The sequence below is a fragment of the Mixophyes fleayi genome, unplaced genomic scaffold (assembly GCF_038048845.1).
Source record: "Mixophyes fleayi isolate aMixFle1 unplaced genomic scaffold, aMixFle1.hap1 Scaffold_93, whole genome shotgun sequence".
In the NCBI taxonomy this organism is placed as follows: Eukaryota; Metazoa; Chordata; class Amphibia; order Anura; family Limnodynastidae; genus Mixophyes; species Mixophyes fleayi.
Window position 1 is genome coordinate 976 of NW_027448662.1, and position 244,187 is coordinate 245,162.

General features: G+C 46.5%; 7 protein-coding genes across 20 annotated transcripts; 2 read left to right on the forward strand and 5 right to left on the reverse strand.

Moving 5' to 3' along the window:
- Nucleotides 1–1,164: 1,164 nt before the first annotated feature.
- LOC142136039 (osmosensitive cation channel TMEM63C-like) lies at nucleotides 1,165–11,548 on the reverse strand. Of its 2 annotated transcripts, XM_075194632.1 has the most exons (10): nucleotides 11,367–11,548; nucleotides 6,386–6,455; nucleotides 5,796–5,967; nucleotides 5,070–5,149; nucleotides 4,955–4,987; nucleotides 4,188–4,275; nucleotides 3,579–3,616; nucleotides 1,797–1,939; nucleotides 1,671–1,722; nucleotides 1,165–1,597 (listed from the first exon to the last, which is right to left on the reverse strand). In XM_075194632.1, exons 1-10 carry the CDS (start codon nucleotides 11,446–11,448, stop codon nucleotides 1,180–1,182), a joined length of 1,176 nt encoding a protein of 391 aa, XP_075050733.1. In that variant the 5' UTR covers nucleotides 11,449–11,548; the 3' UTR covers nucleotides 1,165–1,179. The 2 variants fall into 2 exon arrangements, with proteins under 2 accessions (XP_075050733.1, XP_075050734.1); XM_075194633.1 differs by lacking the exon at nucleotides 4,955–4,987 and having other exon boundaries at nucleotides 11,367–11,546.
- Nucleotides 11,549–55,570: 44,022 nt separating this feature from the next.
- Nucleotides 55,571–63,507, forward strand: ZDHHC22 (zDHHC palmitoyltransferase 22). Of its 8 annotated transcripts, none has more exons than XR_012687448.1 (4): nucleotides 55,571–55,679; nucleotides 59,216–59,819; nucleotides 60,941–62,983; nucleotides 63,020–63,507. XR_012687448.1 is itself a non-coding variant. In XM_075194642.1 (3 exons), the coding sequence occupies exons 2-3, from the start codon at nucleotides 59,324–59,326 to the stop codon at nucleotides 61,174–61,176; spliced, it is 732 nt and encodes a 243-aa protein (XP_075050743.1). In that variant the 5' UTR covers nucleotides 55,571–55,679; nucleotides 59,216–59,323; the 3' UTR covers nucleotides 61,177–63,507. The 8 variants fall into 8 exon arrangements, 1 of the variants encoding a protein (XP_075050743.1); XR_012687450.1 differs by having other exon boundaries at nucleotides 60,941–62,917; nucleotides 62,984–63,507; XR_012687449.1 differs by having other exon boundaries at nucleotides 60,941–62,461; nucleotides 62,492–63,507.
- Nucleotides 63,508–78,608: 15,101 nt separating this feature from the next.
- Nucleotides 78,609–89,694, reverse strand: CIPC (CLOCK interacting pacemaker). The gene is made up of 4 exons (XM_075194629.1): nucleotides 89,544–89,694; nucleotides 88,185–88,313; nucleotides 82,734–82,879; nucleotides 78,609–79,896 (listed from the first exon to the last, which is right to left on the reverse strand). The coding sequence occupies exons 2-4, from the start codon at nucleotides 88,294–88,296 to the stop codon at nucleotides 79,192–79,194; spliced, it is 963 nt and encodes a 320-aa protein (XP_075050730.1). The 5' UTR covers nucleotides 88,297–88,313; nucleotides 89,544–89,694; the 3' UTR covers nucleotides 78,609–79,191.
- A 4,415-nt stretch (nucleotides 89,695–94,109) lies between these two features.
- Nucleotides 94,110–240,434, forward strand: ANGEL1 (angel homolog 1). 6 transcript variants are annotated; one of them, XM_075194637.1, is made up of 13 exons: nucleotides 94,110–94,237; nucleotides 101,254–101,328; nucleotides 104,259–104,338; nucleotides 104,436–104,526; nucleotides 235,279–235,565; nucleotides 235,660–235,868; nucleotides 238,438–238,507; nucleotides 238,592–239,028; nucleotides 239,105–239,231; nucleotides 239,499–239,609; nucleotides 239,684–239,753; nucleotides 239,971–240,137; nucleotides 240,231–240,434. In XM_075194637.1, the coding sequence occupies exons 5-13, from the start codon at nucleotides 235,331–235,333 to the stop codon at nucleotides 240,389–240,391; spliced, it is 1,587 nt and encodes a 528-aa protein (XP_075050738.1). In that variant the 5' UTR covers nucleotides 94,110–94,237; nucleotides 101,254–101,328; nucleotides 104,259–104,338; nucleotides 104,436–104,526; nucleotides 235,279–235,330; the 3' UTR covers nucleotides 240,392–240,434. The 6 variants fall into 6 exon arrangements, with proteins under 6 accessions (XP_075050738.1, XP_075050739.1, XP_075050736.1 ...); XM_075194638.1 differs by lacking the exon at nucleotides 104,436–104,526; XM_075194635.1 differs by lacking the exons at nucleotides 94,110–94,237; nucleotides 101,254–101,328; nucleotides 104,259–104,338; nucleotides 104,436–104,526 and adding an exon at nucleotides 226,319–226,404.
- Nucleotides 167,326–170,902, reverse strand: IRF2BPL (interferon regulatory factor 2 binding protein like). The gene has a single exon (XM_075194641.1). The coding sequence runs from the start codon at nucleotides 170,862–170,864 to the stop codon at nucleotides 168,522–168,524; it is 2,343 nt and encodes a 780-aa protein (XP_075050742.1). The 5' UTR covers nucleotides 170,865–170,902; the 3' UTR covers nucleotides 167,326–168,521.
- LRRC74A (leucine rich repeat containing 74A) lies at nucleotides 190,634–220,416 on the reverse strand. Its single transcript, XM_075194630.1, has 14 exons — nucleotides 220,342–220,416; nucleotides 219,493–219,613; nucleotides 218,794–218,969; nucleotides 218,547–218,654; nucleotides 218,371–218,464; nucleotides 217,082–217,131; nucleotides 215,039–215,120; nucleotides 211,544–211,629; nucleotides 209,928–210,122; nucleotides 198,944–199,039; nucleotides 198,725–198,868; nucleotides 194,564–194,668; nucleotides 193,672–193,757; nucleotides 190,634–191,066 (listed from the first exon to the last, which is right to left on the reverse strand). Exons 1-14 carry the CDS (start codon nucleotides 220,414–220,416, stop codon nucleotides 190,682–190,684), a joined length of 1,803 nt encoding a protein of 600 aa, XP_075050731.1. The 3' UTR covers nucleotides 190,634–190,681.
- Nucleotides 240,435–240,876: 442 nt separating the features above from the next.
- On the reverse strand, nucleotides 240,877–242,665 carry VASH1 (vasohibin 1; the record flags this gene model as incomplete). The annotated part of the gene is made up of 3 exons (XM_075194631.1): nucleotides 240,877–241,380; nucleotides 242,071–242,174; nucleotides 242,257–242,665. Coding segments are annotated over 3 exons (583 nt in total), but the record flags the coding sequence as incomplete, so codon positions are not given.
- Nucleotides 242,666–244,187: the final 1,522 nt, after the last annotated feature.

Genomic DNA, 244,187 nt, shown 5'->3' on the forward strand with positions numbered 1-244,187 from the left:
CCTTGTAGTGAGGGTAAGGAGTTTGAAAAGGATTCTGTAGCGGAACGGCAGCCAGTGTAAGGCAGGCAGAAGAAGAGCGGCGTATAGGGAGGATAAGTCGTTAAGTATACAACGAAGGTAGGCGAGGTGGCAGTGAGAAGGTTACAGTAATCAACATGGGAAATAATGAGTGCATGGATAATAGTTTTGGTGGCATCCTGATATAGTTGAAAGCAACAGGATTGGGCAAGAGATTGAATGTGGGGTGCAAAGAGAGGGAGGAGTCAAGGGTGACACCCTGGCAACGGAGATGGAAAACATAAGAGATGATGGTGCTATTAATAGTGATAGAAAGATCGACAAGGGATGAGGATCTAATAGGAGGGAAGACAATGAGTTCGGTATTGGCAATGTTGATTTTGAGAAAACGTAAGGACATCCAAGAGGAGATGGCGGAAAGGCAGTCAGATACATGAGAGAGGATGGGAGGAGAGATCAGTAGAAGGAAGGTAGAGTTGAATGTCGTTGCTGTAAAGGTGGTACTGGAGACCGAAGGAAATGATGAGATCACTCAGGGAAGTAGTGTACAGCAAAAAGAGAAGAGGGACAAGAACAGAGCTCTGAGGGACTCCTACAGTGAGGGTGGAGGATGAATCAGAAGTGGATACAAAGAAAAAGCGGTTGGTGAGTTATGAGGTGAACCATGGACAGAACCAGAGAGGCCGAGAGAAAGAAGGGGGTGGTCCATGGTGGCGGAAGCCTGGAGAGGTCCAGGAAGATGAACAAGGAGAAATGACCCCTGGATTTAGCGAGAGAGAAGATTGTTAGTAACTTTGGCCAGGGCGGTTTCAGTGGAGTGGAGGGAGAGGATGCTGTATTGGAGAAGGACAAGGAGGGTGTTGTCTGAAAGATGCCTGGTGAGCTGGTTGCAAACAATCCGCTCGAGTAATTTAGAGGCATAGGGGAGAAGTGAAATAGGGCGGTAGTGAGGCAGGTGGGGTCAAGATTGTTTGTTTTTGAGAATGGGAGAGATAAGAGCAGGTTTAAAGGAAAAGGGGACAATGCCATTGGAGAGTGACAGCTTGAAGAGGTATGCGAGGTAGGAGCAGGCAGTGGGGGAGAGGAAGTGAATGAGGTGAGAGGGGATGGGATCCAAGTGGCAGGTAGACGGGGAGGGTAAGAATGCGGGAGTGGACTTTTTCACCCCAAGTAGGGCGGAAGGAGCACCAGTCGGTTGATGGAGGAAGGTAGATCGATGAGGGTGGCAGGAGAATGATGCGAGGAGGAGATGTTGAGTCTGATAGCCTCAATTTTGGAGGAGAAAAAAGAGACAAAGTTGGGGTGGCAGAGAGGGAGAGCAGGATAGGAGGAGGGGGGGAGAGAATTGATTGTGGCAAAGAGGCAGCTTAGTTTGGAAGACCGAGAAGAAATGAGGGATATGAAGAAGGATTGGTTAGCGAGGGAGAGGGAGGAGCTGTAGGAAGTACATATATTTGTATATTTATTTACCTGATCATCCTCTCTGTAGTGTAATGAGGTTGAGTGATGCTTCATACACAGCGCAGTCAGCAGGAAATAGACCAACGCAAACACACTGTGCAGCCACAGGAAGCGGTCTCTGCGGGAAACAAACAAAGTGTCACAAAGAATCACAGCCTCAACAATAGCACACCTATAGTCCTGTCACTTACTGAATGGGAACATTGACGATAGTCGTACGACCAAACTGAGCCGGACTGTCACCTGCAGATACAGAGAACAGGGTTAGGGGGCTGATAGACCAGAGACTGGTGTAGGGGGTAATGAAAGTCACTCACCCAGCAAATCCCCAGAGAAGTTCACAGGCAATATGATAGACACAGAAAGGACACAGACAAGTAACAGCAGCACTAGCAGATGGCGCTGATAGGACAGGTAGGTGATGGCATCTGCCCCACATTTACTCTGAATATCCTCATCCCTGTAGTGAGAAAGCAGATCTTTACTGAGGAATTCTGTGTCTTATGCGTTAACCTCCTCCCTATGGGCCCCTGCTCCACACCATGCCTTCCACATGTACGCACTGTCTCCTCCCGCTCTCCACCGCATCTCCCCCTGCTCCTCGGTCTCCACCGCATCTCCCCTTGCCCCCCGCTCTCCACCGCATCTCCCCCTGCCCCTGCTCTCCACCGCATCTCCCCCTGCCCCCGCTCTCCACCGCATCTCCCCCTGCCCCCGCTCTCCACCGCATCTCCCCCCTGCCCTCGGTCTCCACCGCATCTCCCCCTGCCCTCGGTCTCCACCGCATCTCCCCCTGCCCTCGGTCTCCACCGCATCTCCCCCTGCCCCACTCTCCACCGCATCTCTCCCTGCCCCGCTCTCCACCGCATCTCCCCCTGCTCCCGCTCTCCACCGCATCTCCCCCTGCCCCCGCTCTCCACCGCATCTCCCCCTGCCCCCGCTCTCCACCGCATCTCCCCCTGCTCCTCCCGCTCTCCACCGCATCTCCCCCTGCTCCTCCCGCTCTCCACCGCATCTCCCCCTGCCCCCGCTCTCCACCGCATCTCCCCCTGCCCCCGCTCTCCACCGCATCTCCCCCTGCTCCTCCCGCTCTCCACCGCATCTCCCCCTGCTCCTCCCGCTCTCCACCGCATCTCCCCCCTGCCCTCGGTCTCCACCGCATCTCCCCCTGCCCCCGCTCTCCACCGCATCTCCCCCTGCCCCCGCTCTCCACCGCATCTCCCCCTGCTCCTCCCGCTCTCCACCGCATCTCCCCCTGCCCCCGCTCTCCACCGCATCTCCCCCTGCTCCTCCCGCTCTCCGCCGCATCTCCCCCTGCCCCCGCTCTCCGCCGCATCTCCCCCTGCCCCCGCCGCATCTCCCCCTGCCCCCGCTCTCCGCCGCATCTCCCCCTGCTCCTCCCGCTCTCCACCGCATCTCCCCCTGCTCTCCACCGCATCCCCCCCCTGCTCCTCCCGCTCTCCGCCGCATCTCCCCCTGCCCCCGCTCTCCGCCGCATCTCCCCCTGCCCCCGCTTCTCCCCCTGCTCCTCCCGCTCTCCACCGCATCTCCCCCTGCTCCTCCCGCTCTCCACCGCATCTCCCCCTGCCCCCGCTCTCCACCGCATCTCCCCCTGCCCCCGCTCTCCACCGCATCTCCCCCTGCTCCTCCCGCTCTCCACCACATCTCCCCCCTGCCCCCGCTCTCCACCGCATCTCCCCCTGCTCCTCCCGCTCTCCACCGCATCTCCCCCTGCTCCTCCCGCTCTCCACCGCATCTCCCCCTGCCCTCGGTCTCCACCGCATCTCCCCCCTGCCCCCGCTCTCCACCGCATCTCCCCCTGCTCCTCCCGCTCTCCGCCGCATCTCCCCCTGCTCCTCCCGCTCTCCACCGCATCTCCCCCCTGCCCTCGGTCTCCACCGCATCTCCCCCCTGCCCTCGGTCTCCACCGCATCTCCCCCTGCTCCCGCTCTCCACCGCATCTCCACCTGCCCCCGCACTCCACCGCATCTCCACCTACTCTAACTTTCCACCATGTTCCAATCATATCTGCCCCAACTGTCCACCTCTCTAGAAACCCCCATAATAGCCCCAGCTCTTTCCCTGAAAATGATTCTCACTTCATCTGATAAATAGAGCTGAGCCAGGAGCAGAATCCCTGCAAGAGAGGAGACACACATCATTATATAATGAAGCATGTGTATAATAAATGGGTTATATAATACATCACTACACTATCTGTTTAGTAATAAGAGCACTTCTATTATATAAATCATCACTCCACTAGCTGTGTAATAATACTAGGATTATATATTGCAGCACTCAGCCATATGTGTTATAACACCAGCACTGGCATAAAATAATGAATCACACTGCTATCTATGTAATAATACCAGTAACAAAGCACACCGCCATACGTGTAAGAATCCCATCAATGGTGCTATATAATGAATAACACCCCTATGCATATAATAATACCAGTACTGGGGTTTTAATATTAATCACACCACTATTTAATAATACCAGCACTGGGGCTATATAATAAATCATACTATACAATTTACCGACAATTCAAATTTTACTTTTCCACCTGAAGTACATAGTGTTCTACACCTACAGACCCTGAATCCCTCTCTTCCGTATATTCCATGATGGCGGAAGGGATCTCACGGCACTCTGAGGTATCCTGTAGACACATCATGATTCCCGCTTAGTACCCTTTTACTCACCAGATCTTTACTTGTCAGGTCTGAGGGGCTAATCTCACAGGGGGACTTCTCCTTGTCGGTTGGTTCCCCGTAGAAGAGAGAGGTGAGGCTGGATAAGACAGGGACAAGATCAGTTTGTGGATTCTGAATATTTGTCTCAATGTATCATCATTCCTTCACCACACTGATAGCCTGTCCTGTGCCTCCACCTCTATCTACCCTGTCTTGTGCCTCCACCTCTATCTACCCTGTCCTGTGCCTCCACCTCTATCTACCCTGTCCTGTGCCTCCACCTCTATCTACCCTGTCCTGTGCCTCCACCTCTATCTACCCTGTCCTGTGCCTCCACCTCTATCTACCCTGTCCTGTGCCTCCACCTCTATCTACCCTGTCCTGTGCCTCCACCTCTATCTACCCTGTCCTGTGCCTCCACCTCTATCTACCCTGTCCTGTGCCTCCACCTCTATCTACCCTGTCCTGTGCCTCCACCTCTATCTACCCTGTCCTGTGCCTCCACCTCTATCTACCCTGTCCTATACCTCCACCTTAGCCAGACAGGGAATCTAGCATGAAAATCATCCACCTCCGTGTGAAACACGCTGCTCCGCGGAGGCGGACCGTGAGCGATGAAAACCAACATCACAGCATAAGGGACAGGAGGGAAAACTGGCACAATGCATAAAGGATGCAGAGTGAGGACATTGCAGACGTGCTGCACACGGCAGGAGGATTTCATGGCAGTATCCCAGTATCCCTCCACCAGTCCCAGAATCATAGTCACACATTACTTATATGATGTCCATCTGCGTCGCATTGCCGGGCTGCGGAGAGAGGTCAGAGGTCAGGAAGGTTTATATTGTATAAATATGACCCAGAAGATGAGAGTGCAATGTAATGTCTCACCTGTCATTGTCTATCAGGAGAGCGAGACGCCCATAGTCCCAGGCAGCTTTCCTGAGACATGAGAATACCAGGAGCAGAAACTGTGAAGACAAATGACTTATTATACAACCCTGGGAGTTCCTATATCTGGTCTGTACCACTCTGGAAGGTGCTATATCTGGACTCTACCACCCTGGGAGGTGCTATATCTTGGCTCTACCACCCTAGGAGTTCCTATATCTGGTCTGTACCACTCTGGAAGGTGCTATATCTGGACTCTACCACTCTGGGAGGTGCTATATCTGGACTCTACCACCCTGGGAGGTGCTATATCTGGACTCTACCACCCTGGGAGGTGCTATATCTGGACTTTACCACCCTGGGAGGTGCTATATCTGGACTCTACCACCCTGGGAGGTGCTATATCTGGACTCTACCACCCTGGGAGGTGCTATATCTGGACTCTACCACCCTGGGAGGTGCTATATCTGGACTCTACCACCCTGGGAGATGCTATATCTGGACTCTACCACCCTGGAAGGTGCTATATCTGGACTCTACCACCCTGGGAGGTGCTATATCTGGACTCTACCACCCTGGGAGGTGCTATATCTGGACTCTACCACCCTGGGAGGTGCTATATCTGGACTCTACCACCCTGGGAGGTGCTATATCTGGACTGCTCTTATTATATCAGTACTGTCCAGTCCTAGAGGTACTATAACCCTAACCCCTGACCAGTATTACCAGCCATGCCAGGAAATTAATAGCCAGGACAGTGGGCACTCCTCCAAATGGAAGCCCCTGTAGCACAGAACTGCGTGAGTGAGCTCTGTAACACTGATCCGTCACATTCCCTGTAGGGTCCTCAGGCAGTGGAGGCTCCATGGAAGCTGTTGACTGTAAGAAGGCGTCCAAGCTGAACATGGGATATACAAAGGGTGGCACATTATTCACAATGTATATAGCAGGGTAAAGAGTGTGTACACTACTGGTAAATAATTTATAATGATATAGCTGCATTTCTAGTCCGTCAAATCAATATAACAGTCATTTATATGAATAGAAAGTTACATTTACAAGAAGCATGTAATGTAATAAGTGATTGTGGTTGTAACTAAAGCTGTATAGCAGCCAGCAGTGGGAATATAACGATACAGAACTGTAGCTAGTTGTCTGGTCCACGTGTTGGATGTTCCCCCCATGAGGTCGGAATATGGAGTCAGGCGGCAGAATTGTACCCTGGGGCCGGCTAAACTTTATTCTTACTCCCGTATAGTCTATTATCTTCTCTGCACCCCGGGTCACATTAAATGTAGTAAGGTGATGTCTGGTACCTGGTGATGTCACACTGATCAGCTGGGTGGTTTCCTTGTGACCTCTGACCTCCAGAGCCCCCACACCAAGCTACCGGGGAAGAAGAAACATTTCACCAAAGCTGGAACCTCCCTACTACACCACTCACACTCAGACAACCCACCTCACTGCACCACTCACACTCAGACAACCCACCTCACTGCACCACTCACACTCAGACAACACACCTCACTGCACCACTTACACTCACACAACCCTCCCCTCAAACTATGCTCCACATACATTATGCCCTCTCTCCTATTCCTACCCCCTCTTGTCATACATTGTGCCCTCTCTGCTATTACTACCCCCTCCTGTCATACATTGTGCCCTCTCTGTTATTCCTACCCCCTCATGTCATACATTGTGCCCTCACTGTTATTCCTACCCCCTCATGTCATACATTGTGCCCTCTCTGTTATTCCTACCCCCTCCTGTCATACATTGTGCCCTCTCTGTTATTCCTACCCCCTCCTGTCATACATTGTGCCCTCTCTGTTATTCCTACCCCCCTCCTGTCATACATTGTGCCCTCTCTGCTATTACTACCCCCTCCTGTTATACATTGTGCCCTCTCTGTTATTCCTACCCCCTCATGTCATACATTGTGCCCTCTCTGTTATTCCTACCCCCTCCTGTCATACATTGTGCCCTCTCTGCTATTACTACCCCCTCCTGTCATACATTGTGCCCTCTCTGTTATTCCTACCCCCTCATGTCATACATTGTGCCCTCTCTGCTATTACTACCCCCTCCTGTCATACATTGTGCCCTCTCTGTTATTCCTACCCCCTCCTGTCATACATTGTGCCCTCTCTGTTATTCCTACCCCCTCCTGTCATACATTGTGCCCTCTCTGTTATTCCTACCCCCTCCTGTCATACATTGTGCCCTCTCTGTTATTCCTACCCCCTCCTGTCATACATTGTGCCCTCTCTGCTATTACTACCCCCTCCTGTTATACATTGTGCCCTCTCTGTTATTCCTACCCCCTCCTGTCATACATTGTGCCCTCTCTGCTATTACTACCCCCTCCTGTCATACATTGTGCCCTCTCTGTTATTCCTACCCCCTCCTGTCATACATTGTGCCCTCACTATTATTCCTACCCCCTCATGTCATACATTGTGCCCTCTCTGCTATTACTACCCCCTCCTGTCATACATTGTGCCCTCTCTGTTATTCCTACCCCCTCCTGTCATACATTGTGCTCTCACTATTATTCCTACCCCCTCCTGTCATACATTGTGCTCTCACTATTATTCCTACCCCCCTCCTGTCATACATTGTGCCCTCACTATTATTCCTACCCCCTCCTGTCATACATTGTGCCCTCACTATTATTCCTACCCCCTCCTGTCATACATTGTGCCCTCACTATTATTCCTACCCCCTCCTGTTATACATTGTGCCCTCTCTGTTATTCCTACCCCCTCCTGTCATACATTGTGCCCTCTCTGTTATTCCTACCCCCTCCTGTCATACATTGTGCCCTCTCTGTTATTCCTACCCCCTCCTGTCATACATTGTGCCCTCTCTGTTATTCCTACCCCCTCCTGTCATACATTGTGCCCTCTCTGTTATTCCTACCCCCTCCTGTCATACATTGTGCCCTCTCTGTTATTCCTACCCCCTCCTGTCACACATTGTGCCCTCTCTGCTATTACTACCCCCTCCTGTTATACATTGTGCCCTCTCTGTTATTCCTACCCCTCCTGTCATACATTGTGCCCTCTCTGCTATTACTACCCCCTCCTGTTATTCCTACCCCCTCCTGTCATACATTGTGCCCTCTCTGTTATTCCTACCCCCTCCTGTCATACATTGTGCCCTCACTGTTATTCCTACCCCCTCCTGTCATACATTGTGCCCTCTCTGTTATTCCTACCCCCTCCTGTCATACATTGTGCCCTCTCTGTTATTCCTACCCCCTCCTGTCATACATTGTGCCCTCTCTGTTATTCCTACCCCCTCCTGTCATACATTGTGCTCTCACTATTATTCCTACCCCCTCCTGTCATACATTGTGCTCTCACTATTATTCCTACCCCCTCCTGTCATACATTGTGCCCTCACTATTATTCCTACCCCCTCCTGTCATACATCGTGCCCTCACTATTATTCCTAACCCCTCCTGTCATACATTGTGCCCTCACTATTATTCCTACCCCCTCCTGTTATACATTGTACTCTCTGTTATTCCTACCCCCTCCTGTCATACATTGTGCCCTCTCTGTTATTCCTACCCCCTCCTGTCATACATTGTGCCCTCTCTGTTATTCCTACCCCCTCCTGTCACACATTGTGCCCTCTCTGCTATTACTACCCCCTCCTGTTATACATTGTGCCCTCTCTGTTATTCCTACCCCTCCTGTCATACATTGTGCCCTCTCTGCTATTACTACCCCCTCCTGTTATTCCTACCCCCTCCTGTCATACATTGTGCCCTCTCTGCTATTACTACCCCCTCCTGTTATACATTGTGCCCTCTCTGCTATTACTACCCCCTCCTGTCATACATTGTGCCCTCTCTGTTATTCCTACCCCCTCCTGTCACACATTGTGCCCTCTCTGCTATTACTACCCCCTCCTGTTATACATTGTGCCCTCTCTGTTATTCCTACCCCTCCTGTCATACATTGTGCCCTCTCTGCTATTACTACCCCCTCCTGTTATTCCTACCCCCTCCTGTCATACATTGTGCCCTCTCTGCTATTACTACCCCCTCCTGTTATACATTGTGCCCTCTCTGCTATTACTACCCCCTCCTGTCATACATTGTGCCCTCTCTGTTATTCCTACCCCCTCATGTCATACATTGTGCCCTCTCTGCTATTACTACGCCCTCCTGTTATACATTGTGCCCTCTCTGTTATTCCTACCCCCTCCTGTCATACATTGTGCCCTCACTATTATTCCTACCCCCTCCTGTCATACATTGTGCCCTCTCTGCTATTACTACCCCCTCCTGTTATACATTGTGCCCTCTCTGCTATTACTACCCCCTCCTGTTATACATTGTGCCCTCTCTGTTATTCCTACCCCCTCATGTCATACATTGTGCCCTCTCTGCTATTCCTACCCCCTCCTGTCATACATTGTGCCCTCTCTGCTATTACTACCCCCTCCTGTTATACATTGTGCCCTCTCTGCTATTACTACCCCCTCCTGTTATACATTGTGCCCTCTCTGTTATTCCTACCCCCTCATGTCATACATTGTGCCCTCTCTGCTATTACTACCCCCTCCTGTCATACATTGTGCCCTCTCTGTTATTCCTACCCCCTCCTGTTATACATTGTGCCCTCTCTGTTATTACTACCCCCTCCTGTCATACATTGTGCCCTCTCTGTTATTACTACCCCCTCCTGTTATACATTGTACCCTCTCTGCTATTACTACCCCCTCCTGTTATACATTGTACCCTCTCTGCTATTACTACCCCCTCCTGTCATACATTGTGCCCTCTCTGCTATTACTACCCCCTCCTGTTATACATTGTGCCCTCTCTGCTATTACTACCCCCTCCTGTTATACATTGTGCCCTCTCTGTTATTCCTACCCCCTCATGTCATACATTGTGCCCTCTCTGCTATTCCTACCCCCTCCTGTCATACATTGTGCCCTCTCTGCTATTACTACCCCCTCCTGTTATACATTGTGCCCTCTCTGCTATTACTACCCCCTCCTGTTATACATTGTGCCCTCTCTGTTATTCCTACCCCCTCATGTCATACATTGTGCCCTCTCTGCTATTACTACCCCCTCCTGTCATACATTGTGCCCTCTCTGTTATTCCTACCCCCTCCTGTTATACATTGTGCCCTCTCTGTTATTACTACCCCCTCCTGTCATACATTGTGCCCTCTCTGTTATTACTACCCCCTCCTGTTATACATTGTACCCTCTCTGCTATTACTACCCCCTCCTGTTATACATTGTGCCCTCTCTGTTATTCCTACCCCCTCATGTCATACATTGTGCCCTCTCTGCTATTCCTACCCCCTCCTGTCATACATTGTGCCCTCTCTGCTATTACTACCCCCTCCTGTTATACATTGTGCCCTCTCTGCTATTACTACCCCCTCCTGTTATACATTGTGCCCTCTCTGTTATTCCTACCCCCTCATGTCATACATTGTGCCCTCTCTGCTATTACTACCCCCTCCTGTCATACATTGTGCCCTCTCTGTTATTCCTACCCCCTCCTGTTATACATTGTGCCCTCTCTGTTATTACTACCCCCTCCTGTCATACATTGTGCCCTCTCTGTTATTACTACCCCCTCCTGTTATACATTGTACCCTCTCTGCTATTACTACCCCCTCCTGTTATACATTGTACCCTCTCTGCTATTACTACCCCCTCCTGTCATACATTGTGCCCTCTCTGCTATTACTACCCCCTCCTGTCATACATTGTGCCCTCTCTGTTATTCCTACCCCCTCCTGTCATACATTGTGCCCTCTCTGTTATTACTACCCCTCCTGTCATACATTGTGCCCTCTCTGTTATTCCTACCCCCTCCTGTCATACATTGTGCCCTCTCTGTTATTCCTACCCCCTCCTGTCATACATTGTGCCCTCTCTGTTATTACTACCCCCTCCTGTTATACATTGTGCCCTCTCTGTTATTACTACCCCCTCCTGTCATACATTGTGCCCTCTCTGTTATTCCTACCCCCTCCTGTCATACATTGTGCCCTCTCTGTTATTCCTACCCCCTCCTGTCATACATTGTGCCCTCTCTGCTATTACTACCCCCTCATGTGGCCTCTAATTAGAGCAGGTGAATTTGATACAATGTATTTCTTACACAACCTGTCACTAACCACAGATTATCCACCCGGAAAACAAACACACCACACCCCACATCCAGCTCCGGCTGTGCCCTCTGCGCCCCTCACCACCTGGCTGCCGCCGCCCTTCCTCCCCGTGTAATGTATCCCGGGTCCCTCTTACCTGTCGGCCCGCAGCATCCTAAGCGCCAGAGACCGTCAGCTGCTCCCAGCGATACCCCGAGCAGGGCGCCGCCTCCTGACATCAACTGTACGGCGGGGAGGGGCGGCCGTGTCCGGGTCCTGCCAGTGTCACCCCCGGATCCTGTGTTTCTAGTGCCAGTGTCACCTCCAGATCCTGTGTCTATAGTGCCAGTGTCACCTCCAGATCCTGTGTGTCTAGTGCCAGTGTCACCTCCGGATCCTGTGTGTCTAGTGCCAGTGTCACCCCCGGATCCTGTGTCTATAGTGCCAGTGTCACCCCCGGATCCTGTGTGTATAGTGCCAGTGTCACCTCCAGATCCTGTGTGTCTAGTGCCAGTGTCACCTCCGGATCCTGTGTGTCTAGTGCCAGTGTCACCCCCGGATCCTGTGTCTATAGTGCCAGTGTCACCCCCGGATCCTGTGTGTATAGTGCCAGTGTCACCTCCAGATCCTGTGTCTATAGTGCCAGTGTCACCTCCAGATCCTGTGTGTCTAGTGCCAGTGTCACCCCCGGATCCTGTGTCTATAGTGCCAGTGTCACATCCAGATCCTGTGTCTATAGTGCCAGTGTCACCTCCAGATCCTGTGTCTATAGTGCCAGTGTCAACCCCAGATCCTGTGTCTATAGGGCCAGTGTCACCCCCGGATCCTGTGTCTATAGGGCCAGTGTCACCCCCGGATCCTGTGTCTATAGGGCCAGTGTCACCTCCAGATCCTGTGTCTATAGTGCCAGTGTCACCTCTGGATCCTGTGTCTATAGGGCCAGTGTCACCTCCAGATCCTGTGTCTATAGGGCCAGTGTCACCTCCAGATCCTGTGTCTATAGTGCCAGTGTCACCTCCAGATCCTGTGTGTCTAGTGCCAGTGTCACCCCCGGATCCTGTGTCTATAGTGCCAGTGTCACCTCCAGATCCTGTGTCTATAGTGCCAGTGTCACCTCCAGATCCTGTGTCTATAGTGCCAGTGTCACCTCCAGATCCTGTGTGTATAGTGCCAGTGTCACCTCCAGATCCTGTCTATAGTGCCAGTGTCACCTCCAGATCCTGTGTGTATAGTGCCAGTGTCACCTCCGGATCCTGTGTCTATAGTGCCAGTGTCACCTCCAGATCCTGTGTGTCTAGTGCCAGTGTCACCTCCAGATCATGTGTCTATAGTGCCAGTGTCACCCCCGGATCCTGTGTCTATAGTGCCAGTGTCACATCCAGATCCTGTGTCTATAGTGCCAGTGTCACCCCCGGATCCTGTGTCTATAGTGCCAGTGTCACCTCCGGATCCTGTGTCTATAGTGCCAGTGTCACCTCCGGATCCTGTGTCTATAGTGCCAGTGTCACCCCGGATCCTGTGTGTATAGTGCCAGTGTCACCTCCAGATCCTGTGTGTCTAGTGCCAGTGTCACCTCCAGATCCTGTGTGTATAGTGCCAGTGTCACCTCCAGATCCTGTGTGTCTAGTGCCAGTGTTACCTCCGGATCCTGTGTCTATAGTGCCAGTGTCACCTCCGGATCCAGTGTGTATAGTGCCAGTGTCACCCCCGGATCCAGTGTGTATAGTGCCAGTGTCACCCCCGGATCCTGTGTCTATAGTGCCAGTGTCACCTCCAGATCCTGTGTCTATAGTGCCAGTGTCACCTCCAGATCCTGTGTCTATAGTGCCAGTGTCACCTCCAGATCCTGTGTCTATAGTGCCAGTGTCACCTCCAGATCCTGTGTCTATAGTGCCAGTGTCACCCCCGGATCCTGTGTCTATAGTGCCAGTGTCACCCCCGGATCCTGTGTCTATAGTGCCAGTGTCACCCCCGGATCCTGTGTCTATAGTGCCAGTGTCACCCCCGGATCCTGTGTCTATAGTGCCAGTGTCACCCCCGGATCCTGTGTCTATAGTGCCAGTGTCACCCCCGGATCCTGTGTCTATAGTGCCAGTGTCACCTCCGGATCCTGTGTCTATAGTGCCAGTGTCACCCCCGGATCCTGTGTCTATAGTGCCAGTGTCACCCCCGGATCCTGTGTCTATAGTGCCAGTGTCACCCCCGGATCCTGTGTCTATAGTGCCAGTGTCACCCCCGGATCCTGTGTCTATAGTGCCAGTGTCACCCCCGGATCCTGTGTCTATAGTGCCAGTGTCACCTCCAGATCCTGTGTCTATAGTGCCAGTGTCACCTCCAGATCCTGTGTCTATAGTGCCAGTGTCACCTCCGGATCCTGTGTCTATAGGGCCAGTGTCACCTCCGGATCCTGTGTCTATAGTGCCAGTGTCACCTCCAGATCCTGTGTCTATAGTGCCAGTGTCACCCCCGGATCCTGTGTCTATAGTGCCAGTGTCACCCCCGGATCCTGTGTCTATAGTGCCAGTGTCACCTCCGGATCCTGTGTCTATAGTGCCAGTGTCACCTCTGGATCCTGTGTCTATAGTGCCAGTGTCACCCCCGGATCCTGTGTCTATAGTGCCAGTGTCACCTCCAGATCCTGTGTCTATAGTGCCAGTGTCACCTCCAGATCCTGTGTCTATAGTGCCAGTGTCACCTCCAGATCCTGTGTCTATAGTGCCAGTGTCACCCCCGGATCCTGTGTCTATAGTGCCAGTGTCACATCCAGATCCTGTGTCTATAGTGCCAGTGTCACCCCCGGATCCTGTGTCTATAGTGCCAGTGTCACCTCCAGATCCTGTGTCTATAGTGCCAGTGTCACCTCCAGATCCTGTGTCTATAGTGCCAGTGTCACCCCCGGATCCTGTGTCTATAGTGCCAGTGTCACCCCCGGATCCTGTGTCGATAGTGCCAGTGTCACCCCCGGATCCTGTGTCGATAGTGCCAGTGTCACCCCCGGATCCTGTGTCGATAGTGCCAGTGTCACCCCCGGATCCTGTGTCTATAGTGCCAGTGTCACCCCCGGATCCTGTGTCTATAGTGCCAGTGTCACCCCGGATCCTGTGTGTATAGTGCCAGTGTCACCTCCAGATCCTGTGTGTATAGTGCCAGTGTCACCTCCAGATCCTGTGTCTATAGTGCCAGTGTCACCTCCGGATCCAGTGTGTATAGTGCCAGTGTCACCCCCGGATCCTGTGTCTATAGTGCCAGTGTCACCCCCGGATCCTGTGTGTATAGTGCCAGTGTCACCTCCAGATCCTGTGTCTATAGTGCCAGTGTCACCTCCGGATCCTGTGTCTATAGTGCCAGTGTCACCCCCGGATCCTGTGTGTATAGTGCCAGTGTCACCCCCGGATCCTGTGTCTATAGTGCCAGTGTCACCTCCGGATCCTGTGTCTATAGTGCCAGTGTCACCTCCGGATCCTGTGTCTATAGTGCCAGTGTCACCCCCGGATCCTGTGTCTATAGTGCCAGTGTCACCCCCGGATCCTGTGTCTATAGTGCCAGTGTCACCCCGGATCCTGTGTGTATAGTGCCAGTGTCACCTCCAGATCCTGTGTCTATAGTGCCAGTGTCACCTCCAGATCCTGTGTGTCTAGTGCCAGTGTCACCTCCGGATCCTGTGTGTCTAGTGCCAGTGTCACCTCCGGATCCTGTGTCTATAGTGCCAGTGTCACCTCCGGATCCTGTGTCTATAGTGCCAGTGTCACCTCCGGATCCTGTGTCTATAGTGCCAGTGTCACCCCCGGATCCTGTGTCTATAGTGCCAGTGTCACCCCCGGATCCTGTGTCTATAGTGCCAGTGTCACCCCCGGATCCTGTGTCTATAGTGCCAGTGTCACCCCCGGATCCTGTGTCTATAGTGCCAGTGTCACCTCCGGATCCTGTGTGTATAGTGCCAGTGTCACCTCCGGATCCTGTGTGTATAGTGCCAGTGTCACCCCCGGATCCTGTGTGTATAGTGCCAGTGTCACCCCCGGATCCTGTGTGTATAGTGCCAGTGTCACCCCCGGATCCTGTGTCTATAGTGCCAGTGTCACCCCCGGATCCTGTGTCTATAGTGCCAGTGTCACCCCCGGATCCTGTGTGTCTAGTGCCAGTGTCACCCCCGGATCCTGTGTGTATAGTGCCAGTGTCACCCCCGGATCCTGTGTGTATAGTGCCAGTGTCACCCCCGGATCCTGTGTGTATAGTGCCAGTGTCACCCCCGGATCCTGTGTCTATAGTGCCAGTGTCACCCCCGGATCCTGTGTCTATAGTGCCAGTGTCACCTCCGGATCCTGTGTGTATAGTGCCAGTGTCACCCCCGGATCCTGTGTCTATAGTGCCAGTGTCACCCCTGGATCCTGTGTCTATAGTGCCAGTGTCACCCCCGGATCCTGTGTGTCTAGTGCCAGTGTCACCCCCGGATCCTGTGTGTCTAGTGCCAGTGTCACCCCCGGATCCTGTGTGTCTAGTGCCAGTGTCACCCCCGGATCCTGTGTGTCTAGTGCCAGTGTCACCCCCGGATCCTGTGTCTATAGTGCCAGTGTCACCCCCGGATCCTGTGTCTATAGTGCCAGTGTCACCCCCGGATCCTGTGTCTATAGTGCCAGTGTCACCCCCGGATCCTGTGTCTATAGTGCCAGTGTCACCTCCGGATCCTGTGTGTATAGTGCCAGTGTCACCCCCGGATCCTGTGTCTATAGGGCCAGTGTCACCTCCGGATCCTGTGTCTATAGTGCCAGTGTCACCCCCAGATCCTGTGTGTCTATAGGGCCAGTGTCACCTCCAGATCCTGTGTGTCTATAGGGCCAGTGTCACCCCAGATCCTGTGACTATAAGGGCTGTATCACCCCAGATGTGTATCTATAGGGGCTGTGTAACCCAGTTCCATGGACTAGGCTTGCTGCAGTGTGGAGACATGGACAGTTGTCATGTAGGGGTCCTATCACCGTTACTGCCAGAAAGCTGCTGAGCAGGTCTTTCTATATCCACTCTCCAGTTTCCCAGGAAGTGCTGGCGAGGCGGAGGGGCATGCCTGCTATGGAGATATTCCTGTTTGGTCAGTGACTGGTAATACCTGAGGGCATCACTAGGACTTATTACATCACAGCCAGACTGCAGTGTACTAACGCTGAGAAGCAAACATTACTGCACATATTGTACCAGTGTACACTGCTTATAACTGGATATAGATGGAGCAGGACAATATAATGAATCTCTTGGGATGTACATCTGCTAAGCTGTAGCAGCGGATAGTGATAACATTCCACACGGACACTCAGATTATCCAGAAATAGATTTTTAAAAGTGATTATTCACAAATAAAACCATAGGTTCTATTTCAACACTATTTACAGAGAAGAAGCAAAAAAACTTTATGGCCAAGAAAAAACGAGAGAAAGTCAGACAGTTACCAAGGAATGGAAATCAAAGCGAAGGTGAAGTCAATGATTAGTGAAAAAAGACGAAAACAAAAAGTTGAGAGTTGGTGTTCACATTAAGGAGGAGAAAACAAATGGAGTGGAAGTAAAAGTTGTGGGACAAGAAGAGAAAGCTGAAAAGTTGTCAGAGTTTGTCTAGAAGTAGAAGAGAAAGAGTAGAAGTCAGTGTTGGTTGATGCGGGAGAAGAGGAAGAGTAGAAGTCAGTGTTGGTTGATGCGGGAGAAGAGGAAGAGTAGAAGTCAGTGTTGGTTGATGCGGGAGAAGAGGAAGAGTAGAAGTCAGTGTTGGTTGATGCGGGAGAAGAGGAAGAGTAGAAGTCAGTGTTGGTTGATGCGGGAGAAGAGAAAGAGTAGAAGTCAGTGTTGGTTGATGCAGGAGAAGAGGAAGAGTAGAAGTCAGTGTTGGTTGATGCGGGAGAAGAGGAAGAGTAGAAGTCATTGTTGGTTGATGCGGGAGAAGAGGAAGAGTAGAAGACAGTGTTGGTTGATGCGGGAGAAGAGGAAGAGTAGAAGACAGTGTTGGTTGATGCGGGAGAAGAGAAAGAGTAGAAGTCAGTGTTGGTTGATGCGGGAGAAGAGGAAGAGTAGAAGTCAGTGTTGGTTGATGCGGGAGAAGAGAAAGAGTAGAAGACAGTGTTGGTTGATGCGGGAGAAGAGAAAGAGTAGAAGTCAGTGTTGGTTGATGCGGGAGAAGAGAAAGAGTAGAAGTCAGTGTTGGTTGATGCGGGAGAAGAGAGAGTAGAAGTCATTGTTGGTTGATGCGGAGGAAGAGAAAGAGTAGAAGTCATTGTTGGTTGATGCGGGAGAAGAGGAAGAGTAGAAGACAGTGTTGGTTGATGCGGGAGAAGAGGAAGAGTAGAAGTCAGTGTTGGTTGATGCGGGAGAAGAGGAAGAGTAGAAGTCAGTGTTGGTTGATGCGGGAGAAGAGGAAGAGTAGAAGTCAGTGTTGGTTGATGCGGGAGAAGAGGAAGAGTAGAAGTCAGTGTTGGTTGATGCGGGAGAAGAGGAAGAGTAGAAGTCAGTGTTGGTTGATGCGGGAGAAGAGGAAGAGTAGAAGTCAGTGTTGGTTGATGAGCGAGAAGAGGAAGAGTAGAAGTCAGTGTTGGTTGATGCGCGAGAAGAGGAAGAGTAGAAGTCATTGTTGGTTGATGCGGAGGAAGAGAAAGAGTAGAAGTCATTGTTGGTTGATGCGGGAGAAGAGGAAGAGTAGAAGACAGTGTTGGTTGATGCGGGAGAAGAGGAAGAGTAGAAGACAGTGTTGGTTGATGCGGGAGAAGAGGAAGAGTAGAAGACAGTGTTGGTTGATGCGGGAGAAGAGGAAGAGTAGAAGACAGTGCTGGTTGATGCGGGAGAAGAGGAAGAGTAGAAGTCAGTGTTGGTTGATGCGGGAGAAGAGGAAGAGTAGAAGTCAGTGTTGGTTGATGCGGGAGAAGAGGAAAAGTAGAAGTCAGTGTTGGTTGATGCGGGAGAAGAGGAAGAGTAGAAGACAGTGTTGGTTGATGCGGGAGAAGAGGAAGAGTAGAAGACAGTGTTGGTTGATGCGGGAGAAGAGGAAGAGTAGAAGTCAGTGTTGGTTGATGCGGGAGAAGAGGAAGAGTAGAAGTCAGTGTTGGTTGATGCGGGAGAAGAGGAAGAGTAGAAGTCAGTGTTGGTTGATGCGGGAGAAGAGGAAGAGTAGAAGTCAGTGTTGGTTGATGCGGGAGAAGAGGAAGAGTAGAAGTCAGTGTTGGTTGATGCGGGAGAAGAGGAAGAGTAGAAGTCAGTGTTGGTTGATGCGGGAGAAGAGGAAGAGTAGAAGTCAGTGTTGGTTGATGCGGGAGAAGAGGAAGAGTAGAAGTCAGTGTTGGTTGATGCGGGAGAAGAGGAAGAGTAGAAGTCAGTGTTGGTTGATGCGGGAGAAGAGGAAGAGTAGAAGTCAGTGTTGGTTGATGCGGGAGAAGAGGAAGAGTAGAAGTCAGTGTTGGTTGATGCGGGAGAAGAGGAAGAGTAGAAGTCAGTGTTGGTTGATGCGGGAGAAGAGGAAGAGTAGAAGTCAGTGTTGGTTGATGCGGGAGAAGAGAAAGAGTAGAAGTCAGTGTTGGTTGATGCGGGAGAAGAGAAAGAGTAGAAGTCAGTGTTGGTTGATGCGGGAGAAGAGAAAGAGTAGAAGTCAGTGTTGGTTGATGCGGGAGAAGAGAAAGAGTAGAAGTCAGTGTTGGTTGATGCGGGAGAAGAGAAAGAGTAGAAGTCAGTGTTGGTTGATGCGGGAGAAGAGAAAGAGTAGAAGTCAGTGTTGGTTGATGCGGGAGAAGAGAAAGAGTAGAAGACAGTGTTGGTTGATGCGGGAGAAGAGAAAGAGTAGAAGACAGTGTTGGTTGATGCGGGAGAAGAGAAAGAGTAGAAGTCAGTGTTGGTTGATGCGGGAGAAGAGAAAGAGTAGAAGTCAGTGTTGGTTGATGCGGGAGAAGAGAAAGAGTAGAAGTCAGTGTTGGTTGATGCGGGAGAAGAGAAAGAGTAGAAGTCAGTGTTGGTTGATGCGGGAGAAGAGAAAGAGTAGAAGACAGTGTTGGTTGATGCGGGAGAAGAGAAAGAGTAGAAGACAGTGTTGGTTGATGCGGGAGAAGAGAAAGAGTAGAAGACAGTGTTGGTTGATGCGGGAGAAGAGAAAGAGTAGAAGACAGTGTTGGTTGATGCGGGAGAAGAGAAAGAGTAGAAGACAGTGTTGGTTGATGCGGGAGAAGAGAAAGAGTAGAAGACAGTGTTGGTTGATGCGGGAGAAGAGAAAGAGTAGAAGTCATTGTTGGTTGATGCGGAGGAAGAGGAAGAGTAGAAGTCAGTGTTGGTTGATGCGGGAGAAGAGAACGAGGGGAACTCAGCATTGATGACTTGGGAAGTAACAGGACATGAACATGTCAGAGAGCAATATTACATGGAGAAGACAGCTATGGAGATGTTAGTGATGGGATGTTAATCATAGTTATAAATATTGGGACAGAAAATGAAGTAGGAACAGCACAATATATCCTGTGTATAACAACATAGGCACTATGAGTAATAAAACGCATGTTTCCGTGGAGGGAACAGCTGATCCTTTCTCCCCTGTGAGGCCTCAGCCAGCAATGTTAGAAGATGAATATATTCTCAGGGTTGTCACATATCACGTGAGAGGTTCCACACAGAGCTACGACATAACAACATAACCTTGTAATTCAGACACTGAAGGATTTGGAGGAATGTGAAGTCTGGATTTTGCCCCCAGGGCTGTTCTTGGCCATTATATCTAATCATCAATCCCACCTTGCTGTAATGTATATTTAATTCCCCTGAACAGTGTGTCAGAAAGCTGGGTGAGGGAGAAACCCCCGGGTGTCAGATACAACTGGAGCCAAGACATTGTTTATTCCTTTACTGTGTATAATCCTTTACTATAATAACAGCGGGATCCCGGATAGGTCCCCAGCACATTGCTGTGTGGTCCAGTTCTCACCTCAGTAATCCACCACTGGGTCTTACTGGCAGCACCAAGGCCATGGGTCCATGGGAAGTATGTATCACCAGCGCTGGGGAGCTTTTATTTTATAGTTTGCATTGGAGAAAAAAGGAGTGGCGCATTTAAAGTGGGTTTTACATAAGAACTAACCATGGATTTGGGGGAACAGTATCTGCAGAATAAAGGAACAGGTTTTATGCCAAAGTTCTTTAGAAATTATCCCATTAAAACTCAGAAGGAGGGTACAAGCTGTTCCTTACATGCTGATGTCATAAACTAGCGGCGCAGTAGTTATTATCATGTATTTATATAGTGCCATATTATATTATTAACCTGCCAGCTTGTTACTGGACTGCGGGAGGAGACCAGAGCACCTGAAGGAAAGCCACACAAACAGGAAGAGAACATACGGACACTGACCTGGTCGGAATCATACCCATGGCTAATTCTAACCACTGTGCCACCTAGTATATAGTTATACAAATAATATTAGGGCGCTAGATAGGACCTATAAGATAATTACAGCTGCCCCTAAACGCTAGGATGCAAACCTAGACCAAAAGACAAATAGACATAAAACAGATATAGAGGCGCTAGTAATTACTTGATTAAAAAATTATTGACATTTATTGTTATATACATATACACCAGGAACATATATTCCCTAAATAGGGATTTTAACAAAAGGCTCCTATACCTTGGGTGGAGCAGGTAAAAAATCACAGCACTATCAGCTATGAGCACTCGGACAGTTATTTGAAATGACAACAAATATTAATAAAAGTCAATAAACTCCATAGATGAATTGAATGAAAGTGGGGATGACACAATTTGTTAGGAACTCATATAGTGTAGAGTATTATGTTAGACTCTTGCTGAAATACATGTCCAGATGGTATAGCAAACACCATATATGAGTTCTCACAATGCCGTTTATGCAATGGTATAATGTATCAAACCGGCATCATCTCCGCATGAGAGACCACCAGGGAGAGAAACACAATATCAATGGTTTGAAAAGAATAAAGGGGGCAGTGCACCCTTGATCTTAATACAAGCTGGATCTCTTCTGGTGAAATATGATAAAATTAGATCACCATCTTCAGTATAAGGAGAGCGCTTAGTATAGTCAATGTAGCAAACTGCAGTTTGGAAATGTTCTTTTGAAAAAAAGAAACTCACTTTTCGTAGCGTGGTTTTGATCTCTCACCCTCTAGAGTGTCCTCAGACGGTTATTGCGGCTCACTGAAGCTTAGCGTAATATAACCTCAAAGTTTCATCTTCCAGAGCGTCCTCAGACGATTGTTGGAAATAGATGCAAAAAACTTTGAATGGAAAAGCCGTTGTTTCGTCCGTCAGTCTGCATGAGATACAAACAAACCAGATATCCGCTAGTGAGATCCCCGGGGTCTCTAGATTTTCAAGAAAAACTTTCAAAGTTATAAATGTAAAAGCTTGACGCGTTTCTCGACAGATGTCGTTTCCTGGTCGGAATCATACCCATGGCTAATTCTAACCACTGTGCCACCTAGTATATAGATATGTCAACCACTGTGCCACCCAATATAATGTTAACTGTTGTGCTGCCCTATATATAGCTATAATGCTAACCACTGTGCCACACAATATATAGCTATAATGCTAACCACTGTGCCACACAATATATAGATATAATGCTAACCACTGTGCCACACAATCTAATATATAAATGCTTAGTGGCGTCTGTCTGTGTGTGTGTGGGGAAAAAAAAACAAGTTGCAGCGCCACCTGCTGGGCAGAGTTATACACTGACCTACTAAATTCTTAGTGTGTGTGGGGGAAAAAATTCAAAAAGGGCTGAAATTTGGTAGGGCTCAAACTCATTTTCGTGAGGTAATTTTACCTCATGAACACACATGTGTAGAGACGTGCATTAGTGTGTGTGTGTGTGTGTGGAAAAAACTATTTTCTCAGAAAGGGCTCATCCAATTGACCTGAAATTTGGTATACTGACATTATTTGACAAAAAAATTAGAATAGTCAAGTCAGTTAACTTCCATCATCCCCCCTTCCCCCCGTGGGAGGGGTAGTAAAGGCTAAATTTACGAGTTGAGGGGTCAAACTCATTTTCGTGAGGTAATTTTACCTCATGAACACACATTAAAAAGGCCGCTTGCGTTGGGAAGTAACGCTCTTCCCCTGAGGAGGCCTGGGCTAGGTCCAAATGCATGACAAGAACCTTTTTAAGACCTTAAGTAGCTTGATTTGAGTAGAATGCATGAGTATCATGCACGGGTTAACTTGTATATAGATATAATGCTAACCACAGTGCTGCCAGTAGTTCGTATGAACTTTCTTTTTCTACAACTCAAACTCTCATATATCCATAACTTGGGTGGAGGTCAGGTCAGACTCCTAAACAACCAGAGAATGAGGCTTTACCTCCCTGGGTGATTTGTGAATTCTAAAGATAGAGATAAAACAAAGTGGAAGGATAAGCCCCAAGAAACAGCTGCAAAGACCTATAGGGATCATTTGTACCAACCATAATTCCACAATACATTTTGCTGCAGCGCTAAAATGATTGAACTCGATTAGGCTAACAATGAATTGATAATTATGTATTATAAATATCTTATTGATGCATGTTAAAACAAAACAAGTACCCTATTTGCTGGCGTATAAGACTACTTTTTTGCCCTGAAAAACATGCCTCCAAGTGGGGGGTCGTCTTATACACCGGGTCCATTATCGCGCGGTATCCAGTGCGGCCGCGGCGGGTCATCAGCGTGGCTGCGGCGAGCATCAGCAGCGATACAGGGGTGCCAGCCTTTTTGGCGTGACCGGCCCGTTCTGCTGACAGGGAGCAGGGACCAATCCAATCAGGCTTTGTATACAGCCAACAGCAAACCACAGTACTGCACCATTGTACAGTACAATACAGCATAGAAAATGTCCAGCAGTCAAACCCCCTATCATGGCACCAGCAAAAAGAAAGAAATATGATGCAAGTTTTAAACTTAAAGTTGTAAACTTTGCCATGGAACATAATAATTGTGCTGCTGCAAGACAATATGGAGTAACAGAAAAGATGGTTTGGGACTGGAAATCAAATGAAAAAGCATTAAAGATTATGCCAAGGGGTAAGTGTGCACTTGCTCTCTCCCTCTATTTGTTATCTTCCTTCTATCATTGACTAGTGAATTACGTTTAATAAACTTGCACTGTTTTATGTTTACGGTACATGTTTGATAACATACAGCCTTGTGACCGTTTTCCTGCATGTCATAGGCATTCGAATATAAATTAACATGTTGAAATCAAATCTGATGTTCTTTTACGTTTTATTTGGTGTGTGGAAGGTGTGCGGAAGAGGGGGTAGTCTTATACGGCGAGTATATAACAAACTCTATATTTTGAGTGGAAATGTTGGGGGTCGTCTTATACGCCCAGTCGTCTTATACGCCTGCAAATACGGTATATATCATTTTTTGGGGGGGATAGCACTGCGCTAAAAATACCAAATTTATCCTAAGTTAATTAACTGCGCTCACACCAGATAACCCAGAATTAAAGAGTACTGATGGTGTTTAAATGGTGGTATGCTGTAGATGTTAATCAAGGACAATCATGAAGGCAATGGCTGTCTATACTAGAGCATTAACATAATATCTGATTTCAGTGATCAACCCCCAGACAACACCTGTACATCAATACAACCCAATAGGTAAACACCGGTATATATATCTCCAATGATCGAAGTATTGTAAATGCAGGATAATAATTATACTATAAACATGAGAAATATAAATTGACTGTAGATTTAATCATAAATGCAGAATTATGGGTACCGTATTATCCGAAGAGGAGTCTGCTCAATGGGGTCCTTAAAAAGTCCCTTATACATGTCTTTAGGTTAGAGGGGTTCATCAATAATATGCAGATTGGATCTGGATGAATTGTCCCTTCTGTACATCTTTATAGGAAGAATATCCACAATGGTTGGTGTGAATCCCTGGATAGGTGGAGTGAGAGATGTTGACATTGTTCTCAATTCATTGGACGTGTCCCGAAGGTTCTATCCTGTGGAGTTTTCTGAGGGTGTTGTTCAGGCTTATATGCCTGGATTGTCTACAACCTTCATTCAACGGTACCTATTGTTGCATAAAGTCACTTATTAATAAACACAATTGCTTCTGTAAGTAAATTAATCTATATAAAACATGCATTGTGTATTCAGATAGTAATATTCACTGATAACATTGTAAACATGAATAAGATATTGATAATTGGCTGAAAACTGTTTCACGCAAGCGGATTGTTAGACATGATATATAAATGAACTTTCTCTGGATCGTTAAGAATTGGTGACCCTAATAATAAACAATAACGTCCCATACAACTATGAAATATAACAAGTGACATAGACATATATGGATGCATTTAGAGGTGGACGTATGTCTGTTTGATACACATTTCCGCACTGTGCATGCACACATCTATCTGACGTGGAGAGGCAGAATTGGGGGGGGGGGGGGGGGGGGGCAGCATAGATGGAGAGTACAGTAGTGGGTTCACATAATTGTAGGTGACGCATCTCTTGTGGACTTCGTATTTGTATTTAATTATATTTTATATTGAAAAGGCACAGCTTGCATTTATTAATAACTGTGGAAACACTATTCTCTGGTGTACGTGAGACATCATTACATTATTATATTGTGTACAATCGGGGTAATGTGACTTTAGCATTAACTACTAACACTATCACACTACATCTCTACATTAACATGGGCCAAGTATACCACACACATCATGTATGTCAGGAGCAAATGCTGCTGTTGTAGAGCTAAACATATGCACATAAATAGGCTTTTTCTTGTTTACATAAAGGAGCAAATGCAGCAATAAAGATGATTATATACTTTATAATAATACTTGTAAAAGGTCTGTAATATCTCCAGGCTAACAGCAATAACGGCACGACAAAGTTTGCTAGTTGAGGGACATTCCTAATCTGCTCATACCCTGCAGAGAGAAAGAGGCTCCCAATAACATTCCACAGATAGGTTGAAGGAGTTTAAGAAGTGAAGGATGAAATACTGAAGCAACTGGTAGAGAGTAGCTTCAGATCAAAAGTTAAAAAACAACATTTTTTTTAACTGTAAAATGCCTGAGAAGTTTTGGATCCAACTCTTAGAAGGGCAGAAGAGACATAAGTTTATAAAATCCTGGGTGTGTTTGAAACTTCATCATCATCATTTATTTGTATAGCGCCAGAAAATTCCGTAGCGCTTTACAATCGGGGACACACATAGTAATATACAATACTGGATAATACAGAGGTAACTTAATTGACAACGTCGGTTATGAATCAGAATCGGACAGTCCGAGGTCAGAGAACTCCGTTTCCTTCCCAGTGATTAATGCGCACCCCATTCACAATAATAACCACCAACCTTACGCATTTCATGGAACCACCCACTGCAGACAGGAGAGCCCTGGAATTCATTAAGGCTTTAATGGTCTTAAACTAGTGAGTGCTATCTATGTGGTTTTTGGAATGTAAAATGGTTTTACACTGTATGAGTTTGTTTTTATCAGAATAAGGTTGTGGCTTTATACAGTGAAACCTCAGAATGCTGCTATAACGAGATACAGAAGCATATTTGGAATGGTTGAAAGGAGCTGCATTGAACAGCAGAGGATCAACAGAGGGCGTCCTTGATACGTGCTTTGGGGGTTTTCCCACAGATAACCAGATTTTCACTGTATGATTCTGATTAATTTAAAAGTGGTACACGCTGTTATCCATGTCCTGACCTGCGTCGGAGGATTGCTGGGAATAATTGAATGTACTACTGAACTGACGACAGGGAGTCTTCAGACCCCGACTGGCAGCAAACAAGGAATCTGTATCTTTAAAGCTGGGTACACACTACAGAAATTTCAACCAACTTTTTATGCCGAGTGATTTTACATGCGATCGTTGGTCCGATCGCTCGGTCCATGGACTGCATACACACTAGCCTTGTTTAGGACGATAAAGGGAAGAGCGGACGTCCCTTTAGTGACATTTTACAGCCATGTTGTCGTGAGCAATGACTGTAATTTCGTACTCAATGTTGTGGATCGGTCGGAAGTTTGTACACACTACACAGCGGAAACGAGATTGGAACGAAAATATTAAACGGTACGACCAACCATATGAGGCGACAATCGACCATTTGGGCAGACTTTAGACCATCGTGTCACTGCACACACTGACCCGACTTTTGAACGAGCGGTCGTTTGTCGGCTGATTTAGCCGATTATTGGATGAAAACTGTGTAGTGTGTACCCAGCTTAAGTGTGGTGGCACCAATTAGAAAGTACTACTAAAAGAGTCAACAAGATAGTTTGTCTGCCCGAAAGCAGAAATAATGGAGACAAATCAGGTTCTTCTCTCATATGAAAGTTCCAGGAACAGAATTGATAGATGTGCTGACAATCCCATGGAACCTTAAAGCAGGGAATGTTTTCCCTTTGTTTCCTTTCATTGATTGTACCCTGAAAAAGATCAAACAAGTAAAAACCCAAGTTATAGTGTCACACACCGGGCGATCGGTCTGCACAACCGATCCCCGGTGCTCTTACCTGGTCCCGCCGACCGCTTGCTCCGTCCTGGCCACCACCATCTGCACACCCGATCCCCGGTGCTCTTACCCGGTCCCGCCGACCGCTTGCTCCGTCCTGGCCACCACCATCTGCACACCCGATCCCCGGTGCTCTTACCCGGTCCCGCCGACCGCTTGCTCCGTCCTGGCCACCACCATCTGCACACCCGATCCCCGGTGCTCTTACCCGGTCCCGCCGACCGCTTGCTCCGTCCTGGCCACCACCATCTGCACACCCGATCCCCGTTGCTCTTACCCGGTCCCGCCGACCGCTTGCTCCGTCCTGGCCACCACCATCTGCACACCCGATCCCCGGTGCTCTTACCCGGTCCCGCCGACCGCTTGCTCCGTCCTGGCCACCACCATCTTCGCATGCGCAGACCCGATCTATTCATTCCCTCTGCTCCACTCCCATTGGCTAAGGGTTTTGACTCCACAGTTTAAAAGGCACTTCCTACTGAAGATTGGTGCCTGTTCTTTTAGTTACCTCCTAGGTGCTAGACGTGGCTGCTCTTGTCCTGCTGACTACAGAGCTGACACTCCATAATGTACTCGCCACCTATCCCGTGGTTTCTGTTGTCCACAGAGCTGACACTCTACTGAGTTCTTCTCCATCATTCCCGTGGTAACCTGCTGATTACAGAACTGACACTCCACAGTACTTGATTCCATCCCAGTGGTAACCTGTTGTCCGCAGAGATAACACTGTGTACTTCACCGCCATCCCAGTGATAACCTGTTGTTCAAAGAGCTCACATTCTACTGTGTATTTCACCACCTTTCCAGTGGTAACCTGCTGATTACAGAATTGACACTACACAGTGTACTTGCCGCCATCCCAGTAGTAACCTGTTGTCTGCAGAGCTGACATTCTACTGTGTATTTCACTGCCTTTCCAGTGGTAACCTGTCTACTGCAGAACTAACACTTCATAGTGTACTTGCTACCATCTCTCCAGTGGTACCTGCCGATCCTCACTACTCTTCTCGTGTTGTCTGCCATTGATGACCATCTTTGCATGTTCTCCTAACGGGTTTCGCCTGATACTCCTAGTAGGGGCCACAACCTGCGGGGTAGACACAGCAAAGGGCAAACCGCTTTGCGGCGGTTCCTGGTAAATACCGTCTCCCAGTTAGACTCAGCGCCTTACTTGAGTAATGCAAATCTGGGCAAACTTAAGGATTCATTTCCAGAACCGTGACACATAGCAATCATTTAATTCCGACCCTGATGTCCAAGACTTGCAGTAGTTTGGAAGATCCTTCACAAGCAACTGTCGACTCTACCTTTCTGGCCAGACTTCCTACTCCAAGGTCCAATTCTTCATTCAAATCCAAAAAGGCTGTATTTGATGGCATGGAGACCAAGTGGTCACTACTCAGAAGTAAAGGAATCTTAGACAAGTAAGTAACTGACACACTTCTACAGTTAGGAAAAATAACTCCTCGGTGGTCTATTATAAAGTTTAGAGGAAATTCATCATGTGGCGTGAGCCGAAAATAGATTATTATTATTATTATTATTATTATTATTATTATCATTATCATTAATTTGTTAGGGCCACAAGGTTTCCGCAGCGCCGTACATAATACAAACAGAAGACCATACAGGGTGACATAGTACAGAGCAATAAACACAAAGTACCAATACTTCAGAACTCCAGGCAGACATATGGGCGAAGATGGAGCAGAAGAACAGGTATGGAGACAGGAGGGGAGAGGGGCCCTGCTCATATGAGCTCACGTCCTAAGGGAGGGTGGACAGACAGGTACAAGAGGGAGCCATTAAAGTAAGGGAGAGAAAAGCGGGGCTGGTGGAGAGAGGGGAGAACGAGAGAAGGAGGCTAGCGAAGGAGCAACAAGGTAGGGGTTAAGTGGATGGTTGGTAGGCTTTGAGGAACAGGTGAGTTTTAAGTGCCCGTTTGAAGGAGCACAGACTGGGTGAGAGACGGATGGAGCGAGGGAGGTCGTTCCAGTGCAGGGGGGCAGCTCTGGAGAAGTCTTGGATTCTGGAGTGGGAAGAGGTGATCAGAGTGGAGGAGAGACAACGGTCATTGGCCGAGCGCACGGAGCGGGCAGGGGTGTGAATGGAGAGGAGGTCAGAGATATAAGGGGCAGTAGAGTTGGAGAGAGCTTTGTAAGTGGTGGTGAGGAGTTTGAAAAGGATCCTGTAGGGGAAGGGGAGCCAGTGTAAGGCCTGGTAGAGAGGGGAGGCAGAGGAGGAGCGGCGTGAGAGAAAGATGAGTCGGGCAGCCGCATTGAGAACAGAATGAAGGGGGGCGAGGTGGGAAGGGGGGAAAACAGTGAGGAGAAGGTTGCAGTAGTTAAGGCGGGAGATGATGAGAGCATGGATGATGGTTTTGGTGGCATCTTGTGAGAGGAAGGGCCGGATGCGGGCGATGTTACGCAGCTGGAAGCGGCAGGTTTGGGCTAGAGATTGGATGTGGGGGACAAAGGAGAGAGAGGAGTCAAGGGTGACACCCAGGCAACGGAGCTGGGTGACAGAGAGCTGGGTGACAGAGGATGGTTGTGTAGATCCAACCTTGGCTGCTATTGTACATGTTCTGAATTTTCTGCAGGATGGCCTTAGGTCTCACCCTCTCATCTGTAAAATTACAAGTGTCCGCACTGTGTCTTACTAGACACCAAGCTAGCTTAAGAATTGATTATCAGATTTAAGCAGTAAAAAGAATTCATCCTCACATTAAGTTCCTTGTGGAAGCATAGGGCCTTAATTTAGTTCTCAACACTCTGATGTGTGATCCCTGAACCTTAATGTGAAGATACCGGGTTTATCTAGCCCAATGCTACCCACTTCACGCTCGCTGGCTGGCCACCCATGGGTGCCTTCCTATGCCAGGGAAGTCTACCCAGTACCTTCTAGGATTCGTATAGTCACTTGGGCAAATAGAGTTAGAAAGTAAAGTAATATATTTATTGTACTAAAAACAATCAATAGAGATTATTATATACACACCGTAAATAAATGCCAGGCAGGTTTACCACATCTGTCCCTTACCCCACTAGCTTAAGGAGTTACAGTTACCTGGCTGTCCAGACTTGACGACCCATGGATCTCTCTCAGATGCATATGTTGACTCTGGTAGAGTACAACAACTCAAAACCAGATCTTGCACCTTCCAGGAATCAAAACACAGAATGAACCCCCTCCCCCTGGAGTGGCTCTTTATATCTAGGGTCAAATGTCCACAGTGCATTCCCCTCCCTTGGCACACCTCTGGGTCTCTCTCTCTTTAAACATTGGTAGGTCCTGGTCAGGGAGTTGAAGGGGGAAAGTGAAGATGAGCTGTGCTTCCACAGAAGCCCCCTGCTGGGACGCAGACAAAACGTCTTGACTAGTCCTATAGAGAACAATCGATACTAATTGGCTTCCTCCACATCCAGAGATAGGGTAACAGTCAGCTACTAAAATTAACCCCTTACATTATTTTGTAATGTCACAGGGTCCCCAGATGTTCCATGCTTCCTATAAATGAGGGGGGAGAATGAATGCAGCTCCGGCCCCCTCATCTGTATCCTGGACACCACCTGATCTTTACCCATAACCCACCCGGCTTCACTTTAAGGAAAATGAATAACAACCTCACTGCCACATCATCAATATACAATACACAATATACATATTTACAATGAGCTACAATGTCCCCTTATCCACATGTAATTAGACACTGCAGTTGTAGTCTGTTGAGCTGGGGAACAAAAGCAAGGGCTATAAAAAGTATTTGCAATAATCCAAATTATGTGAGAAACGAGAAACAGGATGGTTACAGTGTTATCACACTCGTTTCGTCACACTTAACATGAGAATTCCCTAAAGCAGCTTAGATTGAAGGTGGTATTCCTACTGGCAATTACTTTTTCCTGGAGAATGAGAGAACTACAAGCTTTGTAGTGCAAAGAACACTTTCTGAATGTCCTATAGATAAGGTAGTACTAAGGACTAATCCAGCTTTCCTACCTACAGTGGTGTCCACTTGTCATACCAGTCAAGAAATCATACTGCCCTTGTTTTGTTACCAGCTGATGATACAGATATAAAGCTATACACATTGTTTTTAGTCAGAGCAATATCTGTGTGCTTATATAGGGTTTTGCCACATACTCCTCCCCTTAGCTTTGTCAACCTAGGTGAAGCGGATACTGTGGGGAGCGCATATTCACGGGAGAGCGCATATTCACGGGAGAGCGCATCCACGTTTTTATGCACAGCTCATGGTCTATGCTCAATGCTGAAATGAAAAGGCTGCAATGCCAAGAACCATTGGGTCACTCTGGCATTAACCTCTTTGTTTACTTGCATCCATTTTAATGGTGCATGGTCTGTCTCCAAGACGTAGTAGAGTAGGATTTCCAAAGCCCATTGATGGTGAGGCACTCCTGTTCAACTCCTTCTCTCTGGGTAAAAGCTTGCAACTTAGATACAGGATGGGTTTCTCCTCTTCATCCACCTTTTGTGACAGAACCTCGCCCAGACCTACGCCCGAGGCTTCGGTCTGCAAACAAAATTTCTTACGGAAATCAGGTGCTTGTAGTAGCAGTGCTGTACATAAAGCCATCCTTAGACCCTCCCAGGCAGCTTCTGCCAATTCAGACCAGTTTAGCTTGTCTGGACAGCCTTTCTTGAGAAGTTCTGTCAGTGGATTATCCCAAGTGCCAAAATTCTCTATGTACCAGTGGTAGTATCCTACCAAGCCAAGAAATATCCTCAATTGGCTTGGGCCAGTTCTTTACTGCTTCCACCTTGTTGACCTTCCACCCGTCCAACTACATATCCCAGGTATTCTGCCTCTGGCATGGCCAATGCACATTTCTCGAGATTACCTTTGTGAGGTCTAAAATAGTCAGATACTCACTCCTGGCTAAGTTCTTTACCAGTTCATCTATTAGTGGCATAGGAAAAGTGTCAAACTAGGAGACCTTATTTAACCATCTAAAGTCATTAGAAAAAAGTATCGTTCCACTGGGCTCCTGGACCAACATAAATCGGACTATTCCACTCACTGGTGGATACTTCCACAGCACCCAGTTGAATCAAGTTTTCAACTTCTCGCTTCACCACAGCTCATCCAGCCTTGGGTATACAGTAGGGCTGTTGCTTAACTACTACCCCATCGGGTGTGATTATATCATGCTCTATCACAGTAGTACATCCAGGTACAGAAGAACATCCCTGTTTTGAGCCACCATTTCTACCACCTGTTGTCTAGAGGTGGTGACAATTGGGTCTCAATGGGTACCTCGCAGTCTTCTGTTTTAATGGCTAGCATCTAAGACACATGACTTTCTTCATGCCAGGGTTTTAGTAGATTGGCGGGAAGAACAAATTTATCATGTCTTCTAATCAACTGGCGGGCTCTATAGTTCACCAGTCCAACCTCCTCTATGTACTCATAAAGGTTCCTACTAGAGTGCAAAGATCTCACTTTCGAGTGGGGACAAGAATTAAAACTTTGTCACCCTGATTGAAAGAGTGGACTACTGCCCGAGTGTCATAATGCCTTTTCTGATGCTCCTGGGCATACTCTAATTGCTGTCTCACCAGAGGACCCATTTGTCTCATCCTGCTATACAATTGTGCAACATACTGAACTACATTTGGCTCCTTGGGATTTTGTTGTTCCTAACCTTCCTTGGGGATGTACAAAATGCCCCTAGGTTGTCGTCCATAAAAGAGCTCAGATGGACTATACCCCATTGAGGATTGTGGTACTTCCTGTTCCGTGGACATTAGAAAAGGGAGAAGTGTATCCCAATCTTTTCTTTCTTCACCTCTCTCCTTATCATCTGTTTTAGAGTATGGTTAAAGCGCTCCACTAGCCCATCAGTTTGCGGATGATAGACCAAGGTGCAGAGGACTTTTACTATTGCACTTTTACTATTTTTTTGGGAAACCCCAACCTCATATAAACAAGTAGTAACTCTTTGGCTATGGTACTTGACTTGATATTATGTAAGGGAATGACTTCCAGATAGCGCGTGGAATACTCCAGAATCATAAAGACATACTGGGGCCCATGAGATGATTTTTCCAGCAGGCCCACCAGGTCCAATTTTATCCGTTCAAAGGTGACTTGAACCACTGGAAAAGGAATCAATGGGGCCCCATAATCAGGCTTTGGAGAGGTTTCCTGACATACTGGGCAGGATAGGCAGTACATTTGTACTGTAATACATATCTTTGGTTTCCCCTCTGGAGCCTTAGGCATGTGTTGCAGTGCTGAATAACGGTCTATCGCATTAGCAAGCTCCTTGTAAGACTGTGGATCTGATTTTAGCACCTACCTATGTAAGCTCCAGTTAAGCCTACGGACACAGTGATCAATTTCTCGTGTTTCCACCATACGGCCAGGTGACTATCAGACAAATCAACATAAGCACGCTGAACTTCACCCCTCAAATACGGTGCCAGTTTTTCTGCCCAAAATCTTGGCGGCCATTTAAGTCTTGTGGAGGTTCTCTCAAAAGCTAAGAAATACATCTCCACATTGTCCGACCAAGACATTTTCTGCAAGACAGACGCCCCAGACACATCATGTACCTGTCTTGCTTGAACTAGCTCTTCATGCAAGACTTAATATTTTCTATCTGGGACTTTCTAGTGGTTCCAATAGTCAAGACGGGAGATGATGAGAGAATGGATAAGTTTTGGTAGCATGTTGAGTAAGAAAATGGCGTATTTTGTCAATGTTTTTAAGGTGGAGTCGACAGGACTGGGAGAGAGTCTGGATGTGAGGAATAAATCAGAGGGTGGAGTCAAGCATGACATTAAGGCAGCGGGCATGGGAGACTGAGGAATGTAACGGATTTCTGGATGTACTACAATCTAATATAGCTGGCTTACCTGAGGTGCGGAGTCTAACGATCTCCCCGGTGTTCACCAAGAACCGCCGCAAGGCGGGGTGGGCTTTGCTGCCAGGAGTCGCAGGTCGCGGTCCTCAAGTTCACCCCTAGATGTAGTGCGGCGTAGTGGAGCAGGAGTAGCATGGTCAACGGGCCGGGTCCATAGGGTTTCAGAGGAAACATCTTGTGGAACAGCCTGAGTAGGCAAGGAGCGTGCAGATCACCAGCTCTTACCCAAGAGCGCTCCTTGGGGCCGTAACCCCTCCAATCCACCAAGAGTTGTACCGCACCTCGAACCTTGCGAGAATCCAGAATAGTCTTAACTTCATATTCCACCTGGTCTTGATGTACCACAGGAGGAGAAACCCTGGACGGGGTGAAGAATTTGTTGGTTACCGTAGGTTTCAACAAGGATACATGAAAGACATCTGGTATGCGTAGGGAGGGGGGCAGATTTAATCTATATGCTACCGGATTGATGACTTCAGAAATCGTGAAGGGACCAATGAATTTGGGGGCGAATTTCTTACTGGGAACCTTTAAACGAATGTTTAGCGTGGACAGCCATACTCTGTCACCAACCGACAATTTGGGAGCAGCTCTTCTTCTTTTATCATAGGATTCCTTGGAGCGAATAGTTGCTCTCTTCAGATCTCTCTTTGTCTGTTCCCAAATGGAGGAGAAATCACGAAGCAAAAAGTCCACCGCCGGAACCTCAGAGGGTGCAATTTGAGAGAAGGTGGGCAATTTTGGATGACAGCCATAAAGGACAAAAAAAGGGGGAATTAGAGATAGCCTCATGGAAATGGTTGTTATGGGCAAACTCAGCCCATGGGAGGAGATCCACCCAGTTATCTTGATTGCTTGAGATAAATATTCTTAAAAAATTTTCTAACTCCTGGTTAGTTCTCTTCATTGACCCATTGGACTGGGGATGATATGTGGAGGAAAAATCAAGCTTAATTCCGGACTTGCTGCAAAAATACCTTCAAAATTTGGAAATTAATTGGGATCCTAGATCGGAAACAATATGTTGAGGACAACCATGGAGGCGAAATATCTCTTTAACAAAGATATCGGCTAATGAGGAAGAAGAAGGAAGACCTTTAAGAGCAATAAAGTGGGCCGTCTTAGAGAAGCGGTCCGTGACCACTAGCACCACCGTACAGGATTTGGAAGGAGGAAGGTCTGTGATGAAATCCATGGAGATCTGCGATCAGGGATATTCAGGAATGGGTAGTGGAAGCAAACATCCATAAGGTCTTCTCCTGGGGGTCTTGTGTCGGGCACATTCAGAACAGGCAGAAACAAATCTCCTTACATCCCTCAGTAAGGAAGGCCACCAGTAACTTCGGGACAACAAGTCCCAGGTCTTGCGAATGCCCGCATGTCTGGAGAAAAGAGAACGATGAGCCCAGCCTAGAAGTTGGGTACGTAGGGGTGGATGGATGAATGTCTTGCCTGGGGGGCAACCTTTTCTAAGGTGTGTAGCTGTCAACACTCGACAAGGGTCCAGAATGAATTTACTCTCCTCCAAAGGTTCTGTATCAGCTGGATCAAAAGAGCGAGATAACGCTTTAGTATTCTTTGGTCCAGAATGAAAGGTGATGTTGAAATCAAAGCGTGAGAAGAATAAGGACCATCTTGCTTGCCGGGGATTCAGACAACGAGCAGTACGTAAGTATGATAGATTCTTGTGATCCGTATAGATGGTAATAGGGAATTGGGCCCCTTCTAGGAGATGCCTCCATTCGGAGAAGCCAACTTGATGGCCAGGAGCTCTTTATCACCAATACCATAATTCTTCTCGGCAGGTAACAGACGACGGGAAAATAATCCACAGGAACGAAGTTTGAAGGAAGAGTCCCGTTGTGAAAGTACAGCTCCTGTGCCAACTGAAGACGCATCCACCTCTAAGACAAAGGGACGAGAACAATCAGGCTGTTGGAGGATGGGTGCAGAGGAGAAGATACTGATAGGTTAATTGGCTGCTAACAAATTGACCTTAGTCTCTCTCTGTCTGTATGTTAGGGAATTTAGACTGTGAGCCCCAATGGGGCAGGGACTGATGTGAGTGAGTTCTCTGTACAGCGCTGCGGAATTAGTGGCGCTATATAAATAAATCGTGATGATGATGATTTTAGTAGAACAAAGGCTTGGGAAGCTTCAGCAGACCATACTTTAGCGTTAGCAGCCTTGTGTCACTCACCGGACTGTGAGTGCTTCTTCCCGGACATTTAGGAACCGTGGCCGTCCTCCATCCTGAGGGACTGCGCATGCGCAGCCCTTTCTATACCTCCAGTGTATGTTCCTTTAACTTAATTGGCAGATCAGGCAACCTCCCTATATTAAGCACCTGTGGTCAACACCACGTTGCCTGATCTTGGAGTCTCATTCCCCATGAGCCTCTGAAGGTGTTCCTGTGTTTCCTTGTTTATTCAGCCCTGCTGATTCCTGTGGTTTCCAAACCACTTCTACCTCTGTGGTTTCCAAACCACTTCTACTACTGTGGTTCCCATACCACTTCTACCATCTACTGTATCATCGTGACTGTGAGCTGATTCCTATCCGCTGCCTCCGTGCACTACAGTCTTCTAATCACTTCAACTCTACCATTTATCATTGGGACTGTTAGCTGATGCCTATCCGCTGCCTCCGTGCACTACAGGCTTCAACCACATCCACTCACCTGTTCATGATTGTGACTGCCAGCTGATTCCTATCCGCTGCCTCCGTGCACTACAGGCTTCAACCTGCAACTCGTCTGTGTTTCATCATTGTGACTGTTTGGCTGATTCCTATCCGCTGCCTCCGTGCACTACAGTCTTCAACCTGCAACTCGTCTATGTTTCATCATCGTGACTGCTAGCTGATTCCTATCCGCTGCCTCTGTGCGCTTCAGTCTTCAGTCCTTGTCAACTCTACCGTGTTTCCTTGAGTCTGCTGCCACTATTGCTACCCGCTACTCTCCGTGATCATCTGTTCCAGTTCAACTCTGCTCCGGGGTCCCATCGTTACTGCACCTGCTGGTTGCTATTGGTTACCTCCGTGTTCCCGCAGAGACCCGCTGCTGTTACTTCTCAGCGCTACTCATCCATCTACTGCTGATCCGCTCTCCACGCCTTCCTGTGCTCCCTGCTGGTCTACCTACCTGTGCGCTGCACCTGCTAGACCCCCGCTTCACCCATCCAGGGACTTGTATCCTGCTGGCCTCCTGCCCTTCAGGTATCTCTGCACTCCTGTCTGACTGCCTTCTCCTGAACCACGGTATGCATACTTCCCATTGACTGTGCTGTGTATTGCATACCTTGCTGGACTGTGTTGGTTCTCCTCTGGAGTGTACTATCCGCTGAGTCTATTGCCATCATTGACTGTGTTGGTTCTCCTCCGGAGTGTACTATCTGCTGACTCTACTGCCATCATTGACTGTGTTATCTCATGCTGGATTACTTCAAGAGACTTTCTATATTGGCAGTGTTGTTCAGTCATTTATACATTTATATTGTGCATATTACTGTGGATCAAAGTCAAGGTGCCCGTGTATATATTGTGTTGCAGTCTCTCCCCGTGCACCTCCTCACATATATATTCAGTGGTACAACTTGCTAGTGGCAGACCACTGACTCCTGTTTACAGTTTCACCTGTTCCAGTATCCTCTCACATAGCAGTGGTACAACTTGCTAACGCAGACCACTGACTCCCCGGATACCTCCACTTGGATTCCATTCCTTCACTCAGACAGCGGTACAACTTGCTATCCGCAGACCGCTGACTCTCATCACCTCCTCGTTTCTGTTGGACATTCCTCCTCACTATAGCAGTGGTACAACTTGCTACCGCAGACCACTGACTACCTTCACGTGTCCTTTGTCCATACAGTTCCTCGTGTATTACTACCTCCATATTGCCAGTGCTGCTAGTCATAGACTTTCCTGAGCATCTCATCATCTGCTATTTCCTGTTCCGTGATCACCCTGCTACCAGAGTACCATATTACCACCTATACTGCTCTGGTAAGCCTATCACCTGGTGATCCCTGGGTAAAGACTCCTAGTGCCCGTGACAGTAAGATCAGGCCATGACAGACCCAGATACGGAACCTACCGCTAAAGAGATGCTGCAGCATCTGGTCAGCCGTGTGGAGCAACAGGATGCTCGCCAACAGCTGTTACTTCAATGTTACCAATCGTTAACCTCCCAAGGAACATCTGGACAGACTGTTACAGCTAGTATTGAAGCTCCTGTGCTTTCCTCCGTTTCCCCAGTGCCATCCCAGGTGTCTACAGCTCCTACGCTTCACCTGCCTACTCCGTCAAAATATGACGGGGACCCCAAAACTTGTAGAGGTTTCCTTAACCAATGTTCAGTCCATTTTGAACTCCAACCTCAAAATTTTTCTACCCATCGTTCCAGAGTGGCCTATCTTATCTCATTGTTTTCTGGACAAGCCCTGGCTTGGGCCTCCCCTCTGTGGGAAAGAAACGATCCAATTCTACAAGATAGTGCCAAATTCATTTCCACGTTCCGAAGTGTGTTCGATGAACCAGGTCGTGTGACCTCCGCTGCTTCCAGCATTCTTCGTTTGCGACAAGGCTCCCATACAGTAGGACAGTATGTCATTCAATTTAGGATCTTAGCCTCTGAACTTCAGTGGAATACTGAAGCATTAGTTGCCGCCTTCTGGCAGGGGCTCTCCGATAAAATTAAAGATGCACTGACTACCCAAGAGCTTCCTTCGTCACTAGAAGATTTGATCTCTCTTTGCCATCGTGTAGACATGAGATTTCGTGAAAGAGAATCTGAGAAAACAACTTCTGCTAAAGCACCTCTTCGTTTAAACCCTCAATTTCGTCCAGTTTCACCTTCTGTGATTCCCATGGAGATAGGACGTTCCAAATTATCTTTAGAAGAGAGGAAACGAAGAGTAAAGAATAGACTCTGTATCTATTGTGCTGATTCCACACATATGCTCAGTTCTTGCCCTAAGAAATCGGGAAATGCCAGGCCCTAACTAGTTCTGGAGAGGTGAAGTTAGGGTCCCTGGAGTCCTCTCCATTGTCTATGAAATCTAAAGTCTGCGCTTTCGATGTTACGATTTCCTTTGCTACCAAATCCTTTGAGTCACAGGCATTGATTGATTCCGGAGCAGCAGGAAATTTCATTTCTAAATCACTAGTGAATCAATGGTCCCTACCAGTGATCACTTTAAAAACACCCATTACTGTGACGGCTATAGATGGATCACGTCTCATCAATGGTCTCATCACCCAGAGTACGTCTCCAGTAACCCTTCAGATTGGTGTACTACACCATGAAGAAATTTCGTTTTTAATTCTTCCAGTTACGACAAGTCCGATTGTCTTAGGCCTTCCATGGCTTCAATGTCACTCTCCCCAGATTGACTGGCGCACCCCTCAAGTTACGTCTTGGGGGTCTGAATGTCACCATCGTTGTCTCTCTCAAGTTATTCCTCTTAAAGTACAGCAATCTTCCATCTCATCTTCCTCCCCGGGACTCCCTCCTCAGTATGCTTCATTTGCCGATGTGTTTGATAAAGCTCAGTCTGAACGTCTTCCTCCTCATCGTTCTTGGGATTGTCCGATCGACCTTCTACCTGGCAAGACTCCTCCCAGGGGTCGGGTCTATCCTCTCTCGTTACCTGAAACTCAAGCCACATCTGAGTACATACAGGAGAATCTCCAGCGTGGGTTCATTCGACCTTCCACCTCTCCCGCTGGAGCTGGGTTCTTCTTCGTCAAAAAGAAGGATGGATCATTACGCCCTTGTATAGATTTTCGTGGACTCAACGCCATTACTATCAAGAATCGGTATCCCATTCCGCTGATCACTGAGCTATTTGATCGCATCAAGGGAGCTCGGATATTTACTAAGTTGGATCTTCGTGGTGCCTACAATTTAATTAGAATCCGTTCCGGTGACGAATGGAAGACCGCGTTTAACACCAGAGATGGGCATTACGAATATTTAGTAATGCCCTTCGGGCTGTGTAATGCCCCCGCGGTTTTCCAGGGTTTCATCAATGAGATCTTTCGGGACTTATTATATGTATGTGTCGTTGTCTACCTGGACGACATATTGATCTTCTCACAGGACCTGCCTTCTCATCACCAACATGTGGCAGAGGTCCTCTCCAGACTACGGAAAAACTCGTTGTTCTGTAAATTGGAAAAATGTTCATTCGAGTTACCCCAGATTCCATTCTTGGGGTATATAGTTTCCGGAGTTGGCCTGAAGATGGATCCAGACAAAGTAAATGCTGTACTACATTGGCCTCAGCCAACTACTCTTCGTGCCATCCAGCGTTTTTTAGGTTTTGCCAATTACTATAGACGCTTCATTCAAGACTTCTCATCCATTGCATCTCCCATTGTGGCCTTAACTCGGAAAGGGGCTAATACTAAGCAATGGTCATCTGAGGCTCTCCAAGCCTTTCAAATCCTCAAAGAGTCCTTCTCGTCTGCTCCCATTCTGCGACAACCTGATGTGACACTCCCCTTCTTCCTAGAAGTAGATGCCTCTAATGTGGGCTTAGGAGCTATTCTCTCCCAACGCTCGGAGCAACAAAAATTACATCCTTGTGCCTTCTACTCTCGGGGTCTTCTGCCCGCAGAGAAAAACTATACTATCGGGGACAAGGAGTTGCTGGCCATCAAAGCTGCATTAGAGGAATGGAGATACTTGTTGGAAGGAGCTCGCCATCCGGTGACGATCTTCACGGATCATAAGAACTTGTCATATTTGCAATCTGCTCAATGCTTGAACCCTCGTCAAGCAAGATGGTCTCTTTTCTTTTCCCGTTTTGAATTAATTATAACCTTCAAACCAGCTGCTAAGAACAAGAAAGCTGACGCTCTATCTCGAGCTTTTGTGACGTCCTCTGATGTAGAAGAGGTTCCCAACCATGCTATTCTAGACCCCAAATGTATTTCTCTGGCTGCTTCATCCACCAAAATGCTACCATTTGGGAAGACCCTCGTGCCTCCTACTCTGAGGCGGAAAATCCTTTCGTGGTTCCATGCCTCTCGTTTTTCTGGACACGCCGGTGAACATAAGACCTTTGAGATTCTCTCTCGTAGTTACTGGTGGCCTTCAATGAGGAGAGACGTCAAAGAGTTTATTGCTTCCTGTGATTTATGTTCTCAGTTCAAATCCTCCCGCAGAACTCCAGCAGGGTTGCTGCGACCACTACCCATTCCGTCCAAGCCTTGGACCCATATTAGTATGGATTTCGTTACTGATTTGCCACCAAGTAAGAATCACAATACTATTTGGGTAGTGGTAGACAGATTTTCGAAGATGGCTCATTTCGTCCCTCTGTCCGGTTTACCTTCCTCGTCTACTCTGGCTGAACATTTCATTAAAGAAATCTTCCGCATCCATGGATGTCCGTCTGAGATTGTGTCAGATAGAGGAGTACAATTCGTTTCCAGATTCTGGCGGGCCCTTTGTAAAACCTTGGGCATACGATTAGCACTCTCATCGTCTTACCATCCGCAATCTAACGGACAAACGGAACGAGTCAATCAAGATCTTGAGACTTTTATTAGGATGTTCTCTTCAGCCAACCAAGACAACTGGGTAGAATTGCTCCCTTGGGCTGAATTCGCCCATAACAACATGTACCATGAGTCATCATCCAAAACTCCATTCTTTGTGGTCTACGGTCACCATCCGTCTTTTCCGGAATTTCCTGCCCTCCCGCCCACCCAAGTTCCTGCTGTGGAGACTGCTTGTCAGACCTTCAAAAATATCTGGTCTCAGGTCAAAACCTGTTTAAAGAAGACATCTAACAAATATAAGTCTTTCGCAGATAAGAAGAGGCGGGCTATTCCACCACTAAAAATTGGAGATCGTGTCTGGTTATCTACCAAAAATATTCGTTTGAAGGTTCCATCTATGAAATTCGCCCCTCGTTTTATTGGTCCATATAGGATCATTCAAGTTATCAATCCAGTATGTGTTAAACTTCTTCTTCCTAAGAATCTTCGGATTTCCAATGCCTTCCATGTGTCCTTGCTCAAACCTCTCATCATCAACCGTTTCTCGACTCCTTCCTCAGCACCGCAGCCAGTTCAAGTTCATCAGGAGGAGGATTTCGAGATTACTGAGGTATTGGATGCAAAAATTTCGCGAGGAGTCCTCCGTTTCCTCGTTCATTGGAAGGGCTTTGGTCCTGAAGAGCGTTCATGGATCAAAGCTGAAGATCTTAATGCTCCTGCCCTTCTGAAGAAGTTTTATTCCAAAAATCCGGACAAGCCCGGTTCCAGGCGTTCTGTGCCCACCTTTAAAAGGGGGGGTACTGTCACTCACCGGACTGTGAGTGCTTCTTCCCGGACATTTAGGAACCGTGGCCGTCCTCCATCCTGAGGGACTGCGCATGCGCAGCCCTTTCTATACCTCCAGTGTATGTTCCTTTAACTTAATTGGCAGATCAGGCAACCTCCCTATATTAAGCACCTGTGGTCAACACCACGTTGCCTGATCTTGGAGTCTCATTCCCCATGAGCCTCTGAAGGTGTTCCTGTGTTTCCTTGTTTATTCAGCCCTGCTGATTCCTGTGGTTTCCAAACCACTTCTACCTCTGTGGTTTCCAAACCACTTCTACTACTGTGGTTCCCATACCACTTCTACCATCTACTGTATCATCGTGACTGTGAGCTGATTCCTATCCGCTGCCTCCGTGCACTACAGTCTTCTAATCACTTCAACTCTACCATTTATCATTGGGACTGTTAGCTGATGCCTATCCGCTGCCTCCGTGCACTACAGGCTTCAACCACATCCACTCACCTGTTCATGATTGTGACTGCCAGCTGATTCCTATCCGCTGCCTCCGTGCACTACAGGCTTCAACCTGCAACTCGTCTGTGTTTCATCATCGTGACTGTTTGGCTGATTCCTATCCGCTGCCTCCGTGCACTACAGTCTTCAACCTGCAACTCGTCTATGTTTCATCATCGTGACTGCTAGCTGATTCCTATCCGCTGCCTCTGTGCGCTTCAGTCTTCAGTCCTTGTCAACTCTACCGTGTTTCCTTGAGTCTGCTGCCACTATTGCTACCCGCTACTCTCCGTGATCATCTGTTCCAGTTCAACTCTGCTTCGGGGTCCCATCGTTACTGCACCTGCTGGTTGCTATTGGTTACCTCCGTGTTCCCGCAGAGACCCGCTGCTGTTACTTCTCAGCGCTACTCATCCATCTACTGCTGATCCGCTCTCCACGCCTTCCTGTGCTCCCTGCTGGTCTACCTACCTGTGCGCTGCACCTGCTAGACCCCCGCTTCACCCATCCAGGGACTTGTATCCTGCTGGCCTCCTGCCCTTCAGGTATCTCTGCACTCCTGTCTGACTGCCTTCTCCTGAACCACGGTATGCATACTTCCCATTGACTGTGCTGTGTATTGCATACCTTGCTGGACTGTGTTGGTTCTCCTCTGGAGTGTACTATCCGCTGAGTCTATTGCCATCATTGACTGTGTTGGTTCTCCTCCGGAGTGTACTATCTGCTGACTCTACTGCCATCATTGACTGTGTTATCTCATGCTGGATTACTTCAAGAGACTTTCTATATTGGCAGTGTTGTTCAGTCATTTATACATTTATATTGTGCATATTACTGTGGATCAAAGTCAAGGTGCCCGTGTATATATTGTGTTGCAGTCTCTCCCCGTGCACCTCCTCACATATATATTCAGTGGTACAACTTGCTAGTGGCAGACCACTGACTCCTGTTTACAGTTTCACCTGTTCCAGTATCCTCTCACATAGCAGTGGTACAACTTGCTAACGCAGACCACTGACTCCCCGGATACCTCCACTTGGATTCCATTCCTTCACTCAGACAGCGGTACAACTTGCTATCCGCAGACCGCTGACTCTCATCACCTCCTCGTTTCTGTTGGACATTCCTCCTCACTATAGCAGTGGTACAACTTGCTACCGCAGACCACTGACTACCTTCACGTGTCCTTTGTCCATACAGTTCCTCGTGTATTACTACCTCCATATTGCCAGTGCTGCTAGTCATAGACTTTCCTGAGCATCTCATCATCTGCTATTTCCTGTTCCGTGATCACCCTGCTACCAGAGTACCATATTACCACCTATACTGCTCTGGTAAGCCTATCACCTGGTGATCCCTGGGTAAAGACTCCTAGTGCCCGTGACACCTTGCAAGTCAATGCAGTAATGGGAGCCACTAGGGAAGAGTAACCTTTGATGAATTGGCGATAATAGTTAGAGAATCCTAAGAAGCGTTGGGTTGCCTTAAGGCCCGAAGGTTGAGGCCAGTCTAGTATGGTCTTTAATTTGGTAGGATCCATTTGCAGCCCGGTGCCAGAAATAATATATCCTAAGAAAGGAATTTGTCTCTGCTCAAAGGTACACTTCTTTTTACAAAATAGCGAATTTTTCCTGATGCGGGACAAAACCTCCAGTACATGTCTGCGATGGGATACTTGATCTTGGGAAAAGATGAGGATGTCATCCAAGTAGATGACTACCGAATGATACAAGAGGTCCTGAAAGAGCTCAATCATAAAACCTTGGAAGATAGCCGGGGCATTGCATAACCCAAAGGGCATGACTAAATATTCAAAGTAACCATCCCGGGTATTAAAGGCGGTTTTCCATTCATCCCCTTCTTTTATGTGTATGAGATTGTATGCTCCTCTGAGATCGAGTTTAGAGAAGATGGTGGCACCTTTAATCCGGTCGAATAACTCAGAAATCAAAGGCAGAGGATACCAATTTTTAATGGCGATAGCATTTAGACCTCTGTAATCTATACAAGGACGAAGGCCCCCATCCTTCTTTTTCACGAAGAAGAAGCCAGCCCCAGCCAGGGAGGCAGATTTACGGATGAAGCCCCTTTTTAAGTTCTCTTGGACATACTCCTCCACCGCCTTAGATTTAGGAACGGAAAGTGGGTATACACGGCCTCTAGGAATGGGTTTGCCAGGCACAAGATCAATACCACAGTCCTAGATCCTATGTGGAGGGAGTCTTGTGGCCTCTTGCTCGCAGAAGACGTCAGAGAAGGCTTGGTAGGGCTCAGGTAGAAGAGTCAAGGGGAATATTTTGGAGTGTTTAGGAACATCTTGAGGAACAACCTTACAGAGACAGTGGGAGAAGCAGAACTGTCCCCACGACAGGATATGACCGAAATGCCAGTCAAAGGTGGGAGAATGGCGACGGAGCATGGGAAGTCCAAGGATGACAGGATTAGTAGATCTTTGGATGACCAGGAAGGAGATGTTCTCCTGATGGAGTGCCCCTACTTGAAGCAGAAGAGGAATTGTGCGAACCCGGATAGAATTCTCAGGGATCCTTCCTCCGTCGATGGCCAAGAGGGAAATAGGTTGATCCAAAGTCTCTGTGGGAATGGAGAGTTGTCTCACCAGGGCGGCAGAAATGAAATTACCCGCGGCTCCGGAGTCAAGGAGGGCGGCTAGAGAGAGGGTGGAAGAACCCTGATGTAAAGAAATGGGAATGGTGAGACAATCGTTAGCTTGGCAGGTAGAGGGGGATTGACTAGAGAGGCCCGGACGTCTATGACAAGAACTCAGGAGGTGACCGCTCTCCCCACAGTACAAACATAGTTTATTGCAAAATCTTCTCTCACTCTCTTCAGCTGAGAGGCGGGTCCTTCCTAGTTGCATCGGCTCCTCAGAGGAAGGACTGGTGTTTGGAAACTCGGAGCTAGGCGGACCATGCTGTGACAGGTTTGTTCTTTCTCAGCACTGCATTCCTTGAAACGAAGGTCTATCTTGACACAGAGAGAAATTAGATCGTCCAAAGATGGGGGGAGTTCCTGGGATACCAACTCATCTTTAATACTGTCAGAGAGACCCTGCCAGAAGGTGGCCACCAGGGCCTTGTTGTTCCAGCGGAGTTCCAAGGCCAAGGTTCGGAATTGAACCGCATACTGGCCCACAGTCTGTGTCCCCTGGCGCAGACGTAACAGGCCGGTGGCGGCATTGGAAATTCATCCAGGCTCGTCGAAGATCTTCTTAAAGGTGGATAAAAAGATGGAAAAATCATGCAAGATAGGGTCATTCCTCACCCATAAGGGTGAGGCCCAGGCCAGGGCTTGACCAGAAAGTAGGGAGATTACGTAAGCTGCTTTGGATTTCTCAGAAGGGAAATTTCCCGGCAGAAGCTCAAATCTAATGGAGCATTGGTTCAAAAATCCTCTACATAATTTAGGATCCCCATCAAATTTGGGAGGACTAGGGATACGCATCTGGGAGGATGAAGCGGCTGCGGGAGCCGGAGGGTCCGGTGCAGACACTACGGGTGCTGGAGGTCTGGCGGCTACTAAGGTATTCTGAATGGTGTCCATCCGCGTGGATAGGCTCTGAAGGAATTTTAAAAGTTGCTCCTGATTTGCCTCTTGTTTCCCTACCCTCCCCGCTAAATGCTCCAGGAGGTCCCTCGCTGCAGGATCCATGGTCATAGCAAACTGTAACGGATTTCTGGATGTACTACAATCTAATATAGCTGGCTTACCTAAGGTGCGTAGTCTAATGATCTCCCCGGTGTTCACCAAGAACCGCCGCAAGGCGGGGTGGGCTTTGCTGCCAGGAGTCGCAGGTCGCGGTCCTCAGGTTCACCCTTAGATGTAGTGCAGCGTAGTGGATCAGGAGTAGCATGGTCAACAGGCCGGGTCGGTACACAGGAAGGCAATGCAGACGTATCAGAAGGCAAGCTCGGAGTCAATCAGGCCGGGTCGGTACACGGGTCACCAGAACAGAAGCGTAGTCAGCAAGCCGGATCGGTACACAATGACTGGAGATGAAGAATAGACAAACAGGCTGGAGTCAATACACAGGAGTCAGCAGATGTCTAGGAGTCAGGATTCCACAGGGAAACAGGAGTCAGGAACAATAGATGTTGTGAAGATTTTATGCTGGCATGTTTGAATTCCCCGCCCCCGAGTTGCGGTCATGTGACCGCCGGAACCGGAAGTGCGGCATCCGGACCAGCGGCGGAGAAGGTAAGTCCGTGACAAGGAAATTGTGGTGTTATTGACAGTGACTGAGATTTGAGGGCAGGTGGTGACTCTGGCCGGAGGGAAGATAATAAGCTCTGTTTTAGACATGTTAAACTTTAGGTAGCGTTGGCACATCCATGTGTAGATAGCAGAAAGACAGTTGGTTACACAAGATAGTAGGAGAGAGGTCAGGGGAAGAGATATAGAATTGGGTGTCATCAGCATAGAAGTGGTATTGGAGGCCGAATAAGTGAATTAGAGCCCCAAGAGAAGAGGTGTATAATGAAAAAAGTAAAGGAGCAAGAATAGAGCCTTGTGGGACCCCAACAGATAGTGGGAGTGAAGGGGAGAATGTGCCAGAGGTAGAAACACTAAAAGAGCAGTTAGATAGGTAGGAAGTGAACCAGGAAAGTACTGTGTCACAAAGGCCAATGGAGTGAAGGGTGTGCAGGAGAAAAGGGTGATCAACAATGTCAAAAGCAGAAGAGAGGTCCAGGAGAACGAGTATGGGGAAATGACCCTTAGGATTATATTTACTAAGCTGTGGGTTTGAAAAAGTGGGGATGTTGCCTATAGCAACCAATCAGATTCTAGCTTTCATATATTTAGTACCTTCTACAAAATGACAGCTAGAATCTGATTGGTTGCTATAGACAACATCCCTACTTTTTCAAACTCGCAGCTTAGTAAATCTAGCCCTTAGACTTTGCAGTAAGTAGATCATTGATCACTTTTGTGAGAGCAGTTTCAGTTAAATGTTGGGAACACTGACTGCAGAGAGTCTAGAGTGGAATGAGACGAGAGAAAGTGAGACAGCGTCTGTACACTAATTGCTCAAGTAGTTTGGAGGTAAAGGGGAGGAAAGAAATAGGGCTGTAGGTGGAGAAAGAGGCTGAACGATAGATGGTTTCTTTAGAATTGGTGAGATGAGCGCATGTTTAAAGGAGGATGGAAATGTGCCAGTGGAGAGAGACAGGTTGAAGAGGTGAGATAGATGTGGAGAAGAGGGATCGGATAAGTTGGGGGGGGGGGGGAATAGGGTTGAGGAGATAGGTTGTAGGGTGAGATGTTGAGATGAATGAAGAGACGTCACCTTCAGTTACTGGAGAGACTGAATTATGGGTGGATTGGGGAGCAGGGGCGGATCCAGAACTTAATTGTACTGGGGGCGATTTAGGGGGGGCGATTTAGCCCCGGCCCTTTTTTGACACCTAAGGCTGCCGACGGCTGCACACTATGTGCAGGTCCGTTCGGCAGAGAGAGTTAGGGAGAGAGTCCTGCCCGGCTGCTCTGATTATGTCAATCAGAGCAGTTGGGCAGCACTCTCTCCCTAACTCTCTCTGCTGAACGGACCTGCACATAGTGTGCAGCCGCCGGCAGCAAGCCCCTGCTAGGAGGGGCGATCGCCCTGATCGCCTCCCCCTGGATCCGCCACTGTTGGGGAGTGTAGGTAAAGGTGGGCAGTGTGGGTGGAGTGAGTGGAATTTGGCATGAAGAAATATCTTGCTGAAAGGTATTGACATTATAATGAATAGAATGAGATCCTCCATAATAGTATTTTGGCATGCTGGAAAGCAAAATTTCCTTTCCGAAGCATAAATTTAAGTTTTGTTTTTGAAAGGTTTTGTATCACCTGTAATTCACACTTGCAGCCATCAAACAATTTTATACATTTGCTTTGTGATTTAAGGTTTTCAACACCTATGCATTGTTCACATTTGCAGCAAATTATTGTTGTAACCAGATTTTGCATCACTCACCAACCTGGATTTGTTGGCTGGGTGGACAGCAGGATCTGGCTGTCCTCCGAAAAAGCCACAATGACACCACTTGTGACAGGGACGCCAAACAAATGCTGTTGACACAGGTTTGCTGAACCACTTTGCTGTAGTTTTATTCAAGGATGTCAGGATGGTACACGTAGCAACTCTTGTAGTTTCAGCAATCACACAAACAGAAGTATTTACAATTCCATGCGACCCTGCTTCTAGCCAGACACTTGGTCCCCTCACTAATCACTGGCCAATGGCCGGTGTCGGTTGCGCAGCCCACAACAAAGATCCAGCTATTTATGCTTCGTCCCCAGCACTAACAAGCTGAACCATTAATTACACCCATGTGCTCCTCCTGTGAATCTGTGCTCTGTGTGGAGAATTAACCCTGGTGTGGCAGGTGTGGCAAAAATGCTGAAAAGTGGGAATGCTTTCAAAAATAGAAGCGTTGATAGTTTATTTTTTTTGCCAATTAACACGATGCAAAGTGAATGAACAGAAGAGAAATCTTAATCAAATCAACATTTGGCGTGACCACCCTTTGCCTTCAAAATGGCAGCAATACATCAATCCTTCTGTTACGAGCCGCGGCGGTGCCCAGCCGCCGCGACTCACTCACCTGCGTCACGGCCGTCGCTATGGCGACCGGGACGTCACTTCCGGCCGTTGCCGGGGCAACGAGAAGACGCTTCAGCGCTGCGTCCCGTCAATGAGAGGAAGCCGGGCGCAGCGCTCACCATATTCTCTAGCCTGTGGGCTAATTAATGCAACCTATTAATTATGCTGGGGTCTAATTCAGAGCTAGGCTCTGATTGGTGGCCACTGGTATTTAAGGCAATGAGGTCTGCTGCCTCATTGCCGGTTATAGCTCCTGTGTTCTAGTCTGCTAACCTGCTAGTTCCTGTCCTGTATCCTGATATCTCTATTTGACTCCCCGTGTATGACCCTTGGCTTTGATTTGGACCTCGCTCGTGTTTCCTGTGACCCTGATCTTTGGCCTGTTTACCCGTTCTGCTATTTGCCTGTGACCCCTGACCTCAGCTTGTTCATCGATACTGTTGTCTGCTGCCGGCCCTTGACCTCTGCGTGGACCTGACTCTTCTTGCCTGGGTTCTCCCCAGCTGGTACGCACTTCACGACCCTCTGTCAGTCTGCAGCCCAGTCTGTCCCCACCATCAGGGGCTCCAGTGAACACCTGACTGGCAGAGTAGATTCCGGGTTGTGTTGTGCCGGCTGGAGGGGTTCCTAACATTATAACCGGCCCACTCACGGAGACGAGGTTGGAATGGATGCAAGTGGATCCTCACCGTCTCCGGCACAAGCCCTAGCAGCCCATGTTGACTCCTTATATCAGATGATCCAGGGATTGGCTGAGCGTCTGTCTGTTCAAGAAGAAGCCGCAAAAGTGTCACAACCCACTCCAAGTTCCGTCTGTGAACCTAAGATGAACTTGCCGGATCGCTTCTCTGGAAATAGGTCCCTGTTTCGGAATTTCAGGAAGAGCTGCAAGCTCTATTTCCGATTGAGACCCCGCTCCTCCGGGTCAGAGCATAAAAGAGTCGGGATTATCATTTCCCTTCTACAGGGTGACCCCCAGTCCTGGGCGTTTTCCTTGCCGCAGACCAGTCCTGCCATGCAGTCAGTAGACGCTTTCTTCGAGGCTTTAGGTCTACTATATGATGACCCGGACCGTATTGCCTCCGCTGAAGCTCATCTACGGGCTTTGAAACAAGGCCGGCGCTCGGCAGAGGAATACTGCACTGAATTCCGTAGATGGTCACCTGATAGTGGATGGAATGATCCTGCCTTGCGGAGTCAGTTTCGTCTTGGCCTGTCGGAACAGGTCAAAGACTCTTTGGTGCAGTACCCATCTCCTACCTCTCTGGAGGATCTGATGCACCTCTCCATTAAAATCGACAGGAGATTTAAAGAGCGGAAAATCGAAAAGAAGACATCATCACCTCTATCCGGCTTCATTCCTGTTCCCACGGATGGTGAGGAACCCATGCAATTGGGAGCGTATCGTCTCTCCCCTGAGGAAAGAGACAAGAGAAGATCACAGGGCTTATGTCTCTATTGCGGCACAAAAGGCCACTTCTCCCGTTCCTGCCCGAATAAGGCGGGAAAAGAGCATGCCTAAGGAACGAGGGGAAAGTTCACCTAGGTCTGCAGATTGTCTTCCCGAAAAACGCCGTATTGATCCCTGCACAGCTCATGTTTAGTGCTCGTTCAATGGACCTGTCCACCTTCGTTGATAGTGGAGCTGCAGGCAACTTCCTGGACATCGGGTTCGCCTGCGCTGCTAAAATTCCGATGGTAAAACTCAAGTCCGCTATTACTGTCTGTGGCTTAGATGGAGGTCCGTTGCCTGGTGGCAAGATTTCCTGGGAGACCTCGCCACTACAATTAAAAATCGGAGCTCTCCATTCAGAGTCAATAACCTTCCTTCTTATCGATTGTTCATCAGTTCCCTTGATTTTGGCCCACCCATGGCTTTCCCGTCATAACCCTGTCATGGACTGGGTAAAAGGAGAAATTGTCCAGTGGAGCTCTTACTGTACACAGTCCTGCTTGTCACTGCCCCTGCGGGTGATTCAGTCTATTCCGGAGCAGCTTCCCTCACAATATCATGAGTTCTGGGATGTGTTCTCCAAGAAAGCTGCTGACACCTTACCACCTCACCGTGACTTTGACTGTGCCATCGAGCTTATTCCTGGTTCCAAGTTGCCTAAGGGTCGCCTGTACTCTCTCTCTGGTCCGGAGACCAAGTCCATGCAGGAATACATTGAAGAAAATCTGGAGAAGGGCTTCATCTAAATCTCCCGTAGGAGCAGGATGCTTCTTTGTATCCAAAAAGGACGGAGGACTAAGACCCTGTATTGATTACCGGGGATTGAATCTTATTACAATCAAGAATATCTATCCCCTTCCGCTCATCTCCGTATTATTTGATCAGTTGAGAGGTGCTACGGTCTTCTCAAAAATCGATCTTCGTGGAGCGTATAACCTCATCCGTATCAAGGAGGGAGACGAGTGGAAGACGGCATTCAATACGCACTCTGGCCATTATGAATATTTGGTTATGCCGTTCGGTCTTAGCAATGCACCTGCAGTATTCCAGGACTTAATCAATGAGGTTCTTCGGGACTTTCTTGGTAGTTTCGTGGTCGTCTATTTGGATGATATCCTCATCTATTCCAGATCTCTGTCTGTACATCAGAATCACGTCAAACAAGTTCTACGAAGACTGCGAGAGAACCACCTTTACGCCAAACTAGAAAAGTGTGAGTTCGAGGTGCAGAAAGTATCCTTTTTAGGTTACATAATCTCTTCTGAGGGATTCTCCATGGATCCAACTAAGGTTCAGGCTATTCTAGATTGGGTGCAACCAAACAACCTTAAGGCGGTGCAGAGGTTTCTGGGCTTCTCCAATTATTATAGAAGGTTCATTCCAGGTTTTGCGGACATCGTGGCTCCCATTGTCGCCCTAACCCGTAAAGGAATGGATCCAACTAATTGGTCGCCTCAAGCAGTAGCCTCATTCGAAAGCCTGAAAAAAGCCTTTGTCTCCGCTCAGGTCCTTAGACACCCGGATCCAGCTAAATAATTTGTTCTTGAGGTCGACGCCTCTGACGTCGGTGCTGGGGCCATACTATCACAGAAGGACCCTCATACTAATCGTCTACACCCGTGTGCCTATTTCTCCCATCAGTTCTCTTCAGCAGAAGCCAACTATGATGTTGGGAATAGAGAACTGTTGGCAATCAAATGGGCCTTCGAGGAGTGGCGACATTGGCTGGAGGGTGCTCCACATCAGATCTCTGTCATTACCGACCACAAGAACTTGCAATATATACAATCGGCCAAACGTCTAAATCCCAGACAGGCCCGTTGGTCGTTATTCTTTACCCGGTTCAATTTCCTGATCACCTATCGACCGGGTTCCAAAAATGTCCGGGCAGATGCTCTGTCCAGAAGTTTCTTGGCACACCACGTTCCAGTTTCGAACCCAGAGCCTATTATTCCTCCTTCCATAATCCATGTTGGATTAACCCAAGATCTGAGTATCACACTTCAGAGATTCCAGAAATTAGCCCCTGATACTACTCCGGAGCAACGTCTTTTTGTTCCAGTCCATCTAAGGAAGGCGGTTCTTGCAGAGGAGCATAATAGTATTTCTGCTGGACACCCTGGAGTTTATAAGACGCTGGAGATCCTTTCCCGTACGGTCTGGTGGCCATCCTTGTCCGCTGACGTCAAAAGTCATGTCCTCTCATGTGAAATTTGTGCCAGGAACAAAGTCCCCAGGACTCGCCCGGTGGGTCAATTGCTTCCATTGCCCATTCCTGCAAAATCTTGGACACATTTGTCCATGGATTTTATTGTTGATTTGCCACCTTCTGCAGGACATAATACTATTTGGGTTGTGGTAGACCGTTTCAGTAAAATGGCACATTTCATTCCATTAACCAGGCTTCCTACAGCTCGAGATCTGGCCATTCTCTTCATACAACATGTTTTCCGGCTCCATGGACTTCCTTCCGATATTGTTTCTGATCGTGGTTCACAATTCATAGCACAATTCTGGAAATCTTTCTGCACCCTCCTCGGAATCCGGATCAGTCTGTCATCTGCATACCACCCTCAGTCTAACGGGCAAACTGAAAGGGTTAACCAAGCACTTGAACAGTTCCTCCGATGTTATTCCTCAGAATTCCATGACAACTGGTCCTCTTTGCTGCCTTGGGCAGAGTTTGCCTACAATAACTCATCTCACTCATCTACTCAAACTTCCCCGTTCTACTGTAACTTCGGTTTCCATCCCAGGTCTAATTCTCTGTACTCTCTCAAATCTGCTGGTATTCCGGAGATTCATTCCACAGCTGCTGATCTGAAAGTAATTTGGGGGAAAGTTCAGTCCTCCTTGAAAAAGTCCTTATTGTCGGCCAAAAAAAATTCGGATCGCCACCGTACCACCTGCTCATTCAAAGTGGGCCAGAAAGTATGGCTATCAACTAGAAATCTTAGGCTCAGGCAGCCTTGTAAAAAACTAGGGCCTAAATTTATTGGGCCGTTCATGATTACCAAACAGATCAATCCGGTAGCTTTTAGATTGAAGATTCCTAGCTCACTAAAAATTCTGAACACATTTCATTGTTCATTGTTGAAGCCGGTATTGTATCCTAGCCAATCCTCAACTGTGCCTGGGGGAAGTTCGAATAAGCCACTAAGATATGTGGTTCAAAGGATTTTAGATTCCAAAAAAGTGCAAGGACAGGTGCACTTCCTGGTGCAGTGGAGGAACCGCGGGTTAGAAGAGCGATCTTGGGTTCCGCGGAGACAACTCCATGCCCCTAAACAATTGAAGGAATTCTTCAGATTTCCAAGAAAACCTGGATGTCGGGGTCCCTCGACCCCTCCTCAAGGGGGGGTACTCACTCACCTGCGTCCCGGCCGTCGCTATGGCGACCAGGACGTCACTTCCGGCCCTGACCCGGCCGTTGCCGGGGCAACGAGAAGACGCTTCAGCGCTGCGTCCCGGCAATGAGAGAAAGCCGGGCGCAGTGCTCACCATATTCTCTAGCCTGTGGGCTAATTAATGCAACCTATTAATTATGCTGGGGGCTGTGTCTAATTCAGAGCTAGGCTCTGATTGGTGGCCACTGGTATTTAAGGCAATGAGGTCTGCTGCCTCATTGCCGGTTATAGCTCCTGTGTTCTAGTCTGCTAACCTGCTAGTTCCTGTCCTGTATCCTGATATCTCTATTTGACTCCCCGTGTATGACCCTTGGCTTTGATTTGGACCTCGCTCGTGTTTCCTGTGACCCTGATCTTTGGCCTGTTTACCCGTTCTGCTATTTGCCTGTGACCCCTGACCTCAGCTTGTTCATCGATACTGTTGTCTGCTGCCGGCCCTTGACCTCTGCGTGGACCTGACTCTTCTTGCCTGGGTTCTCCCCAGCTGGTACGCACTTCACGACCCTCTGTCAGTCTGCGGCCCAGTCTGTCCCCACCATCAGGGGCTCCAGTGAACACCTGACTGGCAGAGTAGATTCCGGGTTGTGTTGTGCCGGCTGGAGGGGTTCCTAACACCTTCTAGGTACACTTGCACACAGTTTTTCAAGAAACTCAGCAGGTTGTTCCAAACATCTTGGAGAACTAACCACAGACCTTCTGTGGATGTAACTTCCTCAAATCCTTCAGTCTCTTCATGTAATCACAGACAGACTCCATGATGTTGAGATCAGGGCTCTGTGGAGGCCATATCATCACTTCCAGGACTCCTTGTTCTACTTTACGGTGAAGATAGTTCTTAATGACATTGGCTGTATGTTTGGGGTCCTTGTCCTGCTGCAGAATAAATTCAGGCCCAATCAGAGGCCTCTCTGATGGTATCACATGATAGATAAGTACCTGTCTGTATTTCTCAGCATTGAGGACACCATTAATCCTGACCAAATCCCCAACTCCATTTGCTGAGATGCAGCCCCTTGCAAGGAGCCTCCACCATGCTTCACTGTTGCCTGCAGACACTTATTATTGTACGATTAACCACTTCTATTTTTGAATACATTCGTACTTGGCACCATATTTCCACACCTGCCCAAAACTTTTGCACACACATATATATATATATATATATATATTTTTTAATTTTTTTTCACGATTCATTTTATATTTGAACTTGAACAAAAAACTTTTATATATCACTGAGTAACTTTTTATTTTGCTATGAAAGAGATACCGTACCCCACATTCCCAGTGCGCTATGTAATGAAGAACGGAGTACCACCATTCCGGAGGGCAAAACATTGCTTTATGTCACATAGTAACCAGAATGATGAGAATTGTACAGGGTGCAGAATCAATGACTGGGATAATATGTATACACAGAAATCTGTACCATAAGTATGAGTGCACTGCACAGCACACACAGCTTCTATAACATGGTGCCCAGTAGAGCCACGAGTACACACATTCAGTGTATGATTACTAGGCCATACTTCTATATAAAGCAGATACAAAGAAAGAGCAGTATGTAGAGAGTGATGAAGGGGATGTGAAGGTTAATCCTCAGCATCTCTACACACACAGCTGGCTGCACGCTGATTAGGGTGATGCAGAGGAGGAGGGCAGGTATCTGGGTACAGGGGGAGGAGTATGGTCGGTGAGTTAGATGTTATAGAAGATGCCACCTCAGGATGAGAAGGGACCAGCACAGCAGACAGGCAGGAAGCTCGGATCCTGCCCAAGGTCAGTGGGACACAGATGGGGGGACAATAGGACTCGGGGGGTATGTCAAAGTACCTGTGTGTGAGTACTGATGGGACATGTACTGTATACTCAGAGCTCTATGCCCAGTGTATATAATGTGTGCGTATAATGTATAGAGACGTACATACAGTGACTAGATTCAGCTTTACAGTGTGATGTACAGAGAAGCATGTGCAGTATTGTGTATAAATTCAGTATATTCAGTGTAGAGACGAGTGTGCAGTTCTGTATACAGAGTGCAGAGAAGAACACACAATGTACAGATAGTTCTGTATACAGAGTGCAGAGAAGAACACACAATGTACAGGCAGTTCTGTATACAGAGTGCAGAGAAGAACACACAATGTACAGATAGTTCTGTATACAGAGTGCAGAGAAGAACACACAATGTACAGATAGTTCTGTATACAGAGTACAGAGAAGAACACACAATGTACAGGCAGTTCTGTATACAGAGTGCAGAGAAGAACACACAATGTACAGATAGTTCTGTATACAGAGTACAGAGAAGAACACACAATGTACAGGCAGTTCTGTATACAGAGTGCAGAGAAGAACACACAATGTACAGGCAGTTCTGTATACAGAGTGCAGAGAAGAACACACAATGTACAGATAGTTCTGTATACAGAGTACAGAGAAGAACACACAATGTACAGATAGTTTTGTATACAGAGTACCGAGAAGAACACACAATGTACAGATAGTTCTGTATACAGAGTGCAGAGAAGAACACACAATGTACAGATAGTTCTGTATACAGAGTACAGAGAAGAACACACAATGTACAGATAGTTCTGTATACAGAGTACAGAGAAGAACACACAATGTACAGGCAGTTCTGTATACAGAGTGCAGAGAAGAACACACAATGTACAGGCAGTTCTGTATACAGAGTGCAGAGAAGAACACACAATGTACAGATAGTTCTGTATACAGAGTACAGAGAAGAACACACAATGTACAGATAGTTTTGTATACAGAGTACAGAGAAGAACACACAATGTACAGATAGTTCTGTATACAGAGTGCAGAGAAGAACACACAATGTACAGATAGTTTTGTATACAGAGTACAGAGAAGAACACACAATGTACAGGCAGTTCTGTATACAGAGTACAGAGAAGAACACACAATGTACAGGCAGTTCTGTATACAGAGTGCAGAGAAGAACACACAATGTACAGGCAGTTCTGTATACAGAGTGCAGAGAAGAACACACAATGTACAGGCAGTTCTGTATACAGAGTGCAGAGAAGAACACACAATGTACAGGTAGTTCTGTATACAGAGTGCAGAGAAGAACACACAATGTACAGGCAGTTCTGTATACAGAGTGCAGAGAAGAACACACAATGTACAGGCAGTTCTGTATACAGAGTGCAGAGAAGAACACACAATGTACAGGCAGTTCTGTATACAGAGTGCAGAGAAGAACACACAATGTACAGATAGTTCTGTATACAGAGTGCAGAGAAGAACACAATGTACAGGCAGTTCTGTATACAGAGTGCAGAGAAGAACACACAATGTACAGGCAGTTCTGTATACAGAGTGCAGAGAAGAACACACAATGTACAGGCAGTTCTGTATACAGAGTGCAGAGAAGAACACACAATGTACAGGTAGTTCTGCCTGTTTCAGTCTCATGTATGTCTTAAATGAATCCCGAGAGTCAGGGGACATCTGGATTGTCTTTATTACATAGTTAGAAACCTGCCTAAACATGCAGCCCCTGACTGATACCGAGACATCCTCCGGCTGTTACTGGGACAGCCCTTCACTATTATTGGGACAACCTCTGGAATCCTGTAGTCAGGAATAGCACCATGACCTCTAGTAAAACAGGGACAGACATCTGAATACATTTTCTTAGCCCCGTCAGTTTCATGCAAAGTGGACTGGTCACTGGGTTCTCTGACATTATTATCTGTTATGTGCACTATGGGTAAACAGCCCCACTGTGTGCTTATAGTATAGTGCACTATTGTATGTAGTAAAGAGCAGCATAATGATACAGGACCTGGTGACTATTATTCTATTCCCACGTAAGAAAGCCTATTTGTTCTCCTGTTCTGGATTTAATGAGGAACAGCCCATCTCCCCCATTAGAAGACACAACACTATACACCACTGCAGGAATCTCCATTCCTGGGTGCAACTGTGCAAATATAAGTCTGACAAAATATCTGAACTTCACTTTTCCACTTTTATAAATAACTCATAGAGCCCTGACGTTATACACTTCAATTATACCTATTACACTATTAGCCATTTACCAATGACTAACAGCCTGAGGACACACAATGCTGCAGAGATCTGTACAGATAGTTATTGTATAGTTATATGGAAGTAGCCAACATTGTACGGAGAGGACACAAGGGAGCAGACTCTGCTGCCTGTCAGTACAGCAACACGTGTGAGCATGCAGAGGTGAAATGTGTGCGTGTATATTGTGTATATATCACATGCTGGCCTAGAAATGTAACTGCTACTATCAGCCAGTAGAATGACTGTACAGGATATCTTGTAGAAACAGACATAAATTGTATCAACAGGACATGGCTGGATCAGAAGCAGAATATCCACTTGCATTACATGAAATATCCCATACACAGGAGTTATATACTAAGAAAAACCATAGCAACCAATCAGCTTGTATCTGTCTAGGTCATCAGATATTCAGTGAGATGATTGGTTGTTATGGTTGTATTACAGATTTGCACCTTTGAGTAATGTTAGTAAATCCCCGTCATGCTGTTTCTGAAGCAGGACTGTGATTGTAGCAGATCCTGACCAAACCCATGAGCACTGGTATAATTCAAAAGACCTGAAAACAGTGTCCTGTGCTCGGCCTTTTAAGGTTGGGGACTTCATAGTAGGATGTATCAGGGAACAAAGTATGGAGTAATATATAGAGAAGGCTATGGTTTGTAATCCATTGATCAGTTTTATTGACATATAGAACCAAAACATTTGAAGCCAGAAAATGATATAAATGTCTATATAATTAGATTTTTCCATATTCTATACTAGCAATATATTTGTCTCATGTATCATTGAATTATTTTACTGTAAGAGCCCCCACCACAGCTGCTGGGAGACCATAAATCTATCATTTGTTCTGTATAAATCATTTTCTTTAGGTTACCTCAGCCGTTCCCCAATCTCACAGGGTGTCCCTTTATTCAAAACAGCCTTCCCAATATCTATTAATATAATATCACCTCTGGTGACTGCACTGTTTGTTACCCTTATATCATCAGATACTTTAACTCTCTGTCATTAGATCCCTATCATTCTGTATTCTGTACATTATTTTATAATTTTATGTATCATCCAACAAAGGCATGTTTGCATCTTTAGAAAAAGGATCTACCTAACATTGCAAACACGCAATTAAGTTTCATTATAGTTTCATGTAATTACATTCAGAAATGTTAACTTGCGGGATGTAAATATGTTTTCATTATTAAGATAATAATGTGCGATCTTCCTGTACCATTACTGTTTAGAAACACCTACCAAGCTGATGTTCTGGCAACAACTCTGGAACTAATGCTCCGCAAACCCCATTTTCTGGACAGATTGCCGGCCATGCGGAGACTGCAGACGTTCCCAGGATGGTTGTCCTGCAGCTACTGAATCTTATGGCCCCTTTTTACTTCCTCTGCCTCCTTGCAGTCACTTTTTGCCTCCAGCTGTTCTTCTTCCTCCCCAGCATGTGTGATGACCACTCGCTGCCTCTCTCAGGCCTTCTCCATAGTTCTCTATTCCTCTTCTTTCTAGTCAATGTCATAGGGAATTATTTCCTAGTAATATGGAAGAGCCCTGCAGCCAATGTGGTCAGTGCAGATGTTGTGACGTCTGATAAACCGTTTTGTCAGATTTGTGTCCGAATGATGTGGGACCAGGAACATCATTGCTTCTTCACTGGGACATGCATTAGCCGCAGCAACCTGCGTAGCTTTGTGCTGTTCTGCCTCCACGCTTCCTGTAGTTGTTTTCATGCATTGGTGTCAGGAGTGGGATACATTTCAAAGAGTTTCTCTCTCTCTTTCTTCGATCCCTTGACTTTCCTCAGGCTGCTGCCTCTCTCTGTTACACGCTTCTTCTCAGGTCAGATTTTTAAATAATGTATTTTGAAATTAAAATTCTAAAGGTTAGGGTTACCAGCAACATCTGTGTTTCAGACATTTGCATACACAATATAACTAGGTTAGGTCTGGTGATGAATGATGTCCCTTAAATAATCACTCCTTTAAGTGCCAGAACGATGAAACAATGTCCCAGTAAAAAATCTCTGTAAATAACGGTCTACTCGTCAGCATTTTAAGCCCAGTTGGGTCTGTGAATTCATAAAATATTAAGACTAACACATTAATTAAGTCTAACACTCAGCTCTGCAGTGTATTGTCTGGTGTGAGAATCTCCGTGTAAACTGCACATTGTTTACTATCTCAGAAGGTTGGAGACCTGTGCTAGACAATAAAAGAATGCAGAATGTAGATTTGGGCAGAAATGTTTAATTGGTTTTGGTGGGAGATACAGGGAAGCATAAGATGTAGAGTAGACAAGAAAATTTCCATCTGATAAACATCTTTTTATGGGTATTTTATCCAGAAGGTTATCTGTGGATTTATTTGTATACTGATGCTGAGGCTGTAAAAATTTGAAATAGGAACCAATAGCAAAAAGATGTCATCATTGTATCGAATTTACATAGATTGTGCAGATTTCAGGAACGGAAGCCCTACCAGGTGAACAGACAACTGGGGGCTTTCCAACCATCCCAACAACACCCTGCTGTGCACTGTACAGACACGTAGATACATCACACAGCATGTAGTACATACACGCAGTACCAAGTCGATAAGCAGCAGTTACATTGTCTCTGGCCGTGGTGACATTGATAAATGCTGCCCCAGTTTTGTGCCTCATGACAATGACACATGGGACCCAGCCAAAAGCCCAGATCTATTTATAGAACGATGTGGGAGAGGTTAAATCTGCCGTCTGTCATCAGTCTGTCCCTGTCTCATATTATCACAGCCAATTTCCACCCTTCTGTTATATGGTTCTTTTCTCTCTCCTAATTATTGTCTTATTCTAAACCTGACCTTCCTCTTCCACTCAGGCATGAGTCTTCATTCCATTCCTATATACTTCATCTTCTCCACCTGTCCATCATCCTAAGAGTCCACCAATCTTCAGTGGTTCTCTATGCTTCCTGTCCACAGGTTCTCTTCTCAGCTCAGAAATGTTGGCGGTCCTCATGCTTTATCTTTGGTCAGGGGTGGGTCTAGCCTGTGCCGCCTTCTGCTGTCACCAGCTGCTACTGATATCCAGGGGACCAGCCTGCCACAAGAGCTCCACCGAGGAGACCAGCAACATCAACTGGACAGACAATTTGACAAGTGTCTTTGGGAAACGGTGGCTGCTGGCAATTCTTGTCCCTTATGCTAAAGAACAATGATCACAGGGACATTTTGTTTGTCCTGTTAAACTGTCATCATAGACCTTGTTCAGATATACAGTGTGTATTACACTACTGCTTTGTAGGAACATAGTAATCAATTCTCACTGATGCACGTTGTTAGAGTGTCCTCACTGCTACATCCTCTCAGTGCCTACACATATAGCTAGACCTACTAACGGCACTGTACTTAAATAACCCATAGCACTATATAATAATCTCTATATGATAGCTAGGTCCTTAAATACCCCTTTCCTAGTAATGCCCTTTGCTAGTAGTCCCCACATTAATGTATATCACTGGCTAGACCTCACAGCTCTTCTCAATAATCTACATAAGTAACGAGAGTTCTTCACATCTCTATGGATATCTAGAGCCCCTAAATTATCTATATTAGTAGCTAAAGCTCTACACTAATAGCTCGGTCTCTTTAAGTACACATCTCTGTATGGACAGCTAGAGTTTTTAATATCAAATACATGTACTCAAACCACTTAACTATTGAATTTATATAGAGGTCTCCACAATAGCCTATACCAGGAGGCAGGTCTTCTCAAATCTTAACAGACTATTGCTTACAGCTAAGCCTTATTGATTCCATAAACCAATAGCTAGTGCTTTAACTTCCACAGCAGCTAGATCTTTAATAGGCAATATGCAGTTATCTAAAGCCTTTTAATACCCTATATTGGTAGCTACATTTCTTCTCTGTTAAGTACTGCTTGCTATATCCCCCAACATACTATATGGTTGTTAGATGTCCTCTCTGATGTATACCAATCTGGATATTTTTTTACTGGCTTTTTAAATAGCCGCTGTGCTTTGATTGGTAAATATAATTACTCCTCCTTCCCGACGACCAGGTGCTTGTAAGAATAGGTTGAACTAGATGAACATTTTATCCTTGTTATCTATGTCCGCTCGCTGCTGTCCCGACAACCAGGTACGCTCGCTGCTCTGTCCCGACGACCAGGTCCGCTCGCTGCTCTGTCCCGACGACCAGGTCCGCTCGCTGCTCTGTCCCGACGACCAGGTCCGCTCGCTGCTCTGTCCCGACGACCAGGTCCGCTTGCTGCTCTGTCCCGACGACCAGGTCCGCTCGCTGCTCTGTCCCGATGAACAGGTCCGCTCGCTGCTCTGTTCCGATAGCCAGGTCTGCTCGCTGCTCTGTCCCGACGAACAGGTCCGCTCGCTGCTCTGTCCCGATAATGATAACCAGGTCCTCTCGCTGCCCTGTCGCGATTACCCAGTCTGCATAATGCTCTGTCCCTATAATGATAACTAGGTCCGCTCACTGCTCTGTCCCAATGACCAGGTCCGCTCGCTGCTCTGTCCCGATAATGATAACCAGGTCCTCTTGCTGCCCTGTCGCGATTACCCGGTCTGCGTAATGCTCTGTCCCGATAACCAGGTCCACTCGCTGCTCTGTCCCGATAACCAGGTCCGCTCGCTGCTCTGTCCCGATAACCAGGTCCGCTCGCTGCTCTGTCCCGATAACCAGGTCCGCTCGCTGCTCTGTCCCGATAACCAGGTCCGCTCGCTGCTCTGTCCCGATAACCAGGTCCGCTCGCTGCTCTGTCCCGATAACCAGGTCCGCTCGCTGCTCTGTCCCGATAACCAGGTCCGCTCGCTGCTCTGTCCCGATAACCAGGTCCGCTCGCTGCTCTGTCCCGATAACCAGGTCCGCTCGCTGCTCTGTCCCGATAACCAGGTCCGCTCGCTGCTCTGTCCCGATAACCAGGTCCGCTCGCTGCTCTGTCCCGATAACCAGGTCCGCTCGCTGCTCTGTCCCAATAAAGATAACCAGGTCCACTCGCTGCTCTTTCCCGATAAAGATAACCAGGTCCACTCGCTGCTCTGTTCTGATATCCAGGTCAACTTGTTGCTCTGTCTTGATAACCAGGTCCTCTCACTGCAACTTAATCTGTTAACGCTCCACAAACAGCAAACCCCACTCTATATTAACCAGTCATTTGCTGCAGTATATTACTAATCTAGATTGTCTGACTGTTCCATATTGATATTCAAGCTTCTAGCTGTTTTACATTAATAGCCTGATCTGTTTACTTGGACAGGTAAAAGACCAGAGTTGTACAAAGATAGACAAGGATTTGAGGAGAATTCCGATTAGTAATAAATGTGGACAATTTTCTCTTCTTCAATTGGAAAATTATCAAAAACTGTCTGATGTCTCTCAACACCATATTCCCTCATTACAACTTACTTATATTCCCATCTCTTGATTGCAATTTACAAATGAAGACCAGGTCTTATTTTTGTATTCTATTTTATTGGTTTTAGAAATGCAATAAAGAAATCACAGAAAATAAACAGTGTGTGGTATTGGTTCTGTCCAGCTCTTATGTGATATGATTAGGGCTAAATTTGTGCCAGAATGCCTTTCCAACACTGCCATTGTACTGCCATAGTACTGCCAGAGTACTGCCATTATACCGCCAGAGTACTGCCATAGTACTGCCATAGTACTGCCATAGTACTGCCATAGTACCGCCATAGTACTGCCATAGTACCGCCATAGTACTGCCATAGTACCGCCATAGTACCGCCATTGTACTGCCATTATACCGCCATAGTACTGCCATAGTACTGCCATTATACCGCCAGAGTACTGCCATAGTACTGCCATAGTACTGCCATAGTACTGCCATAGTACTGCCATAGTACTGCCATAGTACTGCCATTATACTGCCAGAGTACTGCCATTGTACTGCCATAGTACCGCCATAGTACCGCCATAGTACCGCCATAGTACTGCCATAGTACTGCCATAGTACTGCCATTATACCGCCATTATACTGCCATAGTACTGCCATTATACCGCCATTATACTGCCATAGTACCGCCATTGTACCGCCATTGTACCGCCATTATACCGCCATTATACCGCCATTATACTGCCAGAGTACTGCCATAGTACTGCCATAGTACCGCCATAGTACTGCCATAGTACCGCCATAGTACCGCCATAGTACCGCCATAGTACTGCCATAGTACTGCCATTATACCGCCATTATACCGCCATAGTACCGCCATAGTACTGCCATAGTACTGCCATTATACCGCCATTATACCGCCATAGTACCGCCATAGTACTGCCATAGTACTGCCATTATACCGCCATTATACCGCCATAGTACCGCCATAGTACCGCCATAGTACTGCCATAGTACTGCCATTATACCGCCATTATACCGCCATAGTACCGCCATAGTACCACCATAGTACTGCCATAGTACTGCCATTATACCGCCATTATACCGCCATAGTACTGCCATTATACCGCCATTATACTGCCATAGTACTGCCATTGTACTGTCATAGTACCGCCATAGTACTGCCATAGTACCGCCATAGTACCGCCATAGTACTGCCATAGTACCGCCATAGTACCGCCATAGTACCGCCATAGTACCGCCATAGTACTGCCATTATACCGCCAGAGTACTGTCATTGTACTGCCATTGTACTGCCATTGTACTGCCATAGCACTGCCATAGTACTGCCATAGTACCGCCATAGTACTGCCATAGTACTGCCATTATACCGCCAGAGTACTGTCATTGTACTGCCATTGTACTGCCATTGTACTGCCATTGTACCACCATTATACCGCCATAGTACTGTCATAGTACCGCCATTATACCGCCAGAGTACTGCCATTGTACCGCCATAGTACTGCCATTGTACCGCCATAGTACTGCCATTATACCGCCATAGTACTGCCATTGTACCGCCATTGTACTGCCATTATACCGCCATTGTACCGCCATTGTACTGCCATAGTACTGCCATAGTACTGCCATAGTACTGCCATAGTACTGCCATAGTACCGCCATTGTACTGCCATTATACCGCCATAGTACTGTCATAGTACTGCCATAGTACCGCCATTGTACTGCCATTATACCGCCATAGTACTGTCATAGTACCGCCATTATACCGCCATAGTACTGCCATTGTACCGCCATAGTACTGCCATAGTACTGCCATAGTACTGCCATAGTACCGCCATAGTACCGCCATAGTACCGCCATAGTACTGCCATTGTACCGCCATTGTACTGCCATTGTACCGCCTTTGAGAAATAATGATCAGCTTAGACTTCATAATAATATTAAACGATACACAATATTAATATATTGATGCCACAATCAACACTGTGTGTCACGTCTCCCAGCAGCCCATACACTGCTATTTCATGTTATATTTCATGGCCAAAGATTTGTGGGTTTAGAGAACAAACAGGTTTTTTATTTCTACCTTTTTTTCCTAAACATTGTGTTTTTCATTTTGTTAGGTTGTAAGATAAAATTAAAAGTGGAATAAGTCTGAGAAGATTTATCTTATATCACAAACACCTGTGATTTCCATAAGGGTGTAGAGCCTTTATACAGACTGTATATTTTATTTCTGTACTTTTAGTTAATGACTTACAGTATATATAAGGGTCTAATGTTCCCTCTTATGTCAACCAGTCTAAGTGGAGATGTTGCCTATAGCAACCAATCAGATTCTAGTTATCATTTATTTAGTACATTCTACAAAATGACAGAATCTGATTGGCTGCTATAGGCAACATCTCCATCTCAAACCCGCAGTTCAGTAAATATACCCCTAGGACTCACCTGATCCTCCATCCAGTCCAGATAAATAATAATTCAGGTTAAACACTTTGGAGTCCCTCCTCTAACAACCATGTGAAGACCCCAGAAATCTTCAGACCCTGATCCAGTTCTGTTCTTCTGACTCATCCTAGTGAAGCCTGAGCAGCCCGCTGAGTCCAGAACCGGACCCAGACAAAGAGCTACCTGCGAATATGAAGTTCCTAGTAAAAAAGAACAATAGATCCAGGATATTAAGACGGATTTTAAGTCAAAACTGGTACCCACAGATACCTGGAGGCCATGGTGGATGAACTATGTCAATTACAAGAAGTGGTAGAACAAAGGCCAACAATGGTTCTTGGCTGAAGCATGTACCTCAGTCTATCGATACAGCCCCAATTCCAGCATGGGTGGCTCTATAGCAGCAGGTCCTCCGAGCGGCCTCCAAAGAGGATGTGATGGTGGACAGGTCCCACCTGGCTTCTAAGCTCCTTCAGACCAGCTGCCTAGAGACATCATTGTGTTTTCAATATTATGTTGTTAAAGAGAAGATCATGGCTGCAAAACATAACACCCCACTGGCCCATTTTCAGTGGGCTAATATCCAACAATCGGCTCCTTAAAGCCTAAAAAAAAATCATATATTGATAGCAAAATGACTACAGAATGACAGTATCAGGTGTTCCCTTTCCAGCTGCAGATAACCAAGGATGGCAAAACACTGGCAGCCAAGAACGATGAACATGACCTACAATGATCCTCCAAGCTCGACGCTCCCTCTTCCACCGGACTGTAAGAAGTTTCCATAAGGACTATGTTGAAGTTGTAACATACACCTATCTTGGTCCCAAGATGATAGAACACATGAAAGGTTTCAGTGTTAGATATTCACAATCGTTACAATATGGAGTCTTAGATTTTCACCTCTTCCCTCCCCCACCTCTATCTTACACATGTATATGACTGTTTGTATTAGTCTGCAGTCTCACACCTGATATTTTAGGTATGATTAGAGTGGGCCACCCGATCCTCACTTTCCAGGACCAATTAGATTCCAAACTGAGAGCAAAATGCTCTCACAACAAATTAATTCCATCAAGAAGAAACAAGTAGTCTAAGATCCAAATAGAACAACGGATCAGTTCCGCACCTTTACAGATTATGTTCTGACCCTACCCAGAGCCCCCAACAGAATGGGCTGGATCTATCTGGCAGACTTGGGCTTCAAGGGACATTTCTAAGATGGTATCTTAGTGCTTCATCGCAATCTGTCAACGGCTTCTCAACATCCCATATTAAGAAATGTAACTGTTCACCCCTCATATTAGCTGTGGTCAAAGCCTCCTGCAGCTGGATTAAGAAACAATCCTAATACCTCCCTTCCTAACCTGCTCCTGGAAATCCAGATATAAAATACTGACAAGAGATTGTTGATGTGAACCCAATCCCCCACCTGTCAAAAAATTGTTAGCTTAAAAAAAACACCTAACTACACAATAGGGTCAGTTATAGACGGCCAATTTCCCCTTTGTTAAACACCACCAAGCAGGATCTTAACAGATGGAATAAGCTTCTTATATGATGGATTGGATGAATTGCATCTGTTCAGATAAACACCGTCCCTCGCCTCAGATCTATACCAGTCAGTGCCTCCAAGAGCTGATCTGACTTGTATAGGTGAGAAACCACACAGCAAAATGAGAACGCTCCAAAGTCTGAGTTCTCGCTGTCTCTGAAATACTACCTGACCTCTCCCCAGCCCAATGCATCCAGATGTATTCTCTCCCTGGTGATAGAACATGGCAGGTTTGGAGTCTGCTTGTCTGAATATAGTAACATTATCCACTATTACTGCAAACTGCTCACTCTACAATCTCTCCATCACATATTTCTCATGTTATCTTTGTGCTAAGCCACTAGGTTATATCAGTTACTCCTCTCCCTCCATACAGCCCCTCACCCCACAGTTATGTCCATGTTGTCCTCCCTACGTCCATCAACCAGAACATCTGATTTTTAAAATGTTTTATTTAGTTTTCATTTTTAACAAAACTAGTTCCCAGCATAAATCATCAGTTTACAACATTACAGCAACTGTCAGTAATCACAGAAATGAATAATGGACATTAGTGCTAATGTAGTAATTATGTAAGTGACAGTAAATGTACTTTAAAGATGCGGGATGAGAACTGTTCAGCCAGAGATTCCCAATACGGTCACATTGTAAACGTGTATTTGTTTGTATATGAGCGGTTTCACTTTTAATTAACAGTTCAGTGACTGTTTAGTGTACACTAGAATTGGAGCAATTTTATTTTATTTTTACAAATTAAAGCTAGATTGAAGAAAGAGGAACAGATGAGATGAGGCATACAGCAGATGAGATGAGGCATACAGCAGATGAGATGGGGCATACAGCAGATGAGATGGGGCATAGAGCAGATGAGATGGGGCATAGAGCAGATGAGATGGGGCATAGAGCAGATGAGATGGGGCATAGAGCAGATGAGATGGGGCATAGAGCAGATGAGATGGGGCATACAGCAGATGAGATGGGGCATAGAGCAGATGAGATGGGGCATACAGCAGATGAGATGGGGCATACAGCAGATGAGATGGGGCATACAGCAGATGAGATGGGGCATACAGCAGATGAGATGGGGCATACAGCAGATGAGATGGGGCATACAGCAGATGAGATGAGGCATACAGCAGATGAGATGGGGCATACAGCAGATGAGATGGGGCATAGAGCAGATGAGATGGGGCATACAGCAGATGAGATGGGGCATACAGCAGATGAGATGGGGCATACAGCAGATGAGATGGGGCATAGAGCAGATGAGATGGGGCATAGAGCAGATGAGATGGGGCATACAGCAGATGAGATGAGGCATACAGCAGATGAGATGGGGCATACAGCAGATGAGATGGGGCATAGAGCAGATGAGATGGGGCATAGAGCAGATGAGATGGGGCATAGAGCAGATGAGATGGGGCATATAGCAGATGAGATGGGGCATACAGCAGATGAGATGGGGCATACAGCAGATGAGATGGGGCATACAGCAGATGAGATGGGGCATACAGCAGATGAGATGAGGCATACAGCAGATGAGATGAGGCATACAGCAGATGAGATGGGGCATACAGCAGATGAGATGAGGCATACAGCAGATGAGATGAGGCATACAGCAGATGAGATGGGGCATACAGCAGATGAGATGGGGCATACAGCAGATGAGATGGGGCATACAGCAGATGAGATGGGGCATACAGCAGATGAGATGGGGCATACAGCAGATGAGATGGGGCATATAGCAGACGTATATACCATATAGGACCCACATGAGAGTGTTTATAAACGTTGTATACTGTTCCGGCATAGAGGAGATTGGGAGGACTGAAGAAAAGGAAACGGGGGGTAAGACGGGGAGAGAGGAGATAAGGCAGGGGAGTCGCTCATGCTAGAGACCAGGTTACTCCTAATCCTCATCCTCTAATGTACAGTCACAATGTCTCTTCCATCTCTCCTAAGCTCAGAACAAAACTGCTTCACTCTCCCAGATACAGCTCTATATTAAGTGGGAACAGGAGATGGGGAGACCTGAGACAAACTACAGCTGGTCCACATCAGTCGTGTGTATTAAGCAGAAGGCATATCCATTGTACTACAGGCTGTCAGTCATTCTCTGCCTGTTCTGCTAGAGAAGCACTTACCGCCCAACAGGCTGCACGTTTACATAAAATAAACCATTCTACTATGTCCTTTATTATATTCAGCCTTTCATATATTAACGTTAAATGGTGGCTTTACTCACTCTTTAAAAGTGAAGTTATTAATGTAAGTACTTCCATATCTAGCCCAACACATCCAGCTTCCAGCTCTGCTCTAGTCATGAACTGGTTAATATAAACCCATGATGCACCTGCCACCACCTACGGCATGACATACCAGCTGGGTGTTGTACTCCGAGGTAGGTCCGGTTCACCACCACAGTTACATTGTTACATAGCAGCTATGTGAGGTTGGAATTACATCAGAGAAGAGTCCATGCAGCTTAATGACAGAGCCCATCCAGCAACACATTGGGCAGGACGTTATACTATCTGTCCGCCTGGACCAACCCCCGATCCTGGCATTAGCAGATGAGAACGGCACCACAAAGTCCAGGCTACCACTTTAAGCCTTAATTAGAGGGTTGTCACCTAAAATACTGCTGGTTACCCTACTTTATGTTCTATATAAATGATGTGCGCACAGTACACCAGTCACTGCTACATGCTGGAATCTAGACATAGGACAATAACTCTCAGGACATGTAAGAATCCTTTTACTGGGAGAAATGCTCTGCACCCCAATAACAGGGAATGGCCCTGTGTCCTTTCCACTCCTTCAATCTCACAGGAATACTATTGTCCCACAAAACATCTTATTTTTCTTTCTTTATATGTGGGAGCATAATGAGACATTCCCCAAGCTCCTGCCTTGGCCTCCCCCAAGGTGTCCAGAACATCTGTATGCTTTCCCTATAAACAGGGGTGTGTTTGTGCAGAAGGTGTAAGCAATGGGGGGGAGGGGGTGCGCATGTTTTGTAGGTTTTCCGGTGCGTAGACTCTGGCACTGCAGAACGTGTAGGGACTGCAGTGAGGGTGGCCATGCAGAGTTCATGTATAGCCATCGGGGAGCGTCCATGTGTCACAGCGACTTAGGGTGAGGGCAGTGACCAGCTCTGATCCTGGCGCAGCTCTGAAGAATGAATGCTGAGCTCCGGCTGGGTGACTGGGCGGCTGTTATCTGTCACATGTGATTTGTGCATAGCTGTCGTACAGCATTATCTTGTACATCCTGACACTAGAGCAGAGCCTGGCTGTGATGCGGTGACTCACTGCCCTACAGCGGCTTCATTCTCCGAGCCGGCCTGAACAGCCAGCGAGAGGTCATTGTCTGCCCCGTGTACAACGCTCCAGTATGTGACAGGGCTATGCTATACCACGTCAGTACTACAGGACACCCGATGTCAGTGATCCCTGGAGGACTGTAGGAGAGGGAATCCTGCCCCGTGTACAACGCTCCAGTATGTGACAGGGCTATACCACGTCAGTACTACAGGACACCCGATGTCAGTGATCCCTGGAGGACTCTGGGAGAGGGAATCCTGCCCCGTGTACAACGCTCCAGTATGTGACAGGGCTATGCTATACCACGTCAGTACTACAGGACACCCGATGTCAGTGATCCCTGGAGGACTGTGGGAGAGGGAATCCTGCCCCGTGTACAACGCTCCAGTATGTGACAGGGCTATATCACGTCAGTACTACAGGACACCCGATATCAGTGATCCCTGGAGGACTCTGGGAGAGGGAATCCTGCCCCGTGTACAACGCTCCAGTATGTGACAGGGCTATAACACGTCAGTACTACAGGACACCCGATGTCAGTGATCCCTGGAGGACTGTGGGAGAGGGAATCCTGCCCCGTGTACAACACTCCAGTATGTGACAGGGATATACCACGTCAGTACTACAGGACACCCGATGTCAGTGATCCCTGGAGGACTGTGGGAGAGGGAATCCTGCCCCGTGTACAACGCTCCAGTATGTGACAGGGCTATACCACGTCAGTACTACAGGACACCCGATGTCAGTGATCCCTGGAGGACTGTGGGAGAGGGAATCCTGCCCCGTGTACAACGCTCCAGTATGTGACAGGGCTATGCTATACCACGTCAGTACTACAGGACACCCGATGTCAGTGATCCCTGGAGGACTGTGGGAGAGGGAATCTTGCCCCGTGTACAACACTCCAGTATGTGACAGGGCTATACCACGTCAGTACTACAGGACACCCGATGTCAGTGATCCCTGGAGGACTGTGGGAGAGGGAATCCTGCCCCGTGTACAACGCTCCAGTATGTGACAGGGCTATACCATGTCAGTACTACAGGACACCCGATGTCAGTGATCCCTGGAGGACTGTGGGAGAGGAAATCCTGCCCCGTGTACAACGCTCCAGTATGTGACAGGGCTATACCACGTCAGTACTACAGGACACCCGATGTCAGTGATCCCTGGAGGACTGTGGGAGAGGGAATCCTGCCCCGTGTACAACGCTCCAGTATGTGACAGGGCTATACCACGTCAGTACTACAGGACACCCGATGTCAGTGATCCCTGGAGGACTCTGGGAGAGGGAATCCTGCCCCATGTACAACACTCCAGTATGTGACAGGGCTATACCACGTCAGTACTACAGGACACCCGATGTCAGTGATTCCTGGAGGACTCTGGGAGAGGGAATCCTGCCCCGTGTACAACGCTCCAGTATGTGACAGGGCTATACCACGTCAGTACTACAGGACACCCGATGTCAGTGATCCCTGGAGGACTCTGGGAGAGGGAATCCTGCCCCGTGTACAACGCTCCAGTATGTGACAGGGCTATAACACGTCAGTACTACAGGACACCCGATGTCAGTGATCCCTGGAGGACTCTGGGAGAGGGAATCCTGCCCCGTGTACAACGCTCCAGTATGTGACAGGGCTATACCACGTCAGTACTACAGGACACCCGATGTCAGTGATCCCTGGAGGACTCTGGGAGAGGGAATCCTGCCCCGTGTACAACACTCCAGTATGTGACAGGGCTATACCACGTCAGTACTACAGGACACCCGATGTCAGTGATCCCTGGAGGACTGTGGGAGAGGGAATCCTGCCCCGTGTACAACACTCCAGTATGTGACAGGGCTATACCACGTCAGTACTACAGGACACCCGATGTCAGTGATCCCTGGAGGACTCTGGGAGAGGGAATCATGCCCCGTGTACAACGCTTCAGTATGTGACAGGGCTATACCACGTCAGTACTACAGGACACACCCGATGTCAGTGATCCCTGGAGGACTCTGGGAGAGGGAATCCTGCCCCATGTACAACACTCCAGTATGTGACAGGGCTATACCACGTCAGTACTACAGGACACCCGATGTCAGTGATCCCTGGAGGACTCTGGGAGAGGGAATCCTGCCCCGTGTACAACACTCCAGTATGTGACAGGGCTATACCACGTCAGTACTACAGGACACCCGATATCAGTGATCCCTGGAGGACTGTGGGAGAGGGAATCCTGCCCCGTGTACAACACTCCAGTATGTGACAGGGCTATACCACGTCAGTACTACAGGACACCCGATGTCAGTGATCCCTGGAGGACTCTGGGAGAGGGAATCCTGCCCCGTGTACAACGCTCCAGTATGTGACAGGGCTATAACACGTCAGTACTACAGGACACCCGATGTCAGTGATCCCTGGAGGACTCTGGGAGAGGGAATCATGCCCCGTGTACAACGCTTCAGTATGTGACAGGGCTATACCACGTCAGTACTACAGGACACCCGATGTCAGTGATCCCTGGAGGACTGTGGGAGAGGGAATCCTGCCCCATGTACAACACTCCAGTATGTGACAGGGCTATACCACGTCAGTACTACAGGACACCCGATGTCAGTGATCCCTGGAGGACTCTGGGAGAGGGAATACTGCCCCGTGTACAACGCTCCAGTATGTGACAGGGCTATACCACGTCAGTACTACAGGACACCCGATATCAGTGATCCCTGGAGGACTGTGGGAGAGGGAATCCTGCCCCGTGTACAACGCTCCAGTATGTGACAGGGCTATAACACGTCAGTACTACAGGACACCCGATGTCAGTGATCCCTGGAGGACTCTGGGAGAGGGAATCCTGCCCCGTGTACAACGCTCCAGTATGTGACAGGGCTATACCACGTCAGTACTACAGGACACCCGATGTCAGTGATCCCTGGAGGACTCTGGGAGAGGGAATCCTGCCCCGTGTACAACACTCCAGTATGTGACAGGGCTATACCACATCAGTACTACAGGACACCCGATGTCAGTGATCCCTGGAGGACTGTGGGAGAGGGAATCCTGCCCCGTGTACAACACTCCAGTATGTGACAGGGCTATACCACGTCAGTACTACAGGACACCCGATGTCAGTGATCCCTGGAGGACTCTGGGAGAGGGAATCCTGCCCCGTGTACAACGCTCCAGTATGTGACAGGGCTATAACACGTCAGTACTACAGGACACCCGATGTCAGTGATCCCTGGAGGACTGTGGGAGAGGGAATCCTGCCCCATGTACAACACTCCAGTATGTGACAGGGCTATACCACGTCAGTACTACAGGACACCCGATGTCAGTGATCCCTGGAGGACTGTGGGAGAGGGAATCCTGCCCCATGTACAACACTCCAGTATGTGACAGGGCTATACCACATCAGTACTACAGGACACCCGATGTCAGTGATCCCTGGAGGACTCTGGGAGAGGGAATCCTGCCCCGTGTACAACGCTCCAGTATGTGACAGGGCTATAACACGTCAGTACTACAGGACACCCGATGTCAGTGATCCCTGGAGGACTGTGGGAGAGGGAATCATGCCCCGTGTACAACGCTCCAGTATGTGACAGGGCTATACCACGTCAGTACTACAGGACACCCGATGTCAGTGATCCCTGGAGGACTGTGGGAGAGGGAATCCTGCCCCGTGTACAACGCTCCAGTATGTGACAGGGCTATACCACGTCAGTACTACAGGACACCCGATGTCAGTGATCCCTGGAGGACTCTGGGAGAGGGAATCCTGCCCCGTGTACAACGCTCCAGTATGTGACAGGGCTATAACACGTCAGTACTACAGGACACCCGATGTCAGTGATCCCTGGAGGACTGTGGGAGAGGGAATCCTGCCCCGTGTACAACACTCCAGTATGTGACAGAGCTATACCACGTCAGTACTACAGGACACCCGATGTCAGTGATCCCTGGAGGACTGTGGGAGAGGGAATCCTGCCCCGTGTACAACGCTCCAGTATGTGACAGGGCTATACCACGTCAGTACTACAGGACACCCGATGTCAGTGATCCCTGGAGGACTGTGGGAGAGGGAATCCTGCCCCGTGTACAACGCTCCAGTATGTGACAGGGCTATACCACGTCAGTACTACAGGACACCCGGTGTCAGTGATCCCTGGAGGACTCTGGGAGAGGGAATCCTGCCCCGTGGTTATACAAAATAGAACAGCAGAATGTGTATTTCTTATGTGAGCTTTACACACATTTTCTGAAAATTCATATCCTTAATTTGTAAATCATCAATTTATTCTTATTAAAATTTTCTGTTGCCTCTTAGTGGATTATAGTTATATGTGGAAGCAGTTTCTAACCCATCTACTTGGGAACTGGAGCTTTCATCAGAAGTTTATGAGAAGATAGAAGTCACAATTACTACACTAGAAGCTGGAACTAGCGCTTTGTAATTACAATTATGTAATTAATACTTAATTAATAACTCTGTAATTAATAATCCTCTGTAGTTACCCCTAGTTGCTGCACAGATGTTGATCAAGTCTTGTTTCCGACAGGCAGCAGTAAATAAATGAAAATCAACTTCGTACCAACTGCAAGATAGAAATGAGTAAAGATGTCATCTACTTAATAACATGTAGAGATGACGATATATTACTTATAGCATTTACTATCACCATATACCAGCCCACTTCCAGCACTGATAGAGCGCTGTGCACATTGCACTCCGAGAGTGCAGGAATGTAGTTTGTATCTACAAAATATTTACCTTGAACCAGAACACACATCATGTTATTGTAACATGTCATGTGAAACTGTACATTATATTATGGATATGTGAAATAGAACTTCCAGACACATCATGGAGCATAGAATCACATGACACCGTAAGAGGACAGACATCTGCCGCACCGGTCACCTGACATCAGCCGCACCGGTCACCTGACATCTGCCGCACCGGTCACCTGACATCAGCCGCACCGGTCACCTGACATCACACAGAGGACAGACACTGACCACACCGGTCATCTGACATCACACCGAGGACAGACACTGACCACACCGGTCACCTGACATCACACAGAGGACAGACACTGACCACACCGGTCATCTGACATCACACAGAGGACAGACACTGACCACACCGGTCATCTGACATCACACTGAGGACAGACACTGACCACACCGGTCATCTGACATCACACTGAGGACAGACACTGACCACACCGGTCATCTGACATCACACTGAGGACAGACACTGACCACACCGGTCCTCTGACATCACACTGAGGACAGACACTGACCACACCGGTCATCTGACATCACACTGAGGACAGACACTGACCACACCGGTCATCTGACATCACACTGAGGACAGACACTGACCACACCGGTCATCTGACATCACACCAAGGACAGACACTGACCACACCGGTCATCTGACATCACACTGAGGACAGACACTGACCACACCGGTCACCTGACATCACACAGAGGACAGACACTGACCACACCGGTCATCTGACATCACACAGAGGACAGACACTGACCACACCGGTCATCTGACATCACACTGAGGACAGACACTGACCACACCGGTCACCTGACATCACACAGAGGACAGACACTGACCACACCGGTCATCTGACATCACACAGAGGACAGACACTGACCACACCGGTCATCTGACATCACACTGAGGACAGACACTGACCACACCGGTCATATGACATCACACTGAGGACAGACACTGACCACACCGGTCATATGACATCACACTGAGGACAGACACTGACCACACCGGTCATCTGACATCACACTGAGGACAGACACTGACCACACCGGTCATCTGACATCACACTGAGGACAGACACTGACCACACCGGTCATCTGACATCACACAGAGAACAGACACTGACCACACCGGTCATCTGACATCACACTGAGGACAGACACTGACCACACCGGTCATCTGACATCACACCGAGGACAGACACTGACCACACCGGTCATCTGACATCACACCGAGGACAGACACTGACCACACCGGTCATCTGACATCACACCGAGGACAGACACTGACCACACCGGTCATCTGACATCACACCGAGGACAGACACTGACCACACCGATCATCTGACATCACACTGAGGACAGACACTGACCACACCGGTCATCTGACATCACACTGAGGACAGACACTGACCACACCGGTCATCTGACATCACACTGAGGACAGACACTGACCACACCAGTCACATGACATCACACTGAGGACAGACACTGACCACACCGGTCATCTGACATCAGCCGCACCGGTCACCTGACATCACACTGAGGACAGACACTGACCACACCGGTCACATGACATCACACTGAGGACAGACACTGACCACACCGGTCATCTGACATCACACTGAGGACAGACACTGACCACACCGGTCATCTGACATCACACTGAGGACAGACACTGACCACACCGGTCATCTGACATCACACCAAGGACAGACACTGACCACACCGGTCATATGACATCACACTGAGGACAGACACTGACCACACCGGTCATATGACATCACACTGAGGACAGACACTGACCACACCGGTCATCTGACATCACACTGAGGACAGACACTGACCACACCGGTCATCTGACATCACACTGAGGACAGACACTGACCACACCGGTCATCTGACATCACACAGAGAACAGACACTGACCACACCGGTCATCTGACATCACACTGAGGACAGACACTGACCACACCGGTCATCTGACATCACACCGAGGACAGACACTGACCACACCGGTCATCTGACATCACACCGAGGACAGACACTGACCACACCGGTCATCTGACATCACACCGAGGACAGACACTGACCACACCGGTCATCTGACATCACACCGAGGACAGACACTGACCACACCGATCATCTGACATCACACTGAGGACAGACACTGACCACACCGGTCATCTGACATCACACTGAGGACAGACACTGACCACACCGGTCATCTGACATCACACTGAGGACAGACACTGACCACACCGGTCACATGACATCACACTGAGGACAGACACTGACCACACCGGTCATCTGACATCAGCCGCACCGGTCACCTGACATCACACTGAGGACAGACACTGACCACACCGGTCACATGACATCACACTGAGGACAGACACTGACCACACCGGTCATCTGACATCACACTGAGGACAGACACTGACCACACCGGTCATCTGACATCACACTGAGGACAGACACTGAACACACCGGTCATCTGACATCAGCCGCACCGGTCACCTGACATCACACTGAGGACAGACACTGACCACACCGGTCATCTGACATCAGCCGCACCGGTCACCTGACATCACACTGAGGACAGACACTGACCACACCGGTCATCTGACATCAGCCGCACCGGTCACCTGACATCACACCGAGGACAAACACTGACCACACCGGTCATCTGACATCACATAGAGGACATCACACAGACTGAACACACTCCTTGTCATTGTCACCAACAACATAACACTAGAACAGCCGGAAGGTGTCACATGAATATTCCTAATTAGTAAAACAAAGATTGTAAGTAAAACTTGACGTAGGCTTAGGCAACATGTTGATTTCTACTTGCTGTGGAGCTACAAGTCCCAGGACACCCTTCTTACCTCTGATAGGAGAATTATGTTATTACAGTGTTATTAGGTACACGATATAGAATCCATACATGTCACAGATATGACAGGGAATAGGGAACATATCGATGCTCTCTTCCATATATACCGGGAGCCGTTACACGGACGGGCTAACATGTCTCCTAACCTCCCTAAGATCATTATAGAAGGAAGAGCGTCAGTAATGATTATCAATATACAATAATGCTGCAGAATAATTAGAATATATAGGGTTTTATTTTGCTGTCTGTGGATATTTGTGGAGCACTTTATAGCCCAAGGTGGGTATGAAGATAATGCAGAAAGTAGAAGGTGGAGCAGCTCAGTACTTCAAACTTATATCAGGACTATGACACCGTTTCATGAGGAGTGGCCTGTATGTCCCTCTTAATGTCCAACGGGTGGCTGTTGCCTGATGGGATATTAATCAGTGTAATAATTCACATTTGTATAGTTTTATAGCAGAGAGGAGAATCAGGTTGCGTTCACAGTAAAATAATCCACATATCTGGTCCAGGGACCTAGGCATTCTCAGCTCGGACATTTGCATGATCCTCAGCAGATTAATAGAACAATATGCCGGAGCCACACGTTCCCATTTTATAGAAAATGTTTCTCTAGGTTCCAACTCTCTCCGATCCTTTCCTGCACAGCTTTCAAGGGATCAGTTCGCGTTCCCTTTCCCAACATGGGCAAACTTGTCCTCAGGAACCCCCCCAGTATTAGCAGAAAGTCAACATCTCACCAGGTGATGGAGCTTGGTCTATATGGCTATATTACTGCATTAACGATGAACCAGCCTCACACATCAATCTCCTTGAGAGGAACATTACACTCCGCCAGTGAGTCCTGCACCATCTGCCAGTCCTGTGGGTTATTGCTGCTGATAGCCATGCAGTATAAGGACACCTGTTCCTGCAGTCTCTCCAGCTGGACCTGTGTGACTTGGTTGAGTCGCGCCAGTTCTTTCGTTTTCATGGCAATGCTGAACAGGCCCGAGCGGTGCAAAACATCCAGTGTGTTCTGAAACCGACGGGTCCTCTTCTGATGCTCCTCTGGAACCGACGATTCCGCCTTCTGGAAGATATCGGGTAAGGATGCTGTTCTGGGATCCCCTACATCTGTGCCCAAACTCTTGCTTTGTCCGGTGCCACCTTGTGGGGTGTTTGCACTTGAATCAGAACAAGCTGCCACCTGACTGAGCACCTGCCCTTCCTCATGGCCAACTGACGGAACCTTTTCCTGACCAATGGAGCTGTGGGTCTCAGAAAGAAGCCTCTTTGCCCGGTTGTGGCACAGGGCATCAGCCCTTCTCTTGTTTCCATGCAGCGGAGAGGGATGTGGCGCTATCTTGGTATAAGAGTTCAGGATGGGCAGGTACTTGGTGGACTGAGACTTAGTGGGAGATAATGATGGAGGAAACACCAGGACTTGGGAAGACGATGGGAACAGCTGAAAGGAGGGACGCACAGTCCAGGAGGGGATATGTGGGTCAGGGCCGGAGTCCTGGGGAGAACAGAAAACAGAATCAGCAGCTACCTCTGGCACACGTGGCTGGATACACCAATCAGCAGCTACCTCTGGCACACGTGGCTGGATACACCAATCAGCAGCTACCTCTGGCACACGGGGCTGAATACACCAATCAGCAGCTACCTCTGGCACACGGGGCTGGATACACCAATCAGCAGCTACCTCTGGCACACGGGGCTGGATACACCAATCAGCAGCTACCTCTGGCACACGTATCTGGATACACCAATCAGCAGCTACCTCTGGCACACGGGGCTGGATACACCAATCAGCAGCTACCTCTGGGACACGGGGCTGGATACACCAATTAGCAGCTACCTCTGGCACACGGGGCTGGATACACCAATCAGCAGCTACCTCTGGCACACGGGGCTGGATACACCAATCAGCAGCTACCTCTGGCACACGGGGCTGGATACACCAATCAGCAGCTACCTCTGGCACACGGGGCTGGTACACCAATCAGCAGCTACCTCTGGCACACGGGGCTGGATACACCAATCAGCAGCTACCTCAGGCACACGTGGCTGGATACACCAATCAGCAGCTACCTCTGGCACACGTGGCTGGATACACCAATCAGCAGCTACCTCTGGCACACGGGGCTGGATACACCAATCAGCAGCTACCTCTGGCACACGGGGCTGGATACACCAATCAGCAGCTACCTCTGGCACACGGGGCTGGATACACCAATCAGCAGCTATCTCTGGCACACGGGGCTGGATACACCAATCAGCAGCTATCTCTGGCACATGGGGCTGGATACACCAATCAGCAGCTACCTCTGGCACACGGGGCTGGATACACCAATCAGCAGCTGACATGTGCTCTGCCCAGTGTGTCAGGAATAACCAGGTCTGGAGACAACAGTGATAACCGGCAACTCACGCCTTACTAGTCTGCTAATTACACTGCTCTCTCTAACCTACATCTATGTCTGTATAATCAGAGATAATATTATGTTCTGGAATACACTGTATGCCTGGACCCTGCACATGCCTTCATACGTTTGGAAATTCTTCTCAACCAATTGCAGCCTTGTGGAGCCAGACAGGAATCTACCTATCAGCAAAAGTAAAAACACCCCATTCGAAGGTCTGTGTATGGTCACTTCATTCATTAGGATAATAGAATATCAGCAAACCCACATTGTCTCCTTGTGACACTCTGAGGGGCGAGCCTCGCTCCTCTGAGACGCCCCTACAAGGGTGTCATCTCAGAGGGTGTGATTGGCCACAAGAGAATCCCTCCGGGGCCTCCGAGCTTAGTAGGTGCCCGGCACATGTACAGCTCCATTCTCTGTGCCCACGGACCCCCCAGCACTGGTCTTTTAATGTTGACATTGTGAATGTCAACAATCACACTGTCAACATTTCCAACCTGTTCCCAGAATGCAAGTGTCGGCATTTAGTACCCAACCCGTGGGAGATATGGAGTATATGGCATTATGAGGAGTAGAGGAACATAATGGGACCAGTAATGCTATGTATATGGGAGCATGTTATATATACTGGGACTGCAGTCATACTGTAAGCTATATACTGGACAAGTATCTATAGTGTCTATAAGGAATTTGCTAGATGATACTATGATATCGCACATAGGGATACTGATCCTGGTAATAAACATATGCACATTAGGAAAATACTTGTATGCATCTATAAAGTATGAAAATAATTCCGAGTAAAGGAAACGTAGTGATGTATCGTACACACTATGCTGTACTGTTTTATATTACCGTATATCAAATTCTATTTAGTGTATGTGCAGCATCTTTTGCATTACTAAACCCTAAATTACTGTACTGTTCTGAACACTTAGGAGTAACTGCTCATCACCTTCTAAAGGCGAATAAACTTAACTGGCACATGTATTTAGTATCCACAGACTGTCTCATTGATTTATATATTAATGATCTGAGTTGTCTTTAGTGAATGTTATTTATATCTGTGTTCACCTATTAGGCTTGATACCAAGTGCAGAGGATTTAGTTTAACCATTTGTGTACAATTTATTAGGATATGGGTATATATTATGTACTTATATAATTTTATTGATGTTTAATAACAATAAATTTTGATATATTTATTTACAACCTCACGTTTGTATTATTGGGAGGCCAGTGTTAACGATATCCAGCACTGTTTTTATTTTTGAAACTTACCAGTAGCTGCTGCATTTCCCACCCTAGGCTTATACTCGAGTCAATAAGTTTTCCCAGTTTTTTGTGGTAAAATTAAGTGCCTCGGGTTATATTCGGGTCGACTTATACTCGAGTATATACGGTAAGTGTAAGATTGTTATTAGATCTGCGGGCAATCTATCCTGATATAAGCAGCATTGCACCTGTGTGTATATGGTTATGTACATGTACTGTATGAATGTATAGCAGAATCTGTATGTAAGTGGCTGAAAGAAAATTATATGTACCGCCTAGGGTGTCTGCTATGGTGTGCATGTGACTAGTATATAGTGATACAGAAATCTAATGCAAAGAATTAGTACAGAGCAGAAAATAAATAGTATTTCTAGATAAATGAAAACTGCTTTTGTGAGTGGTTAATTAATGAGATTAGTAATTAAATGGCCATAAAGTATTTGCTGTGCTATTAGTCCTATTTCAGAAACAGACAGACAGGTCCTGGGAAGAGCAGACTCTGCAGGAGTTTCATTCCTGTCTCTGTACTGTTCTTATATACGGAGTATGCTGGGCAGAGTAGAGAGGGACCCAGTGATGTGACTCCACAGAACCAAAGCTTCCAAGAAATAAGCTGTAAGAGATTGAATCTACTGTGAAGCGGCTGTACCTGATCAACAAGCAGATTCTTTAGGACAAGCAGAGGACCAGGCTGGGGACACTCTGGGCGGCGCTCTCCTGTGATCCAGCGTAACGTAGGGGGCCCATCCTCTGCGTCAGTCTGCTCCACAGAGCTCAGGCACTCTGAGGCCACATCTAAGGGACAAAGCAGATGTAGCGGCACCTTATACACATCTCCAGCAGCTGCACCATCTACATCATAACTTCTGCTATTACAACTATTTGTTACTGTGGCTGGAACACCTAGAAATAACTTATTGCATCAATTTATTTTACTTAGTGGTGCAGTGCTGGTCTATCCCGAGACAACATGTGTGCCAGAAACAGTGTGTTAGAGCTGTAGTTTGTAGTATACTATCTGTACGATCATAGTACCTCTAACTGGTGTGTAATGTCCATGCCTGACGCCTATTGCCTGCTGTATCCTGTGACCAACAGACAAGAGCTTACACTCTAATCCGTTCCCTGGCTGTCCTGTGTTGAACCCAGCGTCTCTGTGTCAATGCTCTGCCCGCTGCCCAGCAGTCCTGATCCACAGTAAGCGGTCAGGAGGTACCAACCAGCCCACAGCAAAGAGGCACTGCAGCAGCTATACCAGTTACCCAGAAGTAAGCAGTTCTAGATGCTGCGATGGAGCCTGGTGGTGGCAGCGAGATTCCCCTACAACTATTGCACAGTTGGCAGTAGCAGTAGGCGAGTGTCTGGGGAGAAAGAATCCCAGATGTACTGTGTAAGAAGAACATCCCCCATCAGACCAGATGTACAGTGTAAGAAGAACATCCCCCATCAGACCAGGTGGCAGTGTAAGAAGAACATCCCCCATCAGACCAGGTGGCAGTGTAAGAAGAACATCCCCCCATCAGACCAGGTGGCAGTGTAAGAAGAACATCCCCCATCAGACCAGGTGGCAGTGTAAGAAGAACATCCCCCCATCAGACCAGGTGGCAGTGTAAGAAGAACATCCCCCCATCAGACCAGGTGTACAGTGTAAGAACATCCCCCATCAGACCAGGTGGCAGTGTAAGAAGAAAATCCCCATCAGACCAGGTGGCAGTGTAAGAAGAACATCAAGAAGAACATCCCCATCAGACCAGGTGGCAGTGTAAGAAGAACATCAAGAAGAACATCCCCCCATCAGACCAGGTGGCAGTGTAAGAAGAACATCCCCCATCAGACCAGGTGTACAGTGTAAGAAGAACATCCCCCCATCAGACCAGGTGTACAGTGTAAGAACATCCCCCATCAGACCAGGTGGCAGTGTAAGAAGAAAATCCCCATCAGACCAGGTGGCAGTGTAAGAAGAACATCCCCCCATCAGACCAGGTGGCAGTGTAAGAAGAACATCCCCCCCATCAGACCAGGTGGCAGTGTAAGAAGAACATCCCCCCCATCAGACCAGGTGGCAGTGTAAGAAGAACATCCCCCATCAGACCAGGTGGCAGTGTAAGAAGAACATCCCCCATCAGACCAGGTGGCAGTGTAAGACGAACATCCCCCCATCAGACCAGGTGGCAGTGTAAGAAGAACATCCCCCCATCAGACCAGGTGGCAGTGTAAGAAGAACATCCCCCATCAGACCAGGTGGCAGTGTAAGAAGAACATCCCCCATCAGACCAGGTGGCAGTGTAAGAAGAACATCCCCCATCAGACCAGGTGGCAGTGTAAGAAGAACATCCCCCCCATCAGACCAGGTGGCAGTGTAAGAAGAACATCCCCCATCAGACCAGGTGGCAGTGTAAGAAGAACATCCCCCCATCAGACCAGGTGGCAGTGTAAGAAGAACATCCCCCCATCAGACCAGGTGGCAGTGTAAGAAGAACATCCCCCATCAGACCAGGTGGCAATGTAAGAAGAACATCCCCCATCAGACCAGGTGGCAGTGTAAGAAGAACATCCCCCATCAGACCAGGTGGCAGTGTAAGAAGAACATCCCCCATCAGACCAGGTGGCAGTGTAAGAAGAACATCCCCCCATCAGACCAGGTGTACAGTGTAAGAAGAACATCCCCCATCAGACCAGGTGGCAGTGTAAGAAGAACATCCCCCCATCAGACCAGGTGGCAGTGTAAGAAGAACATCCCCATCAGACCAGGTGGCAGTGTAAGAAGAACATCCCCATCAGACCAGGTGGCAGTGTAAGAAGAACATCCCCCATCAGACCAGGTGGCAGTGTAAGAAGAACATCCCCCCATCAGACCAGGTGGCAGTGTAAGAAGAACATCCCCCCATCAGACCAGGTGTACAGTGTAAGAAGAACATCCCCATCAGACCAGGTGGCAGTGTAAGAAGAACATCCCCCATCAGACCAGGTGGCAGTGTAAGAAGAACATCCCCCATCAGACCAGGTGGCAGTGTAAGAAGAACATCCCCCCATCAGACCAGGTGGCAGTGTAAGAAGAACATCCCCCCATCAGACCAGGTGGCAGTGTAAGAAGAACATCCCCCCATCAGACCAGGTGGCAGTGTAAGAAGAACATCCCCCATCAGACCAGGTGGCAGTGTAAGAAGAACATCCCCCATCAGACCAGGTGGCAGTGTAAGAAGAACATCCCCCATCAGACCAGGTGGCAGTGTAAGAAGAACATCCCCCCATCAGACCAGGTGTACAGTGTAAGAAGAACATCCCCCATCAGACCAGGTGGCAGTGTAAGAAGAAAATCCCCATCAGACCAGGTGGCAGTGTAAGAAGAACATCCCCCTATCAGACCAGGTGGCAGTGTAAGAAGAACATCCCCCATCAGACCAGGTGGCAATGTAAGAAGAACATCCCCATCAGACCAGGTGGCAGTGTAAGAAGAACATCCCCATCAGACCAGGTGGCAGTGTAAGAAGAACATCCCCCATCAGACCAGGTGGCAGTGTAAGAAGAACATCCCCCCATCAGACCAGGTGGCAGTGTAAGAAGAACATCCCCATCAGACCAGGTGGCAGTGTAAGAAGAACATCCCCATCAGACCAGGTGGCAGTGTAAGAAGAACATCCCCCATCAGACCAGGTGGCAGTGTAAGAAGAACATCCCCCCATCAGACCAGGTGGCAGTGTAAGAAGAACATCCCCCATCAGACCAGGTGGCAGTGTAAGAAGAACATCCCCCATCAGACCAGGTGGCAGTGTAAGAAGAACATCCCCCATCAGACCAGGTGGCAGTGTAAGAAGAACATCCCCCATCAGACCAGGTGGCAGTGTAAGAAGAACATCCCCCATCAGACCAGGTGGCAGTGTAAGAAGAACATCCCCCATCAGACCAGGTGGCAGTGTAAGAAGAACATCCCCCATCAGACCAGGTGGCAGTGTAAGAAGAACATCCCCCCATCAGAGCAGGTGGCAGTGTAAGAAGAACATCCCCCCATCAGACCAGGTGGCAGTGTAAGAAGAACATCCCCCATCAGACCAGGTGGCAGTGTAAGAAGAACATCCCCCTATCAGACCAGGTGGCAGTGTAAGAAGAACATCCCCCTATCAGACCAGGTGGCAGTGTAAGAAGAACATCCCCCATCAGACCAGGTGGCAGTGTAAGAAGAACATCCCCCATCAGACCAGGTGGCAGTGTAAGAAGAACATCCCCCATCAGACCAGGTGGCAGTGTAAGAAGAACATCCCCCATCAGACCAGGTGGCAGTGTAAGAAGAACATCCCCCTATCAGACCAGGTGGCAGTGTAAGAAGAACATCCCCCCATCAGACCAGGTGGCAGTGTAAGAAGAACATCCCCCCATCAGACCAGGTGGCAGTGTAAGAAGAACATCCCCCCATCAGACCAGGTGGCAGTGTAAGAAGAACATCCCCCATCAGACCAGGTGGCAGTGTAAGAAGAACATCCCCCATCAGACCAGGTGGCAGTGTAAGAAGAACATCCCCCCATCAGACCAGGTGGCAGTGTAAGAAGAACATCCCCCCATCAGACCAGATGTACTGTGTAAGAAGAACATCCCCCATCAGACCAGGTGGCAGTGTAAGAAGAACATCCCCCCATCAGACCAGGTGGCAGTGTAAGAAGAACATCCCCCATCAGACCAGGTGTACAGTGTAAGAACATCCCCCATCAGACCAGGTGGCAGTGTAAGAAGAACATCCCCCATCAGACCAGGTGGCAGTGTAAGAAGAACATCCCCCATCAGACCAGGTGGCAGTGTAAGAAGAACATCCCCCATCAGACCAGGTGGCAGTGTAAGAAGAACATCCCCCATCAGACCAGGTGGCAGTGTAAGAAGAACATCCCCCTATCAGACCAGGTGGCAGTGTAAGAAGAACATCCCCCATCAGACCAGGTGGCAGTGTAAGAAGAACATCCCCCATCAGACCAGGTGGCAGTGTAAGCCCATCTTGTCACCATTACCTAATAAGCAGCAACACAACAAACTGTACATACTCATCCAGCAACGCCAGGAACAGTACAGACTGCACACTGTCAGAGACTGTGGTATGTGGCAGAGTATAGAATATATGTAATCTGTGCACACTGTCAGAGACTGTGGTATGTGGTGGAGTAACAGATGTGCGCAGTATATGAGAAATGGAATCAGTACATACACTATGACATGGCCTGCACTAAAATACGCCACATAAGAAGGACACACAGCCTGCGCTACAATACGATACATAAGGACACGCGGCCTGGGCTGCGCTGTGATACGATACATAAGGACACGCGGCCTGGGCTGCGCTGTGATACGATACATAAGGACACGCGGCCTGGGCTGTGATACGATACATAAGGACACGCGGCCTGGGCTGTGATACGATACATAAGGACACGAGGCCTGGGCTGTGATACGATACATAAGGACACGAGGCCTGGGCTGCGCTGTGATACGATACATAAGGTCACACGGCCTGGGCTGCGCTGTGATACGATACATAAGGACACGCGGCCTGGGCTGTGATACGATACATAAGGACACGCGGCCTGGGCTGTGATACGATACATAAGGACACGAGGCCTGGGCTGCGCTGTGATACGATACATAAGGACACGAGGCCTGGGCTGTGATACGATACATAAGGACACGAGGCCTGGGCTGTGATACGATACATAAGGACACGAGGCCTGGGCTGTGATACGATACATAAGGACACGCGGCCTGGGCTGCGCTGTGATACGATACATAAGGACACGTGGCCTGGGCTGTGATATGATACATAAGGACACAAGGGCTGCGCTGTGATACGATACATAAGGACACGAGGCCTGGGCTGTGATACGATACATAAGGACACGCGGCCTGGGCTGTGATACGATACATAAGGACACGCGGCCTGGGCTGCGCTGTGATACGATACATAAGGACACGTGGCCTGGGCTGTGATACGATACATAAGGACACGAGGCCTGGGCTGTGATACGATACATAAGGTCACACGGCCTGGGCTGCGCTGTGATACGATACATAAGGACACGAGGTCTGGGCTGTGATACGATACACAAGGTCACGCGGTCTGCACCTGAGTATCCAGAGTCTTTGTCGGATCCCGCAGTTGTGTGCATGTTCCTTGGCTTGGCTCTTTGTGCTAAACCCCGACATGTTGTAGCCGTCTGCCTCCCCTGAGCGGCCATCTCTATACATTGACTCCCTGTGAAGGAAATTGAATAAACCAATTACTTCCTATAACACTAATACACAGGAATCACATAAGTCAGCACATGAGTAGACAACTAGCTCCAATGGTCACCACACTCCCGGGTGGAGTACCGTACACCCCATAATATCATCCTCCTCCTCCCCATTTATTTATATAGCGCCAATTGTGCTCTTTGGGGAACAAACATTAATAACACAATACTGGGTAATACAGACAGACAGAGAGGTAAGAGGGCCCTGCTCGCAAGCTTACAATCTATGGGACAATGGGAGTTTGATACACAAGGGCAATATGAGGGTGGTATATAGGGTAAGAGGGTGGTAGAGGAATATTATAAGCTTGCCTGAAGAGGTGGGTTTTCAGAGAACGCTTGAAGGTTTGAAGACCAGAGGAAAGTCTTATTGTGCGAGGGAGGGAATTCCACAAAGTGGGTGCAGCCCTGTAACCGGGTATGGGAGGATGTGATGAGAGGGGAAGAGAGACGCAGAACGGAGCGTTGGGAGATATTCTGAGACGTGAGGACATGTATGTCGGTGCAGAGGATTCACATGTCAGGGCATAAGGTGCTCCAATGGTCACCACACTCCCGGGTGGAGTAACGTAAACCCCATAACACTAATTATCACCCTAACATGTATTGTGCTTCTCCTAACCCAGTAAGTAACATTCTATTCCGCTCTATAATAATCATTATAATGGTCAGCGAGTGCTCAGGAGATTGAGGACTGTGCGATTATATCAACGTTAATGAGCTGAAGAAGAAACTAGAATACAGCAGCGCAGACCGTGTCTGTTATAGTCACAGACTAATACAAAGCAGACATCACATTATTTACAATAATATATTCATTTTCAGACTATTCATTTAAAATAAAACTTAGTTTTGTTCTCCTAACACTGATACAGACTAATCGTATAAAGGAGTAATAATAACCTTATATCACCTCTTGTTATTTATTCCACTATTAAAATAATAATAATAATAAAAAAAATTAGTAGTAGAACACATTCATCCTGTTACCTATATCACTGCAATAATAATACTAATAATAGTAACACACTACTCCCATTATCCATACTGCTGTAATAATAATACTAAAGTAACATACATTACCGCCCATTACTGTAATAATATAATATAATATAAATATAACATTACTCCGTGTGACAGTATAATATGACGTCATCTCAGTGCAGTAATATAATATAATATGATAATACCGTCAGGTCTCCGGGCTGTGTCCTCCCCGCCGCGATGAGCTCAGTCCCGGCGACATTTACCTCACAGTCTCCGTGTAATGTGCTGGTGCCTCCTCCAACATGGCGGCATCTCCCGCCGGAGCGGGGTCTGTGCACACCCTGGGGTCAGGGAGTGGGGGGTATGTACATACCCTGGGGTCAGGGAGTGGGGGGTATGTACACACCCTGGGGTCAGGGAGTGAGGGGTAGGTGCAGGGGGTATGTACACACCCTGGGGTCAGGGAGTGGGGGGTATGTACACACCCTGGGGTCAGAGAGTGGGGGGTAGGTGCAGGGGGTATGTACACACCCTGGGGTCAGGGAGTGGGGGGTATGTACACACCCTGGGGTCAGAGAGTGGGGGGTAGGTGCAGGGGGTATGTACACACCCTGGGGTCAGGGAGTGAGGGGTAGGTGCAGGGGGTATGTACACACCCTGGGGTCAGGGAGTGGGGGGTATGTACACACCCTGGGGTCAGAGAGTGGGGGGTAGGTGCAGGGGGTATGTACACACCCTGGGGTCAGGGAGTGAGGGGTATGTACACACCCTGGGGTCAGGGAGTGAGGGGTAGGTGCAGGGGGTATGTACACACCCTGGGGTCAGGGAGTGAGGAGTAGGTGCAGGGGGTATGTACACACCCTGGGGTCAGAGAGTGGGGGGTAGGTGCAGGGGGTATGTACACACCCTGGGGTCAGGGAGTGAGGGGTATGTACACACCCTGGGGTCAGGGAGTGAGGGGTAGGTGCAGGGGGTATGTACACACCCTGGGGTCAGGGAGTGAGGAGTAGGTGCAGGGGGGTATGTACACACCCTGGGGTCAGGGAGTGAGGAGTAGGTGCAGGGGGTATGTACACACCCTGGGGTCAGGGAGTGGGGGGTAGGTGCAGGGGGTATGTACACACCCTGGGGTCAGGTAGTGGGGGGTATGTACACACCCTGGGGTCAGGGAGTGAGGAGTAGGTGCAGGGGGTATGTACACACCCTGGGGTCAGGGAGTGGGGGGTAGGTGCAGGGGGTATGTACACACCCTGGGGTCAGGTAGTGGGGGGTATGTACACACCCTGGGGTCAGGGAGTGGGGGGGTAGGTGCAGGGGGTATGTACACACCCTGGGGTCAGGTAGTGGGGGGTATGTACACACCCTGGGGTCAGGGAGTGAGGGGTAGGTGCAGGGGGTATGTACTCACCCTGGGGTCAGGGAGTGGGGGGTAGGTGCAGGGGGTATGTACACACCCTGGGGTCAGGTAGTGGGGGGTATGTACACACCCTGGGGTCAGGGAGTGAGGAGTAGGTGCAGGGGGTATGTACACACCCTGGGGTCAGGGAGTGGGGGGTAGGTGCAGGGGGTATGTACACACCCTGGGGTCAGGTAGTGGGGGGTATGTACACACCCTGGGGTCAGGGAGTGAGGAGTAGGTGCAGGGGGTATGTACACACCCTGGGGTCAGGGAGTGGGGGGTAGGTGCAGGGGGTATGTACACACCCTGGGGTCAGGTAGTGGGGGGTATGTACACACCCTGGGGTCAGGGAGTGAGGGGTAGGTGCAGGGGGTATGTACTCACCCTGGGGTCAGGGAGTGGGGGGTATGTACACACCCTGGGGTCAGGGAGTGAGGGGTAGGTGCAGGGGGTATGTACACACCCTGGGGTCAGGTAGTGGGGGGTATGTACACACCCTGGGGTCAGGGAGTGAGGAGTACGTGCAGGGGGTATGTGCACACCCTGGGGTCAGGGAGTGAGGGGTAGGTGCAGGGGGTATGTGCACACCCTGGGGTCAGGGAGTGAGGGGTAGGTGCAGGGGGTATGTACACACCCTGGGGTCAGGGAGTGAGGGGTAGGTGCAGGGGGTATGTACACACCCTGGGGTCAGGGAGTGAGGGGTAGGTGCAGGGGGTATGTACACACCCTGGGGTCAGGGAGTGAGGGGTAGGTGCAGGGGGTATGTACACACCCTGGGGTCAGGTAGTGGGGGGTATGTACACACCCTGGGGTCAGGGAGTGAGGAGTAGGTGCAGGGGGTATGTGCACACCCTGGGGTCAGGGAGTGAGGGGTAGGTGCAGGGGGTATGTGCACACCCTGGGGTCAGGGAGTGAGGGGTAGGTGCAGCGGGTATGTACACACCCTGGGGTCAGGGAGTGAGGGGTAGGTGCAGGGGGTATGTACACACCCTGGGGTCAGGGAGTGAGGGGTAGGTGCAGGGGGTATGTACACACCCTGGGGTCAGGGAGTGAGGGGTAGGTGCAGGGGGTATGTACACACCCTGGGGTCAGGGAGTGGGGAGTAGGTGCAGGGGGTATGTACACACCCTGGGGTCAGGGAGTGAGGAGTAGGTGCAGGGGGGTATGTACACACCCTGGGGTCAGGGAGTGGGGGGTATGTACACACCCTGGGGTCAGGGAGTGAGGGTTAGGTGCAGGGGGGTATGTACACACCCTGGGGTCAGGGAGTGAGGGGTAGGTGCAGGGGGTATGTACACACCCTGGGGTCAGGGAGTGGGGGGTAGGTGCAGGGGGTATGTACACACCCTGGGGTCAGGGAGTGAGGGGTAGGTGCAGGGGGTATGTACACACCCTGGGGTCAGGGAGTGAGGGGTAGGTGCAGGGGGTATGTACACACCCTGGGGTCAGGGAGTGGGGGGGTAGGTGCAGGGGGTATGTACACACCCTGGGGTCAGGGAGTGAGGGTTAGGTGCAGGGGGTATGTACACACCCTGGGGTCAGGGAGTGGGGGGTAGGTGCAGGGGGTATGTACATACCCTGGGTTCAGGGAGTGAGGGGTAGGTGCAGGGGGTATGTACACACCCTGGGTTCAGGGAGTGAGGGGTAGGTGCAGGGGGTATGTGCACACCCTGGGGTCAGGGAGTGGGGGGTAGATGCAGGGGGTATGTGCACACCCTGGGGTCAGGGAGTGGGGGGTAGGTGCAGGGGGTATGTACATACCCTGGGTTCAGGGAGTGGGGGGTAGGTGCAGGGGGTATGTACACACCCTGGGTTCAGGGAGTGAGGGGTAGGTGCAGGGGGTATGTGCACACCCTGGGGTCAGGGAGTGGGGGGTAGATGCAGGGGGTATGTGCACACCCTGGGGTCAGGGAGTGGGGGGTAGGTGCAGGGGGTATGTACACACCCTGGGGTCAGGGAGTGAGGGGTAGGTGCAGGGGGTATGTACACACCCTGGGGTCAGGGAGTGAGGGGTAGGTGCAGGGGGTATGTACACACCCTGGGGTCAGGGAGTGGGGGGTAGGTGCAGGGGGTATGTACACACCCTGGGGTCAGGGAGTGGGGGGTAGATGCAGGGGGGTATGTGCACACCCTGGGGTCAGGGAGTGAGGGGTAGGTGCAGGGGGTATGTACACACCCTGGGGTCAGGGAGTGGGGGGTAGGTGCAGGGGGTATGTACACACCCTGGGGTCAGGGAGTGAGGGGTAGGTTCAGGAGGGTATGTTCCCATCTGGTAGTCAGGGTGTGTTAGGTTAAAGAGGTTCTTTGTATATTTAGAATGAATGTGCTGTGTGTGGAAACGGATTTAGCGACGGGTAAGGCTGGGTACACACTACAGACAATGACTCCCGATACCATATCAGTGGGTGGGGTACGTGTTTCGGGCTCCATTAAAGCCAGAAAAAGTTACACCAACGTAAAAATTCTGATTAGTAAAAGGCCGACAAGGAGGAAATGGGGACTTATATAACAGACGTACAACATTCCCCACACTTTATTCCTAGCAGATGTAAATTGCGACTTTCAGAAATGTCTCCAGTGCCCACTGTAAGTGACGTGATTCGTGCTGGAGACAGTTTAGAAATCGGAATTTACATCTGCCGGGAATTAAGCGTGTGGGGAATGTTGTATGTTGTATGTCTGTTATATGGTAAGTCTCTATTTTCTCCTTGTTGGCCTTGTACTAATTGTAATTTTTACATTGGTGTCGGCATTATTGGAGCCGAAATAATGACTACTACCGATATCAGTAACGATTTTACCAACGGCTGAAAAAGAAAAAAACGTTGAGATCAGCAGCCGATTGATGTGTACACGCTGTGCACATGTTACATGATTTACCCAGGTCTGTAAAATATCATGATGCTGTAAACTCTACTGGTCGTTAGTGCAGACACTGCAGAACTGGAAGGACATCGCTCCATCGTTGGACGAGATTTTTATTCTGGTTTCAAAATCAAATCAAATGATACAATGAGCTTTGGAACAATAATCGCACACATTTTAGTGTACTCACTAATCGATATCGGGCCGAACAGTCGTTTATCATGTGATTGGCACGATAATCAGCTGTAAAGCCTGTAATGTGTACCCAGCCTAAGTCTCTACGACCCGGACAATTTTCATAATATTCCATTGTGTCAGTTTGTGGTTATCTAGATAACATTCACAAATTTCCATTCTTCATAATTTTCCACTGGATAATTTCACATATTCATGACGATACCAGAAAATGTTTTAGTAACGTAGGAGCCAGACGTCCCGACCAGGGGAAATCCCTCGTTACATTCCTGGAATTTCTTTTTAACAATTGGGAAGTGCTCTGGCGCCATCACATTGTACAAACTCCTCATTTTTGTTTTTCAGTGCTCAACAGCCTAAGCCCTGAAGTCATGAAAACCTAGCGCAGAAAATGCTAATAGACATACTAAAGACAAAGTAGAAAGAAAAGTGCTAAAGGTAGGAGTACAATGGACACTTGTCAGCACATAATTACTGTTTATTTATAAAGCACTAACATAGTATGTAGCACATTCTGTAGTTCATGATGCAAATAAATAACATATAGATGCAAAGTTGTCTTCTTTACTTCCATATGAGACCTATTTTGTCTGGAGGTACAACGTGAGGCCCTTGTAATGTCTCTCCTGGAAGTCGATCCTCAAACCTGGGCTTCGGTCCCGACACAGCGGCTATACGATCTATGGATTAATTCTTCGCAGCTCTTGGGCTATTATATGACGACCCGGATAAGATATCATCAGCAGAAATTATCATACGCAATATGAATCAAGCGGAACTCCGGTCTTTCCTCTCTTTGTCTAGATGTTTGGTTAGCTCATTGGGGGAAAAACTTCCAGTTCATGGTGCCGCATTTATTGATGTTTTCAGCAAATAATCTGAAGACGTCGTTCACCCTCATGGAGCCTACGATTGTGCTATTAAGGTATTTCCCGAATCCAAGCCTAAAGGATGTTTATTTTCACTCTCTCCTCCTGAACTTAAAGCCGTGGAGGAGTATATGTCTGACAACCTCCAAAAGGGATTTATAAGACCCTCTAAATCTCTATTTGGGGCTGGTCTGTTCATTGTAACCCAAAAAGATGGTGGACTCTCAACCTATATTGATTACCGAGACCTTAGTCAGATAACTGTGAAATACTAGTACCCATTACCTTTAATTCCTAGAGCTATTTAATCAGTTAATGCAAAATCGACCTTAGAGGGGCTTACAGTTTGGTCCGGATAAAGGAAGAGACAAGTGAAAAACAGCATTTAACATGCATACGGGGTATTATGTATACTTAGTAATGGGCTCAGTAATCCCCTGCCATTTTCCAGGACTTTAATGATGGTTTTAGGGAATTCATTAATAAGTTTGTCATCGATTAACTAGTCGACATTCTCATTTACTCCAGCTCTATTACCATGTATCGTTCTCATGTGTCCGCTACTCCAGAAGCTTCGAGAGAATCATGTTTGTCAAGATAGAGAAATGTGAGTTTGAGGTTCCTTTTTAGACTATATTATCTTGGACTTTGGGTCCTCTATGGATCAGTGCAAATTGAAAGCCATCCAAGAATGGGTATAACCCACGTCCTAAAAGCCTTACAGTGACCACTTGTGGACTTTGTCCAGTCTGTGAAGTCTCCACGAAAAGCACCCAGTGGATCTGCTGGAACCATTACATGGACTCCTGTCACCATTGACTTCATAGCTGATCTCCCATTGTCCAAGGGTTTCAATACAGTCTGGGTCGTGGTAGATAAGTTCCGTGAAATGGCCCATTATTATTATTATTATTATCCTTTATTTATATAGCGCCACAAGGTATCCGTAGCGCCGTATATAATACAAACAATTGAACATTCAGGGTAAAACAGAGCAGTAAACGAGTATTATAAATGGAGTAGAGACAGGAGGGAAGAGGGCCCTGATCATAAGATCTTACATCCTAAGGGAGGGTGAACAGACTGCAGACACGAGAGGGAATCTGAGGAGGGAACAGGTGCAGTAAGAGCACATACAGGGAAGAAGAACAAATGTGGTGAAGGTTAGATGGATGGCTGATAGGCTTTGAGGAACATGAATTTTAAGTGCCCGTTTGAAGGTGGATGTCACTAGGGGACAGTCAGAGTGTGGGTGGTGACAGTCTTTGGCCGATCTCAGGTAACGAGCTGGAGTGTGAATGGAGAGGATGTTGGAGATGTATGGGGCAGTGGAGTAGAAGAGGGCCTTGTAGGTGAGGGCAAGGAGTTTGAAAAGGACTCTGTAAGGGTTTCGTGAAGTTAACACTGGACTTATCCCTGACTGGTATCAGCGCAACTAAACAGGGAACCACGAAGTCTAATGCACCCCCGGTGTTCACCATGGACCCCCGAAAGGAGGTATGGACTTGGCTGCATCAGGTGCGCAGGTGGCGGATCTCCCAGATAGTCACCAGTGCAGCAATGAGAGAAGAATGGTCGGACAGTCCAGATCAAGCCAACTATAGCACAGTACAACGGAGATAACCAGGAGAGTAGTCAGGAACGAGCCAGGGGTCAAGACCAGAACAAGCAGAGCAGTACCAACCGGAACCCACAGGGAAGGTCAATCACAAGCCGAATCAGGAACCAAGTAGTAATAGAACACAGAAACGCTGGAGCAGGGTGAAACAATAATATAGCAGCCTAATGACGCCAGAGTGGGGCTTAAATAGAAAGAAATGCTTCCTGATTGGAGCCTGCAGTTGCGGCGGTCAGAACACAGCTGATCGCCGACAGGCTGAAAAGAACAGCGTCCCGCGTGGTATTGCGCATGCGTGCGCTTTGACACCAGGACCTGGAAGATTGAGAGGAGAGAGGCGTCCATCTCCGGCACATATGAGAGGTGCGGAGGAGGCCCCTGACAAGGGGAAAGTGAGCCAGTGTAAGGCAGAGAGAAGAGGCAGATGAAGAACGGCATGGATGGAAGATAAGTCTCGCAGCCGTGTTGAGTATAGAATGAAGGGGGGTAAGGTGGGAGCTGGGGAGGCCAGTGAGGAGAAGGTTACAGTAATCAAGACAGGAAATTATGAGTGCGTGGATAATGGTTTTGGTGGCAGAGGAAGGGCCGGATACGGGCTATGTACTTGAAAGTGAAAGGATTGGACAAGAGATTGAATGTGGGGGCAAAAGAGAGGGAGGAGTCCAGGGTGACACCCAGGAAGCGGAGTTGGGTAACAGAAGAGATGGTGGTGTTGTTAACAGTGATGGCGAGACCATGGGGGGGGGGGGGAGAGATTTAGAAGGAGGGAAAAGAATGAGTTAAATTTTGGCAATATTGATTTTAAGAAAACTCGAGGACAATCAAAAAGGAGATGTCAGAAATACAGAGACACAAGAAAGGAGGGGGTCAGGTAAAGAAATGTAGAGTTGGACGTCATCAGCGTAAATGTGGTATTGGAAACGGAAGGAAGAGATGGGATCACCCAGGGAGGTGGTATACAGTGAAAGAGAAGAGGGCCAAGAGCAGAGCCTTGAAGGACCCCTACAGGGAAGGCGGAGGAAGTTGTGGATGAGTCAGGAGTGGAAACCGAGAAGGAGCAGTTGGCGAGGTAAGAGGAGAACAAAGGAAGACTTAAATTGGATACATTTAGGGGGATCTATAATAGAAAAGTATTTGGGAGTGCTTGTAGACAGTAGACTTGGCAATAGTGCTCAATGTCAAGCAGCAGCTGCAAGGGCCAATAAAGTATTGGCATGCATAAAAAGAGACAGATGCAAGGGAGAGGTGTAAGTTTGCCACTGTATAAATAATTGGTAAGACCTCATCTTAAATATGCAGCACAGTTCTGGGCACCACTCTATAAAATGACATTTTGGAACTAGAAAGGGTGCAGAGAAGGGCAACAAAATCCATAGTCAGTCTGGTCTATGCTCTGTTTAATAATAATAATTATCATTGTTATGTCGCATAAGGATGATGAGAAGTTTCCTGACATAAAAGTCTGTTGAAATACTGTAAATAAAGAATTACCTAATTACCTTTCACCAATGGCATAATCATGGGAGCTTTATCTGTTGTGATTAGACAGATCCAAAACATAACATGTCTTACTATTTATGAGACAACATAAAAAGCCGACCATCCTGAAAAACTGGGTAGAAGCAGAAGACTCTACACCGATCAGTCACAACTTTAAAACCACCTGCCTAATATTGTGTAGGTCCCCTCGTGCATCCACAACAGCTCTGACCCGTCGACGGATGGACTCCACAAGACCTCTGAGGTGTCCTGTGGTATATGGCACCAAGACGTTAGCAGCAGATCCTGTAAGTTGCCAGGTGGGACCACCGTGGCTCAGACTTGTTCCAGCTCATCCCACAGATGCTCGATCGTATTGAGATCTGGGGAATTTGGAGGCCAAGTCAGCACCTTGAGCTCTTTGTCATGTTCCTCAAACCATTCCTAAACATTTTTTGCAGTGTGGCAGGACGCATTATCCTGCTGAAAGAGGCCACTGCCATCAGGTAATACCGCTGCCATGATGGGGTGTACTTGGTCTGCAGCAATGTTTAGGTAGGTGGTACGTGTTAATGTAACATCCACATGAATGCCAGGACCCAGGGTTTCCCAGCAGAACATTGCCCAAAGCATCCCATTACCTCCGCCTGGTGCCTTCCCATAGTGCTTCCTGGTGCCATTACTTAACCAAGTAAATGACGCACAAGCACACGGACGTCCAAATGATGTAAAAGAAAACGTTATTCATCAGACCGGGCCACCTTCTTCCATTGCCAGTTCTGCCACTCCCGTGGTCTATGTGGACATGGGTCAGCATGGGCACTCTGACCGGTCTGTGGCTTCGCAGCCCCATACACAGCAAGCTGGGATGTGCTGTGTGGTCTGACACCTTTCTATCATAGCTAGCAACTTTTTCAGCATTTTGTGGTACAGTAGCTCTTCTGTGGGATTGGACCAGACAGGCGCCTTCACTCCCCACACGTATCAATGAGCCTTAGGCGCCCATGACCCTGTCACCGGTTCACTGGTTGCCCTTCCTTGGACCATGTTTGGTACTAACCACTGCACACCAGGAACACCCCACAAGACCTGCCGTTTTGGAGATGCTCCCTCAGATCCTTACGCTCGCCAATTTTTCCTGCTTCCAAAACATCAACTTCAAAAACTGACAGTTCTCTTGCTGCCAAATATATCCCACCCCTGGGCAGGTGCTAATGTAACCAGATAATCAATGTTATACACTTCACTTATCAGTGGTTTTAATGTTGAGGCTGATCAGTGTATATGGGGAAATCTACACCTTTGTAGTTTACCATAGATTCCATAAACATCTAGACCAGATGAGACTAAACATCATCCCACTATTGTCCAAGTACTGCAGGTATGGTACAAGTCAATGGGAAACCATCAGCACTCCCTCCCTATAAGAGAGGGTGACCGATCACAGTGGCCAATTTATTGAGCTTTATTTCTTAAACTAAGTCTCGGGATCCTGCTATAGATATTCGGGTATGACTTTGCCTTCCTGTGTATTCTCTCCGAGCTAAAAACCTCATGGCGCCGATTCTTCTGACTCGGCAGCACTTAATCCACTCATTATTGTGCTACTGTCAAAGCCACCTTAACCGAATTACGTTAATAGTTCAAATTCATGGTGGAGTATTCTGCACTTCCGGGTCTATGTGACAAGGATAAGTAGGCATGCCTGGATCCTCCTGTGACCTGGATGAATTCATCGGTCAGTGTACCAATGAGACCTATATTATGGAACGACTTTAGGAAAAAGGAGAGCTCAAGGACTGACCTCCTGTGGTCTAGCTTCTCGTGTAACCCCTATAACTGCATGGGGGCGGTTCTTGTACCATAACTATACTGTTTCTCAGGATGGTAATAACAGCAGATCATTAATGTAGGTGGAGGCAGAGCTCTGGGAAAAGGAGAAAATAACTACAATAGATCAAGTGCATTCAATAACACTTAATTAAAATAAAAGAATTGCACTTACAATGTCCATGTAATACAGACCTGAGTGGATTAAACCTGGTGTTCTCTGCTCTGCATTTCTGAATCCTTCCTCTAGCAAATGTGAGCAGCTGCCTTAGTGCCCTCTTACTACATATGTATATGTCAGTAGTGTGATAGAGCAGCACTTCCTAGTGTATTTATAGAAGTGTATTGTACACATGTCATATGGGTTAGGTACAATATGGTAATGGTCAGTATGTCGACAGTTATACGGTTGACACTAAAATGCAGCGTAAATGTCAACACAATCATTCTGCCGACATGTTCAAAATGGTGACATTGTCCGTTGACGGTAGCAGTGCCAACGGCAGCCAGCGGGAATACAGCCGGCGGCTCCAGCACAAAGGTGTTAATATTAAAAAAACAAGATGCAAACATAAATCCCAAACCCCCCCAAACACATTAACCCTTGTGCTGCCAGCCTAGGCTACTACTTGCACATTCAGAGGGACAAGAAATGTGCGGTCCCTCCGATCTTACTACAACCAGCCGGGGCAGGTGGCACTATAGCAGCGGAACCTACAGCGTGGGGTACCTGCCGCAATGGCAGCCAGCCCTAGCCTGGTCAACATAGAGCAGGGTTCCCTAGGGAGATGGGGGGCTCCCCTCTTAGGGGTACCCAGCCCCATGCTGAAAGCATTAGGGCTCTTCCCGGTGGGCGTGTAGTAAAATATATATAGTAAACACATCATTTTGTGCTGGTGCACTACAAGTCTCAGCAAGCCCAGGCTGGGCATAGTGCTTGCTAGTACACCAGTATACCCAGGGTCTGCTAGGACCTTAGTGCCCCTACGTAAAATGTAAGTAAACCACACAACTCGTTGCCAAAACCGGTTCAGGTTCTTCATCTATAATAATTCCCATTTTCCATGTTTGTCCACAAAAATAACTTTTCTTGCTGTTTTTCTTTTCATTTCATGTATTCCCACTTTAAATCTAGTCTTTTATGTGGACATTACTGTCGACCTTATAACTGTGTCCACTTTAACCTTAGGACTGTAGACATTTTCAACTCCTGGCAAATATTATATTGATAAATTGCAGCAATACTTATTGTCACATATTGGTAAATATGTCCCTTTATGTTGTATGTGTCCTCCTTGTACAATGCTGTGAAATATGTTGTCAGTTTATGAATGAAGAATATTAATAACATAAGGGGAGTTCTGTGTAGTGTAACGGGCAGAATGTGACCTATGACATCACAGGATCCTGGATAAACCATATTGCAATGCACGGGGGGCAGATACAGGGTACACACTGCTCTTCCATGTAGCACACACATACTGCAGTGTGGAGTTGCACTAGGAGGTTTTCCCTCCCAACTCTAAACCTATGTGCACATTTTACTCTTCTCTACAGCTCTCTGTTATCAGCAGACCATCATACACAGAGATAGTGGGGATTATCGCAGCCATTGATATAGTAACGGTCCAATGACTTGTTATTTTCTTTTTGCCTAGAAACTGCTGACAGTCCTTTTGGAATCGTCCCTATTGGTGGAGGTTACAGCACAGCAGCCAATCAGCCTGAAGCAGGTAGGAGCCCTCTCCCTGGTATCACAGTCACAACCTCCTCGTCACCCCTGTCCATACGTTGTGCTGAGGGTTCAGCTGTGATACATTCTGTGTAATCCGTGTAGCCGCAGTCTCACTACATTATGGTGTTGTCTTTAGTCCATTCTTCTATTCCAGTGTGAGTGTAATACAATTATTAGGGTCACTGAAGAAATAAAAGGGTTTGGTGAGACCCCTTAGAAATAACTAATTGTATGAACTAATCTCCGTGTACCTCAATGCACATGTACTGATTTCTGAGGTATTATGCCACGGAGGCATCTTGGGTCTTAAGAAAGGGCTAATTAAGCCTTGATCTGAGAGTGACTAACACTTCTCTTTAGCCTGAATGTATCCGTTGTATCCTGTGGGCTAGAAATATAAGGAAACTATCTGAATCATGACGCAGGAAGTAATGTGAGAAAGGACAGATTGATGTAAATTGTGTAAAGTTCACATGGTGTTAAATCCATATATTACGTCCTGGTGCCAAACACTAAGGACCTGACCTTCGGATGTAAGTCCCGTTGCATGCCGTATTTCTGCGTGGAACTGCTCAGCGCATGCCCACAAACCAACCTTACGCCACTGAACGTAATTGCATGCAATTCATGTACGAACGCAAAAAAAGACTTTCTACCACCTACGACTTGAAGGGGAACGGGGGAGGGTTAATGAACGCAGCCCATGTAGAGTAAAGCAGATGCGGGCAATTCAAGTTGAGATCACTTGTCAGCAGACGTAAGGTTTGTACCTGCTGCAGGGCAGGTGTGACTGATGGATGATAGATTATCAATGCCGTGTTCAGTCATCACTAATAGGATGATTGACAATTCAGCTGCACTCCTGACACCACTCATCTCGGCAGATAACATTATAAGATCATTGCAGGCGGACACCATTGTGCAATTTTGTTTTAAAATGAAGAGGAAAATAAAATAAAAACTTCTTGCATAAAAGAGATGGGTAAAACTTTCACATGGGTGTTCCAGTAGCAACAAAAGTATTTCACTTTGAAAGCACGGCATACGCTAGCATTTGAGGATGTTTTAAATTCTTTCTGACGCTGTTTAAAAATGTGTTTTTGTCATTGTCAGTAGTTCATTGTGAGACTTAAAAATAAAATCACAATTTACATTTCAGTATATTGGTTCAAATGTGTAGTTACATACATTAGGCCAGGAAAAGTCTTTTCAAGCCCAGGAGTGCAGATGTGCCCCCAGTTCTTCCTGTGCCTCATAGCTGTGCCCCCAGTTTATCCTGTGCCTCATAGCTGTGCCTCCAGTTCTTCCTGTGCCTCATAGCTGTGCCTCCAGTTCTTCCTGTGCCTCATAGCTGTGCCCCCAGTTCCTCCTGTGCCTCATAGCTGTGCCCCTAGTTCTTCCTGTGCCTCATAGCTGTGCCTCCAGTTCTTCCTGTGCCTCATAGCTGTGCCTCCAGTTCTTCCTGTGCCTCATAGCTGTTCCTACCGTGCCTCATAGCTGTGCCCCCAGTTCCTCCCGTGCCTCATAGCTGTGCCCCCAGTTCTTCCTGTGCCTCATAGCTGTGCCTCCAGTTCTTCCTGTGCCTCATAGCTGTGCCCCCAGTTCCTCCCGTGCCTCATAGCTGTGCCCCCAGTTCTTCCTGTGCCTCATAGCTGTGCCCCCAGTTCTTCCTGTGCCTCATAGCTGTGCCTCCAGTTCTTCCTGTGCCTCATAGCTGTGCCTCCAGTTCTTCCTGTGCCTCATAGCTGTGCCTCCAGTTCCTCCCGTGCCTCATAGCTGTGCCCCCAGTTCTTCCTGTGCCTCATAGCTGTGCCCCCAGTTCCTGCTGTGCCTCATAGCTGTGCCTCCAGTTCTTCCTGTGCCTCATAGCTGTGCCCCCAGTTCTTCCTGTGCCTCATAGCTGTGCCTCCAGTTCTTCCTGTGCCTCATAGCTGTGCCCCCAGTTCTTCCTGTGCCTCATAGCTGTGCCTCCAGTTCCTCCCGTGCCTCATAGCTGTGCCCCCAGTTCTTCCTGTGCCTCATAGCTGTGCCCCCAGTTCCTCCCGTGCCTCATAGCTGTGCCCCCAGTTCTTCCCGTGCCTCATAGCTGTGCCCCCAGTTCTTCCTGTGCCTCATAGCTGTGCCTCCAGTTCTTCCTGTGCCTCATAGCTGTGCCCCCAGTTCTTCCTGTGCCTCATAGCTGTGCCTCCAGTTCCTCCCGTGCCTCATAGCTGTGCCCCCAGTTCTTCCTGTGCCTCATAGCTGTGCCCCCAGTTCTTCCTGTGCCTCATAGCTGTGCCTCCAGTTCCTCCTGTGCCTAATAGCTGTGCCCCCAGTTCTTCCTGTGCCTCATAGCTGTGCCCCCAGTTCCTGCTGTGCCTCATAGCTGTGCCCCCAGTTCCTGCTGTGCCTCATAGCTGTGCCTCCAGTTCCTCCTGTGCCTAATAGCTGTGCCCCCAGTTCTTCCTGTGCCTCATAGCTGTGCCTCCAGTTCTTCCTGTGCCTCATAGCTGTGCCCCCAGTTCTTCCTGTGCCTCATAGCTGTGCCCCCAGTTCCTCCTGTGCCTCATAGCTGTGCCCCAGTTCCTGCTGTGCCTCATAGCGTGCCAGACAGACGTGGTCGGTGTGCCACGTCTGGCACGTATGTTGGGCGTTGCCAACCCCTAAATTAGGCAATGTGGTTTTATGTTTCAAAATGTGAGAACTGTGTCTATGTGATGCAGTTTATACATAATTATGTACAATATCTTTTTTTTTGTTTAAAAAAAGGACATTTCCTGCTTTTTAAAATAGAATTATTTTTTTTTATTATTTTTTTTTATTTTTTTACACAGAACATTAAAAAGTTTAAATATTTGGGTGGACCAAGCTTTGTTTTGTTTGTATTTTCAATGGGGATCCAAAAATTTACAAAGCATAATGGAATTTTTTCCCAATCTTGTCACCCAGAGTGGGTTCCATAGGAGGAAGGTGACAGCAATCCTAGTCTTCCAGATTAATCGGCAATGTGGTTCCATCCTGCTTTACATGTAAGTACCTGTTGGGGATGCTTAAAACGTAATGTTTACAATAAATGGACAAATAACCAAGGAAACCATTTTTTAAAAAAAAAAATTGTGTATTTAGTGAAACAAACAGGCAAAATTCTGTGTTGCTCGATCTTACCTGCTCCGGGTCACCCAAACAACAGATCTCATAGGGGACGCAGGGTAAACAGGTGAATTTCCAAAATAATGAGCAATGGCACTGGTCAATCCCTCCAAGGTGGTATGGACCATGGTGAGCGTCTTTCCTATGTGATCCATGTTTGGGTCTAATGATGTGGTGCTGTCATACAGTTTATGAGGAGATTGACCAATATCCCTGATAGTTCTGGGGATAACGTTGTAATAATTTATTGAAGAAATGTATGTTTGCGCCAATTTATATAATTGTGAATGTACTTATTTTTTTTTTAATTTGGTATTTGTTTTGAATGAAAATGTATTGATTTCTGAGACAGTATGTCATTTTTGGGTTTTGTAACTTTTCTATAGGAAATCCCAAGTAAGCATATGTGTGAAGGGGATGTGTGTTTGAAACTGTCTGGAGACAGGTAATCTCATGTTAATTAGATATTTTCATTGCTGAGTTACCAACACGTCTATTGAGCCTGAAAGTACAGGAGGGGTAATTAGACTGGCTGGTAGACTTCCTATGTGTGTAAGACTCGGGATGCAAGTGATCACAGATTACTGTGAATTTTGCAAGATTATAGAAATGTTATCCTGATGGTAAACATTCAATATAAAACCTCAGAGGTAGTGGTGCCGCTAGCAGCAATGTAAACAGGTGTTAAACCCCTAGAGGCTGATTTATGTGCAGGCTGCATGAGCAACTGGATTGGTTAGAGGGGCAGGAGGCTGGATTACCGCCTGTTGGGGTATTTGTGTAACTCTGTATTAAAAGTGGACTGTTTGACCATGTAATGTAGTGTTCTTCCATTTGTAGCTTCTAAGATCACTAGTACCACAGACTGGCGTGTAACTGTCCTTATGAGGACACTTGAGCTAATAAACATCACTGCTTCAAGACCCTGCTTTGACGACTACTTACCTGCTGTAATTCCTGTGACCTACAGATTAGACCAATCTAATCCCTTATCCAGCTGTTCTGAGGTTGGCACCCAGCGTTTATTACCAACGCTCTGCCCGCTACCAGCAGCTCTGGCCATTGTGATAGGCCAGGAGGAAGCATCCACAGCAACCTGAGGTCAGGGGTACCGCCCAACATGGGGGTACACTAGCAGCAAGAGTGACTCAGAAGGACGCGGTTCTAGGCACCGGTGAAGGGGCCCAGTGGTGGCAGCCGGGCGCTCCTTACTGCAGTTAGAGGGGCGCAATTTGAGGTAAAGAAAAGGGACGGTGACAAGTTAAGCCCAGCTGGTCCCCAGCAACACACGGACAGGGTGACATAGGGGGTCCATCCAGTCACAGTAACACAAACTGCAGCTGGAAATCATTGGTTGTAATAGAATAATTTTTCAATAGTTAGACTGGGATCAGTGCTCCATGATGACAGGTTTGGGCCTGTCCTGGTGGAGGTGTAATGTTGCACCTGGAAATACCACGTTGTGATACAAATGACTCAAATGCAGTTTATGTTTTATTGTTACACTGAGAGTTATGGGCATATTCCATTGTCCGTGATACTCGCAAAAGTAACGCGGCTTGCGCACTATTACCGTTTTTACGATACTTTTAACGCCGGCTAAATCCGGCTTAGAATAACCGTAATACCGGTAATACTCTTAACGCTGTGTTACTTTAACGCAGACAATTAAATACGCCCATTAGAGTTGAGCTAGAACACGCCCCTCCCAACTCTAAATATGTCCACACATTTTACATTTGCCCCTAACAGCACCTGAACGTGACTTTGCCAAGGTGTAAAATTACACCATCTAGCTGGATTTACTCCCAAATATCACACGCAGGAACACAGACCACATATCAATCACACGCAGGAACACACAGATACAGACCACATATCAATCACACGCAGGAACACGCAGCTACAGACCACATATCAATCACACGCAGGAACACACAGATACAGACCACATATCAATCACAGACAGGAACACGCAAATACAGACCACATATCAATCACACGCAGGAACACGCAGCTACAGACCACATATCAATCACAGACAGGAACACGCATATACAGTCCACATATCAATCACACACAGGAACACGCAGCTACAGACCACATATCAATAACACGCAGACACACGCAAATAAAGACCACATATCAATCACAGACAGGAACACGCAGATACAGACCACATATCAATCACAGACAGGAACACGCAGATACAGACCACATATCGATCACACGCAGGAACACGCCGTTACAGACCACATATCAATCACACGCAGGAACACGCAGATACAGACCACATATCAATCACAGACAGGAACACGCAGATACAGACCACATATCAATCACACGCAGGAACACGCTGTTACAGACCACATATCAATCACACGCAGGAACACGCAGATACAGACCACATATCAATCACAGACAGGAACACGCAGATACAGACCACATATCAATCACACGCAGGAACAGGCAAATACAGACCACATAACAATCACACGCAGGAACACGCAAATACAGACCACATATCAATCACAGACAGGAACACGCAGATACAGACCACATATCAATCACACGCAGGAACATGCAGATACAGACCAAATATCAATCACACGCAGGAACACGCAGCTACAGACCACATATCAATCACACGCAGGAACATGCAGATACAGACCACATATCAATCACACGCAGGAACACGCAGATACAGACCACATATCAATCACACGCAGGAACACGCAGCTACAGACCACATATCAATCACACACAGGAACAGGCAAATACAGACCACATAACAATCACACGCAGGAACACGCAGATACAGACCACATAACAATCACACGCAGGGACACGCAGATACAGACCACATATCAATCACACACAGGAACAGGCAAATACAGACCACATAACAATCACACACAGGAACAGGCAAATACAGACCACATAACAATCACACACAGGAACACGCAAATACAGACCACATATCAATCACACGCAGGGACACGCAGATACAGACCACATATCAATCACACGCAGGAACACGCAGCTACAGACCACATATCAATCACACGCAGGAACACGCAGCTACAGACCACATATCAATCACACACAGGAACACGCAAATACAGACCACATAACAATCACACGCAGGAACACGCAGATACAGACCACATAACAATCACACACAGGAACACGCAAATACAGACCACATATCAATCACACGCAGGGACACGCAGATACAGACCACATATCAATCACACGCAGGAACACGCAGCTACAGACCACATATCAATCACACACAGGAACAGGCAAATACAGACCACATATCAATCACACGCAGGAACACGCAGCTACAGACCACATATCAATCACACACAGGAACACGCAAATACAGACCACATAACAATCACACACAGGAACACGCAGCTACAGACCACATATCAATCACAAGTGGTCCCTGTTTAAGCGGTTTAAATATGAGTCCACCTGTTACAGAGATCTGCAGTGTAAGTGATAACAGACTGCACCAATCTTTTCATCTGTTTCCAGAATGACTTGAAAGATTTACGAAGTTCTACATTCTGCCACAAGATGGCAGTGTTCACCTGATGTTTTTCTGTATGTTAATAATGGAGTCTGTCCCCTTTTACCTATAGACTGAGCAGGAAAACAGATGACAGTTCTCACATCTGCAGCATTACAGGACTACAAGCTGTACAAGTCTAACCACTCACATGTCAGCCATGTGTCTTATGTAATGACAGATAAAGAAGCCATGACTTGGGATGGGGAGTGTTTGGTGTACAATGATTAGATTAGGAGGTGTAAAGCAGGGTGGGCTGCATGTAGCACAGTGGTTAGCATCGCTGCCTCACAGCACTGGGGTTATATCTGTGTGGAGTTTGTATGTTCTCCCCGTGTTTTCTTGGGTTTCCCCCAACACAGTCCAAAAACATACTGGTAGGTTGTCTTACAACAAATGTGTGTGTATATGTGCGTGTGTATGTGTGTGTGTGTGTGTGTATGTGTATATGTGCGTGTGTATGTATGTGTATGTGTGAGTATTAGTGTCTATATATATGTATGTATATGTGAATGTCTCTCTCTCTCTCTCTCTCTCTCTCTCTCTCTATATATAATACATACACACGCACATATACATATACACACACACATACACACATACATACACACACACATATATACACATACATACACACGCATATATACATATATACACACACATACATACACACGCACATATACATATATACATACACACACACGCACATATACACACACACATACATACACACACACATATACATATATACACACACATACATACACACGCAAATATACATATACACATACACACATACATACACACACATACACACGCACATATACATATATATATATATAGACACACATACACATATATATATATATAATGTGTGTGTATATTTAGACTATAAGCTCCATGGGCCAGAGACTGATGTGAATGATACATACAATAGCGCCTCACCCTCTGTAAAGTGATTTGAGTCCTATCGGGAGAAAGGAGCAATATAAATAAATGATTATTATCACTGTACACAGTTATAGCAGATTGTATAGGGTATATAGCAGATTGTATATAGGGTATATAGCAGATTGTATAGGGTATATAGCAGTATATAGCAGATTGTATAGGGTATATAGCAGATTGTATAGGGTATATAGCAGATTGTATAGGGTATATAGCAGTATATAGGGTATATAGCAGTATATAGGATATATAGCAGTATATAGCAGATTGTATATAGGGTATATAGCAGTATATAGCAGATTGTATATAGGGTATATAGCAGTATATAGCAGATTGTATAGGGTATATAGCAGTATATAGCAGATTGTATAGGGTATATAGCAGATTGTATAGGGTATATAGCAGTATATAGCAGATTGTATAGGGTATATAGCAGTATATAGCAGATTGTATACGGTATATAGCAGTATATAGCAGATTGTATAGGGTATATAGCAGTATATAGCAGTATATAGCAGTATATAGGGTATATAGCAGATTGTATAGGATATATAGCAGTATATAAATAAAAATTAATAATAATAATATATAGGGTATATAGCAGTATATAGGGTATATAGCAGATTGTATAGGGTATATAGCAGTATATAGCAGTATATAGGGTATATAGCAGTATATAGGGTATATAGCAGATTGTATAGGGTATATAGCAGTATATAGGGTATATAGCAGATTGTATAGGGTATATAGCAGTTTCTATAGGGTATATAGCAGTATATAGGGTATATAGCAGTATATAGCAGTATATAGGGTATATAGCAGATTGTATAGGGTATATAGCAGTATATAGGGTATATAGCAGTATATAGGGTATGTAGCAGATTGTATAGGGTATATAGCAGTATATAGCAGTATATAGGGTATATAGCAGTATATAGGGTATATAGCAGATTGTATAGGGTATATAGCAGTATATAGCAGTATATAGGGTATATAGCAGTATATAGGGTATATAGCAGATTGTATAGGGTATATAGGGTATATAGCAGTATATAGGGTATATAGCAGTATATAGGGTATATAGCAGATTGTATAGGGTATATAGCAGTATATAGGGTATATAGCAGTATATAGGGTATATAGCAGTACATCCCGTTATGTCACAGCTAAAGGCTGGTCTGATGGATGAAGGTGTCTGTAGGAGATCAGCACAGTCACCAACTATCATATTGTGAGGATGCTCTGATCAGATTCCTGTTGCCATGGAGATAGCATCGTTAGGATTAATTAGGTCGGGTCCCCAGTGAGTCCGAGTCTCTGTGTTGCTAGGTTACTGGCTCCCAGGAATGTCTCGGCTTTAACTCCTTGCGTGTTCCTTAACGTGTCCAGTGCTAGCATGTTCTTATCATGTATAATGTGATGTTCCTGCTGCAGCCATCGTGTTGCATTTGGATACAGAAGGTGTCGCCATTCGGTACGGTAACGAGCTGGGGATAAATAATCTCCCAAATAGAACAAGTGATACAAGAGCCCATTGGCTGCTCTATACAGAGATTCTGGTGGTGGCTGCAGGGTGCGGGGGGTATGAGGACCCCTGGGCTGCTGTGCACCTGTCCTGCAGCGTTCCACCCCTCCCAAAATGACTCCTGTATTAGACCCGCAGATCCCACGACTGTAACCCTAATATGTCTGGTTATCATGTTCTGTTGTGTAAAATAATTACATATCAGTAACGCTGCGGTTCCTATTAACTCCACATTACCACTGATATAGGCTGATTTACAGGTTTTCTGATGAATATCATTTTCTAGCATCTTCTTATGAGCTGGAGAGTTCGGCCGACATAAGACCATCAGCACTTTACTGGTGTTTCTGTAGTAAAGTATGTAAGTGGGTCGGGGATGAAGCCGCCGACTGATCAGGGCACAAGCTCCACTTTTTTTTATTGAGATAGTTTAACAAAGCAGAAACAGTTTCCATGTAGATGAAAGTATAATACTAGTCAAATGGATCCATGGGACAAAAGTATCATAAGTTACACCATCAATGCATTGGGGTCAATACAGCTTTTTCATGTGTTTATATGTTGTTTTTCCACCCTAAGGTAAAAGAACAACTAAATAACAATGATGTTCATATATTTTATAATCATTTCCGGATGTGAATTGAAAATAGAGGGGATGTCTTGTCCACAGCTGATCAGATCACAAGGAAGGATTTGGTTTGTGTATAACACATAGTGATCACTATCAGCAACTAAAACAACAAAGAGGATTTTATCATTAAACCCCATCATTTAATATAATAATGAGCGACATGCAGAGATTGCTGGTCTGAGTATAGCTCAGATGGGTGTTAGGACCTGAGTGTGGGGTGTAGCCGGGGCCAGGTGGGTGGGTGTCTACAGTCTCTGCCTTGTTTCACTTGGGAGCAGGAGGGTTAATACCTCTGAGTTAGCATTCTTGTGGGGGGGAGGTATTTTGGGTGGGGCGGATGTCAGTGTAAGTGAAACCATGGAGGGGGCTGGAGAGGAAACCCAGATAGTAACAGACTGAGGTCTGTCCCACATAGGTTACTGGCAGCTCCCTCACCTCTCATGTCTGACTTCTCTCCATGCAGTACTTATAATCCCTGGGGGCTGTCATATACAGTATCATTGCTCATTTTAACCCCACCCCTGCACCCCATCCAGCCCTCTCCCTGTGCCCCCCCCCTGTCTAGCCCTCTCTGTCCCCCCCGCCCCCCCCTGTTCAGTACTCTCCTTGTCTCCTCTCCCCCCTGGTCAGCCGTCTCCCTTGTCATCTCCCCCCCCGTCCAGCCCCCTCCCTGTCCCCCCCCCATCCAGTACTCTCCCTGTGTCCAGCCTTCTCCCTGTGCCCCCCCCCCCCTGTCCAGCCCTCTCTGTCCCCCCCCATCCAGTACTCTCCTTGTCTCCTCTCCCCCCTGTCCAGCCGTTTCCCTTGTCCTCTCCCCCCCAACCCCCCTGTCCAGCCCTCTCTCCATGTCTCCTGTCCAGTACTCTCCCCGTGTCCTCTACCCCCTGTCCAGCCCTCTCTGTGTCCCCCCCATCCAGTACTCTCCCTGTGTCCTCTCCCCCCTGTCCAGCCCTCTCTCCATGTCTCTTCTCCCCCTATCCAGCCCTCTCCGCGCTCCCAGCCTTCTCCCCCCTGTCTAGCAGTCTCCTCTTCTTTCCAGTCCTCTCCCTGTCTCCTCTCCCCATCCAGCAATATTTCCCTCCCTGTCTCCTCTCCCCCCCATCCAGCGTTCTCTCCCTGTCTCCTCTCTCTCCATATTCTCTTCCCATCCAGCAATATTTCCCTCCCTGTCTCCTCTCCCCCCTGTCCAGCCTTTCCTCCTGCTCCTCTCCCCCACCCCTCTCATTTCCTTCCCCTCTAACTGAGGCCACAACTGTGGAATTCATTGACGTCAGCAGATCTATTCCTGGACAGGGCTTTAGATTCTGTTTATTTATTTCCTGACAGCTTCCATGAACACTGTGACCCCCCCCCATCCTTCCTCCCCTCCCTGCTATAATCCCCTGTTCCCCTTATCTCCAGCAGTCTATACACTCTCAGTTTACTGCAGGAGTTGTGTCTCTGTAAACGGATCCAATATGTGCATTACGCTTCCCTTTAAATAAAGCAAACCACACACATTATTATTATGATGGTATTTGTGTTTGAATAGTCCTGTAGTATTTACAGCATGACTCAATCTTACCGGGTCAGACATTTATAACAGAAGTAAATAACAAGCCATTTAACATTAATACATTCAATAACTAATTATGTGAGATTGTTACCGGCCTTCATAGACACATGAGCTGCGATTTGCTGAGCGTGGGTCCAACATGGCTGCTGCCGTCGCTGCTCCACACCAGGCACAGATCGCTTCTTACCATAATTTACCAGATTCCAGGGCAATAGGAAATGCCCCTGATCTGCCCCAGACACACTCTGATGTGCCCAGTTCTCACCCTCCTCCCTCTACATCTGCCTGGGTTCATTATAAAGCAGCAGCACATTGATTTCTACATAATCCTGACCTGCTAGTCCTCTGCACGGCTGCCACATAATGACGCAGCTCCCACCTACAGTGTAATCTAATCATTCCCTCTGTTCATCTTGGATGTGTCAATCATACAGAAAAGTGTAAGAAATAAAACTGGCGTTCTAGGTAATCTGCCCGGTACAACACACTGTGCCAAACACTGCCAGGAAAATACCCACTCATAGATCAGTGGTGTCAAGGCACCTCCCAGCTGTCCCCAAATATCTAGTGCCCGGATGGTGTGAGAGATGTCATGTAGGTCACATTGTGACATATGTATATCCAGAGCCTACTGCTGGTGGGGGCCCTGAGGGCCCGGATGGTGTGAGAGATGTCATATAGGTCACATTGTGACATATATATAGCCTGCTGATTGGAGCATAGCTCCTGCTAGGACCCAGTGGGGGCACTAAGGGCCCGGACCACTCTAACCTGTTTTTACACACACAGGGGCATGGGGCCACAAACCAGTATCTTGCCTAGGGCCTAATGGTGTAATAACCAGGCTCCGGTAGGGGCCCTGTGTGCTTGTATAGATCCCGTGCACGGCCATCAGCCATGTCAGGTTCCAGAGATCACAGTGGTTTGTTGTGGATCTGGATCTCCCCCTAAACCACAGCATAGTCCGTATACAGCAGTGATACAGAACATAGAGGCGACTGACTGCCAGTGCACAGAATAATGATTCATATCAAGAAGACCCCACATTGCAAAGTAACTAACAGGGGCCCGGTTGGGGGTAGACAAACCCTCCACAATCCCTACGGATGGACAGTTGTGTACAAGCTTTATCAGGCCTGGTGGAAGACGTGTGAGCAGCTGTCACATCTATATATAGATCCGTCCGCTTAGCTCGCTGAGCCGCTCAGCAAAGCAAAATGGCTCCTGCCCCGGGGTCGCCGAGAATTACACCATTACTGTGCTGGACGAACATCTGACAATCATATAATTACCACTCCTCCGACACCTGTGCGCTTCATGTTACACAACGTCCTTATTTCCGTGTACCGGGCCTTTAATGCCTGATGAAGATAGATAATCCCCATTATCTGTGGCGATATCACAGGAAGAGCTGGGGGTACAACTAAGTTGTAGTAAAGAGTAATGACAGCTGTATTATGGGCTAATAACTGACCCAGATACTCAGTACACATCTCCACTGCAACCATTACCGCCACCTCTCCCGCATGACACTCACTTTATTTCTCTACACACCCGGTATCGTTGTAGTGAACAAATCTGGAACAATATCAGATGTTATCTGGGTTATCTTCCTGACTGTACCACTAATAATAGTAATATGCTGTCCGCATGGTATCCCTTGTCCAGTCTCAGCGGAGATACCACATACGTATTACTCAGGGAATGTGATTTCTTGGTTCCAGTTTCTGTACATTCTCATTCTGACATTGGGATATTTAGGGGTCTCTAAAGAGGTGAAGACACAAAATGTTTGCGTAAATGGTAGCAAAAGTCTCTCTCCACTTTTTGCTGTTTATTAAAGGGTTAACATTGGATAAGTCGCAGATTTCTGAGGCATTCACTGGTCTGTTCCTACTGATGGCGCCACAGACGGGGGCAGCGGTATTTGTTCATTTACTGAGCTCCGAGAAGCTCATCTCTGGATGATATAATACACAGTGGCTGGTAATGTAATATATGGAGTTAGGATGATATACTGATGATATGAAGGTCAGTGAGCAGTGTAATATAGCAGTGTAGTAACAGTCAGTATAATACACAGTGACTGGTAATGTAATATATGGAGTTAGGATGATATAATACACAGATGATATGAAGGTCAGTGAGCAGTGTAATATAGCAGTGTAGTAACAGTCAGTATAATACACAGTGACTGGTAATGTAATATATGGAGTTAGGATGATATAATATACTGATGATATGAAGGTCAGTGAGCAGTGTAATATAGCAGTGTAGTAACAGTCAGTATAATACACAGTGACTGGTAATGTAATATATGGAGTTAGGATGATATAATATACTGATGATATGAAGGTCAGTGAGCAGTGTAATATAGCAGTGTAGTAACAGTCAGTATAATACACAGTGACTGGTAATGTAATATATGGAGTTAGGATGATATAATATACACATGATATGAAGGTCAGTGATCAGTGTAATATAGCAGTGTAGTAACAGTCAGTATATAATACACAGTGGCTGGTAATGTAATATATGGAGTTAGGATGATATACTGATGATATGAAGGTCAGTGAGCAGTGTAATATAGCAGTGTAGTAACAGTCAGTATAATACACAGTGGCTGGTAATGTAATATATGGAGTTAGGATGATATACAGATGATATGAAGGTCAGTGAGCAGTATAATATAGCAGTGTAGTAACAGTCAGTATAATACACAGTGACTGGTAATGTAATATATGGAGTTAGGATGATATAATATACTGATGATATGAAGGTCAGTGAGCAGTGTAATATAGCAGTGTAGTAACAGTCAGTATAATACACAGTGACTGGTAATGTAATATATGGAGTTAGGATGATATACTGATGATATGAAGGTCAGTGATCAGTGTAATATAGCAGTGTAGTAACAGTCAGTATATAATACACAGTGACATGTAATATATGGAGTTAGGATGATATACAGATGATATGAAGGTCAGTAAGCAGTGTAATATAGCAGTGTAGTAACAGTCAGTATAATACACAGTGACTGGTAATGTAATATATGGAGTTAGGATGATATAATACACAGATGATATGAAGGTCAGTGAGCAGTGTAATATAGCAGTGTAGTAACAGTCAGTATAATACACAGTGACTGGTAATGTAATATATGGAGTTAGGATGATATAATATACAGATGATATGAAGGTCAGTGAGCAGTGTAATATAGCAGTGTAGTAACAGTCAGTATAATACACAGTGACTGGTAATGTAATATATGGAGTTAGGATGATATAATATACAGATGATATGAAGGTCAGTAAGCAGTGTAATATAGCAGTGTAGTAACAGTCAGTATAATACACAGTGACTGGTAATGTAATATATGGAGTTAGGATGATATACTGATGATATGAAGGTCAGTGAGCAGTGTAATATAGCAGTGTAGTAACAGTCAGTATAATACACAGTGACTGGTAATGTAATATATGGAGTTAGGATGATATAATATACAGATGATATGAAGGTCAGTAAGCAGTGTAATATAGCAGTGTAGTAACAGTCAGTATAATACACAGTGACTGGTAATGTAATATATGGAGTTAGGATGATATACAGATGATATGAAGGTCAGTGAGCAGTGTAATATAGCAGTGTAGTAACAGTCAGTATAATACACAGTGACTGGTAATGTAATATATGGAGTTAGGATGATATAATATACAGATGATATGAAGGTCAGTGAGCAGTGTAATATAGCAGTGTAGTAACAGTCAGTATAATACACAGTGACTGGTAATGTAATATATGGAGTTAGGATGATATAATACACAGATGATATGAAGGTCAGTGAGCAGTGTAATATAGCAGTGTAGTAACAGTCAGTATAATACACAGTGACTGGTAATGTAATATATGGAGTTAGGATGATATACAGATGATATGAAGGTCAGTGAGCAGTGTAATATAGCAGTGTAGTAACAGTCAGTATAATACACAGTGGCTGGTAATGTAATATATGGAGTTAGGATGATATAATATACAGATGATATGAAGGTCAGTGAGCAGTGTAATATAGCAGTGTAGTAACAGTCAGTATAATACACAGTGGCTGGTAATGTAATATATGGAGTTAGGATGATATACAGATGATATGAAGGTCAGTGAGCAGTATAATATAGCAGTGTAGTAACAGTCAGTATAATACACAGTGACTGGTAATGTAATATATGGAGTTAGGATGATATAATATATAGATGATATGAAGGTCAGTAAGCAGTGTAATATAGCAGTGTAGTAACAGTCAGTATAATACACAGTGACTGGTAATGTAATATATGGAGTTAGGATGATATACTGATGATATGAAGGTCAGTGAGCAGTGTAATATAGCAGTGTAGTAACAGTCAGTATAATACACAGTGACTGGTAATGTAATATATGGAGTTAGGATGATATAATATACAGATGATATGAAGGTCAGTAAGCAGTGTAATATAGCAGTGTAGTAACAGTCAGTATAATACACAGTGACTGGTAATGTAATATATGGAGTTAGGATGATATAATACACAGATGATATGAAGGTCAGTAAGCAGTGTAATATAGCAGTGTAGTAACAGTCAGTATAATACACAGTGACTGGTAATGTAATATATGGAGTTAGGATGATATAATATACAGATGATATGAAGGTCAGTAAGCAGTGTAATATAGCAGTGTAGTAACAGTCAGTATAATACACAGTGACGGGTAATGTAATATATGGAGTTAGGATGATATACTGATGATATGAAGGTCAGTGAGCAGTGTAATATAGCAGTGTAGTAACAGTCAGTATAATACACAGTGACTGGTAATGTAATATATGGAGTTAGGATGATATAATATACAGATGATATGAAGGTCAGTGAGCAGTGTAATATAGCAGTGTAGTAACAGTCAGTATAATACACAGTGACTGGTAATGTAATATATGGAGTTAGGATGATATAATATACAGATGATATGAAGGTCAGTGAGCAGTGTAATATAGCAGTGTAGTAACAGTCAGTATAATACACAGTGACTGGTAATGTAATATATGGAGTTAGGATGATATAATATACAGATGATATGAAGGTCAGTGATCAGTGTAATATAGCAGTGTAGTAACAGTCAGTATAATACACAGTGACTGGTAATGTAATATATGGAGTTAGGATGATATACTGATGATATGAAGGTCAGTGAGCAGTGTAATATAGCAGTGTAGTAACAGTCAGTATAATACACAGTGGCTGGTAATGTAATATATGGAGTTAGGATGATATAATATACAGATGATATGAAGGTCAGTGAGCAGTGTAATATAGCAGTGTAGTAACAGTCAGTATAATACACAGTGACTGGTAATGTAATATATGGAGTTAGGATGATATAATACACAGATGATATGAAGGTCAGTAAGCAGTGTAATATAGCAGTGTAGTAACAGTCAGTATAATACACAGTGACTGGTAATGTAATATATGGAGTTAGGATGATATAATATACAGATGATATGAAGGTCAGTAAGCAGTGTAATATAGCAGTGTAGTAACAGTCAGTATAATACACAGTGACGGGTAATGTAATATATGGAGTTAGGATGATATACTGATGATATGAAGGTCAGTGAGCAGTGTAATATAGCAGTGTAGTAACAGTCAGTATAATACACAGTGACTGGTAATGTAATATATGGAGTTAGGATGATATAATATACAGATGATATGAAGGTCAGTGAGCAGTGTAATATAGCAGTGTAGTAACAGTCAGTATAATACACAGTGACTGGTAATGTAATATATGGAGTTAGGATGATATAATATACAGATGATATGAAGGTCAGTGAGCAGTGTAATATAGCAGTGTAGTAACAGTCAGTATAATACACAGTGACTGGTAATGTAATATATGGAGTTAGGATGATATAATATACAGATGATATGAAGGTCAGTGATCAGTGTAATATAGCAGTGTAGTAACAGTCAGTATAATACACAGTGACTGGTAATGTAATATATGGAGTTAGGATGATATACTGATGATATGAAGGTCAGTGAGCAGTGTAATATAGCAGTGTAGTAACAGTCAGTATAATACACAGTGGCTGGTAATGTAATATATGGAGTTAGGATGATATAATATACAGATGATATGAAGGTCAGTAAGCAGTGTAATATAGCAGTGTAGTAACAGTCAGTATAATACACAGTGACTGGTAATATAATATATGGAGTTAGGATGATATAATACACAGATGATATGAAGGTCAGTGAGCAGTGTAATATAGCAGTGTAGTAACAGTCAGTATAATACACAGTGACGGGTAATGTAATATATGGAGTTAGGATGATATAATACACAGATGATATGAAGGTCAGTGAGCAGTGTAATATAGCAGTGTAGTAACAGTCAGTATAATACACAGTGACTGGTAATGTAATATATGGAGTTAGGATGATATAATACACAGATGATATGAAGGTCAGTGAGCAGTGTAATATAGCAGTGTAGTAACAGTCAGTATAATACACAGTGACTGGTAATGTAATATATGGAGTTAGGATGATATACAGATGATATGAAGGTCAGTGAGCAGTGTAATATAGCAGTGTAGTAACAGTCAGTATAATACACAGTGACTGGTAATGTAATATATGGAGTTAGGATGATATAATACACAGATGATATGAAGGTCAGTAAGCAGTGTAATATAGCAGTGTAGTAACAGTCAGTATAATACACAGTGACTGGTAATGTAATATATGGAGTTAGGATGATATAATACACAGATGATATGAAGGTCAGTGAGCAGTGTAATATAGCAGTGTAGTAACAGTCAGTATAATACACAGTGACTGGTAATGTAATATATGGAGTTAGGATGATATAATACAGAGATGATATGAAGGTCAGTGAGCAGTGTAATATAGCAGTGTAGTAACAGTCAGTATAATACACAGTGACTGGTAATGTAATATATGGAGTTAGGATGATATAATACACAGATGATATGAAGGTCAGTGAGCAGTGTAATATAGCAGTGTAGTAACAGTCAGTATAATACACAGTGACTGGTAATGTAATATATGGAGTTAGGATGATATAATATACAGATGATATGAAGGTCAGTGAGCAGTGTAATATAGCAGTGTAGTAACAGTCAGTATAATACACAGTGACTGGTAATGTAATATATGGAGTTAGGATGATATAATATACAGATGATATGAAGGTCAGTGAGCAGTGTAATATAGCAGTGTAGTAACAGTCAGTATAATACACAGTGACTGGTAATGTAATATATGGAGTTAGGATGATATAATATACAGATGATATGAAGGTCAGTGAGCAGTGTAATATAGCAGTGTAGTAACAGTCAGTATAATACACAGTGACTGGTAATGTAATATATGGAGTTAGGATGATATAATATACAGATGATATGAAGGTCAGTGAGCAGTGTAATATAGCAGTGTAGTAACAGTCAGTATAATACACAGTGACTGGTAATGTAATATATGGAGTTAGGATGATATACAGATGATATGAAGGTCAGTGAGCAGTGTAATATAGCAGTGTAGTAACAGTCAGTATAATACACAGTGGCTGGTAATGTAATATATGGAGTTAGGATGATATAATATACAGATGATATGAAGGTCAGTGAGCAGTGTAATATAGCAGTGTAGTAACAGTCAGTATAATACACAGTGACTGGTAATGTAATATATGGAGTTAGGATGATATACAGATGATATGAAGGTCAGTGAGCAGTGTAATATAGCAGTGTAGTAACAGTCAGTATAATACACAGTGACTGGTAATGTAATATATGGAGTTAGGATGATATAATATACAGATGATATGAAGGTCAGTGATCAGTGTAATATAGCAGTGTAGTAACAGTCAGTATAATACACAGTGACTGGTAATGTAATATATGGAGTTAGGATGATATAATATACAGGTGATATGAAGGTCAGTGAGCAGTGTAATATAGCAGTGTAGTAACAGTCAGTATAATACACAGTGACTGGTAATGTAATATATGGAGTTAGGATGATATAATACACAGATGATATGAAGGTCAGTGAGCAGTGTAATATAGCAGTGTAGTAACAGTCAGTATAATACACAGTGACTGGTAATGTAATATATGGAGTTAGGATGATATAATACACAGATGATATGAAGGTCAGTGAGCAGTGTAATATAGCAGTGTAGTAACAGTCAGTATAATACACAGTGACTGGTAATGTAATATATGGAGTTAGGATGATATAATATACAGATGATATGAAGGTCAGTGAGCAGTGTAATATAGCAGTGTAGTAACAGTCAGTATAATACACAGTGACTGGTAATGTAATATATGGAGTTAGGATGATATAATATACAGATGATATGAAGGTCAGTGAGCAGTGTAATATAGCAGTGTAGTAACAGTCAGTATAATACACAGTGACTGGTAATGTAATATATGGAGTTAGGATGATATACAGATGATATGAAGGTCAGTGAGCAGTGTAATATAGCAGTGTAGTAACAGTCAGTATAATACACAGTGACTGGTAATGTAATATATGGAGTTAGGATGATATAATATACAGATGATATGAAGGTCAGTGAGCAGTGTAATATAGCAGTGTAGTAACAGTCAGTATAATACACAGTGACTGGTAATGTAATATATGGAGTTAGGATGATATACTGATGATATGAAGGTCAGTGAGCAGTGTAATATAGCAGTGTAGTAACAGTCAGTATAATACACAGTGACTGGTAATGTAATATATGGAGTTAGGATGATATACAGATGATATGAAGGTCAGTGAGCAGTGTAATATAGCAGTGTAGTAACAGTCAGTATAATACACAGTGACTGGTAATGTAATATATGGAGTTAGGATGATATAATATACAGATGATATGAAGGTCAGTGAGCAGTGTAATATAGCAGTGTAGTAACAGTCAGTATAATACACAGTGACTGGTAATGTAATATATGGAGTTAGGATGATATACTGATGATATGAAGGTCAGTGAGCAGTGTAATATAGCAGTGTAGTAACAGTCAGTATAATACACAGTGACTGGTAATGTAATATATGGAGTTAGGATGATATAATATACAGATGATATGAAGGTCAGTGAGCAGTGTAATATAGCAGTGTAGTAACAGTCAGTATAATACACAGTGACTGGTAATGTAATATATGGAGTTAGGATGATATACAGATGATATGAAGGTCAGTGAGCAGTGTAATATAGCAGTGTAGTAACAGTCAGTATAATACACAGTGACTGGTAATGTAATATATGGAGTTAGGATGATATACTGATGATATGAAGGTCAGTGAGCAGTGTAATATAGCAGTGTAGTAACAGTCAGTATAATACACAGTGACTGGTAATGTAATATATGGAGTTAGGATGATATACAGATGATATGAAGGTCAGTGAGCAGTGTAATATAGCAGTGTAGTAACAGTCAGTATAATACACAGTGACTGGTAATGTAATATATGGAGTTAGGATGATATACAGATGATATGAAGGTCAGTGAGCAGTGTAATATAGCAGTGTAGTAACAGTCAGTATAATACACAGTGACTGGTAATGTAATATATGGAGTTAGGATGATATACAGATGATATGAAGGTCAGTGAGCAGTGTAATATAGCAGTGTAGTAACAGTCAGTATAATACACAGTGGCTGGTAATGTAATATATGGAGTTAGGATGATATATAGATGATATGAAGGTCAGTGAGCAGTGTAATATAGCAGTGTAGTAACAGTCAGTATAATACACAGTGACTGGTAATGTAATATATGGAGTTAGGATGATATAATATACACATGATATGAAGGTCAGTGAGCAGTATAATATAGCAGTGTAGTAACAGTCAGTATAATACACAGTGACTGGTAATGTAATATATGGAGTTAGGATGATATAATATACAGATGATATGAAGGTCAGTAAGCAGTGTAATATAGCAGTGTAGTAACAGTCAGTATAATACACAGTGACTGGTAATGTAATATATGGAGTTAGGATGATATACAGATGATATGAAGGTCAGTGAGCAGTGTAATATAGCAGTGTAGTAACAGTCAGTATAATACACAGTGACTGGTAATATAATATATGGAGTTAGGATGATATAATATACAGATGATATGAAGGTCAGTGAGCAGTGTAATATAGCAGTGTAGTAACAGTCAGTATAATACACAGTGGCTGGTAATGTAATATATGGAGTTAGGATGATATAATATACAGATGATATGAAGGTCAGTAAGCAGTGTAATATAGCAGTGTAGTAACAGTCAGTATAATACACAGTGACTGGTAATGTAATATATGGAGTTAGGATGATATACAGATGATATGAAGGTCAGTGAGCAGTGTAATATAGCAGTGTAGTAACAGTCAGTATAATACACAGTGACTGGTAATGTAATATATGGAGTTAGGATGATATAATATACAGATGATATGAAGGTCAGTAAGCAGTGTAATATAGCAGTGTAGTAACAGTCAGTATAATACACAGTGACTGGTAATGTAATATATGGAGTTAGGATGATATACAGATGATATGAAGGTCAGTGAGCAGTGTAATATAGCAGTGTAGTAACAGTCAGTATAATACACAGTGGCTGGTAATGTAATATATGGAGTTAGGATGATATAATACACAGATGATATGAAGGTCAGTGAGCAGTGTAATATAGCAGTGTAGTAACAGTCAGTATAATACACAGTGACTGGTAATGTAATATATGGAGTTAGGATGATATAATATACAGATGATATGAAGGTCAGTGAGCAGTGTAATATAGCAGTGTAGTAACAGTCAGTATAATACACAGTGACTGGTAATGTAATATATGGAGTTAGGATGATATAATATACAGATGATATGAAGGTCAGTGAGCAGTGTAATATAGCAGTGTAGTAACAGTCAGTATAATACACAGTGACTGGTAATGTAATATATGGAGTTAGGATGATATAATATACAGATGATATGAAGGTCAGTGATCAGTGTAATATAGCAGTGTAGTAACAGTCAGTATAATACACAGTGACTGGTAATGTAATATATGGAGTTAGGATGATATAATATATAGATGATATGAAGGTCAGTGAGCAGTGTAATATAGCAGTGTAGTAACAGTCAGTATAATACACAGTGACTGGTAATGTAATATATGGAGTTAGGATGATATACAGATGATATGAAGGTCAGTGAGCAGTGTAATATAGCAGTGTAGTAACAGTCAGTATAATACACAGTGACTGGTAATGTAATATATGGAGTTAGGATGATATAATATATAGATGATATGAAGGTCAGTGAGCAGTGTAATATAGCAGTGTAGTAACAGTCAGTATAATACACAGTGACTGGTAATGTAATATATGGAGTTAGGATGATACACAGATGATATGAAGGTCAGTGAGCAGTGTAATATAGCAGTGTAGTAACAGTCAGTATAATACACAGTGACTGGTAATGTAATATATGGAGTTAGGATGATATAATATACAGATGATATGAAGGTCAGTGAGCAGTGTAATATAGCAGTGTAGTAACAGTCAGTATAATACACAGTGACTGGTAATGTAATATATGGAGTTAGGATGATATAATATACAGATGATATGAAGGTCAGTGAGCAGTGTAATATAGCAGTGTAGTAACAGTCAGTATAATACACAGTGACTGGTAATGTAATATATGGAGTTAGGATGATATAATATACAGATGATATGAAGGTCAGTGATCAGTGTAATATAGCAGTGTAGTAACAGTCAGTATAATACACAGTGACTGGTAATGTAATATATGGAGTTAGGATGATATACAGATGATATGAAGGTCAGTGATCAGTGTAATATAGCAGTGTAGTAACAGTCAGTATAATACACAGTGACTGGTAATGTAATATATGGAGTTAGGATGATATAATATACAGATTATATGAAGGTCAGTGATCAGTGTAATATAGCAGTGTAGTAACAGTCAGTATAATACACAGTGACATGTAATATATGGAGTTAGGATGATATACAGAAGGTATGAAGGTCAGTGAGCAGTGTAATATAGCAGTGTAGTAACAGTCAGTATAATACACAGTGACTGGTAATGTAATATATGGAGTTAGGATGATATAATATATAGATGATATGAAGGTCAGTGAGCAGTGTAATATAGCAGTGTAGTAACAGTCAGTATAATACACAGTGACTGGTAATGTAATATATGGAGTTAGGATGATATAATATACAGATGATATGAAGGTCAGTGAGCAGTGTAATATAGCAGTGTAGTAACAGTCAGTATAATACACAGTGACTGGTAATGTAATATATGGAGTTAGGATGATATACAGATGATATGAAGGTCAGTGAGCAGTGTAATATAGCAGTGTAGTAACAGTCAGTATAATACACAGTGGCTGGTAATGTAATATATGGAGTTAGGATGATATAATATACAGATGATATGAAGGTCAGTGAGCAGTGTAATATAGCAGTGTAGTAACAGTCAGTATAATACACAGTGACTGGTAATGTAATATATGGAGTTAGGATGATATACTGATGATATGAAGGTCAGTGAGCAGTGTAATATAGCAGTGTAGTAACAGTCAGTATAATACACAGTGACTGGTAATGTAATATATGGAGTTAGGATGATATACAGATGATATGAAGGTCAGTGAGCAGTGTAATATAGCAGTGTAGTAACAGTCAGTATAATACACAGTGGCTGGTAATGTAATATATGGAGTTAGGATGATATAATATACAGATGATATGAAGGTCAGTGAGCAGTGTAATATAGCAGTGTAGTCACAGTCAGTATAATACACAGTGACTGGTAATGTAATATATGGAGTTAGGATGATATACTGATGATATGAAGGTCAGTGAGCAGTGTAATATAGCAGTGTAGTCACAGTCAGTATAATACACAGTGACTGGTAATGTAATATATGGAGTTAGGATGATATAATATACAGATGATATGAAGCAAAATACATTAATATAAACTATTTTATGTTAGAATGAAGAATAGAACTTGTTAGGAAATGGAGCTTTATCTGTGTGCTTAGAACAGGGCTTCTGTTGGTTGAATTATGGTGACACCAAGGTGGCTTTGACTTACCCTGCAAAAAGGAATCTGCAGAATATACTTTTATTTGCTAGTGATCTGGTTTTGTTCTGTGGACGGACAGGAGAGGCACCTGCTTCCTCCTATCCTGTTATATATAATAATTACTTCCATGTAGTTTTTTTTTACATTGTGTTGCAGACAGTTCATTTTCATTGTTGTATCCTATAGCATTGGAACTTATATAATACACGAAGATATACGCCCTGATTCATTAAGGAACGTAAATGCCGTACTTTGCGTAAAATCCCTCTGCACATACCCATAACAGGACGATACACCAGTGAACAAAGCAACATCAACTTCATCTTCATGCGCATAGGGCTCACTACAGCCTACGGTTTCATTGCCGCAGCAGCGTCCCATTCAAGCTTTGAGCATTTCTGAGCAATGTTTTTCTGTGGTATTACTCACAGCAGCTACAGGCCAGGTGTAAGTGCCATGTGTATACAGCTAGAACATGTGATTGCAATCAGAAGCAACTAAAAATTGCATTTTATGTACAATATAGACATTCATAACACCCTAATACATATATAATATATATATAATCTATATTATGGGAAACAAATAAAATAAAACACATTTTGTCAACAGGTGACATGAGTTCTTTTGTGACTTTATATTCCACATGTATATTGTATGTATCCTGCAGTGTCTGTTAGAGCAGAGCGGACCTAGACCCGTATTCATCAGACGGATCTTTACATCCGCTCCTTGTTGAACACAGACGTTACATTAGTTCTGCGTGCCTTAATGAATCAGGCCCATCATGGGGAGATGTTATATTCTTCGTTATACTGTAAAGCAGCTAAGTGTCTGCTCTGGGTAATCGGGGGTTAAGCTTTGGCTGTCACAGTACTAGATAATCCCTCCTAGTATTCCTGACAAGCCTACGCCAACCACCAGCAGGAACGCTGGGCTCAGCGCCAGCCAGGAGTCTGGTAAACACGAGGAGGGGCTCCGTCTCCCCAGACAAGAGCCTCAGAAACATATAGCAAAGAAATGTCTCATGTCAGCTGCAGAATAACAGCTTCAAGGGCATGTGCAGCTTTGTAACATGTATGTACAGTAAATGTAAAGGTATGATCATTCTCCCAATGTGGTGTGAGACAGCTACAACGGGCACAGTAAGACTACGGTATCCGTTCATCAGAGACTCACGGCCACGCTGTAGTACAAGGCCCTGCAGGCACGGAGTATTGTCCTGGCCATCGCACGTAGAGGCTTCAGTTCTGTACACAGGCCACTCGCTGGTGAGACGTGACACCCGCCACATGTGCCACAATCTCTGGGTATTATATATGGATAAATATCCTGCCAGCGACTGCAGGCACCCTCTGTGCAATTTGTGGCCAGCAAATGGTAATCTTACATTAGGAACATTTCGAAGTTGTCTTTGTCTAAGATCAGAAAAAAATTTACTTATCAGTCTTCAGCCCTCATTCATGTCTCCATTTTTATACTGGTCACTAATAGAACAAGCAGTAGCCAATCAGTCACTGAAATGTTCATTATAGCAAAATTGTCCAGTCTCACTTATCCACTTCATTTCTATCATCCAAGTTCATCCCTATCAATCACCATTTCTCCCTCATCCCTATCAATCACCATCTCTCCCTTGTCTTTATCATTTGGTTTCTCCATCACCATTTCTCCCTCCTCCCTATCATCTTGTGTCTCCATGACCTACTCCCCCTCCTCCCTATCATCTTGTGTCTCCATGACCTACTCTCCCTCCTCCCTATCATCTTGTGTCTCCATGACCTACTCTCCCTCCTCCCTATTATCTTGTGTCTCCATGACCTACTCTCCCTCCTCCCTATTATCTTGTGTCTCCATGACCTACTCTCCCTCCTCCCTATCATCTTGTGTCTCCATGACCTAATCTCCCTCATCCCTATTATCTTGTGTCTCCATTACCTACTCTCCCTCATCCCTATCATCTTGTGTCTCTGTGACCTACTCTCCCTCATCCCTATTATTTTGTGTCTCCATGACCTACTCTCCCTCCTCCCTATCATCTTGTGTCTCCATGACCTACTCTCCCTCATCCCTATCATCTTGTGTCTCCATGACCTACTCTCCCTCCTCCCTATCATCTTGTGTCTCCATGACCTACTCTCCCTCCTCCCTATTATCTTGTGTCTCCATGACCTACTCTCCCTCCTCCCTATTATCTTGTGTCTCCATGACCTACTCTCCCTCCTCCCTATCATCTTGTGTCTCCATGACCTAATCTCCCTCCTCCCTATCATCTTGTGTCTCCATTACCTACTCTCCCTCATCCCTATCATCTTGTGTCTCTGTGACCTACTCTCCCTCATCCCTATTATTTTGTGTCTCCATGACCTACTCTCCCTCCTCCCTATCATCTTGTGTCTCCATGACCTACTCTCCCTCATCCCTATCATCTTGTGTCTCTGTGACCTACTCTCCCTCATCCCTATTATCTTGTGTCTCCATGACCTACTCTCCCTCCTCCCTATCATCTTGTGTCTCCGTGACCTACTCTCCCTCATACCCATCATCTTGTGTGCACATGACCTTCTCTCCCTCCTCCCTATCATCTTGTGTCTCCATGACCTACTCTCCCTCATACCTATCATCTTGTGTCTCCATGACCTACTCTCCCTCATCCCTATCATCTTGTGTCTCTGTGACCTACTCTCCCTCATCCCTATTATTGTGTGTCTCCATGACCTACTCTCCCTCATCCCTATCATCTTGCGTCTCCATGACCTACTCTCTCTCTCATCCATATCATCTTGCGTCTCCATGACCTACTCTTCCTCATCCCTATCATCTTGCGTCTCCATGACCTACTCTTCCTCATCCCTATCATCTTGTGTCTCCATGACCTACTCTCCCTCATCCCTATCATCTTGTGTCTCCATGACCTACTCTCCCTCATCCCTATCATCTTGTGTCCCCATGAACTACTCTCCCTCATCCCTATCATCTTGTGTCTCTGTGACCTACTCTCCCTCATCCCTATCATCTTGTGTCTCCATGACCTACTCTCCCTCATACCTATCATCTTGTGTCTCCATGACCTACTCTCCCTCATCCCTATCATCTTGTGTCTCTGACCTACTCTCCCTCATCCCTAATATCGTGTGTCTCCATGACCTACTCTCCCTCATCCCTATCATCTTGCGTCTCCATGACCTACTCTCTCTCTCTCATCCCTATCATCTTGCGTCTCCATGACCTACTCTTCCTCATCCCTATCATCTTGTGTCTCCATGACATACTCTCCCTCATCCCTATCATCTTGCGTCTCCATGACCTACTCTTTCTCTCTCATCCCTATCATCTTGCGTCTCCATGACCTACTCTTCCTCATCCCTATCATCTTGTGTCTCCATGACATACTCTCCCTCATCCCTATCATCTTGTGTCTCCATGACCTACTCTCCCTCATCCCTATCATCTTGTGTCTCCATGAACTACTCTCCCTCATCCCTATCATCTTGTGTCTCTGTGACCTACTCTCCCTCATCCCTATCATCTTGTGTCTCTGTGACCTACTCTCCTTCATCCCTATCATCTCGTGTCTCCATGACCTACTCTCCTTCATCCCTATCATCTCGTGTCTCCAGGACCATCTCACCCTCATCCCTATAATCTTGTGTTTTCATGAACTACTCTCCCTCATCCCTATCATCTTGTGTCTCCGTGACCTACTCTCCCTCATCCCTATTATCTTGGGTCTCCATGACTACTCCCCTCATCCCAATCATCTTGTGTCTCCATGACCTACTCTCCTTCATCCCTATCATCTTGTGTCTCCATGACCTACTCTCCTTCATCCCTATCATCTTGTGTCTCCATGACCTACTCTCCCTCATCCCTATAATCTTGTGTCTCCATGACCTACTCTCCCTCATCCCTATCATCTTGTGTCTCCATGACCTACTCTCCTTCATCACTATCATCTCGTGTCTCCATGACCATCTCACCCTCATCCCTATAATCTTGTGTCTCCATGAACTACTCTCCCTCATCCCTATCATCTTGTGTCTCCGTGACCTACTCTCCCTCATCCCTATTATCTTGGGTATCCATGACCTACTCCCCTCATCCCAATCATCTTGTGTCTCCATGACCTACTCTCCTTCATCCCTATCATCTTGTGTCTCCATGACCTACTCTCCTTCATCCCTATCATCTTGTGTCTCCATGACCTACTCTCCCTCATCCCTATCATCTTGTGTCTCTGTGACCTACTCCCCTCATCCCTATCATCTTATGTCTCCATGACCTACTCTCCTTTATACCTATAATCTTGTGTCTCCATGACCTACTCTCCTTCATCCCTATCATCTTGTTTCTCCATGACCATCTCACCCTCATCCATATCACTTTGTTTCTCCATCACCATCTCTCCTTCATCCCTATCATCTTGTGTCTCCATGAACTACTCTCCCTCATACCTATCATCTTGTGTCTCCATGACCTACTCTCCCTCATCCCTATCATCTTGTGTCTCTGTGACCTACTCTCCCTCATCCCTATTATTGTGTGTCTCCATGACCTACTCTCCCTCATCCCTATCATCTTGCGTCTCCATGACCTACTCTCTCTCTCATCCCTATCATCTTGCGTCTCCATGACCTACTCTTCCTCATCCCTATCATCTTGCGTCTCCATGACCTACTCTTCCTCATCCCTATCATCTTGTGTCTCCATGACCTACTCTCCCTCATCCCTATCATCTTGTGTCTCCATGACCTACTCTCCCTCATCCCTATCATCTTGTGTCCCCATGAACTACTCTCCCTCATCCCTATCATCTTGTGTCTCTGTGACCTACTCTCCCTCATCCCTATCATCTTGTGTCTCCATGACCTACTCTCCCTCATACCTATCATCTTGTGTCTCCATGACCTACTCTCCCTCATCCCTATCATCTTGTGTCTCTGTGACCTACTCTCCCTCATCCCTATCATCTTGTGTCTCTGTGACCTACTCTCCTTCATCCCTATCATCTCGTGTCTCCATGAACTACTCTCCTTCATCCCTATCATCTTGTGTTTCCATGACATACTCTCCCTCATCCTTATCATCTTGTGTCTCCATGACCTACTCTCCCTCATCCCTATAATCTTGTGTCTCCATGACCTACTCTCCTTCATCCCTATCATCTCGTGTCTCCATGACCATCTCACCCTCATCCCTATAATCTTGTGCCTCCATGACCTACTCTCCCTCCTCCCTATCATCTTGTGTCTCCGTGACCTACTCTCCCTCATCCCTATCATCTTGTGTCTCTGTGACCTACTCTCCCTCATCCCTATTATCTTGTGTCTCCATGACCTACTCTCCCTCCTCCCTATCATCTTGTGTCTCCGTGACCTACTCTCCCTCATACCCATCATCTTGTGTGCACATGACCTTCTCTCCCTCCTCCCTATCATCTTGTGTCTCCATGACCTACTCTCCCTCATACCTATCATCTTGTGTCTCCATGACCTACTCTCCCTCATCCCTATCATCTTGTGTCTCCATGAGCTACTCTCCTTCATCCCTATCATCTTGTGTCTCCATGAGCTACTTTCCCTCCTCCCTATCATCTTGTGTCTCCATCACCATCTCTCCCTCCTCCCTATCATCTTGTGTCTCCATCACCATCTCTCCTTCACCTTAATGCTCCCCTCTCTCTGAAGATTTTTCCTCTTTCTCATTTATCTTTTTCAGATCTCTTTACCTTCACCTCTCCCTCATCTGACTCTGCAATTCTCTCCTGTCTCTCATCATTCTCCAGCTCCCTCCCAGGCTTGCGGCCAGCAGTAAGTGGCTAGACAGGAAGGAGATAGAGATGGGGAGGGCGGGTGAACCAGTATTCATCTCCCTTACAACAGGGTCCATGTGTGGTTCTTCCTCTCCTAACTGTTGGCTCTTGTCCTCTTTTCTTACTGTTTATGTCCTTTATAATGCTCAATATCATTTGTTTTGGGGATGATTTTTAACATTTGGGATTTTAGAAAAATGTTTCCTGGTGATTTTATACAAAGCTGAGGAATTAATTACAGCAAATCACATTAATCTGACTTACTAGAGGTTTGTTAACCCTTTGTAGAGTCCAGTCTGTCTGAAAGTGTATGTGACCTCTTAAACAGGCCACATGCTAAAATACGTTATATAAAAGATGATATCAGACAACTGGCACCACAATTCCAGATAACTGTCCTGTCAAAATTCATAATTATCAGTCATGATGGAAAATGGAAGGAAAGATTATCCCCCCAGAGTTGTACCAAACACATCAGTCATGGGAACACTGGACAGACAGACAGCTCATGGGAGCGCTGGACAGACAGACAGCTCATGGGAACACTGGACAGACAGACAGCTCATGGGAGCGCTGGACAGACAGACAGCTCATGGGAGCGCTGGACAGACAGACAGCTCATGGGAACGCTGGACAGACAGACAGCTCATGGGAGCGCTGGACAGACAGACAGCTCATGGGAGCGCTGGACAGACAGACAGCTCATGGGAGCGCTGGACAGACAGACAGCTCATGGGAACGCTGGACAGACAGACAGCTCATGGGAGCGCTGGACAGACAGACAGCTCATGGGAGCGCTGGACAGACAGACAGCTCTAGGGAACGCTGGACAGACAGACAGCTCATGGGAGCGCTGGACAGACAGACAGCTCATGGGAACACTGGACAGACAGACAGCTCATGGGAGCGCTGGACAGACAGACAGCTCATGGGAGCGCTGGACAGACAGACAGCTCATGGGAACGCTGGACAGACAGACAGCTCATGGGAGCGCTGGACAGACAGACAGCTCATGGGAGCGCTGGACAGACAGACAGCTCATGGGAACGCTGGACAGACAGACAGCTCATGGGAGCGCTGGACAGACAGACAGCTCATGGGAGCGCTGGACAGACAGACAGCTCTAGGGAACGCTGGACAGACAGACTGCTCATGGGAGTGCTGGACAGACAGACTGCTCATGGGAGCGCTGGACAGACAGACTGCTCTCGGGAACGCTGGACAGATAGACTGCTCTCGGGACCGCTGGACAGACAGACTGCTCTCGGGAACGCTGGACAGATAGACTGCTCTCGGGACCGCTGGACAGACAGACTGCTCTCGGGAACTCTGGACAGACAGCTCATGGGAGCGCTGGACAGACAGACTGCTCTCGGGAACGCTGGACAGATAGACTGCTCTCGGGACCGCTGGACAGACAGACTGCTCTCGGGAACGCTGAACAGACAGACTGCTCTCGGGAACTCTGGACAGACAGCTCATGGGAACACTGGACAGACAGACAGCTCATGGGAGCGCTGGACAGACAGACAGCTCATGCGAGCACTGGACAGACAGACAGCTCATGGGAGCGCTGGACAGACAGACAGCTCATGCGAGCACTGGACAGACAGACAGCTCATGCGAGCGCTGGACAGACAGACAGCTCATGGGAGCGCTGGACAGACAGACAGCTCATGGGAGCGCTGGACAGACAGACTGCTCATGGGAACACTGGACAGACAGACAGCTCATGGGAGCGCTAGACAGACAGCTCATGGGAACACTGGACAGAAAGACAGCTCATGGGAGCGCTGGACAGACAGACAGCTCATGGGAGCGCTGGACAGAAAGACAGCTCATGGGAACGCTGGACAGACAGACAGCTCATGGGAACGCTGGACAGACAGACAGCTCATGGGAGCGCTGGACAGAAAGACAGCTCATGGGAACACTGGACAGAAAGACAGCTCATGGGAACGCTGGACAGACAGACAGCTCATGGGAACGCTGGACAGACAGACAGCTCATGGGAGCGCTGGACAGACAGACAGCTCATGGGAGCGCTGGACAGACAGACAGCTCATGGGAGCGCTGGACAGACAGACAGCTCATGGGAGCGCTGGACAGACAGACAGCTCATGGGAGCGCTGGACAGACAGACAGCTCATGGGAGCGCTGGACAGACAGACTGCTCATGGGAACACTGGACAGACAGACAGCTCATGCGAGCGCTGGACAGACAGACAGCTCATGCGAGCGCTGGACAGACAGACAGCTCATGGGAGCGCTGGACAGACAGACTGCTCATGGGAACACTGGACAGACAGACAGCTCATGGGAGCGCTGGACAGACAGACAGCTCATGGGAACGCTAGACAGACAGCTCATGGGAGCGCTGGACAGACAGACAGCTCATGGGAACACTGGACAGACAGACAGCTCATGGGAGCGCTGGACAGACAGACAGCTCATGGGAGCGCTGGACAGACAGACAGCTCATGGGAACGCTGGACAGACAGACAGCTCATGGGAGCGCTGGACAGACAGACAGCTCATGGGAGCGCTGGACAGACAGACAGCTCATGGGAGCGCTGGACAGACAGACAGCTCATGGGAACGCTGGACAGACAGACAGCTCATGGGAGCGCTGGACAGACAGACAGCTCATGGGAGCGCTGGACAGACAGACAGCTCTAGGGAACGCTGGACAGACAGACAGCTCATGGGAGCGCTGGACAGACAGACAGCTCATGGGAACACTGGACAGACAGACAGCTCATGGGAGCGCTGGACAGACAGACAGCTCATGGGAGCGCTGGACAGACAGACAGCTCATGGGAACGCTGGACAGACAGACAGCTCATGGGAGCGCTGGACAGACAGACAGCTCATGGGAGCGCTGGACAGACAGACAGCTCATGGGAACGCTGGACAGACAGACAGCTCATGGGAGCGCTGGACAGACAGACAGCTCATGGGAGCGCTGGACAGACAGACAGCTCTAGGGAACGCTGGACAGACAGACTGCTCATGGGAGTGCTGGACAGACAGACTGCTCATGGGAGCGCTGGACAGACAGACTGCTCTCGGGAACGCTGGACAGATAGACTGCTCTCGGGACCGCTGGACAGACAGACTGCTCTCGGGAACGCTGGACAGATAGACTGCTCTCGGGACCGCTGGACAGACAGACTGCTCTCGGGAACTCTGGACAGACAGCTCATGGGAGCGCTGGACAGACAGACTGCTCTCGGGAACGCTGGACAGATAGACTGCTCTCGGGACCGCTGGACAGACAGACTGCTCTCGGGAACGCTGAACAGACAGACTGCTCTCGGGAACTCTGGACAGACAGCTCATGGGAACACTGGACAGACAGACAGCTCATGGGAGCGCTGGACAGACAGACAGCTCATGCGAGCACTGGACAGACAGACAGCTCATGGGAGCGCTGGACAGACAGACAGCTCATGCGAGCACTGGACAGACAGACAGCTCATGCGAGCGCTGGACAGACAGACAGCTCATGGGAGCGCTGGACAGACAGACAGCTCATGGGAGCGCTGGACAGACAGACTGCTCATGGGAACACTGGACAGACAGACAGCTCATGGGAGCGCTAGACAGACAGCTCATGGGAACACTGGACAGAAAGACAGCTCATGGGAGCGCTGGACAGACAGACAGCTCATGGGAGCGCTGGACAGAAAGACAGCTCATGGGAACGCTGGACAGACAGACAGCTCATGGGAACGCTGGACAGACAGACAGCTCATGGGAGCGCTGGACAGAAAGACAGCTCATGGGAACACTGGACAGAAAGACAGCTCATGGGAACGCTGGACAGACAGACAGCTCATGGGAACGCTGGACAGACAGACAGCTCATGGGAGCGCTGGACAGACAGACAGCTCATGGGAGCGCTGGACAGACAGACAGCTCATGGGAGCGCTGGACAGACAGACAGCTCATGGGAGCGCTGGACAGACAGACAGCTCATGGGAGCGCTGGACAGACAGACAGCTCATGGGAGCGCTGGACAGACAGACAGCTCATGGGAGCGCTGGACAGACAGACTGCTCATGGGAACACTGGACAGACAGACAGCTCATGCGAGCGCTGGACAGACAGACAGCTCATGCGAGCGCTGGACAGACAGACAGCTCATGGGAGCGCTGGACAGACAGACTGCTCATGGGAACACTGGACAGACAGACAGCTCATGGGAGCGCTGGACAGACAGACAGCTCATGGGAACGCTAGACAGACAGCTCATGGGAGCGCTGGACAGACAGACAGCTCATGGGAACGCTGGACAGAAAGACAGCTCATGGGAACGCTGGACAGACAGACAGCTCATGGGAGCGCTGGACAGACAGACAGCTCATGGGAGCGCTGGACAGACAGACAGCTCATGGGAGCGCTGGACAGACAGACAGCTCATGGGAGCGCTGGACAGACAGACAGCTCATGGGAGCGCTGGACAGACAGAGCCTATATGACACTGCAACACCCAGCTCAGCTCTTCCTATTCTGCTGTTTGTGGCACAGAGGTGGGACGCCCTCGGTATGACAGACAGTAATGTTGGTGTAGCTATTGGTGCACTATGCTGGGTTTGGCTGGCAGTGTATGAGATTGGCAGGTGAACTGTTGATGATTAATTTTACTTTATCTACCCTGGGTATAATCTCATCTGGGTTACATAGTTACAGGCAGTCTCTAGTGCGGTTTCCTCGGTAACAGCTGGTGCAGACTCCAACTCTGGATGCGGAGGACAATTAACTCTTAAAGGAAAGGGGGTTTAATTGAGGTGAAAGAACTGCTGTTGACTGACTCTGCACCGTGTACTGCTCCCTACTACTCTACATCTGTACCAATCCCTACTGCTCTCTGTGCCTACTCTGCCGTATACTGCTCCCTACTACTCTACATCTGTACCAATCCCTACTGCTCTCTGTGCCTACTCTGCCGTGTACTGCCCCCTACAAACACTAAACCTGTACCAATCCCTACTGCTCTCTGTGCCTACTCTGCCGTATACTGCCCCCTACTACTCTACATCTGTACCAATCCCTACTGCTCTCTGTGCCTACTCTGCCGTATACTGCCCCCTACTACTCTCCATCTGTACCAATCCCTACTGCTCTCTGTGCCTACTCTGCCATATACTGCCCCCTACTACTCTACATCTGTACCAATCCCTCCTGCTCTCTGTGCCTACTCTGCCGTATACTGCCCCCTACTACTCTACATCTGTACCAATCCCTACTGCTCTCTGTGCCTACTCTGCCGTATACTGCCCCCTACTACTCTACATATGTACCAATCCCTACTGCTCTCTGTGCCTATTCTGCCGTATACTGCCCCCTACTACTCTACATCTGTACCAATCCCTACTGCTCTGTGCCTATTCTGCCGTGTACTGCCCCCTACTACTCTACATCTGTACCAATCCCTACTGCTCTCTGTGCCTACTCTGCCGTATACTGCTCCCTACTACTCTACATCTGTACCAATCCCTACTGCTCTCTGTGCCTATTCTGCCGTATACTGCCCCCTACTACTCTACATCTGTACCAATCCCTACTGCTCTCTGTGCCTATTCTGCCGTATACAGCTCCCTACTACTCTACATCTGTACCAATCCCTACTGCTCTCTGTGCCTATTCTGCCGTGTACTGCTCCCTACTACTCTACATCTGTACCAATCCCTACTGCTCTCTGTGCCTATTCTGCCGTATACAGCTCCCTACTACTCTACATCTGTACCAATCCCTACTGCTCTCTGTGCCTACTCTGCCGTATACTGCTCCCTACTACTCTACATCTGTACCAATCCCTACTGCTCTCTGTGCCTATTCTGCGCCCTACTACTCTACATCTGTACCAATCCCTACTGCTCTCTGTGCCTACTCTGCCGTATACTGCTCCCTACTACTCTACATCTGTACCAATCCCTACTGCTCTCTGTGCCTACTCTGCCGTATACTGCTCCCTACACACACTAAACCTGTACCAATCCCTACTACTCTCTGTGCCTACTCTGCCGTGTACTGCTCCCTACACACACTAAACCTGTACCAATCCCTACTGCTCTCTGTGCCTACTCTGCCGTGTACTGCTCCCTACACACACTAAACCTGTACCAATCCCTACTGTTCCCTACATACACTAAACCTGTACCAATCCCTACTGCTCTCTCTGTCCTGTACTGCTCCCTACTGCTCACTTAATCCACTATATCCTGTACAAATCCCTACTGCTAAAGCATGCTGTCCTAATCAACAGTTTTGAATATTAATTCCTATTGGTACACACACAGCCCAGTCAGTACTTTTACCTTTGCAGTCTAGCTGGTCCATTGTGCAATATGATGTAGCACATGCCCTTGTGTTTCAAACTCCCATTGTCCTATAGATTGTAAGCTTGTGAGCAGGGTCCTCTTACCTCTCTGTCTGTGTGTATTACCCAGTATTGTCTTATTAATGTTTGTTCAGAATTGTAAAGCGTTACGGAATTTGCTGGCGCTATATAAATAAATGTTGATGATGCTGATTACTCTCTCCACCCAGTCTATCTCTGCTGATCCCTACTACTCTATACACCCACTAGAGCTCATTTACAAAGCGTAATGTATGAAAAATGCCTTGGTTTACAACCTCTGCACCCCAGAAGTTCACCCTCTGCCAGATGCATAATTATTTTCTATTCTCAAAAGACGCCTCTGCGTGTTTTGTTATTTACATACGTGTTTTCCTGCTGAAGCACAACTGAAAGGCACAAATTGAATCACATGAAATGTATAAGAAGAGACCCGATTGATGTACAGCTGCAATTTTTGTGCGGGATAAAAAAAACGGCTGTGCACTCTTCCCAAAGTAAGGAACAGCCATAAAAATGCAACTGTTCCAACCTAAATCTCACACTGCAAACCTTTGGAATGAAGGTCCTCAATGTTCTCTGTGCAAATTGCTATTGAGTACAAACACTTATTCTGAATTTACTACAACCAGTGCATCCTGTACTAATCCTGACCGCTCTCCACGCACACTGCATCCTGTACTAATCCTGACCGCTCTCTACGCACACTGCATCCTGTACTAATCCTGACCGCTCTCTACGCACACTGCATCCTGTACTAATCCTGACCGCTCTCTACGCACACTGCATCCTGTACTAATCCTGACCGCTCTCTACGCACACTGCATCATGTACTAATCCTGACCGCTCTCCACGCACACTGCATCCTGTACTAATCCTGACCGCTCTCTACGTACACTGCATCCTGTACTAATCCTGACCGCTCTCTACGTACACTGCATCCTGTACTGATCCTGACCGCTCTCTACGTACACTGCATCCTGTACTGATCCTGACCGCTCTCCACGCACACTGCATCCTGTACTAATCCTGACCGCTCTCTACGTACACTGCATCCTGTACTAATCCTGACCGCTCTCTACGTACACTGCATCCTGTACTGATCCTGACCGCTCTCCACGCACACTGCATCCTGTACTAATCCTGACCGCTCTCTACGCACACTGCATCCTGTACTAATCCTGACCGCTCTCTACGCACACTGCATCCTGTACTAATCCTGACCGCTCTCTACGCACACTGCATCCTGTATTAATCCTGACCGCTCTCTACGCACACTGCATCATGTACTAATCCTGACCGCTCTCCACGCACACTGCATCCTGTACTAATCCTGACCGCTCTCTACGTACACTGCATCCTGTACTAATCCTGACCGCTCTCTACGTACACTGCATCCTGTACTGATCCTGACCGCTCTCTACGTACACTGCATCCTGTACTGATCCTGACCGCTCTCCACGCACACTGCATCCTGTACTAATCCTGACCGCTCTCTACGTACACTGCATCCTGTACTAATCCTGACCGCTCTCTACGTACACTGCATCCTGTACTGATCCTGACCGCTCTCCACGCACACTGCATCCTGTACTAATCCTGACCGCTCTCTACGTACACTGCATCCTGTACTGATCCTGACCGCTCTCTACGCACGCTGCATCCTGTACTAATCCTGACCGCTCTCCACGCACACTGCATCCTGTACTGATCCTGACCGCTCTCTACGCACACTGCATCCTGTACTAATCCTGACCGCTCTCCACGTACACTGCATCCTGTACTAATCCTGACCGCTCTCTATGCACACTGCATCCTGTACTAATCCTGACCGCTCTCCACGCACACTGCATCCTGTACTAGTCCTGACCGCTCTCCACGCACACTGCATCCTGTACTAATCCTGACCGCTCTCTACGTACACTGCATCCTGTACTAATCCTGACCGCTCTCTACGCACACTGCATCCTGTACTAATCCTGACCGCTCTCTACGTACACTGCATCCTGTACTAATCCTGACCGCTCTCTACGCACACTGCATACTGTACTAATCCTGACCGCTCTCTACGCACACTGCATCCTGTACTAATCCTGACCGCTCTCTACGCACACTGCATCCTGTACTAATCCTGACCGCTCTCTACGTACACTGCATCCTGTACTAATCCTGACCGCTCTCCACGCACACTGCATCCTGTACTAATCCTGACCGCTCTCCACGCACACTGCATCCTGTACTAATCCTGACCGCTCTCCACGCACACTGCATCCTGTACTGATCCTGACCGCTCTCTACGCACACTGCATCCTGTACTAATCCTGACCGCTCTCCACGCACACTGCATCCTGTACTAATCCTGACCGCTCTCTACGTACACTGCATCCTGTACTAATCCTGACCGCTCTCTACGCACACTGCATCCTGTACTAATCCTGACCGCTCTCCACGCACACTGCATCCTGTACTAATCCTGACCGCTCTCTACGTACACTGCATCCTGTACTAATCCTGACCGCCCTCTACGCACACTGCATCCTGTACTAATCCTGACCGCTCTCTACGTACACTGCATCCTGTACTAATCCTGACCGCTCTCCACGCACACTGCATACTGTACTAATCCTGACCGCTCTCCACGCACACTGCATCCTGTACTAATCCTGACCGCTCTCTACGCACACTGCATCCTGTACTAATCTTGACCGCTCTCTACGTACACTGCATCCTGTACTAATCCTGACCGCTCTCCACGCACACTGCATCCTGTACTAATCCTGACCGCTCTCTACGCACACTGCATCCTGTACTAATCCTGACCGCTCTCCACGCACACTGCATCCTGTACTAATCCTGACCGCTCTCTACGCACACTGCATCCTGTACTAATCCTGACCGCTCTCCACGCACACTGCATCCTGTACTAATCCTGACCGCTCTCCACGCACACTGCATCCTGTACTAATCCTGACCGCTCTCCACGCACACTGCATCCTGTACTAATCCTGACCGCTCTCTACGCACACTGCATCCTGTACTAATCCTGACCGCTCTCCACGCACACTGCATCCTGTACTAATCCTGACCGCTCTCCACGCACACTGCATCCTGTACTAATCCTGACCGCTCTCCACGCACACTGCATCCTGTACTAATCCTGACCGCTCTCCACGCACACTGCATACTGTACTAATCCTGACCGCTCTCTACGCACACTGCATCCTGTACTAATCCTGACCGCTCTCTACGCACACTGCATCCTGCACTGATCCTGACCGCTCTCCACGCACACTGCATACTGTACTAATCCTGACCGCTCTCTACGCACACTGCATCCTGTACTAATCCTGACCGCTCTCTACGTACACTGCATCCTGTACTAGTCCTGACCGCTCTCCACGCACACTGCATCCTGTACTAATCCTGACCGCTCTCTACGCACACTGCATCCTGTACTAATCCTGACCGCTCTCTACGCACACTGCATCCTGTACTAATCCTGACCGCTCTCCACGCACACTGCATCCTGTACTAATCCTGACCGCTCTCTACGCACACTGCATCCTGTACTAATCCTGACCGCTCTCTACGCACACTGCATCCTGTACTAATCCTGACCGCTCTCCACGTACACTGCATCCTGTACTAATCCTGACCGCTCTCCACGCACACTGCATCCTGTACTAATCCTGACCGCTCTCCACGTACACTGCATCCTGTACTAATCCTGACCGCTCTCCACGCACACTGCACTAATCCTGACCGCTCTCCACGCACACTGCATCCTGTACTAATCCTGACCGCTCTCTACGTACACTGCATCCTGTACTAATCCTGACCGCTCTCTACGCACACTGCATCCTGTACTAATCCTGACCGCTCTCCACGCACACTGCATCCTGTACTAATCCTGACCGCTCTCTACGTACACTGCATCCTGTACTAATCCTGACCGCCCTCTACGCACACTGCATCCTGTACTAATCCTGACCGCTCTCTACGTACACTGCATCCTGTACTAATCCTGACCGCTCTCCACGCACACTGCATACTGTACTAATCCTGACCGCTCTCCACGCACACTGCATCCTGTACTAATCCTGACCGCTCTCTACGCACACTGCATCCTGTACTAATCCTGACCGCTCTCTACGTACACTGCATCCTGTACTAATCCTGACCGCTCTCCACGCACACTGCATCCTGTACTAATCCTGACCGCTCTCTACGCACACTGCATCCTGTACTAATCCTGACCGCTCTCCACGCACACTGCATCCTGTACTAATCCTGACCGCTCTCTACGCACACTGCATCCTGTACTAATCCTGACCGCTCTCCACGCACACTGCATCCTGTACTAATCCTGACCGCTCTCCATGCACACTGCATCCTGTACTAATCCTGACCGCTCTCTACGCACACTGCATCCTGTACTAATCCTGACCGCTCTCTACGCACACTGCATCCTGTACTAATCCTGACCGCTCTCCACGCACACTGCATCCTGTACTAATCCTGACCGCTCTCCACGCACACTGCATCCTGTACTAATCCTGACCGCTCTCCACGCACACTGCATCCTGTACTAATCCTGACCGCTCTCCACGCACACTGCATACTGTACTAATCCTGACCGCTCTCTACGCACACTGCATCCTGTACTAATCCTGACCGCTCTCTACGCACACTGCATCCTGCACTGATCCTGACCGCTCTCCACGCACACTGCATACTGTACTAATCCTGACCGCTCTCTACGCACACTGCATCCTGTACTAATCCTGACCGCTCTCTACGTACACTGCATCCTGTACTAGTCCTGACCGCTCTCCACGCACACTGCATCCTGTACTAATCCTGACCGCTCTCTACGCACACTGCATCCTGTACTAATCCTGACCGCTCTCTACGCACACTGCATCCTGTACTAATCCTGACCGCTCTCCACGCACACTGCATCCTGTACTAATCCTGACCGCTCTCCACGCACACTGCATCCTGTACTAATCCTGACCGCTCTCCACGCACACTGCATCCTGTACTAATCCTGACCGCTCTCTACGCACACTGCATCCTGTACTAATCCTGACCGCTCTCCACGCACACTGCATCCTGTACTAATCCTGACCGCTCTCTACGCACACTGCATCCTGTACTAATCCTGACCGCTCTCTACGCACACTGCATCCTGTACTAATCCTGACCGCTCTCTACGTACACTGCATCCTGTACTAATCCTGACCGCTCTCTACGCACACTGCATCCTGTACTAGTCCTGACAGCTCTCCACGCACACTGCATCCTGTACTAATCCTGACCGCTCTCCACGCACACTGCATCCTGTACTAATCCTGACCGCTCTCCACGCACACTGCATCCTGTACTAATCCTGACCGCTCTCCACGCACACTGCATCCTGTACTAATCCTGACCGCTCTCCACGCACACTGCATCCTGTACTAATCCTGACCGCTCTCCACGCACACTGCATCCTGTACTAATCCTGACCGCTCTCCACGCACACTGCATCCTGTACTAATCCTGACCGCTCTCTACGTACACTGCATCCTGTACTAATCCTGACCGCTCTCTACGCACACTGCATCCTGTACTAATCCTGACCGCTCTCTACGCACACTGCATCCTGTACTAATCCTGACCGCTCTCCACGCACACTGCATCCTGTACTAATCCTGACCGCTCTCCACGCACACTGCATCCTGTACTAATCCTGACCGCTCTCCACGCACACTGCATCCTGTACTAATCCTGACCGCTCTCTACGCACACTGCATCCTGTACTAATCCTGACCGCTCTCCACGCACACTGCATCCTGTACTAATCCTGACCGCTCTCCACGCACACTGCATCCTGTACTAATCCTGACCGCTCTCCACGCACACTGCATCCTGTACTAATCCTGACTGCTCTCCACGCACACTGCATCCTGTACTAATCCTGACCGCTCTCTACGCACACTGCATCCTGTACTAATCCTGACCGCTCTCTACGCACACTGCATCCTGTACTAATCCTGACCGCTCTCTACGTACACTGCATCCTGTACTAATCCTGACCGCTCTCTACGCACACTGCATCCTGTACTAGTCCTGACAGCTCTCCACGCACACTGCATCCTGTACTAATCCTGACCGCTCTCTACGTACACTGCATCCTGTACTAATCCTGACCGCTCTCCACGTACACTGCATCCTGTACTAATCCTGACCGCTCTCTACGTACACTGCATCCTGTACTAATCCTGACCGCTCTCTACGTACACTGCATCCTGTACTAATCCTGACCGCTCTCCACGCACACTGCATCCTGTACTAATCCTGACCACTCTCCACGCACACTGCATCCTGTACTAATCCTGACCGCTCTCTACGTACACTGCATCCTGTACTAATCCTGACCGCTCTCCACGTACACTGCATCCTGTACTAATCCTGACCGCTCTCTACGTACACTGCATCCTGTACTAATCCTGACCGCTCTCTACGCACACTGCATCCTGTACTAATCCTGACCGCTCTCTACGCACACTGCATCCTGTACTAATCCTGACCGCTCTCCACGCACACTGCATCCTGTACTAGTCCTGACAGCTCTCCACGCACACTGCATCCTGTACTAATCCTGACCGCTCTCCACGCACACTGCATCCTGTACTAATCCTGACCGCTCTCCACGCACACTGCATCCTGTACTAATCCTGACCGCTCTCCACGCACACTGCATCCTGTACTAATCCTGACCGCTCTCCACGTACACTGCATCATGTACTAATCCTGACCGCTCTCTACGTACACTGCATCCTGTACTAATCCTGACCGCTCTCTACGCACACTGCATCCTGTACTAATCCTGACCGCTCTCTACGCACACTGCATCCTGTACTAATCCTGACCGCTCTCCACGCACACTGCATCCTGTACTAATCCTGACCGCTCTCCACCCACACTGCATCCTGTACTAATCCTGACCGCTCTCCACGCATACTGCATCCTGTACTAATCCTGACCGCTCTCCACGCACACTGCATCCTGTACTAATCCTGACCGCTCTCCACGCACACTGCATCCTGTACTAATCCTGACCGCTCTCTACGCACACTGCATCCTGTACTAATCCTGACGGCTCTCTACGCACACTGCATCCTGTACTGATCCTGACCGCTCTCCACGCACACTGCTTCCTGTACTAATCCTGACCGCTCTCTACGCACACTGCATCCTGTACTAATCCTGACCGCTCTCCACGCACACTGCATCCTGTACTAATCCTGACCGCTCTCTACGCACACTGCATCCTGTACTAATCCTGACCGCTCTCTACGTACACTGCATCCTGTACTAATCCTGACCGCTCTCCACGCACACTGCATCATGTACTAATCCTGACCGCTCTCTACGCACACTGCATCCTGTACTAATCCTGACCGCTCTCTACGCACACTGCATCCTGTACTAATCCTGACCGCTCTCCACGCACACTGCATCCTGTACTAATCCTGACCGCTCTCTACGCACACTGCATCCTGTACTAATCCTGACCGCTCTCTACGTACACTGCATCCTGTACTAATCCTGACCGCTCTCCACGCACACTGCATCCTGTACTAATCCTGACCGCTCTCCACGCACACTGCATCCTGTACTAATCCTGACCGCTCTCCACGCACACTGCATCCTGTACTAATCCTGACCGCTCTCCACGCACACTGCATCCTGTACTAATCCTGACCACTCTCTACGCACACTGCATCCTGTACTAATCCTGACCGTTCTCCACGCACACTGCATCCTGTACTAATCCTGACCGCTCTCTACGCACGCTGCATCCTGTACTAATCCTGACCACTCTCTACGCACACTGCATCCTGTACTAATCCTGACCGTTCTCCACGCACACTGCATCCTGTACTAATCCTGACCGCTCTCTACGCACACTGCATCCTGTACTAATCCTGACTGCTCTCCACGCACACTGCATCCTGTACTAATCCTGACCGCTCTCTACGTACACTGCATCCTGTACTAATCCTGACCGCTCTCCACGCACACTGCATCCTGTACTAATCCTGACCGCTCTCCACGCACACTGCATCCTGTACTAATCCTGACCACTCTCTACGCACACTGCATCCTGTACTAATCCTGACCGTTCTCCACGCACACTGCATCCTGTACTAATCCTGACCGCTCTCTACGTACACTGCATCCTGTACTAATCCTGACCGCTCTCCACGCACACTGCATCCTGTACTAATCCTGACCGCTCTCCACGCACACTGCATCCTGTACTAATCCTGACCACTCTCTACGCACACTGCATCCTGTACTAATCCTGACCGTTCTCCACGCACACTGCATCCTGTACTAATCCTGACCACTCTCTACGCACACTGCATCCTGTACTAATCCTGACCGTTCTCCACGCACACTGCATCCTGTACTAATCCTGACCGCTCTCTACGCACACTGCATCCTGTACTAATCCTGACTGCTCTCCACGCACACTGCATCCTGTACTAATCCTGACCGCTCTCTACGTACACTGCATCCTGTACTAATCCTGACCGCTCTCCACGCACACTGCATCCTGTACTAATCCTGACCGCTCTCCACGCACACTGCATCCTGTACTAATCCTGACCACTCTCTACGCACACTGCATCCTGTACTAATCCTGACCGTTCTCCACGCACACTGCATCCTGTACTAATCCTGACCGCTCTCTACGTACACTGCATCCTGTACTAATCCTGACCGCTCTCCACGCACACTGCATCCTGTACTAATCCTGACCGCTCTCCACGCACACTGCATCCTGTACTAATCCTGACCGCTCTCCACGCACACTGCATCCTGTACTAATCCTGACCGCTCTCTACGCACACTGCATCCTGTACTAATCCTGACCGCTCTCCACGCACACTGCATCCTGTACTAATCCTGACCGCTCTCTACGTACACTGCATCCTGTACTAATCCTGACCGCTCTCTACGCACACTGCATCCTGTACTGATCCTGACCGCTCTCCACGTACACTGCATCCTGTACTAGTCCTGACCGCTCTCCACGCACACTGCATCCTGTACTAATCCTGACCGCTCTCTACGCACACTGCATCCTGTACTGATCCTGACCGCTCTCCACGTACACTGCATCCTGTACTAGTCCTGACCGCTCTCCACGCACACTGCATCCTGTACTAATCCTGACCGCTCTCCACGCACACTGCATCCTGTACTAATCCTGACCGCTCTCTACGCACACTGCATCCTGTACTGATCCTGACCGCTCTCCACGTACACTGCATCCTGTACTAGTCCTGACCGCTCTCCACGCACACTGCATCCTGTACTAATCCTGACCGCTCTCTACGCACACTGCATCCTGTACTAATCCTGACCGCTCTCTACGTACACTGCATCCTGTACTGATCCTGACCGCTCTCTACGTACACTGCATCCTGTACTAATCCTGACCGCTCTCCACGCACACTGCATCCTGTACTAATCCTGACCGCTCTCCACGCACACTGCATCCTGTACTAATCCTGACCGCTCTCCACGCACACTGCATCCTGTACTAATCCTGACCGCTCTCTACGCACACTGCATCCTGTACTAATCCTGACCGCTCTCTACGCACACTGCATCCTGTACTAATCCTGACGGCTCTCCACGCACACTGCATCCTGTACTAATCCTGACCGCTCTCTACGCACACTGCATCTTGCACCAACACAAATATGGTTCATGGATAAAGTATCATATAGTAAACATGACAGTAAAAGGGTTAATATGTTCTCCACAACTTCAAGACTTTCCTCTCTAGTTTCCATGGCAACTGGCATTTGCCGTTCATTTCTTGGGATATGTCCGGAATTCAAAGCAAGAAATTCTCCTTTTCTCTGCAAATGCCACAGACCCAGAGATATGGTCATTGTTCTGTGGCTCACTACTCTCCATCCAAGCAATGTGCCTGTCCTGATAATAGCATCTAGTCATACACCTCTCTCTCTCCATAATATATATATATATATATATATATATAGCACGGTGGCTTAGTGGTTAGCACTTCTGCCTCACAGCACTGGCCTTATCTGTGTGGACTTTGTATGTTCTCCCCGTGTTTGCGTGGGTTTCCTCTGGGTGCTCCGGTTTCCGCTCACACTCCATAAAATTACTGGTCGGTGTTTTGGCTGCTTTCAGAATTGACCTTAGTCTCTTTTTCTTTCTGTCTGTATGTTGGGAATATAGACTGTAAGGGACTGATGTAAGATCTCTGTAAAGCGCTGCGGAATTAGTGGCGCTATATAGAAACCCAGCACTGACTGATCCTGTCCTGGTAATATCCAGGCAGAAGATCTCTCTATAACAGTTGTAGAAATAATTTGGAGAACAGCATTTACATGGCAGCTGTTTATCTCCTTGTTTGGGACGTGTGGAGAGAGAATCCCGGCTACAGGAAGGGTCTTCTGGGAATATGGTCACTAGAGGAGAGATGGAAGAGGAGCTCTGAGGTTATGTACAGAAAATATAATCCAGCTGTGTTTGGAAATGGCTCTTAGAACATATGAAGGGTTAAGTGTCAGATTGTGAATGGAGAGTGTGGGTGTGTAACTGCTCCTCCCCCCATCTCACACTCACACACACACACCTCTGTTTCACATTCCTCACCCCCTGTCCTGCTTATCTCACAGTCTATGAAAGGAAATGTTTATTTGTGTTAGTGCTCAGGACTAGCTCCTCAGCACTGAGAATAGGCTCAGTACACCCGGGTTATGTTGTTTAATGCTGAGTATGACACGGGACACAGATCGTTTACTAACCACAAAAACAATTGTCCAGAATCAAGGTGTACTCCGACTTCTGGAAAAAATCAGCCTGCAACTGTTTTGCAGATTCACCTGAATATGTTCATGGTGGAGAGTATGGCTTTTAGTACAAGTGTTAAGTACAGCACAAGGCCCGATCTCAGGGTACAGGAGAAACTAAGGAGAAAACCCGAAAACTATCATGCAGGGAAGCAAAACTACACTCCTCAACACCATTACCAACACCCTGCTCTTCCCAACGCCACACTACCGAACCCTGCGCTCCCCGACGCCACACTACCGACACCCTGCGCTCCCCAACACCACACTCCCGACATCCTGCGCTCCTCAACGCCATTACCAACACCCTGCTCTTCCCAACGCCACACTACCGAACCCTGCGCTCCCCGACGCCACACTCCCGACACCCTGCGCTCCTCAACACCCTGCTCTTCCCAACGCCACACTACCGACACCCTGCGCTCCCCAACACCACACTCCCGACATCCTGCGCTCCTCAACACCATTACCAACACCCTGCTCTTCCCAACGCCACACTACCGAACTCTGCGCTCCCCGTCGCCACACTCCCGACATCCTGCGCTCCTCAACACCATTACCAACACCCTGCTCTTCCCAACGCCACACTACCGAACCCTGCGCTCCCCGACGCCACACTCCCGACGCCACACTACCGAACCCTGCGCTCCCCAACGCCACACTCCCAACGCCACACTACCGAACCCTGCGCTCCCCAACGCCACACTCCCCACACCCTGCGCTCCTTAACACCATTATCAACACCCTGCTCTTTCCAACGCCACACTACCGACACTCTACGCTCCCCGACACCACACTACAGACACCCTGCGCTCCACAAGACCATTACCAACACCCTGCTCTTCCCAATGCCACACTACCGAACCCTGCGCTCCTCAACACCACACTCCCCACACCCTGCGCTCCCCAACACCACACTCCCCACACCCTGCGCTCCTTAACACCATTACCAACACCCTGCGCTCCCCGTCGCCACACTACCGAACCCTGCGCTCCTCAACACCATTACCAACACCCTGCGCTCCCCGTCGCCACACTACCGTCACCCTGCGCTCCCCGTCGCCACACTCCCAACACCCTGCGCTCCTCAACACCATTACCAACACCCTGCTCTTCCCAACGCCACACTACCGAACCCTGCGCTCCCCGACGCCACACTCCCGACGCCACACTACCGAACCCTGCGCTCCCCGTCGCCACACTCCCAACACCCTGCGCTCCTCAACACCATTACCAACACCCTGCTCTTCCCAACGCCACACTACCGAACCCTGTGCTCCCCAACGCCACACTCCCGACACCACACTACCGAACCCTGCGCTCCCCAACGCCACACTCCCCACACCCTGCGCTCCTTAACACCATTACCAACACCCTGCTCTTCCCAACGCCACACTACCGAACCCTGTGCTCCCCAACGCCACACTCCCAACGCCACACTACCGAACCCTGCGCTCCCCAACGCCACACTCCCCACACCCTGCGCTCCTTAACACCATTATCAACACCCTGCTCTTCCCAACGCCACACTACCGACACTCTACGCTCCCCGACACCACACTACAGACACCCTGCGCTCCACAAGACCATTACCAACACCCTGCTCTTCCCAACGCCACACTCCCGACACCCTGCGCTCCCCAATACCCTGCGCTCCCCAACACCACACTCCCCACACCCTGCGCTCCTTAACACCATTACCAACACCCTGCGCTCCCCGTCGCCACACTACCGAACCCTGCGCTCCTCAACACCATTACCAACACCCTGCGCTCCCCGTCGCCACACTACCATCACCCTGCGCTCCCCGTCGCCACACTCCCAACACCCTGCGCTCCTCAACACCATTACCAACACCCTGCTCTTCCCAACGCCACACTACCGAACCCTGCGCTCCCCGACGCCACACTCCCGACACCCTGCGCTCCTCAACACCATTACCAACACCCTGCTCTTCCCAACGCCACACTACCGACACTCTACGCTCCCCGACACCACACTACAGACACCCTGCGCTCCACAAGACCATTACCAACACCCTGCGCTCCCCAACACCACACTACCGAACCCTGCGCTCCTCAACACCATTACCAACACCCTGCTCTTCCCAACGCCACACTACCGTCACCCTGCGCTCCCCGTCGCCACACTCCCGACACCCTGCGCTCCTCAACACCATTACCAACACCCTGCTCTTCCCAACACCACACTCCCCACACCCTGCGCTCCTTAACACCATTAACAACACCCTGCTCTTCCCAACGCCACACTACCGACACCCTGCGCTCCTCAACACCATTACCAACACCCTGCTCTTCCCAACGCCACACTCCCGACACCCTGCGCTCCCCAACACCACACTCCCCACACCCTGCGCTCCTTAACACCATTACCAACACCCTGCGCTCCCCGTCGCCACACTACCGTCACCCTGCGCTCCCCGTCGCCACACTACCGAACCCTGCGCTCCTCAACACCATTACCAACACCCTGCTCTTCCCAACGCCACACTACCGACACCCTGCGCTCCCCAACACCACACTACAGACACCCTGCGCTCCCCAACACACTACAGACACCCTGCGCTCCTCAACACCATTACCAACACCCTGGGCTCCCCGTCGCCACACTACCGTCACCCTGCGCTCCCCGTCGCCACACTACCGAACCCTGCGCTCCTCAACACCATTACCAACACCCTGCTCTTCCCAACGCCACACTACCGACACCCTGCGCTCCCCAACACCACACTACAGACACCCTGCGCTCCTCAACACCATTACCAACACCCTGCTCTTCCCAACGCCACACTACCGACACCCTGCGCTCCCCGTCGCCACACTCCCGACACCCTGCGCTCCCCAACACCACACTCCCCACACCCTGCGCTCCTTAACACCATTACCAACACCCTGCGCTCCCCGTCGCCACACTACCGTCACCCTGCGCTCCCCGTCGCCACACTACCGAACCCTGCGCTCCTTAACACCATTACCAACACCCTGCTCTTCCCAACGCCACACTACCGACACCCTGCGCTCCCCAACACCACACTACAGACACCCTGCGCTCCCCAACACACTACAGACACCCTGCGCTCCTCAACACCATTACCAACACCCTGGGCTCCCCGTCGCCACACTACCGTCACCCTGCGCTCCCCGTCGCCACACTACCGAACCCTGCGCTCCTCAACACCATTACCAACACCCTGCGCTCCCCGTCGCCACACTACCATCACCCTGCGCTCCCCGTCGCCACACTCCCAACACCCTGCGCTCCTCAACACCATTACCAACACCCTGCTCTTCCCAACGCCACACTACCGAACCCTGCGCTCCCCGACGCCACACTCCCGACACCCTGCGCTCCTCAACACCATTACCAACACCCTGCTCTTCCCAACGCCACACTACCGACACTCTACGCTCCCCGACACCACACTACAGACACCCTGCGCTCCACAAGACCATTACCAACACCCTGCGCTCCCCAACACCACACTACCGAACCCTGCGCTCCTCAACACCATTACCAACACCCTGCTCTTCCCAACGCCACACTACCGTCACCCTGCGCTCCCCGTCGCCACACTCCCGACACCCTGCGCTCCTCAACACCATTACCAACACCCTGCTCTTCCCAACACCACACTCCCCACACCCTGCGCTCCTTAACACCATTAACAACACCCTGCTCTTCCCAACGCCACACTACCGACACCCTGCGCTCCTCAACACCATTACCAACACCCTGCTCTTCCCAACGCCACACTCCCGACACCCTGCGCTCCCCAACACCACACTCCCCACACCCTGCGCTCCTTAACACCATTACCAACACCCTGCGCTCCCCGTCGCCACACTACCGTCACCCTGCGCTCCCCGTCGCCACACTACCGAACCCTGCGCTCCTCAACACCATTACCAACACCCTGCTCTTCCCAACGCCACACTACAGACACCCTGCGCTCCTCAACACCATTACCAACACCCTGGGCTCCCCGTCGCCACACTACCGTCACCCTGCGCTCCCCGTCGCCACACTACCGAACCCTGCGCTCCTCAACACCATTACCAACACCCTGCTCTTCCCAACGCCACACTACCGACACCCTGCGCTCCCCAACACCACACTACAGACACCCTGCGCTCCTCAACACCATTACCAACACCCTGCTCTTCCCAACGCCACACTACAGACACCCTGCGCTCCCCAACACCACACTACAGACACCCTGCGCTCCTCAACACCATTACCAACACCCTGCGCTCCCCGTCGCCACACTACCGTCACCCTGCGCTCCCCGTCGCCACACTACCGAACCCTGCGCTCCTCAACACCATTACCAACACCCTGCTCTTCCCAACGCCACACTCCCGACACCCTGCGCTCCCCAACACCACACTACAGACACCCTGCGCTCCTCAACACCATTACCAACACCCTGCGCTCCCCGTCGCCACACTACCGTCACCCTGCGCTCCCCGTCACCACACTACCGAACCCTGCGCTCCTCAACACCATTACCAACACCCTGCTCTTCCCAACGCCACACTACCGACACCCTGCGCTCCCCAACACCACACTACAGACACCCTGCGCTCCTCAACACCATTACCAACACCCTGCTCTTCCCGTCGCCACACTCCCGACACCCTGCGCTCCCCAACACCACACTACAGACACCCTGCGCTCCCCAACACCACACTACAGACACCCTGCGCTCCTCAACACCATTACCAACACCCTGCTCTTCCCAACGCCACACTACCGACACCCTGCGCTCCCCAACACCACACTACAGACACCCTGCGCTCCCCAACACCACACTACAGACACCCTGCGCTCCTCAACACCATTACCAACACCCTGCTCTTCCCAACGCCACACTACCGACACCCTGCGCTCCCCAACACCACACTAGACACCCTGCGCTCCTCAACACCACACTACCAACACCCTGCTCTTCCCAACACCACACTACAGACACCCTGCGCTCCTCAACACCACACTACCAACACCCTGCACTCCCCAACACCACACTACAGACACCCTGCGCTCCTCAACACCACACTACCAACACCCTGCGCTCCTCAACACCACACTACCGTCACCCTGCGCTCCCCGTCGCCACACTACCGAACCCTGCGCTCCTCAACACCATTACCAACACCCTGCTCTTCCCAACGCCACACTACCGACACCCTGCTCTTCCCAACGCCACACTACCGACACCCTGCGCTCCCCAACACCACACTACAGACACCCTGCGCTCCCCAACACCACACTACAGACACCCTGCGCTCCCCAACACCACACTACCGTCATCCTGCGCTCCTCAACACCATTACCAACACCTTGCTCTTCCCAACGCCACACTACCGACACCCTGCGCTCCCCAACACCACACTACAGACACCCTGCGCTCCTCAACACCATTACCAACACCCTGCGCTCCCCGTCGCCACACTACCGAACCCTGCGCTCCTCAACACCATTACCAACACCCTGCTCTTCCCAACGCCACACTACCGACACCCTGCGCTCCCCAACACCACACTACAGACACCCTGCGCTCCCCAACACCACACTACCGACACCCTGCGCTCCTCAACACCATTACCAACACCCTGCTCTTCCCAACGCCACACTACAGACACCCTGCGCTCCCCAACACCACACTACAGACACCCTGCGCTCCCCAACACCTCACTACAGATACCCTGCGCTCCCCGACACCCCACTACCGACACCCTGCGCTCTCCGACACCCTGTGCTCCCCGTCACCTCACTACCGACACCCTGCGCTCCCCGACACCCACTACCGACACCCTGCGCTCCCCGACACCACACTACCGACACCCTGCGCTCCCCGACACCCCACTACCGACACCCTGCGCTCCCCGACACCACACTACCGACACCCTGCGCTCCCCGACACCCCACTACCGACACCCTGCGCTCCCCGACACCACACTACCGACACCCTGCGCTCCCCGAACCACCGAACAAAATGTTACCTATATTATTATACATATTAAAATAATTGAAGCTGAAGTCACATGTTCTGCCAACCTACTGGGATGTTTTCCCATTAAAGTTGATGATGTGTAAAGCGTTTCACCAACTTCTGAAATGTGAACGACTTTTAGTGAATTTATCACTATTGCACATGTGAATACTTTGCACCCCCCTTTAAAGGAGTAGCGTTTTTCAAGGTGAATCATTCACCAACACATTTGTGGCTAATTGAATCCCCCCAAACTCTTTGCCGATTCTCTCCTAACATCTGAAGACAAAATGTGATTAAGCCCCTACTCACACATCTCTGCTCATATTTACCAAGGTCACGCCCCAAATTCACTAAACTCTGCATCTTTACAAACTGGGATTGAAGCCTGTCAATCTGTACTCCGACTGATGGCTGCTGGGTCCTCCAATATACACAACAATGAAGGATTGATTTCTTATTTGGGGAATTGTGGATTACATGTGCCACAGTCATTGTTACATACAATGTTCTACACACTGCACCACCCTGTTCTGTGATGGGGCAGAGGAGGAGATTTTATCTATTTTAGGAGGAGGAGTGCGTGACAGAGAGAAGCTGGTGGGGGAGGATCTCTGAGATGTTATCTGTCTTGCTGGAGATTACCCAGGATTGTCAATGTGCCTGTTCCAGGAAGGGGGAGGCTAAAAACAGTCAGGAATTTAGAAGGTCACAGATTGTGTCCTCACCCAGTGAGTGCAGGGAGGGGGAGGGGACAACAGCAAAATATTAAAGGCGTAGTGTTTGTTGCCGGGTGGAGTGATGTCACCACAGTTCTGCAGTTTCTGATTGGCTACCACTCTACTCAGAAATACACCCTGCTCTTTACGCTTTAGTCCTTGTTTGGTGTGTATGGAGGGGGTTATAGCCACAGACTCATGATTTCATATGCACAATATATGGCCTTCCATATAGAAAAGGGTCCCTGCAGCAATACCCAGCGCTCAGTGACTGATCTGTCAGTTATGGGAGATTCTCATGCAATGTTTGGGCTCTGTATACTCCTTCCCCACGGCTCTGCCAAGCCCTATATGACTCAACAAGGATCTTGCATGATTTTCCTTCCTCACCCAAGTTTAATGCTGTTATTTCCATATTTGGGACATAGATCAGTCGTCACAAAGCTGCAGAGTTGAGACAGCATTTGCGTTGCATCAGCGCTCCATGTGGGAGGTAATATGAAGACGCATATAAGGGCCGCATTGACATGCAGTTTGATCATGCAATGTTGCAGATGTGAGGAAACCGCTGTAATAATCATTAATCTCTGTAGCTACAGAGCTATACTGTTCACCTGAGCAGCAGCATAAACTGGGCGCATGCATGTTCTGGTCTGATCTGGAGTCATGTCCCGCGATATAACCAAATTCAGAAAAAACGCTTATCTGAACGAGCGCTTAAACCACTTCCAACGAGCCATAAATGAGGTATAAGCATTGGTGGACAAGGAAATTTAAGTAGTGGTATGGAAAGTGTAAGTGACTGGAATGTGATACTGTTACAATGAAGGCAGTAGGAGAAGTGGGGGTATGACATACATGTGTGTGTACACTATATGGACACCTGTTAATTATTGAATTGAGGTGTTTCAATCAGACCCGTTGCCAGAGGTGTATAACATCAAGCACCTAGCCATGCAGTCTCCATTTACAAACATTTGTGATACACAATGGGATGTTCTGAAGAGCTCAGTGACTTCCAGCGTGGTACTGTGATAGATGCCACCTTTGCAATAAGATGGTTCATGATATTAGTAGAAAGTGGAAGCGTTTAGGAACAGCAGCAACTCATCCACGAAGCAGAAGACAACATAAAATTTCAGAACGGGGTCAATGACTGCTAAGGCCCATGTTGCGTAAAAGTCGCCAACGCTCTGCTGATTCCATAGCTGAAGAGGTCTGAACTTCCACCAGCATTAATGTAAGCACAAAAACTGTGCGGCGGGAGCTTAATAGAATGGGTTTCCATGGCCGAGCAGCTGCATGCAGCCTCACATCACCAAGACCAACGCCAAGCTTCGGATGGAGTGGTGTAAAGCACACAGGCACTGGACTGTGGAGCAGTGGAAACGTGTTCTGTGGAGTTACGAATCACACTTCTCTGTTTGGCAGTCAGATGGGTGAATCTGGGTTTGTCGGATGCCGGGAGAACGTTACCTGTCTGACTGCATTATGCCAACTGTGAAATTTGGTGGAGGAGAGATAATGGTATGGGGCTGTTGTTCAGGGTTTGGGCTAGGCCCCTTATCTCTAGTGAAGGGCAATCTTAATGCTTCAACATACCAAGTCATTTTGGACAATGCTTCCAATTTTGTGGCAACAGTTTGGAGAAGGCCCTTTTGTATCCCAACATGACTGTGCCCCAGTGCACACAGCAAGGACTACAAAGACAGGGTTTGATGAGTTCGTTATGGAAGATCTTGACTGGCCGCACAGAGCCCTGACCTCAACGCCATCAAACATCTTTGGGATGAACTAGAAACAGGATTGTGAGCCAGGTCTTCTCGTCCAACAGCGGTGCCTGACCTCATAACTGCTCTAGAGCAGGGGTTGGCAACCTTTTTCTATCAGTGTGTCGACTAAAATCTAGTCCACCCCTGGGGTGCCAGGTGGGCGCGCATGTTTGTAGATATTGTCTTATTTTATGATGCGAATATCATATTCATAGTAATGGCACAAACGATATTATGCCACAGTTGCCCCCCCCAATTCAAAGTGTGTCATATAGCTATCCCCCCTATTCATAGTATACCAATTAGATGTGCCCCTCAATGTGCTGTTCTTATCCCCTTTGGAGACACGTCTTCCTCCAGAAACCTGGGAGCTGTCAATAAAGCAGCCGATGACGGGCGTAACGGAGCTTCTGCGCATGCGCAGGGGTTGGTGACCCCTCCTCTACAGAATGAATGGGCACAAATTCCCACAGAAACACTCCCAACATCTTGGGGAAAGTCTTCCAAGAAGAGTGGAAGCTGTTATCACTGCAAGATGGGCCCAACTTCATATTAAACTATATGTATGTGAATACAATGATATTACAGTCCCTGTTGATGTAATGATCAAGCGTCCAAATACTTTTTCTGAAGTGGCGGGGTGGTATGACGTACCCCCGTATACCCCCCACTCCCTTCCAGCACTGGCAGAGTTAACGCTCTCTGAGGTCACATGATCACATTCTGTTAAATGGAGACTTTAAATCTTGTCAGCTGTTTCAACTAAGCTAAAAATAACTTGCAACGCCCCTCTCCCTCAGTCCCCGAATTCTGCCCCCTTTCAGACTCCTCTCCTATATTATCTGCTGTGTACTCTGCCTTACTCCGTTCCTGACTGTATATATCACAATTTGCAATACAAGGCAAAGGTCACTACAACCCCAAACATGATCATACAAGAATTCTATTACACTGTATACAGACATAGGACACTACACCCCCAACATGACCTGACCACTGGACATGATCATACAAGAATTCTATTACACTGTATACAGACATAGGACACTACACCCCCAACATGACTGGACCACTGGACATGATCATAATACAATTCTATTACACTGTATACAGATATAGGTCACTACACCCCCAACATGACCTGACCACTGGACATGATCATACAAGAATTCTATTACACTCTATACAGACATAGGACACTACACCCCCAACATGACTGGACCACTGGACGTGATCATAATACAATTCTATTACACTGTATACAGACATAGGACACTACACCCCCAACATGACCTGATCACTGGACATGATCATAATACAATTCTATTACACTGTATACAGACATAGGACACTACACCCCCAACATGACCTGACCACTGGACGTGATCATAATACAATTCTATTACACTGTATACAGACATAGGATACTACACCCCCAACATGACCTGATCACTGGACATGATCATTATACAATTCTATTACACTGTATACAGACATAGGACACTACACCCCAACATGACCTGACCACTAGACATAATCATAATACAATTCTATTACACTATATACAGACATAGGACACTACACCCCAACATGACCTGACCACTAGACATGATCATAATACAATTCTATTACACTGTATACAGACATAGGACACTACACCCCCAACATGACCTGACCACTGGACATGATCATAATACAATTCTATTACACTGTATACAGACATAGGACACTACACCCCAACATGACCTGACCACTAGACATGATCATAATACAATTCTATTACACTGTATACAGACATAGGACACTACACCCCCAACATGACCTGACCACTGGACATGATCATAATACAATTCTATTACACTATATACAGACATAGGACACTACACCCCCAACATGACCTGACCACTGGACCTAATCATAATACAATTCTATTACACTGTATACAGACATAGGACACTACACCCCAACATGACCTGACCACTGGACATGATCATACAAGAATTCTATTACACTGTATACAGACATAGGACACTACACCCCCAACATGACCTGATCACTGGACATGATCATTATACAATTCTATTACACTGTATACAGACATAGGACACTACACCCCCAAAATGACCTGATCACTGGACATGATCATAACATTTATGATGTGTAGAATTCATCAAGGTAATATAGTGAGTAGTATGAGCCTTTAGCTATATGGGAAAATCCTATGTATATTGTTATGCATGTTCTATACTAGTGTAATCGCAGATAGGAAGACTTTACACGTAATACCATAAGGAGTCCTATGTTTTCTGAGCATATTGAATGGGTTAATGGGTCACACAGACCCATGGGGTATGAGGGGAGGAGCAATGCCTGGGGCCACCTAATCTAGGTTACAGTGTTTAGAGGAATTCATAGTGTTGTGCAACATCTCACACGTCACACCCTGGTAACTGCGTGAGAGGCCCTCCTGCACCTCAACCTGTTTATCCACTCACTAGGAGTAAGAGACAGGCCGAAGTTACTTGTGCGCGGGGCAGTAGGTGAGCCAGCGGTACGTACCCACTTGCGGGCAGTTGGTGAGCCAGCGGTACGTACCTGTGCGCGGGGCAGTAGGTGAGCCAGCGGTACGTACCTGTGCGCGGGGCAGTAGGTGAGCCAGCGGTACGTACCTGTGCGCGGGGCAGTAGGTGAGCCAGCGGTACGTACCTGTGCGCGGGGCAGTAGGTGAGCCAGCGGTACGTACCTGTGCGCGGGGCAGTAGGTGAGCCAGCGGTACGTACCTGTGCGCGGGGCAGTACGTGAGCCAGCGGTACGTACCTGTGCGCGGGGCAGTAGGTGAGCCAGCGGTACGTACCTGTGCGCGGGGCAGTAGGTGAGCCAGCGGTACGTACCTGTGCGCGGGGCAGTAGGTGAGCCAGCGGTACGTACCTGTGCGCGGGGCAGTAGGTGAGCCAGCGGTACGTACCTGTGCGCGGGGCAGTAGGCGAGCCAGCGGTACGTACCTGTGCGCGGGGCAGTACGTGAGCCAGCGGTACGTACCTGTGCGCGGGGCAGTAGGTGAGCCAGCGGTACGTACCTGTGCGCGGGGCAGTAGGTGAGCCAGCGGTACGTACCTGTGCGCGGGGCAGTAGGTGAGCCAGCGGTACGTACCTGTGCGCGGGGCAGTAGGTGAGCCAGCGGTACGTACCTGTGCGCGGGGCAGTAGGTGAGCCAGCGGTACGTACCTGTGCGCGGGGCAGTAGGTGAGCCAGCGGTACGTACCTGTGCGCGGGGCAGTAGGCGAGCCAGCGGTACGTACCTGTGCGCGGGGCAGTAGGCGAGCCAGCGGTACGTACCTGTGCGCGGGGCAGTAGGTGAGCCAACGGTACGTACCTGTGCGCGGGGCAGTAGGTGAGCCAGCGGTACGTACCTGTGCGCGGGGCAGTAGGTGAGCCAGCGGTACGTACCTGTGCGCGGGGCAGTAGGTGAGCCAGCGGTACGTACCTGTGCGCGGGGCAGTACGTGAGCCAGCGGTACGTACCTGTGCGCGGGGCAGTAGGCCAGCCAGCGGTACGTACCCACATGGGCGGGGCAGTAGGCCAGCCAGCGGTATGTACCCACTTGCGGGCAGTTGGTAAGCCAGCGGTACGTACCCACATGGGCGGGGCAGTAGGTGAGCCAGCGGTACGTACCTGTGCGCGGGGCAGTAGGCCAGCCAGCGGTACGTACCCACATGGGCGGGGCAGTAGGCCAGCCAGCGGTACGTACCCACTTGCGGGCAGTTGGTAAGTCAGCGGTACGTACCCACATGGGCGGGGCAGTAGGCCAGCCAGCGGTACGTACCCACTTGCGGGCAGTTGGTAAGCCAGCGGTACGTACCCACATGGGCGGGGCAGTAGGTGAGCCAGCGGTACGTACCCACATGGGCGGGGCAGTAGGCCAGCCAGCGGTACGTAACCATACTGCTAGATTAACTGGCTTCTAACAGAATGGACCCTGGTGTCCTGTGTGTGTGGTAGGGAATTTAGACCAAGCTCCAGTGGGGCAGCGATGGGTACGAAAGGCTACAAATACTTTGTAGAGTGATGCATAATATGATTGGCGCTTTATTCACGATAGTAAATAATAATGTCAGATACTATGTTCCTTATCTTTTTGCCCTATAGCATAGTCCCTATTTTATGGCTCAGATGGACAAGAACCTGAACAGGTGGCCACATTGGTAAAATACACTATACTAATATACACTATGTGGCTGCATTGTAATAATTGCAGGAATGCAGTTCACAATGTCCAAGCCTGATAGCAGAAGGTTGCAGAAGACACGGGCTATCTGGCTTCTCTCACCAATCCTAAATGCTAGAGACAGACTGATTGCAGCTCTATTCCTGCTGCACCACTCTACAAATCCCTACAGTAGCTCCCTAAATCCTCCAGAATCCGATCCAAGCACTCGCAACCAGTCCGTCATAAATCTGACCTCTCCCTCTTGCCTCCTCCTCTGTGATAACCACTTCACACTCCACCACCAAGACTTCTCCCATGCTGCTCCCCTAATGGAATTTCTTACCCCACCTGAAAAGGCTCTCCCCCAATCTTCAAACATTCTCTCAACACCCCTGGTCACTATATCCTATCCTATAGCCTCTGCATGTTCTATCAGCTCCAGTCCCACTATTGTCTTGGCATGGACCTCTCCCTCAAGAGTGTAAGCTCTCTGGACTCTCTTTACCCTTTGTCATCACCTCCTTCCCCAACCTTGTATGGCACCACCGAGAGTGCAACCTATCCATTCATTAGGAACGAGTGACATCACTGAGAATGCAGTTGTAATGGTAGTCTCAACTCTCTTTGTGAACACCAGGAATCCAGGCTAGCCGATCTTCACCTATAGCAGCCCCTTTTTCCTTTAGAGCTGGATATGCTCACCCATACTCTGTTGACCTCAGGACTTCTGCACAGTATTATTGGTATTAATACTCCTCAGGTTAAGAGTATAGATAATGGAGGAACAGCCACATTGGCAAGCTTGGCCTAACACTGGAGCTTGATGCGACTCATTAGTCCACTGCGAACACTGGTCTAACGGGAACTGAAATCACCAGGCAGGACCTGAAATTTCTTGCGTTTCTCCCAGGCCTGTGTTTTTAAACTTTATTTCTTCTTAAATATCTCCTGGTGAGAAATAAAGAGCTACGACCAAGGTGAGGCTTCAGCTCCACAGGACTAGAACGTTTTCTGTGGGGACTAGTTTCTGGTTTCCGAGGAAAGAGCACTATTATGTGCCCTCACCCTAAGCTATATCTCCACCCTGCCTCCCCTGGTATTCCTTTGCTGTGTTGGGCTGTGCTAGGTCTCAGAGATGGGACCAAGTTATTATGGCTTATGTTTAATACCTCATGGAAAATGACATGTTCTATCTAGCACTAACATATACATACAAACCACAATAGCCTTCAACAGTAATGACACAAGGGGATTAAATAATCAAAATACGTTAATGTTGATATGGGTGGGCCCACAGGAGCAATAAGCTTTGGCCTACGGGTGCATCCAACCAATCCGTTCTACAGCTAAAGATCTCACATTAACCCCTGTTGAGAAGGGTCCCCAGGAACCTGTAATTAGGTTCCCAGGATACAATTTATAGAAGGCTTTTTCAGTCATTCGCATGTACAACTTTGGCTCTTATTAAAGATCTTTCCTCAGGACCATACTATTTGCAATCTACTAAATACAGAGACTTAAATGTTCTCCTTCAATAATGACTGGGGAGTTTGAAAATTAGAAGTCGTGGTCTAGAGGAATGTGCTGCTTTTAATAAAGAAACATAGAAAACATGAGTGATTATAAAATGCGCAATTAAAATTATATTGGGTTAATAGATTTACTTTTTTTTTTAAGTTCATACGGCCCAATGTATTTCGGTATTTGATATTATTGTCAAATAATGTGACCCTCTCATTGTGACATTAGGCGTTCTGTGGGGATGTGTTATCTGCCTCTGGAACATCTAAAGAATAAGACAACATGAAGGGAAAGGATCTGGGGGTAACATTAAAGGGAGGATTGCATGGATGAGAGCAAGTAATCAGACCAGTCCAACTGATGATCAGGCACAGCATCTAAATACTGTTCCAGAGATTGACTGTGTACAAATATTTAATGTACCTAATCAGGGGGTCCCAAACTTCACTTGTGTGACCTCCACCCCCCTCTTCACGCAGCCACATCATGTGCAAGTCGCTGCAACTGATGCGATAAGGAGATCTTGTAACTGGCAGGGGATTATGACATCTCACCTTATTGGTGCCCGCTCTGCATTCCTCCCACCTAAGGCACCCGCGTTCTGAGCAAAGTACTAGTACTTTGTTTATTTATATAGCACCAGTATACCCTGCACAGTACTGTTGCTGAACTTTGGCCTGGTTGACCACTATGTTTTATACACACAGACATTAATATTATAAATACACATATATATTAGAGACACAGGTTTATGGACAGGTCCACAGAGGGAGATATATATATATATATATATATATATATATATATATATATATATATATATATATATATATTATTTATAAAGGAATACTGCGTCCTCTACATTTACATTATTTATAACGCTCAACTTTAACCTCTTCCTATAACTGCCCACATGGGCGGCATCTACATCACATATCACAGACAGCGCATTCCAGCTTTAGCCAAGCTCAGAATCAGCAACGTCTACTCAAATACATATATATATATTGTATCACCCCAGTTTGTCTGCCCTCCCCTGTAGATTGTAAGCTCTCACGGACAGGAACCGCTTGTCCTTCTTCATTACCTATGCCACCAGCACACCAGAGTCTCCTTTCAATACGTGACTGTCCCCGTTTGCTGCACCATCCTTCTCGGTACAGGTCCAGCTTCTTCCTTATTCTGCCCATCATTCCCCCATTTCTCGTGCCTCAAGGTAAAGCGGGAGGCTATACCCCGCCTAGCACCTTATTGTCCTGTACAGCTCTGCAAATCCTTTCCTTATAAGATAATAATTGTGTGCTGGTCACCGCCACTTGTCAGCTACACCACAGCCTTATAGAGCGGGGGGATTTCATGTCACCTGTGCTCTTCAGTACCCGGGCACCACATTTCTCCAACAGCTCCACCAGCCTCAGCAATGGAGATTGCAGCTAGTGGGGCACTAGCAGTGTAATCTTCCTATTAGCTGATGGTTACTCTCAGATATTAATGCTCTGATTGACTACAGATTGTTCCTGCTCATCTGGATATATCTACTTTTGAAAAATGAATCAACATAAAACTAGGAATCCTGAAACATGAGACTTAGCTAATATGAAGCTACATACATGACTCACGTGTTAAACCTCCTCGCCACTGCTCGGAATCTCATTGTTAGATATAGTGGTATTACACAAGTCATGTCGCTGACAGTCAGAGGTCTTATTACATGAAATATGACGTTCTGACCAGGCACAAGCTGGGCTCCTCTCATTGTACAGGACGTTATTTAACGTTTACTCCACCCATGCTGCACCCCCTGATTAACTTCCTGGACCTGGAGACAGGAGGGGTCACTTGTCATTGTGAGGAAAGTACTCGCTCATAAGAACATTGATAGGTTACATTATACACATTTCACAAAGGGAATAAGAATTCCTAATGTATCAGCACCGCCTCTTCATGTCCACCAACCACACAACGGACAGACTGCAAGCCCCTCACCATCACGGCACGAACGTGTCACATCTGTATACATGAAATAATGTGGACCTGTTAAGCATCGGTATTAATCCTACAGGTTGCCGCTAGCCCCGCCCACTTGGAATACATTAGTGAAACTAACATAACACAACGCTGAGGATACACAATGCAGAAAAACATTGACTGAGGCTACAACTGCAGCTCAATGTGGTGTGAAACTCAAAGATACAGTATGATGGGTATCCTGATGGGGGAAATCACTATTTCATCTTGTCAGTCATGTAACAAATATAATCCTCACCATTTATTTATGTAGCGCCACTACTTCTGCAGCGCTGTACAGAGAACTCATTCACATCCATCCCTTTCCGCTTTGCAGCTTACAGGCTAAATCCCCTAACACACAAACGTGTTAATTTTGTCAGTAGCCAATTAACCTACCTGTATGTTTGGAAAGAAACCAGAGGACCCAGAGGAAACACAGAGAGAACATACAAACTCCACACAGATAAGGCCATGGTCAGGGACCAAACTCTGAACATTACATTTACTGCTCTTAATAAATCAGTTCTGTAAGGCTGTATAATAAGCGTACACATAACACACTCTGTCACCCAATTCCGTACAATGAGAGAGAATGCTCATTATACCCTGAGCCCCCCACATAATACAGGCTGTTACACCTTCCTACCACCTCCTCTTCCTCACCTGCCATCTTCATTGTCTCATTGGTCCTACTGTCTCTCACCACCCCTCCCTCTAGAATGTAAGCTCTCGGGGGCAGGGTCCTCTCTACCTATTGTCTCACATCTGTCTACTGTCTGACTCCCTCATAGTCCGGTCATGTATTTCGCTGCACTCTGTGTGAGTCCCCATAGCCTTATTCACACATGTGAGGTGCTTATGTGTATTACCTCATCTATTTGATACTAGCTTCTGTATCCGGCGCTACGGAATCTGTGGTGCCTTATAAATAATATTACTCATTACATCCAGTATCCTCATATTAGAGAATGCTCATTGCACCCTGTACCCACAAATTACACCTCCATGTTTATCCCTCCCCCATTCCACATCGCAGCTGAGAGCACATTACACACCACCTCATCCGCATTACATGCCGAGATACCACGAGTAAATTCTACCGGCAGCTCTTTGCACCCCCACACAGCACAGTATGAAAGGAGGCGATCCCCACAGTGTCATAAATATACTTATCACCCCTCAACTCCACGTTACACCCCCCTCACTCCCAAGGTGATAATTTGTTACATTACTCAGTAGACTGTTCCCTCTCATTATCTGCATGTATATAATCCATACACTAATTAAATCACAACTATAAATACCCCAGAGTCACCAAGGTTCCAGGACAGGAAGGGGTTACACTCTGTCGGTGGGGGATGGGGACGTTATAAGAGACAGACTGAAAATGCTTAATCAGCGTCTGCTGGAAGAATTCACCCAACATATTATAATAGCCCCGCCAGTGTACAAGACACAGAAATATACCCCACCACACGTGTGCCAGCCGAATACAAGCAGCCATAAACACTACACCACCAGGGAGGGGTCAGAGTGCAGACACAGAAATGCACGCAACATACAACACGCAACATGCACGCCAGTGAGCTGTGTGACACATGCAGGGACAATGTCCGCACAACATGGCCTCGTCTACAGACGACACAGCTTGTACACAGGCGTCAGTAGGCTGCCAACCCACAGAAACATTTACTGACAAGTATAAAACAATTACCGACATGTATGCAATTCTAAATGTATCAATCAGAAGTAATAGCTAGAAAAAGGGTTCGAAGACTGAAAATTGGGGACGCCATTCAGACCCAAAGACATCGGCGAGGCAAATGCCAGGTATACTTTAGTAGCATCTCATTTTTAATGATGGACACATATTTAACTTTTTACGATCAGATTTACCAACGGTTGGCCGCCCTGTACATAGAACATTAGGTGTCATGCCGTGAAGAGCAGCCATATTTATTTTGTGCCACAATATGGTGTTATAACAGGCTGCCAGGGGAGAGAGCAACATAGAACGAAACAAGCCGAGACCACCAGACTGTGCGGGGAGACAGCCCGAGAGATCTACAGATCATTTCTGTGTAATCAAAATAAAACAGGAACTTTTCCAAAAGCAGTAATATGAATCAGATTTATTACAATGTAATCAGCTCCAAGGCACATAACAGTGGTCTGTTTTACTACAGAAATGTATTCTGGACAAAGAAAAGTTTATCCCACCCTAAATGTACAGACAGCAATTTGCTCTACTGCTTAAAAGCATCCGTGCAAAAAGAATATATATATATATATATGTTTATAATTATATATAGAAATATATATAAACATAAACACGTCACCCTTTACTGGCCAGAGACAGTAGTTACTGCCAGCACTTCCCGGGTTAAACCAATTAAAATTGCATTGTGTAGACCTGCAGCAACCTGCAAAGTGATAATTACACTGGATTATACACCCTCCTCTTATAGTATCAGTGAAAAAACAAACAACCTCATCATAAAAGGGGACAGGGTAAGAAATAACATTGTGTGATGTGTCCGTCACACCCACCTCAAAGGAAAACGGGTATATGTTTTGTTTTAAAGATTTAATAGATTTACTTTCCGCCCCTCGGACTTGAGAGAAGTGCGTACATTACAAAAACTTACACACCAGCAGCATCGCTAAGTGCTAGAACCATTACCTAGTGGACACACTTGCCACAGAAGCTGGAAAAATGGAGGGGGTGAAAAAGGGGAAAAAAAAAAAAAAAAAGGACATATCATCCCACAACACCCAAACATAATCTGTGTCACCCTTCAAATGAAGTTTACATAACAAGTGTCTCAAACTCCTGAAACACCACAAAAATAAGATCTGTACATAAGACTAAGTTTTTATGACCATCCAGCCCAACAGTCAAGCTAGGATCCGCAAAAGCTTTATACAGCAGCCTCCATCTGCCTCTGCTTTTGGGACTTACACGATTCAGATCTCCAAGTTCTGTCCCACAGGCGCCTTTTTTTTTTGTTTTTTTTGTGTTTTGTTTTTTTACTTCATGATAATAAAACTCCAGCACATTATCCCCAAAAAGATGAATAGTACAAACTGTTCTATTTCACGGTTCCAAATCCCAAATGGCCCCCAAACCTGTTGACTGATTAATCACATCTGGGAACATCATGGCCTCATGTATGTTTGCAGGCTGGTCCAGGGCAGTGGGATTAGATGTAAATATATAATGTCCAGTATCCTGATCACGCCACCCTGGAGCCTGTCCTTGGTCTGCAGGCTATAGATGACGTGCTTTACATACAAGTGAAATCCACTGTTACTAGGGGTCTCTCTCCTTTTTCACCTTTACATCCCCTGCAAGGATTGTGGCAATTTCCCCCTGCATGAAAGCCCAAGGAACATTGGATCCGACCAGGGGGCACTTCTCTCCACTGGGGCAGTAGACCTCACCTGTTGCTCCCTGGGCCTTGATGCTTTCCCGGGAGCAGGGGAAGCAGAACTTGTGGCTGGGTACAGATGGGCACTGGACAAAGTGTGTGTCCTCCAGACGCTCATGGCAGATGGTGCAGCATAGAGGGCCACTGTTGGCCATAGGCGAGTCAGGAATGTTCTGGGGGTGCACTTGGTCCATTCCCGGATGAGGGGCTCCCCCAGCAGGTGCCACTTGGAGGCTGAGTTCCGCTGAGCCCCCACCATTGCGAGAATTGAGACGTCTCGAAGCCGGCGACACCGGGCTGCTGCTGTTCCTGCGAGCGGATGAGGTGGTGGAGTGCACAGGAGGTACCCCACCTGTCTGTCCATCCTTGGGGGAATGGGCAGTGCCCAAAGTGTCTGTCACGGACTGCAGTGCTGCCATTGGTGATGGGCCATTTGGTGGGGCACTCTCTGGTGGGGTGGTTCGTTGCAGGTGCACAGGGCCAAGTGGTGGCGGGGGTGGTGGTGGAGCAGGGCCACCGTAGGATGCTGCCGAAGAGGAAGAGGACGGAGTTCCTCCAGCAGCTGCTAAGCTCAACTGTTTTATACCATCAGGCTGACCAGTTATCCACATCTGTCCCTCAACAGAATCTGGTTCAGGTGAGGCCTTGCGTTTTCTCGCTCCCCCTCTAGCTTGACTGCTTCCACCAGCTGAGGAGGATGCAGCTGCAGCTGCTGCAGCAAGGGCGCGAGGAAGGTTCACAAGAGCACTAGGAAGCATGGGACAGCCAGGGTCAAGGTAGGGCTGTGGTAGCATGTCTGCTCCAACCATCTCTTTGAAGAAGCGTACTGACTCAGGTAGCAAGTCTCCAAGCAAACGCCAGTCTCCAGAGCCATGCTTTCTTTCATATTCCAGGTACTTAAAACCTGAAGACAGGCCACGGCCAAAGTCCTTCATGCAGTCCTGGTACATCTGCTTGGCTACACCAGAAGCTGAGCTGAACACATTAAGTGAGCCACTAGGATACTCCACAAACAGTTTTAACTCATAGTCCAGGAGGCCCGGCTTGGATGTAGCATCAAAGGCAAAAACTCGTCCCAACAAAGCATGGTCTTTTTTGAAACGAACATCAAAAGGTGTACATGCAGATAAGGTGAGCAAAGCATCCCGCACAGCCTTGGGCTTTCCTGCCCATTCCTCTGCCCGACTTCGTAGGCTCTCTGTAAGTTCGGACAAAGCTTCGCTATTCCGTTGTTTTTCCTTCAACTCCCGCTCCTGGTCAGTGCTAGACACAGAGCCTGGACGCTTAGGGTCACCAGAAGAAGTTGCTGTAGGGGGTGGGGGGACGCTAAGGCCACTAGAGCCGGCGGGACCCCTTCCAAGCACGTGTGGGGCACCAGACGAAGAAGCCGTTGGTGGGCCATTAAGCAAGGTCTGAGGGAGCAGATTTGGGGGAACGCTAAGTTGTCCAGGTGCCAACTGTGGGATTAATCCATGACTAGTACGACCCCGAGAGTTCGGGCTTTGACGATTCAGTTCTGGGGGCCCATCCTCGCCTGGTTTCGGGAATCCATTAAGGCCGTTGGGAAGACGAGCTGCGGCCAGGGTGTACTCGAAGCGGCCGCGGTCAGTAGCCAGTCCATACCTCTCTAGCCCAGAGGCAGCCGCCTTCGATGACCCATCCAAGTGATTGAGCTGCGCTGTGTCCTTGGCAGTCAGGGCTGCCTGCACAGCTGGATGCTGTTTAACGCCGGAGGCGGGCCCCTGTGGCCCCGGAGAGCGACCATCCTGGAAGCCATGGCTGCGCTTTAGTTGGCGCGCTGTGTCAATCACAAACTCTATCCGATCTGCACCCTCATAATTGACACAACCACGACAGACTGGTTCAGTGAAGTCCCAGATCATGGCCCATGGCATGCGTGGCAGGTCACACAGGTAACAGGACTGCCGGCGGGACGAGGACACCTGTGCTGCGGACATGCTGCACAGGGAGCCCCGCAGGGAGGCAGTGTGCAGGCTGTAGGAAGGCTGGAGCTGCTCCGGTGCTGGCGGCTGTGTGCTCCGTGCTCTGCTCGTCAGCTTCTCTGCAAGCCGCAGCCCGCCTGGAGCGCGCAATGTGCGGGGCCGCGCAGGGCTGGGATTCCGCGCATGCGTACGTGCGCGCCGCCGACGGCTCCGTGATGACGCCGCGCCCCCACCAGCCGAGGAATGCCACCTGGCCGTGACGTCATCGACACTCACAAACATGTTGTTGCGTTGCTGGAATTAGGCCGCGCATGCGCCGTGCCCGCCCCGTCTGCGGCCCCTGTGCTCACGTGTGTCATAGCAGGCACGTGACTCGCTGCAACACGTGGTTTCACTTACATGCAGCAGTGTCGTGTGCACTACAAGTCCCAGCATGCTGCCCCCCCCCATGGGCTGATTGTTAGGTGAGCTCAGACCTAAATAATGTCCACTGTGAAAGAATGTGTGTTATCCATTGGTGCCTGGCTAATGATAATATCATATTATCCCCTTCTGACTCCTCTGCCTATGCTGTAATGTAGACAGGTCAGGACATGATCACTAGAAGGTAAGACAAATATTATGTGTCACACACCCAGGTCACACCTCTGAGCACTGCTTAGTGGGCTGAGCCCAGAATGCTGTTTATTTATGTTAGGTCAGAATCGGCTGCTGTCCTCACATGTCTCTTCCTGCTGTGACGTTGGCATGACTCATTTTTTACACACAATCTGGTTGTAAAGTAAAGACTGGAACCGCTGGTATGCTGGGAGAAAGAAGACTAGTTAATGCAGGATGAGGGGAGGCTGTCACCGTTAGTATGCTGGGAGCAGAGAGACTGGCACCGCTGGGAGAAGGGAGACTGGCACCGCTGGGAGCAGAGAGACTGGCACCGCTGGGAGAAGGGAGACTGGCACCGCTGGGAGCAGAGAGACTGGCACCGCTGGGAGAAGGGAGACTGGCACCGCTGGGAGCAGAGAGACTGGCACCGCTGGGAGAAGGGAGACTGGCACCGCTGGGAGCAGAGAGACTGGCACCGCTGGGAGAAGGGAGACTGGCACCACTGGGAGAAGGGAGACTGGCATCACTGGTATGCTGGGAGAAGGGAGACTGGCTCCGCTGGGAAAAGGGAGACTGGCACCGCTGGGAGAAGACCGCTGGGAGAAGGGAGACTGGCTCCGCTGCTAGTATGCTGGGAGAAGGGAGACTGGCACCGCTGGGAGAAGGGAGACTGGCACCGCTAGTATGGTGGGAGAAGGGAGACTGGCACCACTGGGAGAAGGGAGACTGGCATCACTGGTATGCTGGGAGAAGGGAGACTGGCTCCGCTGGGAGAAGGGAGACTGGCACCGCTGGGAGAAGAGAGACTGGCTCCGCTGGGAGAAGGGAGACTGGCACCGCTGGGAGAAGAGAGACTGGCACCGCTGGGAGAAGGGAGACTGGCTCCGCTGCTAGTATGCTGGGAGAAGGGAGACTGGCACCGCTGGGAGAAGGGAGACTGGCACCGCTGGGAGAAGAGAGACTGGCACCGCTAGTATGGTGGGAGAAGAGACACCTCTAGTATGCTGGGAGAAGAGAGGTTAGCATCAGTAGTATGCTAGAAGAACAAGTTGACACCATTAGTATGTTGGGAGAAAGGAGACTGGCACCTCTAGTATGCCAGGAGAAAGGAGGTAGACACCACAGCTCTGCCTGGAGATGAACGGCTGGCATTGCTAATATGATGTGAGAAGGGAGGCTGTTACCACTAGTATGTTGGGAGAGAAATGTCTGGCACCACTACAATGCTAGAAGAAGGGAAGCTGGCATTGCTGCTGTGCTGGGAGAGGAGAGGTTGACACCACTAGTATGCTGGGAGAAGGGAGGCTGGTATCTCAGCTGTGCTGGGAGAAGAGAGACTGGCACCGCTGGGAGAAGGGAGACTGGCACCACTAGTATGCTGGGAGAAGGGAGGCTGGTATCTCAGCTGTGCTGGGAGAGGAGAGCCTCGGCACTGCTATTATTCTGAGAGGATGAGAGGCTGGCACTGCTGCTATGGTGTGAGAGAGAAGAGGATGCCACTGCTACCATGCTGAGAAAAGAGATTGATGGATTGGCACAGCTGCTATGATGAATGAAAGAGAGGCTGGCACCACCTCTATGCTATCAGAGGCGAGGCTGGCACTGTTGCTATCCTAATAGAGGAGATCCTAGCACCGATGCAATTTTGGGAGAGTTGACTGCCACCATTGCTATACTATCAGAGGAGGGGCTGGCACTGCTGCTATCCTAATAGAGCAGAGACTGTCACCAATGCTAAGCTGTGTAAGGAGAGTGGCACTGCTGTTATTTTGGCAGAGGGGAGGCTGGTACGCTATGTTTTCAGAGGTGAGACAGCATTGTTGCTATCCTCATAGAAGAGAGGCTGGCACTAGCAAACGGAAGGCTGGAACAGCCAGTATGCAGAGAGTGGAGAGGCTGGCACTGGTGCTATGCTTGCAGAGGCGAGGCTGGCACTGGTGCTATGCTTGCAGAGGCGAGGCTGGCAGTGTTGCTATGCTCTCAGAGGTGAGGCTGGCAGTGTTGCTATGCTCTCAGAGGCGAGCCTGGCAGTGTTGCTATGCTCTCAGAGGCGAGGCTTGCCCCATTGCTATACTATCTGCAGCAAGGCTGGTACCGTTGCTATAGTATCAGAGGAGAGGCTGGCACTTATCCTATCCTAATAGAGGAAAGACTGGCACCCATGCTATACAGGAAAAGGACAGGCTGGCACCAATGTTATGTTGGGAGAGGAGAGTCTGGTGCTAGTGATATGCCTTCAGAAGCGATTCTGGCATATTGCTATCCTTGTAAAGGAGAGGCTGGCACCACTATTGGGTGAGGAGAGATTGGCACTGGTGATATGCTTTCTTAAGCGAAGATGACCTGTTGCTATCCTAGTAGAGGAGTGGCTGGCACTGCCTCATGGGCAGTGCCTTCTATTGATGGTAGACGCTAATATAGGGGATCTCACACAGCACTTTCTACAACTGCCACTGTTTTCTATAATTTTTCCTGTGTAATTATCAGTATGATGCCAGGGATCTTGGAGTCCAGTGTTTGTACGCTGAAGCTCGATAAATAGACACAATTCTATTCACACTGTTTTCTTACATCTCACTGTTGCTTGGGCAAATGTCCAGCAAAGGATTCTGGGACTCTGGTTAGCTCTCATTCTGGCACACTGCCATACCCCTCCTGATGGATGCCTTTCTGTGTTGCCATGGGGACCTTGAGATGAGCGCAGTCTGACTCCACCTCGGGAAACACACTTAACTCCTTGCAACATCATGCATCAAGTGACACAGTAATGTTAATGAGTCTGAGATATTCAATACTAACAAAAGCATGCTAAGAACTAACCAGAACGCAGCCTTTACCTACACCACATGCTTGTAACATACCAGACTCTAAATCTAGTAGTTAACAAGGTTACCTCAAACTAACCCACAGCTAGCCACTAGTCATACCAAGTGACCCACAGTATCATCCCAAGTTGACAATGTGACATGTTCACAGCAAACACTGAATTCTGCTGAACAATCAGCAGAATGTTAGAATATAACTTTAAGGGGTTTTTAATTTTTCCGCTTAGACGATTTGCATTGGGAAAACACGTATTACAGCAGACGAGAAAAGGAGAGATGCAAAACAATAGCTACAGATTATGGATGAAGAGCTTAGCCCTGAGTGTGTATAGAAGCAACAGGGAAGTGGATATCTATGTGCAAAATATACACATATACTGCACACTCAGAAATAAACAATATATCAACGAGACTGAGAACAACATGGAGGGAGGATGATGGGAAGACTGAGAACAACATGGAGGGAGGATGAGGACAGTGCAGTGAGGATGAAGGAGAGACTGAGAACAACATGGATGGAGGATGAAGACAGTGCAGTGAGGATGATGGAGAGACTGAGAACAACATGGAGGAGGAGATGAGGACAGTGCAGTGAGGATGATGGAGAGACTGAGAACAACATGGATGGAGGAGGAGGACAGCGCAGTGAGGATGATGGAGAGACTGAGAACATCATGGAGGGAGGATGAGGACAGTGCAGTGAGGATGAAGGGGAGACTGAGAACATCATGGATGGAGGATGAGGACAGTGCAGTGAGGATGAAGGGGAGACTGAGAACAACATGGATGGAGGAGGAGGACAGCGCAGTGAGGATGATGGAGAGACTGAGAACATCATGGAGGGAGGATGAGGACAGTGCAGTGAGGATGAAGGGGAGACTGAGAACATCATGGATGGAGGATGAGGACAGTGCAGTGAGGATGAAGGGGAGACTGAGAACAACATGGAGGGAGGATGAGGACAGTGCAGTGAGGATGAAGGGGAGACTGAGAACAACATGGATGGAGGAGGAGGACAGCGCAGTGAGAATGATGGAGAGACTGAGAACATCATGGAGGGAGGATGAGGACAGTGCAGTGAGGATGAAGGGGAGACTGAGAACATCATGGATGGAGGATGAGGACAGTGCAGTGAGGATGATGGGGAGACTGAGAACATCATGGAGCGAGGATGAGGACAGTGCAGTGAGGATGATGGAGAGACTGAGAACATCATGGAGGTAGAATGAGGACAGTGCAGTGAGGATGAAGGGGAGACAGAACAACATGGATGGAGGAGGAGGACAGCGCAGTGAGGATGATGGAGAGACTGAGAACATCATGGAGCGAGGATGAGGACAGTGCAGTGAGGATGAAGGGGAGACTGAGAACAACATGGATGGAGGAGGAGGACAGCGCAGTGAGGATGATGGGGAGACTGAGAACAACATGGAGGGAGGATGAGGACAGTGCAGTGAGGATGATGGAGAGACAGAACATCTTGGAGCGAGGATGAGGACAGTGCAGTGAGGATGAAGGGGAGACTGAGAACAACATGGATGGAGGAGGAGGACAGCGCAGTGAGGATGATGGGGAGACTGAGAACATCATGGATGGAGGAGGAGGACAGCGCAGTGAGGATGAAGGGGAGACTGAGAACATTATGGAGGGAGGATAAGGACAGTGCAGTGAGGATGATGGGGAGACTGAGAACAACATGGATGGAGGAGGAGGACAACAGTGCAGTGAGGATGATAGAGAGACTGAGAACATCATGGGGCGAGGATGAGAACAGTGCAGTGAGGATGATGGAGAGACTGAGAACAACATGGATGGAGGATGAGGACAGTGCAGTGAGGATGATGGGGAGACTGAGAACAACATGGAGGGAGGATGAGGACAGTGCAGTGAGGATGATGGGGAGACTGAGAACAACATGGAGGGAGGATGAGGACAGTGCAGTGAGGATGATGGGGAGACTGAGAACAACATGGAGGGAGGATGAGGACAGTGCAGTGAGGATGATGGGGAGACTGAGAACATCATGGAGGGAGGATGATGGGGAGACTGAGAACATCATGGAGGGAGGATGAGGACAGTGCAATGAGGATGATGGTGAGACTGAGAACATTATGGAGGGAGGATGATGGGGAGACAGAACAACATGGATGGAGGAGGAGGACAGTGCAGTGAGGATGATGGGGAGACTGAGAACATTATGGAGGGAGGATAAGGACAGTGCAGTGGGGATGATGGGGAGTCTGAGAACAACATGGATGGATGAGGAGGACAGTGCAGTGAGGATGATGGTGAGTCTGAGAACAACATGGTGGGAGGATGAGGACTGTGCAGTGAGGATGATGGGGAGACTGAGAACATCATGGAGGGAGGATGATGGGGAGACTGAGAATAACATGGAGGGAGGATGAGGACAGTGCAATGAGGATGATGGGGAGACTGAGAACATCATGGAGGGAGGATGATGGGGAGACTGAGAATAACATGGAGGGAGGATGAGGACAGTGCAATGAGGATGATGGGGAGACTGAGAACATCATGGAGGTAGAATGAGGACAGTGCAGTGAGGATGATGGGGAGACTGAGAAGGCCTGTTATTATTTTGTTTTTTGGACCTGTAGTTCTAATGCTATGTTCTTGTGTTACACTTCATAGGCACTGAGAACACAGGATGTATTTTTACATGGATATTTCTGAATGTAAGGAAGGTGGCTCTATCTCTGTGGATCTAGACTTTCTTCTCATTGGACCCTGGTGCCCCAGAGCTAGGTGTCACATTAAGCTGACTTTCTGGTTCATGAGCACTGTGAACCTCAAATCCAGGAGCTCTGGTACAGTTTGTGTTACACCAGCCTGCGGCTCTCTCATAGCAGCTTTTACATACTTGGCTGAAGCTCCAAAACTCGTGACATGTCTGGCCCTAAGTGAACCGCTCTGGCTCCGGGTGCAGCCGTACATAGCAGTCATTTGTCAGCCTGATGGGAGCCGGAATCGGGTACATTTGGCACAGTATTGTACTGTGATTTTCCTGGAATTAATTGTTGGAAAAGTGTCTAAGAGACATCATGTTCAGTGGCTGCTATCTGGTGCATAAGTCAGTAAACGCAGTCAGTCTATCCCAGAGGCCGGGTTATATGCTGTGTATGTAAAATAAGGAACCTCATCAGTAGAGCAATGATAGAAATCTCTATAAACAAAATAAACCCTTCTATGAAGACAGCAGAATTACACAACACCTAATATTCCATGTTCCATGTCTGTACCTTGTATTGTGCCCACAGTGAAGGCTTTTAATGTGATTAAGTCTCATTAATGAAGCAGCAAAATTCCAGCATCTCATGTATCATTTTTGTGACATTATACCTCTATTCCTATTCTATATGCCCCTTTTACAGGACATTACCGGATCGAGCAGTCAGTAGTGGAGGTTACACCCTGTAAAGTAATGAGACATCTCCCAGAAAGAACATAGAGAGCAATGTAAATAATATGGGCAATAAAAATATATTCACCTCTAGAAACACAAACAGTCCTATACTGGCACCAGATACCTATAGAAACAGCTCTGGGGGTAAATGTATCAACCTGTGCCTATAGCAACCAATCAGATTCTGTAATTTTGTAGAATGTACTAAATAAATGATAACTAGAATCTGCTTGGTTGCTATAGACAACATCTCCACTTTTTCAAACTCACAGTTTAGTAAATATACCCCTTAGCATCAGTCCTAGACAGGGTCAATATATTCACCTCTAGAAGCACAAAGAAGCAGTTTTAGTTGAGAAACAGATTCTCACCTGCATAAACACATAACAATAGTCATAGACAGGGAACATACACTAAATGGACAAAAGTATTTGTCCACAGCTGTTAATTATTGAATTGAGGTGTTTCAATCAGACCCGTTGCCTGAAGTGTGTAACATCCAGCACCAGCCATGCAGTCTCCTTGCAAACATTTGTGATACAAAATGGGTCGTTCTGAAGAGCTCAGTGACTTCCAGCCTGGTACTGTGATAGGATGCCACCTTTGTATTACCTGAATACATTTTTATTGAGGTTGTACAACAAAAATAATACAAAATACAATGGGTTACTAACAACAATGACAGTATTATCAATAGCTTATAGAAGCATAATACAATACACATAAAAAATATACATATATTAACCAAAAGGAGATAGTGAGAGGGGGGAGGGTAGGAGGAGACACCTACAGTAGTTGTTTAATCAAAGATGGAAACTCTGGGCTATGAAGCTGGTGGTTTTTATTAGGGATGTGCACCGGCGACTTTTGGTGTCTCGTGTTTTGGATTCGGATTTTCGTGATGTTTTGGGTTTGGATTTGTTTCGCAAAACACCTGCCGAAAGGTTTTGGTTCGGATTTAAGGTTTTGGATTCAGATTTTTTTTTAAAAAAGCATAAAAAGTTCAAAAATCAAGTTTTTGGGCTTATTTTCACTCCTACGCTATTATTAACCTCAATAACATTCAATAACAATCATTTCCACTAATTTACAGTGTATTCTGAACACCTCACAATATTGTTATTAGTCCAAATTGTTGCAACGAGGTATCTTTCTGGACTGCGTAGTGGAGTGGTCCCCACAATATAATAAGAAAACCATCAACTGGTCTTAATCGCACCAAAAAATGTATCTGGACTGCGTAGAGGAGTGGTCACCACAATATAATAAGAAAACCATCAACTGGTATGAATCGCACCAAAAAATGTACCTGGACTGCGTAGAGGAGTGGGTCACCACAATATAATTTAAAAACCCTGAACTTGTATGATTCGCACCAATAAATGTATCTGGACTGCGTAGAGGAGTGGTCACCACAATATAATAAGAAAACCATCAACTGGTATGAATCGCATCAAAAAATGTACCTGGACTGCGTAGAGGAGTGGGTCACCACAATATAATTTAAAAACCCTGAACTTGTATGATTCGCACCAATAAATGTATCTGGACTGCGTAGAGGAGTGGTCACCACAATATAATTAATAAAAAACCCTCCACGGCTCTGAATTCCCCAAATAAAAATTCTGGACTGCGTAGTGGGGTGGTCCCGGTACTAAATTTGATACCGGGGCCACAATATAATAAATACACCCTCAACTGGTCAGAATTCCACCAAACAAGTATCTGGACTGCGTAGTGGGGTGGCCCCGGTACTAAATTTGGTACCGGGGCCACAATACCTCCTCCAAGTTCCAAGTGTAGTGTTTATAACATATAAACACTACAGTAATTCTAGCACGTCAATACCTCTTGTTTTAAATAATGACAGGGCATTTAACTTTTGATTTAATTTTTTGAATTTGTTGACATTTTCTTTTACTTTTTGAACATGGCAAACAACTGTTGAATGGTCACATAATGCCAAAAAAAAAGTTGCAAGATGGAATTGTCCTTGGGCCCTCCCACCCACCCTTATGTTGTTGAAATAGGACATGCACACTTTAACAAACCAACCATTTCAGCGACAGGGCCTACCAAACAACTGTGGCTGAAATGATTGGTTTGTTTGGGCCCCCACACCAAAAAAACAATTCATCTCTCCCTGTACAAACTAAACAGGATCTACTGAGGAAAGATGTCATCCTCATCCTCAACCTCTGATTCCTCTGCCCCTACAGTGTGTACTTCCTCCTCCTCACACATTATCAATTCGTCCCCGCTGGACTCCACAACCACAGGTCCCTCTGTACTATCTGGAGGGCAGTGCTGTACTTCATTGAGGAATTGATTATTAATTTTTAGAAACATCATTTTTTCAACGTTGTGAGGAAGCAACCTCCTTCGCCGCTCACTGACCAGGTTCCCCGCTGCACTAAAAACTCTTTCCGAGTACACACTGGAGGGGGGACAACTCAGGTAAAATAGAGCCAGTTTGTACAGGGGCTTCCAAACTGCCTTTTTTTCCTGCCAGTAACAATATGGACTGTCTGACATGTCTATTTGGATGGTGTCGGCAAAATAATCCTCCACCATTTTTTCAATTGTGACAGCATCCAATGCAGCGACAGTAGACATGTCTGCAATGGTTGGCAGGTCCTTCAGTCCGGACCAGATGTTATCAGCATCCCCGCCAGCGGCTCTTTTAGGAAAACTGAGCTTTTTCCTCGCAGCCATAGATGTGGAAGAAAATGAGGGTGGAGCTGTTGGCATGTCACGGTCCTCTTCAGAGGACAATCTCCTGACCAGAAGGTCTTTGCACCGCTGTAGACTTGTGTCCGCCGGAAACAGAGACACAACATACGCTTTAAACCGAGGATCGAGCACGGTGGCCAGAATGTATTCCTCTGACTTTAAAAGAGTGACCACCCTCGGATCCTGGCAAAGCATACGAAGGGCTTCATCCACAAGAGCTACATGCTTTGTTGGATCGCAATGCTTTAACAGCTCCTCCCTCACTTTCTCCAGCTGCTTCTGCAACAGCCTGATCAGGGGAATGACCTGACTCAAGCTGGCAGTGTAGGAACTGACTTCTCGTGTGGCAAGTTCAAACGGCTGGAGAACCTTGCACAACACGGAAATCAGTCTCCACTGCGCTTGACTCAGGCGCATCCCCACTCCTTTGCCTATGTCGTAGGTGGCTGTGTAGGCCTGAATGGCCTTTTGCTGCTCCTCCATCCTCTGTAGCATATAGAGGGTGGAGTTCCAGCGCGTCACAACCTCTTGTTTGAGGTGATGGCAGGGCAGGTTCATGCTTTTTTGATGTGCCTCTAGTCTGCGGTAGGCACTGGCTGAATGCCGAAAGTGTCCAGCAATTTTGCGCGCCACCGCAAGCATTTCCTGCACACCCCTGTCACTCTTGAGGTAATGCTGCACCACCAAATTAATGGTGTGGGCAAAACATGGGACGTGCTGGAAATTGCCCATATTTAATGCCTGCACAATGTTACTGGCATTGTCTGACACCACAAATCCCCATGAGAGTCTAAGTGGGGTAAGCCACTGGGAGATAATTTCCCTCAGTTTCTCTAATATGTTGTCAGCGTTTTGCCTCTTATTAAAGCCTGTAATACACAATGTTGCCTGCCTTTGCACGAGCAGCCATTTTGTAGATGCTGCTACTGATGCAGCTGTTGCTGCAGAAGGGGATGCATCTACCCAGTGGGCTGTCACAGTCATATAGTCCTTCGTTTGCCCAGAACCACTTGTCCACATGTCCGTGGTTAAGTGGACAGTGGGTACAACCGCATTTTTTTAGAGCACTGAGGACACTTGATCGTACTTCTCTGTACATTTTTGGTATCGCCTGCCTAGTGAAGTGGAATCTCAATGGGATTTGGTATCGGGGACACAATACCTCCATCAACCCTCTAAATCCCACTCCACTGATGGCGGACACCGGGCGCACGTCTAACACCAACATTGCAGTTACAGCCGCAGTTATACGCTTTGCAATAGGGTGACTACTATCGTATTTTGTGGTCATGGCAAACAACTGTTGGACGGTCAATTGTTTTGTGAAAGACTTAGCGGTCTTACAACTTCCCCTCTGGGAAGATGACCGACTAACAGCAGCAGTGGCAGTAGTAGGCGTACCGCTGCAGGATTCCTCGGATGAATCCCGTATTGGAGAGGACTCAGTCTGGCTGCTGACTTGGGCTGCAGGACTGAATCTGATGGAGATTGTGGAGGAAGTTGACGAGGAGGGTGTTGCTGGTGTGTATCCAACTGGACCACGGGATTTAGGTGTCCCTGTACCGATGACGGTCCTAGCCCCAGTTCCTGAACTAACCACTGAACTATGAAGGTTATTCAGGTGACGTATAAGGAAGGATGTCCCTAGGTGGGCAAGATCCTTACCCCTGCTTATTTGAGCTTTACATAAGCTACATATGGCCATACATTGGTTGTCCGGATTTGGATAAAAATAACTCCAGACCGAAGAAGTGCATTTTTTGGTCTTCTGACCAGGCATGACGATGGGCTTTTTCATCCCATGGACATCAGCTGTTTCCCCCCCTGGTGCCTCATTTTCAATAACCACATCACCATCCTCATCATCAAGTTCCTCCACAGCGCCAGCTACATCATCAATAGCCTCCTCCCGAGCCACCTCTTCCCGTACAGTGATGGGAAGGTCAGGCTTGACAAACACCAACACCCTTGGACTCGCCTTGGGGATTTGTGATAATTTCTCTTTAGAAGGCAGAGTTGTTTGCTGTTTTGTTGCTGACAGCATAACTTTCTTCAATTTTTTGTAGGGGGGGGGAGGAGGAGGGCTAAGATCTTTGGGTGAAGATGGACCACTAGTCATGAACACGGGCCAGGGCCTAAGCCGTTCCTTGCCACTACGTGTCGTAAATGGCATATTGCCAACTTTACGTTTCTCCTCAGATGATTTTAAGTTTCTCTTTTTGCTATTTTTTGAGAACTTGTGCTTTTTGGATTTTACATGCCCTGTACTAGGAGATTGGGCATCGGGCTTGGAAGACGACGTTGATGGCATTTCATCGTCTATGTCATGACTAGTGGCAGCAGCTTCAGCATTAGGAGGAAGTGGGTCTTGATCTTTCCCTACTTTATCCTCCAAATTTTTGCTCTCCATTATATGTAGCACAAGATACTGCAGAATGTGTGAACTTGGTAATATTGCAGTACCAATGGGCTTATACTGCAGGATTGGTTTGGCAAATTTTGTTGTAATGACATTTTTTTTTAATTAGTTTTTGGAATTTTTTTTTTATAAATTTTTTAAACACTTGGGAATATTGGGGAAATTACTATGCCCTTAGAAGCACAGAGCACAGGACCACTGGACTGAACAGGACACAGCACACAGGACCCAGCAGCACCACTGAACTCAAAATTGACAGAGCACAGCACCACTGGACTTTTACTGCTGAATGTGTGAACTTGGTAATATTGCAGTACCAATGGGCTTATACTGCAGGATTGGTTTGGCAAATTTTGTTGTAATTAAAAAAAAATGTAATTAGTTTTTTGTATATTTTTTTTATTAACTTTTTTTTAATTTTTTAAACACTTGGGAATATTGGGGAAATAACTATGCCCTTAGAAGCACAGAGCACAGGACACAGGACCACTGGACCGAACAGGACACAGCACAGGACCCAGCAGCACCACTGAACTCAAAATTGACAGAGCACAGCACACAGCACCACTGGACTGATACTGCAGAACACAACACAGCACAGCACAGAACTAAACAGCACAGCACGAGATCTACCAGGACAGAGGACCACCTAACACACCCTCCCTCTACCCTGATCAATGCCCGAGTGAAGATGGCGGCGACTAGCGGGGAATTTATAGGATCCGAGTATCGCAAGATCCGACAGCGGAATTATGACTCAGAGCCTCGGTTTCAGGTTTTCATTTGGCGCCAATACCCGGATCTGTCTCGGATCGGCAACGTTCGGGTGGGCTCGGATTCAGGAAATCCGAGTGCGCTCATCTCTAGTTTTTATGAACCCATAGCTGAGCTAGGATGCCACCTTTGCAATAAGACGGTTCGTGAAGTTATATTATTAGAAAGTGGAAGCGTTTAGGAACAGCAGCAACTCAACCACGTAGCGGAAGACCACGTAAAATCACCGAGCGGCGTCAATGACTGCTAAAGTGCATGGTGCGTAAAAGTCGCGAACGCTCTGCTGATTACATAGCTGAAGAGTTCTGAACTTCCACTGACATTAATGTAAGCACAAAAACTGTGCGGCGGGAGCTTAATAGAATGGGTTTCCATGGCCGAGCAGCTGCATGCAGCCTCACATCACCAAGACCAATGCCAAGCGTCGGATGGAGTGGTGTAAAGCACACCGACACTGGACTGTGGAACAGTGGAAACGTGTTCTGTGGAGTTACGAATCACACTTCTCCATTTAGCAGTCAGAGGGGGCGAGTCTGGCGGATTCCGGGAGGACGTTACCTGACTGACTGCATTATGCCAACTGTGAAGTTTGGTGGAGGAGGGATAATGGTATGGGGCTGTTTTTCAGGATTTGGGCTAGGCCCCTTATCTCCAGAGAAGGGCAATCTTAATGCTTCACCATACCAAGTCATTTTGGACAATGCTTCCAACTTTGTGGCAACAGTTTGGAGAAGGCCCTTTTCTATTCCAACATGACTGTTGGTTTGATGAGTTCAGTGTGGAAGATCTTGACTGGCCCATACAGAGCCCTGACCTCAACCCCATCGAACACCAGATTTTCACCTCTATAAACACATAGAATTACTCCTAGACAAGCACAAGATATTAATCTCGTGAAACACATAGAAATAGTCTTGATTTCAAGGTTTGAAAAGGTAGATATGTTGCCTATAGCAACCAATCAGATTCTAGATGTCATTTTGTAGAATGTACTAAATGATAACTGGAATCTGATTGGTTGCTATAGGCAACATTCCACTTTTTTTAAATCCGCAGTTTAGTAAATATACCCCTAGGAACACATAGAAACAGTCTGGGACCAGATACCTCTAGAAACAGTTCTAGACAGGACTAGACATTCACTTATAAAACACATAGAAACAGTCCATAACAGGGACCAGATATTAACTTATAGAAACAGTCCTATAGTGGGACCAGATACATATAGAAACACATAGAAAGAGTCTTAGATGAGGTACGAGGTTCTGTAAAGCGCTGTGTGTTGTGGGCACTACACCTCACAACAATCTGATTGTACAATCCGGGCACATTAAGCCATTTACACAGACCACTCCTGCAGCTAGGAGGCATTATTTATTATTATTATTTATCTGAAAAATAGGGACTCTCACACAACAGTCAAGACTGATACATGTTTGTAATATGAAAAGGAAGTATATCAGATAGTGACAGAGATGGTCCCTCCATTAAACCTACAATATAAAAATGATGATATGAAATATCAAGGATAGGACATGTGCAGCTATTATTCTCTGTTATCAGACATTCTCTGTCAGAGGCGGCTTCCATTAAAAGGGATTACTGACTGGAAGTCTATTGTGTGTAGGAATATATCTGCCCCCACAATCACAATTTAAGGGTATATTTAGTAAACAAAGCATTTAACATTAATTTATCTCTTTGGCAGCTGAGCATTACCCAGACGCCTGCTCCACGTACGCGCACCCATACTGTATATGTTGGTTGTCCTGTACTGTAAGTGATCGGTCCAGGATAAACCATTAATACTTCTCACTTTATTTCATTAATTAATTTATGGTGATTTAGGAAACGTGCGTATACTGAGTGTTATGGATCCAGCTCTTCACTCGTGTCTTCTCCATCATTATGACATATTGCTTGTAAAGTATCAATATATTTGTAGACTTGATGACTTCCTTACAGGGAATTACCAGGCGTGGCCTCTAGACAGCACCCTCCCCCAAGCTTACATACTCATCTCTAGCCGCGTCCTGCACTGTTTGCAGATAATGTACTAGATCAGTGCTGACCAGGTACCTGGACACATGTAACATTAGTATGTAATTACAGAGGCATTGCGCACCTTATATATACCTGACATGCATGGTTGGTGGACAGACCTGTTTATTGCAGCATACAGGTGAGCTCTGCTAAGGATAATAACTTTTTTTTAGTATAGTGAAAATGTAAATATCTAATATGCACATAATGAGAAAAGACTCAACTGTCCTTTATTATTCCTCTACAGTCATGGCCAAAAGTTTTGAGAATGACACAAATGTTATTTTTCACAAAGTCTGCTGCCTTATGCTGGCAATTTGCATATACGCCAGAATATCATGAAGAGTGATTAGATTAATTGCAATTAGTTTCAAAGTCCCTCTTTGCAATGACAATTAACTTTATCACAAAAACAACATTTCCACTGCATTTCAGCCCTGCCACAAAAGGACCAACTGACATCAGGTCAGTGATTCTCTCGTTAACACAGGTGATAGTGTTGACGAGGATATGGCTGGTGATCACTCTGTCATGCTGATTGAGTTAGAATAACAGACTGGAAGCTTTAAAAGGAGGTTGGTGCTTGAAATCATTGTTCTTTCTCTGTTAACCATGGTTATATGCAAGGAAACATGCAGTCATCATTGCTTTGCACAAAAAGGGCTTCACAGGCAAGGATATTGCTGATAGTAAGATTGCACCTAAATCAACCATTTATCGGATCATCAAGAACTTCAAGGAGAGAGGTTCTATAGTTGTGAAGAAGGCTTCAGGGCGCCCAAGAACGTCCAGCAAGCGTCAGGACCGTCTCCTAAAGTTGATTCAGCTGCGGGATCGGGGCACCACCAGTGCAGAACTTGCTCAGGAATGGCAGCAGGCAGGTGTGAGTGCATCTGCACGCACAGTGAGGTGAAGACTTTTGGAGGATGGCCTGATGTCAAAAAGGCCAGCAAAGAAGCCAGGAAAAACACAGACAGACTGATATTCTGCAAAAGCTATAGGGATTGGACTGCTGAGGACTGGGGTAAAGTCATTTTCTCTGATAAATCCCATTTCAGATTGTTTGTGGCATCTGGAAAAAGGCTTGTCCGGAGAAGGAAAGGTGAGCGCTACCATCAGTCCTGTGTCATCCCAACAGTAAAGCATCCTGAGACCATTCATGTGTGGGGCTGCTTCTCAGCCAAGGGAGTGGGCTCACTCACAATTTTGCATAAGAACACAGCCATGAATAAAGAATGGTACCAAAACATTCTCCAAGAGCAACTTCTCCCAACCATCCAAGAACAGTTTGGTGATGAACAATGCCTTCTCCAGCATGATGGAGCACCTTGCCATAAGGCAAAAGTGATAACTAAGTGGCTCGGGGGTCAAAACATGGAAATTTTGGGTCCATGGCCAGGAAACTCCCCAGACCTTAATCACATTGAGAACTTGTAGTCAATCCTCTAGAGGCGGGTGGGCAAACAAAAACCCACAAATTCTGACAAACTCCAAGCATTGATTAGGCAAGAATGGGCGGCCATCAGTCAGTATGTGGCCCAGAAGCTGATTGACAGCTGCCAGGGCGAATTGCTGAGATCTTTACAAAGATGGGTCAACACTGCAAATATTGACTCTTTGCATAAACTTAATGTAATTGTCAATAAAAGTCTTTAACACTTCTGAAATGCTTGTAATATTACTTCAGTATACTATAGAACATCTGATAAAAAGGTCTAAAAACACTGAAGCATCAAACTGTGTGACAACCAATACTTGTGTCATTCTCAGAACGTTTGGCCATGACTGTATACTCCACACTTGTCCATCCTTCTGGAATGTCTGGAAGACTTTTGAATTATGGGTAGGTTTCCAGGACTCCAGGAACAGAAGGCCATTCTCCTGTATCCTGCCCACTCCTTCCATTCATTTGGCCCCGGCCCCCACGGAGAAATGATGTGATGTGCAGCACTTAACCCTCTTCATACCTGCACTTCACCTCCTCTCTGGGAGACTCAAAATAAGTTGGCAAGTATGCAATACTCAGGTATGCCCAGTACACGCAATTAGAATGTATCAGGGTTGAACTGGGAGGACCTGTGTCTTTTTCCAACCTAACTCTGTAACTATATAGCCCCAAATGCCACCTGATAGCCAATATGCCCCATATATATAGCTGCCAACATATTCAAATATTTTCCATGGACACTTCTGAGCTGGTGGCTCCACTCAGGTTACACTGTCTAAGCCGACCTCAGTGCACTACAATCCCCAGCATGCCATGTTTACTGAATGTGATAACTGTGCACTTCTTTTGGATTTTAAATACTCACCTTAAAGAAATATCAGCCCCTAATGCCCAGAGAGTAAAAATCTACAGTAATAATTGCACATAATATACAGAAACAAAAGAATCTTATAGGGCAGTAAATTAATAGTGAAAAATAGGAAAAGCTGTAAAACAAACATATTAGACACATATTATTAATATAATGGCTCGCCTTCTATCGAAGCACCAATGTAGTCGATGCCATTGTGCTAATTCATGCTCATATCCTTACAAACATGGGCACATGACACCACAAATGACCTTTTTTTGTCTGGATGTGTTATGGTGCTAAAGTGCCATCTTGTGGTCAGAAGAAAAACGGCAGAGTTACGTGCATGTGACTCACTGTGGGGATAACCTGTGTAGATCCTGATTTTATAAAAAATCTGTTCCCTGAATGTTCTCTACATCATGCTACAATAGGGACATAACCAATAAGATATATCCCACTGGGCATGTGAGAATAATCCATATATTCATATTCATGTTGATAGTGAGACAGTGATAACACAACAAACAGTTACTGAGCTAGTCATTACAATTACTAAAGATAACGCTTTCACAGATTTTATTCACAATTGTAAGTACAGATTATTATACTTGAAGATTAAGTTATTGAGGAGCATGCCGCTCATAGTAGAAAGTATTGGGTGCTGATGCTTCCGGCTGTTACTGGAGCGCACCTCAGTACACCGATGCAGGAGGAAGTGCACAGTGATCCCGTCATGTACCTGATCCCTGCTCTCTGAGGCTATGGAGGACCTGCATCTGTGTACTGAGGAGCATGCCGCTCACAGCAGAGAGTATTGGGTGCTGATGCTTTCGGCTGTTACTGGAGCGCACCTCAGTACACCGATGCAGGAGGAAGTGCACAGTGATCCCGTCAGGTACCTGATCCCTGCTCTCTGAGGGTATGGAGGATCGGTATCGGTGTACTGAGGAGCATGCCGCTCACAGCAGAGAGTATTGGGTGCCGATGCTTCCTGCTGTTACTGGAGTGCTCCTCAGTACACCGATGCACGAGGAAGTGCACAGTGATCCCGTCATGTATCTGATCCCCGCTCTCTGAGGGTATGGAGGATCGGTATCGGTGTACTGAGGAGCATGCCGCTCACAGCAGAGAGTATTGGGTGCTGATGCTTTTGGCTGTTACTGGAGCGCACCTCAGTACACTGATGCAGGAGGAAGTGCACAGTGATCCCGTCAGGTACCTGATCCCTGCTCTCTGAGGGTATGGAGGATCGGTATCGGTGTACGGAGGAGCATGCTGGTCACAGCAGAGAGTATTGGGTGCTGATGCTTTTGGCTGTTACTGGAGCGCACCTCAGTACACCGATGCAGGAGGAAGTGCACAGTGATCCCGTCAGGTACCTGATCCCTGCTCTCTGAGGGTATGGAGGATCGGTATTGGTGTACTGAGGAGCATGCTGGTCACAGCAGGATGCACGTTTCTTTCTATTAATAAAGATAAAACAAGCATATGAATGCGCAGAATTACCGATATATGCTTTAATAAAATCTAGCCAATATACATATATACATAAACAAATTCTAAGGACAAATATTGGCACTCGCATAAGTGTCAAACAATAGTTAGCGGATAAAATATACCACACATAATAAGTAAAAATCCTGGTATGCTGTGTATATAACATATAAATCACTGCATAAAACCTCGTATGAGATGCATGGAGAGATAGTGGGACAACATCTAAAACATCACATATGACTTATTGAAAACATGTAATAAAAAATGCAGGTAAGTATGAGCGTTAGTTCCGTTCATTAAGAGTCACAGCCACGAATAACTCTCCCTTGTAAGGTAGATGTATGAGAATTCTCGGAGACACAGGGTGGTTCTTTTTACTATTGTAACTGCCACGGTGGTAAGAAGATTCACCAACTAAGTTCTCAATATATCTAATATCCCAACATTCAGGCACTATTAAGACCAATGTGATTTATCTGATTTATTGGCCGCATGCACGGCATAAGAAGAATCTGTTTTTCGCTTACAATGCAGTGGAGTTACATAGTAAACCTATGATATGGATACAATTTCTTTTATTATTTCCTAATTGATCAGAATACCGCAATACTGTAACACTGTCCGGATTCCAACAATATCTCTCATACATCTACCTTACAAGGGAGAGTTATTCGTGGCTGTGACTCTTAATGAACGGAACTAACGCTCATACTTACCTGCATTTTTTATTACATGTTTTCAATAAGTCATATGTGATGTTTTAAATGTTGTCCCACTATCTCTCCATGCATCTCATACGAGGTTTTATGCAGTGATTTATATGTTATATACACAGCATACCAGGATTTTTACTTATTATGTGTGGTATATTTTATCCGCTAACTATTGTTTGACACTTATGCGAGTGCCAATATTTGTCCTTAGAATTTGTTTATGTATATATGTATATTGGCTAGATTTTATTAAAGCATATATCGGTAATTCTGCGCATTCATATGCTTGTTTTGTTTTATATGTATAGAGACCCAACACTGTCTCCTTTTTTGAATTGCTGCACCTGATACCGATGTTATTATCTAGCATTTACTAGTTGTTTAATCCATATTAGCGCCAGAGATTTAAGTTGTTCTATTAATAAAGATGACAGAGTGAGTTTTGCGAGGCAGATGATGGCAACAATGGTCCCCTCAGCCATTGTTAGGAACAGCCCTGGACATCCATCCTGCCATCATTACTCAGTTCTACAATATACACAATAGAGCGTCCAACTACAATCGTATTATAAATTGATGACTATACATGTGTGGATCATACCTGTTCTGACCGGCGCTCTTCTCTCTCCTTTCCTCCCTTCCTCTCTATATTACCCTGGGTCTTTATTAAGTATTCCATACTAGAAACTAGTCTGGGATTCCACACTTGGAAAATGAGTTGACAGAACTTAAGTTTGAGCCTCTTTCATGGCTGCTCCTTATTTCTCTGTGTCACTCGGACAATGGTGAGGGGCTTCTCTTTGGGGTAAAGGGCTCAGAGAGGCACTGAGAGGCCAGACTGTCCTGTGAGCTGTAATAGCGCTCAGTCTCCAGGGTTTCTGGGGCTCCGCTCTGGATCTGTGGAGAACTGGCTTTATCTCTAGACTCCCCTTCCTGGTACCAAGAGCTGACTGGGCTGACAGAGAAATGGGCAGAGCTGGCGTTGCTCGCAGGGGCCTCTCTGGACGCTGGAGGTGGAGTCAGGGCCCTTACTGCATTGTGAAACGATTTCAGAGCTCTCTCTCTGCGCTGTCTCTCTTGGCGCTCTCTTCTTTCTCGTCGACGCTGCTGTTTGCGCAGATCTTTCACCATCTTCTTACGAGAGTCAACCAGGTTCCTGGCAGACATGAGTCAGAAAACAGTGAGATGGTGGGAGAGAGAGGGACATCGTAAATGTCTGAAATCACCCTTTGTCCACTACTGTGGTTCTTCAAGAACTGTGTTAAAGCACAATATATCCATCCCTTCTAATCATCATCATCATTTATATAGCGCCACCAATTCCGCAGCTCTGTACAGAGAATATTTGTCACTCACATCAGTCCCTGTGCCTATGGAGCTTACAGTCTAAATTCCCTAAGATATACACACACACTAGGGTTCATTTTATCAGCAGCCAATTAACCTACCAGTATGTTGTTGGAGTGTGGGAGGAAACACAGTGAGAACACACATGACCCCAGCACTGTGAGGCAGATGTGCTAATCACTGAGCCAGACACATCCTTAGGGGGGAAAGTAACGTGGCCTGCGCACTATTACCGTTATTACGCTAGTTTTAACGCCGGCTTTTTGCAGAAAACTGGGTTAAACTTGCCGTAATAACGGTAATAGCTTTATCGGGGCGGTACTTTGGAGGGAATTGAATTCCCCCCTTAATGTTTATGTAAATTATTGTAGTTTCCACATCTTAAGTCACATTCCACCCAGGTCCTTCTCCACTGATCTGAGTCTTCCTTACACTGGGTTTATGCTTGGTTTAGCTCATTGTAGACAAGTTATTGGGTGTAGTCCCTACTCCTCCAAAGTCTGACCCCCTGTGCTCGCTGCTGCTCCTTACATAGAGAACTACAAGAGGAATTGATAGAAGACAATGACATACATGACCTCAAAATAGATAAAAGATTTCTCACATGTTGAGCCAACTCGCTGCCACTGTTCTCAGAAAGTTTTCGGTGGACAAGTCTTTAAAGGCATTGCAAGAAATGGGCTACATGCAGGCCGAGTCTCTGGCTAGTCAACCCAGAGCTTTCTCAGGGTATCCTGTGGTGGCCTCTCACAGATACAGTATGTATATGTTTATGTATACAGTGTCAATGAGGAAACAGCGCTTTACAAATGTATCAAAATACAATACAGAAATAAATATAAAGTGCATTGACAGAAGACATATGTGAGAAGAAGCAGCGCTGAAAGACACAACTGTCGGGTGTATCGATGTCACAGTGCGGAGCAGGAGTCATATACTCAGCGACCGGAGCTTGAAGAAGGGTTTGAAGGTAGGAAAGATGGATGCTAGATGGTTATTGGCAGCAGAGAGTTCCAGAGATAAGGGGCAGCAGAGGAAAAGAATAAATCCACCTGACAATGAGTATAGCAGGGTATTAAGGGCCTAATTTAGAGATGAATACATATTGTGTCCCAAACGTACACAGAAATATTCTGTTGCAAAAATGCGGACTTATGTGTTTTGAGTCGTATCCAACTCAAAACACCTCCGGCGTACGTCAGAATACGCCCCATGATAGCACAGTGATGCTCTATTTGTATACAATATATTGAAGTGTATGAAACACAAGAGAGAATACTGTTTTGGCAATAAATGCAAAAGTCACATTTGCCTTATAAAATATAAACACCCCCAAATCCATTCTTTATGACTCCAATGGGAATCTTTCCTGCAGTCCATATGGAAAACACAAATAAGCAATCTTAATAGATGATTGAGTCTTAAATTAATATAGCGGCAATGCTCTGTGTATTGTATACAGGTCATTAGAATGTCCTGTGTATTGTATATCAGCCACTAGAATGCTCTCTGCATTGTATATTGGTCACTGGAATGCTCTCTGCATTGTATATTGGTCACTAGAATGCTTTCTGTATTGTATATTGGTCACTAGAATGCTCTCTGCATTGTATATTGGTCACTAGAATGATTTCTGTATTGTATATTGGTCACTAGAATGCTCTCTGTATTGTATATTGGTCACTAGAATGTTCTCTGTATTGTATATTGGTCACTAGAATGCTCTCTTATTGTATATTGGGCACTAGAATGCTCTGTGCATTGTATATTGGGCACTAGAATGTTCTCTGTATTGTATATTGGTCACTAGAATGCTCTCTTATTGTATATTGGTCACTAGAATGTTCTCTGTGTTGTATATTGGTCACATGTTCTCTTATTGTATATTGGTCACGAGAATGTTCTCTGTATTTTATATTGATCACTAGAATGTTCTCTGTATTGTATATTGGGCACTGGAATTCTCTCTGCATTGTATATTGGTCACTGGAATGTTCTCTGTATTGTATATTGGGCACTAGAATGCTCTCTTATTGTATATTGGGCACTAGAATGCTATGTGCATTGTATATTGGTCACTTCAATGCTCTGTGCATTGTATATTGGTCACTGGAATGCTCTGTGTATTGTATATTGGGCACTAGAATGCTATGTGCATTGTATATTGGGCACTAGAATGCTCTGTGCATTGTATATTGGTCACTGGAATGCTCTGTGCATTGTATATTAGTCATTATGATGCTCTCTGTATTGTCTCAGCATTCAGTACTAGTCTGATGGGGCTATTAGATGTTATATATGATTATACATGCCTCTGACGTACCTGCACTGTTACGTGAAACCTACTGTTGTTGCCAGCCCTTCCCTGTATTGGGGGAGGTATTCATTGCAATCAGCAGAGTTCTCCCTCTCACCTGTAGTCAATAGTCCCAGACTGATCTTTATCCAGTCTCTGCAGCAAGGAGTCCATCTGGACAGCATCCAGTGTGACACCAGCTACCTGTGGAGAAGAATTGTGGCAGCAGATTGGGAGTCATATGTAATAAATGTACTGTAATATCCATCTGCGCGGAGCCTTTCTTATTCATCGAGTTTACTGATACATGGCTTATCTAATCGCTCATTCAATGTTCTTTTCTCTCGATCCATCTCCTCCATCAGTTGGAGTACTACAAGGCTAAGAACTTGTCCCCTCCTCTTCTTCATCTTTACAGCTTATTTTGGAAACTAAACAGGCTCATTTGGATTTCAGTATCATAACTCTGTGGCTCTCTTGCCATCTGTGTTGGTCACATTGCTCCTCCATGCACTATTCCTGGTACAATCTGGATTTGACCCATGGGCAGCACCATGTGACCCCTTAGCCTGTCTAGTAATACCCAATCATGTTATACTGCAGAATTTGTTTCTGATTATAAAGCGATGTGGCGTATGCTGGCGCTATATAAAATATTAATCATCACAAATAAAACATATGGCTGATAATGAATCATTCCATGTGCAGCTGACACTGTATTGCTGGCAGTCGCCGCTGGCTAGCTTTGGGCACGAAGTCTGATATTAGCCACCACTTGGACTCAGAATACCCACAGGTTGTGGCCCCAAGCTGGTCCCACTGACAGAGACTTATATATAGTCCAGGGCCAAGCAGGGATTGGAGCTGATAACAAGCAGATGTCAGAGGATGTCTAATATCCATTAACCGGTGTCAGTGTCGGGCACAATCCCCTGATGCTCAGTGAGGCCGCAGGGTGGTGTCACACAGACGCTCACAGGCAGGATATCATCCCTACCACCCGTACTCACCGTAAGGTACCTGAGAAAGTCACTGACGGAGACACTCATGCTGCCATCTTTGTCCATGTTCTTGAAGAAATCCAGCATCCGAAGTTTTCTTTCATCCAGGAAATCCTGAAGGGATCAGAAAACAAGGTCTAAGGAATATAGTACACGGAGGACCTAGTACTGTTCTCTCCCATGACTCCCATTGTTTATTGTGTAACACGATCCCCGCATTTGTTATCCCTCTTATAAGCCAACAAAAAAATACAGACAATTTTGGACAATTGCGCCTACTTTTCAACTATGCTTAATTTCAAGGCGCCTGCTTCCTGGTGTCAGGTAAATTAATCTGTGCCTACATTTGGGTACTCGGTGCATTGTGGAAAGTGTCATTACAAAGTCCAACCTACTAAAAAAAAACATTTTTCTCCTAAAATATTGCTGACTTTAGCCTGGTTTATGGCTGAATGATTCATGAGATTCAGGTGACATCGGGACCCAGTGTTAGGGCTCAGTATATTTATAGGATGAGCCCTGGTATACACCACCTCTGACCAGGCAGAAAATCAGGTCCAAAATGCTGTACAATTACCCATATAACTGTGACCACCTCCCTAAATGTTACTTCTCCACCCACATCAACTCATTAAGATTATTCCGCCATGCAAAATTATGTCCCACTTTTTCCACTTGAGTACAGACCAAGATACACTTTCTATGATTACCGAGGACTCCACAAACAGCTCAACCTCCCATCAAAGTGCAAACCTTTGTCATTTTGGCTCACATGTTCATGCAGAATATTGTTCATGTCACAATAGGACATTTCCACTTTCACATGGTTGTAAATGAGTCTTATAATGGCTATTTACCAGGAAACCCCTCATCAAAGAATCACACTATCAGCCATCTCCTGTTAAGAAGTGCTCAATATTTTTTAGCTGAGACCCCAAGTGTAAGTGTGCCGTTGTTCTGTGACCCCAAGTGTCAGTGTGCCGTTGTTCTGTGACCCCAAGTGTCAGTGTGCCGTTGTTCTGTGACCCCAAGTGTCAGTGTGCCGTTGTTCTGTGACCCCAAGTGTCAGTGTGCCGTTGTTCTGTGACCCCAAGTGTCAGTGTGCCGTTGTTCTGTGACCCCAAGTGTCAGTGTGCCGTTGTTCTGTGACGCCAAGTGTAAGTGTGCCGTTGTTCTGTGACGCCAAGTGTCAGTGTGCCAGTGTTCTGTGACCCCAAGTGTAAGTGTGCCGTTGTTCTGTGACCCCAAGTGTCAGTGTGCCGTTGTTCTGTGACCCCAAGTGTCAGTGTGCCGTTGTTCTGTGACGCCAAGTGTCAGTGTGCCGTTGTTCTGTGACGCCAAGTGTAAGTGTGCCGTTGTTCTGTGACGCCAAGTGTCAGTGTGCCGTTGTTCTGTGACCCCAAGTGTAAGTGTGCCGTTGTTCTGTGACGCCAAGTGTCAGTGTGCCGTTGTTCTGTGACGCCAAGTGTCAGTGTGCCGTTGTTCTGTGACGCCAAGTGTCAGTGTGCCGTTGTTCTGTGACCCCAAGTGTCAGTGTGCCGTTGTTCTGTGACGCCAAGTGTCAGTGTGCCGTTGTTCTGTGACGCCAAGTGTCAGTGTGCCGTTGTTCTGTGACCCCAAGTGTCAGTGTGCCGTTGTTCTGTGACGCCAAGTGTCAGTGTGCCGTTGTTCTGTGACGCCAAGTGTCAGTGTGCCGTTGTTCTGTGACGCCAAGTGTCAGTGTGCCGTTGTTCTGTGACCCCAAGTGTCAGTGTGCCGTTGTTCTGTGACCCCAAGTGTCAGTGTGCCGTTGTTCTGTGACCCCAAGTGTCAGTGTGCCAGTGTTCTGTGACCCCAAGTGTCAGTGTGCCAGTGTTCTGTGACCCCAAGTGTCAGTGTGCCAGTGTTCTGTGACCCCAAGTGTCAGTGTGCCAGTGTTCTGTGACCCCAAGTGTCAGTGTGCCGTTGTTCTGTGACCCCTAGTGTCAATGTGCTATTGTTCTGTGACCCCTAGTGTCAATGTGCCATTGTTCTGTGACCCCTAGTGTCAATGTGCTATTGTTCTGTGACCCCTAGTGTCAATGTGCCATTGTTCTGTGACGCCAAGTGTCAGTGTGCCGTTGTTCTGTGACCCCAAGTGTCAGTGTGCCGTTGTTCTGTGACCCCAAGTGTCAGTGTGCCAGTGTTCTGTGACCCCAAGTGTCAGTGTGCCAGTGTTCTGTGACCCCAAGTGTCAGTGTGCCGTTGTTCTGTGACCCCTAGTGTCAATGTGCCATTGTTCTGTGACCCCTAGTGTCAATGTGCCATTGTTCTGTGACCCCTAGTGTCAATGTGCCATTGTTCTGTGACCCCTAGTGTCAATGTGCCATTGTTCTGTGACCCCTAGTGTCAATGTGCCATTGTTCTGTGACCCCTAGTGTCAATGTGCCATTGTTCTGTGACCCCAAGTGTCAGTGTGCCGTTGTTCTGTGACCCCAAGTGTAAGTGTGCCGTTGTTCTGTGACCCCAAGTGTCAGTGTGCCGTTGTTCTGTGACCCCAAGTGTCAGTGTGCCGTTGTTCTGTGACGCCAAGTGTAAGTGTGCCGTTGTTCTGTGACGCCAAGTGTCAGTGTGCCGTTGTTCTGTGACGCCAAGTGTCAGTGTGCCGTTGTTCTGTGACGCCAAGTGTCAGTGTGCCGTTGTTCTGTGACGCCAAGTGTCAGTGTGCCAGTGTTCTGTGACCCCAAGTGTCAGTGTGCCGTTGTTCTGTGACCCCTAGTGTCAATGTGCTATTGTTCTGTGACCCCAAGTGTCAGTGTGCCATTGTTCTGTGACCCCAAGTGTCAGTGTGCCATTGTTCTGTAACCCCTAGTGTCAATGTGCTATTGTTCTGTGACCCCTAGTGTCAATGTGCCATTGTTCTGTGACCCCTAGTCTCAATGTGCCATTGTTCTGTGACCCCAAATGTCAGTGTGCCATTGTTCAACTGTCAAGTGCAATGACCTCCCCCCGCTGCAGGGCACGGAGCAGGATGGGTGGTAATTACACCCCCCCTGCTGCAGGGCACGGAGCAGGATGGGTGGTAATTACCCCCCCCCCCCCCCGCTGCAGGGCACGGAGCAGAATGGGTGGTGATTACACCCCCCCCGCTGCAGGGCACGGAGCAGGATTGGTGGTAATTACACCCCCCCCCCCCCCCCGCTGCAGGGCACGGAGCAGAATGGGTGGTGATTACACCCCCCCGCTGCAGGGCACGGAGCAGGATTGGTGGTATTTACACCCCCCCCCCCCCCCACTGCAGGGCACGGAGCAGGATGGGTGGTATTTGCACCCCCCCTGCTGCCGGACTCGGAGCAGGATGGGAGGTGATTACACCCCCCCGCTGCAGGGCACGGAGCAGGATGGGAGGTAATTACACCCCCCCACCCCCCCCTTTGCACTTTGGGAAATGGTTATTAATAGGTTTTCTTTCTGGGTATTTCTTGCTAAACATCCTCTGTCTGAAGCACTGCCTATATCTCCTCTGTACATCTCTGTTTATTATAACTATGGTATATAGCATATTCTTTTGCAGTAGGTGTATATGCACATGTATGTCTGTATGTGTATATGTATAGTGTTCCCATGTATGCATGCACATATATGTCTATATGTGTGTGCACATGTATGTCTGTATGTGCAACATGTATGTCTCTGAGTGTACATGTGTGTGTGTTCATGCACATGTATGTTTGTGTGTACATGTATGTCTGTGTATGCATGTGAATGTCTGTGTGTGTGCACATGTATATCTGTATGTATACGTATATCTGTATGTATGCACATGTATGTCTGTTTGTTTCCACATGTATGTCTGTATGCATGTGTATGTGTGTATGAACATGTATGTCTGTGTGTGTGTGTGCATGTATGTCTGTATATGTCTATGCACATGTATGTCTGTATGCATATATATGTGTGTGTATGCACATGTATGTTTGTGTGTTTGTACATGTATGTCTATATGTGTACATGTATGTCTGTATATGTGTATGCACATGTATGTTTGTATGTGTGTGTGTATGCACATTTTTGTGTGTGTGCACATGTATATCTGTCAGGACTGAAGGTGGACTGTGGGAACATATACAATTTGAGGTGCAGAGTGTATGTGGAGGCTTTGTGTAGATGACAATCACACAATAGTATGTCTATAAACACACGTCCCATCACCTGTATGACCCTCATAGGATCTGGACGCACTGCACGTTTTTTAGTGATAAATCCTTGTTTTCCAGCGTACAACACATGTAACGTAGGGCGGGAAGTGGAAGCTGCTTCCAGAAGTGAAAGGAATTGTTGGTTGACCAGAACGTTCTGAGAGGAGAAGACACAATGTATATGATGATATCATACTGCACATATCGCTTTATACATTCTCTCCGTACTCACAGAAATGTCCAGCTCCTCCATCCTGCTCTCTGACCGCCTGGTAACTGAGCTCAGGAGCGTGATGGCGCCCTCTACTGTCAGGGGATTCCGGGAGAGCTGCAATGATCATAGTTACTATAAAGCCTTAATGTGTCCAATATACAATTAGGCAAAACAGAGTGTTTATGGCAAATTTATAGGCGTGCGTTTTAGTTTGCCCAATGCCGGAGATGTCATTTTCAATGAATGTGTGATCGGTTGTTAGTGCCAATCTCTTACCGAACTGTGGCTACGTCCTTATGAAATATTAATCTCTTATGCTGCATATAGTTACTAACCTCCAGCGGCTTATATACTTATATATACTATGTGTGTGCTATGTAACCGTTATATACCTGTACCATGTGTGTACTATGTAACCGTTATATACCTGTACTATGTGTGTACTATGTAACTGTTATATACCTGTACTATGTGTGTGCTATGTAACCGTTATATACCTGTACTATGTGTGTACTATGTAACCGTTATATACCTGTACTATGTGTGTACTATGTAACTGTTATATACCTGTACTATGTGTGTACTATGTAACTGTTATATACTTGTACTATGTGTGTGCTATGTAACCGTTATATACCTGTACTATGTGTGTACTATGTAACCGTTATATACTTGTACTATGTGTGTGCTATGTAACCGTTATATACCTGTACCATGTGTGTACTATGTAACTGTTATATACCTGTACTATGTGTGTACTATGTAACCGTTATATACCTGTACCATGTGTGTACTATGTAACTGTTATATACCTGTACTATGTGTGTGCTATGTAACCGTTATATACCTGTACTATGTGTGTACTATGTAACTGTTATATACCTGTACTATGTGTGTACTATGTAACCGTTATATACTTCCGTTATATACCTGTACTATGTGTGTACTATGTAACCGTTATATACTTCCGTTATATACCTGTACTATGTGTGTACTATGTAACCGTTATATACTTCCGTTATATACCTGTACTATGTGTGTACTATGTAACCGTTATATACCTGTACCATGTGTGTACTATGTAACTGTTATATACCTGTACTATGTGTGTGCTATGTAACCGTTATATACCTGTACTATGTGTGTACTATGTAACTGTTATATACCTGTACTATGTGTGTACTATGTAACCGTTATATACTTCCGTTATATACCTGTACTATGTGTGTACTATGTAACCGTTATATACTTCCGTTATATACCTGTACTATGTGTGTACTATGTAACCGTTATATACTTCCGTTATATACCTGTACTATGTGTGTACTATGTAACCGTTATATACCTGTACCATGTGTGTACTATGTAACCGTTATATACCTGTACCATGTGTGTACTATGTAACCGTTATATACCTGTACCATGTGTGTGCTATGTAACCGTTATATACTTGTACTATGTGTGTACTATGTAACCGTTATATACCTGTACTATGTGTGTGCTATGTAACCGTTATATACCTGTACCATGTGTGTGCTATGTAACCGTTATATACCTGTACTATGTGTGTGCTATGTAACCGTTATATACCTGTACCATGTGTGTGCTATGTAACCGTTATATACCTGTACCATGTGTGTGCTATGTAACCGTTATATACCTGTACTATGTGTGTGCTATGTAACCGTTATATACCTGTACCATGTGTGTACTATGTAACCGTTATATACCTGTACTATGTGTGTGCTATGTAACCGTTATATACCTGTACCATGTGTGTACTATGTAACCGTTATATACCTGTACTATGTGTGTGCTATGTAACCGTTATATACCTGTACCATGTGTGTACTATGTAACCGTTATATACCTGTACTATGTGTGTGCTATGTAACCGTTATATACCTGTACTATGTGTGTGCTATGTAACCGTTATATACCTGTACTATGTGTGTGCTATGTAACCGTTATATACCTGTACTATGTGTGTGCTATGTAACCGTTATATACCTGTACTATGTGTGTGCTATGTAACCGTTATATACCTGTACTATGTGTGTGCTATGTAACCGTTATATACCTGTACTATGTGTGTGCTATGTAACCGTTATATGCTTGTACTATGTGTGTACTATGTAACCGTTATATACCTGTACTATGTGTGTACTATGTAACCGTTATATACCTGTACTATGTGTGTGCTATGTAACCGTTATATACCTGTACTATGTGTGTGCTATGTAACCGTTATATGCTTGTACTATGTGTGTGCTATGTAACCGTTATATACCTGTACTATGTGTGTACTATGTAACCGTTATATACCTGTACTATGTGTGTGCTATGTAACCGTTATATACCTGTACCATGTGTGTACTATGTAACCGTTATATACCTGTACTATGTGTGTACTATGTAACTGTTATATACCTGTACTATGTGTGTGCTATGTAACCGTTATATACCTGTACTATGTGTGTGCTATGTAACCGTTATATACCTGTACTATGTGTGTACTATGTAACCGTTATATACCTGTACTATGTGTGTGCTATGTAACCGTTATATTCCTGTACTATGTGTGTGCTATGTAACCGTTATATACCTGTACCATGTGTGTACTATGTAACCGTTATATACTTGTACTATGTGTGTACTATGTAACTGTTATATACCTGTACTATGTGTGTGCTATGTAACCGTTATATACCTGTACTATGTGTGTACTATGTAACCGTTATATACTTCCGTTATATACCTGTACTATGTGTGTACTATGTAACCGTTATATACTTCCGTTATATACCTGTACTATGTGTGTACTATGTAACCGTTATATACTTCCGTTATATACCTGTACTATGTGTGTACTATGTAACCGTTATATACCTGTACCATGTGTGTACTATGTAACTGTTATATACCTGTACTATGTGTGTGCTATGTAACCGTTATATACCTGTACTATGTGTGTACTATGTAACTGTTATATACCTGTACTATGTGTGTACTATGTAACCGTTATATACTTCCGTTATATACCTGTACTATGTGTGTACTATGTAACCGTTATATACTTCCGTTATATACCTGTACTATGTGTGTACTATGTAACCGTTATATACTTCCGTTATATACCTGTACTATGTGTGTACTATGTAACCGTTATATACCTGTACCATGTGTGTACTATGTAACCGTTATATACCTGTACCATGTGTGTACTATGTAACCGTTATATACCTGTACCATGTGTGTGCTATGTAACCGTTATATACTTGTACTATGTGTGTACTATGTAACCGTTATATACCTGTACTATGTGTGTGCTATGTAACCGTTATATACCTGTACCATGTGTGTGCTATGTAACCGTTATATACCTGTACTATGTGTGTGCTATGTAACCGTTATATACCTGTACTATGTGTGTGCTATGTAACCGTTATATGCTTGTACTATGTGTGTGCTATGTAACCGTTATATACCTGTACTATGTGTGTACTATGTAACCGTTATATACCTGTACTATGTGTGTGCTATGTAACCGTTATATACCTGTACCATGTGTGTACTATGTAACCGTTATATACCTGTACTATGTGTGTACTATGTAACTGTTATATACCTGTACTATGTGTGTGCTATGTAACCGTTATATACCTGTACTATGTGTGTGCTATGTAACCGTTATATGCTTGTACTATGTGTGTACTATGTAACCGTTATATACCTGTACTATGTGTGTACTATGTAACCGTTATATACCTGTACTATGTGTGTGCTATGTAACCGTTATATACCTGTACTATGTGTGTGCTATGTAACCGTTATATGCTTGTACTATGTGTGTGCTATGTAACCGTTATATACCTGTACTATGTGTGTACTATGTAACCGTTATATACCTGTACTATGTGTGTGCTATGTAACCGTTATATACCTGTACCATGTGTGTACTATGTAACCGTTATATACCTGTACTATGTGTGTACTATGTAACTGTTATATACCTGTACTATGTGTGTGCTATGTAACCGTTATATACCTGTACTATGTGTGTGCTATGTAACCGTTATATACCTGTACTATGTGTGTACTATGTAACCGTTATATACCTGTACTATGTGTGTGCTATGTAACCGTTATATTCCTGTACTATGTGTGTGCTATGTAACCGTTATATACCTGTACCATGTGTGTACTATGTAACCGTTATATACTTGTACTATGTGTGTACTATGTAACTGTTATATACCTGTACTATGTGTGTGCTATGTAACCGTTATATACCTGTACTATGTGTGTACTATGTAACCGTTATATACTTCCGTTATATACCTGTACTATGTGTGTGCTATGTAACCGTTATATACTTCCGTTATATACCTGTACTATGTGTGTGCTATGTAACCGTTATATACTTCCGTTATATACCTGTACTATGTGTGTGCTATGTAACCGTTATATACTCCCGTTATATACCTGTACTATGTGTGTGCTATGTAACCGTTATATACTTCCGTTATATACCTGTACAATGTGTGTACTATGTAACTGTTATATACCTGTACTATGTGTGTGCTATGTAACCGTTATATACCTGTACCATGTGTGTACTATGTAACCGTTATATACCTGTACTATGTGTGTACTATGTAACCGTTATATACCTGTACTATGTGTGTACTATGTAACCGTTATATACTTCCGTTATATACCTGTACTATGTGTGTACTATGTAACTGTTATATACCTGTACTATGTGTGTACTATGTAACTGTTATATACTTGTACTATGTGTGTACTATGTAACTGTTATATACCTGTACTATGTGTGTACTATGTAACTGTTATATACCTGTACTATCTGTGTGCTATGTAACCGTTATATACCTGTACCATGTGTGTACTATGTAACCGTTATATACCTGTACTATGTGTGTACTATGTAACTGTTATATACCTGTACTATGTGTGTACTATGTAACCGTTATATACTTCCGTTATATACCTGTACTATGTGTGTGCTATGTAACCGTTATATGCTTGTACTATGTGTGTGCTATGTAACTGTTATATACCTGTACTATGTGTGTACTATGTAACCGTTATATACCTGTACCATGTGTGTACTATGTAACCGTTATATACTTGTACTATGTGTGTGCTATGTAACCGTTATATACCTGTACTATGTGTGTACTATGTAACCGTTATATACCTGTACTATGTGTGTACTATGTAACTGTTATATACCTGTACTATGTGTGTGCTATGTAACCGTTATATGCTTGTACTATGTGTGTGCTATGTAACCGTTATATACCTGTACTATGTGTGTACTATGTAACTGTTATATACCTGTACTATGTGTGTACTATGTAACCGTTATATACTTCCGTTATATACCTGTACTATGTGTGTGCTATGTAACCGTTATATACCTGTACTATGTGTGTACTATGTAACTGTTATATACCTGTACTATGTGTGTACTATGTAACCGTTATATACTTCCGTTATATACCTGTACTATGTGTGTGCTATGTAACCGTTATATGCTTGTACTATGTGTGTACTATGTAACCGTTATATACTTCCGTTATATACCTGTACTATGTGTGTGCTATGTAACCGTTATATACTTGTACTATGTGTGTGCTATGTAACCGTTATATACCTGTACCATGTGTGTACTATGTAACCGTTATATACCTGTACTATGTGTGTACTATGTAACCGTTATATACCTGTACTATGTGTGTACTATGTAACCGTTATATACTTCCGTTATATACCTGTACTATGTGTGTACTATGTAACAGTTATATACTTGTACTATGTGTGTGCTATGTAACTGTTATATACCTGTACTATGTGTGTACTATGTAACCGTTATATACCTGTACTATGTGTGTACTATGTAACCGTTATATACCTGTACTATGTGTGTACTATGTAACCGTTATATACTTCCGTTATATACCTGTACTATGTGTGTACTATGTAACCGTTATATACTTGTACTATGTGTGTACTATGTAACCGTTATATACTTGTACTATGTGTGTACTATGTAACCGTTATATACCTGTACTATGTGTGTACTATGTAACCGTTATATACTTCCGTTATATACCTGTACTATGTGTGTACTATGTAACCGTTATATACTTGTACTATGTGTGTACTATGTAACCGTTATATACTTGTACTATGTGTGTACTATGTAACCGTTATATACTTGTACTATGTGTGTACTATGTAACCGTTATATACCTGTACTATGTGTGTACTATGTAACCGTTATATACCTGTACTATGTGTGTGCTATGTAACCGTTATATACCTGTACTATGTGTGTACTATGTAACCGTTATATACCTGTACTATGTGTGTACTATGTAACTGTTATATACCTGTACTATGTGTGTACTATGTAACCGTTATATACTTGTACTATGTGTGTACTATGTAACCGTTATATACTTGTACTATGTGTGTACTATGTAACCGTTATATACCTGTACTATGTGTGTACTATGTAACCGTTATATACCTGTACTATGTGTGTACTATGTAACCGTTATATACTTCCGTTATATACCTGTACTATGTGTGTACTATGTAACCGTTATATACTTGTACTATGTGTGTACTATGTAACCGTTATATGCTTGTACTATGTGTGTGCTATGTAACTGTTATATACCTGTACTATGTGTGTACTATGTAACCGTTATATACCTGTACCATGTGTGTACTATGTAACCGTTATATACTTGTACTATGTGTGTGCTATGTAACCGTTATATACCTGTACTATGTGTGTACTATGTAACCGTTATATACCTGTACTATGTGTGTACTATGTAACTGTTATATACCTGTACTATGTGTGTGCTATGTAACCGTTATATGCTTGTACTATGTGTGTGCTATGTAACCGTTATATACCTGTACTATGTGTGTACTATGTAACTGTTATATACCTGTACTATGTGTGTACTATGTAACCGTTATATACTTCCGTTATATACCTGTACTATGTGTGTGCTATGTAACCGTTATATACCTGTACTATGTGTGTACTATGTAACTGTTATATACCTGTACTATGTGTGTACTATGTAACCGTTATATACTTCCGTTATATACCTGTACTATGTGTGTGCTATGTAACCGTTATATGCTTGTACTATGTGTGTACTATGTAACCGTTATATACTTCCGTTATATACCTGTACTATGTGTGTGCTATGTAACCGTTATATACTTGTACTATGTGTGTGCTATGTAACCGTTATATACCTGTACCATGTGTGTACTATGTAACCGTTATATACCTGTACTATGTGTGTACTATGTAACCGTTATATACCTGTACTATGTGTGTACTATGTAACCGTTATATACTTCCGTTATATACCTGTACTATGTGTGTACTATGTAACAGTTATATACTTGTACTATGTGTGTGCTATGTAACTGTTATATACCTGTACTATGTGTGTACTATGTAACCGTTATATACCTGTACTATGTGTGTACTATGTAACCGTTATATACCTGTACTATGTGTGTACTATGTAACCGTTATATACTTCCGTTATATACCTGTACTATGTGTGTACTATGTAACCGTTATATACTTGTACTATGTGTGTACTATGTAACCGTTATATACTTGTACTATGTGTGTACTATGTAACCGTTATATACCTGTACTATGTGTGTACTATGTAACCGTTATATACTTCCGTTATATACCTGTACTATGTGTGTACTATGTAACCGTTATATACTTGTACTATGTGTGTACTATGTAACCGTTATATACTTGTACTATGTGTGTACTATGTAACCGTTATATACTTGTACTATGTGTGTACTATGTAACCGTTATATACCTGTACTATGTGTGTACTATGTAACCGTTATATACCTGTACTATGTGTGTGCTATGTAACCGTTATATACCTGTACTATGTGTGTACTATGTAACCGTTATATACCTGTACTATGTGTGTACTATGTAACTGTTATATACCTGTACTATGTGTGTACTATGTAACCGTTATATACTTGTACTATGTGTGTACTATGTAACCGTTATATACTTGTACTATGTGTGTACTATGTAACCGTTATATACCTGTACTATGTGTGTACTATGTAACCGTTATATACCTGTACTATGTGTGTACTATGTAACCGTTATATACTTCCGTTATATACCTGTACTATGTGTGTACTATGTAACCGTTATATACTTCCGTTATATACCTGTACTATGTGTGTACTATGTAACCGTTATATACTTGTACTATGTGTGTACTATGTAACCGTTATATACCTGTACTATGTGTGTACTATGTAACCGTTATATACTTCCGTTATATACCTGTACTATGTGTGTACTATGTAACCGTTATATACTTGTACTATGTGTGTACTATGTAACCGTTATATACCTGTACTATGTGTGTACTATGTAACTGTTATATACTTGTACTATGTGTGTACTATGTAACCGTTATATACCTGTACTATGTGTGTGCTATGTAACCGTTATATACCTGTACTATGTGTGTACTATGTAACCGTTATATACCTGTACTATGTGTGTGCTATGTAACCGTTATATACTTGTACTATGTGTGTGCTATGTAACCGTTATATACCTGTACTATGTGTGTGCTATGTAACCGTTATATACTTGTACTATGTGTGTGCTATGTAACCGTTATATACCTGTACTATGTGTGTGCTATGTAACCGTTATATACCTGTACTATGTGTGTACTATGTAACCGTTATATACCTGTACTATGTGTGTACTATGTAACCGTTATATACCTGTACTATGTGTGTACTATGTAACCGTTATATACTTGTACTATGTGTGTACTATGTAACTGTTATATACTTGTACTATGTGTGTGCTATGTACACGTTATATTCCTGTACTATGTGTGTACTATGTAACCATTATATACTTGTACTATGTGTGTACTATGTAACCGTTATATACTTGTACTATGTGTGTACTATGTAACCGTTATATACTTGTACTATGTGTGTACTATGTAACCGTTATATACCTGTACTATGTGTGTACTATGTAACCGTTATATACTTCCGTTATATACCTGTACTATGTGTGTACTATGTAACCGTTATATACCTGTACTATGTGTGTACTATGTAACCGTTATATACCTGTACTATGTGTGTACTATGTAACCGTTATATACTTGTACTATGTGTGTACTATGTAACCGTTATATACTTGTACTATGTGTGTGCTATGTAACCGTTATATTCCCGTACTATGTGTGTACTATGTAACCGTTATATACTTGTACTATGTGTGTGCTATGTAACCGTTATATACTTGTACTATGTGTGTGCTATGTAACCGTTATATGCTTGTACTATGTGTGTGCTATGTAACCGTTATATGCTTGTACTATGTGTGTACTATGTAACCGTTATATACTTGTACTATGTGTGTGCTATGTAACCGTTATATTCCTGTACTATGTGTGTGCTATGTAACCGTTATATGCTTGTACTATGTGTGTGCTATGTAACCGTTATATACTTGTACTATGTGTGTGCTATGTAACCGTTATATACTTGTACTATGTGTGTACTATGTAACCGTTATATACTTGTACTATGTGTGTGCTATGTAACCGTTATATGCTTGTACTATGTGTGTGCTATGTAACCGTTATATACTTGTACTATGTGTGTACTATGTAACCGTTATATTCCTGTACTATGTGTGTGCTATGTAACCGTTATATTCCTGTACTATGTGTGTGCTATGTAACCGTTATATGCTTGTACTATGTGTGTGCTATGTAACCGTTATATACTTGTACTATGTGTGTACTATGTAACCGTTATATACTTGTACTATGTGTGTGCTATGTAACCGTTATATTCCTGTACTATGTGTGTGCTATGTAACCGTTATATGCTTGTACTATGTGTGTGCTATGTAACCGTTATATACTTGTACTATGTGTGTACTATGTAACCGTTATATACTTGTACTATGTGTGTGCTATGTAACCGTTATATACTTGTACTATGTGTGTACTATGTAACCGTTATATACTTGTACTATGTGTGTACTATGTAACCGTTATATACCTGTACTATGTGTGTACTATGTAACCGTTATATACCTGTACTATGTGTGTGCTATGTAACCGTTATATACCTGTACTATGTGTGTACTATGTAACCGTTATATGCTTGTACTATGTGTGTACTATGTAACCGTTATATACCTGTACTATGTGTGTACTATGTAACCGTTATATACCTGTACTATGTGTGTACTATGTAACCGTTATATACCTGTACTATGTGTGTACTATGTAACCGTTATATACCTGTATTATGTGTGTGCTATGTAACCGTTATATGCTTGTACTAGGTGTGTGCTATGTAACCGTTATATTCCTGTACTATGTGTGTACTATGTAACCGTTATATACCTGTACTATGTGTGTACTATGTAACCGTTATATACCTGTACTATGTGTGTGCTATGTAACCGTTATATACCTGTACTATGTGTGTACTATGTAACCGTTATATACCTGTACTATGTGTGTGCTATGTAACCGTTATATACCTGTACTATGTGTGTGCTATGTAACTGTTATATACCTGTACTATGTGTGTACTATGTAACCGTTATATGCTTGTACTAGGTGTGTGCTATGTAACCGTTATATACCTGTACTATGTGTGTACTATGTAACCGTTATATACCTGTACTATGTGTGTGCTATGTAACCGTTATATACCTGTACTATGTGTGTGCTATGTAATTGTTATATGCTTGGACTATTTATGAATGAGAGGCATGTTCTGATATCCATTATCTTTATTAGTCACAGACTAACGCTCGTCACGGACAACAGAAGCAACAGGGAGTCTTATATAAACACACAATATATAAAAGCTGTGTTACCTTCAGCACACGGAGGGTATCATTGCTCTCCAGGCCTTTGCACAGGAGCCGGACACCCTCGTTACTGATCCGGTTGCAGCTGATATCGAGGTGAAGAAGGGAACTATTAGCTTTTAGAGCTTCTCCCAATGCCAGAGCCCCCTCATTGCCAAAACCATTGTAGGAGAGATCGAGGACCTTCAGCATCCCGTTCACCTGCAGAGAGAGAGAGAGATACACAGACCTCACTGTCATGTGCACACGTGTGCATGGGATTCCACATCCGACTGCTCAGCCTCATATAGACATAGATGTTGTGAGGCCCATTTCAGCTGTAATGAATGTGAGGAAAGAAGGACACTAAAGACACAATGTTAGAAATCATCTGCAACTACTATGAACATTAGGCGGTGTATTGTAAGCGTTAAAGTACGTGTATGGCGCTGTTCCAAGTTGACACTTATAACGCAGGAGAGTGCGTGTGATCTGGTGCTGAGACTGGAGGTTGGCTCCATCTCCAAAGCCCACAAGTCCAGTTTGGAGTGACGGATTGAAGAGGTCGTACTCTGATCTGAGGACTATCCGGGAAGAGCGGTGAGCTGACGCTCTCTAGGCTTTGTTATCATGTTATTATATTGTCACTGGCTGGACTAATGTTACCTACCCGGCAAAGAGAACTTTGCCTCACAGTAAATAACACAATTATTCCTACAAGCTCGTGCATTCGGTATTTTTATATTTGTGACTATAGAACAGTGAATACATCAAACCTGTAATGCGGCTTTACAGGAAGTAAGTGATATAAATGTAAAACGTACAGACGTACACATGAAATCCCGTGTAATGTACAGACATGAACGTACACATGGAATACCGTGTAATGTACAGACATGAACGTACACATGGAATCCCGTGTAATGTACAGACATAACCGTACACATGGAATCCCGTGTAATGTACAGACATGAACGTACACATGGAATACCGTGTAATGTACAGACATGAACGTACACATGGAATCCCGTGTAATGTACAGACATAACCGTACACATGGAATCCCGTGTAATGTACAGACATGAATGTACACATGGAATCCCGTGTAATGTACAGACATGAATGTACACATGGAATCCCGTGTAATGTACAGACGTGAGTGTACAGACATGAACGTACACATGGAATCCCGTGTAATGTACAGACGTGAATGTACAGACATGAAAGTATACATGGAACCCCATGTAATGTACAGACATGAACGTACACATGGAATCCCGTGTAACGTACAGACATGAACGTACACATGGAATCCCGTGTAACGTACAGACATGAACATACACATGGAACCCCATGTAATGTACAGACATGAACGTACACATGGAATCCCGTGTAACGTACAGACATGAACATACACGTGGAATCCCGTGTAACGTACAGACATGAACGTACACATGGAATCCCGTGTAACGTACAGACATGAACATACACATGGAATCCCGTGTAACGTACAGACATGAACGTACACATGGAATACCGTGTAATGTACAGGACATGAACATACACGTGGAATCCCGTGTAACGTACAGACATGAATGTGAATTGTTCTATATAACAGATGTAACATAATGGGGGTCTGTTACCCTCAGGCCGGCGCTCAGAGCGATGGCTCCCGTCATACGGATGTGATTCCAGCTCACTTTCAGTCGCTGCAGACCCTCGTTAGCAGCTGACAAAGGACAGAAACGTTAAGAAATAAAAATAAATAAATACATATTAATCTACCATCATGAGACCCCTATATATACCTGTCATCGAGTGACCCCTATATATATCTATCATCATGTGACCCCTATACATATCTATCATCATGTGACCCCTATACATACCTGCCATCATGAGACCCCTATATATATATATCTATATATCTATCATCATGTGACTCCTATATCTATCATCATGTGATTCCTATGCATACCTGTCATCATGTGACCCCTATATATATCTATCATCATGTGACCCCCTATATATATCTATCATCATGTGACCCCCTATATATACCTGTCATCATGTGACCCCTATATATATATTTTGTCATGTGACCCCTATATATACCTGTCATCATGTGACCCCTATATATATATTTCATCATGTGACCCCTATATATACCTGCCATCATGTGACCCCTATATATACCTGCCATCATGTGACCCCTATATGTACCTGCCATCATGTGACCCCTATATATACTTGTCATCATGTGACCCCTATATGTGCCTGCCATCATGTGACCCCTATATATACCTGTCATTATGTGACCCCTCTATATATCTATCATCATGTGACCCCTATGCATACCTGCCATCATGTGACCCCTATATGTGCCTGCCATCATGAGACCCCTATGCATACCTGCCATCATATGACCCCTATATATAACCATCATCATGAGACCCCTATATATACCTGTCATCATGTGACCCCTATATATATCATCATGTGACCCCTATATATACCTGCCATCATGAGACCCCTATATATACCTGTCATCATGTGACCCCTATATATCTATCATCATGTGACCCCTATACATACCTGCCATCATGAGACCCCTATATATATATATATCTATATATCTATCATCATATGACTCCTTTATATATCTATCATCATGTGACTCCTATGCATACCTGTCATCATGTGACCCCTATAAATATCTATCATCATGTGACCCCCTATATATATCTATCATCATGTGACCCCCTATATATACCTGCCATCATGTGACCCCTATATATACCTGCCATCATATGACCCCTATATATACCTGCCATCATGTGACCCCTATATATACCTGTCATCATGTGACCCCTATATGTACCTGCCATCATGTGACCCCTATATATACCTGTCATCATGTGACCCCTATATGTACCTGCCAACATGTGAGCCCTATATATACCTGTCATCATGTGACCCCCTATATGTACCTGCCATCATGTGACCCCTATATATGCCCGCCATCATGAGACCCCTATAAATACCTGCCATCATGAGACCCCTATAAATACCTGCCATCATGTGACCCCTATATATACCTGCCATCATGTGGCCCCTATATATACCTACCATCATGTGACCCCTATATATACCTACCATCATTTGACCCCTATATGTACCTGCTATCATGTGACTCCTATATATATCTATCATCATGTCACCCCTATAAGTACCTGCCATCATGTGACCCCTATATGTACCTGCCATCATGTGACCCCCTATACATACCTGCCATCATGTGATCCCTATGTATATCTATCATCATGTGAGCCCTATATATACCTGCCATCATGAGACCCCTATATATACCTGTCATCATGTGACCCCTATATATATATCTATCATCATGTGACCCCTATACATACCTGCCATCATGAGACCCCTATATATATATCTATATATCTATCATCATATGACTCCTTTATATATCTATGATCATGTGACTCCTATGCATACCTGTCATCATGTGACCCCTATAAATATCTATCATCATGTGACCCCCTATATATATCTATCATCATGTGACCCCCTATATATACCTGTCATCATGTGACCCCTATATGTACCTGCCATCATGTGACCCCTATATATGCCTGCCATCATGAGACCCCTATAAATACCTGCCATCATGTGACCCCTATATATACCTGCCATTATGTGGCCCCTATATATACCTACCATCATGTGACCCCTATATATACCTACCATCATTTGACCCCTATATGTACCTGCTATCATTTGACTCCTATATATATCTGTCATCATGTCACCCCTATAAGTACCTGCCATCATGTGACCCCTATATGTACCTGCCATCATGTGACCCCCTATACATACCTGCCATCATGTGATCCCTATGTATATCTATCATCATGTGAGCCCTATATATACCTGCCATCATGAGACCCCTATATATACCTGTCATCATGTGACCCCTATATATATATCTATCATCATGTGACCCCTATACATACCTGCCATCATGAGACCCCTATATATATATCTATATATCTATCATCATATGACTCCTTTATATATCTATCATCATGTGACTCCTATGCATACCTGTCATCATGTGACCCCTATAAATATCTATCATCATGTGACCCCCTATATATATCTATCATCATGTGACCCCCTATATATACCTGTCATCATGTGACCCCTATATATATATTTCCTCATGTGACCCCTTTATATACCTGCCATCATGTGACTCCTATATATACCTGCCATCATGTGACCCCTATATATACCTGCCATCATGTGACCCCTATAAATACCTGCCATCATGTGACCCCTATATATACCTGTCATCATGTGACCCCTATATGTACCTGCCATCATGTGACCCCTATATATACCTGTCATCATGTGACCCCTATATGTACCTGCCATCATGTGACCCCTATATATACCTGTCATCATGTGACCCCTATATGTACCTGCCATCATGTGACCCCTATATATGCCTGCCATCATGAGATCCCTATAAATACCTGCCATCATGTGACCCCTATATATACCTACCATCATGTGACCCCTATATATACCTGTCATCATGTGACCCCTATATGTACCTGCCATCATGAGACCCCTATATATATCTACCATCATTTGACCCCTATATGTACCTGCTATCATGTGACTCCTATATATATCTATCATCATGTCACCCCTATAAGTACCTGCCATCATGTGACCCCTATATGTACCTGCCATTATGTGATTCCTATATATATATCCATCATGTGACCCCTATATATTTCTATCATCATGTGACCCCCTATACATACCTGCCATCATGTGATCCCTATATATACCTGCCATCATGTGACCCCTATATATATCTATCATCATGTCACCCCTATATATACCTGTCATCATGTCACCCCTATATATACCTGTCATCATGTCACCCCTATATATACCTGTCATCATGTCACCCCTATATATATATATATATCTATCATCATATGACCTCTAGATATATCTGCTTATTCTTAGCCTTTATTTCATACACCTATATGTTCTACAGCTCTGGCTATTCGGATGTAAAGATTTTTTATACAACTCACCCAACATCTGACCTAAATATTCTCCTCCTTTTTCCGAGAACTCATTGTGGCTGAGATCTAGCTCCATGACCCGGAAATTGGTCTATAGGAAGAGTGACAGAAAGGGGCATTTGTTTATTGGATAATAGTAAAAGACAAGCACAGTCTGTCTGGATACATTGTATCATATATCATATCATTGAATGGAGATAATAATGGTGTGTGTTTAATTGGGGAAAGGTTCTCAGGTGGGGTAGAATTAGGGGAGCCAGTGAGGAACATGCTGAGGCCGCCGTCTGCACTGTACAGATATGTACAGCCATGCAGGTTTCCTGTTGTTACAGAAAGTGGATGGATCTGTGCAGTAAGACTGGGAGGAAGTCAGCGGATTCTTCCAGCTAAGTGCAGGTTGGGCAAACTCATGCACCAAAGATTGGGGCTAGATTTACTAAAGGGCGGTAAACCGCCGCTTTTTGGCTATTTTTCTGGTGGTTTTGAAACCACTGGATTTACTAAAGCCCAAACCGCTGTTAAAACGGCCAGAATTTATATTTTTCAAAACCACCACTTTACAAACCTCCATCCTGATTTTATCAATGATGAACATACAAACTGAGGGGGGGCCGCATCCATCTTATTTCTCCGTGTCTTTACATGTTGAGATGACACTTTTACTTTGTGTATTTTCAGACAGACTCACAATCACGCAAATGTCGGCATAGACTGATTTTATGGTTCCCAAAGTGGAATGTGGACATAATCCTCTACGGTGAACCGATATGTAAAATGAACCAGCAAAGGGAGGGTAATGTTACTAGAATTCCACCACAATGTATAAAGTCTTCCATACATATTTTAGAATGTAAGCTCTTTCGGTTTCATGTCATTGTGTAGAAGTTCCCTCAATAGGATAAATAATAGGTCTGAGTGACAAGTGGTGTTCAGGCTCACAAGATTAAGCGGAATATTTTATTATAGATATGTGCCAGAAGTTTACGCAGTCTTGACAGCCCGAGTGTGCGTCTTCTTCACCACAACTGGCTTCTGGCTCCTCGTGATAGCGCTAACACCGCGCAGTGCCGCCATACAGAGGCCCCTCCTGTAATTATTTTGCTGTACAGCAGCGGCTGTGATGAAACCTTCACCAGCCTGCGCCTCGTTTCTTACACAATGTGGAGTATAACAACATGGACTTTTATACCTCTGTTAGGTGTTCCCCAGATTCCCAGAGTGCAGTGTCTCATTACATGGGCATAAGGGGACATTGTAGCCCTGACTATATAGGAGACTTCTTCACTATGTGTTACCCATTATAATAATCTGCACAGTTGATTTTGCAGTGATGCTGTTATACATTGTACTTCAACTGAAGCCAGGTGGGTTATGGGTAGGGATTGGGGGGATCCAGTTCCAGGATGCAGGTGAGGGGGCTGTATCTGCATTCACCCCCCCTCTCATATCAACCCCCTCCTAACTCCTGATCAGCTGAGAGCTAGTTCTGGCTGAATAAGCTTGTAAGGCATTAAACAGCCATTCTCAGAGAATCCCATTATCTCAGGTCACCCCTGTCCCAGCCCCTGGAGTGTGGGAGGGTGTGTGACGGTGGGTGTTTATTTCTGCTTTCTGTGCATCCTGCTGGGATATCTGCAGCTCAGAAGATCTCCGGGGATCTTGTTACTTGGTGGGCCTGGTCTAGCAGGGAGACCAGGAGCTGGTCTCCTACCACACTGGTAGAGGAGAGATTGTCAGGACATCCAGGTGACTGAAGCTCCTTAAACTAGTGGGGTAAGGACAGATAATGTGGTAAACCTGCCTGGCATTTATTTACTGTTTGTGTATAGAATCCTAGTGATTGTGTTTACTACAATAAATGTACAGTATGTACAATAAGTCCAACACCCAGAACCTGGCCCACTGGATTACAGACATTGTCCGCAGTGAACATTTTCTTGTTATGATTTGTATTTTATAGAGAAAGTGAGGTTGATCAGTGTTGCTATATAGAGAGACACACGTGTGTAAGAGACACATATAGAAAATAATGTCCTATATATAGACACTCACAGACAAAGCTTCAGCAAAATACTTTGCAGACTTATCGTTAAATCCGTTGTCTGAAAAATAAATGAGAAAAGGGTAATAAATATTGGAAACGGCTCTTGTACCAGGTATAGATTAGCCAGGAAGAAGAGGGTGACGTATGAAACATGATACTAATACCTGACACGGAACATCGTACACCTGACACGGAACATCGTACACCTGACACGGAACATCGTACTACTGACACGGAACATCATACTCCTGACACGGAACATCATACTCCTGACACGGGACATCATACTCCTGACACGGGACATCATACACCTGACACGGGACATCATACACCTGACACGGGACATCATACTCCTGACACGGGACATCATACTCCTGACACGGGACATCATACACATGACACGGGACATCATACACCTGACACGGAACATCATACTCCTGACACGGGACATCATACTCCTGACACGGAACATCATACACCTGACACGGGACATCATACACCTGACACGAAACATCAAACTCCTGACATGGAACATCGTACACCTGACACGGGACATCGTACTCCTGACATGAAACATCGTACACCTGACATGAAACAACATACACCTGACATGGGACAACATACACCTGACACGGGACAACATACACCTGACACGGAACATCATACACCTGACACGGAACATCATACACCTGACACGGAACATCATACACCTGACACGGGACATAATACACCTGACACGGGACATAATACACCTGACACGGAACATCATACACCTGACACGGGACATAATACACCTGACACGGGACATCATACTCCTGAACATCATACTCCTGACATGGAACATCATACACCTGACATGGGACAACATACTCTTGACACGGGACATCATACTCCTGACACTGGACATCATACACCTGACACGGAACATCGTACTCCTGACATGGGACATCATACCCCTGACATGGGACAACATACTCCTGACATGGGACAACATACTCCTGACATGGGACATTATACCCCTGACATGGGACATCATATACCTGACATGGGACATCATACACCCGACATGGGACAACATACTCCTGACATGGGACAACATAATCCTGACATGGGACATCATATACCTGACATGGGACATCATATACCTGACATGGGACAACATACTCCTGACATGGGACATTATACCCCTGACATGGGACATCATATACCTGACATGGGACATCATACACCCGACATGGGACATCATAGTCTTCCACCTGAGTGGTTATACACGTTTGGGGTAAGGTCGGTAACTCACGTGCCAGCTTAATGCAGTGCAGGGAAATATTGTCCAATAACATCCTGGAGAAAACTTCGGACCCCTCTACACCCAGATGGTTGTTAGAAAGATTCTGGGAAGAGAGAGAAACGGTGATATACCAGTCGCTCCCTAGTTACCCCATAATGTACCAACCCGTCAGCCACTGCCTCTACCAGCTCCTGGATATAAGGGTTCTCTCTCAGCATCTTCACCAGGTGAGTGAGCCCCTCAGCCTGTATCCCGTTATCTTCCAGGCTGAGATGTGTGATACTTGTGTTAGACTGGAAGACAGATATATTCGTGTTACACGTGTTCACAAGATGTTGTCATTTACTGTGTGAGCTGTGTCCTCTGTATACAGTATACTGTTCTGTATACAGAGGTGATTCCAGCATCCTCTGATGAACAGATCACACTCACCAGCAGTGATACAGCCATGGCCTCTGCTCCTCGGGGCCCCAGTCCATGATGGTTCAGGTACATGTATGTCTCTTTCATGTGGAGGAGAAAGTACGAGGCGGGCACAACACCCGCCTTGCGGCATGCCTCTTTGTACACGTCCCTCCAGCTGTCCTCCGTGGTGGTCTTCTCTGATTCTGGGGGGAGATGTGAATTAGTGCCGGGACCTGTGTGTGTAAGCAGTACCCCTCTTGTCTCCCTGCATGATACTTATATCCATACTTCTGATCAGTCAGATATAACCGTCCATTAGTCTCACTTCAACAATGCAGACTGTTTGCACCATGTTAGTAGGCAGTGGGATGATTCCCATCATCCCAGAGCAGCCAGATGGCAGCCGTCTTCCTGGGCCCTTCATGGACCTATCCAGCCTAAATTAACCATGGACAAGTTATTTAATCCAGTAAACTGCTACAGAAACTAGCCAATATGTGCTGACACAGGAAAATTCTTACAACATAACATGCCAGTACGTAGCATCTGTGACGGAGCTATCATTGGTGCAGCAGATGCCTTGCAGCGGGGCCCATGGAGATAATAGGGCCCGCTGCATGGCAGAGGATCAGGGGCCCACAACTCGCTAGTGCCGTCTTTGCACAGCATACATACATCAGTGATAAGAGGTATCATACATGGGCTGTACATGTGCAGGGGACTCACCGTCTGGGTCCAGGTCTGTATCGTACGCCTCGGCCGTGTCCTGGACACAGGAGAGGTTTAAAGAGAGCTTCTGCAGGTGTGGACACAAGTCGCTCATCTTGCTGTATGTGTGTGTGAGTCCCTGGGACAGACACAGGATAGTGTGAATCATATAACAGCCCACTGTGAGCTCACCTGTCACACATAATGCCTGGCGTTCACAGGGTGATTAATCGTCTGGACAGAACCCAAATACAGAAGGAGCATCAGATATCAGGTGTAATATATATAATATATATATATAAATATTTAAAATCTAGCAATACAGCTCAGTATTTGCTGGAGCTTGTAGTTCCACAAGTGATTTCTGTAGTCACTGATTACAGACAATGTGAAGTAGTAACATGAGATCCATGGATCTTATTACCTATAAATAATTGACTTGCCCAGATGGCGATGACGTGCGCACTATGTCCTGCGATTAGTGTGCTGCTGATTCACTTTCACCAATTTATTATTTTCAGCCTGTCTCCTAATAATGTCTATATCCTACTTGCCCACTGTCCTGAAATATCTGGGAGACTAGCGAATTCCGAGTAGGCTCCCGGACTCCTGGGAGAGCAGGCAAGTATCCTGCAATTCGGCAGCCAAAATGACTCGATCCGCGTTGAATTGTGTCATTTTGGCTGCGACCACACAACAAAATGGCAATTCCATCATGGACCGGGGCCAAAATGACGCTATTTACTGTGTCCCCTATCCGACATCTCCCGGAGTTCTCCAACTCAAAGGGCTGATGCAGGTGGGTCATCTGCCAGTTACGTATCTTGTGTGAAAGTGGGTGCAGCCTTGTGTGATTCTGTCACTTACACCCGTCTGTATCTGTAGACATGGGACAGGTGGGACGGACGTTATAACGTTGGCCGGGTACATAGGGACGTTCATGCATATACATCTGTTAGGTGTATCTTTTACTTCTGCTACATGACAGGTGCAAATACTTACTGATGATGATAACTTGTCGCAAGCCAGACTAACATGCTGCAAGTGCGGGTGCAGACGCATCTTGAGATGTTTAAGGCTGAGTACACACTGGAGAATTTTCCAATCGACGTGTTATCTACAAGGATTGTACCTACAACTGAAGGTCCGATTGCTTGGGCAATTTATCATCATCATTTATTTATATAGCGCCACTAATTCCGCAGCGCTGTACAGAGAACTCATTCACATCAGTCCCTGCCCCATTGGAGCTTACAGTCTAAATTCCCTACTATAGACACACACTCACACACAGACAGACAGACATGGAGAAACTAGGGTCAATTTTTGATTGCTGCCAATTAACCTACAAGTATGTTTTTGGAGTGCGTAAACACTGACATGATTTACCTTCAGATCTGTGCTCTTTATCTGGACAGCACAATATTCATTTGTTCCTTCCTTCCTGTCACACTGATTAAAACTGCCTTGTTATAGCTATCCGCATGTCATAACTATTGTCGAAGTCAGCAAATTGGATAAAGTCATTTCAATTAAAATCGAGCAAACTTGGTTGTCTTTATCTGAATAGATGCGCTACGGCGTACAAGGGCACGCTACGGCGTGGAAGGGCGTACACAGCTGCAACACGTGGCAGCAACAGTATTTAGTCTTTTACATACATTCGCACAAACACGCATACTTGTAAAATAGTACACATTAATGGTAGTTGCAACACATAGTCATTTATGTCAAAATATAGTAGTATTTATGTTTTATATTATAAGTTATATGCACATTAGTGAAATATATGGAACAGGTTGAAGGAATCATATCATGTGTGGTAATATAACAAACTTCTTAACATTTGCTACTGTTTGGTTCACTCTGCAAGGGAATCGCAGAGTGCATACACAAGTTATGAATGATAGGGAATTATGAACTACTTAAGACTAAGGAATCTTGGCGGGAAGAGCAGAGCATACCCCCTGGAGAGATGACCCCCTCCTTTGGATTCTTTAGGATGAACTAGCCAATGACTGACAACCCCTTGGACCTTCCTGAAACCTGGACCAATAGAAGCAAGCTATACCATCTTCATTGTTTTACTGTATTCCTGTGTGCATATAAGCAGCAGCTTCTCATCTAGTGTTCAGACATCTTGTCCCCAGACTTCAGGATTGAATGACTGCACACTGGATCCAGAGCGCCTGCGATAAGTAACGGCTGTATTTATTATCACTTCGCTTGAATATATTATACTACTTTTTGCGAATAAATCTTTGTGCGTTGGAAACACAAATCGAGGTTTGACAATCGTTATTGGTTAGCGACAATACGCACATAACACTATGATGGCTGCAGAGTAGCGGGCAGAGCGTTGGTACTGGATACTGGGTCCCGACCTCAGAGCAACCGGATAACGGATTAGATTTGGTCTAATCTGTAGGTCACAGGAATTACAGCAGGTAAATTGGCGTCAAAGCAGGTTCTTGAAGCAGTGATGTTTTATTAGCTCAAGTATCCTCATAAGGACAGTTACAGACACTAGTTTGAGGTACTAGTGATATCCAGAAGTACAGCTGGTATGATACATTTCAGTGTAAAACAGGGCTCTTTAAATACAGTTTTGGGACACTAGCCTGGTAGGAGGTAATCCGGTCTCCTGTTCCTTTAACCAATCCAGACTTATTCATGCAGCCTGCACATAAATCAGCCTGGAGGGGTTTAACGCCTATTTACATTGCTGCTCGCGGCACCACTACCTCTGAGGTTTTCTTTTTTTTTTTTTTTCAATTTTTTTTTTATTGAGGTAAAAAGAAAAATATGTCAAGTACAATTAAATGCATTATAAAGTACAAGTATGTATTCACAATTTTTTTTTTTTTTTAACATTCCAATGTGCAATCACCATTACATGTCATTCCATTCCAAAAATCCCCCTTTCCACAGGACTTAACTGTCATTAGATATAAATATATTGATTGGGGGGTCTGCAGAGACCATTCTCAACTCATACCATTCAGTATTGTGGAAACTGTTCCAGAGTTGTGTTCGTATAGCGTGAGGTAAAAGGTCTATAAAACTCTCCCATGTGTTAAAAAATTGTTTTACTCTAGACTCTTTTTGCAAGGAAGTCTCTATGCAATCCATTCGAAATATATGATAGAGTTTTTCTCTAAAAAGAGAGAACACAGGAGGAGAATTCTGGGCCCAGACCTGCAGTATGCTTTTTCTAGCCGCAGCTGAAATTGCTAATAATAAACTTTTGCATCCCCTGCTAACTTTGCAGCTACTTGGAAGTATTCCGAATATCGCCCATTCCGGAGATAGGGGTGCATAGTTCACCAAATATGTATTAGAGAATCTCCAAATCTGAGTCCAGAATCTTTTAATTGGGGGACATTCCCAGAAGCAATGTGTCAGATCCGCTCTTGGAGATCCACATTTCAGACAACAATGAGATTCCGATAGTCCTATCTGAAACCTACGAGATGGAGATAGATACGCTCTATGAAAAATGTTAAGAAACATTTCTGTATAGGTCATGGCCGGTAAAATTTTAATGGAGTTGGCAAGTGCTTTAAGGAGAACTTCTGGAGTCAGATGAGGGAACCGTTCCTGCCATAACGAAAGACCAGTTTTAGAGTGATTATAATCAAATTGATCCCGTATCAAGGAATAGTGTTGCGATATGGCCTGATGAGTTAAGGGAGGCTTTGAAAGCATAACATCCAAGGGGTTATCCCAATCCGAGGGAGGAATTTTCCGCAAAACTGTACTAATGTAATGTTGGCATTGGAATACAGCTAGGTGGTATGGAGCCAGCTGCGGATAAGTTGAGCTAATTTGGGCATAAACGTCTGAGGTTTTCTATTGAATGTTTACCATCAGGATATAACATTTCTATAATCTTGCTCTGAACACAATTTAACTTGCAAAATTCACATTCATCTGTGATCACTTGCATAGGGAGACTAACAGCAAATATAATTACCTCTGTCCTTCAGGCGCAACAGACGTTTTGGCCACTGAACAATGAAAAGGTCTAATTCACATGAGATTACCTGTCTCTACAAAGTTGCAAAACTCAAACATGAAAAACTGTCTCCGAAGTCCACACATTTCCGTACAAGACACATACCACTATTAAAGGATAAGTACATTTGCAATGATATACAGAGGTGCACTGCACTCCTAATTAAAATAAATATCTTCAATAAGTTATTTCTACATGAACCAACCACAAATAAGTCATATATAAAAGTGATCCAGCCACAATGACCAAGGAGAACATGAACATAATCGTCATCACCATGCAAATCTGACTCCTCAGCAAATTGCCCGTCACAGATAAAATAATCAAAGAGTGAACAAGATAGAGATAATATCACGTCAACGCCTACAAAGTCAGCGAACAAAATGCCACTCCATTCTTGATGTCTGTAACTTTGATGAAAGAAAATTGTAATGCTCATAACTGTCATCGATGAACAGTATTTGTGAATTTTGTAACTGAGCAGCCATCTGCCAAACTATTTAATCAACGATGCCACAAGGGTAAAGTCACATTGGATGCAGTAATATCTGCCCCTGTTATTCTGCACTTAATGAAAGGAATTTAACAGTTAACAGAAAAGGGTCCAACATGTGTTATGAATCCTAGTGCATTCACAAAGCAGCAACGGAAGTATAAAGCAAAATGTCTTTATTCAGGCAAATACATAAACAAGGATAACTTAAATCCACGGATAAGAACAGGTTCCAAATACTGACTGTACAGATAAATGGCAGGAACAGGTAATATAAGTTACCCCAGTCCAGGAGGCACGGGGCTGTCCAGGGAAGCAGACAAAGTTCAGGGATCAAGTAGAGATCAGGTTAACAGAATCCAAATAGCCAGACAGAGATCAGGGTCACAAGCGAATAAGCAAAGTCTAGAAGTCAAGCCGAAGGTCAGGGCAACAGGCAAATGAACAGGGTGCAGGAATCAAGCCGAGGGTCACAACAGAAGATCAAGCAGCAATGGAGCAAACACAGGAACAGGGGGAAACCAGCAGCAGCCAGGAATAAACGGATGAACTGCACAGCTTGAGGCAGGTATTTGAAGCATTGCGACAGGTGCAGTTCTAATTAGGCATCAGACAGGAGATTAACTCCTTCAGGCACGTTGAAGAGTTCAGGAACAGAACAGCAGCACCTCTGGTGGTATGAGGTACTGCTGCCACATACATACATACATACATACATACATAGGCAGAGTCGTAACAACATGATATTACTCTTATTTTTTCTGGCATTTTGAGAGGCTTTCAACTAGTCACGTTATAATAAGACATTTTACTGCCTATTTCCTAAGTCTCTCAAACTCCTATTGTCCGTATTGATTAAAACGAGGTTAACCAATAATTTATAGAGCAGAAGGTTTATCCTCTACAATGAATGATCATTTTATCTTGTACTAACACAATGTTTCTAGACATAGAGTAAAAATACCAGCACGGATGATACAAAGTAAATGACCCAATTACAGACTGAAGTTGTGCGCCCACAATGACAGGACAGAGTGACTGACTGTGGAGAACTCTATGGAATCATGTTTCTATGGATAAGAGGGATGGAATGAAGTCTTATCCTGCATAAAAAAAAATGAAAGTTTCATGTGTGAGCAGAACATCCCTTTGTCTTATTATGTTCATAATGTTTACTAAATGAGGCTATCACATGGAAATGTTTTCCCTAGATCCATCACATTGAAATATGTGTTGTTCCTTAACTTTGACTGCCCAGCACAATATGTGCGCATCCATCCATCTATGGAATCTCTGTGATGGTCTGTAAGGATGAAACACGTAGGACCCTGTGAGAATGAAACGCGTTGAAACTCTGTACGGATGAAACACGTAGAATCAATGTGAGGATGAAATGCATAGGGACCCTGTGACAATGAAACGCGTAGAATTGATGTGAGAACTACTGGTTTAAAACATACTTGCCTACTTTTTAATTTTGTGTCCCGGGAGGTCCAGGGGCAGGTGGGTGTGTGTGGACGGGGCTCGGAAAATCACATCACCAAGCCCCACTCCTAAGTGTAATTTTAAAGTCTGTCAGGGACCCAGGAGGTTGCCCTGCTCTCCTGGGAGTCCGGGAGGATCCACAGAAATTTGGGAGTCTCCCGGACATTCTGGGAGATTAGGAAACTATGGTTTAAAATAAATATATTTTTTCTTATTTCCTATATGTGCAAATTAATAGGTATTTATTAAAGTGTTGTGTCTTTACATTATATAGTGATTTTCACTTTCCTGCTCCATGTATGATAATGGAGAAATAACTTTATGAAGAAGAGCTGTTGGGCGGATTTAAAAGTTTATAGAACACAATACAAACCTCTCCAAACCTCTTGTTGTGAAAAGTACACAGTACAGCTCCAGGAAACATGTAATAACAATTCTATACCATAAAATATTATACATCCTGTGTCACTATGCAATAATATACCTTACAGCCCCTGGCACAATTTAATAATAGTAATAATAATAATAATAATAATAATAATAATATAATATAACGTACAGTACTATGTAATAATAGTAATATAAACTACTGCTCCATGTGTTATATAATAATAATAATAATAATAACAATAATAATAATAATAATAATAATAATAATAATAATATAATAATATTATATACATATATATATATATATATATATATATATATATATATATATATATATATATATATATATATACATATAACACTGACACATGAGTCTGATCCTCTGGCAGAGAATAAATAGACCAGCACAAGTGTGTTCTCTGTTCAAAGAACAATAAAGTTTTGTTGAAAAACAACAAGAAAAAAGTGTCCGTGTTGTTGGAGGACGGTCAGCTGACCTGCAGGCCACGTGACTCCATGTCTGTAGCAGGAAGAGCCCTGAGCTGTGAGTCCTCCTCCTACACTGTGGGGATCACTCAGGTCTATTGGTAGTGTCATAATATAGGAGGTGGGGTAATGTGTGACAGTAGCCTGAGGTAATTATTGGGGGGTAATGTGTGACAGCAGCCTGAGGTAATTATTGGGGGGTAATGTGTGACAGCAGCCTGAGGTAATTATTGGGGGGTAATGTGTGACAGCAGCCTGAGGTAATTATTGGGGGTAATGTGTGACAGTAGCCTGAGGTAATTATTGTGGGGTAATGTGTGACAGTAGCCTGAGGTAATTATTGGGGGTAATGTGTGACAGCAGCCTGAGGTAATTATTGGGGGTAATGTGTGACAGTAGCCTGAGGTAATTATTGGGGGGTAATGTGTGACAGTAGCCTGAGGTAATTATTGGGGGGTAATGTGTGACAGTAGCCTGAGGTAATTATTGGGGGGTAATGTGTGACAGTAGCCTGAGGTAATTATTGGGGTAATGTGTGACAGCAGCCTGAGGTAATTATTGGGGGTAATGTGTGACAGCAGCCTGAGGTAATTATTGGGGGTAATGTGTGACAGTAGCCTGAGGTAATTATTGTGGGGTAATGTGTGACAGCAGCCTGAGGTAATTATTGGGGGGTAATGTGTGACAGTAGCCTGAGGTAATTATTGGGGGTAATGTGTGACAGTAGCCTGAGGTAATTATTGGGGGGTAATGTGTGACAGTAGCCTGAGGTAATTATTGGGGGGTAATGTGTGACAGTAGCCTGAGGTAATTATTGTGGGGTAATGTGTGACAGCAGCCTGAGGTAATTATTGGGGGGTAATGTGTGACAGTAGCCTGAGGTAATTATTGGGGGTAATGTGTGACAGCAGCCTGAGGTAATTATTGTGGGGTAATGTGTGACAGCAGCCTGAGGTAATTATTGGGGGGTAATGTGTGACAGTAGCCTGAGGTAATTATTGGGGGGTAATGTGTGACAGCAGCCTGAGGTAATTATTGGGGGGTAATGTGTGACAGTAGCCTGAGGTAATTATTGGGGGGTAATGTGTGACAGCAGCCTGAGGTAATTATTGGGGGGTAATGTGTGACAGTAGCCTGAGGTAATTATTGGGGGGTAATGTGTGACAGTAGCCTGAGGTAATTATTGGGGGGTAATGTGTGACAGTAGCCTGAGGTAATTATTGTAGGGGTAATGTGTGACAGTAGCCTGAGGTAATTATTGGGGGTAATGTGTGACAGTAGCCTGAGGTAATTATTGTAGGGGTAATGTGTGACAGTAGCCTGAGGTAATTATTGTAGGGGTAATGTGTGACAGTAGCCTGAGGTAATTATTGGGGGTAATGTGTGACAGTAGCCTGAGGTAATTATTGGGGGGTAATGTGTGACAGTAGCCTGAGGTAATTATTGGGGGGTAATGTGTGACAGTAGCCTGAGGTAATTATTGGGGGGTAATGTGTGACAGTAGCCTGAGGTAATTATTGGGGGGTAATGTGTGACAGTAGCCTGGGGTAATTATTGGGGGGTAATGTGTGACAGTAGCCTGAGGTAATTATTGGGGGTAATGTGTGACAGTAGCCTGAGGTAATTATTGGGGGGTAATGTGTGACAGTAGCCTGAGGTAATTATTGGGGGTAATGTGTGACAGCAGCCTGAGGTAATTATTGTGGGTAATGTGTGACAGTAGCCTGAGGTAATTATTGTAGGGGTAATGTGTGACAGCAGCCTGAGGTAATTATTGGGGGGTAATGTGTGACAGTAGCCTGAGGTAATTATTGGGGGTAATGTGTGACAGTAGCCTGAGGTAATTATTGTGGGGTAATGTGTGACAGTAGCCTGAGGTAATTATTGGGGGGTAATGTGTGACAGTAGCCTGAGGTAATTATTGGGGGGTAATGTGTGACAGTAGCCTGAGGTAATTATTGGGGGGTAATGTGTGACAGTAGCCTGAGGTAATTATTGTGGGGTAATGTGTGACAGTAGCCTGAGGTAATTATTGTGGGGTAATGTGTGACAGCAGCCTGAGGTAATTATTGGGGGGTAATGTGTGACAGCAGCCTGAGGTAATTATTGGGGGGTAATGTGTGACAGCAGCCTGAGGTAATTATTGGGGGTAATGTGTGACAGTAGCCTGAGGTAATTATTGGGGGGTAATGTGTGACAGCAGCCTGAGGTAATTATTGGGGGTAATGTGTGACAGTAGCCTGAGGTAATTATTGGGGGTAATGTGTGACAGTAGCCTGAGGTAATTATTGGGGGGTAATGTGTGACAGTAGCCTGAGGTAATTATTGGGGGGTAATGTGTGACAGCAGCCTGAGGTAATTATTGGGGGGTAATGTGTGACAGCAGCCTGAGGTAATTATTGGGGGTAATATGTGACAGCAGCCTGAGGTAATTATTGGGGGTAATGTGTGACAGCAGCCTGAGGTAATTATTGGGGGTAATGTGTGACAGCAGCCTGAGGTAATTATTGGGGGTAATGTGTGACAGTAGCCTGAGGTAATTATTGGGGGGTAATGTGTGACAGTAGCCTGAGGTAATTATTGGGGGTAATGTGTGACAGCAGCCTGAGGTAATTATTGTGGGGTAATGTGTGACAGTAGCCTGAGGTAATTATTGGGGGGTAATGTGTGACAGCAGCCTGAGGTAATTATTGTGGGGTAATGTGTGACAGTAGCCTGAGGTAATTATTGTAGGGGTAATGTGTGACAGCAGCCTGAGGTAATTATTGTGGGGTAATGTGTGACAGCAGCCTGAGGTAATTATTGTGGGGTAATGTGTGACAGCAGCCTGAGGTAATTATTGGGGGGTAATGTGTGACAGCAGCCTGAGGTAATTATTGTGGGGTAATGTGTGACAGTAGCCTGAGGTAATTATTGGGGGGTAATGTGTGACAGCAGCCTGAGGTAATTATTGGGGGGTAATGTGTGACAGCAGCCTGAGGTAATTATTGGGGGTAATGTGTGACAGTAGCCTGAGGTAATTATTGGGGGGTAATGTGTGACAGCAGCCTGAGGTAATTATTGTGGGGGTAATGTGTGACAGCAGCCTGAGGTAATTATTGGGGGTAATGTGTGACAGCAGCCTGAGGTAATTATTGGGGGTAATGTGTGACAGTAGCCTGAGGTAATTATTGGGGGGTAATGTGTGACAGCAGCCTGAGGTAATTATTGGGGGGTAATGTGTGACAGTAGCCTGAGGTAATTATTGGGGGTAATGTGTGACAGCAGCCTGAGGTAATTATTGGGGGTAATGTGTGACAGTAGCCTGAGGTAATTATTGTAGGGGTAATGTGTGACAGCAGCCTGAGGTAGTTATTGTAGGGGTAATGTGTGACAGTAGCCTGAGGTAATTATTGGGGGGTAATGTGTGACAGTAGCCTGGGGTAATTATTGGGGGGTAATGTGTGACAGTAGCCTGAGGTAATTATTGGGGGGTAATGTGTGACAGTAGCCTGAGGTAATTATTGGGGGTAATGTGTGACAGCAGCCTGAGGTAATTATTGTGGGTAATGTGTGACAGTAGCCTGAGGTAATTATTGTAGGGGTAATGTGTGACAGCAGCCTGAGGTAATTATTGGGGGGTAATGTGTGACAGTAGCCTGAGGTAATTATTGTGGGGTAATGTGTGACAGTAGCCTGAGGTAATTATTGTGGGGTAATGTGTGACAGTAGCCTGAGGTAATTATTGTGGGGTAATGTGTGACAGCAGCCTGAGGTAATTATTGGGGGGTAATGTGTGACAGCAGCCTGAGGTAATTATTGGGGGGTAATGTGTGACAGCAGCCTGAGGTAATTATTGGGGGGTAATGTGTGACAGCAGCCTGAGGTAATTATTGGGGGTAATGTGTGACAGTAGCCTGAGGTAATTATTGGGGGGTAATGTGTGACAGCAGCCTGAGGTAATTATTGGGGGTAATGTGTGACAGTAGCCTGAGGTAATTATTGGGGGGTAATGTGTGACAGTAGCCTGAGGTAATTATTGGGGGGTAATGTGTGACAGCAGCCTGAGGTAATTATTGGGGGGTAATGTGTGACAGCAGCCTGAGGTAATTATTGGGGGTAATGTGTGACAGTAGCCTGAGGTAATTATTGTGGGGTAATGTGTGACAGCAGCCTGAGGTAATTATTGGGGGGTAATGTGTGACAGTAGCCTGAGGTAATTATTGGGGGGTAATGTGTGACAGTAGCCTGGGGTAATTATTGGGGGTAATGTGTGACAGTAGCCTGAGGTAATTATTGGGGGTAATGTGTGACAGTAGCCTGAGGTAATTATTGGGGGTAATGTGTGACAGTAGCCTGAGGTAATTATTGGGGGTAATGTGTGACAGTAGCCTGAGGTAATTATTGGGGGTAATGTGTGACAGTAGCCTGAGGTAATTATTGGGGGGTAATGTGTGACAGTAGCCTGAGGTAATTATTGGGGGTAATGTGTGACAGCAGCCTGAGGTAATTATTGGGGGGTAATGTGTGACAGTAGCCTGAGGTAATTATTGGGGGTAATGTGTGACAGCAGCCTGAGGTAACTATTGGGGGTAATGTGTCACAGCAGCCTGAGGTAATTATTGGGGGGTAATGTGTGACAGTAGCCTGAGGTAATTATTGGGGGTAATGTGTGACAGTAGCCTGAGGTAATTATTGGGGGGGTAATATGTGACAGCAGCCTGAGGTAATTATTGGGGGTAATGTGTGACAGCAGCCTGAGGTAATTATTGGGGGTAATGTGTGACAGTAGCCTGAGGTAATTATTGGGGGGTAATGTGTGACAGCAGCCTGAGGTAATTATTGGGGGTAATGTGTGACAGTAGCCTGAGGTAATTATTGGGGGTAATGTGTGACAGTAGCCTGAGGTAATTATTGGGGGTAATGTGTGACAGTAGCCTGAGGTAATTATTGGGGGTAATGTGTGACAGCAGCCTGAGGTAATTATTGGGGGGTAATGTGTGACAGCAGCCTGAGGTAATTATTGTGGGGTAATGTGTGACAGCAGCCTGAGGTAATTATTGTGGGGTAATGTGTGACAGCAGCCTGAGGTAATTATTGGGGGTAATGTGTGACAGTAGCCTGAGGTAATTATTGGGGGGTAATGTGTGACAGCAGCCTGAGGTAATTATTGGGGGGTAATGTGTGACAGTAGCCTGAGGTAATTATTGGGGGGTAATGTGTGACAGCAGCCTGAGGTAATTATTGGGGGGGTAATGTGTGACAGCAGCCTGAGGTAATTATTGGGGGTAATGTGTGACAGTAGCCTGAGGTAATTATTGGGGGGTAATGTGTGACAGTAGCCTGAGGTAATTATTGGGGGTAATGTGCGACAGTAGCCTGAGGTAATTATTGGGGGGTAATGTGTGACAGTAGCCTGAGGTAATTATTGGGGGTAATGTGTGACAGCAGCCTGAGGTAATTATTGGGGGTAATGTGTGACAGTAGCCTGAGGTAATTATTGGGGGTAATGTGTGACAGTAGCCTGAGGTAATTATTGGGGGGTAATGTGTGACAGTAGCCTGAGGTAATTATTGGGGGTAATGTGTGACAGTAGCCTGAGGTAATTATTGGGGGGTAATGTGTGACAGTAGCCTGAGGTAATTATTGGGGGGTAATGTGTGACAGTAGCCTGAGGTAATTATTGGGGGGTAATGTGTGACAGTAGCCTGAGGTAATTATTGGGGGGTAATGTGTGACAGTAGCCTGAGGTAATTATTGGGGGGTAATGTGTGACAGTAGCCTGAGGTAATTATTGGGGGGTAATGTGTGACAGTAGCCTGAGGTAATTATTGGGGGGTAATGTGTGACAGTAGCCTGAGGTAATTATTGGGGGGTAATGTGTGACAGCAGCCTGAGGTAATTATTGGGGGGTAATGTGTGACAGTAGCCTGAGGTAATTATTAGGGGTAATGTGTGACAGTAGCCTGAGGTAATTATTGGGGGGTAATGTGTGACAGCAGCCTGAGGTAATTATTGGGGGTAATGTGTGACAGCAGCCTGAGGTAATTATTGGGGGTAATGTGTGACAGTAGCCTGAGGTAATTATTGGGGGGTAATGTGTGACAGTAGCCTGAGGTAATTATTGGGGGGTAATGTGTGACAGTAGCCTGAGGTAATTATTGGGGGGTAATGTGTGACAGTAGCCTGAGGTAATTATTGGGGGGTAATGTGTGACAGTAGCCTGAGGTAATTATTGTGGGGTAATGTGTGACAGCAGCCTGAGGTAATTATTGGGGGGTAATGTGTGACAGTAGCCTGAGGTAATTATTGGGGGTAATGTGTGACAGCAGCCTGAGGTAATTATTGGGGGTAATGTGTGACAGCAGCCTGAGGTAATTATTGTGGGGTAATGTGTGACAGCAGCCTGAGGTAATTATTGGGGGTAATGTGTGACAGTAGCCTGAGGTAATTATTGTGGGGTAATGTGTGACAGCAGCCTGAGGTAATTATTGGGGGGTAATGTGTGACAGCAGCCTGAGGTAATTATTGGGGGGTAATGTGTGACAGCAGCCTGAGGTAATTATTGGGGGTAATGTGTGACAGTAGCCTGAGGTAATTATTGGGGGTAATGTGTGACAGCAGCCTGAGGTAATTATTGGGGGGTAATGTGTGACAGCAGCCTGAGGTAATTATTGGGGGGTAATGTGTGACAGCAGCCTGAGGTAATTATTGGGGGTAATGTGTGACAGTAGCCTGAGGTAATTATTGGGGGTAATGTGTGACAGTAGCCTGAGGTAATTATTGTGGGGTAATGTGTGACAGCAGCCTGAGGTAATTATTGGGGGGTAATGTGTGACAGTAGCCTGAGGTAATTATTGGGGGGTAATGTGTGACAGTAGCCTGAGGTAATTATTGGGGGGTAATGTGTGACAGTAGCCTGAGGTAATTATTGGGGGGTAATGTGTGACAGTAGCCTGAGGTAATTATTGGGGGGTAATGTGTGACAGTAGCCTGAGGTAATTATTGGGGGGTAATGTGTGACAGCAGCCTGAGGTAATTATTGGGGGGTAATGTGTGACAGCAGCCTGAGGTAATTATTGGGGGGGTAATGTGTGACAGCAGCCTGAGGTAATTATTGGGGGGTAATGTGTGACAGTAGCCTGAGGTAATTATTGGGGGGTAATGTGTGACAGCAGCCTGAGGTAATTATTGGGGGGTAATGTGTGACAGTAGCCTGAGGTAATTATTGTGGGGTAATGTGTGACAGCAGCCTGAGGTAATTATTGGGGGGTAATGTGTGACAGTAGCCTGAGGTAATTATTGGGGGGTAATGTGTGACATTACCCTGTGCACAGTATATTACAGATCCGATGATATAGTATATATTAGGATTTGAATGATACAGTATATTTTAGGAATTTGATAATACATTATACACCCATCAGCCACAACATCAATAACACTGACAAGTGATGTGAATGACATTGATTATCTCCTTATAATGTTACCTGTCAATGGGTGGGATATATTAGGAAGTAAGTGAACTGTCAGGAAGCCAGGAAAAATGGACAAGCATAAGAATCTGAGCGACTTTGACAAGGGACATTTTTTGATGGCTAGAGGGTGGGGGTGATGCAGAACATCTATAAAATGTCAGGTCTTGTGGGGTGCTCCCGGTATGCAGTGGTTAGTACCTACCAAAAGTGATACATGGAAGTACAGGGTCATGGGTGCCCAAGGCTCATTGATGCTCGTGGGGTATGAAGGCGCCCGTCTGGTCCAATCCCACAGAAGAGCTACTGTAGCACAAATTGCAGAAAAAATTAATGCTGGCTATGATAGAAAGGTGTCAGAACACACAGAGCATCGCAGCTTGCTGTGTGGTGGTAGACCAGTCAGAGTGCCCATGCTGACCCCTATCCACCGCTGAAACCATTTACAATGGGCTTGTGAGGGCAGAACTGGATCATAGAGTAATGGAAGAAGGTGGCCTGGTCTGATGAATCACGTTTTCTTTTACATCCTATGAATGGCCGGGTGCAGTGTGCATCGTTTACCTGGAGAAGAGATTGCACTATGATGCACTATGGGAAGAAGGCAAGCGGCTGGAGTCAGTGTGATGCTCTGGGCAATGTTCTGCTGGGAAACCTTGGGTCCTGACATTCATGTGGATGTTACTTTGATATGTACCAGCTACCTAAACATTGTTGCAGACCAAGTACACCCCATCATGGCAATGTTATTCCCTCATGGCAGGATAATGCGTCTTGCCACACTGCAAAAATTGTTTGGAAATGGTTTGAGGAACATGACAAAGAGCTGAAGGTGTTGATTCAGCCTCCAAATTCCCCAGATCTCCTACCGATTGAGCATCTGTGGGATGAGCTGGAAAAATAAGTCCGAGCCAAGGAGGCCCCACCTCACAACTTACAGGACTTAAACATAGAATTTGACGGCAGATAAGAACCACTTGGCCCTTCTAGTCTGCCCATTTTTTTTAACCTATTAACTTCAAACCCTATTTGATCCTTAGTTCTTTGTAAGGATATCATTATATCTATCCCAAGCATGTTTAAATTGCTCTACGGTATTCGCCTCTACCACCTCTGATGGGAGGCTATTCCACTTATCCACTACCCTTTCTGTGATGTAATTTTTCCTCAAATTTCCTTTGAACCTACTTCCCCCCCATTATCGGTACATGTCCTTGTGTCCTCGTGTTCTAATTGTTGTTCTACTTCCCTTCCATTGAAGAATGTTTCCCTCCTGTAAAGGATCTGCTGCTAATGTATTGGTGCCAGATACCACAGGACACCTCAGAGGTCTTGTGGAGTCCATGCCTCGATGGGTCAGAGCTGTTTTGGTGGCACAAGGGGGAATTTCACAATACTAGGCAGGTGGTTTAATATTGTGGCTGATCTGTGTAACTTGGTAATCCATCCATTCAGCAGCTCTTGCCCTCATTACACAGGCTATAATGCCCGTGCAGCATCCTGGGCTGTGAAAAGTCATCAAAGACTGACATGGAAAGTGTACAGAGCCAGATAACCATGGAGGTCGCAGAATCAGCAGCAAGGTCTGAGGAGGCGACATCTGATGGTACAGAGGAGCCGCAGTCGCAACCTGTTGCTAAGCAGGACGCCACCTGGTTGGAGGACTTTACGGTGCAGGAATGGATACCATCCAAGGAAGCAAAACCAGAAAAGTGGCAGATGGGGGACCTGGAAGAGGCTCTTCCACAGCCCATTATATACCACGGTCAGTGTAAAGTCATACCCAGTATATATATATATATTTTTTTATATTTGAAGCACCATGGGGAGGGTGACTCATGTGGTCTCTCTGTACTCAGAGCTCCTGTGGAGAGACTGGCAGGATCTCTATGACTCCGTCACCCCCAGCATCCAACAATTCGATTTCACCGTCCTGACATACAACCTGCTCTCCCAGGACCTGGTAGACCAGAACCCAGAGCTCTACCAACACTGTTCCCCCTCTATCCTGCAGTGGGAGTACCGCTGGCCCAACATTCTCCAAGAGCTGCAGCACTGGGAGGCCGATGTGAGTCACAGAGAGGATGGGAGGTATAGTCTTTGCCGCAATAGACCTTGCATTATGTATACAGTGTTGTGTCTCTGTGTTCTGACCCTTATCTTTCCATACCCCCCATCATCTCTCCATCTGCCTGTATCATCCCCATATCCCCTCTCCAACTGCCTGTATCATCCCGCTACCATCTCTCCATCTGCTTGTATGACCCCCCCACCTACCACTCTACTATCTATTACCCCCCCCACATCTCTTCATCTGCTTGTATCATCCCCCTACCCCCTCTCCCATCTGCCTGTATCGTCCCCCTATCCTCTCTCTCCGTCTGCCTGCATCGTCCTCCTATCCCATCTCTCCGTCTGCCTGGATTGTCCTCCTATCCCCTCTCTCCGTCTGCCTGGATCGTCCTCCTATCCCCTCTCTCTGTCTGCCTGGATCGTCCTCCTATCCCCTCTCTCTGTCTGCCTGGATCGTCCTCCTATCCCCTCTCTCTGTCTGCCTGGATCGTCCTCCTATCCCCTCTCTCTGTCTGCCTGGATCGTCCTCCTATCCCCTCTCTCTGTCTGCCTGGATCGTCCTCCTATCCCCTCTCTCTGTCTGCCTGGATCGTCCTCCTATCCCCTCTCTCCGTCTGCTTGTATCATCCCCCTACCCCCTCTCCCATCTGCCTGTATCGTCCCCCTATCCTCTCTCTCTGTCTGCCTGCATCGTCCTCCTATCCCCTCTCTCCGTCTGCCTGGATCGTCCTCCTATCCCCTCTCTCCGTCTGCCTGGATCGTCCTCCTATCCCTTCTCTCCGTCTGCCTGGATCGTCCTCCTATCCCCTCTCTCCGTCTGCCTGGATCGTCCCCCTATCCCCTCTCTCCGTCTGCCTGGATCGTCCCCCTATCCCCTCTCTCCATCTGCCTGCATCGTCCCCCTATCCCATCTCTCGGTCTGCCTGGATCGTCCCCCTATCCCCTCTCTCTCGGTCTGCCTGGATCGTCCCCCTATCCCCTCTCTCTCGGTCTGCCTGGATCGTCCCCCTATCCCCTCTCTCTCGGTCTGCCTGGATCGTCCCCCTATCCCCTCTCTCTCGGTCTGCCTGGATCGTCCCCCTATCCCCTCTCTCTCGGTCTGCCTGGATCGTCCCCCTATCCCCTCTCTCTCGGTCTGCCTGGATCGTCCCCCTATCCCCTCTCTCTCGGTCTGCCTGGATCGTCCCCCTATCCCCTCTCTCTCGGTCTGCCTGGATCGTCCCCCTATCCCCTCTCTCTCGGTCTGCCTGGATCGTCCCCCTATCCCCTCTCTCCGTCTGCCTGGATCGTCCCCCTATCCCCTCTCTCTCGGTCTGCCTGGATCGTCCCCCTATCCCCTCTCTCTCGGTATGCCTGTATCATCGTCCCCCTATCCCCTCTCTCTCTGTCTGCCTGTATCATCGTCCCCCTATCCCCTCTCTCTCGGTCTGCCTGTATCATCGTCCCCCTATCCCCTCTCTCTCGGTCTGCCTGTATCATCGTCCCCCTATCCCCTCTCTCTCGGTCTGCCTGTATCATCGTCCCCCTATCCCCTCTCTCTCGGTCTGCCTGTATCATCGTCCCCCTATCCCCTCTCTCTCGGTCTGCCTGTATCATCGTCCCCCTATCCCCTCTCTCTCGGTCTGCCTGTATCATCGTCCCCCTATCCCCTCTCTCTCGGTCTGCCTGTATCATCGTCCCCCTATCCCCTCTCTCTCGGTCTGCCTGTATCAACGTCCCCCTATCCCCTCTCTCTCGGTCTGCCTGTATCATCGTCCCCCTATCCCCTCTCTCTCGGTCTGCCTGTATCATCGTCCCCCTATCCCCTCTCTCTCGGTCTGCCTGTATCATCGTCCCCCTATCCCCTCTCTCTCGGTCTGCCTGTATCATCGTCCCCCTATCCCCTCTCTCTCGGTCTGCCTGTATCATCGTCCCCCTATCCCCTCTCTCTCGGTCTGCCTGTATCATCGTCCCCCTATCCCCTCTCTCTCGGTCTGCCTGTATCATCGTCCCCCTATCCCCTCTCTCTCGGTCTGCCTGTATCATCGTCCCCCTATCCCCTCTCTCTCGGTCTGCCTGTATCATCGTCCCCCTATCCCCTCTCTCTCGGTCTGCCTGTATCATCGTCCCCCTATCCCCTCTCTCTCGGTCTGCCTGTATCATCGTCCCCCTATCCCCTCTCTCTCGGTCTGCCTGTATCATCGTCCCCCTATCCCCTCTCTCTCGGTCTGCCTGTATCATCGTCCCCCTATCCCCTCTCTCTCGGTCTGCCTGTATCATCGTCCCCCTATCCCCTCTCTCTCGGTCTGCCTGTATCATCGTCCCCCTATCCCCTCTCTCTCGGTCTGGGGGGGAGAAAATTACCCCAGAGTGCTATGAGGCAGAAATGCCAACAAAATGCTAATAACCTGTGTTACTCCTACCCTACCTCTCACTCCTTCTCTATTGAACTGAAGCTATCTATGCTCCCTTTGACTGCCTGTTAATCCTACTGATGTTCCTGCCTGTCACTTTGGCTCAGATGATGTCTCTCCATATACAATGCATGTTAATCAGTGTGTAATTCGTGCTCTGGTCTTCCTCAGATTCTCTGTCTCCAGGAGGTACAAGAAGATCATTACCGGGAGCAGGTGCAGCCTGGCCTCACTGCATTGGGTAACTCTCTCTTTGGGCGATGCTTGTGCCATTTAAAAGTGAAGACTTATGGTAAAGTATTGATATCTTGCTGTGTCGCCTCAGGTTACAGCTGTCACTACAAGCGGCGAACTGGCAGGAAAACTGATGGCTGCTGTACGAGCTTCAAGGCTCATCGTTTCACGCTGCTCTCCGAGAGCCATGTTGAGTTTTTCCGACCTGGGATTGAAGTGTTAAACCGTGATAACGTGGGTCTCATACTATTACTGCAGCCATTGCTCACTGAGGACATACAAGATGGTTGCCCCCCTCCCCTGCTGTGTGTGGCAAATACCCACCTCCTCTATAACCCTCGAAGGGGGGACATTAAGCTGGCACAACTGGCACTTTTACTGGCAGAGGTGGATAAGTTATCTTCTTCCCCTAACGGCTCTCGTTGCCCAATCATCCTGTGTGGAGATCTAAACTCAACACCCAACTCTCCACTCTACCAGCTGCTGTACAATGGTGTCCTGAACTACAGCGGTCTGCCGGCCTGGAAGGTGGGAACGGGGAGAGGGGCACTGGAGGGACTATTGAGCAAGTTTCCTGTTCATCTGATATGACTTATGCACACAGGTCTCCGGACAGGAGGAGTACTGTACCACCCCTCATCCAAGAACCCTGCCATCTCCTCTGTGGCCAGATATACTGGGCATCAATCAGCACTGTCAGTATGTAACGCAGAGGGCCCCAAGGGTCAAAGGTAAGATCATCCATAGCATACGCTCTACTGAACGGAGGTAGATGTTTAATGCTCCTTAGAGGGTAACTCCACGTTCAGAGAATATTATTTCAGGCAGATTGTCCTTGAAGACCACAGCAGGTGAACTCAAGTCTGTACATCAGGTAATTCTATTTACATGCAGATCTGTAATTCTGTGGAGGTGGAGTTCCCTCTTAACCTTTCTGCACTCACACTGAACTCCTTACTGAACAGCTCAGGGGGTCTCATATTTGTGTTGTCACTTAGACAGACGGACGTACACCCGAGAATGCCTCTGGAAGCTGCGGTACTGTGACTGTGCTCTTCAGCGTCCCAAACATCTTGTGCTGATCAAGGGAGTGACTGACAATAAGCCAGGTAGGTGGGCGAGGAGAGGGGGGGTAAGTTACGTCCAGTGTATAAACCGCTCTCGTTCCATCTATGTCGCACAGATCCGCTCGCAGGGACGGACCATAACTTCCAGGCCGGGAACTTCCTGAGCTCCGGGGGGGCATTTCTCAGGTACTTATGTTTTTCCGCTATAGTTCTCCTTACCGTGACATCAGTGGACATGTTCTTGTGTATAAATCAAATCTAAATATAATAATATATCTTCAGGAGTGATCTGGAGGGCAGTAGGTAATAGTCTGATGGGCATATATCCCCCCAGCACGTATAATTCCTGGGTGTTGTTAGATGAGCTCTGGCCTGGGTGCAGCAGTTATCTTTTTACCTACAGGACACCCCTGTTACTCCAACACAACCTTAACCTGACATCGGCTTATAACCATTTCCTGCCTGCAAAAAGCCGTCCTGAAGTCACCACCATCCCGTTTGGCGTGGGCAGCACTGTGGATTACATCTTCTATTCTGCTGAGCCGCTCCCGATATGCAGCACGGATCACGGTGAGCAAGTAAACAAGATAATAACGCTTTGCACAATGTTATACGTTGCGTATTGATAGCCCCCATTCTTACACTTGTTCCTGTGTCTCCCAGGACTGCGCTTCTACCAGGACAGTCAGTTGAAGCTTTTGGGGAGGTTGTGTCTTCTCTGTGAGGACGATCTGTGGGCAGCCCAGGGGCTTCCAAATCCATTCTGCTCCTCAGACCATCTCTGCTTATTGGCCCGGTTCAGCCTGGATCTGTCGGCCCCATAAGCAGCGTGACCAATTGTGAATAAAGATCAGCGTTGCACACGGATTTATCGATCTGGTGTCTACTGATATTTCCTCCAGCAGAGATGTGGACCTGGTAGTGGGGACATTTGTTTTGGATTGTTTTTAGGTTTTGTGTTATGAAATTCTCATTGTGGCGCTGTCTACTGCAACCCCCAACACCAGAAATCATCTGGGCATGGCCTGGTCCCGCGGCAGCTCCTTCCCATCAGAAGGTGGAACTGCCAGGCCCTGTTTGCTGTTACTGTCCATGTGTGCAGAGATGTATGGAGAAATGTACATATATAATGAGAGCTGAATGCTGCAGTTTAGTGGCAGAGTGAGGATTGTGTTTGCAGTGTGTGAAACGTGCAATAAATATAGATAAAGACTGATTAATATCCAGACATGGGGGAGAGGGGATTAGATGTAAGGGAATTGTGCTACCGATGTGAGGGTCACATACTGAACAAGGACTAGACAAGAGACAGACTTACGTTGTTTATTGTGGATTCCAAGTAAAAGTGCTGGATAAATAAGAATATGATCATAAAACAAGAATCTCTGCTCAGCCGGTGCAGACATCATACATCGGAAGTGAGAGCGATTACTGGGTCCTGATAGGCTGGCACATGTGGCTTGGTGATAAGGCAATCTGCAAGGGGTTAATACTGACATGTAGCCCTTTACCCCATAGTGATTATTAACTGATCATTTCCTGCCCTCCTCCACCATACACAAACTATTCACCATCCAATCCCCCCCGATTGCATTGAACACCCCAACTTCATCCTGTTCCTGCATCTCAGCTTCCACATGTCATTGATTCAGGAACAAGCGGATCCCTGTGTCATTGTACTGGTGTGGGGCTCCACAGGTAGTATAAAGAGGTGAAAAGGACAAGTTCATAGTGTGGGTGGTCTCAGACGCGGATCTGGTAGCCGCTGAGGTCAGGTAGAGAGTTGGGGTCTGTAGGTTTTTCTCCAGACGGCCTGGAATGAAAAAAGAAAACAGAATATGTTTTACTGTGGTTTGAGACGTTCTCCTTCCCATCCACCTCCAGAAAAGGACATTGTCATCTTTGGTGGAGCTTCTGTTAATCAAATACACCCCCCATCATATGGGAAGAGGGGTGACTCCCTCTGTGACAACGAGAGTACTTCAAGGCCTTCTCTTAGGTCTCCAGCTTAAGTCAGCTTCAGGTATGGGGGGGGGGGGGGGGGGGCTGCAATAACCTGTGTATTATGCTTTTAGTAGATCCCAGCAACCATCTCCGCAACACACGCACTCGTTTCCCCAACACAATCGGCTCTGCATCGTTGCTTTCAATGCAAAAATCTCTGAAACCCACAGCCGTTCATTGCTCCTAATGCTCCTTCCTATCACTTTAATTTAATTTATTCCCTCCTACAACTTTAAAGCATTGCTGAATCATTTTGGGTTCAGTCTGTACCAGGAAAAGGGTTCGTTCGTACTCATTGTATTTAGTAAAAAAAATGGCAAGAAGGCGATCATATAAGTAATCTGTCAGTGGGAAAGCATCTAGATGTAGTATATGCTGCATTCTGTTGGGTGACCAGCAGGTGGCAGTATGGGAATGGTGGTGTAATGTTTACTGGTACTGGCTGGATGGAGAACGTCTAAATTGGACACGAGACAAGAGTAAGAAGGCTGTGTGTTACCTTCTGTCTGGCCGCTCCCTGCGGTGAGGGCTGGACTGCCCTCGTTGGGGTGATGGGGTAATATCCCTCTTTCGCTCTTTAGGTGAAGGGGGGCCCTTTGATATCTAAAAAAAAGAAAAGGATATTAATTCCTAGGAGGACACCCGGCCCTCTCCTCCATCATCACTGCTGCTCTCCCCCCTTTACCCTGAGTCGCATCTCCCTGCTGTGCCGTTCTAGTTCCCTGCGCAGGGCCTCCACACCTAGTTCCTGCACATCCAGCACCGAGTGCTTCCAGTCAATCTGCTCCACGCTGTGCGGGTCATGTGACACATAGGGGCCAATCTTTACTTTACGGAGCGTGTGCCAACAGTGAGCGTACGCTTCCTGAAAATCCACCATCAGGTCGCTGAGCGTTCGGTACCGGAGCGGCTTGTACATCAGATCTTCTCGTCGGCTTATTCCTACAGCCCCAAAATGTCCACCCCAGTGTAAGCCCAGCACGATGTGCCGGAAACAGCCCCCAGAGAATTGGGTCTTGAAGCTGATCGGAAACCGCTCCAGGCCGGAGATGTTGTTAGTCAGGTAGCTGTGGAAGGGGTTTAGGAAAACACATCTAGAGACAAAATTATTTATTTAAAAGTTACTTCTATATTATATCCACTAATCCCAAGGGAGTGAAAAGTGATTACAAGTATATGTATTTGAGATTGAGAAATGCTCTTCTGTGATCATCATTGGGCAGCACGGTGGCGTAGTGGTTAGCACTTCTGCCTTACAGCACTAGGGTCATGAGTTCAATTCCCGACCATGGCCTTATCTGTGAGGAGTTTGTATGTTCTCCCTGTGTTTGTGTGGGTTTCCTCCCACAAGCCAAAAATATACTAGTAGGTTAATTGGCTGCTAACAAAATTGCCCCTAGTCTGTCTGTCTCTGTCTGTGTCTGTGTGTGGGTGTGTGTTAGGGAATTTAGACTGTAAGCCCAAATGGGGCAGGGACTGATGTGAGTTCTCTGTACAGCGCTGCGGAATTAGTGGAGCTATATAAATAAATGATGATGATGATGATCAATAATGCACAGATATTATCTATATTATACATTAGTCACTGCGCAGAGCGCTGCTATGTGCCCTAATGAGAAGAGGGGTGTCATACACAGGCATGATCACAGAGCCACGCCCCCTATAGTCACTGTGAGGAGCGCTCTTATACATGATGCTTCAAATAATGAAAAAATCCCTAATCTATAGAACCTGTAATTAAGAGCATTCCAAATAAAATAGCCTGTACAAGTATTCTACTCTTTCCTCACTAGTGGGTGCTTTACTCTATCACCTCAGCAGAACTAGTGTTACATTCAGCAACACAGGATAACTCTTCCTGTTGGCCATACTCCCCACGCGTGTCACTTTGTGTCCAGGACAGTTCTCTGGCCTGTACCCATTTTTATTTTTACCTCCAGACAACCAGAATGCACTTCTTTACTGTGCTGAATTGAACCACTAATTCTTCCTCCCTTTGTGCTCAGGTTCTGGAGCTGAACGTTGCAGTCACTTCATCACCCTACTCCCCCAGTTGTCTCTCAAACAACTCCCCCCTCGTCAGAATTATATTGTGACTACGAGGAGACGTGTCTCCTGCAGTATGGGCCTTGGTCGTTTCCAAACAGACTGTTGATGACTCTTCTGAAATCTCTCTGGAATTCATCAACAGACTGATTAAATTGATTTTAGAGATCCTGAAACTGGAAGACAAATTGATTTCATCTGACACCAACAGGGTCAAAACACCACCATACTGATTCCTGATGAAGCCACCTTTACAAACCCTGTGGACAAACCTATGGCTGCAATCTGTAAGTATATATTTGCAAAAACTTCCAATTTGTGGTGCTTTCTTTGGCCTCTGGAAAGCTCTAAGGGTGGCGATGAAGGTGGTGGCAGCAGCGATGCTCTGCTTACAGATCATTCCTGTTATCACCTGTTTGAAAAGCATTTTAATCAAGGGAGGAAAATGCTTCCTACATCAACCCTAACAACTGATTTTTGTCTAGTTAATCCACTGACCAAAGTCTTCTCTGATTCCTGGGCAGAGGATGACCTTCCTGGGTCTGGCATTGCCAAGGCCAGAGTCTTCTT

Coding starts and splice junctions, on each gene's coding strand:
- IRF2BPL (XM_075194641.1), bottom strand. CDS start 170,864: ATGTTTGTGAGTGTCGATGACGTCACGGCCAGGTGGCATTCCTCGGCT.
- ZDHHC22 (XM_075194642.1), top strand. CDS start 59,324: ATGGTTGTCCTGCAGCTACTGAATCTTATGGCCCCTTTTTACTTCCTC. Junction 59,820..60,940: donor TGTTACACGCTTCTTCTCAG/GTCAGATTTTTA, acceptor TCCTGTCCACAG/GTTCTCTTCTCAGCTCAGAA.
- ANGEL1 (XM_075194637.1), top strand. CDS start 235,331: ATGGAAAGTGTACAGAGCCAGATAACCATGGAGGTCGCAGAATCAGCA. Junction 235,566..235,659: donor ACAGCCCATTATATACCACG/GTCAGTGTAAAG, acceptor CTCTGTACTCAG/AGCTCCTGTGGAGAGACTGG. Junction 238,508..238,591: donor GCCTGGCCTCACTGCATTGG/GTAACTCTCTCT, acceptor GTGTCGCCTCAG/GTTACAGCTGTCACTACAAG.
- LRRC74A (XM_075194630.1), bottom strand. CDS start 220,416: ATGAACGTCCCTATGTACCCGGCCAACGTTATAACGTCCGTCCCACCT. Junction 218,465..218,546: donor ACCCTTATATCCAGGAGCTG/GTAGAGGCAGTG, acceptor CTCTCTTCCCAG/AATCTTTCTAACAACCATCT. Junction 210,123..211,543: donor CTCTGAGCGCCGGCCTGAGG/GTAACAGACCCC, acceptor CTCTCTCTGCAG/GTGAACGGGATGCTGAAGGT.
- CIPC (XM_075194629.1), bottom strand. CDS start 88,296: ATGGCCGCTCAGGGGAGGCAGACGGCTACAACATGTCGGGGTTTAGCA. Junction 82,880..88,184: donor CAAAGACTCTGGATACTCAG/GTGCAGACCGCG, acceptor TTTGTCCCTTAG/ATGTGGCCTCAGAGTGCCTG. Junction 79,897..82,733: donor AGAATCTGCTTGTTGATCAG/GTACAGCCGCTT, acceptor TGTTCTCCCCAG/GACTCCGGCCCTGACCCACA.
- LOC142136039 (XM_075194632.1), bottom strand. CDS start 11,448: ATGTCAGGAGGCGGCGCCCTGCTCGGGGTATCGCTGGGAGCAGCTGAC. Junction 5,150..5,795: donor TTAATTTCCTGGCATGGCTG/GTAATACTGGTC, acceptor TTGTCTTCACAG/TTTCTGCTCCTGGTATTCTC. Junction 1,940..3,578: donor AGCTCTATTTATCAGATGAA/GTGAGAATCATT, acceptor TTCTCACTACAG/GGATGAGGATATTCAGAGTA.